Source organism: Pseudorca crassidens, chromosome 7 (genome assembly GCF_039906515.1).
Source record: "Pseudorca crassidens isolate mPseCra1 chromosome 7, mPseCra1.hap1, whole genome shotgun sequence".
Lineage (NCBI taxonomy): Eukaryota > Metazoa > Chordata > Mammalia > Artiodactyla > Delphinidae > Pseudorca > Pseudorca crassidens.
In genome coordinates, this window is record NC_090302.1 from 12513576 (window position 1) to 12757368 (window position 243793).

The window sequence follows — 243793 nt, forward strand, 5'->3', positions numbered from 1 at the left end:
CCCTCAAGATGAGTAGCCTTTCACCAGTTAGCTTGTGGGGTTGAATTTGGGCCCTGAGGTGATGAGAGGATTGGAAGAGAGAATTGCCTATGTCAAAACGTTTTTATTTTTGGATAGTTTAAAGGGCTATAAAATTTGGGTTCAGTATTTTCTCCCAGCACTTAGAAGATATTTTCTTCTTTTCTAGAGTCTTTTGTTGCTGAGAAATCTTCTGTCAGAGAGCCTAATTATCTTTCCTTTGTTCGTAATCTTTCCTTTCTCTCTGGTTGATTTTTTTTTTTCTTTTTTTTTTACGGTACGCGGGCCTCTCACTGTTGTGGCCTCTCCCGCTGCGGAGCACAGGCTCCTGACGCGCAGGCTCAGCGGCCATGGCTCATGGGCCCAGCCGCTCCGCGGCACGTGGGATCCTCCCGGATCGGGGCACGAACCCGCGTCCCTTGCATCGGCAGGCGGACCCTCAACCACTGCGCCACCAGGGAAGCCTTGACTGGTGACTTTTGATTCCCTTAATATCCTTCTGATTTCAATGAAATTTCTGTGATGAACTGGCTTTTTGAAAGTCACTGCAATGATTTAGAAAAAGAGAGAAGCAGAGAGACAGAGACAGTGACAAGATGAGACTCTTATAAAACTGAAACTTCCACCAAATGAGGAATATGTCTGGTCCAACAGTTATGCGGGAATCATGCCTCTTCCTTCTTCCATATCTTTGACAGCAGAATGTTCCGGGCTCTGTAGTGAATAAAAGCCCAAGGCTTAGCCCTGCTTAGCCAAGTGACCTAGTAGCTCAGCACACAACTGCCCTGATGATCAGTCCAGTGTGCACGGGGCTGAGTTGCCTCTGGGTCTCTACCCTGGTCATCTGGTATGTGTGCCTCACAGGCACTGGCTCCTCTTGTCCCCTCGCTTAGCTTCAATTCCCCTTAGGGATTCCCCGGTTGTCACCATTCAGATCTGTCTGCTTCCCAGGGAAAGATTTATTGTATGTACTTAGAACTATTCTCGGTAGCTTTTGAGGAGAGAGTTAAAACTCATATGTGAACATTGAAGGCAGATATAACTAGGAGCTTCCAGAACCAGACAGAGACATATTGGGCTGCTCTGGGAAGTAAAGTGTCATCCTGTGCTCCAGACAAGGACTTTATTCCGTTACTTTTGTTTCATCCTTTATTCTCTATTATTCACTCCGTGATTTTAGACTTTATTTTATATATTAATATTTTATCATTTACTATTCTCCTACATTATTTCTGGAGGTGTTACTCAGTAGGTCTTATGTGAGGCCGGTGAATCTGCATTTTAATAAGCACCCCCTAGAGAAAACCAACCTGGTCTTTATGTGAGAAGCTGCATGATTGAAAATTTCTGATCACTCCTTATGTCCCATTGTTTGTATTTCTTGGATTCATGCCTATAGTAATACTATATGAGCTGTATAAAGCTACCTGTATACAGACACTCACTGATTGCAGCATTGTTTGTAATAGTAAAAAATTAGAAAAATTAGAAACAATCTAAATGTCCATCAATAGGGAATTAGATAAATAATGGTGCAATTTTTCCATAGAAAGAAATAACATGTAATAGTTACAAATAATGAGGTATATCTCTATATCTCTATCACTGACCTGAAAAGCCATTATGAATAAAGGGCAAAATGTTTAGGAGTAAGCCTGTTAAGGTAAACATATATATATATATGAATGTGTATATAGACAAGTATATATGTTTGTGAATCTGGTGAGATTACATACCCAGAAAGAAAACCTCCCATTTAAAATAGTTAATTCTAGGAAAGAACAATGGACTGGAGAAGAAGGAAATAATGTGTGCTTTTCAGTTTGTGCATATTTGTAATATCTGAATTTTTTAAAAGGGGACATACATTTTTGTATTATTAAAACACTAATCACTAAGAAAAGTGTAATAAAATCTATTGCTCTGGTGTTCATCAAAACTCACCATCACTGAGTTTTGTTTAAATGGCAATAATATCATGTCATGATAAGAAAGAGGTGATATAAAGGAGGTCAGATCAGCAAAGGGACCCTCCATTGAACTTCCTCATTCTCGTTTTGGAGAGAAACTAGATAAAGAGGAAACACTTCCTGCATGAAGCAATCTCACCTCTACATAACGTAGAGTTGTCCTTTATCACTATCAACACTTTGGCTTGTTAGCCCACTTTATGGGTGGAGAAACTGTGTCCCCAGAGAGGTTAAGTAACTTGGCCTTGACCACTTCCCTGGTGAAGACAGGACCCCGTACCTAGAAAGTGGGCCAGAGACCATGTTCTCAGCCTCTGCAACAGGCAAGGCATAACCTCGCTTCAGTGAGAAGCCAAGATGCCTGGGTTCCAGTCTTGGCTCAAACAATAAAAATGCCATGATAATAAGGTCCTTCCACCCACCAGGCCTCAATTTCCCCCTCCTTTAAGATGAGGGAATTCGACTACATGATCTCTAAGGGTTTCTTCAGCTCAGAGCCCCTCTGTGTCTGTTTTAAAGTTGAAGCAATTAGAAATCAAAAAGCGCCTTCCAGGAGAGAAGGCTCGTGCTCTTCCTGCGTGGACTCTGCCCCACCCACACGTGGTGAATGACATGGGATGCTGCTCTTAAGACAGCGCCTTGATGTCCACTGCAATTCTTCCTTACATCTGTTCAAAATCATCCAGGCATTCTTCCCTTTTTCAAATATTTATCAGGGGACTTTTCTGTTCCAGGCATCGCGCCAGGTTGGGTGGTGTAGGAAAGATCCAGACGCAGTCCACATCCTTGCACAGCTCAAGTGGGGAAGACAGCCTTGCAAGTACTGAGATTCAGTTCTGTGTTATGTGTGCCAAAGGGGTGCCTGATCCGGAACTGGTGGAGAAAGGACAGGCCAGGCTTCTGAAAGGATGGCGTGTCTATTCTGAGTGACCGCCAACCACCAGAGCTAACAAACAGGGGGAATGAGCATTTCAAACAGATGAAACAGTAAGTCCCCAAGGCAAGAAGAAGGAAAAAATGCTGGCATGAAAGAGAACAGGGAGGGAAGCAGGAGATGAGATGCACAGCCCAGCAGGAGCCAAGCCATAGGATGCTCAGTAAGCTTAGGAAGGAGTTGCCCTTTAGTTTGTGGGTAATGGGGAGGCTTATGCAGCAGAAAGTGACTGTTAATGGGTTGAACTGTGTCCCCCCAAAAAAAGATATATTGGAGCCCTTGTCCCCAGGCCTCAGAATGTGACCTTATTCGGAGATAGGGTCTTTACAGAGGTAATCAAGTTAAAATGAGGTCGTCAGGGTGGGTCCTAATCCAACATGACTGGCATCCTCATTAAAAGGGGAAATTTGGACACAAACACACGTGCAAAATGGAAGAGGATGGGAAGGGACACAGGGAAAAGACCACCATCTACAAGCCAAGTAGAGAGGCATGGAGCAGACCCTTCCCTCACAGCCCTCAGAAGGAACTAACCCTGCCGACACTTGGATCGCTGACTTCTAGCCTCCAGAACCGGGAGAAAATAAACTTCCATTGTTTATGCCACTCAAGGCGTGGTACTTTTTTACAGTAGCCCCAGCAAACTAATATAGCGACTTATCTAAATTTGCATTTTAGAATAATTGATCTGCTTACAGTGTTGAGAAGAAATTGAAAGGGGACAAGAATGGCTGCAAGGAGGCTATCTTGGAGGCAGGAGATGATAAAGGTCTCCGTCTGGGCAGTGACGGCAGAGACCCAGAGACGCTGACAGGCAGCATCCCCAGGATGTGATCATAGGTTGCGTGTGGGAAACGAGAGAAAATGAGGAATCAAGGGCAGTGTCTGGTCCAGGTTTGTAGCTCAGGTAAACACGTGGCCAGAGCCAAGTCTAGTCAACCACCCCATCAAGAATCACAGGCACAAGTTCTACACAGACAGGCAACTTGGGGATACATGTCATTGTCACCTCCATCATCTTAACACCCAATTCTGACTTTTATCTTGAGGTACCCCCAGCCTCATCAATGCCAGGAATGACTTCATTTCCTCCACAAACATTTCTTTTTTTTTTTTTGGCTGCGTTGGGTCTTCGTTGCTGCACGTGCGCTTTCTCTAGCTGCGGCGAGTGGGGGCTACTCTTTATCGTGGTGCGCGGACTTCTCACTGCGGTGGCTTCTCTTGTTGCGGAGCACGGCCTCTAGGCGCGCGGGCCTCAGTAGGTGTGGCACGTGGGCTCAGTAGTTGTGGCTCGAGAGCTCTAGAGCTCAGGCTCAGTAGCTGTGGCGCACGGTCTTAGTTGCTCTGCGGCATGTGGGATCTTCCTGGACCAGGGCTCGAACCCGTGTTCCCTGTAGTGGCAGGCGGATTCTTAACCACTGCGCCACCACAGAAGTCCCCACAAACATTTCTTGCCCACTCACGATGTGCCAGACACCGCACTAAGCTCTGGGGATAGAATGGTGAGGGAAAGGAAACAGCTTCCTGTGTATTAGGTCAAGAAGAAGGCAAACATCAATCACGTTAATAAATGAATAATTACAGACTGTGGTAAGTGCCACAGAGGGAGGGAAAGGAATGCCATGGGAGCATAAAACAGGGTGTATTGGCTGAGCTGCTATCCAAAGGAAGATAGAGAGGAAAAGCGTGCTGGGCAAGGACCATAAAAGGCCAATGTAGGAAGGATCTTAACACATTTGAGGAATAGGATGAAGCCCTTGGGGAAAAGAGGCGTGAGATGAGGCTGGAGGGGAATAGGAACGCAATACATATTAAATGAAGGGAGGCTTTGTGCTGGATTGAGTAGCCTCTCCCCCAAATTTATATTCACCCAAAACTTCAGAACATGACCTAATTTGACAGTAGGGTCTTTGTAATCGAGTTAAGATGAGGTTATACTGGAGTCAGGCACCCAAAGGCTGGTACCTTTCTAAAAAGAGAAAAATTTGGACACAGACACAGAGAGGAGAAGGCTGTGTGAAGACATGGAGGAAAGATGGCCATATGAAGACAGAGACAGAGACTGACGTGATGCATCTTCAAGCCAAGGAGCACCAAGGATTGCCCGCAGCCACCAGGAGCGAGGCAAGAGATCTGGAGCAAAAGCTCCCTCAGAGTCTCCAGAAGGAACCAACCCTGCCAACAACTCGATTTTGAATTTCTAGCCTCCAGCACTGTGAGAAAATGCATTTTCATTGTTTTAAGCCACCGGTTTGTGGTACTGTGTTACATCAGCCCTAGGAGACAAACACAGACTTTAACCTAAAAAGTTAGGTGATCAAATTTTTATTGTTAAAAGATCATTGTGGCTGCAGGGCAGAGAATGATGGTGGAGGGGAGTGTGTCAAGCGGGGACATAGGAACCATGTATATCATTTTGATGACACGGCAATAATCTAGGTGGGAAATGATGGCTTTCAACAGCGTGCTGGCGGGGGAGAGGAAAAGAATTTCAAGATTCAAGAGATATTTAGGAGGAAAACCCATGGAGATCCTTGAAGACACAAAGCCCACATGATGGGTACTATATAGAATGGAAAATCTATATAAAATGGGAAAATCATTGATTCCAGCAACACCTACCCACCATGCTTCTAGCTTTAGCCTCCTCTGTTTTCATAGCCAAAGTCCTTTCCCTTCTCTGCATTGAGTCTAGCTCCGCCTCTCCTTCCCCTGCTGCTAGTTTCTTCTTTATCAAACATTTCCCAGTCATCCTGCTGACGTCTTGTGTTTGTGGTTTCCAAACTGGCTTCACACCCATGTTCCTTGCTTTTCTCTTGAGAGCAGGTTTTATTTTGTCCTATGGATGTGGAAAGTGAAACTCAGAGCTGTGAAGGGATTTTGCCAAAGACACATTGTGAACAGTTAGTGGAGCCAAGATTTGAACCCACATCTTCTGTCTCTATATCCTGAATATTTCCCTCTGCCCTGCCACAGATACACAGCTCCACAGATACACATCTTCCAGTCCACGCAAGGCTTGAGAGAGGTCCTATGTCTAGCACTTATGGTAAGAGACTTCATGTAACATTGATTTTGCAAGCCTGTCATCACTGGAATAAAGATGTTACGGTGGAAAATTCCACAGTGAAAAACAACACCCCTGCACATTTCTTTCTGGCATAAACTTTTGAAGCTTTACGAAAGCATTTTGTGTTTCAAACCATCCTGATTGGGATCCAGGCTCTGGCCCTTCTGGGCTGCGTGATCTTGACGAAAGCACTTAACACATCTAACTTCAATTTCCTTTTTTTTTTTTAAACTGGGAATACTGTTTTATTAAGTTGGTTAGTGAAGGCCTATCCAATAACAGCATTTAATCAAATTATAAACAAAAGAAAGCTAATGTTGCAATAGTCATTTCACTCAAGATATTATATATGGCAACATAATAGGAGTAAAGAATAATTTCACAAAAAGGTAAAAGGAGCAATCTAAAAATAAGATACAACCATGAACTATCAGCAGAGATCCTGCTATGGAAGTTGCATGATTAAGAATGTGACATTCCTGGGCTTCCCTGGTGGCACAATGGTTGAGAGTCCGCCTGCCGATGCAGGGGACGCAGGTTCGTGCCCCAGTCCGGGAGGATCCCACATGCCGCGGAACGGCTGGGCCCATGAGCCATGGCCGCTGAGCCTGCCCGTCCGGAGCCTGTGCTCCACAACGGGAGAGGCTGCAACAGTGAGAGGCCCGTGTACCGCAAAAAAAATTTTAAAAAAAAGGTAAAAGACTAAATGCCGTCACTCTAAGATGGGAACAAGGGAAGGATGCCATCATTTGCCAACTCTACTAAATATTGTACTAGAAGTTCTAGTAAATATTGTACTAGAACTTCTAGTTCTAGTAAACTTCTAGAACTAGAAGTTCTAGAAGTAAAAGGCAAATATATTGAAAAGGAAGAAGTAAAATTGTTTCTCTGTGAGGATAACACTATTAGCTATGTGGAAAGGCCTAAGGAATCTGCAAAAATATCTCCTAAAACCAATATGTGAATTTAGCAAGATTATAGGATCCAAAAATCAATTGTATTGCTATATACTAGGAAAAAAAAATCAAGCCATACCTTTTCATTCTCTTAATGGTGTCGTTTGACAGACAGAAATTCTGAATTTTAATGCAGTCCAATTCATCAATCCTTATTTTGTGGTTAATGTTTATTTATTTATTTATTTTTTATACAGCAGGTTCTTATTACTTATCTATTTTATACATATTAGTGTATACATGTCAATCCCAATCTCCCAATTCATCCCACCACCATCACCCCCACTGCCCGGCTTTACCCCTTTGGTGTCCATACGTCTGTTCTCTACATCTGTGTCTCTATTTCTGCCATGCAAACCAGTTCATCTGTACCATTTTTCTAGATTCCCCATATATGCGTTAACATACAATATTTGTTTTTCTCTTTCTGACTTACTTCACTCTGTATGACAGTCTCTAGGTCCATCCACGTCTCTACAAATGACCCAATTTCATTCCTTTATATGGCTGAGTAATATTCCATTGTATATGTGTATTGTGGTTAATGTTTTTGATATACAAATATTTGATATTTGTATTTATATTTAAGATAGCTTTTCTAATTCAAAGCTGTATTGATTTACCTGTCCTGGTTAGATCTACAATCTACCTGGGTTTATTGTTTGTATGTGGTGTAAGGTAGGGGAAAAGTTTCATTTTTTCCATATGAATATACAATTGTATATTTGCCCCAGTATCACTTATAAAAAATACTGTCTTCTTACCACTACTCTGTAGTATCACCTTTATCATGAATAAAACATATATGCATAGGAAGAAAATCCAAGCCAAATTAAAAAAACAATTCTATTTACTAGAACATCCAAAACCTTTAAATACTTCTGAATGAATTTAACAAAATCATGCAAGACCTGCACACTGAAAACTACAAAACAGTGTGAGAGAAATTAAAGAAGATCAAAATAAATGAAGAGCTCCAGCAAGATCCTGAATTGCAAGGCTCAACATTAAGATGTCAGTTCTTCCCAACTTGATCTGTAGATTCAACACCGTCCCTGTCAAAAGCCTAGCAGGTGTTTTTATAGATGTGGACAAGGTGATTCTAAGATTCGGATGGAAATGGAAGGGACCTAGAAAAAGCAAAAAATAATCTTAAAAAGAAAAACAAAGTTGGAGAATTTGCACTAAACAATTTCAAGACTTATTAAAAGCTACAAGCCAGTGTGGTCTTGTCATAAGGTTAAATAAATCAGTGAAACATAGCAGAGTCCAGAAATAGACCCACACACATGCAGTGGCTTAACTAGTGCAATTCAGTAGGGGAAAGAACAGTTTATTCAACAAATGTTGCTGGAGCAACCATATGTCTAAATGCAAAAAATAAACCTTGACCCTCACATGATACACAAAAATTAATTAAAATGGAATTTCGACAAAATCTATAAGGCTTCTAGAAAAAAAATTGGAGAATATCTTTGTGACTTTGCAGTAAGCAAAATTTCTTGGCTAGGAAAAAAATAAACACTAACCATAAGGGGAAAAAATGGTAAGTTGGATTTTATCCAAATGTTTTAAAATGTGTGCTTCAAAATTATATTAAGAAAATGAAAAGGCAAACCACAGATGAGGGGAAAATATTTGCAACACCTATAGCTTGTCTTTAGAAGACAAACAACCTAATAAAAAGTGGGTAAAAGATTTGGCCAGACGCATCGTAAAAGAAGATATGCAAATGACCAACCATCCTCAACATCATTAGTCATCAGGAAAATGAAAATTAAAACCACAGTTTTAATTAATACCCACCAGGAGATTGGCTAGAATTTATTTTATTTATTTATTCATTTTTACTTTTGGCTGCACTGGGTGTTCATTGTTGCGCCCGGGTGTTCTCTAGTTGTGGTGAGTGGGAGCTACTCTTCGTTGAGGTTTGCAGGCTTTTCATTGCGGTGGCTTCTCTTATGGTGCAGCACAGGCTCTAGAGTGCACAGGCTTCATCAGCTGTGGCTAGTGGGCTCAGTAGTCGTGGCACATGGGCTTAATTGCTCCGTGGCATGTGGGATCTTCTCGAACCCGTGTCCCCTGCACTGGCAGGTGAATTCCTAACAACTGCACCACCAGTGAAGTCCCCAGAATGGCTGGAATTAAGATGACTTATAATAACCAAGTGTTGCCAGAAATGTACAGCCACGAGAGCTCTCATACTTTGCTGATGGGAGTGCAACAAAGTACAACCACTTTGGAAAACTATTTAGCCGTTTCTTATAAAGGTGAACATGTATTTATCATATGATTCAGGAATTCTATTCCAAATATTTATCTAAAAGGAATGAAGCCATATATCCACAAATGACTTGTATCAAATGTTCATAATAGTTGTGTTCATAATAGCCCAAACTAAAAACAATCTGAATGTTCATCAACAAATAAAAGGATAAACAAACTGCTGTGTATTTACATAGTGGAATGCTACCCAGGATTTTAAAAGAACAAGCTACTGATAAACACAACAACATGGGGAATCTTACAAGACATTACACTGAGCAAAGAAAACAAGAAACAAAAGAGTACATATAATATGATGCCATTCATATGAAGTTCAGAAAAATGGGCAAAGGACATGAATAGACATTTTTCCAAAGAAGGCATACAGATGGCCAACAGGCATATGAAAAGATCGCTCAACATCACTAATCAGCAGGGAAGTGCAAATCAAAACCACAAAGAGATATCACCTCATGCCTGTCAGAATACCTATGATCAAAAAGACAAACAAGTATCATCAAGGATGTGGAGAAAAGGGACCCCTCTGCCTGGCTGAATGATAAGGATGGTCAGATTCAGACCAGTGGGAAGAATGTTACCCGACAATGTTGATGCAGGATTATCCAGAGAGGCCCACAAGCCAGGGTAGTCAGTAAACCCGTGGGCAAGTGCCTGACTTGAAGGGCTTATGGAATTTTAGTTGCGACTTAGAAAAAATAATGTATTGTCCAAAATGCTAAAATAAAATGGTAAAATTGAAATTATAAATGTTTAAATGTCTATAAAATGTAATATGTTAACCAGTCAATTAAAACCCATATGTGAAAACTATACTTATGTAAATTATATTAGATGTGGTATATGAATGCATTTTAATATGTTTGGTAGGATATAGGTATGAGTATCCAAAAAGTATCTGCCTTAACAGCACAGAGGCCAGGAAAATGTTGATTACATGTCAATTATAACTTTTTTGTTAAATCTAATAAAGACCTCCATTCTTTCTGTGCACAAGGAGATTGCAATTTCTTCTTCCATTTCCGGAACCACAGGAGAAGTCAATCTACGTTGTCCTGGGAACCAGGAGCCCAAGCTCTTGAAGAGAGATTCCTAAGTGACCAACAGACAAGAACTAGGGATCAGGCACTTGTTAGAGCCTTTCCCTTCATGGAACCCCTCAGCCTGGGGCACATTTGGAGTCCCTCCATTTCTTCTTATTCTGCTGCCTTGTGTGCTGTCCCAAGATTTGCAAAGGCAGCCAATAATGTCTTGGGTCACATTATCTGGGATCTTGCCACCGAGCTGCTTCCCTTAAGCGAGCAACCCAGATCCTGGAAAATTCCTAAAGCATAAGTCATTTATTTGAACATGTGCTTACTGCATTTTTTGTGACCGCTGACCTTCAGAATGCAAAGAATATGGGTTTAGGCGTCACTCAACCCTATGCCACGTTCGTCAGAGGAAAGGCCTCAGACCTTGGTCATCAGTTAGCAGGGGTTGGACACAGCACTTGGCTGTGGGTTCTGGTCCTGGTTCTGCCATTCACAGGCTTTATGACCTCACAGAAATCTCTTCTTTCTGAGCCTCCATCATTTCATCTGGAAACGCAAGGAAGAACCCCAATTTCACAGAGCTGCTTTCATGACAATTAATAAGATATTGTGTATGATGGGATTAGCACAATGCCAGGCATGTAGTGAGTGCACAAAACACTGTCAAACAGGGAGCAGATTTGCAAGGCAGAAATAGAGACACAGATGTAGAGAACAAACGTACGGACACCAAGGAGGGAAAGCGGAGGGGGTGGGGGTGGGATGAATTGGGAGATTGGGATTGACATGTATACACTAATATGTATGAAATAGATAACTAATAAAAACCTGCTGTATTAAAAAAAAACAAAACAAAACAGGAAGCTGATTAACATTTGTCAGGGCGGGGTGGGGCGGAAGAGTGGGAATGGAGAGTGACTACTTAATGGGTCCAGGGTTTCCTTTGGAAAGATGAAAATGTTCTGGAGGTAAATATTGCACAACATTGTGAACGTGCTAAATGCCACTCAGTAGTACAATTTGAAACGGTTAAAGTGGTCAGCTTAATGTTTTAAAAAAAAACCACTGCCCGACACCACCCCCCACCCCACCCCGACACCCTTCTCCACCTCATAGAGTGAGTGGGGAGGAAGTAGAAACCAGGATCTGTCCTGAGTCCCTCCTACAGAGGCAAGAACTGAGCACCAAGGCAAGAGCAGGCACTTGGGTATCCCTGTAGTGGGGGGAGGGAGGAGGGAGGGGTTGGAGCTTCACCCAATGTGGCCAGAGGTGGGGAGGAGGGAAGTCAGCAGCAGATGGGAGATACGTGGGCACAGCTTTTCAGACTTCAGGGAACCAGTTTTCAGTGAATATTATCATGGTGTGCAGAGGGCAAGTTACAGATCAGAAAGGAGATAGCAATCCTGGGAAATGTGAGTCACGGGGAGAAGAAAGAAAACGTCACTCATCTAAAGAGGAAATGAATGACCAAGAGGCAGCCCGATAGGGTGCACAGGTCTCCATCCAAGGCTTATTAACAGAATCATCTGGAAGTATATTACCATCACCAACACCCACCACATCACAGCACCCTCCATCCCCCCCCCACCTTCCCTGCTGGGATCCTGGTTATGGAGGTCTTGAGCCTTGGGGCATGTGATGGAAATTGACCACACATTGGAATTTCACTGTTGCCTCCCATGACTTTCTAGCTGTACCACTCTGGACAAGTAACCTGATTTTTCTGCATCTTAGTTTGCTTGTTTATGAAACAGGAAAATCTACGCATAGGCTGTTGGTAAGAGTTCATGAAATAGGTAAAGTACATGCCACAGAGTCGGCTCTTAATAAATATTTATTTATTCCCTTTCCCCTTCTCTAATGGTGCAAGTCACACGCATGAATCCATTCTCTCTTTCCATCAGGCCATAAAGCAAAAGAAGGAACAGCAGGGGATTTTAAATAGAGAACAGGAACCATTTCCTGTAATATATGTGTTTAAAAAATGACATTTTTTAAAGAGAGCCCTTGTGTAAGGGTTAAAATCAGCCCTAGAGGCAGCTTTATTCACAGTAGTCAAAAAAAAAAAAAAAAAGAAGAAGAAAAAAGAAAAGAAACAACCCAAATGTCCACCGACAATTGACTACATAAGTCAAGTGGGGTATACATTAAATATTTACACAGCAATAAAGAATATAAAACAGCTGATACACACAGCAACATGGATGTCAGCAGACATGGTGAACAAAAAAGCCAGACACAAAAAAGTACATTCTGTATCATAGCAGTATTCTGTATACTGTGTGCCATATCTCTGCTCCTCTGTACTTCCATAATTTCACTTGTTAAGTTCTTTGCTTGCAGTTATATTGAGATGCTGCCAGGTCAACAGTTGTGCCATTGTGATGTTCTTTGCAGAGTTCTAGGGCTAGGGCCCTCAGGGGCAAAACAGAACTAAAAACTCAGATCCACCGAGGTGGACTGTCCCTGCTTCCCAGCCCTTTTGAACACCCTTCCCGTGCGTGTATGGAGAATATCCCACATATTATGGGTCCCTCCTCCCCAAGGTACAAGCCAGAAAGCTTACTTACCCACCCTCTCTTGGAGCTGGAGTGCAGGCGTGTGAGCTAGGCTCTATGCATCAGACATGGAATAAAAGTGACTTCAGGACTTCCTTGGTGGCACAGTGGTTCAGAGTCCATCTGCCAATGCAGGGGACACGGGTTCAAGCCCTGGTCCGGGAAGATCCCACATGCCGCAGAGCAACTAAGCCCGTGTACCACAACTACTGAGCCGGCGCTCTAGAGCCTGCGAGCCACAACTACTGACGCCCGCATGCCACAACTACTGAAGTCCGCGCGCCTAGAGCCCGTGCTCTGCAACAAGAGAAGCCACCGCAATGAGCAGCCCGAGCACCCCAGAGAAGACTAGCCTCTGTTCGCCGCAACTAGAGAAAGCCCGCATGCAGCAATGAAGACCCAATGCAGCCAAAAATAAATTAAAAAAAAAAAAGTGACTTCAATTTCTAAATAGAGAAAACTGGGCAAGCAGGCACTATGCAGAATGAATCCATTTTCTGGCAAGCGTGGCTGTAGAAGCTGCCGGCTTTCAGGGGCAGCAGTGATGGGGTTTTGTTAGCCGAGGTGCAATCTGAGACGCCTGTGTCTGATGGCTGCAGCAGAGACACCTCAGTGGAGCAATAGCTGCTGTTCCTGGGCGTGAAGCCTCTGAGCCTGATTCTCTGGTCCAGCCAGTGTTTCCATGAGCTACACAATGTCCTTTAATAAATTCCTTCTTGCTGAAATGGGCTAGAGGAACCTATTCTGTTTCTCTGGAGAACCCTGACTGATACAGTGGGTGATCCACTCAGGGCTCTTAGCACAATAGGACATGTGTTTATGTACGCACATATGTATATGGGGGAGATAGATATAGATAAAGATATAAATAGCCTTAGTTTTAGGTGTTCGCTCCCACGATTGTCAGGGTTGGAGAGTGTGAAATTAATGGGGCTGGCCGGCAGGCTGGAAACTCAGGTAGGCGTTGATACTGTAGTCTTGAAGCAGAATTTAGGAGTTTGGGATTAACTGATACACACTACTCTATATAAAACAGACAAACAACTAGGGCCGACTGTATAGCACAGGGAGCTATATTCAATATCTTGTAATAACCTACAATGGAAAAGAATCTGAAAAAGAATATATGTAGGTACGTATATATATAACTGAATCACTTTGCTGTACACCTGAAACTAACATAACATTGCAAGTCAACTATACTACTATTTTTAAGATTAAAAAAAAAATTTCTTCTTCTCTCGGAAACCTCAGTCTTTGTTCTTAAGGCCTTTCAACTGATTAGATGAGGCACAGCCACATTATCAAGGGTTATCTCCTTTTCTGAAAGTCAACTGACTGCTGTGTTAACCATGTTTGCAAAATACCTTCACTGCCACACCCAGATTAGTGTTTGATTAAATAACTGTAGCCCAGCCAAGCTGACCCAGAAAATGAACCATCACACCCACCAAATTCCAGAAATGAGCATTAAGATGCTTCACTCTGAAGAAGCCTTCATGGCACATTTGACATAGTTTCTATGTACGAAAGTTTCACACACAGTTGTCCATACAAAACAAAGTCCACCTAATCTAGGAACCTGCATTCAAGAGGAGACTATCTCTAGAATCCATCCCATCCCCCCATCCCCACAGCCCTTCACCTGGCACCCAGCTGCTATCCTCTCTCACCTGGACCACAGCCACAGCCTCATCACTGTTCTGCCACCCTCCAGATCTTCCTGCTCTACTCTGTCATCCACCCTACCCGAGGGTACTCTTTCTAAATCTCTAAAATGATTGTGTCTCTGCTGATTCAAATTCCTTCCAGAGCCATCCTACCGCATCTGTCACCCCAGGTCAGCTGCTGTTAAGGTTTGGTGGCAAGCAGCAGACCCCCAAATCTGACCAATTTAAGTGACAGGGGAATTCATGGAGCATCCCTCCAGGATGGAAGTAAGAGTTAAAGTCTTGATTAAGAAGGTCAGGAATCCAGGTTTCCCTGGTGAGCTTGGAAGCTAGAACTAATGGACAGTGTTTTCAGAGCCCAGCTGTAGGGATAAATCAGAGTCAGTCATCTCAATCTCCATGCAACTCTACTCGGGGAGCAATGTATAAGAAGAGGGTGTTTAACCATATTAACAAATTGAAGGAGAAAAACCATATGATCATCTCAATAGATGCAGAGAAAGCTTTTGACAAAATTCAACATCCATTTATGGTAAAAACCCTCCAGCAAGTAGGCATAGAGGTAACTTTCCTCAACATAATAAAGGCCATATATGACAAACCCACAGCCAACATCATCCTCAATGGTGAAAAACTGAAACAATTTCCGCTAAGATCAGGAACAAGACAAGGTTGCCCACTCTCACCACTACTACTCAACATAGTTTTGGAAGTTTTAGCCACAGCAATCAGAGAAGAAAAAGAAATAAAAGGAATCCAAATCAGAAAAGAAGTAAAACTGTCACTGTTCGCAGATGACATGATACTATACATAGAGAATCCTAAAGATGCCACCAGAAAACTACTAGAGCTAATCAATGAATTTGGTAAAGTAGCAGGATGCAAAATTAATGCACAGAAATCTCTTGCATTCCTATACACTAATGATGAAAAATCTGAAAGAGAAATTAAGAAAACACTCCCATTTACCATTGCAACAAAAAGAATAAAATACCTAGGAATAAACCTACCTAGGGAGACAAAAGACCTGTATGCAGAAAACTATAAGACACTGATGAAAGAAATTAAAGATGATACAAACAGATGGAGAGATATACCATTGGATTGGAAGAATCAACACTGTGAAAGTGACTCTACTACCCAAAGCAATCTACAGATTCAATGCAATCCCTATCAAACTACCACTGGCATTTTTCACAGAATTAGAACAAAAAAATTTCACAATTTGTATGGAAATGCAGAAGACCCCGAATAGCCAAAGCAATCTTGAGAAAGAAAAACGGAGCTGGAGGAATCAGACTCCCTGACTTCTGACTATACTACAAAGCTATAGTAATCAAGACAGTATGGTACTGGCACAAAAACAGAACTATAGATCAATGGAACAGCATAGAAAGCCCAGAGATAAACCCATGCACATATGGTCACCTTATCTTTGATAAAGGAGGCAAGAATATACAATGGAGAAAAGACAGCCTCTTCAATAAGTGGTTCTGGGAAAATGGACAGCTACATGTAAAAGAATGAAATTAGAACACTCCCTAACACCATACACAAAATAAACTCAAAATGGATTAAAGACCTAAATGTAAGGTCAGACACTATCAAACTCTTAGAGGAAAACATAGGCAGAACACTCTATGACATAAATCACAGCAAGATCCTTTTGGACCCACCTCCTAGAGAAATGGAAATAAAAACAAAAATAAACAAATGGGACCTAATGAAACTTAAAAGCTTTTGCACAGCAAAGGAAACGATAAACAAGATGAAAAGACAACCCTCAGAATGGGAGAAAATATTAGCAAGTGAAGCAATTGACAAAGGGTTAATCTCCAAAATTTACAAGCAGCTCATGCAGCTCAATATCAAAAAAACAAACAACCCAATCCAAAAATGGGCAGAAGACCTAAACAGACATTTCTCCAAAGAACATATACAGATTGCCAACAGACACATGAAAGAATGCTCAACATCATTAATCACTAGAGAAATGCAAATCAAAACTACAATGAGATATCATCTCACACCAGTCAGAATGGCCATCATCAAAAAATCTACAAACAATAAATGCTGGAGAGGGTGTGGAGAAAAGGAACACTCTTGCACTGTTGGTGCGAATGTAAATTGATACAGCCACTATGGAGAACAGTATGGAGGTTCCTTAAAGAACTAAAAATAAAACTACCATACGACCCAGCAATCCCACTACTGGGCATATACCCTGAGAAAACCATAATTCAAAACGAGTCATGTACCACAATGTTCATTGCAGCTCTGTTTACAATAGCCAGGACATGGAAGCAACCTAAGTGTCCATCAACAGATGAATGGATAAAGAAGATGTGGCATATATACACAATGGAATATTACTCAGCCATAAAAAGAAACCTAGAGTCTGTCATACAGAGTGAAGTAAGTCAGAAAGAGAAAAACAAATACCATATGCTAACACATATATATGGAATCTAAAAAAAAAAAATGGTCATGAAGAGCCTAGGGGCGAGACGAGAATAAAGATGCAGACCACTAGAGAATGGACTTGAGGACACGGGGAGGGGGAAGGGTGAGCTGGGACAAAGTGAGAGAGTGGCATGGACATATATACACTACCAAACATAAAACAGATAGGTAGTGGGAAGCATTCGCATAGTACAGGGATCAGCTCGGTGCTTGGTGACCACCTAGAGGGGTGGGATAGGGAGGGTGGGAGGGAGGGAGATGCAAGAGGGAAGAGATATGGGGATATATGTATATGTGTAACTGATTCACTTTGTTAGACAGCAGAAACTAACACACCATTATAAAGCAATTATACTCCAATAAAGTTGTCAAAAAAAAAAAAAAAGAAGAGGGTGTTTAATTGGCCAGGATTGATTCACAGGCCCACCTCTTGGCCAGGAAAGGGCCACTGATGGAACCACGAAGACTAAAATTAACGAGAAGGAAGGATTCTCAGCAAAGTCGGCATATTAGCAGAAGAGAGGAAATAGAGACTGGTCCAGCAAGGACAAGACACAGCCACGCCATACCCACTTCTGCCACCGGAAGGATCCCTCCACATCAGCACAGTTAGGGGAGCAAGAAGGGATTGCATTCTCTGAATTCAACAGGGCCAGGAAGGAATGATGGAAGTAGTCCCCAGCCAACTAAGGAGAAACAAGGGCTTTCTGGACCATAAGACAGTAGACACAGCCAGGGACCCTCAGCCTGGACCCCAATTTCCCCCGCTGTTTCTGTGCCATGGTTCTTCACAAGGAACTCTAAGCCTAGAGTCACTTAAGGAACTCTTTATGGGAGCATAAACAACCTTTCCCAATCTCTTACCTTATCCCTCTGTCCTCTCCTCTCTCGTAGCTGGCTATTGGGATCTGTGTGGCTGGGCAAAGTGTCTCAGGGCTCTGCAGTCAAGCAGGGGAGGACAGAGCAGCATGAATTAGAAGGGAGATCACACTTACCTGAGTTTCTCTCCTTTCATTGTTTTCTTCTTTATTGTCTGCTCTACCCCTACTGGAATGTGAGCTCCATGTGGGCAGAAGCCCATCTGTCTTTTCTGAGTTTGAACTCTATTGAAGATTTTTTTTAATTGAGGTATAGTTGATTTACAATATTCATTTCAGGTGTACAACATAGTGATTCATAATTTTATAGATTATACTATATTTGAAGTTATTATAAAATATTGGCTACATTCCCCATGCTGTACAGTGTATGAAATAAACTACAACGATCTGTTGTGCAGCCTTATCAGTCTTGATCGCTCCCTGCTGTAGCCCCAAGCATATGACAGTAACTGGCATGTAGTAGGCAGCTAGGAATATAAATATCTGTGACTGAACAAATAGCCTGCAAGGAAGGCGGAGGCTACAGCCCACCTCCGCCTTTGACCCTGAGCCGGACAAGCAACATTAGGCCTGGAAGTGAGTGAAACCAGGAAGCAAGAGGATGCTGGATGGAGGAAAGAGCACAGCTCTAGATTCAGCCAGACCTGGGTCCTAACCTGGCTCGGGCACGTGTGGAGCACGTCACTTAACCGCCCCAAGTCTCGGTATCCTTGGTTTTGAAATGTGGATTTACCACCTATTTCACACTGTTGGGTTGAAAATAAAAGAATGAAATGTGTAAAATTGGCACAGAGTAAATGCTCTCCGCCCCAGATGCCTTTCATCTCTGTTGTATGCTCAGTAAGGGAGGAAGTTGTTTTAATCAGATGGTGGGAACTGAACACTACATTTCCTGGGGCTGGGGAGTTGTGCATTTTAGGAGAGCAGCCTGGAAAAACCAATTCCTAACCCACAGGATCGGCGGTGGGGAGGGGGGAATGAAACATCAGCGGTGAAAGATCTAGACCATGACAGGCCCAGGGATCCCAGTGGAAAGTCTCCTGCTGCAAACCTCCAGCACATCTAGCCTGTGGCTAGGAGAAAGGTCACTTCCGTGTTACCTCTGCTTCTGGGGATGGTATCAAAAGCATAGCAGGCAATTTGGAAAAAGAACTTTATTAACTTCATGAAAAACAGCTGCCGTGAGTCAAGATCTGGACAAAGACAGAGCTCTGGTGGCTTCCAGTCAATGGCCTGGAAAAAGCCACCTGTTCTCTCTATAGCCTCGGACCAGGGTCTCAGTTGGGGTCCCAAGCAGAACACCCCACCTCCTTGCCTCCTCTGTGCAGGCACAGATTCAGGCAATGCATTCTCATTAGACATTAGATTCCCCTGCTCTGTGGATGTCTCACTGAACAGGAAAATGAATCATCAATGCTCCAGACATTCAGGACAGGACAGATCTATAGCACACCAGTTACTGTTCTGGATCAGCAACCAGGAACACCACATTCTGAATAACCAATCAGAAAGTCAACACTCCGGAGGACCACCCAGAATTCTAGATGCAAAATAAGAACCCCTTAACTTTCTAGATGATTCCATCAGGAGTCCCATATTTTAGAATGCCTGTATTCTGGATCAGCCAGAAATCTGACATTCTAGGTGATCAACCGGAAACCAGTGTTCTGGCATTCCGAAGGAGAACCACTCCTCACTTTCTAGATGGCTCACCAGGAATTCAGCATTCTAGATCGACAAACAAAACCACAGTGTTCCAGATCGTGGTGAGAGACCCAGAGTTCTAAACGTCCACGCTGATGCTCTCAACACCAAATCAGAAACCCAACATTGAAGATTATCAACCCTGGCCTCAGCATTCTGGAATGATGAGCAGTAAGCTCTACCCTCCAGAATGCTGCTGCCCTGGCCCCTCAGAGCTCTGTGGATGGCCGCCCCACTCCAGGCCCGTCCTCCTGGCGGGGGTCCGGCACGTGGAAGGAGACGTAGGGACAAGTCTTGGTGTTGAGGCAAACCAGCTTCCTCAGCGTGGCCGTCTTGACAAGGTTGAAACCCATCTCACCGCCAAATGTGCTCGATTTCCAGTACTCCGGAGAACAGATAGGATTCCCTAAGAGGCCCTTAAGGGAAAAAGGAGCCCCAATTTCTATCATACTCTCCCCAAAGATGGAGTTTGGAGAGCACTTCTCAAGAAGCAGCCCTGGGTAGAACTCCAAGGCATCGATGTCCCCATACAGCTCCTCCAAGTCAGCTGCCATCTCCTTCTCTCCTACAAGGGGGAGAAGCCAAAGTCAGAATCATGATGCCACCCATTACGGTTCATCTGGGCAGGGGACCTTCTAGGTCCACCTTTTTCTGGGGAGGAGAATGGACTTCAGAAGAGCACCTTGAGCAGATGAGCACATGCCCTAAGATCTGGCCCGGCTCACCGACCCTGCTCCAGGGCTGCATCTAGGGAAGGAATTTGCTACTGCAGATGGAGTCAAGGGCCTGGATCTGCCACCACACAGCGTGTGACCTCAGGCAACTCACCCCACTTCTCTGTGCCCTAATTACCTGATCATTACAACAGGCAGAAGCTACCTATCTTGTTTCCTTCACAGGCAGGTTTCAAGGGGCCTTATCCTGGTCCAAGACCCTGCGCTCTACCGGAGCTCAGAGATGCAATGTCATTTGTCCAAGATCACATAGAGACTTAGCGACAATGTTCTTCCTGTCTCTCTGGACTGTCATGGGAGACAGACATGGAGTGTCCCTACCTGTCTCCTCAAGTCCACCCTCCACAGGGTACCAGTACACAGTCAGGTGTCACGTCACACCCTGGTCAAAACCTTTCAGTGGCACCCCCGTTGTCTGGGACAGGGGTCCCCAAACTTGGCTGCCCAACAACTGGGGATCTTGAACAACAAATATATATATATATGACATATAGACATATATGTTACATATATTTATTATATATATATTATACAGTTTGTGTTTTTTATATATATATATACACTTACATATACATACATATGTATACACATACACATACATATATGTGTGTATATATATACATACATATATATATATATATATATATATATATATATATATATATATATATATATACATACACATACATACAGATTCTTGGGTACCTCCTAGGTCTACTGAATCAGAATCTCTGGAAGAGCCATCTCAGATTTGGTATTTTTAATTAGTTTTCTAAGTGATTCTCAGGTAGCTGGCCCATAAACGGGACTTAGGAACCACTAGACAGAATAAAACCCAAAATCTTAGCGCAGAATCCAAGATTCCACACACAAGGAGGTTAGCCTCCTATCACTAGCCTCCACCCAGCCACACCTAGGACTGTTCTCCTGAATAGGCTCACTTTTTGTTTTCTTTTCTTTTAGGCTCATTCTTTTTAACCCCTGTGCCTTTGTACTTTCTGTTCCTCCACCTAGAATGTTCTTCCCTCTATCCTTCACCTGGAAAATCCCTTTTTTTTTCTTTTTTGGCTGTGCCATGTCTGTGCCTCCTGCAGTGGAAGTGCAGAGTCTTAACCACTGGACCGCCAGGGAAGTCACGGAAAATCCCTTTTTATCCTTCAAACCCAGCTGAGAAGCCACCTTCCCTCCCCAAGCAGAGTCATCTGCCATCCCTCGCCACCCCTGGCACCGTGCTCCCACACCCCTCAAATCCCACAGTCACAGTGCTGGCCATACGGATCACCCCGTTCTGTTTCCTCAATGTCTCCTTCACTTCAGCTCAAGCCCCTCGAGCGCAGGAGCCGTGGCCGGGAAACAGCTGCTCACCTGTGAGCTCCTGGAAAGAGGTGTAGGGCTTCATGCCAAACCTCTTGCGGTACTCATTGAAGGGCTGCAGCCGCAACTCTCTCGATTCCTTGATGACTTCCACAGCCACGTATAGGACATGGTGGTCTGTGTTCCTACCCCCGCCGATCTGCCAAGAGATAAACGCAGCTGTGGTCTGAGAGCCAGGCCACATTGTCCTGGAGAAGGAATTCAGGTCAGGAGTCCTTTCTGAGCAGAAAGGATGGCTCAGCCTAGCGGCCACTAAGCTGGCAACCCAGCGCTAGGTCTGCACTGCCATGCTTCCTCAGGGACCCCTCTGAGGCTCAGCTTCCTCATCTTTAGAATGTGGAGTGGGCCAGGAGGACTTCTCTAGTCGCTCACCAGACACACTGTTCCCCAGCCCTTTGAATTTAGGTGAGAACCCACAACATTCTGTTAAGGAAGGTTCTGGAACTATTAGGTTCAGCAACTAGGACTCTGCAGAGGAGATGGCCAGCACAGCCACAGTCCAGAACTCAAGCAGAGGGGACTGGCATTTCAGATCTGGAAATAAAAGGCAGAAAGGTTTCTGAGCTTTCAAGTGATGGAGAGAGATGGATGGACAAATGTTAGTTTGAGGGGCCAAAACTTTATGGCTTTCCTAGGATATTTTTTAAACTCTACCTGGCAGAACTGACATGTGTCTGTCACTCTCCAAATCAGTTTTTATCATAGAACAAAGACGTTTAATCTTTTAATGGATTCTGCTAAGGAACCTATTTCTATTGCTTTCCATTCTCTATATCACAGAATTGAGATTAAATAAAATTTACTGAGCATCTAGTATGAAAAAGTGAACGCCAGGGACTTCCCTGGTGGCACAGTGGTTAAGAATCCGCCTGCCAATGCAGGGGACGTGGGTTCGAGCCCTGGTCCGGGAAGATCCCACATGCCGCGGAGCAGCTAAACCCTTGCGCCACAACTACTGAGCCTGTGCTTTAGAGCCCGCAAGCCACAACTACTGAGCCCACGTGCCACAGCTACTGAAGCCCATGTGCCTAGAGCCCGTGCTGCACAACAAGAGAAACCACCGCAAAAAGAGGCCTGTGCACCACAACGGAGAGTAGCCCCCACTCGTCTCAACTAGATAAAGCCCACGCGCAGCAACAAAGACCCAACACAGCCAAAAGTAAGTAAATAAACAAATTAAAAAAAAAAAAGTGAACCCCTAGTAACCGGCCACCACTAGAAAAGAGAAACTGAGCTAGAAGGTAGGAACACAGAGTATCAAGTCACTCCATTCAGACCAGATAAAGCTACACACAGAGACAGGTGATTATATCTGTTTCTCTTTCTTTCTGCCAAGCCTCCTGGGAGAGGAATTGTTGTGAGCTAGCAGGGAGGGAACTAAAATCTTGCCATGAAAAGTGTAATATATAAACACATTTAGTTTAACTAAACTTGTAGTTTTACTTTAAGACCAAGGCGGTGGCGTAATATATCCTGTGAAGGGAGGGAAATAGGGTTCAAAGCCCAAGTAACCTGGTGAGATGAAGGCTCCAGAGGGAATTCCCTGGTAGCCCAGTGGTTAGGACTCTGAGCCTTCACTGCCAAGGGCGCGGGTTCAATCCCTGGTCGGGGAACTAAGATCTCACAAGCCGCACAGCACAGCCAAAAAAAAAAATAAGGCTCCAGAAAAAGAAAAATCGGATTCATAACTGTTAAGGAGCACAGGTCTACTACTGTACAGCACAGGGAACTCTGCTCAATAGTATGTAACAACCTGAATGGGAAAAGCATTTGAAAAAGAATAGATACATGTATATGTATAACTGAATCACTGTGCTGTACCCCTGAAACTATCACAACATTGTCAATCGTCTCTACTCCAATATAAAATAAAAAGTTTAAAAAGATATTCTTAATGCAAAAGAATTGTCAAAAAAAAAAAAAAGGAGCATACATCTAAAGAAAGATCTATTGCTCAGGGTGAACTGCTAATGCTAATGCTAAAGAAAGAGTTCTGTTTGGGCAGAACAAGGACAATTGGGTGAGAAAGAGGAAAAGCATAGTTGGGTGAAGTTGTACACCCCGGGGCAAAGCCAGAGGAGGCTGGTGCCAATCTCAGCTGAACCATTTACAAGCTGTGGGGCCATTGTGGATTGACTCGCCTGTATCCGTGTTGGAGTCCTAACCTCCAGCACCTGTGAATGTGACCTTATTTGCAAATACATGTAATCAAGCTCACACTCCACTAGGGTGGCCCCAGATCCAATGACTGGCGTCCTGATAAAAAGAGGAAAGAGAGACGCAGGGAGAGCACCACGTTGGATTGACGCTTCTACAAGCCAAGGAACCCCAGGGACTGTCAGCCATCGCCAGAAGCTGCGAGAAAGGGAGGGAACAGATTCTCCCCTGGAGCCTTCAGCAAGAGGACGGCCCTGCCGACACCTTGCTTTTGGACTTCTAGCCTCCAGAACTGTGCAACAATACATTTCTGACTGGTATTAATACCATCTGGGGGAGTTAACTACAAGGGCTTTCTAGAGAAATGTTTGAGGATCGATCTTTTTCACGGCCTAGATGTTAGTAACGTGTAGTAAACGTTTAACAGATGCTTGGACGGATCGATGAATAAATGAATAAAAGGTGATACTTCTCAGGTGTAAGGTGGGAATATTTCTTTCCTTTTCTGGATGTTTCTTTGTCTATGGAGGAAACCCCAGTAGCCTAACACTCTTAGCATCTTTTGCCAACCTCTCCCCCTCCCTCCTTATTAGAAGACGAGGAGTAACTTAGTATTATTGGTTTGAGCACAGTAACTAGGCATGCGTTGTTCAAGCTGTCCTCTCTACCGCTCTTGAATTCAGTTGACACCAGGGAGTATGTTTTCTCTCATACTCCTTGTTCTGGGGGGACAGGAGGATGTTGGGAGAGACCTTCCTTGTTTCCATGCTTCCATGTCTTGGTAGCCAAGTTTGTCGATTTGGGGGTTTATTATTAAAAAGCCTGCTTTAGGTTTTCTAGAATCAGCTTTATCAGTAATAGAGGTGATATTTTGAACTTCCAAAAAAAGAAAAAGAACAAATGTCTGCTGCTGAAAACCCCCTGGTTTGTGTTCCTTTTGCAGCCCTAGGAAACAAATACAGGGACTGTAGGCAAACGACTTATGCTAATCCTCTGTTTCTTCATAGCAACAATGAGGAAGGTAGAAGCATCAGTCTGATATGCTTGTGAAATAAGCACGTGGTGAAATAACCGAGATAAAGAATACAAAGCAGTTAGCACAGCGTTGGTCACACGGTAACCCCGAGATGGAACCAGGGTGGGGGTTATCAGGGGAGGCCCTGTCTTATCACTTCTCACACGCTCTTTGATATCCTGAGAATCCACACACTTCTGTGACCCTTCTGCCTGGTACCGGGAAATACCAGGGCTTCTCACACACGTCACCAGGGACATTGCTTGAAAATTCTTTGGAAACCATGAAGCCCCGCACACGAGTTATTGTCTCTGCTCATGTCTGTGTCCCCACGAAGAACAGAGGCCGTAAACCAGCCAGCAGCTGCCCGTTGGTGGCAGCATATGCTAAGTGCAGTCAAATTACCAGGGGGAAACCTAAATCCATATGGTGCCACAACTTCATGGTAGGGCTGAGGGGAGCTAGGGAAGGAGATGGGAGCCTCCAAACATGGGGAAGGGAAGATTTCGGAGGAAATTAGTTAGAAATTCCAGAGGGAAAGGCTGTATTATTTTGCTAGGGCTGCCGTACCAAAGTGCCTAGGTGGCTTAAACAGCAGAAATTTATTTCCTCACAGTTCTGAAGGCTGGAAGTCCAAGATCAAGGTGTGGGCAGGGTTGGTTTCATTCTGAGGGCTCTCTCCCTGGCTTAGAGATGGCCAACTTTCCCCTAGGTTTTTCCTCTATGCACATCTGTATTCTAATCTCCTCTTCTTATAAGGATGCCAGTCATAGTAGGGCTCACCCAATGACCCCATTTACCTTAATGAACTCTTTAAAGACCCTAGCTCCAAATACAGTCACATTCTGAGGTATTGGAGGTTAGGACTTCAACATGGGACTTTGGGGCAGGGGGCAATTCAGCCCATAACAGAGGCCTCTAATGTAATAAAGACCTACTATGTGCAGGCACTTTTGCATATATTGTCATACCCTGAATGTCTTCCTGGTCCTCAAATTGCCATGCCCTCTGACCTCTGGGCCCTTGCCATGCTGTCCCCTCCATCTGGAACACAGAGACCCCGGGCCACGAACGCTACCTCTTGCCCTGGGAGACCCCTATCCATTGTTGGGATCTCTGCTCAAACATCACTTCCTTATCCACAATCCCCAACTCTGGGCCAGAAGCCCCTCTCTGAGTTCCCAGAGCATGGTGGGCTTTCTATATTGTGGTTCTTAACATGCTCTTATAATTCTGAAAACATCAGAAAAGCCCTTGGTACAGTGCCTAACATGTAGTAAGTGCTCAAACGATGTTAGCTGTCACATGACTGTCGTTCCTTTCTCGGGTGTACGCACCAAAAATACAAGGACCCAAGAATCACATTGACCCGGTTCACCTCTGTATCCCCAGCATCTGCAGTAACGCCTGGTATCATTGAATGAACGAAAGAACAACAGAATGAATGAAGGAATGATCACGACCTCTCGGTAGGGGTGACACTCTCCCCCTTTCACAGAAAACTGGGGTTTGGATCCCAGAGCCCAGCAGCCCTCCCCAGCGCTCCTCTGAGGCTCACCTGGCCCGCGGGCTGGCGAGAGAAGGCGTCCACCAGGGCCTCGACCCCGTAGTCCACCAGCATGGAGGTGTTGAACAGGAACTGCTCATAGCTGTAGTTCTGGGGGCCCACCAGGAAGGAGTCGGGCATAAGCGGGTGCCAGTGGTAGAGGTGATTGAACTCCATGGCAATTCGGTTACGGTACTGGAACTGGGTGCCTAACAGCAGCTCTGGGTCAAACTTGAGCTGCAGGAAGTAGCCACTCAGCTGCTGCACGTACTCCTCGATCACAATCTTGATGGTCTCGCCTGGGACGAAGGATGGGGAATGGGGTCAACAGAGCACAGGGACTTAGCCACCAGGCTTGGGAAGTGGGCCAGTTCATGCGAAGGGCTTGCTTTGGCCTCTTTATCATTGTAATGGTTGTTTGATTTTATTTGGCCACTTTCACTTTGCCTGTTTGTCACGGGGCGTGAAAATGGAACTTTCTGTCTCAGGCCGCATTGATGTCCCAAGACAGGAGCCACCTGCTAGTCCCATGTTCCCTGGGGAGGTCACAGGCCGGGCTGAGCAGGACACGCAAAGGAAGTATCTGAGGATGGGTTTTCTGACCCTCTGGTGGCCACCTTCCCACAGCCCATTAAAAGAGGCTGGAGACACCACAAAAGGTGGGCACGTAGAGATGAACTTAGTGAGGGAATCTCAGCGTGCCTAAGATGATGGGGGTGAGGGGAGCTCCCAAGAGACCATTCTAAGAGCTGCAGCAGCAAACAAGGGACACTGGAGACATCAGTGAATCTTGTCCCACATATAACCCTCCTGTCTTCCTGTGTATCAAATCAGGAACAAGCTGCAGAGCAAAGAGCCGGGGAAGACACGAAAGGAACATCCACAACACAGTGCAAGCTGGCCAGCAAGATAGCAGAAGAAACCGGTATTTTGGCCAACTAACCACTAGACAAACTGACTTGTAGCAAATTGACCTGGAGCCACTGGAACTGCAATCAGCAGACCTGGGTTTAAATCTTGGCTTCACCCTTTCTAGCCACCCAAGCTGGGGCTGTGCTACTTACTCTCTCTGAAGCTCACTCTCCTTATCTGTAAAATGTGTACTAGAATCATACCAGTATAACAGTATTCACAGGGTTCCTGAGAGGCGTAGACAATGAATGCATCTGAACCGCTTGGTACAGGGCCTGGCATAACACGGAGGGTCAATACGTGTAGAAGTGGGAACACTACGTGGAGGTGTGAGGGGAGAATCCCCTCCCCATACGCACACGTCACAAGAGAGTAGATTAAGGCTCACACCCCGTCCCCACTCAGGAAAGCACTCCCCTCAAGATGTGGTGGAAGCAGCATAAACTCTGGTGGCAGCCAGACCTGGTTCAAGTCTCTCTGCACTGAATGGCCTTGGAGAATTCACTTACCCTCTCTGCCTCTTAATCTTCACAACAAAGGGTAATCCTATCTGGGTCATAAGGCTGTCGGGGAGGGTTGAATGAAGCACTGGAGGTGCAGGGCCCTAGGAGTCCCGCCTCTGGCCACAGCTTCATCACCAGTCAGTATGCTGGGCAGCCTGCAGACACAGACTTGCCCTCTCTGATCAAATTCTCTATAATACTGGGACTTCTCCATTGTAAAGCAATTATACTCCAATAAAGATGTTAAGAAAAAAAAAAAATACTGGGACTTCTGAACCAGCCCCTTCTCGTTCTTTAGGCCGTTCCTAACCCCAGTGCATGGCTCTTCCGGGCACCAATGAATCAGGCAATATAATTGGGAACAGTCACGCCCAGTGACGCTGAGGCGGGGGCAGAGGCTCACTGGTGACACAGAGTGAATATGGTCTGGACAGGGGTGTCGGGGGCCAAGCTCCCAGGCCAAAAACCATCTGACATTTTAGGCTGCAGGCTCACCCCTGTAGGGGACACAAAAATATCTTGTCCCTGAGGCACCCAGAAGCTACCAACCTCCAGGAAGGCAGATGCATGCAGGGCAGGAAACGTAAGGATTCCCGAAGCCCAGGCAAGCTGGGGTATTTGCTGAGGATGCCTCTGAGTGCTCCTGGGATGATGGGGAAACTGAGATTTGGGGTGGCTAATCAGATTTGCTGCTAGTCACCCAGCTACTAATCAGCTACCGCAGCCCTCCGTTTTCTGAAGGCCTACTATGTGCTAAGTACTTTCCCATTCATCATCTCAACAAATCCTTACCACTGTCATTATTCCCAACGTATAGATTTGGAAAGTGAGGCTCACACAGGGGAAGGACCCTGTTCAGAATTCGAATCTCTCTGTCCCCAAACCCTCCACTCCGCTTCTCAGGACAGAGGGCGTGACCTTCCAGGACAAGGCTGGCTTGGAGTCCTCACCGATGAGGATGAGGCGGGCCGTCTGGAAGAGCTGCTCATCGCCCCAGGTGGGGTGCTCAGCCTTCAGCAGGTCACACACTCGGTTGTGCTCACGCAACCAGAGCGTGGCGTAGAGCATGAGCCCCGGAAGCAGCCCAAACACCTCCTGGCCCACTGCCATCTGGCTCTGGGGCGGGATGCCCCGGGGGTAGTGCATCAGCACGGGCGCCTCTTCCACCGATGGCGGGTACATCTCTCCGTCCAGCACCTGCAGGATGGGGCCACCTGGTAACCTGGGGAGGGGCCGGGTGCCTGCACCTGCGCAGCTGACAGCCTTCCACTCCTACTGACAGCTGCCCGTAACACGCAGGGTGGCCGCCCGGCCTCCCTGACCAAGGCCTGTGGATTCTACCTCCTAAAGTGAGTCCCTTTCTCTCTCCCCTCTGCCGCCACCCTCTTCCAACCCACCCTCACCTTCCACCCTGACTCCCCTCGTAAGTAACTCCATCCCCCCAGACAGTCCGTTCTCGGCTCTGCAGCCAGAGCAATCCTTTAAAACACCCAAATCGAGCATCACACCCTGGCTTAAAACCCTTCCAAGTCCTCTCTCTGCTCTTGGCAGAAATCAGAAATCCTTAACGTGACCCTCGCTCATCGGGAATCACTCAGGTGTCCAGCAGCATCTCCCTCATTTTCCTCCCTTGAATTCACTCAAGCTGACTTGCCCTCTCCAGCCTTGATGCCTGATACCCTGGCCTGTCCTGTGCCCTTCTTGGCCTCCCTAACTTCTCATCATCATTCATGCAACTCTTGGTTTATTCGTACTTCCTAAGGAAGCCTTCCCCATCCTCTGCACACTCTCGTGGCTTCTCCCTGGTGGCAGCTATCACAAGTGTAATTAATTATATGGCAGTGTCGTCATTCACTCAATAAATGTCCACCGAGGACCTACCATATGCTAGATACTGTTCTTAGCCCAAAAGATTCAGCAATGAACTTTCTGTCTTGGTTTTTGTTTGTTTAGATTTGCATGGTCCAGTATGGTAGCCACTAGCTACGTGCAGCTACTAAGCTCTAGAAACGTGGTCGGTGTGAATGAGGAACTGGATTTTTAATTTTATTTTCTTTAGATTTAAATTTTAAAACAGATACCTCAGCTATTGGGAAGTCGTTATGCTTAGAACAACTTGGGCATGTGAATCTACTTTCTCAACTGTAAATTTTAGGAAATCTACATGCAGATCAGAATCTCCAACGAAAATCTGGCACCCAAATTGAGATGTGCTGTAAGTGTAAGATACAGGTCAGATTTTGAAGATTTAGCACAAACAGTGAGATAGTTTATTGACAATTTTTGTGTTGATTACATGTTGAAATGATAAGATTCTGGATATATTGGGTTAAGTTAAAAATATATTATTAAAATCAATGTTGCCTGTTGCTTTTTACCTTTTTTAATGTGGCCACTAGAAAAATCCAGATAACTTAGATGTGGCTCACAGCAATGAAATAGGGCAAATGATACCTATTTCATGCAGCGGATATGAGAAGTGCATGAGATAATTACCTATGTGGCTCTAGCAACACTGAACAGTGCGAGTTCAGACGAAAAGTCCTCATGGAACTAGCACCCTACTGTTTGTGTCTGTGGTCCCTGAGGAGCTCGAGGGTAGGGCCCATAACTATCACGGCCACTGCTCCCCTGTGCCAGGCACATCATAGTGCCCAATGAATATTGTAGAATAATTAAATGAATAAATGCAGGCTGGAAATGGTCATCTCCTGTGGAGCCCCAGAACCCACCTCCCAGGAGAACATGAGAGGCTACGTCTGCTCCTTGTCTGCATCTCTCGCCTGGCACCCTTTCCCAGGGTTTGCTGTCTCTCCTCCGACCACACACCTCCAACTTCTGCAGCTGGCCATCTCAGGACACCCTGGAGGCCCCCACCAACAGCTTCTGCCAGGGAAGACTGCGGAAGGTTCTTCCCAACGCCCCATCCCAAGACCCAGTGCTACCTGGTACTTGAGTTTCCCATCCTTAAAGAGCCGCAGGTGATACTGACGTTCCAGATTGTCTCCATAAATGTGGCCAAGGTCGACCTGAAGACAGAGAGAGGGTCCATTCAGACCTCTGGGTCCTGCCCCACCTGTAACAGCCTCCATGTGCCAAGTGCAGCCCAGAGAAGTCCCGAGCCCCTCCCAGGTACTCACGCCATGGCCCAAAGCCTTGGTGAAGCCAGGACCCATCTTGCCAGAAGTTTTGAAGAACTGATGTGTGAAGTGTTGCGCAAAGAAGGCAAACATGAGGTTGCTGCCTTGGGGGTCAGGGATGAACTTCCTCCTAAGCAGGAAGTGACGGCTCAGGAGCTCGGCATCGGGCAACTGCTTCTTCCCTGGTTGGGGAGGTGGGAAAGAGCAGTAGCTGCTTCCGGTCTCGATCTTCCTGCCTCAGGGCCTTCCAGGCTCGCCAGACCGAACTGGTCCACGCAGGAAGCCCAGAGTGGCCTCCGCAGGACCACCTCCCTCCCACTTGATGGCCCCTTGCACCTTCTCTACCAAAAGACTCTAGAAGCATTTATGGGTGAAATGGCATGATATCTGGAATCTGTTTTTAAAAACTCCATAAAAAGTAAGGTGAGAGGGGATAGATGAAATAACATTGGCAAATTGCGGACAAATCTTGAAACCCAGGATGGATACAGAGGACTTCCTTATACTTTTCTCTCAACTTTTGTGTGTGTTTGCTACTTTGTACAAGTTAACCCTCCTCCCCCTAAAAAAGAAAGAGAAAACACACAAACAGAAGACCTTGGACTCCCCAGCCGTGGAGCAAGGTAGCCTGTGTCTGAAATGGGTTACGCCATTTACTAACTGTGTGAACATGGAGAAGTCATCCCATCTTTCTGACCCTCAATTTCTTCTTCTATAATAGAGGGCAAATGACATCTATTTTATGCAGTGGATTTGAGGAGTGCTGATGTAACCGGCAGAAAACTGGTGAGATGGAATCTTTTAAACCAAGGGTCAGCGAACTTTTTCCGTACAAGTCCAGATAGTCAATATCTTAGGCTCTGCCAACATGTGGTCTCTGTCGCATCGGCTCAGCTTGGCTGATACGGCAGGAAAGCAGCCACAGGTGATACCTAAGGAATGTGACTGTATTGTCCTTTGTGTACTTGAAACTGAATTGATGGCTCTAAACTGAGTAAACCCCCCTGTCTGAAGACAATCACAGGAGCGGATAAGGAAGAAGGTCTTGGGAAGAAGACCCCTGCCAACGAGACCAAGTGGGGGTCTTGAACAACTAAAGAAAAAATTTGACTTTATGTGTAAACTGCGCCGATGAAGCGCATAAGACTGTTTACATTAGTAAAGACCCGAACTCAGAGTTAGCAGCCAGTAAAGAGCTCACTATTCTTTCCTTCCTCCATTTCAACTTTAAAGTCACCCCCATCCCAGCAGGATCCCACCCGTCTAGTAGACAAGGTTCAGGCAAAGAGGCACCCTGGAAATATGGAAGCACTAGTCTGACTCTGCCGCTGACCTCAGGCAAGAACCCTCCACAACCTCTTCCTGTCCTCATCCCTGGTTCTGGATATGCATATGTCTTGCCTTGGTCCACCCATCTGTGAAATGGGTCAGTAACTGCTCTTCTGCTTGTTTTTTCCCAAACAGAAGAACTAAGCATCTCCTGTGACACAGCCCAGGCCCAGCCCCCTCACCCCATCGCCATTACCTTTGGTCCCCATGGGCGTGGGACAGTCTTGGGGCACAGAGGGCAGAACACGCGTGTAGTAGCTCACGTTGGAGAAGGATTCCCAGCTGATGTAGTCATGCGCTGCATTGTAGGTGGGGGGGCTGGGGATGAGGTTGGAACGCGCTGCAGAGGGCGAAAATAATAGTGACAAGGGGTTCCTGCCCCCAGTTACACACCCCCTTCCCCGCCTCTTCTTGGGTTGCTCTATTTTTGGTCCCCCCACGCGGCCAAAATCTTACTTCCCCGACCAGGGATTGAACCCGCACCTCAGCGGTGAAAGCACGGAGTTCTACCCACTGGACGGCCAGGGAATTCCTTGGGTTGTTCTTTTTTTATTTGGTACCCTAGAAGCCCCCCGCCCCCAACCCCTGCCCTTATCATATGCCAAGAATTCCAGGAAGTGGCAGGATTTCTTGCTCCCCTAGATTAGGAGGGCCCCGCCCCCACCCACCTATGAGTATCAGACGCATGAGCATGTCCCGGATGTAGGTGGCATTGACAAACTCCCAGAACCAGCGGCCATGCGTCAGCAGGAAGTGGAGGAAAGAGGGGCTGGGCCGCAAAGTAGTCCGGAGCCAGGTCCATAGCTCAGCTGTGAGGGCAGTGGGAGCTGTTCAGTCAGGCCCTCCTGGCAGGACCAGAAGCAGCCAGAGGAAGATGGGAACGGGGGACGAGGGCCAGGATGGAACAGGGTAGAACCTCTGGGGCAGGGGTAAGGATGGAACCTTGGGAGTGATGGCACGTGACAGAACCAGAACCAGACCTGAGGACAGGAGACAGGACCAGGGACTGAGGTCAGTAAGGCCGGAGCTGGGCAGTGAAAACTCACTACAGAGCCCGGAAGCGGGGAGTGGGTTGTGCCAGGAGTGAGGGCTTGGGCTGGAGCCAGGTCAGGGGCAGTGTCAGAGGTCAAAGGCAGGCAAGAAAAGAGAACAGGGCCACGGCCGGAGGTGAGGGTAGGAAATGGGGGTCTTGGAGGACGAGCCCAGGGGAGAAGGATTGGGGCTGGAGGCCCAGCTCACGGATGGTGCAGTTGGGGCCGGAATAGCCCGTGCGGGTGCAGTCGCACTGGTAGCGGTCAAAGCCGAAGCGGACACAGATACCCTGGTGCTGGCACGGATAGTAACAACAGGGGTTCACTGCGGGGAGAGACAGAGATCAGAGACCACTCCAGGGCGACCGCTCGTTGGGACCAGAGGCATGGAGTCCAGTCACAGCTCTCTCCTAACTTACTGGACTCCTGTGTTCCCCAAGGGTCCTCTCTGTCCCCACAGCTATGAACAGAAAGCCCCTGGCCCTTCCGTTTCCAGACCTTGCTCTGGGTTTCCAGTCTTCCCCACATCAGGCCACCAGGGGAAGTCCCCCCCTCCCTCCCTGCTGTCACCAAAGTGGGGCAGGAGAAGAGTCCAGGCCCCAGGCTGTGACATCAAAGGCTAGGAAACAGCTGATAAGACACTGCAGCCACCGGCTTTTCTAGAGCATTCACTTTCTGCCAAGTCAGAGCTCAGCACCAAGGGCAGAGTTTGTGGGGTTCAGTAAAGGGAAAAGGATAGGGGTTCTCAGACCAACCCCCAACCTCTGGGCATCAGGACCTTCCATTCCTTTATTTTTGCAGAAGGGAAGGAAGAGCAGGTATCACAACGTCCAGTTATAGGCAGATGGGGTGGGGTGACTGAGGCCAAATAAGGGGAAACCCAGATGGGTCACCCAGCAAGTGGCACCAGACCAACTGCCCATCCCTTCACTTCCACCCCACCCCCAGACACTCAGCCGTCAAGTCCAAGGAAAGACGTTTCCCAGAACCCAGAAGACAGAGAATGGGTTTGAGGGGAGTCTCAGCTCCCGTGCTGACAGACCCAGCCCCAGCTCACATCAGGGTGGAGTATGGGCTCTAGGATCTTGAGGGAGGTCAGGCACCACGAGAACAGGAGAGATGTGGCCGGAAAACTCCCTGCAGAGGGTGAGTGGAGCTCTAGCATCACCCCCACCAACCCCCTGGAGAACCCCCCCACCGCAGGAAGTCCCTCCTTGTGTCTAACCCAGATCTCCCCAACCACAGCTTCAATGGTTCTCCAACAGCAAGGTCAGAGTCTCCTTGGAGCTCCCTCTGCTCGTTCACAGCTCAGCGAGGGACACCGAGGCTTGGGAAGAGGTGGCGACTTGGCCAAGACCAAGGAACAGAGCCAGGCCTCCTGCAGACCCAGGGCGCCTGGCTCCTGGCAGCAGCTCCTTCCCTGGCCTTCCACAGAAACACCAGGTCCCTCCTGCAAACACACTTCCTTAACTGGGCTCAGAGCCAACGTTACAGGGAACTCTGATTCTTTGTGCATCTGATTATAGGAGGTTGAGAGGATAGCAACGGGAGGTGGGAGGCTGAGACGCCGCCGCAGGCTGACCACCTGCCATGGTTACAGGGCAGGACCCTCTGGTTTAGGGCCCCTCACATCGCAGAATCATGCAAACAGTCTTGCTTAGGCCCTGGCAACTCCCCACAGCCCCACAATAGCACCTCTGGGACCCTTGCAGGGTATAAAAAGAAGGAACCCACAGGAAGAAGTCTGAACAAAAAGGCCTTATCAGACCAACGCAGGCGGACCGGCAGGTGGGGCCCAGGGCAGGGGCCTGGCAGGGGCCACAGGCCCAGAAACGCCAGGGAGCTCAGGCTCAGCCGTGCAGCGGGTTCAGGGACCTGGGATCTCATCGATCCCTCCTGCTCAGGACACTCTGCTGTTCTGCCCAGGAGCTCCCGCGGTGCCACACTGTCCAGCTCCCGACCCTGGCGCACCAGGCCCTCTGTCACAAACGGGTCGCCCTACCACTCAGCGGGCACAGGGGCTGAGGCGCGGCCCTTCTCTGGGCTGTCTCCCCATCTCTCCCCCAGTAGGGATCCCAAAAGGAACTCAGTTTGTTCTGTGGCAGCAGATCCCACGACCCCAAAGCCGAAAGCTCTGCTCTGCTCCCTCCTTGACCCAGGCTGCGGCTCTGCCCTAGTAAATTTCCTCCGGATCTACCTGACCCTGCCCACTGCGCATGCACCAGAAAGCTGCCCCCTAAGTGTCCACACTCCGCCGCGCTCTCTCGCCCCTGCTCCACGTTCCAGCTCGACCTGCTCTGCTCCACCACGAGCCTCCAAGGAAAAGGGCTTTCCCTGACTTTCTCCTCCCTCACAGAGGCCGTGCACACAGCTGGGGCTCAACCCATGTCCTGGAGAGATCCAGCCACCCAGGGAATCCAGATGCGGTGGCCAGAGCTTCAATGTTTGCGGAATTTAAACTGCAGCGAGGAGACCAGCCAGCCCAGGCTTGGCCAGAGGGACTCCCTGATCTCCCCAGCACCCCCACAGCTGGCTCTGAAGTCTGGCTTGAGGGCTTCAGCAGGCAGCAGAACTGTGTCCCCAGACGCAGAAGTTCCTGCCCGCATCCCTCTCCGTCTCCTGTCAGGAGAGTCTGTGCGCCGGGCGCGGGCAGAGGTCCCTCCCTCCCAGACCTGCTGCCCAACTTTCCCTCCCTCCTCTTCCGCGATCTTTCCATAAACACCGGCGGCCCCACGGCAGGGAAAGTTCTTCCCAGCAAGGATAGCAGCTGCCGCTGGCGGCCCCATGATGTCAGGATGGGCAGAGAGGAGACTAGGCGCTGCTTCCCCCGCTTCCCCGGGGAGGGGAGCCTAACCACAGCTGGACGGTCACGATGTGCCGGGAAGCCAGGGCTCTGGGTGACCCTCCAACCTTGCATATCTACCTCGTTTATCTGCTCAGCACTCCCTGGTGGGTGGGTGAGACTCCCCCTACCCCTGCCACCCCCACCCCCGCCCCAACCCTGCCACAGATGAGGAGGCGCGCCCAGGCCCCACTGCTTCAAAGCTGCAGAGCCAAGATGAACTCCCTTCTCTTCCCTGCCCTTCCTCCTCCTGGAGGTGCCCAGGCCTGGATTTGGGGAAGGGATGCAGAGGGAGAGTCACTTTGTCCCACAGGCTGGGGATGACCCCAGGTGAGATAGGTTTGTCACCTTTCCTTCAAGGTGGACCTGAAACCAGGACCCCAGAGGGAGCGCCATCCCCTACCTCGACCAGAGCTCTGGGAACTATTCACAAAGGAAGGCCTTCCTTCAGTCTAACTTAAATCCCACATGCTTTCATGTGCCCAGCAGAGGACACCCTGTATAATAAAATATCAAGAAAGAGAACTAGGGAGATGCAGACACAGAGTCTAAAGTGCCTGGAGTTCCCACACCCAGCACAGGGCGAGGCACCAAGTCGGTGCTGGGTGAAGCTTTATGGGAGAGTGACTACTCTTTATTGGCTGTGTGTCCTTGGGCAAGTACCCTGTACCCTCTGGGCCTTATTTTTCAGCGTTTTCCAGGAAGGGGAGGGAACAGACAGGCTCTAAGGAAAAACCTGCCTCTCTGCCTCCCCTTCTCTTCTCAACTCTGGGCGAAGCCAATCTATCTCCAAATATCTGGGTTATTTGCATCAATAGGATTCCCTAGCCCCATCAGCAGAGAACCCTGCAGCTTGCTCTCACTGCGTCTTCAAGCCAGCCCAGAGGTGGGGTTGACCAGCAAGCCCACACTGCACACATTCCCACCGATGAGGAACTGTTTAGGACTTCCCAGCTCCAGAACTTTCTGAGGACCTGGCAAGGAAATGTCCCCCAGCCCAGGAGTCAGGGCTCCAGGCACAGTGAGGGAACACCAAGTCGTCAGGACTTGGAAGCACCAGGCAGCAAGAGGGCCCGTTAAAGAAGGAGGCTGGACTGAAATTCCCTAAGAATAATATTTAGAGAAGCTCCAGGAGCTTGGCAGCCAAAGAGAAAAAAAAAAAAAGGGGGCCCTCACCAGCCAGACCTGGGCCCCAGGCCCTACACCCTACCAGGTCAGCGGCCAGCCGCCAGGCACCACCGCAGCGGGCCCCGATGGCTGGAAGAGGAAGTCCTCTCCCAGCCCACAGACTCCTCTGGTGCTGCAGATAGGAGGCTGCAGTCAGCAGGAAGGTTTGGCACAGGCGGGGTTCCTGCCCCACGTTCCAGGGTTAGCTGGCCTCAGGCCCCTCTGCCTGGCATGGAGTTCTGGTTGCCAGGTCATGCCCTATCCCTAGCCAAAGAGAGAGCACTAAGCCCAGTCCAGGAACTGGAGGGGATGAACTTGAGCATTAAGGAAGCCCTGGCACATCCCTGTCCTCCAAGCCGGACTCCACCTCGTCCGTCACGACAGAGGCAGAAGCAACATTCCCTCCCGCCACCTGCCCCCATGTAAGCTTGCAGCCCTTGTCTCCTGGGGGAATCAGCCTTTGCTGCTGCTCTGGGGACAAAACACAGGCTTTGGCTTTCCAGGGCAGACGCCTCCCCTGAATATCTAGGCATCTTGGACCTCAGTTCACCCAGAGGCGTGGAAATGGGAAGGCAGCCCAAACCTTCTGCCCCAAAACCCAACTGCTCCTCCGCTCTCTCCCTGACCCTTGCAGCGGCCTCCTTAACGGTTCCCCAGCCTCCAGCCTCACCTCCAAGTCATCCGCCCAATCTCACTCTTCTGTTCCCAGTTACCCTGAGGCCCCAGTCCCTCTCCTCATTCTGCATCTAAAGGCCCGTGTCCACCAGCAGCTGCCTCTGTCCTACTGCTCCCTGTGCGCCCTTCCACTCCCACAGTTCAGACCTTTAGGCTTCAGCTCATGCCCTTGCTTCTGCCAGGAAGACCCCTTCCAGAGTTTCATAGTAAAACCTCACAGGATTTCCACCAACTCACCACCTCCTTCGGGGTCCCGGTCAAACGTCACCACCTCCAAGAAGCCTCCCGAAATTCTTCACGTGTAAGGGACGAGAGATAACTGCCCCCCACCCCCGAGCCCCACACACCCCTGTGCTTCCCTCAGTCATGGCCCTGACCCCCTTGGATGACAGTCTGTGGGCATTTCTATCTCCTCCACCAGACTGCGAGCTCCTCCCAGCTCTGTCTCCAGGCTGCAGCCAAAGATTGGCGTAAAGCAACCCCCTGGGGATGTTTGTGGAGTGAAGAAAACAATTCTGTTTAAACACAATATAAAGATAAGTAGAAAAGGCTAAAAGCAAAATGGCACAGACCATGGCTCACTAAGTACTGGTAAACAGACACAGGAGGACAGGCAGGGTGAGCCCTGGGTACCCTGGGGGCCTGGATGGGGCTTCAGAGGAAGTGCTGGGCTGATCCAGGGGCTAACAAAAGGGGCCACTGGGTCAGCCTAGTCAGCCTCGGCTCTGCTACTGGGGTGTCAGACAAATGGGCTCACCCCTCTGGGCCTCAGAGTTCCTTTCTGTAGAATGGGACTAACATCTCCCTGGCAGGGCTGTTGTGAGCACCAACAACAGAGGTGCCCACAGCCTGGTTTTGTAAACTGTAAAGTGCTGGCCACGTGGGTCTTCCTCCTCTTCTTCCCACAAACTGGACCTTTGCTCGTGCCCAGCATCCTCCATCCTTTCCTTGACTCCCCAAATGCCATCCTCTCAAACCCTCTCCTCCAGGAAACCTGGTCTGATTACCAGTTCACACAGGTACCCTTTCTCTCTCCTCTGAGCATCACAACAGAAGGCTCAGATCCCCTCCCCACCATCCTCTGTTGACCCCATTTTGCAGATGGGAAATGGAGACACAGAGCTCACACAGCTATGTGATGAAGGAAGCTCTGTCCAGACCCTGCACAGACACACACACACACACACACACACACACGCGCACACACACAAGCAGTAAGCTGGGGGAGGGAGGCCGTCTGAAGGAGGAACTGCAGTCCTTCACCCGGAACCTGGTACATGCATGGTGGAGGGGGGGGAAGGTGTGAATTTTACAGGACCTGACTTTCCCCATCTTCTTTGGGGTGATGAAACCAGGGTCCATTGGCAGGGGGTGAGAAGGGCAGGGAGGACTCTGAGGAAAGACCCTGAAAAATGCCTGGAGTCAGGTAGATCCAGCTTCCAGCCCTGAGCCCACCATGCACTGTGTGAGCTTGAGAGGGTTATAGCCCCCACCTGAGCCTCAGTTAACTCATCCGCCCAGTGGGGACCTCACAGGTGAGGATTTAAACCTCAGGGGAAGCAACCCAGCCCCGTAAGTGTATTTCCACCTCCACTCTCTCCGGAATGGCTGGTGTACCCCGGGTTCTCACCGAGGGAGATCTTCTCCACCGGGGCTGGGAATCCGGAAGGGTACCAGAAAGTTAGAGGCTGGAGAAAGAGAACCCGCCAGCCCGCCTTCCCCTGGAGCCTGCTGCTTCCTCCAAAAGTGGCCCGCAGGGGAAACAGCGGGATTGTTGGGGATGAGCTTGGACCACTGGGGGCCCAGAACAGGTGAGGGCCTGGAGAGAGGCTGTCCCTTTTCCCAAAGCCGGCCCGAGATCCCAGTCTGCCCTTTCCCCCCGAAAAGAACCCAGTGGCGTCCTAGCCAAAGCCACACCCCCCGGGGGTCTGCAGAGAGCCCCCATCCCACCGACAGACTCAGCCCCCTCCCCACTCCCAGGCACCGCGAGCCGAAAAGGGGAAGCTGGGCCGGCCGGAGGGAAGAGGCGGGTGGGGGCCAGGCCAGGGACGCAGGACCTGGGGCTCTTCGGGGGCAGGAAAGGGGCCGCCTACCCGGCGCGGGTGCCCCGGGGGCCGCTGGCAGGACGGGGGATGGCGGCAGCAGCAGCAGAAGCAGCGGGAACCGAAGCGAGACACTCCGCCCTGCAGAGGGAGAGAGATGAAGGGCTGAGCCTGGCATTCAAGGCTCCACCAGGAGGCAAAGGGGATTCTGGGGCCACCAGGGCCGGACTTACGGCTCATGGTGCAGGGCGGTTGATGGATGCGGGATGCGGACTGCCTGCTCCTTGGGTGCGTCTCTAACTGTGCCCCGGAGCTCTGGCCCGCCTGGCCCGCCCCTCCCCACCCATTCCCTGGCTCCACCTCTCTAGCCAGCTGTCACCTCGGCCTCCGCCCACTTACTTCCTTTGCTCCCGCTCCAGCCAAGATATTTTATTAATTATTCTATGACGGACACTAAGGTGGTTTTTCACCCGAGATCCGTGAGACACTGGAGCCTTTAAAACCCAGTAGCACCAGAAGTGTGTCCATTTGGTTGATAAGAAACTGAGGCCCGGATATGGTGTGCCATGCTGAGGGCCCCCAGGGCTTCAGGGCAGAACGGCTGGTATCTCAGCCTAGAAACGTCCGCTCAGAACCACATAGCCTCCCCCCACCCCCACCGCTACCCCCAAGCGGAAGGAGGATGGAAAAGGAGCAGTCCAGGCGGGCCTGCACACAGTCTCCGGGGTGGGAAACCCACTACCCTCAGATCCAACAGGGAGGATGGGCTTCCGCCAAGGGGTGGGCTCTGCCCTCTAAGGTCCCGCGTCTCTGCCTGAGTCTCTACTGCCAGAATGAAGAGCACAGACTCCAAGTCCAGGAGACCTAATTCAAATCCAGCCTCTACAGCTTACTAGCTGTGTCTCCTTGGACCTGGTACTTAACCTCTCTGGTCCTCAGTATTCTCTTCTATAAGGCGTGGATGCTAATAAGACCCATCCCAGAGAACTGTTGTAAGATTCCGTAAGGTAATGCCCACAAACTCCCTGAGGCGGTGCCTAGCACATAGTAGGTGATCTGTCATCAGGAGGCATTCTTTTCAAAGATCTCCTGACTCAGGTTCCAGGGTGACCAGGGTGGAAGCTCCAGCTGGACTCACATCTATCTGCCTACTTTCTAGAATCCCAGCACTCAGCTCCTCTTTTTTTGTAGCTGGGGAAACTGATCTTCGAAGGGGGATGCGCCCTGGGTCACACAGGGTCTCCTGGTCCCCACATCCACAGATTTTCTCCCTCAGTTTCCCCCCCACACCCAGCCATCCTGTGGGCCCCAGAGAGTGGAAGGGCAGGCAGGAGGGCTCAGAGGTCCGTATGTGGGCTCCCAGACATTCCTGGGTACAGAATGGGAACCGTGTGAGTTGGGAGAAGTGAGGCCTACTGGGGATCCCCTCCTACGGCCCCACCCTAGCTGTTCACATGCTCCACTGGGACAAAAGCCAGCTGCCCCAAGGAGACAGAGCAAGCCAGGGCAGATGCGGTCGGGAGTGGAGCAAGTGGAGGGCCTGGGGCCCTGGGGTGCTGGGGAAGTCTGACCCACCACCCAGATCCAGAGCCCCCGGTGACTACCCAGGCAGGGCGAGGAGACATAAGGCATGGATATCAGCCAGAGGGATGGGGGCAGGGTGAGATTCGGGGGTCCAGTTACCCAGACTAAAGGGGGATTTCTGGTGATGAAAAAAGAAGAGTTTGGATGAGGCCCCATCTTCACTCCCAGGTCCTCTCTCCCTTCAGACCCTGAGCCCAGGCATTTCCCAGGCCTGTACCTCCTGCTGACTGCTCACTCCCAAGCCACTCTCCTGAACTCAAAGGAACAGCACCTGTGTGGCCCTGGCACTGAGAAAAAGAGCCTGCAAGTCAGAAGGACCAAGTTCAAGTCTCTCCCGCGGTTTGACCTCAGACAAGTGTCTGCACCTCTCTGGACTTCTGCTTTCCCATTTGAACAATGTAAAGATCAAATCAGATGGTTTCTGAGAACAGGCATGGAGGGATTGAGCCCTCACTGTGGCCAGGCTCTGTGACCAGTGCTGGAGATCTCGCAAAGGATGCAGTGAAGGAGAGGCCAGAGGCAAGATGGTAGGCAGGGTGCCTGTGCAGCCCCCCAGGGACAGGACCGCACCAAGAGTGGGCATGGGGGAGGGGAAGACAAGAGAAATGGTGGCAAGAGCCTGGTGACCGATTGGCACTAGAGCTTCAGGGAAAAAGAGGTGTTCAGGAGGGCACCTAGGTTCCTGGCTTGATGCTGGCAATAATATGCAGGGAGGGAACGAGGGATGGGGCGCAGGCTGGGGTAGGCGGCATTCGAATTTGGACTCACGGGCTTCCCTCGTGGTGCAGTGGTTGAGAGTCCGATGCAGGGGACACGGGTTCATGCCCCGGTTCGGGAAGATCCCACATGCCGCGGAGCGGCTGGGCCCGCGAGCCATGGCCGCTGAGCCTGCGCGTCCGGAGCCTGTGCTTCGCAACAGGAGAGGCCACAACAGTGACAGGCCTGTGTACCGCAAAAAAAAAAAAAAAAATTTGGACTCACTGTGTTTGGTCTCTCTCAGTGGCAGGGTCTGTATGCAGCTAGATACACAGAGAGGGGTCCAGGCCAGCCCTTGCCCCAGCCCTGGGAAAGGCCATAGCATAGGGTCACTTTCCCTGTCCGTTTACTCCAAAGCCTATAGCTTCCATATCCAGGGAGTTTTCCTAACCCTCAGAATGGTGAACGTCCATTCATTGCTCAAGGCCCGGCTCTGTGTCCCCAGGGAAGCATCCTCTGGCACACCTCTTCCTCTTTCTGTCCTCTGAGGAAACTCCTATGTCACCCCTGGTCACAGCGGGCAGCATGCTGGATTGTGTGGTCCCTCTCTCCCTTAATTAGGCTGCAAGCATCTTGGTCAGTCACATATCCCCAGGGCAGAGTGCAAGGTCTGGCATATACAAGGCACCCAGCAAATGTTGGTTCATTGAATAAAGAAGTGAATGAGTACCTGTATGAGTGACTGAATTCGTGAAAAAATATAGACCTTCTATGAGTGAGTAAGGGTCCAGGGCCAGCCTCATCAAGGTGACTGCCACCCCCATCCATCTGCTGTGACAACTACAAAAAGTGTCAGTACTCTGCCTCAGTTTCCCTGACCTTCCCAGCTGGGCCCTTGGCCAGCACCCTCAACACCCTCACAGGCCCAGCTCCACCCCAGGCCCTGAGCCCCTCCCAGCTAAGGTGGCCAGGACCCCCTTCCCTACACCCTGCTCCCCCCACCCAATCCCCCTGACATGGGGTGGGGTTTCCCTCTGCACACCCCCCCACCCTGGGCTCCACCCCAATCACACGCTCTCCTGGCAACTCTACTCGGGGAGTTGGATTTTAAAGCTCCTGGAACGCTCTCACCCCTGCTGTGTCCCACCCACTATTTGGAAATCTGGAGATGACTCTTACCTGAATCACTCGGGGGCCCAGCCCCACCCAGCCCCACCTCTGGAGGCAGCTTCACAGCCAGACAGGGAAGCTCTGGAGTCAGCCCAACATCTCTTCAAATTCCCCTCCCCATTTCTGACCAGTTTTCAGTGTGACCTTAGGTAGCCAACTGCCCTTCTTGGGTCTCAGTTTCCCCATCTGTAAAATGGAGTTCATAATTCCATTCTCGTAAGAGTTACTGTGAGGACAAAATAAGATTACGTGCATGACTCTGAGCAAGATTATAGGCATGACCAACCTCCAGTAGGAACTCAATGTTAATTCTTTATCTGCTCTCCCTAACATTCCCTATCTGAGCAGGAGGGTTTCATGCAAAGTTCACGTCCTCTTCTTTACCTCCTCAGTGCCAGGCTGAGGTTGGGCATTGGTGGTAGTAATAATGATGGTTAATATTTCGAGTACCTACTGCGGGCCAGGCAGCGTGCTGTGTATTTCACATGCACTATCACATGTAATTTTCTCAACAGCCCTACACAGTATTATCACCTCCATTTTACAGAGAAAGAAACTGAGGCCCAGAGAGCTGACATGACTTATCCAAGGTTGCACAACTAGTAAGGGATAGGTTTCAAGGCCCAGTCCCTTTATTCTGAAATACCAGGTACCACATAACCTAAGCCCCAGCAGAGCTAGCCAGTGTTTGGAGTTAGTTAAGAAGAAATGGGACTTCCCTGGTGGCGCGGTGGTTAAGAATCCGCCTGCTAATGCAGGGGACACGGGTTTCAGCCCTGGTCCGGGAAGATCCCACATGCCGCGGAGCAACTAAGCCCGTGCACCACAACTACTGAGCCTGCACTCTAGAGCCCGCGAGCCACAACTACCGAGCCCGCACGCCTAGAGCCGGTGTTCAGCCACAAGAGAAGCCACCGCAGTGAGAAGCCTGCGCACCCCAACGAAGAGTAGCCCCCACTCGCCGCAACTAGAGAAAGCCCGTGTGCAGCAATGAAGACCCAATGCAGCCAAAATAAATAATTTTTTTTAAAAAAGGAGGAAACAGAAATGCACTGTTGGGGGTGGCGGTGTGGGGCGTTGGATGGGACAGAGATGGGGGAGGCTAGGGGGTCCAATTTAAGCAGCATAATTCAGCTGAGAAGCTAAGCACCTAGAATCACAAAATGTTTTCACATCTCACATTGAAATCCTCACAACAGCTCCAAAAGGAAAGTATTAAGCATTATCCCCATTATGCAAAAGAGGAAACTGAGACACAAAGATTTCCCTAGACTGTGCGGTGAAGAGCACATGCTAAGGGGTTTTGGTGCAACGTCTCCTTTATAACTTATAACAGCTCCATGAGATAGATTCTCTTCTTGTCTCCGTTTTTGTAAACAGGAAAACTGACCGCTAAAGGCCACGGGCTAGCAGATGGCAGAGCTGGAATCAGAGCTCTGGTCTGTTTGATGTCAAGTCTACAGCGTAACTCCCTGCTGCACTCCATCCCTGGCTCTCTTGGATCCCAAGCCATCTGAGTAATCTTTGAGGATCAGACATCAGCTCCTGGGATCTGAGGGCCCAGACGCCTGTGACTGAAGAGCTGGAGGAGCTGGGGAAGAACCACTGTCTTGTGAAGGGACGATAAATGCTCCGGGGGTTGCTGGGGCGAGAAAATATCAGTCCCTGCGTCCCCCTCCTCCTCCACCACAGTTGAAGGGGAGCTGTTTCCATGGTCCTCCTTTGGTAGTGGCATACTCTCCTAACTCTGCTGAGAACCATCAATAGCTCCCACGGTCCCCAGCCCTTAGCCTGGCCTTCAAGTCTCCTCTTTCCCTGAGCAGCAGGACGTCATAGAAAGAGCCCTGGAATGGAGGCCCCGAAGGTGTGGTCCTTGGGCAAGTCACTCTTCTCCCTCCTGGACCTCAGTTTCCCAACTTACTAAATAAGCCTGTTGAATTAGGGGTGCTGAAGGAGGGGAACAGGGGTCTCGGAGTCAGGAGGCACTGGATTTGGAGCCCAGCTTCCATATTCAATATTGCGGCCAGTCATAGTCATCTCTGAGGTTCAGTTTCCTCATCTGGAAATGAGGACCATAATAATATCTATTCCCTGGGACCACTGTGAAGATAAAACCACTCAACCCAATCTCTGGCACTCGGGAGATACTTGGTAAATGATGCTTACTGGTGGAATTATTATTAGTAGTAGTAGTAAATAATTAATATTAATTAATAATTAATTTGATTCAGTCAGTGTGGTCCTAGATGTGAAAAAAACTTGTTCTGGACACCAAAAAGAAGTTAAGAGAGAATGGTTGCAGGCAGGTGCTAGCTTAGCGTACTAGGAATGCCTTTGCCCACCCATAGCAAAGTCCCAAATGTGGCAGCTTAAACAAAAAAAAAAAAGGAAGAGGATTCTTGTTCTGGAATGACAGGCCAGAGGTAAACCGCCCAGGCCCTTTGGCTGCTGGAGAATGCCGTCAGGAGGCCAGGCTCTTTCCATCTTTCTGTTCACTCTCAGAATGCGTTGTGTCCGCCAGCCTGTGTTCCAGGCAGGAAAGGATAGAAAGGGCAGAGGCAGCCCCAGCTGAGTTCCAACCGCATCTCTTTCACCAGAACTGTGTCATGTGACCTCGCCTGCCCGCAAAGGAGATTGGGAAATTGAGTTTTGGAGATTAAGCAGGGAGGGATAGGGAGTTGTGAATGGAGATGGGGCCAGCTGTGTCTGCCGGACTCAGAAGAGTCTCTTTCTGGTGTGGGCTGTGGTTTCTGATGTGTGGCTTCTCCAGAGAACCCAAGAACAGGTATGTGCCGCTGACTCCAGAGGTGAGCAGACCTTGCTTGGCCCAGAAGAGGGTCTGAGAATTGCAGAACCACAGCAGGTCAGAGACAGGCACTCCCTGAGACAAGGTCCAACCCAGCACCACTCAGTGTCAGACTCGGAGGGTCAGAGCAAGGCAGGGGCTTGCCCAAACCGGCCAGGCTCTTTCCTCTGTGTCCTGTGGCCTCTCATGACCAACCTTGGAACAATTCACCCATGAAACAGTGGTGCCCCAACGCAAGGACATCTCATCCTCTGAAGCTCTGCACCCAATGAACTGAAAACGCAGGGGGCAAGAATTCCCACTTCCAACCAACTCTTCAGTTCTCAGGCAAGAGCCTTAGAAGTCCATTTTCTAGAGCCTTTCGGATAGAACTGGTCTGACTCATCACTCACGTGGAATGTGTGCTCCTGCTTTAGCACCTCAGGAATAACTTACCACCATTCAGCCATACACAGCTTAGAAAAACATTTTCACTTACATCATCTTCTCTTTTGAGCCACACAGAAACCTTCTGACGTAGGTGTTTTAGCCCCTGAATAAGCCAGGGTTGGCTCTATGACAACCTGACAACAAAATCGATTCCAACTGCTTTTGGCAAAAGAAGGAGAAGAGTCGGCTCCCAAGCTGAAAAAGTGGGGACAGGTATGGCTGCATCCAGGTGTCAGGCTCCCCCCCTCTCTGTCTCGGTCTGTCTCTGTCTGTGTGACTCTCTGTCTCTCTCTCCTTGATCTTTTTTTCCCTTCTTATTGGCTTCACTCTCAGGCAGGTGCTCCCCACGCACTTGGGCAGCTCCAAACTTACACGGTCCTAACACTCTGATCCCATATGAAGAGGATCTCTTTCCTGGACACTTCTGATTGCTTCGGCTTAGCTCACGTGCCCATCCCTGAACCAAAGGCTGTGAGCAGGAGGACGGAATATCCTGATTCTAACTGGCCAGTCCTAGACCATGCGCCCACATGAACTGAGAATGAGAGAGGGATGTTCCCCCAACAGCAAACTGGATACAAAAGAAGAGGGAAGGGGTGCAGGCCAGGCAGAGGCAACTGACGTCCACCAGCATTCCGCTTCCCCATGTGACAAACGAGGAAGCCAAGGCTCAGAGAGGTAAATGACTTTTGCCTGAAACCTCAGGGCTGGTAGGAAGGGAGGCTCTCTTGCCTTTGGCCGTGAGCCTGGATGGAGAGAAGAGGGAAGGGCTATGGGGGTGAGAGGTCCCCTGCCTTTCCGGAGCCTGGCAGGCTTCAGAGCCGCCCGGAGAGGGAGGGAGAAGGGTTTGGAGGGATGCTGGAATCCAAAGCTGCTTCTCCCCCTACTTCCTGGTGTTTGCTTGAGCAGGAAAGGATGTTCATGTTTGTTGAACAACCAAGGCTTGCCAGATACCTCTGGGCACTTCGCAGACCACGTTTTTCAGAGTTGAGGCTCGCAGAGGTGAAGCGACTTGTCCAAGTCACAAAGTCTTGGAATGTCAGGGCTGGGACTCAGTCCAGGTCTGGAATGACTCCAAAGCCAGTACTGCTTTCTTGAGTGTTTCTCAACAGGGCACTATTGACATTTTGTGTAAGATTTCCCCACACAGGGCAGGAAGTTTAGCCGGCTAATGGTAAGCTCAGTCACGGCATCAACCAAAAATTGCTCCATGCATTTCTAACCTCTTGCGCTCCCTCTAGGAGGCTGCATCTGCCTCTGGATGAGAACCAGAACACCACGCTGACCGAGCCTGGCGCTCTTCTGTGGACTCAGGGCCTGACACAGAGAAAGCACTTAATAAGTGTTTGATGAATGAACAAATGAAACATTCTGGAGTCAAAGAGGACTAGGTACGAATCCCAGCTCTACCACTTACTAGCTGTATGGTGTCGAGCAAGTCACTTAACCCTTCTGTGCCTCAGTTTCCACATCTGTAAGATGGGGAGAACACCAGCACCATCTTCATAGGGTTGTTATAAGGATCCAACAAGTGAATTCTTATAAAATGCTTAGGACATTGCCCGAGGCTTAATGAGCTCTATATCACTGTTTCTTAAATAAATGAGCTAATAAATGAATGAATGAATGAATGACTATCTCTTATACACACACACACCCAATCAGGAGTATACAGTCTGCAAATACTTTCATATTTGTTATCTCATTTGACTGTCTCCCTTACTCTATAAAGGAAGGTTATGCACATTTTACAGATGCGGAAACTCACTTAAGAGGTGAGGCAACTTGGCTAGGGTCTTCCAGTTGTTCAGCTGTCGCTCCAGAATTTCAAACTCTGGCTTCTCTGTATTTTCCACCCCCTGCAAATACACACTTTTAAGCCATGAGTGAACGCGTGAAGGCTCTCACAGGGCCTGGACAGGCAGGGGCCGACCTGCCCCGGAAGCTGTGAAGAACCACTTTCTCGTCTATCCAACCTGGGGCTCTCTCATGGGGCTGCCCATGCTCTGTGTGTGTGTGGGGGGGTGTGTGTGTGTGACTCACCAAGGGGTTGGGGAGCGAGGAGGCCCAGCCATGCAGCCAGGACTGCAGGACCACAAGAAAGAATTGGGTGGTGAGTGAGGACTGGCCAACTGCCTGCCCACAGCCTTCCACTCTCTGAGGAGAGGAACACTGGCTCTGAGGACACCCCAGAAGCCCCAAATCTAAACCCTCAGGACAGGAACTGGGTGTCTCCCAGGGTATCTAGCACCCAGCACACAGGAGTGACCTCACTGCTCTGTGATTCCTTTCAAATTCACTCCATCCATCCTACAGACACTCATGAGATGGCAACTTGGCCAACCTCCAGATGGGCTGCTGGAGACTTCTGCTCTCAAGGAGGTCTCAGATAATGGGGTGAGCCTCAGAGGAACAGAAGACAGAGAATGGGGTACTGCTGGGGATACACACACACACACTTGGGCACATACATATATGCAATGAGATTCCGTTCTTTCCATGCCAAGATTCAAGTCACAACTTTAGTGAGCTTCCATAGCAGTGGAAGCATAGAGCGGTAGAAAGCTGGAGAAACACTGGGATGGACCACATCTCAGCTACTTCCCTTCACCAGGCCTCTCCTTGTTGGTATCTCACTTCACCTTTCTTCCCTGGCAGCAAAACTTACATTATGCTGGATCTGGAATCCTCCTTACTCCTGTCCACTTGGAACCTTTAACTTTCTTATCCAGACCAACCCAACCTAATTCAGCTTGACCCACCTCAACTCTCCTAAATTCAACTCAACACAGCTCAACTTATTTCCACCCAATCCACCCAAATCCAACCCAACCCAATTCAACCAAACTCCGCTCCACTCCACTCAGCCCAAACCAACCCATCTCAACACAACCCAACTCGGTTTAACTCTACTAAATTCAATTCAAGGAACATCAGCTCAGCTCAGGTCCACTCAGCCAAACCCAAATCCAGCTCTATTCAATCCAACCAAACTAAATTTTATTCAACCCAACCCACCCCAGCGTGACATAACACAACTCTACTCCACCCAAACCAAACTCAACACACTCAACCCAACTCAACACAACTCAACTCAACTTCCCTACCCAGCTCGATTCTTCTCCTTTTGCATCTCCTCTTTCTGTCTGACACTAAATACTTGTTTCCCAATCCTCCCCCATTGGCAGATTCCCTATCCTTCCCTAAATAGTGAGACACTGAATTAATCCCTGATCTAAAAGAAGATGGGAAAAGTTTCCTTTGGACTATCTACCTCCTTGCTTTTCTCCCTGTGCTAACCACATCCCCCTACAGATAATAACCTTCATTTCTGACTCCCCACCACTTACCTCTCCCCTTTCATGAAACCCCGAGGCCATGAATCCTCAGAGACCTCAAGCCTGTGTGGGCTCTCAGCCCTGCACACCCTGCCCCCAGGGAGGTGAGGACATTTAGATTGGGCAGCAGGGAGGGTCCCGGCCCCAGAAGAAATTTGATGGGCAGAAGAGGGACCACCAGACCTGGGCACCTTGCAGGCAAAAGTAGGATCTGGCTTGACCCCCAGGGAGCAGAGGCTCTGTCACTGGCTTTCTGCCCCATCCACCGAGCTCTCTTTCCACTCCTTTATGGCCCTGCCTTCCTTTTCCTGCCTTATCGCTCAGTCGCTCAGTCTTCGTCTCTGTATCTCTGTCTCTCTCTGTCATTATCTCTCTGTGTGGGTGGCCCTGTCTCATCATCTCTATCTTGGACGCTCTCTTCCTCTTTTACCATCTTGTGTTGCTAGCCTTCCTCTTGCTGACTCTCCTGTCTCTGTTTGTATTTCTGGTACAATCTGCTTCATGTACTAAGCTGTAGCTGGGGAGTTGTTTCTCCCTCCATCCCCTCTGCCTCTTCCCGAACCATAGTCACCCCAGGCTGCCTGGGAACCACTCAGGCTGCTGAGTCGGGCCTGAAGCTTCCCATGCATGAGCTAAAACTTCTTTCCTCAGAAGGAAAGAAATCAGAACCACACACCCTAGAGTTGGAAGGGAATTTAGGCCAATCTTCCCATTTTATGGATGGGGAAACTGAGCCCCGGAGGCTGCAGGGGGCTTGCTCAAGATCATTCAGAGTTAGCGGAGTGAGAGTGAGGCCCTCCTGAGCTGGAGACTCCAGACTCTGAACCTAGAGGAGGAAGGTGGGGGACCAGACTGGCTGGGAGGTGGGTGGGAGGACAGTACCACCTACCCCAGAAGCCATCTCCAAGACCAAGAGAATTATGTACCTTCCCACAGCATCTCAGAACAGTGTCTCCCTGTCTGTCAGTCTGTCTGTCTCTCTCTTAGTAAAGTGTATTCCCTGGGGGGGGGGGGGGGTTGTAGGGAGGGCTAGAAAGGAGACAAGAGGCAACCGGGTTGCCCCTCTAGTGAGGGTCATTCACCACTGACCCCGACCTTTCCCACCTCTTGAGGTCGGGACCCAACATGGCACAAAAGCACAATTCTGAGAGCACAACGGGGAAGGCTTCATGGGCCCAGGGGAGAGGAGGAAGCCAGGCTTTGGCCTCCTGCAAGAGAGCCACAGCCTGTGAGGGTCAGGGCTGGGGTTTTAGCCAGACTGAATCCAGAATCCAGCCATTAGGCCCTTGGCCACAGGCTCCCAGCCCAGCCAGGCACAGCCCCCCAAGACCGTCCTGGTCTCCGTCAGGGTGAGCCTACAGGGCCAGCGCCAGGACTGCATTCCTCTCTGGCCGCACCCGCCATCAGCCTCCTGGTCAGTCCAGGCTCCAGCAGGAAGCAAGCGAGGCCCAGCCAGGGAGACGGCCCTGCTCCAGCCCAGAAGCGAGGCCCCAGCTCTCTCCTCCTCAGCCATGGCTGGCTGTACCTCTAACTGCTCTGAGATGCTCCCTTAGCAGCTCAGAGTTCCTGGGCAGGCACTGGCCAGTCTTCCTCAGAATTCTAGGTTGTCTGAAAATAGAAAGGAGAAGAGAAGTCTGTGGTCTGTGTGGGCAGAGAGAAGCTGAGAAGGGGATGCGTGGGGGAGGAATGAGTTTCTAGGCACATGGACAGACACCACCAGGACTGGCTCTGACCTGACCTCCGGTACCCTCCACCCTCCTCCCTGAAGCCTCCACTTCCTGCCTCTCTGTAGAAAGGGCCCAACCCTCCACTGAACAGATCAGGAGACTGCGGCCCAGAGGGGGAAGCAGTTTGCCCGAAGACACGTGGCAGAGAAGCGGCCAGAACCCGGGGCTCCTGGTCCTTAGACCCAGCTCCTTCCCCAGCAGGCTCTCGGGGTGGAGTTCGTTATGGGCTCCTAGCTCACCCCATCCGCACAAGAGGCCAAATTCAGGCAGGTCAGTCCCCACGTGAATTGCCCCAACCCCAGGAGTGCCCTGGTGCTCAGAACCCCGAGCTCAGGCACCTCCTGAACTTGCGTTTGTGTCAGAAGTGAGGCAGTTTGTGTGCAGACTGTGACCTCTGACCTTGTAGTTGGCCCCAACTTACTGCAGCTTCATTCACTGACTCCTCACGATAACCCTCTGAGGTAGGGACCGTCACCATCAAGGCTGTTTTACAGATTGGGAAACTGAGTTAAGTCACCTGACAAAGGTTGCACCATTGGAAAATGAGAGGCAGGTGAGATTTGAGAGCGGGCAGCCAGGCCCAACTGGGAGAGCCAGAGGGGCATCAGAGGGGGGCTGACAGGAGACAGTTCCCTGAGAGGGTTCCCCGGTAAAGAGGCTGAACTTTGTCCTGGGGTCAACGGGGAACCATTGCTGGCTTTAAGCAGGGAGCGACGTGTGTAGCTGTGGGTTTTGGCAGGGTCCCTCTGGACGCAGCGTGGAGAGTGGATGCAGACAGGTCCGAGTGAGAGAAGAAAACATACGTGAGGCCACTGCAACAGACCAGGTGAGGAAGATGGTGGCTGGACCTGAGCCGTGGGCCTGGGAATGGAGAGCAATGGACATGTTCCGGATCTACCTAGAAGGTAGACTTGACAGGATTTGGGGACAGACTGAATTTAGGGCGTAATAGAGCTGAGGGTAACTCCCAGGCTTCTGGATTAGACAATTAGGGTGCTAAGTCCCCGAGACAGGGGAGAACAGAGGAAGAACAGATCTGGGGTGGGCCATACCACTACTAATGGTCCTAGAGTCCTGAAGGGGTTGATGACCCAGAACAGGGCCGTCCCTTCCCCATAACATAGGGTCCCTTGTTTGGACCAGGACTGCGGCTAGCTCCAGAGCCAAAGGGACACCCGCCCCTACCCCAGAGTTGCCACCAGGTGGTAGCAGAGGCCGCCTTTTTCCGGGAAGGCTGTGTAGCAGAGGAAAAAGGGAACTTCTCTGCTGGGGATGCAGACCCACTGGCAAGACCTGGCAAAATGGGCCAGGGGCCTCATCCGGGGGTTCTGAACCCAAGTTCCTGCAGGTACAGCATCAATAGAGCCCTGATCTAGGAGGCAGGAATCCTGGGTTCTAATATTGCCTGTGACCCACACCTGCCCCTCTCTAAGGCTCAGGTTTCTTGCCTGTAAAGAGCGCAAGCCCTTCAAGGGATCCAGAAGCTGGCAGAGGGACTTCTAACTCCTCCTCTGGCTTCTAACCCTAATAGCTATGGCTTCCAAACATATCTGTAGAGGCAACATCTTCTCTTTACAAACAAAATCCTAAGCGTTCCTCATCCACCCCATGTACAAAACAGAGAACAGATTTATACAGACCTACTCTAGTTGGAGTAGAGGTTGGGGACCCTCCCAAGCCACACAGAGGATAGTCCAGGCCCCCCAACCTGGCATTTGAGGCCCTTCACTCCCTCTCTCTCCAGTGCCTTCTTTCACTCCCCTCCCCTCCCCCATTCTGTGTGATCCTACTGTGTGGAGGATCAAGGTTAGCTATGTAATTTGCAGGGCCCAGTGCAAAATGAAATAGTGGGCCCTTTGTTCAAAAATTTTCTAAAATTTCACAACACTTAGAGTAGAGCATTAAACCAAGCACAGGTCACACACCCATGGAGCCACTTGTGAAGTTTGTGTGTGATGCGAGGGGTCTGAACTCCAGCCAGCCTGTGCCCAAATGCGGGGCTCTGTCTGCCAAGAAGACAGTCACCTTTTCCTTCACTCAAGGGCACTTTCTGTTGTCCAGCTGGGGTCCAGCAAGGCTGCGTGCGCCCAGGAGGGCGTGTCTTTTCCAAGGTCACATGAAGGTATCGTATTGGTCGGCAGACACCCTGCCCAAATCCTCTAAGGTGTCACGGCCCTGGCACGTGAAATGGGCTCCCAGACTGCTTGTTGAATGAGGGAAGGGGACCAGAAGTTGGACACAAGACACTGGAGAGCAGAGGTGAGTACAAATCCGGGCACCAACTGTGGCCCATTCATGTCTGATGAATGGATAAATAAATGACTAAGTGAACGCTGAAGACTGGACAGACATCTAAGTAACAGCATTGTGGAATTATGAAGCTAAAAGAGACTGAGAAATCATTGGATCTGGGGTTTTCAAACTACAGGGTTCTTCAAAGCTGTAGGGAACTGCAAAGTTGTGCTGGGGACAACAGGAGGGCACATGACAAAAGCCAGGAACACAGGGATCAGGTCCCCTTCCTGCCTTTCACCCTTTTATGTCTCACATTCTGGGCTCCTATGTAAGCTTTTGTTTGAAGAAGAATCCTGCTGGCTCAGGAAAGGCAAGAGACTTGCCCCATGTCACACAGCAGAGGCTGGGGAGGGGAGAGCAAAGAAGAGGGATCAGAGATGTGAGGTCAGAGGTCAGCTGGGAGCTCCCAGATGGGAGGTAGAGGCAGTCAATGCAGGCAGGAGAGTGAGCATCAGAAGCTGGAGTTTTGTACCAGAGAAGTGAGATTAAGACACAGACAAACCAGCTCAGAGCAGAGATTCAAGGTCAAGTTCCAAGCTCAGAGGCCAACGGCAGGGGTTCAATTCATTGCTTTTATTTACTGAGCGCCTGCTATGTCCCAGGCAGAGTTCTCGGCCCCAGGATGCCACAGTGAACCAGAGAAAGTCCCTGCCTTCACCGGGCTCACATTCTGGTGGGGGGGAGGCGGGGGAGGAAACAAACATTATTATAAGAAAACATATGACCCCACCAGCTAGAGATAAGTGATATGAAGAAAATTCAACGGAGTGACAGGGGGAGACTTCCAGTAAGTGGGCTAGTTCATATAGGGTGGTCAGGGAGGGCCTCCTTGAGGAGGTGACATTTGAGCTGAGCTCTGAATGAGATGGGGCCTGTCGGTGCTCCTGCTTGGGGTGAGGGGGTGGAGTTGTGGAGTTGCTGGCCTGGAAAGCCTGCAGATCCACACTTGCAAGTTGGGCCGGCTGGGCAGGAAGTCTGGCCCCCTGTAACCGTATCCCCAGGAAGGAGGAAGCCAGGAAGGCGCTTTCAGCAGTCGTATTCATCAAGGCCGGCTGCACTAACCCCCAGGCAGCACCAGAGGCTCCTCGGGGCCTCTATCCACCTTCAGCCGCCTGGGGAGGAGGCAGTGAGGGAGGGAGGGCGGCCTAGAGTGGGTCCTGGACTCTCTTCCAGACAATAAATGCTTCCAGGTTCCTGGGGAGCATTCCGTGGGTCACAGCCGCATCTGATCTCAATTACCCTCGGTGTAGGATTCCCGGGCTGGGCGGGGGCAGGGGTGGAGGGAAGGCCGTTTCTTCATAATCAGAATCTCCTGGCCCAGAGGGTGAAGGCACCCCAGGACAGGTTTCCAAAATTTCAGGACTCAGGGAGAGGGTTCTCCTCAGAAAGAGAGGTCTGGCTGTGAGTGAAAGGCCTCTGCATCATAGCCATTTTGCTGTGTGACCCGGTGCAAGTCACTTAACCTCTCTGGGCCCTTGTTGAAATGAAGATTTCACCTTTTCCTTCAAAGAGGCAAGAGGACTATCCAGGCCTGGAGGGTAAAACTCGGTGCTGTGGGCTGCGGTGGGCTGGGCTGGAACGGGGTGGGGTTGCTAATCCCTTACTTTTTCTGCCCTGATTAGATCTTAGCCCCTCCGCAAATACATCCCCACCCAAGAGTATGGTGCCAGAGTTGTAGGGATTAATATCTCCTAAAACAGACCAGGGACAAGCCCCTCTCCCCCTCCCCCAACCTGCTTGTGCAAGACACTTCACCTCTCTGCGCTGAGGTTTACTTCTGCCCACCTCCAGAGGGGATGGGAGGATCAAATGAGTAGCAAGGGGAGAGCCGCTTTGAAAAGACACACACCAGTAACTCTGTTCATTTCATCAATCTTACAATCAACGACAATCACAAAAACCGCCGTACTGGTAAGCACTAGGAGAAAGACCCTTTATTTGTAAAAAGGCTGCTGGATACTGTCTCTGTAATGATCCTGAGCGAGTCTTTCCCCTCCAGGCCTCAGTTTCCCCATCAGTAACAGAGCCTGCAACCCAAGTTCCATCCTGAAGAGGGTCTTTTCGGGCCTTTGTCATGGGCAGCGCCTTTTGCACAAATGGGTGTTGCTCAAGCTACACTGGTGGGTGTTCTTTAGCAGGTAAAACATTCCCCGTGCAGCCCGGATTTCACCGCGTACCTTTTCTTCTCGAGGGACTGCGGCACGGGGCTCGGTTTTTAGTGGGACAAGCAAACTGGAGGGGTAGCGGGCGGGATGCAGGGAGCGCCTGGGGTGTTCACGGAGGTGGGCTTCCAGGGGCTTGTTTTCATTCGCACGGGAGGAAACGCAGGCTCGGGAGGCGGCGGCGAGCCGGGATTCGAACCCGGGGTTGGCGGGCCGCAGGGGTGGGGCGCGTTCCCCGGAGCGGATGCCGGGGTCAGCGGAGCTCGGGGCCGCGCTTCCTCCGGCCGCCCGGACCGCTGGCCGGCCGGCTGCTCGGCGGGCGCTGCTTTCTCCTTTTATGTCCGCGCGGGGCCGGGAACTCCCTGCCCAGGGCCGCGGCCCGCGAACAATGCGCCGCTTCCTGCCGCCCGGCCCGCCGCGGCCCCGCGCCCGCTCCCCGCCCCGCGACCGCCGGGAAGTGGGCCGGAGCCCCGCCGGCCGCGCCGGTACGGCGGGTCGCGCCCCGGGATACGGCGGGGGCCGGGGAGGGGCCGTGGGCAGGGGCGGAGGCGGCCCGGCGCTGGCCCAGCGGCAGCTGGTGGGTGTCTGCCCCTTCCAAGCGCGCAGAGCACGAGGCTCCCGTGGGTCCGCAAAGGTACCCGGCCGTGCTGTGCACTCCATCCTGCACAGGCCCCCACGGAGCTGCGCCGCGGGTCTCCAACGCCCGCGGGTCTCCAGCCCGCCTGGCCCTGTGCTAGGCGCCGGGATTCAGCAGTGAGCAAAACCCAGAGAAGCCCTCGGCCTCCTGCAGCTAAGGCTTCAGCGAGGGAAAAAGCAGTGAACATCACACATCACTGAACCATATTGTGTATTTAAAAGTGAGACTTTTTTGGAGAAAATAAAGAAGGGACTGGCATGGGAAATAGGGTCTGTTTTAAATAGGATGGTTATAGATATTTCACCAAGGAGACGACATTTGAGCAAAGATGCACAGAACATGAATCACAAACAAATGTATACCTCTCACAAGGATATGCAGTATACCCCCAAGTCTGTGCGTTACACACACACGCACTGTTTACATCGATGAGCCTATATATAGCCCATGTGTAAGCACTTCACATACATGTGCACGTACAAGATCACATTGTGTCTATACAGTATGAATGTCTACTACATGTGTATCTGTATGTATCACCTCCCTGCACACACAAATGTGCTGTGCTGTGTGCACATGTACACACCTACCACCATGCCTGGCCCCAAATAACCATCATTACACCATTCTACATATATTCTTCAACCCCCAAATAGAGGGTCCGGTGTTCATGTACAGGCTCATATATATCACACACCTCAAGTATGTAATTTTTCTAATTTCATAAGCCACTTGTCAATATCATAAGTCATAACACATTTATTTATGTCGTGTTCATTATGTAAAATATATCACATAAGCATATACCCGAGTACATGTATCATAAACCTTGCGTAAACTGATGCCTATACTATCCCCGTCACAAACACACCTATACAAGTCTCTCCCACACAAATATACTGTACGCACATTTCCCATATATTGCCTTGTACCTGTTTATACATCCAATACACATGTACCATGTGCAAATAATAGTAATAATATTTACAGGATACTTACTGTGTGCCAGATACAGTGCTAGGTGCTTTACTCGGATTATCTTAGGACAACCGTACGAAATAGGTACTATCTGTTTAACCCAGCAGTTAAAAGCTCACACTGCAGTCAGATTGCCTGGGTTTGAATCCTGGCTTCACCATTATTTAACCTCTGAGAGCTTCAGTTTCCCCATCTGTAAAATGGGGGCACTAGTAGTACTTACGTTTAGGGTTATTGTGAAACGTCAGTAAGGTAATAATGCATGAAAATAACAGTACCGTACCAGGCACATAGTAAGTGCTCAGTGAAAGTTTGCTGTGTTTATTGTTATTATCCATTTTACAGATGAGAAAAGTCAGGCTCAGAGAGGTTCAGCGAATTGACTGAGATCACACAACCTGTAAGTGGAGGAGGCAGGCCTGGAGCACAGGTCTGTGTGGCCACACAGTTCAAGTTCAGGCCCTCGAAGCATTCCACCACTCCTGCCCCCATATCACACAATGGGGACAAGTAACGCACACAGCAGGCACACACACCATTCAGACTCCATCTGCTCCTACTTTTAACACATGCATCACACATCGCCCATGTACCTATCACACAGATGTGAATTCATTCAGCATTTATATCATCAACACCTATCTACCCAGCCAGGCACCCAGCTAGGTGCTAAGCGTCCAGCAATCAGCAAGGCAAATTTGATCCCTGCTCTTGTGGCACTTATAGACCAGCACATACAACTGTGAACGCACACCACATATAACCTGTGTAGCCACAGCCCTGCTATGTGCACATGTCCACACGGGTACCCTGTACATACAGCCCACGTTCCTGAGTCACCCACACACCTCGGTGCTGGATCAGCTGCACGTAATCCACACAGACACAGGCATCATTTACACAGAACCAGGATATCCACACGACCTGTTCCCTATGCACTTCCTGCGCATGTGTCATTCACACATGGCCAGTGTACACACCCTCCTTAACCTGTGTCCAGGTATTACACACACCCAGCACGTGCCACTCATGTACCTGTTCCTCTTTCTGCCCCGCACAGGCAGCTTGGGAGACCCAGGCCAGCCTAAGGTCTCTAAGTGGGTCTGGAGGGGTGGAGGCCAGAGATGCAGGGCCTGGACCCCCATCGCAGAGGAGAAAAGGTGGCCCCTGGCTTCACGGCTGGTGGCCAGGAAATTATAGTCGACACCAAACCAAAGCGGCCCCTTCTCGGGCCAGGTAATCAGGCCTTTCCCGGATTCGGCCTGACAGCTTAAATGTTCTAATTCCGCTGCCAGGGGCCCAGCTCCCCACTCCGTCCACGGCTCGGGCCTCGGCCCTCCACCATAATTGGACCCATGTTTTCATTACCCTGAGATTAGACAGGTCCCCTCCGGGGCCTGGGGGGACGCCTGCAGCTGCACGGGAACCATCCCCTGCACGAACGCATTTACCTGATTATGGAGTTTATTTTACAGCAATTGTCCAGAGTGCTGGAGGCCCCTTCCCCCCGCCCCCTGCTCCCTGGGCTCCAGAGGCCTCTACCAACCCCGGACAAGTGGTTTCTGCCTAATGTACTGAAGCCGCCTCCCCGCCAGCCCTTCGATCCTGGGGGCCCTGCTGGCCCCCAGCATGGATTGGGTCCCTTTTAAAAAAATCATTTAAGAAACCTGGATGGGTGGGGGAAGGGAAGAACAGTCCAAGAATCTTCTCCTGGGGTACGTATGGGGGTGGGATCCTCCCTCCAGAGCTGTGTTTCATTCATTCATTCAGCAAGCACGTATTCAGTCCCCGAGTTAGTGGCAACGCCATTGATGGGTGAGGCGGTTCATTCATTCACACAAACTGGATGCCAGAGAAGAATGTACACAGGGCCACTGCTTTCCCAGAGATCACAGCCAGCGGAGGAGACCGGCAGTTTTCCTGTCATGTGACTTCTGCTTAGGTAAGGCTGCAAGACTTATAGGATGAAACAATTAAGAAAGGGTGTTCGGAAGGGGGGCATTTCAGGCAGAAGGTACAGCAAGTGCAACAGCCTGCAGAGAGGGAGAGCCCGGTGTGTACGAGGAACTGTAAAAAGCTGATGAAGCTACAGTTTAGGGTATGCGGGGTCTGCCCTGAGGCTGGAGTTAGGGCTCCAGTCACAGAGGGCCTCCCTCGAAATTGCTTGCCCTTTACCCTGAGGACATGGGAGCCATGGGAGGGTTTGGAGCAGGGGAGGGACCCACTGTACAGCACGTGTGAGCGCTCATGTGTGCCAGGCGTGGTTCTGAACACCTTGTGTGTAGTAACTGATCTTATCCACACGTCAGCCCCGTGACGCAAATACTCCAGGCCCACAATCCCTTCTCCACAAGGTTGACATCCTACAACCTTCAGTGATCAAAAGATTTTACATAGGTTTGGTGACCTGAACTAAGGAGAAACTATTTTGGTCTTAATTTTACTACCTGGTATGAATATTCACACATTTTGTTGAAAAAAAAGATGTGAATAAATTTCATTATAAGAAATGCCCCAGACCCCATGGGGAGGTTGTACGGTATATGGGGTGTGTTCTGTAATAGACTTTACAATCAGAAAAGCTTTGAAACCCTCCAACTTCACAGGTTTTAGATAAGGGCTTCTGGGCTTCTGGTATAATCTTTATTTTACAGATGAGGAAACTACAGAACTAGGTTAGAGCACCTAACAAGAGCACCTAGCAAGAAAGAGGCGGGCAGTCTGGCTTCAGAGTCTGACCACAGCAGCACACACCCTGTCTTTTGGCTTTTGATGCTCTGAATTGGGGGTCTGGGGCTGCTCTAGGGGTTGGGGGCCCTGGGGAGGGCGTCAGGAGCTGACATGGCTCAGCACTTCCTCTAAACCTGGCCCTGTGCTAGCTATGCCCGTGTCTATGACCTGCAGCTGCACCCAGCTTGCGGGCACAGTTAGTCCCATTTCACAGGTGGAGAAAGTAAGGATCAGAAAGGGGAGGCAGCTCGGCCAAGGCCCTGCAACAAGAGGGTAGCAGAGCCGGGAGTGGGGCTCGGGTCTGGAGTAGTCAGAAACCTGCCCTTCCCACTCTCTTGGGACTAGCAAGAGGCGGCCCCAGCCGGGCCAGGTGGGACCAAGGACATGGACTCCAGTAGAAAGCAGATCCGGGTCAAGAGCCCCCCGCTGTCCGGTAGCAGAGCCCCTGTGCTCTAGTGTCACCCCTGTGTCAGCACGCCCACACCCCCAGCAGGGCCGCCTCAGCCTCACTTCTGGCCCATGACTCTTGCCTCCGTGCTCAGCTCCCTCCAGGAAGTCTTCCCTGATTCAATGGCACCAAGCATCTATTTTCTGGATATCTGGGCCCTCCGATTATGCCTTCTTTACTCTCCTTCACTAACCAAACGTGTTTTTAAGCCTTTTTATTCACCTGGCCTCACCAGGCGAGAGATTGTGGGGGGCAGTCCTTCCTTTGGAAGGGGCCTAGGGACCAGCTTCGGAGGCAGACTAAGCCACATTTCAAATCCTGGCGGGGACTTGATAACAGCCACTATGGAGAACAGTATGGAGGTTCCTTAAAAAACTAAAAATAGAACTACCATACGACCCAGCAATCCCACTACGGGGCATATACCCTGAGAAAACCATAATTCAAAAAGAGTCATGTACCACAATGTTCTTTGCAGCACTATTTACAATAGCCAGGACATGGAAGCAACCTAAGTGTCCATCATCGGATGAATGGATAAAGAAGACATGGCATATATACACAATGGAATATTACTCAGCCATAAAAAGAAACGAAATTGAGTTATTTGTAGAGAGGTGGATGGACCTAGAGACTGTCATACAGAGTGAAGTAAGTCAGAAAGAGAAAAACAAATATCGTATATTAACGCATATATGTGGAAACTTAAAATGGTACAGATGAACCGGTTTGCAGGGCAGAAATTGGGACACAGAAGTAGAGAAAAAACGTATGGACACCAAGGGGGGAAAGCGGCGGCGGGGGCGGGGGTGATGAATTGGGAGGTTGCGATTGACATGTATATACTGATGTGTATAAAATGGATGACTAATAAGAAAATAAATAAATAAATAAACATTAAAAAAAAAAAAGAAAGTTAGGCCTTCAACATATGAATTTTCAGGGCACCCAGTTCAGTTCATAGCAAGGAGTATTGAAAAAAAAAAATCCTGGCAGGGACAATTATTAGCTGTGTGACCCAGGAAAGTCACTTCTCCAGGTCTCAATTTCCTCATCTGTAAAGTGGGAATAATAATGGCATCTCCTTCACAGGGGTGTTGTGAAGATTAAATGAGCTAGTGCTTGTAAATGCTTCAGCGCAGGGCCTCTACTCCTGACGGCTGCTGCTACGGTTACTCTTAGCTGCCTGGTGCATCACTGACTCTCAGCAAGTTCCTTATCCTCTGACCATTCCCATCCCTGCTGCCTGACACTTCCCTTGGGGATTTTGGACTTTGCATCCGTACTGAGCACTCATGGCTCCCTGGTCCCTCTCCAAGACCTCTTACCTCCATGCCCTTGCCTGTGCCATTCCTGACACCTGGCATTCCCTCCGCACACCCCACTTATACAGGTCTCAGTTCTACTATTCACTTGTTATTTACACATTCGTTTTTCCACAACAAATGCTTAACACTTGTCTACTTTGTGCCCAGCTCTGGACCAGGTACTTTCACATAAATTATCAGTCCTCATGACAGCCTTGCAAGGGAAGGAGTGTTATCTGCATTTTACGGAGGAAGACACGGGACTCAGAGAGGTTAAGTCGCTTGCCTGAGACAACCCATCTGGCAAGCGGCAGAGCTGGGATTCGGCACCGACCTGCCAGCCTCTGGAGCCCAGCCTTTTACTCTCTGCCCTGCATGTACCGAGGCACAGAGTCAGAAAGCAGGTCCATCAGAGGAAAGCGCTCCTCTGTGCCTGGGTGAGACAGAGGTGAGCAGGAAAAGGTAGTGAGGTGGGTGCACACCGGATTTCCACTGGGTTGGTGGACCAGGTGCATTCTGCCAGGAGGACCTGGAGGGAAGATGGGTAGTCATGGAGCTTCCACCAGAGACGGCAGCTGAAAGCTGGGGGCCTGGATGGGACGACCCCCACCTGACTGCGCAATCAATGGGAGCCCTCTTCAACACTGCCACGCCCACCTCCCAGCCCCCTCTCCCAGGCTGGCATGAGAACAGCTCTGTGATGAAAGAGAGATGGCTGCTTTCCTGCTGTCCTTGCCTGGGAGAGAAAATGAATGGCCCAGTGCTGGCCACTGCAGGAAGGCCCCAAAGAGTTCAGAAACCCACCCCCTCCCCCAGGCTCCTCCTTCCAGGGACCACAGATCTAAGGGGGACAGCCCAGGGGGTCTCAGATCTTCCAACCCCAGACAGAGGCCAGCTCTGGTCACACAGCAGCTGAGAGCAAGGAGCAGATGTGGCCTGGCGAAGGGACCTGGCAGTCAGATGTAGAGAGATGGGAAGAGGGATGGGGGCAGAGAGAGAAAGGGGAGGAAGGGACATAGAGACAGACTCAAGGATGAAGACAGAGAGAGACAGGGAAAAAAATGCACACAGAGATGCAAACAGAAAGAAGAGCCTGGGGAGACTGAAAAGCAGCAGACGGCGGACACACAGGCAGTGAGGGGTGGATGCATTCAGCTGGGGAAGAAGGGCCCTTCGTGACTGTGCACAGAAGGACAGAATGGCAAGGGAACGGTCCTCAGGGGCAGCCAGGGGGAGCCGGGAAGCAGCCTTAGACCGTGTCAGGAGGCTCTGGCTTCATGCTGTGTGGCTCTTTGCCTGACCTTCCCCTCTCTGGACCTCAGTGGACTCACCAGCAATATGGGAGCACTACAGGGCTCCCCTGCTTCTGTTCAGACTCCTGGATCTCTCTAACCCCACTCTGGGGAGCGGAGGGCAGTGATAGGCAAGGGCCTGAGCCTGGGGCTGTGGTAGCACAGATGTGTCCCATCCATGCCCACGGGTGTGGCTCTGGCTCTATCTACTTCAAGGTTCCATCATGTCCATGATGACGACTGAAGCTTGGGTCACATCCCTGATGGGATGGGAACCCGACCACTTGTGTATCCACATGCCTCTCTCTGGGTCCCTGATCCTACACTGTCTGTGCCATGTCTGTGTACATGGGAGCTTTGAAAAAAGAACCTACCTGAAGGAAGTGAGGTTTGAGATGCACAGACCCTTGTCCTGGCCGACCCTCAGGCCCGAACATCCTTTTCCCTTCCTGGTTCTCCCCTACCCCCAGCCTGCTCCCTGAGAGGTGCACAGCTGTTGGCCCTGGGTCCCCTGACCACACACAGAGCTTAATCCCCATGTTACCCTCCAGCCTCATGCCTGGTGTTGAGTCGAGGCCTGGACTGTGAACCCTGACAGCCACCAGGAGCATCTGGAGGACAGACCTGGTAGGAGGCTGGAGGCTACCTCCTGGGAGGAGACGCTGCAGGAGTTGAGAAGCCCAGCCCTAGAAAAGGTGACTCAGCAGAGCACAGTCCGCACTGTAGACCTCAGGGGGTGTCACGGATCAGAGGGAGGAGGGAGCAGAGGTGGGCTGTGGGCCCAGGGTACGGGGTCAGGTTCACCTGGTCAGCAAGGAGCTGAGAAAGCTGGACCAGGCTCGCTGCAGGCAGGGAGCTCCTCAGCCCCAGGGGAGAGCAAGCACAGGCTGCCAGACGCGTCCACAGGATTCCATCACCAGACAAGGGAGACTGGGAGCCTGCCCAAGCCCAATTCTGAGACTATCCTGCCCCTTCACCCAAAAGAGAAGGAGAGAAATCACGGAAGTGAGGCAAGGGCAGCTGCCCCAGGCTCCCAAGTTTCCTGTGTGCCTTTTTTAGACTTTTGCTGATCGCCCGCAGGGCAATAGCTCGAGCCCTCCAGGAGAAGTGATGATGATGATGATGATACGACTACTACTACTACTACTACTACCAGCAAAAGCAGCAGCCTTCGTCGGGTCAGAGCTAACATTCAGCTGGAATGCACTGTTAAGGTCCTGCCAGTTGTAAAAATATTGAAACATGTCCTCACCAGTTGTCAAGTAGACACCGCCCCAAGCATCCTGAGGGCACGCCTCCCCGTCCAGACGCCGGGCCTGAAGCTCCACATTCCATTCTTCGCCCGGCTCTGAGCATCCCCGTGCCTCAGTTTACCTGCAGGAACATCATCCGAAGGGGGTGCCCTGCCTTGGCCGCGGCGGCATTCCCTACCCCCAGGCCCCTTTCCCGAACCTGAGCCATCCCGGCTCCCTCCCGGGCTGGTGTGAGTGCCCGCCTCCTGCAGGCCCCTCTCCACGGCTGCAAACCCAGCTCATTTGCATGTGGATCGTGCCTGCCACCATGGGTGCTGGGGTCAATTGAAACTCAAGAAAAGAGAAGAAATTTATGCAAAACTGTTGATTGCATTTGTATGTAATGAAATCATCCAATATTCATCTGACTATAGAATCTAATCTGAGAAGAGAACTGAAGGACATGAGTGTCACTGCAAAACCGTAATGAGCCACTGTAGTGATTAAAAAAGCTCTTGAGCCTTCTGAAAATCCAGGCAGAAATAGCGTCTAATCAACTCCGAATATAGGAGGCGAGATTGGGCTGCCGCGTTGCGCACGGCCCGCCGCGGGGCTGGCGTGCGCGGTAAACCCTGGCGGCCGCGGTCTGTGGGTGTCAATCGCCCGGCCACAATCAGCCGAGTCCTTGGTGCACAAAGCAATCGCCACCTCTCGCCACGCAGAAGGAGCCCAATCATGGCTGTTGTGAAGAGCAGCTCTGGGCTTCCACACCTGCCTCAAAACCTTGGCCAAAGTCCTCTTCTGGGTTCCTTTTGCTTCTGCCCTTGGGAGGCAGGGAGGGTTTGGGGATCTGGGACTGTCATGCCTGGACACACCTAGGGCCCAGCCTGCCCAAGGGAGGCAGAGGCTCTGTGTTTCTCAGGAGCCCTGGCTCATCACTGAAATGTCACCTCCTCCATGCAGCATTCCCTGACTACCCCATCGAAACTGGCAACCTCCCACCAAACCTACACGCTGAGTGCTTTTCCCTTACCCCTGCTTTATTCCCCTTCATAGCACTTATGCCTGGCCTTGTGTTACTTCTTTATCTCTCTAATGTCTGCCTCTTCCAAGTAGACTGTAAGCTCCATGAGGGCAGGGACTTTGTGGTGGTTTATTCACCACTGTGGGGTGTGGAGAACCATGCTTGACACGTAGTAGATGCTCAATAAATATTTGTTGAATGAATAAATCAGTTTCAACAAAGAGCCAAACCTACTTTTTCAATCATTCATCAAATACTTATTGAGGACACAGCGTGTGCCAGGCTTTGTTCTGGCACTAAGCCCATGCAGGTGAATAAGACAGACCCTGCCCACTTGGAGCTCACAGTCTGGGCAGAATACAGGCATTGAAGATGTTATATATAATCAAATGGGATGGTGCAGTGCTGGGGACAGACGACTGGCTGTGGGGAACCGCCAACGGAGGGTATGAATCCCATCTGGGGAGGTCAGGGAAGGCTGTCTGGAAGCGGTGACTTTAGGTTGAGAGCTAAAGGATGTATAGGAGTGAGCCAGGTGGGGCAGGGTCTGGAGTGCCCCAGGCAGGGGGAATGGCGTGTCCCTGAAGTGACAGGCACGTGTGGGCACCTGAGAGAAGTCACAGCCAGAGCCAGCTGGAGCCAGAGGAAGGGAGAGCCTGCTGTGAGGTGGGATTGGAAAGACGGTCCAAGTCAAACCTTGCAGTTAAGACCTGGGGGTGAGAATCTGGGGCTTTTGTCTGGAGGGTATAGGGAGCTGTGAAGGGGAGCAGCACGATTTGCATTTTGAACAGTTCACCATATGGACAACAGGTCGGAGGGGCCTCCACCGTAATGAAGGAACGAAGGAGGTGATTCAGTTATCCAGGCGATGGGGAGCTATCCAGCTCTTGAGCAGGGCATGGCAAAGGCTGGTTTAAGATGATTAATCTGACAGAGGAAGGAAAACCAGGTGGGAGGCAGAAATCAGCCTGGCAGCCGTTCATTCATTCATTCATTCAGCATTTAACAGATATCTCGGTGTGGACGATGCTCTCCTCCACATTCTAGTTTATACTTTCCAATCTGCTCCGGGTTTGGCTACCAAGGTGCCGATTATTAAAATGGGCTTTAAAGTTGGGGTCAATATGTTCGAGAACCCAAGGGACTCCGTGGGTCAGGAGGCTGGTTTCTTTGGCCTGGACTTCCTGACATCAAAGAGGCCCTGTGGTCACTTGCCTTCCTTCGGCCTTAAATTCCTTATCACGACAAAGAGGGAATCAAACAAGATGATCTCCAAGGTCCCTCCCTCCTCCCCAAACCCTACAGTTTTATGTCCCATGAAGGCATAATGACACTGCCAAGCCCAGTGGATTAAAAATCCTGCCATAGGGCTTCCCTGGTGGCGCAGTGATTGAGAATCTGCCTTCCAATGCAGGGGACACGGGTTCGAGCCCTGGTCTGGGAAGATCCCACGTGCCGCGGAGCAACTAGGCCTGTGAGCCACAACTACTGAGCCTGCGCATCTGGAGCCTGTGCTCTGCAACAAGAGAGGCCACGAAAGTGAGAGGCCCGCGCACCGCGATGAAGAGTGGCCCCTGCTCGCTGCAACTAGAGAAAGACCTCGCACAGAAACGAAGACCCAACACATCCAAAAATCAATCAATCAATAAATAAATTAAAAAGAAATCCTGCTATATGGTAGACTCCACTGGGCAGCCTGGGGCAGGTGGGCAGGTAAGCGGTCAGGAAATCTGGGATCAAGTCCCAGCTCTGGCACTCACTTATGCTGTTACTGCATGAGTTCTTCCCTCTCTGGGCCTCAGTATCCCCTTTTGTACAATGAGGGAGCTGCCTAGAAGTAAGGAGCCCCGCCACCCAGACCTGAGACTGGAGTCCCAGCTCTAACCCTTACTGCCATCCTGTGACCTTGAGCAAGTCAGCCTTTCTAAGGTCTCTCCTGTAAAACAGGGGTTACTGTGAGAATTAAATTAGATAATGTAGCTCGGAATAGAGGAATCGCTCAGTAAACGGCGCTGCTGTGATGGATGGGCCCATGTCTGCCCGGGTGGGTGGGCCAGGACTGGGCCTTCCTGCCGCCTCCACAATGGCTCCATTTTACCAGCAACTGGGATTCACTGGGTCGAATTCGGGGGCTTAGTGGGTAGATTTGGGTAGAAGGAGCCAAATGCCTTTATGTCCCACTGGGGATGCAGGGGGGACTCTGCTGGGACTCTAGCTTGAGGCTCTGTTAGCAATGGCGCCACAGTCAGCTGACCAGGGTGGGAAGATTTTCTGGTCACAGTAAACGAGACCTCCTCCTTCCTCCGGGAACATTTTTGAATGGCAGCTGCTCTCCTCCCTAGATCCCCACTCTGGAAGCCATGTTTTGACTTTCAGGACCCCCCCCCCCCACCAACACCAATTGTGTGTTGGGTCTAAGATGTGAGCAGAGCTTGGTGGGCTGCCTCCTATAGCGGTGGGAGGGAGAATGAGGTTCAGTCTCACAGGCATCCCTGGGCACTACCTCTGCGCCAGCCTTGTGCTGACGGGAGCCCGGTGCAGAAGACAGTCCATGGGAAACACAGTCACAAAGGGAAACACAAGAGGGAAAGTGCTGTGAGCCTTGAGAGTTTGGCACCGGGGCAAAGGGAGACCACATCTGATTGGGAGGTGAGTTCCTGGAAGGCTTCCTGTAGGAGGTGTCTGTAGGATGGCCAGGATGTCTCTGTCTCTATCAAAAAATTTTTTTTAAGTATAGGAAAAAAAAAAAAGACAGAAAAGAAGGTAACAACCACTTCTATTTTCACAACCCCAAGTTACCACACTGTCAAGTTTTCAGCTATATTTATATATGTGAGATAACATTAGGTATCCTTTAACTCATCCCCCCACCGCCCAGTAGCAATCTACCATTATGAATTTGGAAAGTATCCCTTCACAACCCTCCCTTTAAAAAGACAATTTTATACTGCAAAATAAAGACAGGCATAGTTTAAAAAAGAATTGCTTTGTGTTCCAGTCATTCTAATTTACATAAGTGGTGTCACACTTTTTATATGACTCCGTTTGCGTTTTCCGCTGCCCCTTAGAATATGTTTCGGGAGCCCTGTTCTTATTGAAACATACGGCCCTGACTCATCATTGCATTGGAGGATGCACCGCATTTACTTATCCCTGGAATGGGTAGGGTTTCCACGGATGCAGATAATCAAGGGATAACACTCGAGGTAGATGGAGCAACAGCAGCAAAAGCATGGGATAGGGAGGCTGGGGCCCATCTGGGGGCTGGCAGGGGTCCAGGGTGCGGGAGCACAAGGCCCTTGAGGGGGGAGCTGGGGGAGGTCCCATGCCTCAGGCCAGGAATCTGCAGTTGGCATGCTGGACATCTGGGATTGTGGGGACAGGCCCCCCCTTAGAACCACCGGCAGGGCCTTCACAATAATTCCACTTATCCACTCTCCAAGTCCTCCCTGGGGAGGCCTCTGTTACTCTTTCCATTAATTGTCTCATTAATGACCCACTGAAGTCAAGTACCCATTGTTCTCCCGGGCCTGGGGCAGCCTCCCTGGCTTTCTCCCCCCGGGGATTCGTAAACGTCTTTCCTTCCCCTGCTTTCTTTTGGCAGGCGCCCTTATCTGGTCCCTGCAGCCCTGGCCCGGCTGGTGCTGCCTCTTCCTCCACCCACACCCTGCGCTGCAAACCCGGGAGCCCCGCACAGCAAAGCCGCCCGCCTGGCTCACTCTCTCCCGCTCTCTGTCTCTGCCTGCCTTGCTTAGCCCGCGTCTAGGTGTGTGTCTCTTTCCATTTTTCTTTTCTTTCTTTCCTTTTTATTTTTTTAAACAATCTCTCTGTGTTTCTCTCCCTGGCTTTCTGTCGCCTTCTCTCTTTGTGTGTACTCCTCTAGCTCCCTCTGTGTGTCTGTCTCTGCTTAGCCAGTGTCTCTCTTTAGGAATACTTGTTAATGGTCTCATTGTCACCATCTGTTGCTGTTTCTGTCAGTCTCTACCTGCTGATCCCTGTGCTTGTACACGTGCAGGGGTGCATGCGGGTGGGCGTGTCTTTGTCTCTCTGATTCTGCCCCTCTCCCTCCCTCCCTCTGGCCCTGCGTGCATCTGTCTGTCTCTGTCTCCCTCTCTCCTCTCTCTGACTCACCTCTCCCTGCTCATCCGTCCTCCCTGGAGGGTCTCTGAACCCTGCTGATTGACTATTGTCCTGTTCCAACCCCTGCCTCACCGCCACTGCTTGCTTACCCACTGGGTCCCTGACACCCACAAAGGCCAAACCGCCTCCCTCCCTCGCTTCTCTCCGAGGTTACAGCTCTGGCTTCCCTGGGATGACAGCCTCGGGGGTGTCAGCTCTAAGAGTAGGCGGGAGGTCCCACAGCTCCCAGATTTTGGGATTCATGCATCGGTACAGTTAAAAAAAAAAAAAAATGGAGGGGACCAACAGAAGGTGACCAACTGTTGAGTTTTCTAAGCGAGGATTTTTTTTTTTTCTTAGTATTACCAACTTCTTACCATTCCATTACAGAAAGAATATTTTAACACCAAAAACAAAAGTAGGAAGAGCAAGATGTAAAAATACAGAATAGGGGCTTCCCTGGTGGCGCAGTGGTTGGGAGTCTGCCTGCCGATGCGGGGGACGCGGGTTCGTGCTCCGGTCCGGGAGGATCCCACATGCCGCGGAGCGGCTGGGCCCGTGAGCCATGGCCGCTGGGCCTGCGCGTCTGGGGCCTGTGCTCCGCAGCGGAAGAGGCCGCAGCGGTGAGAGGCCCGCGTACCACAATAAAATAAAATAAAATAAAATAAAGAATACAGAATAGTCCTTTAAGTTAAATAAATTTAACTTTATGGAAACATTTGCTACATTGCCTTTGTCTTACTTATTTTGCCTCAAATGGGTGTAAATGTTGTCAGGGAGCAGCAGCGGTTCTCTGGCTGAGGTGGAAACCACTGATCTTGTCCAAGCCCTTCCTTGCTACCCATAGGGAAGTGGCAGGACCTTTACTGATGGTGGAAAGGGCAAAACTGGGACAGCCCACGAGCTCTCACTGGCCACTTCAGCACCTCACAAGGTCCTTTCTAGCTCCTCTGGTCTCTTACTTAAAATAATGTATGGAGGTGGGCAGACACCAGACTCCCTGTGTTCTAAGTCTTCCTCTGGTCTGTGTGTCTTTGAACAAGTAACTTAACCTCTCTGTGCTTCATGTTTCCTCATTTCTAAAATGAGCAAACTAATAATCTCTAGAGTTGCCTAATACATAGCAAAAGCCCAGGACTTGTTATTCTTAAGAGCAAAGAGGGGGTGATTTTAGCTGATCCCGAGGGCAGCCTGGGATTAGGGAAGGAAACGTCTTCCCCTTTCTTCAGAGATCCCATCTAACATGCTCAGGCATCCCAAGCCCAGGAGCCAACACTCTTGTCACCGAAGCTGACACTCCCAGTAGGAGCACAGGCGAGCCCGCTCAGGTGGCGTTCGTGGCCGCAGGCGCCAGCAAGGGTAGCCTGGGTGGGAGAGGAGTATGGTGGGTGCCGGGGATCCTGGACGCTTGGGAGGAAGCCGTCAGGAGATGCCCAGAAACTCCCGAGGCGAGGCTGGAGGTCTCAGCAAGCAGGTGAGAGTAATTATAGAGCAACTTTGGGTTACTGATACAAACTGACTTCATTTGTATTCAAGGCCTGGCAGGCCCATTACAATCGGACAAACATTTCCTTAACACCTGCTCTGCGCCCAGCACTGTGCTAGTCAGGGGACCGAAGGTTAAAAATCAGGGGGCTTCCTTTCAGGGGACTTACACAAGGCTCACCTAGTGCCAGTGGTGCTCTGCCTCAGAGGCAGGGCCAGAGACCCCAGCAAGGCCCGCTTGGGACACGTGCCACATCTGTTCCCGGGGTCGCACCACTCAAGGGTGGTTCACACCACTCAAGGGTGCACCCAGAAAGGAAAGCAGAGCACTTTGCAGCCAGAACTGACAGGACCTGGTGACTTACTGGATGAGGGGGTGAGGGAGGGGGAGCACAGGTGGCTCCTGATGTCCCGGCTCGGCACCTGGGTGGAGGTGATGCCATTCCGAGGAAACGCAGGACAGGGAGCAAGCCTGGGGGGCACGTGCAATCCAAGCAGGGCCGCGGAGTTCGGGTGCATGAGGCCCATCCAAGTGGAGATGCTCAGTACGCATACGCAGGTGGCAGGATGAGGAGGAATAAAGAAATGGATAGGTTGGTGCAAGGAAGGATGCGGGACCAAGGCCTTCAAAGGTTAGAGAGAAATTTTGCCTACTGGGTTGCGCAGGGATTTAAAGGAGCACACACCAGGCAAAGAAAAGAGCCCAAGAAAAGACATGGAGGTGAAAGAAAGCAGCATAAAATGTTAGAAAAGCTAATAATTCCATTCAGCATAGGCACTAGCTGTATTAATAGAGTAGTCGTGGGAGGTGTATCACAGCTAAAGAGAGAGACTGCAGAAGTTACTGAATGCCAGGGAGAAGAGTTTGGACATAATTCAGCAGGCAATGGGGAGCCATGGAAGGTTCTGGGGTAGAAGAGTGACATCATAAAGGCTATGTTTCAGGTTGATCTAACCTAACAGCACAGGATGGATTAAAACAGAGACTAGGGACTTCCCTGGTGGCACAGTGGTTAAAGAATCCGCCTGCCAATGCAGGGGACACCCGCTGGAGCCCTTGTTGGGGAAGATTCCACATGCCGCGGAGCAACTAAGCCCGTGTGCCACAACTACTGAGCCTGCGCTCTAGAGCCCGCAAGCCACCAACTACTGTGCCCGCGTGCCACAACTACTGAAGCCCACGCACCTAGAGCCCGTGCTTCACAACAAGAGAGGCCACCGCAATGAGAAGCCTGCACACCGCAACGAAGAGCAGCTCCCATTCGCCACAATTAGAGAAAGACTGCGAGCAGAAACAAAGACCCAACGCAGCCAAAAATAAATTAAAAATAGAAACCAAAAAACAGAGACCAGAAGAAAGGAATGTAAGAGACAAGGATCATCACTCATTTATTCATTCAACAAAAAGTAACTTCCTCTCTGCAGAAGCAACCCTTCTCAACCTAATGCTAATATGTATAAAATAGATAACTAATATAGGAACCTGCTGTATATATGTAAAAAAAACTAAATTAAATTTTAAAAAAAAAGCAAAAAACCCCCACCAAGTCACCTAGTGTTAATATTGCACAGAAAGAAAGAGTAAATGGGTTCTACTAAACAAATCAGTATTATCAATAAATATAAACGGGTTGAAGTCACCTATTGAAAGGAGTCTCATATATACAGACAATAGAACATTTTTCAGCATTAAAAAGGAAGGATAGGGGCTTCCCTGGTGGCGCAGTGGTTGAGAGTCCGCCTGCCGATGCAGGGGACACGGGTCGTGCCCCGGCTCGGGAAGATCCCACATGCCGCGGAGCGGCTGGGCCCGTGAGCCACGGCCGCTGAGCCTGCGCGTCCGGAGCCTGTGCTCCGCAATGGGAGAGCCCGCAACAGTGAGAGGCCCGCGTACCACAAAAAAAAAAAAAAAAAGTAAAAAAAAAAAAGGAAGGATATTCTGACACACGCTACAACATTATGCTAAGTTAAATACGCCAGTCACAACAAGACAAATACTGTGTGATTCCATTTATATGAGATACCTAGAGCAGTTAAATTCATAGAGCCAGAAGGTAGAATGGTGGTTGCCAGGGGCTGGGGGAGGAATGCGAGTTGTTTAATGGGTTCAGAGCTTCAGTTCTACAAGGTGAAAAGAGTTCTGGAAATTGGTTGCACAACAATGTGAATGTACTTAACACTCTTAACTGTATACTTTAAAACGGTTAAAATTGGCAAATTTTATGTAATGTGTATTTTACAACAATTAAAAATAAAGATAAAAATAAGAAAGGAGTTTTAGAATGGTTCATAGAACAAAACCCAACTCTACAAAAGAAATACACCTGAAATACTGATTCAAAAAGGCTAAAAAGAAAGGAATGGGAAAGATACACCAAGCAAACTTAAACAAAAGGAAAGCAAGGGCTGTGATCTTGATATATGACAAGACAGAACTCAGACTCCTGGCACTGAATGGGGCGAAGAAGGTAAGAGTCAGACTATCTCTGCAGCACCACAACACACCAGCGCTTTCACAGAGCAGAAATTACAGGAAATGTAAGAAGAAATAGAGATGCTCGTTAGCAGAAGGCTAAAACATACCACTTTCAGCCCAAGTCTCATCCGGGGTCAAAAAATCAGTAAAAATACAGAAAATCCGAACAACATAATCTATAAAATACATTTCCTGTAGATGTAACAAAACTTGTACTCCCCCACCAAAATAGAGAATACACCTTTTCATACACATCATGAAAACTGACGATTATTAGAGCAAAAGAAATTGCAAAGCTTCGTCCAATGGTTTCTATGGGATAAAGGATGTAGAAGAACTTTGAAAATGAAAAAGCACCTAGCCAACATTAGTTACTGAGGCTGTCAATACTATTATTGTTGTTATTATCATTATTCACTGCTGGGTGATCTTTCCGCTCTCTCCCTGGTTCTATGACACGTTCTAGAGGAGTCTGTCAAACAGGGGAGGTATAAATATGTAATCTTTACTGGCTCCATAAGCGCTACCATTTCTTCATTGTTTACTATGTGCCAGCCACTGTACTGTTTTACATGCAGTCCTTTACTAGAAAGAGCTGTCTGTTTTATCAAAGCGAGCTTTCTGCTTCTCTTATATCACCTTCAGGGCCCACAAGTGTGCTGGGTGCGTTCTGAGTAGGCGCTCAGTGAAGAGTTACAAACTGAAGCACCCTGATCAAGGAGCCCACTTTGAAGTCAGATCTGAGTCTCAAACTTCACTTTGGCACTTACTACCTGTGTGACTTGGGCAAGTTAAATACCCTTTCTGAACCTCAGTTTTCCAATACGTAAACACAGATAGGAGTAATACCTACACCAACTAGGATTGTTCAGAAGTTTAAATGTAGTAATTGCATGTAAAGTGTTCAGCATGGTACCTGGTCCACAGAGACACTTAATATACATTAGTCTGCGGCTGACTAGAATCTACCAAAGAGATAAAGAGCAGAACTTACCAAAGAGATAAACTTAGACTAGGGGTTCTTTTTTCTCAAAAAAAAAAATTTTTTTTTTTTTTTAAGTAGAAACATCTTCCAGTGCATGTGAAATGATTTTTTAAAATATCATATGAGTGATAGTAAAATAAGTTACAGTACATTCTTATTGTGGAATACCGTAGGAATACTGTATTACAATGAAAAAGGATGAATTTTATCTACTTGTTCACACATGGCTATGAGATGGCCATGATATGCTGGGAAAAAAACCAGCAAGCTTCAAAACAGGAACAGAATAGTTCCCATCCTTGTTTTTTAAAAATTATACATGCATAGAGAAAGGTCTGGAAGCATATACATCTAACTGTTAAAGGGAGTACGATTCAGGACTTGTGATAAGTGTCTCTTTTAACTTCTCACATACCTTTCTTTTGTAATTTTAACACACACACACGTAGAAGAAAGAAGAAAAAAATAAACAGAAAAAAAAAGTTCTCAAATTCCCTTTGGCCTGTATTTTTCGTGGGACTTTGAAAGCCGTTGAACTGAATAGAGGAGGTGGTTAATTCTTCTGGCAAGTGTGAGAATTTCCATACCCAGCTTTTCTTTTTGAAAGAGAGAGACTGAAGGAGGGAGAATGAATTGCTCCAGCATTACTCATTCCTCAGCACATCCAAACAGGTAGTCTCACTCTTGTCCCTGCCACCACTGCAGGCCTGACACACAGAGTAGCAGAGAAACTCTCTGATAAATGTCAACTGAAATAGAGCAATCAGCTGAAAGCCATTTGCTGAGGTGTCTGACTGCCCTGGGCTCCAGGTTTTCCTTTATTCATTTATCATGATATACGGCTTTGGCCAACATACACACAGGAGAGAAATTGTTGACATGTGGAACCCAAGTACAGAAAATCTTTCATTCCCGCCTCCTCCCACACCCCTACCCCCCCTCCCCGGTCTGTTCACCAAATAAGTTTTTGTTTATTTAAAGACTACAGAGGATTTGGCTGTTAAGAACCAAATGCCTTTGGAGTGGAGTTACAACATAATTTATCATTTCCTCTGTTTATTAAAAAATCCTGCATCTTTGAGAAGCACATTTGCAGTGATTGGGGGATTTCGGCCACTCACAAAAGACTGCTGCAAAGCCCCTGCCATGTGGCTTACTCCAAAAAAGGCTCCTTGATTGCTATTTCTATCCCTGTCCCTCCCCCAGCTGACTTCCGATCGTGTGATGGCTGCTCAGGGCTGGTGAATGGGGTTGGACTGAGGACAGGTAAGCGGGGCAGGAGATTATGGTTCGCTTCTTTCATCTTTGACCTAATTCTGACCTTGAATCCCGCTGGCTGTCCTGCAGCTGCTCTGCCAGTACAAGCAGAGGGAGAAGTGCAACCCTATTACCTCTCGCACAGGACAGAGTCTGAGAGGAGTCAAACAGCAATTGGATGCTGCTTCGAAGGGAGGCAGCCAGGCCCTGCTGCTGCCAGAGTGGGTTCCTTTATAAAGGCAGACATCTGGCAGAACTGGAATAAACTTCCCACCTTCCACCCAAGACATCATAGACAGCAGCTCAGGCCCGTGACCATGCACCTCTCAAAGACAGGGGTCACATCTCACCCATCTTTGTATTCCCAGCACAGAGCACAGTACCCGGCACAAAGTTGGTGCTCACCGTTTGGGACAGCAGCAGGACGAAGTGGGAGGAGCACAATTGAGATCAGGCCTCAGTGTGACTCCCAGGTCTGCCAGTTGCTAGCTGTGTGACCCCAAGCAAAAAATCTTAACCTCTCTGAGCTCTCCCCTCTCTGTAGAATGAGACTGACAATGAATAATGAAACCCTCTAACACTTTGGGCAAGTTATCTAATATTGTCAAGTCTTAGTTTTCCTATTTGTAAAATGGAGATAATACGCATCTTGTGAGTTTACTGTGAAGATTAAAAATATTACCTAGAACTGTATCTAGCTCATGATGGCTATATTATGAATGCATGAATGAACAAAAGAACAAAGGAAAAAAAATTACTGGGGGGAAAACCTAACTTAACCTAGTACCCAAAGATGAGCCACAATAAACCACTTGTCCATCAATAACAGGTAGGCTCTGGGGACAGGGATCTCATTACCAAGTAAATGTTGAGGACAAAGGAAAGAGTAGAAAATGACAGAATAACTGTGTTAAGACCAGAAAGAAAGGAAAAAGCCAGCATTTGTTGAGTAGCTACTACGTGCAATTCATTCACAGTACATCTGAATGCCTACTATGTTCCAGGCATTATGCTAACTTCTAAGGAAACTAAAAATATACAGACTAATTACCAAAAAGAACAATTAAGGTTCAGATAAAAGCAGTGGACAGTGCTAGAAGAGCCAATAACAGGCGTCCTAGGTTGGGGGAATAAACGAAGACTTCCTCAAGGAAGTGCTATCCAAGCTGAGAGCCAGGGATGAACAGGACCAGCCACGTGAGGAGTGGGAGAATGGTCCAGGCAGAGAAAAGAGCACGTGTGATGACTCGGAGGCAAAAGCGCTGCTCTGGATGCTTACACATAGGTACTCAGAGATCATTAATTCAGACTGAGTCCATCCTTTCCTTTGCGGTTGTTATTCTTTCCAATCAATTTATTTAGATTTTATTGTTTGGTTAGAAAATGGGCCTCTAGCAAAGGTATCCAGGCACAGGTGAAGGCCCACATTGGCCCAAGCAGAGTTCAAAGGTGGGGACAGGGCCTGACTAATTGTTTGAAAAGGAGGCTACCAAGGTGAGGCGCAGGCAGTGCCAAGCCTGCCAATGGTCCTGACAGCTCGGTGATGTCACAGTCAAGGCAAATGGCCCGAGGAAAGGCCCTCTGTCAGCAACAGAGACTCTCTGAGGGCCACCCAGGCCAGAAGGTCCAGAGCAGATGGGGTGGACAGGGGACAGGAGGAAGGGAATCAACAGTGTCCCACTGGAAGGCTGGGCCTTCCAAGGACTGACAAGTGCGTGGGGACAGCCTTCCGTGTGGATGGGGTAGAGAGGTGCCAATTTGCCACCCATGGGACCTACTAGAAACTGGGCTTGGGAGCACTGCTGGCCCCTGGGGGATTTTCATCCAAGGAGTTCTCTGGTTTTCACTGCCAGATGTCTGTCCAGCTCTGCAACTGTGTCGTCGGCCATTTGGCTGATCTGCAGAAACACAAAATGAGACAACCTGATAACTGGGGCTGAGAAGGGGAGGGGAAGAAATATTCCAGAACTATGAAAGGTTATCTGGGAAATAATAATGGTGACAAAAGCTCACATGAATTGCATCCCAGCCAGGCACTCTACTAGAGAACTTTGTATACGTATTCTTAGTGACTCCTAACAGCAAGAAATGGATACCATGAGATGGTATTATCATTCCCATTTCACAGAGGAGGAAACTGAGGCAGTTAAAATCACTTGTTCAGGATACACAGCTAGAACGCAGCAATGACAGACTTTAATCCCAGGTAGTCTGACTGCACAGCCCCAAATAGTTAACTATTATTACAGAGTACAGAGAAGCCAGTCTTATCTGTCCCTTAATGAACATCTAGAATTTCCTACACCTCAGACACTCTGCTATATAAAGCCCTCACACCAATTAATAAGGAGAATATTAAGATCCCAAGAGACAAGCAGAAAAAAAGTACTGAAAAAAGCTGAAGTACCTCTGGTTAACAAACATGGAAAATTCAATAGACACTGAAGAAGTGCAAATTAAAACAAGACATAATTTAGTTACCATAGTTAACAAAATTTGATGTTGTGGTTTTTAATTATAATATTCAATGCCAGAGCTATGGTGAAATGGATAAACTCACATATCACTGATAGGAATTCAAATTGATGCAAATGTTCTTATTACCATTTTTTAACCCCAAACTCTCTCAACTGGGAAATTACCACACAAATGGAATCTGAGAAAATGTTCTTAAGTTCTATATGCAAAGATATATACCAAAGCTTATAATCATAAATCAGAAAATTTAAAATGACAGCACATGTAATTGAATACATACAGCTGTTAAAAAGGGTTAAGACTGTCTATTTCTCATGGAGAGGGTATAAATATAAATAACATTCCAGTATATAGCTCTGAAATGTCTGTTTTATAACAAGCCTGGATTGCTTTTGTAATCAGAGAAAAAGAAATAATGTTTCAAGATATTATTTATAATATCATGGAAACATGCTCATGTTACCCTTGAATTAAAGAAAAAGCAGAATACAAAATGGGTATATACGTAGTAGAAATGATCTCAAATATGTTAAAAATACACGTATTTTTTAAACTAAAAGAAAATGTGTCAAAATGTTAATAGTGATTATCTTTTAGTGATGGGAAGACAGGAAATGGATTATTCATGTCGGTATCTGTCACATTTAGCATAAAACTTAGTACATAGCAAGTGCTCAGGAAATATTTGCTAAATGAATCATTATTCGTTTTCTGTGCTTTTCTATATTCTCCACATTTTCTGCAATAAACATATACTCCCTCAAAGAATGAAAAACAAAACACAGTACAGAATTTAGTGAGTGTTGCAGCCTCCCTCTCATGTCTAAAGGGACCTCAGGCAGGAAGCCTCAGGCAGGAAGCTTTGAAGGGGGCTGCGTGGTGCCCAGGATCTGTGTGCTCAGCCGCACAGCGGCTGTGTGACATCTTTATTTGCAGACCACAGGCCCTGGCCAGGAACTGGGAAATAAATGCACTGGAAAGGATTTGGAGCAATTGGTTCCAGGCAGGGAGACAGCCAGGTTCTTGCCATAGCAGCAGCTGCACATTTTGGAGTGGGGAGAACAAGGCTTTCCACTGGGGCTGTTGGGCACTCCGGAACAGGATCAGCTTGAAACAGCCGCTTGGGCCTCCTCACTCAGCCGACACAAACCCTTGGCAGGCTTCTTGTGCCCCCACCCTGAGCAGCCGCCTTGCATGGGGTGTGGCGTGGTGCCCAGCAGCACTTCAGCACCTGCAGGGTGGCAGCCTGGGATGGCCAGGAACGAGGGCTGCAAGCCTCCTCTGGAAAAATGGTGTTTGGGGCCAGAGACTGGGACTGGGGGGAGGAAGAGTACCTACAGGAACAATCTGATAACATGCGTCATGGGTTAAATTCTCAGTGGGGTGACAATGTGCAAGTTCCCACTTTGAGTCTCAGTTTCCTCATCTCTCAAATGGGGATGCTACTCCCTTCCTCAGAAAGTAACTGTGAGGGTTAAATAAAATCATGAATATACAAGTACGTTTAAACTGGTTATTTGCTATGCAAATGTTGCTTGTGTTACTCTGATTTTTACTATCACTTTCTGACTTCTTTTCAAATTAATCAATTGATGAAAATATTTACTAACTCTCTGCCATATTATAGGCACAAAGTGCCCTTGGGACAGTCCACCTGCAAGTTCATCTTTTCCATCTTAAAATAACGATGATTAACAACAACAAGGATACCAACAACAGCATCTATTTACTAGGAGCCCAACACTGGGCTAAAAACTTTACATGCATTATTTCACATAATCCTCAAAATGTATGAAATACTATTATTATCTCCCTTTAATATACTGTGAATATTAATGATTTCACCTGACAGTTGCACAGTAGTTCACACTATGCAGAAATGTTTTGTCCTCTGTTACTTCATTCAAATCCAACAATGTTACATACCTATACTATAAGGCAGGTGGGGCAGGTATTATCCCCATTTTACAGAGGAGTAGACGAAGGCATAAGATGTTAACTAACCTGCCCAAGATCACATAAAAAGTCAGTGGTATGACTGAGCCAAGAACTCACCTACCCCTGATTGCCAGTTTAATGCTGCTACTCCCTTTGGGGAGCCCACAGAACCTGGCCTAGTCCTTCCTCATTCAAGGGCGGCTGTGCTAGACTCATTAAAGCAGTTAATCCCGTTCCCATATTCAAAGCCATAAGGTTGAGAGACAGAGGAGTAGGATGGCAAAGCGGGCAATTACTGAAGACCGGCAACCATACTGGCTACTTTAAAGTGTGTTGCGTCATTTGGTCCTCTTACCAATCCTGTGAGATAGGCATTACTTCTCCCACTTTACAGATGAGGAAACGGGCCCAGAAAGGTGAAGCCGTTTGCTGACCTTAACAGCTGAGAAGTGAAAGAGCTAGAATTCGAATCCAGCCTAGTCTGACTTCAGAGCAAGAGCCCTTTCCATTACAACATGCTGCCTCATAAAGATGATAACGTCATCATCAACATCATCGTCACTGTCATGGTCATGATCATCATCATCATCACGTTGGCTCCTTATATGTTCAGGAAAATGAAAGGCAGAGACAGAAAAGGGAGACGGGTGAGAGCACACAGTACACCCCTGGGGCAGGCCTGGGTAGCAAAGCTCAGAACGCCCACAGTGCCGGTGGGTGCTGCTCCCACCCACTGCCTCACTCAGTCCAGCCTTCCTGCCTGCCTGCCGGCATAGTCTGCTAGGAGCCCCCTTCAGCCCCACTAGCACCCAGCTTCACTTCAGAGCGGCTCTGTTTCTCAGAAAAAAGCGGCAGTGAAAGGATCTTGGCCAGATTTACTGGTGGTTTCTGCCAAGTGCTTTAATGTTCAGCAGACCCATTTATAGCAAACTAAAGTGAAGGTGAAACAGCAGGCTGACAGATGTCAGAGTCCCAAGTGGGAAGACCCTGGTCCTTCTTCAGCAGAGCTGGCCTGGGCTGGGGGTTGGGAAGGTTGTAGAGGAGAGGTGGGGATCAGACGTGACTGCAGGAATAGGACCTACAACTGAATCCTTTTATTCTTATATACCAAAGATGAAACACTTTTATAATACAGTTTTAAAAAATCTGACTCAAAAGAATTTTGGAAATTAAAAAAAAAAGAAAATTTCACAAAGAATAAAATTATAATTGTTCATAATCCAAATGACCACCATTAACATTTTAAAGTAAATAAGCTGCCAACTTTTTCACATACATGATACTTTTTCATTACAAAAATGGATGATAGTGTAACCTACCTTAAAAAAAATACATTCCAAAAGCATTTACTGCATCTGTAAAGTATAACTGTCTATATAGAGAGATTCCAGTGAATGGATGTAAAACAAGCTATTTTCCTACTATCAGAAATTTAGACAGTTTCCAGTTTTCTATTATACATAATACATCAATGGACACTGCTGTAGATAAGATTCTTGATAACTTATTTTATTTTATTTTTTATTTTTTTGCGGCACGCGGGCTTCTCACTGTTGTGGCCTCTCCCGTTGCGGAGCACAGGCTCCGGACGCGCAGGCTCAGCAGCCATGGCTCACGGGCCCAGCCGCTCCGCAGCATGTGGGATCTTCCCAGACTGGGGCACGAACCCGTGTCCCCTGCATCGGCAGGCAGACTCTCAACCACTGCGCCACCAGGGAAGCCCTTGATAACTTATTTTAAATACATCCCTAAGTCAATGAATCAGAAATTGTATGGGTTTTGTATACACTACATTATCCTCTAGAAAGGTTTATGGATTTATAGAAAGAATAAATATTTTCTGCGGAGTGTGGAAGTAAAAACAATACTTCTAAGATGAGCAACATTTTAAGTTCACATTAAAAATTCTAGGTTCAAATGTTAGGGATTAGAAAGGCAAAAAAATTTTAAAATATACGTATTCTAAACACCCTGCAAGTGATTTAGACAGCACGCATCAAGAACCTTAAAAATACGCATCCCCTTTATGCCATAATTCCACACACGAGACTCTACCCTAGGGAAGTCATTTCAGCAAAGATTTATCTATAAAAATATTCACTGCAACCTTATTTATAACAAAAAATGTTTAGACAAACTAAATGTTCAACAAGAGGGCTTATGAAAGTGAATTATGGTATAACCACAAGAGGGACTATTTTGCAACCATCAGAATGAGGCTGTTTACAAAGACTTCTATTGCTAATAGTCAATGCTCAACAGAAAACAAAAAGCTGGATACAAAACTGTACGCAAACTATAAGTTTTCAATCACGTTAAAAACTATGTAGTTAAAAAAGGGGAAGGGGGAAGGAGAAACATCCCCAAATGTGGGACTATGGGGTGAATTTTTCTCCATTTTTAAGAACGGTCTTCTGAATTCTCTACATTTTCTACAATGAGCCTACACGGCTCAGAAACAAAGTAAACAAATACATTTTAAAAAACTTTTTGATAAAGCAACAATCAGCAACAATCAGCCCCTGCCTTGCTTATTTAAAAAAATAAATAAAAAATAAAAACAAAAAAAATCACACGCCAAACTCCAGATCGGTGCCTTCTGTTGGGGAAAAAGAACAAAATGAAGTGTGCAAAAAGACAATTAATATTTACTTTACTCAAGCTTTTCTGTAAGAAGTTAAACAAAATGATCCCCATTTGAAGGCATTACCGAAAATGTTAACATTGTTTCACATATCCCTTCAGTGTGGGATGAAGAAAACACTTATCTGAATGAAAGAGTAAGAATGACCATCATTACAGTGGCTTTACTCAGATATGTGGAGAAAAAAAATCCATAAAGGTTAGGCACAAAACAGAAATAGTATTTCCTCCCTCCCTCCCTCCCTCCCTCCCTCCCTCCTTCCTTCCTTCCTCCCTCCCTTCCTTCCTTCCTCCCTCCCTCCCTCCCTCCCTCCCTCTTCCCTTCCTTTCTTGGCCACACTACATGGCTTGCAGGATCTTAGTTCCTCGACCAGGGATCAAACCCGGAACCTATAAGTGAAAGTGTCGAGTCCTAACCACGGACCCCCAGGAAGTCCCAACTGAGTATTTTCTCGTGCAAACTTTTAACCATATGACAGTACATAAAGTTATTAAGAACAATGGTAAGAACTAATAGTTAAGTGATAATATCTTAAATAATAAAGATTATTGCACTGGATATATCATGTAATATATATAGTATGATCCTTTTTCTTGTAATATTACATATGTGTTTACAGAGATAACTTGAAGGCCTGCAAGAAAATGTTAACAAGGGTAATCTCTGGGTGATGAGATTCCAATTACTTTCTTCTTAATTTTTTTTTTTTTTGTGGCCTCTCCCATTGCGGAGAACAGGCTCCGGACGCGCAGGCCCAGTGGCCATGGCTCACGGGCCTAGCTGCTCCGCGGCATGTGGGATCTTCCCGGACCAGGGCACGAACCCGCGTCCCTTGCATCGACAGGCGGACTCTCAACCACTGCGCCCCCAGGGAAGCCCTTAATTTTTTAATATACACTAAACATCTATTAGTTTAGTATAAGAAAAAAACTAATAAAGTTGTTTTCATTTTGGAAAATAATAATAATCAACAGTAATAAGCACGGAATAAAAAATCTAATCTGAAGAGGAAGGTGAAAAGGCAGGTGCTAATGAGTGAAGGCTTTGAGCAAGATCTTTGTCAAGTAGGTTTTATCAAGAGTGCTGGTATAGGGGCTTCCCTAGTGGCGCAGTGGTTAGAAATCCGCCTGCCAATGCAGGGGACACGGGTTTGAGCCCTGGTCCGGGAGGATCCCACAGGCCGCAGAACAACTGAGCCCGTGCGCCACAACTACTGCGCCTGCACTCTGGGACCCACAAGCCACAACTACTGAAGCCCGCGTGCCTAGAGCCCGTTCTCCACAACTGGAGAGGCCACCCAATGAGAGGCCTGCACACCGCAATGAACAGGAGCCCCTAATCGCCGCAGGTAAAGAAAAGCCCGCGCGCAGCAGCGAAGACCCAACGCAGCCAAAAATAAAAATAAATAAATTTAAAGAGAAAAAAAAAGAGTGCTGGTGTAAAAAAATAATAAAACTAAAAACCCAAAAAACAAAATCAGTGAACAAATCAAACAAAACAACAACAAGCACACAGATAAAGAGAATGGATTTAGTAGTAACCAGAGGGAAGCGGGGTGGGAGGAGGACAAAATGGGTAAAGGGGGTCAACTGTATGGTGATGGGTGGAAACTAAACTTTTGGTGGTGACCACACTGTAGTGTGTACAGAAGTCGAAATATAATGTATACATGAAACATATAGTATTATAAATCAACGTTACCTCGATAATTTTTTTAAAAGTACAAGAAGACAGATTACAAAAAAAAGAAAAAGGAGGTTGCTGGATATCTGATCATTCTTTCTTTTTTCAAGGAGCGTGGGCTCTGGTCCCTGAGGCAGATGCCCAGACTTGCTGAGTGAGGAGTGCCTGACAGGCCCCAGAGGTCCACAGGCTCACCACTAGGAAGCAACACAAAGGCCAAGTGTCAACTGCAGCGACGGAATCCCCTGGGAGATAGACAAGGAGCTGCCCCAGCTAGACTCTTCCAAGGCCTGGGCCGTGCTCAGAAAAGGCCGGGCTAGTCTCTGAACCTCTGTGAGCTAATGCAGGCAAAGAGGAGGGAACAAAGAGGTCAGGAAGTGTGCTCTGAGGGGCTGGTGTCACCTACTCTAATGGTGCTTCTAGCATCCCAGGGCAACCCTTCAAGGGAGGAATTACGAATCCCTTTGTACAGAGGAAACAGACTCCAAGGAGTCAAGTAACTTCTCCAAGGTTATAAGACATCAAGTGCGGAACCACCTCTTTCTAACACTGGTGCCATTACAGGGGTATGCTGCAATGCTTCCAGGTCGCTACCTTTCCTGTCTGCTTTCGCATATCTGGGAGTTCTTTAAAAATGCACATTCCTAGGCAGAACTACTGAATCAGAAAATGCAGCAGTGGGCCGGGCATCCATCTAAAATTCTCCCCGGGTGACTGCTGGGCCTGGTCGACGACTGGCATTCTAAGTGCGAGTCTATGAGAAGGGACTAGTTAGCCAGTTTACGGCCTTCTCCTGATGAGCCCCTAACGGCTCTCCTAGCCTCCCGCATCTTCCCTTTTTACTCCCCATCCTGCCCACACTCCTGTTCAATCTTCCTAAGATAATGCTTTTATTGTGGACGAGGAGGCTTTGGGAAAGCCCTTTATATTATGCTAAACATTAAAAATTCTATCTCCTCAAGACTGGTAAATTCATCTTCCCATCTTAATTCCACTGGTACCACTCAAGTTCAGGCCACCATCATTTCCTGGTTGGATTTCTGCAACAGCCTCCGGGCCTCCGTTCTTGCCCTTTACCATCCGTTTTCCACCCAGCCACCGCAGTCATCTTTTGAACACAAGTGTGAAGCCCCACTGTCTGAAAAAATAATCGTTCAAGGGAGCTCCTGTTTCAGAATTACCTGGGGAGCATTTTAAAATGCATACCCCTAGGCCCCACCCCAGACTCACTGACTCAGTCTCTGGGAGTGGAGGGGGAGGGGAGGGGAGGATATACGTATTTTTATTAGCTCCTCAAGTGACTGGAATGCTGTGATGATAGATTAGATTAGATTATTGTTCAACAAGTATTCATTCCTTCCCCCAGACCTCCATGAACATATATACTTCCCTGCCCCAGTGGTGCTGGGCTTGGCCCGTAAGATCTGCTTGGCCTGTGGGTTGTGACAAGAGCAGGTGCTTAAAATGTACTTGAGGAGCTGGGCTCTTGGCATCTGCCGTTGCCATGAAAAGATGCCCTGGGAAGCTTGTTGACTCCAGAAGATTGGAGAGGTGTACAGCAGACTTGAGCCCCATCCAAGATCTGAAGGCAAGTACACTGAGCCCAGCCTAGAACAGCTACATCCCAGCTGACCCACGGAAACAAGAATAAGAAATAATGCTTGATATATAAGTCACTGAGTTTTGAGGTACTTTGCTACATGGCATTCTTGTGGCCACGGATGACTGATAAAGATGCAGAGCCAATGTGCGAACCTCTGGACGTGTTAAAGTTCAGACTCCTCACTCTGGTAGACCTGCTATGAATTGGCCACTGTGTCTTCTCTGTCCATTCCCAGTGTCATCCCGGGTCCAAGCCTCGGTTATCTAACTGAATGGTGTTCTTTTCCAACACCATACCTTTACACATGCTGTTCGACATTTCCCCCTCGCCTCTCACTATTTCACTCCAGTAGCTCCTTTAAGACCTGTTGAAGTGCCACTGCTCAGCACACTAAGAACAGTGCCAAGTCCCCAGTTCTCCACGCCCAGACAGCCAAGCATAGACAGGAGACCATCAGAGTAGAGTCTCTGAGATCAGTCTGCTGGCTTTGGATCCCACTGCTGCCAGTTACCAGCAGTGTGACCTTGGGCAAGTTATCTACCTTCTGTGGACCTCAGTTTCCTCACCACCCACCTCACAGCTTTGTAGTGATGAGGATAAATGAAGTGCTGTAAAGCATTCAGCTTAGAGCCTGGAACACAGTGGAAGGTCAGCAGCTACCTCTCCTCCTCCTTATTCCCAGGGTCCAGTGAAGGGCCAGGTCCAGAACAGAGACTCAGCCAATACCGATCACATCAGTGAAAGAACTAGGAGTATTCCATTTTCATTCTCCTCACTTCAGGCATGAACACGCGATCTTCTGGGTCAGATACATAAGCACTACATCTGTTGGCAACAGTACCTGTTTCTCTATGAGCCTAATGGTGTCCTCCGAGGCCTTATCCTTCGATTTCTTCAGCTTATTCATTGCGTTGGTACGAACCTTCCGTAAAGAGTCTTTGGCCTTGTTGGTGTTCTGTTTAGCCAGTTTCACCAGCATTTCCCTGTGCTCCCTGGTTACTCTGATAAAAGACGAAAGAACATTCAACAAAATCATCCCACGCGTTAACAGCCAGCCAAGAATTCAACATCATTTTGCCCACTAGCTCAGCAGTTTGTAACTTTACTCTCTGCCGGTGGAGGGTCTTTCACCTTCCTGACACACGCCCATGGGGATGCTCAAGGTCAAGGAGAGTTCCTGGTGAGATAGCTGAGAACAGCCAGTAAGAAGAGTGTTGCTTAAAAGCATGAGCCAGGGAGTCTAGGCAGGCCTGAAGTCAAATCTTGGCCATGCCCCTTACCAGATGCATAGCTGACTTCCCCTCCTCAGAGTTCCCATCTGTACAATGGGGATAGTCAGTACCTGACGTAAATGGGTGGTGTGAAGATTGATTATGCGATGATGCGTGTATATTGTTTAGCGCTGACCTTGGCACATTTTAAGTGCTCAATAAAAGGAAGCAACTATTAGCTATAATTCCACCCCTTTGTCTCCAGCTAAAGAAAGCAGTGCTAATGCATGATGATGCTACAGAAATGGCACCATCTCTATACCTCTAAATCACCCAAAACAAATAAGCAGCAACCTTCAGAATCTTAACTATTATTATAGCAAATTACTTGTGAATCACCTCAACACTGACCCAGACACAACATGTGAGAACCACTGCACCAGTTAACTTCCTTAAAGTACCCATGAGAGTGTCTGGCACATTAAAAATGCTTAATGTCAGTTATTTTTACTGTTAATATCCTCATCATAAAAACAATGAGCACACTGAAGGGCTATTATAAACACCTGCGACAGGCACTTTATAAGTTTTTGTAAGTTGACCCTTACAACAACTGTATGAAGCAGTTATTATTCCTATTTCACATTTAATCATCACAACAAGCCAGCAAAGTAGTCTAGCATGTTCGTCCTGCCTTCATTTCTTGGTCGTGTGCGCACTGAGTGCCTACTACCTGTCAGAGTTCTGGTTGCACAGAGTGTGCTACGATGAAGGTGACAGACCTCTGTCCTGTTCTGAGGGAGCTTAGCTAGGGAGAGAGCTAAGTAAACAGACCTTTACAATAGAGCGTGTCTGAGTTTGGGGAGGGGTCAGTTTGGGGAGGGAAGACTTTCCTGAGGAAATAATATCTAAGCATGGTAGTCATTAGGTTTGTTCACTAATATTCTGGTTTTTACTCCTTCCAGTGGGAATACACTTCCCCATCCCCTCTGAAGTTCGGTGTGGCTGTGCAACTTGCTCTGGCCAGTGAGATGTGAGCAGAATGGGTGTCGCCTCAGGGCAGAAGGTTTATAAGCCAGCGTGCACTGCACCACATTTGTTTCTGTTGGCCGCAGTGCAAGTTGGGAGGGAGCTTCCATCAGCTTAGGCCCCAGAGAGACTATGATGAACAGTGCCCCATGCATCATGAGCAAGAAATAAATTTCTGTTGTTTTAGCCATGGAGATTTGGGGGTTGCTTGTTACTAGAGCACTGCCCATCCTATCCTGACTAATACACCACAAGGATCTAAAGAATGAGGGCAAAGTTGCCAATACAGGTAGGGATCTCCAGGAGGAAGAAAGAGCATCGTACAAAGGCTTTAAGTTACAACGAGATCATGTTCATGTGAGGAACTGACTGGAGCACAGATAACAGAGAAGGGAGTAACAAGAAAAGAGGCTGGAGAGCTGTATCACAGAGGGTCCTGTAAGATCATGAACTCCATTTCATGGATGAAGAAAATAAGGTCCAAAGAAGTTTGGTTATCTTACACAAAGTCAAACCTAGGCTGGCCTGTCTCAAAAGCCAATGCTCTTAGTATGAAAAAATTCCTCTGCCTCCTGGGTCCTGAATTGCAGATCACTGGCATGTGGTTCTTGATCCTCAAATCTACGTGGTTTCGGTTTAGTAAGGATAATCCCAAGTTCTGGGTATATGTTCCGTGCGAAACAGTGGCAAACAGGTGTTAAAGATTTAGTGGCATTTACCTGGTATTTTTTTCCTGATAGGATGAGAAAAAAAATTAAAGAGTTTTGGGAAAGAATAAGCTCTGAGGACAAAGTGGACGACTATGTGATAAATAAATCCTTCTGGATCCAGCTATTTGAATTCTCAGAATTCTCAAATTCTTAAAAACATTCTCAAAATAAAAATAATCCTGATGACTACCATTACGGAGCCCCTCAATGCCAGATGAGTACTTTACCTCGCTGAACCTCACAACTTATCAAACTAGATTCTAAAACCCCCATTTTCCAATGAGGAAATTGAGGTACACAGATGGGCTTGAGTGACAGAACTGGGATTCAAATCCAGAATTTTGTAGCCTGTATTCTTCCCACTACTCCATGCTGCCTACCCCTTGCAATCTATTTCAAATAAATTATGTGCTGCTGCCGTAACTTCTGCTTCCAGGCGTAAAGCTTTTTTCAAAGTCAGTAATATGAATCTTGGGACTGAAAAGGACAAAACCACCATGTCAGGAGTTTAGGGATTTGGATCAGATCTTGTTACTTTTATGGTTTTTAATTCATTGAACAAAAATCATGCTGACATGTTTAGGTCTCTTTTTTGTTCTGCCAAAGCATATGTCAGTATAAGGAAGGAACAGGAAAATTAAAACTTGATCCACTGATTCAAAAAACTTAATCCTGCTGAAATACTAGGAGGGGCAGAAAATAAATGCACCTAAGTCTGTAAGAAACCTTTTAACTTCTCTACAGAGAAGTATTTCAATCTTATATTTCATATGTAACTTGAAATAGGTAGCCTACTTTTTAGACAATCTTTAATAAAATAAAAAAATTATCTAACCAACTTCTTTTTCACTACATTGTTATATTTAACATGGAGGAAAAAAAAATCACACATTTAAAAATACATAAACTGGGACTCAAAAAACCCTTAAGAATAAATGGCTATATAAAGAAAACAAATTCATAATATATGTAATTTGGCCTTAATAAAGTGTATTTTTTATATCTATTAATGTAAATGTGACCTTACTACACTATTAACACCAGTTTCCATATATAATAGTATTCAGTTATTGACACTGACAAAAATATTTCAGTTTCAGGATGCAAATACAGAGGTAATATTCTAAGGAAATGGAGAGGGGAGTGCAGTGGCGGGGGGCGGGGGCGGGGTGGGGGGAGGAGGGGGAGGGGACACCAGGCACAGGAAGGGCTGAGAAGAAGAGAGGCGTCTCTGCATGGTGGTTCCGGGTGTTGAGCTGAACGTATCCAAATTACAAGATCAGAAGCAGTCAGGATGATGGAAAGGCACTGGTTCTGAAGTCAAGACAGACATTTTATTCCTGTATCTATCACTCAGAAGCTGACTATCCTTGGGCAAGCTAATTAATCTCTCTCAGCCCCAGTTTCTTCATCTCTAAAATGAAGATAATAGAAACACCTTACAGGGTGATTGGGAGATGCACACACAACATTATATAAAGTACCAACAATAAAGATAGCAGCATATAGTAGCCTTGAATAAATCTGATCGTGTTTATGAATGTTTTAATCAAACACACTTAATTACTTCCTCATGAAACAACGAAGGCACATCTGTTTTAGAAAAGAAACATACTATATTATGGAAATATTTTAATTCCTTTCCAAACCAGTGATTAATACATCTGATCGTCTCCATCTCGCATTCACAGGGTTCTGTGAGTACAGGCTAGCTGTATTCCAGGCTCTGGTCTCAGCCGGTTGGTTCTGAGCACCGGCTCTGCACTTGGCATGCATTCACTCATCAAGCACTGGCTGAGGCCCCGGGGTTCCCTGCCAGATCCCGGGCTGGGCTGAGGAGCACCAGAGACGAGGCGGGCCTGGTCCAACTTCTCCAGAGGCTCAGTCCAGCAGGGTAGACAAACTTGTCAACCTCTACTTTGGAAGAGCACGACTGCTGCTAGGACGGATGGACAGGCCTTCTGCAGGAGGAGCATGCAGAGAGTACAGCTCATTCTGTCTCAAGGTTTGGCAAATGCCCCAGAGACGCACAGTAACTCATCAGCTGCAGAAGAAAGGAAAGGGCACTCCAGGCAGAAGCACAGTGGGAGATGTAACGGCAGGAAGGCATGAGCCTGAAAGAGGTGCATCAGGGTCAAATTTGTTCTGTGGACCTGGAGTTTTCAAATTCTTCTTTAGCCACAAAACCCTGGCTTCAAAGAAAAGCAAGGCAGAGGCCCCATTTATAAAATGGATAAAAAGCTCTTTCCGTTAATGAGGGGAAGGGCACTAGGGGAGGGGATGGTACTCCATCCTACCCTGATGCCCCTCCACTTCTGCACCTGCCACTTACTGGCTCAGTGACCTTAAGCAAGCAATTTAAACTCTCTGCACCTTGGTCCTTTCATCTGGAAATAGAAACTGAAAATAAACAAACAAAACCCCCAGCATCCACCTTTCAGAGACCTTGTGAGGATTAGGTGAGATGATATATGGAAAGTACACAGTACAAAGCCTGATAGAAACAATCAGAAAACGTAAGCTGCCTTTGCTGCTATTGTTGTTTATGTTTTGGCAACTATGAGGCATCTTCAAATAATGAACAGTTTATTCATGGAAGTTTTTATCAACAGAGAGATGACAGGGCAAACAATCTGTGCTCCAGCAAGATGACTTTTTGAGATCTGACTAGTAATTTAACATCTTGTGCACATTTAAAAATCCAAATGTTCCCAGCATATAGCCATGAATTTTTCTCTTTCTGGTATTCATTCATTCGCTTAGTTTGTAGTTTCCTTCAGCAGCTATTTACTGGGCACCTATTGCATTCCAGCCACTATGTCAGAGTGAGTTTACAGTCTGGCATGGAAGGCAGTCATAAAACACATGCACAATTAATCAATAAGTTACAGTGGTAAGAAGCATAATAAAGACATGTTGAGCTCTATGAAAATAAGCAGGGGAAAGGAGGCTGAGCAAGCTCTCCTGTGGGACTCCAGAAGAAAGTGTGAATATATTTAAGTTAAGGGATATTCAGGTTAAGATGAAGAGGAGTGGAGAAGCTAGGGAAGATCATTCCCACTAGAAGGAATGGCCCGTGTAAAACAAAGGCCTTTTTCCAGGTAAAGTTCTGGGGGAACTGAAGAAAGGCAGTGTGGCTGCAGCACAGAAAGCTGAGAAAGACTGTGCCCAGTGAGGAGGCCGGCAGGGCTGGCAAGGGCGAGACTAGTACGCAGGCCCTTCAGTGCCGTATTCAGGCTTAGCAGATCCACTGATGGATGAATGGACACATAAATGGGGTAGGTACACACAGCGGACTACGATTCCGCCTAAAAAGGCAGGAAGTTCCGGTACACGCTACATCACGGATAGACCTTGAAAAGATTATGCTAAGTGAAATAAGCTAGAATCAAAAGGACAAATATTATAGGATTCTGCTTATATGACGTACCTGGTATAGTCAAAGTCATGGAGACAGAAAGTAAAATAGCGATTATCCCGGACCTGGGGGATCGGGGAATGGGAAGTTGTTGTTTAATGGCTACAGAGTTACTGTTTTGCAAGACGAAAAGAGTTCTGGAGATTGGCTGCACAACAATGTGAATGTACTTAATACCACTGAAGCGTACATTTAAAAATAACTGAGGGCGCAGTTATTCCCTGGTGGCGCAGTGGTTGAGAGTCCACCTGCCGATGCAGGGGACACGGGTTTGTGCCCTGGTCCGGGAAGATCCCACATGCCGTGGAGCGGCTGGGCCCGAGAGCCACGGCCACTGAGCCTGCGCGTCCGGAGCCTGTGCTCCGCAACGGGAGAGGCCACAACAGTGAGAGGCCCGCGTACTGAAAACAAAAACAAAAACAAAAATAACTGAAATGGTAGATTTTTAATGTATATCTCACCACAATAAAAAGAAAAGAAGGAGAGAAAAAGACTTAGCAGATTGTTTCTAAGAACAACATGGAATATCACAGACGTCTGAGTGAGGCAGAGGAAACGTGATCAGACTTGTATTTTGTGCAGAAACCAATGTACAAACCAGATCTAAGGGTATGGCGAAAGTCTGCCCAGAAGCCTCTAGGCCCACGGATGGGGAGCTCAGGGCCTAGCCTGTAGTGGCTTCTCGGCTGGATGACGAAGACAGTAGCTTTTTCCGCCAGGGTCAGAGAGCCTCCCCGCATAAGGCAGGGGTTTTGGCTGAGCTGGGAGGGTCACACTTTGTTTGTACAAACTCCATCAGGCGAGTCTTCCAGTAACATCCTGGATGGGGGCTTCCTGAAAAATTCCTTGAGCATGTTCCCATGAACAATAAGCCGAGGGGCATGCCCCTCTGGTAACTCACAAAGCAGAGAGTCCCCCTCAACTGAAATGATACTTCCTATGGTTTCAACGAGAACGGGACATGTGCAAAGCCATTCATCAGGTGTCCATCAGAGGAAGCTACGCTCAGCGTGGCAACTGCAGTAAAAACCAGTTACTGGGCTGGCCAAAAAGTCTGGTTGGGTTTTCGTTAACATCTTACAGAAAAACCCAAACGAACTTTTTGGCCTGCCCAATATAATATGTCAGACTTCAAAAGGATCTTTGGTCACTTAAAGGGGACTTAAAAAGGCAGAAAGGACACATGTTAGAGCCAGGAAGACCTAAGCTGGCATCTCTGCTCTGCCACTTGTTAGCTTCAGACCCGTGAGCGCGCTGTTCAACTTCTTCTGACTCAGTCTCCTCGTGTGTAAAATAGAAGAATATTACCAAGAGGGCGGAAGCAAGGATTCAATGAAATGATGGTGGCAAGGGCTCGGCACATGGCCAGTGTGTATGCACTGCAGCAGCCCAATACGGGGTGGCCACTTTCCTTACTACAGAATCTCCAAGGCTGGGGGACGACAGGATGCGAGCGTTCGGGGAGAAGGCAGTCAAAACGGATTCAGTCACTAGGAACTTAGGCTACTGAGTGGCTGGTGGGCAGCGAGGGGCAGAACGGGAAGAGCGAGGGCGGGCATGGGGGCCACGGGAGGCAGGAGGCTGAGGGAGAAGGGTGCCCCACTTCCAGGGAACAAACAGCCTGTGGAAGCGCATCTCTGACAGCTCCACCAAGAGAAAGCCTGCTGCCCGCCTCCGCAATGGGCTGCTGGGAGACTCCCCGCCAACAGCGCATTGGCCTGCAATCAGCAGCAGACACATGCCCTGCTTTATTGTTTGCTGGTGGGCGCTGCCCAATGCCTTGGGGCCGCTGGCCCCGAAGGAAATGTTTTTGTTTGTGTAGCCCAGCCAGACTTCCTATGCTCCTAGGGACACAATTCTCCCTCCCCTCTTTCCTCACCAGCCCCCGTCCCCACCCTACCCCACCCCCCCAGCTCACCAGCCTGTCTTACATGTCTCATAAAGACACGAGATGTCCTTCTAGCCCAAAGGAAATCACACACACACTTTGGAAGGACTTGTACCATCAGCAGTACCTTCGGTTTTCTCTGGGGACACAAGTGGGCACCTGCTTTCAAAGGCCTGTCCTGTGAATGAGGCCTGGCTAAACCAGACATGCCATCCTGAAATACAGCCCAGCATGATGGAAAGAGAGACGAGGTTGAGGTCAGGGGTCACAGCTCCACATTCCCAGCTGGGTGACCTTGATGAAGTCACTCACGTTCTCCTTCCCTGTCACCACAGAAGGCTGGAAACCCAAGTCCAGGGATATGTGGAGGTAACTCTTACCTCAGCTCTCGTATACAGGACAAAGAGCACAGGTTTGGCGGTCAAGGTAGACTTGACTTCCACTCCCAGCTCTGCCACTTAGAGGCTGGGTAACTGTGGACAATTAACTTATCCTCCCTAGATCACAAAGAAGGGTGTTTACTGAAGTGTTTAGGAGAACAGTCTCTGAAGCTAGACTGCCAGGGTTTGAGGCCCAGATCTATCATTGCTTAGACGTATGGCCCTGGGCAAGTACTTTTGCCTCTATGCCTCAGTGTTCCCATCTGTCAAATGTGTATAATACCACTAAGTTAATGGGATTGTTGTAAGGATTAAAAGAGTTACTAAATGTGCCGGTCATGGTGACCTGCTCAAGAAACACTATCTGTTATTGTTTGCTCACCTGTAAATGGGGGCGGGGGGAGTAATAAAAATGTTACCTTTCTTCTTCCACAGTTAGTGTTAACAGCGAATGACAGATGATGGTTAAAGAATTCTGCATGTGTAGGTACTGACTATTTTAAAAGCTGTCAATCAGATCAGTAATAAAAATAATAGTGAAGTCTCCCACTAGAGAGAGAGAGCAGAGCAGAGTGGCTACAGGCCCAGGCTCTGAGAAAGACGCCTGTCCTTCCCCTTACTAACCGTGTAACACTGGGCACAAAGAACTCCCCTCCCCTGTGACTCAGCGTCTTCATCTGTAAATAGGGGTAATGACATACCTACCTCAAAAGATTGCTATGAATATAGCAGTTAGTATACAAATAGCACCTGGAGCAGCAGTGGGCACACTGACTGCATTACTGTCCTTACTACGCGCTAGCTCCTGTCTCAGGGTCTAGGGATACAGCAATGAACCAAACTGACGACGCTCCACCTACTCACATTCTTTTTTTTTGTTTCACAAACACACACTGTATTTTATTTTAACAAGAGATAAATAAACTGGCCTAGTCACATTCTAGTGAAGGAGAGAAAGAGTACACGTAAGTCTATAAACCGACACATAAGTGCTATGAAGAAAATAAAGCAAGATAGGGAGAGAAGGAGGAAACATTATGATCGCAGCAAGGACCCACGGATAACTGCCTAGTCCTCTAGCCCCAGTGCCATCTGCTCCCCTTCAATCAGAATAACAATGACTAACATTTGCAGAGCTGTTCCCACATGCCAAGCTCTGAGATGACGCACACTTTGTGCATTAGCTGAGTGAACCTTCACATCATTCCTATGACATTAGTGGTCTTATTACCTGGTGTTTGCAGATTAGGAAAGGGAGGCTCAGACAGATCAAGTAATCTGCCCAAGGCCACACAAGTTCCTGGTAGACCTGGGATCTGAGCCCAGTGCAGCCTGATTCGTGAATTCCAGGTCTCCCTGCTGGTGCTAGACAAATCTAAGCAGCTAATCTTACTAGCTGCGGTGGCGTGGAGAGCACTGCTCGTTCACTAAGGCCTGCTTAGACACACAGTTCACTGCTACTCCGCCGGCTCCCCTACAAGTCTAAGCACAGCGGGGAGAAAGGAGAAAGCGAGTCCCTACAGGTGGGCAGTAGAACAGTGAGCTGATCTCCAGCGGCCAACTGCCAGGTTCTGTAAGTAGGTGCAGGACACAAAGGGTGACAACAGAAGAGGGGTGGGGGGAGGAGGAGTCTGTCCTTTTGGGCGCAGCTTCTGCACAGGTGTTGATGGCAACTTTCTCCGCAGCCCACGCTCCGCTCTTGCTTCCTGATTGCACTTTCTTGTGTGTTTCAAACAGAACATCTGTGCAGGGAGGGGGCCCCCATTCCACACACTTGGGACCTGAATAGTAGGAAGCTCTCCTAAAAAGCCACAGGCTGGGTGAAGAGAAAGCAGCCATCCTAAAACTGCAGGGAGGCTTGCCAGGCTTGGAAGTCGAGAGAAACAATGTACCGTGCTGGAAGTCCTCCAGCAGAATGAATGAATGAACGGCCCTGGAAAGCAGCGATGGCGAACAGGCAGCGGGCATGAAAAGGGCTGGAAAAGCAGCTACAGTTGCTCAAATGCAGCTGGTGGCTGCCCCAGCCCAAATGAGGTCATTAGGCGGTCTCCTCTGATTTTTTTTTCTTTCACCATCACTAAAGGTTTATATGTATGTGACTTATGGAAGAAAAGGGTACTATCGATATTTCCTAGAATGTGCACCTTATACACACCATCCCTGGTACGAGATCCACAAAGCAATACAGCAGCTAGACAAAGAGGCCACCGAGCTAGAAGGAGGGAGGCTCCAGGTCAGCAGCCTGTAAAGCAGTGTGATAGTGTGGCAGGAACATGGCTTTGGAAACAGATTCAATTTGAATAATGACTCCTCTGCTTACTAATCTGTGACTCTGAACAAAGTACTTAACTTTCTGAACCCCAGTTTCCTCATCTGTATTATACCCATCTCAAAACGGTACTTCTCTGCAGGCACAAAAACAATGAGATCGCCATGAAAAGATGTACAGAAGGTTCTGTTAAGGCAAAAAAAGCAAGTTGTGGCCCTGCAGATACTTAATCCCGTTTATGTAAACTAAATATGTAGGGGTGTGTGTGTGTGTCTGTGTGTGTGTGTGTGTGTGTGTGTGTGTGTGGTGTGTGTGTATGTGTGTGTATGCATCTTTTCAAATCTGGAAGGATATATATTAAACTTACCAACAGTTACTTCTGGGAAGAATATTTGGGGAACAATAAAATAACTTTTTATTTTTCTGTAGGATTTGAATTTTTGCAATAAATGTGTATTATTTTTATAATTAAAGAGATGAAAATCATATATCTGATAAGAGTCTAGTATCCAGAACATATAAAGATCTCCTACACCTCGACAACAAAAGTACAAACAACCCAATTTAAAAACTGCGTGAAGGACTTGAATAGATATTTTTCTAAAGATGTACAAGTGGCAAACAAGCACATGAAAAGATACTCAACATCATTAACATTAGGGAAATGCAAGTCAAAACTACAATGAGATACCACTTCATACCCACTAGCATGGTAATAATAATAACAATAACAGTAACAACAATAAGTACTGGCAAGGAGATGGGGAAATTAGAATCCTTAAATATTACTGGTAGGAATGTAAAATGTGTGGTCCCTGTGAAAAAGTTTGGCAGATCCTCAGAAAGTCAGACTTATCACATGACCCAGCAATTCCACTTGTATGTCTATACCCAAGAGAACCGAAAGCATGTTCACAGCAGCATTATACGTAATAGCCAAAAAGTGGAAACACCTCAAATATTCATCAGCTTATGAAAGGATAAAGAAAATGTGGCATATCCACACAATGCAATATTATGTGGCAATAAAAAGGAATGAAGCACTGACACATGCTACAACATGGATGATCCTTGAAAATACTAGGCTCAGTGAAAAAAGCCAGTCACAAAAGACCACATACTGTGTGATCCCATTCATGTGAACTGTTAATAGGGAAATCTATAGAGGCAGAAAGCAGACTAGTAGTTGACTCGAGCAATCCCTAGGAGGGTGATTTGGGGTGAAGTGCGGAGTGACTGCTAGTAGGTTCAGGATGTCTTTGTGGGGTGATGAAAAATGTCCTAAAACTGAACGTGGTGATGGTTGCACAACTCTGAATATACTAAAAACCTTTGTACTATACACTTTAAATGGGTGAATTATATCTCAATAAAGCTACTGAAAGATGCCATATGCCCATCTGGTTCTCGTCATTGAACAGTACTTGTCTCCTAGGTGGAAAGCTTGATGGCAGGCAGCATGTCTCGATCTTCTCACCTGTGGGATGGCGGTGACTGCTTCCCCATAACAGTTAACAATCACCATGCAGAAGAGGTCACGCGAACACTCAGCAACAAGTTAACTTGATAAGGAAGACTTTAAAAATAACACTATTTCTCATTCAGTGAATTTCTTTCCTTTCTTCACTGGTATCAGACCTGCATCACGGTCTAAAGGCTCTCCTTGTCTACTGCCGCTCCCTCTCCCCCTTATCCTCCACAAGAGTTTCTCCCAATAACTTTTCAGAAAAGCAAATATTGCTACTACCGCATTTTACAGATGAGGAAACCGAGACTCAGAGCGTTGAAGTAACTAGCCTAAGGTCACACAACTCATTTCACTGGTTCTCTTATTCAAGTTGTTCTGACTGTAAGCCTGGCTCCTCCAGGTGTCAATTCCAGCTCTCCCTGGCTGCACAGCAGCTACCCCTCCCTGTTTAAGTCAGCCTGGGGACCCTACACCCTGCCGTATCAGCTGCTCGCCCTAGAAAAACCTGGTCGTCATCCATGAGAGACCATACATCAGCCTGTGCTATGAAAATACACCTGTGAAAGAGAATCCAGCCTAGGAGAACCACAACCCAGGGCTTTTAACTGTAATCTGGTGAAACTGCCTGGTCCGATCCCAAGGAGAATTCTCCTCCATGCTGTCACCTTGGAACAAAGTCTGAGGGCAGGAGCCTGGCCTAGGCATAAGGTCTATGATCACTAACAACGCCTGAAGGAAAAGTGGGAGCCAATGATGGCAATTATCCCACAATTGTGAGGCCTTGGGGAGCAGTTCAGTGTCAAGCTGAACTGCTGACACTGGGCTGAGGGTGAGAAGAGCCACGGTCCCTTGGCCTTTCCAGAAATACTACGCAAATCTCACACCACAGGCAGGACTAGTCAGCGGATTTGCTTCTTTGGGATATACCTTCCAGGAGGTCTTGGTCACCACAATTCATATTCAAAGAACAAACCAAGTACTCATTAACAAACAAACTACAGCGTTCCTGAGCAACTTAAATTCCAAGATAATTACAACATAATGACTCAAGTCCTCCCACCCCTAAAAATGGAGGAAAAGACAGGAAAAAAAAATGAACATGGGGCTGGGGGAGGGGGCTAGTGAGGAAAAGAGGGAAAGAGAGTGTTAAGGACTGAAAGAGCAGTCAGCAAACAGAAAGAAAATATCGTTGGTTTTACTCCCAAATAATCAGAAAAAGAATGTTTCCAAGAACTCCTTAACCAGGAGAATTAGATAATAACAAATACTGTAAGAAAAAGGAATTAAAGTTTATGACACACCAGGCCTCACACTAGGAGTATCACATATAATATCCCATTATTCTTCAAAAAAATCATAGAAATAACGCCCATTTTACAGATAAGGAGGCTGAAGCTTCCAGAAGTTAATGACTTGCCCAAGGTCACTATAGTGAGCACATTCCCCAGGCCACTGTCAGCCAATGGCCACCCGTGGCACAGGGACTCCTCTGACGGGCAATCTTCGCTCAGGAACGCACCATCAGCCCGGCTGACCTTCTCAGAAATGCACTGCAATGTGAGGTGTCTTCTACCCAGTCCTCCTCTTTTCCTTTCTTCACCAGTGGCAGACCTGCACCCTGTCTCTTTCACAGGCCTTTCTGCCCATAAATCTCTTGCACATCTAATTCTGTCCTGGCATCTGTTTTCAGAGGACCCAAGCTGATATACCCAGAGAATGAGAGAACAGGGATTTGAACCTAGGTCTGTCTAGCCCCAAAGCCTTTGTGCTTTCCTCTGCTACCCAGAGATTAACTGATAAATAAATCATGCTGCTAAATCCAATGATCAATCCTTAGACCTTCTCCTCCTTGACCGATCGGCGATATCTGGTGTAGCTGATGAGTCCTTCCCCTTTAAAACAATTCCTTTGTTTCCAGGACGCCACACTCTCCTAGTTCTCTGGCCACTTATTCTCAGTCTCTCTTGCTGGTTCCTCCTTATCACCCTAACCGATAAACCTTGATGTGGACTGTCCAAGGCTCAGTCCCCAAACCCTTCTCTTCATTATCGGTATTTACTCTCTAAAATAATCTCATCTAATTTCATGGCTTCTTCTACATGTTCACGCTTCCCAGATTTCTCTCTTGAGCCCACACCTGTCACCAGAACTCTAAACTTACATACCTAGCAGCCTACTTGACCTCTCCACTTGGATGTCTAGTAGAATCTCAGAATAAATATGGACAAAACCTGCTCTTCCCTCACACCCAGCCTGCCCTCCCACATCTGCCCTAGCTCAGTAAATGGCAACGCCATCCTTCCAGTTGCTCAGGCCAAAAAACCTTGAAGTCATCTTTGAGTTCCTTCTTCCTAAATTTACAACCAATCTGTCAGCAAATCCTGGCAGCTTTTCCTTTAAAATGTATCCAGAATCTTGACCACTTCTAACCAACACCATTACCACACTAGTCCAGGCACCATACCTAGATTACTACAATAGCTCCTCACCAGTCCCTGCTTTCACCCTCGCCTTCCTACAGTATAATTCTCAAAATAGAAGGCAGAATGACCCTTTCAAAACCTAAATCAGATCATATCCCTCCCTAGCTCAAAATCCTCCAGTGACTTCACATTTCACTCCAAGTAGAAGCCAAAGTCCTTATGAGGGTCTATTAGGACTATGATGGTTAATTTTATATGTCACAAGTGTGCCCAGATATTTGATAAAACATTATTCTGGGTGCTTCTATGAGGGTGTTTTTGGATGAGTTGAACATTTAAATCAATAGACTGAGTAAAGCAGGCTGCCCTCCCTGATATAGGTGGGCCTCATTCAATCGGTTGAAGGCCTGCATTAAAACAAAAATTATAGGGAATTCCCCTGAATAAGAAGGAATTCCTCCTGCCTGACTGCCTTCAAGCTGGAGCAATGGTTTTTCCCTGCCTTCGACTCAAACTGAAACATCGGCACTTCCTGGGTCTCAAGCCTCCTGGCCTTTGGACTGGAACTACACCATCGGTTCTCCTGGTTCTCAGGCACTTCAGGCTCAGATCAGACCCACACCATCAGCTCTCCTGAGTCCCCAGTTTGTCTCCCAAGACGGCAGATCTTGGGACTTGTCAGCCTCCATATTCACATGAGCCAATTCTTTATAATAAGTCTCTTTACACACACACACACACACACACACACACCCCTACATACATCTATCTACATATATGTATGTATACACGTGTGTGGGTGTATGGAGAGATATATACCCTGTTGGTTCTTTTTCTCTGGAGAACACTGACTAATAGAAAGACTTTACATGGTATTGGCCTCTCCATTTCACTCTGGCCTCATCTCCTATTTCTCTCCCCTCCCTTGTTCTGCTACAGACACATGAGTGCTCTCACTATTCCCTGAACACCCTAGGTGGACTCTCACCTCAGGGCTTCTGCACTTGCTGCTTCCTCTGCCTTAGTGCTGAATACAAGCCTCGTCTGCTCTCTCATGTCCGCAGTTCTCTGCTCAGTTATCACCTTCCCCCGAAGCCTGCCATGAACACACTACTTAAAACTACACCAACTCACTAGCCCCATCTATGACATCCTTTATTTTTTTTCACTGCCTTATTTTTCTCCACATAGAGAAAAATATGGCCAGCTGACACACACACTGCCTGTGTGTGTTACTGTCCATTTCCCCAGTGGAAGTTCCACAAAGGCAGAGGCTTTGTCTAGCTTATTCACTGCTGTGTCCTCCATGTCTAGAACTATGCCTGACACATAGTAGGTGCTAATAAATATCTGCTGAATAAATTTACAAATACCCTAGAAGTTTCACATTTCAGCATAAAAACTTTATATTCCCATAAACGCAGTTAGGTGGTCACCTGGGGCCAGAGGACTTGCAAAGGGTCATGGGGAACTTTCAGGACGACCGAACTGGTCTATAACGTGACTGAGATGGTGGTTACAGTCAAGATATATATTTGACCTATATTTGTCAAAATTCATCATCATGTACACTTGAAATGGGTTCATTTTTTGTATGTAAGTTACACCTCAATAAAGTTAAAAAAAAATACTTTATATTCCAGAGTGCTTCTCACACCAGAAAGTGGCCCATAAACTTACTTCAGGTTATGCATCCTGATTTGAGCTTTGGCCATTTATGCTCCACACGCTTCGGGTTGGTATATAATTAAATTTTAAAATACCAATTACTGCCCCTTATTACAAAAAGAAAAAGTGCTCTCAGAGGTCCATAGACGTTAAGAATAGACTTTGATGTCAAGCAGACCCATATTTAAATCCTGCACAACTCTATCGTTATTAGCTTAATGAACCTGAACAAGTTATTTAACCTCTCTCAGGCTTACTTAGCTCATGTATAAAAAATAGGGAATAACAGAATGACTTAAATAATATAGCATAAGGCCTAGAATATAGTTTGCACTCAGTAAGTAGTCACTTTGCTTAATATTATTATTGCCATGCAGTGAGCCAGGAAGGCCCTTCAAATATCAATGGGGTTTCATAAGAGAGTGACGTCAAGTTTGGCTCTGAGGACCACTGGAGGGGTCACTCGGGTGCGTTGCGGATGGTTGTCTGGCCCTGAAGTGTCCATGTCTCCAAGAAGCTCAGCAATATGCAGCACACTGGTGCAAACAAGCACTGAGACAATCAAGGAACAAAAGCTACACCAAGGCCCCCCACATTCCATTCACTTCTTCCACAGTTACAGTCCCGCCTCTACCACTTCCCACTCCCAGCAGAAGAACAGGAAGATCCTTAGGAGATCATTATGACACTGTTAGTAAAAGAGAAAAAATTTTAAATGACCAAGATATTCAACAATTGAGAACGATTTAATGTTATATGTAACACGCAAGCACTACGTATCCCTTAAAAAGAGTAAGGAAGAACTCTCCTCAGAGAGAGCAATGACACATTAAGTTAAAAAAAAGGAACTGCAGGGACTTCCCTGGTGGCACTGTGGTTAAGAATCTGCCTGCCAATGCAGGGGACACGGGTTCGAGCCCTGGTCCGGGAAGACCCCACATGCCGTGGAGCAACTAAGCCCGCGCGCCACAACTACTGAGCCTGCGCTCTAGAGCCCGCGAGCCACAACTACTGAGCCCACGTGCCGCAACTACTGAAGCCCAGGCGCTTAGAGCCCATGCTCCGCAACAAGAGAAGCCACTGCAATGAGAAGCCCATGCACCACAACGAAGAGTAACCCCCGTTCACTGTAACTAGAAGAAAGCCTGCGTGCAGCAACGAAGACCCAACACAGCCAAAAATAAATAAATAAATAAGTTTTTAAAAAAAGGAAAGAAAAGCAACTGCATAAGAGTGCGTGTAATATAATCCCATACCATTATAAGAAAGATGGAGAAGGAGATTTACACGTCTGAAGTTGAACAGAAAAAAAATCTGGAAAATCACGGTGCTAAAAGTAGTGCCCTATGGAGAACAGGATGGAGGTACTTGTTTATTTAATCCTACTTAAAGCAAAACCAACGCAGACACTGACAAGAAATAATGAAAGAGGAGGACAATCCAGGAAGGATGTAGCTTCGTGGGGGGAATGAGTCAATCTTAAGCACTTTCATTTCTTCGGTGAAATCATGATTCCTCACAGCTTTCTTTAAAGCCAGACATGAACTCAGTGTTCTCAAACCAAAGCACCCTCATTCTACTTCGTGTGGTTTTCTCATCAATATTTGGTAAAACAGTTAAGTAAGGGAGTATTTGTTTGTTTGTTTGGGGCACAATGAAGATGTGAATGGGGTGGGGCCTCTGATCAAAATAAACTGCTCAAAACGTTTCAGGGTCCCTGATTAAGAAGTGGAAGACTGATACACCAGAAAAAGCTGCTATCCGGAGAAAAGAACAGGGAAAAAGGCAGTAAATAAGACCTGAGTTCCGTCGTGCTTCTGCCCCTTGGTAGCCCTATGACAGCGGGCACTGACTCCTGGGAGCTTCAGGTCTTCCGTTAGGCAAGTGGGCACAAGAGCAGTCTCCCAACTTCAGAGCGGTGGTGTGAGAATTCAGGGAGAAACCCTCAAGCATTCAGCACAGTACCTCCAGGCATTACACCTGTAGTGCAGGTGGTTTATAAATAGGACCCAGAACTTGATTACATAAATAAGAAAGAAAAATAGAAGAAACTATTTCAGTGAATCTTGATTAACAGGAATGTTCAAAGAATCCGTCCAGTTGACGGACGGCTCTAAACGGAAGAACACTGGCCAGAGAAGAAAACAAAAGCTATACACAGTGTCACTGCGGACGAATGTAACCCAGAGCCTGTAAGGTCCAATGTCATTTTACTGAGGACAGCCAGGAGAAAAACTTGCACACAGCCACACACACAGCTGGATTCGCAGAGGCTCTGAAAAGAAGGCTTGGTGATATGCACCACCCAGGCTCCAAGTTTGACCTGTTATGGCTTTAGGATTTATTCTCCGCCTACCTCCCAAAATGATCAGAGGCAGATTACAGGAAGAGTCACGTACTCAGTAGACTCATTTAAATAAGAATATAAGAATCAGAGGAGTGTGATGAGGGTGAGGTACCAGGTGAGATCTGTTGCAGCTGAAAATACAACTTAGCTCTGGGCAGCATCCAGAGTGAAGGCAAAAAAGCAAACTTGCAGACTATCCTCAGGCAGAGGAAGAATCACAATCAACCAGGGAAGGTAAATTTTTTTTTTTTAAGATGTTGGGGGTAGGAGTTTATTAATTAATTTATTTATTTTTGCTGTGTTGGGTCTTCGTTTCTGTGCGAGGGCTTTCTCTAGTTGTGGCAAGCGGGGGCCACTCTTCATCGCGGTGCGCGGGCCTCTCACTATCTCGGCCTCTCTTGTTGCGGAGCACAGGCTCCAGACGCGCAGGCTCAGTAGTTGTGGCTCACGGGCCCAGTTGCTCCGCGGCATGTGGGATCCTCCCAGACCAGGGCTCGAACCCATGTCCCCTGCATTAGCAGGCAGATTCTCAACCACTGCGCCACCAGGGAAGCCCAGGAAAGGTAAATTTTTATAGAACTAAACTTGAAATTTTAGCATCAGAAACTGATCATGGGAATTTATGCTTCTGATTCCCTCCCACCTCCCAAACTCCCACCATAAGCTTTAGTGTGTTATTTTCCTCCTTGCAGCTTTGCCAATTACCAGCTGTGTGACCTGGAGCCAATGCCTCACCTCTTGGAATCTCAGTTTCCCCATCCTTTGAAGGGAGGGATGCGCCTATCTATTTATGAAAAGGAACGAAGGAACATTCGCTAGCATTAACTGGGTGCTTGCTAAACATCAAAAGCTTTGTGCACATTATCTCACTGAAATCTCCCAATAACTATATAAGGCCAGTCCCATAAATATTTTACAGAAGAGCTCTCTGAGATTCAGAGAGGTAGAGACAGTTGCCATTGTCACACAGCTAAAAAGCAGAAGAGTCAGAACTCAGTTTCATGCTTTTGTGATACAAGGCACAAATTTAACCGTTAGACTTTTCCACTTTTCCTGTATATGTCAAGCACCTAACAGTTCCTGGCACGTAGTAGGTACTCAACATATCAGTCCCCGTTCTCACTCCTTCCTTTTCTCCTAAAGTAAAATTATGTATATATGGAAAAATTTATGTCTACTGAAATAATATTAGTATCTTACATTTATATAGCTTCTTTCCTCTAAGGAGATCACGCTACTTAATCTATTTTCTCTGCTAATCTCACCAAAGCTCTAGCTATCATTATGTGTTATTTCATTTATTTTACAAATAAGGAGCTAGAAGGCAGCAAGCTGTTAGGGTGACGTGCCCAGAGTCAGATGGAAGTTACTGCCAAAACCAAATAAAAACCTTGGTCCCCTTTACATCTAAATCAGCCTTTATCCTCTCACATGACACAGCCTCCATAATAAAGAACAGATCATTCATTTTTTATCTGGAAAACTACCAAACGTATAATTCAGTGAGGGGCCTCATGACCTTACCACCTTGTCAAAGGAAAGAAAGTATATAAAAAATGAGGTTTGCAGGAGCAGACGGTTTTGGTCCGTCAACTTTCTCTTGGATTACGCCCATTAACCAACATAAAATAATGCAAAATATAATGTAACAGATCCCCGTGTCTTTGGAAATTCAAGTTAAACGCACTGATCTTTCAAACTTATATACAATGCACAAGGGCAATCATTAACTCGTGTGGGGCTGCAGAGGTGCACATTATATCAACGAGCTCTTTGAAAGAAACACATGATCTACAATGGGCCACTCTAAGAAGAATCCAAGTCAGCAACGAGCATTTAGTGGCATAAATTCACAGCATCACGGCATTCTGGAGCTCCAGAAGGGACCTGGCAGACCACTGAGAACAACCCCTCCATCCTGTGCATCAGGAACCCAAGGCTCAGGGAGGTTAAGTGACTTTTCCAAGATTTCACAGACAGGAGAGCAAGAAGGAAAAGATAAAGCTGCTGACTACTAGCCATTCCACTTGCAAGTCTTGCTTCTGATGTCCATGAGTACACTTGGCACTTTCCAGAATTACCCATCTATATAGAGAGTGCAGGAGAAAGAGCCTGGACTTGGTAACAGAAAAACTCAGGATTCAAATCCTGACTGCTACTAACTGGCCACGTGATCTTCAGCAAGTCTCTTAACTTCTCTGAATTTCAATATTTTCATCTATAAACTATGGGTAAGAGTAAACTCCACAAGTAAGCTGCCAGTAATATAAACAAGGGGCCCGGCACAGCCTTGAATTCCACAAAGGCAAACATCAGGTCCACGTACGTCCCCAGCGCCCAGCACAGAGGCTGGAACATTACACATCTGTAGAAAATTTGCCAAGCAAATCAATGAACTAACCAAGCAAACAGGTACTGGACTTGAACTCAGGTTTATTTGCTTCTTAAACACTAGGTTATATTGCTCCCAATTAACATGATTTCAAAGCAGAGTGTTGATTCTGACTTACAGAGTACCGAGTACACAATGGAATAAGGAGGCCATTTTCTGGCCATAAAGCAAGAAACAAGTTCAGTGGGAAAGTTCCTAGACTCTCAGTGTTGGTACTAATTCTTGTTGCTAGCATGGGTACATCATGAGGCGTTAGAATCAACTAAACCTGGGTTTAGGTCTCAGCTTCAGCATAAGCTGTGTGACCTCAGAGATATTACTTTACCTCTCTGAGCCTAAATTTCCACACCTGGGGAAAAACCTACTTCACAGAGATTGCGTGACAAATGAGGCAATCTATATAAAGGAATACAGGATGAAGTATGGCACACAATGACTCAACAAGTGTCACACTCCACTTCTCTTCTAGTTATTTGGAAGCTTCATTCGTTCATTTCACTTAGGTCTCTGCTCCAACGTCACTTCCTTCCTGAACCTTCCTGCCTACAATAAAACCCCCAACTCTCTCTATCCCCTTAGCCTGCTGATTTTTCTTCATAGTCCTTATCATCACCTGACATTACATTACATATTTATTTGTTTTTCTTTTTGCTGTGCCTACTCGACAATAAAGAAAGCCCTGGGAGGATGGGGACTTCTTGTTGTTTGTTTACTGCACTATCTCAACAACTAGGAAAGGGCCTGGCATGTAGTTAGTGCTTAATAAATATTTGTTGAGTGACTGAATGAATGAATTCAACACTTATATTTGGGACTTGCTAGATGTGAGGCACTGTGTAGGAACAGGGGTTTGGAAACAACTAAGAAATGAAATTACAGAAGGAGAAACTGATTCTGCCTGCTATGGAATCTGAGAAGATTTATATCTCACCTGGACTACTGCAGTGGCCTCCCGACTGTGCGCCCTGCGTCTGCCCTGTCTCCCTACATTCCACTTGTTAATTGGAAGCCAGAGAGACCTCCGAAAAGTCAACATCAGATCATATCACTCCTCTGCTTAAGTGCTTCCAATGGCTTCCCACTACAATGAGAGCACAGCCCACACCCCTCACCACGGCCTGTAACGCCTGAAGCACCTCCTCTCACCAGCCCATCACCCCCAGCCCCACTCTTTCCCTCCCTCACTGAGTTTCAGACGCAAGGGCTTTCTCTTCATCAAATATACTAAGGTCTTATCATTTCTTTTTAAATTTAAAAATAAACATACATTTTATGCATTTGAAACTCTAAGTTCTATATATTTACGTAATTAACAATATTCTGTTCTTACGCCTAAAATTCTTCAACAAGTGAGGATTAATGGGAAAATGACTCTTCTAGGAACTTGGGTTAGAGATTACAAGTGTCGGGAATCTTTCGGACTCAGGGCCTTTGGGCTATCTGTTCACTCTGCCTGGAAAGCTCTTCCCCTAGGCTGGCTCTTCCTCATTATTCAACTGTCAGTAAAAATGTGACTTCCCTTAGAGTCCTACCCAGCTAAAGCTGTCCCTGCCACCATCACTCTCATCAGGGCACCCTCTACTGGATCACATTGCCTTTTCTTTCCTCACAGCATTTCATTATTTGGAATGACTTTCTCTATGTGTCCTATCTTCCCAATCAGAATGTAAAATACATGAGGACAAGAACTTTGTCAGATTCACTGCTGCATCTGAATAAGTAAACCGGATCTCAAAAGATGCTGGAGTCTGCCAAGATGAGACGTACAGGTAAAGTACCCTATCGGTCTAACAGGATCATGGCGTGTTGGTTTCCTTCCAAAGACAACTGCCCCATTACGTCAAAATACGTGAATTTCAGCCAGACGTACTTGGGAATGGGTACCCGAATTAGCGTCTCTTCCACTTCTGGGTTCAGATTCATTCCACTTTCTCTTATAGCCTTGATAGCTGCAGCTGTACACTGAAAACCAGATCAAAAGGTAAACAGAATTAGTAAATAATTATTACCAGATGCAAGCCCTCCATCGATAACTGGCAACCCATCTTGGCAGAACATGGAAACATTTAGTTCTGTTACCAGTAAGATCAGGAAGTTACATTGGTGTAGAGTGCTTTGATCAAGCTGAATAGCAAACTATGTCCACTCCTGGTACTAGTGTACTGCGGGAGGGAAAAAGCAAAGAGAAAGAAAAAAGAAAAAGAAAACAGCTCTGCTTCTTTGAAAAGATTTCAATGGTTTGAGGCAACACAAATCAAAACCACAATAAATCCTCAAGGGAGGAGGGCTGATCTGTGCAAAGACTGGTGTAAAGGCAGCTGAAAGATTTTATACATTAAAAATTCCAGTTGACATTTTACACTCAAAATATACCAGTGCCGATTTGAAATGAGTAAATAAATTTAACTCATTCGCATCTATGCTCACACCAACCTCACTCATGTTTTGGCATGAGCAATGAATCTCTGCTGGTGTGTGCACCAAGAAAGGTAGCGTGAAAGATCTCAGCTCAAACCCCAGCTCTGCTAACCATGTGACCCTGGGCAACAAGCTTGACTCCTCTGAGCCTCCATGCTGTAATCTGAGACCCTGCGGTACTGTACCTCAAAGAGGATTAAATGAGGTAACATGAGCCACGCATCTTGTTCTGTGCCTGGGTGCCTGTAACACCCAGGTAAGGGGCGCTATTATATAAACGTATTCAATAAATGAAGAACGCACAAAACCCCCAAATAACGACGAGCTGATATCATCACTTAGCTGATGCACTGCTGTCTTTTTTTTTTTTTTTTTGTGACTGCACCACGAGGCATGCGGGATGCAGGATCTCACTTCTCCGAACAGGGATCAAACCCATGCCCCCTGCAGTGGAAGCGCAGAGTCTTAACCATCGCACCGCCAGGGAAGTCCCTCTTTTCTTTTTCTTTTTTTTTTAAAATTTATTTTATTGAAGTATAGTTGTTTTACAATGTTGTGTTAACTTCTGCTGTACAGCGAAGTGATTCAGTCATACATTTTCATATTCTTTTCCATTATGGCTTATTTCAGAATACTGAATATTATTCCCTGATGCACTGCTGTCCTGACATCCTCCAGGGTCTCTTCTGACACAGCCTTGCTCTCTAACGTGCCAGGTGGCACACTGGTACGCTGATTTCCCCAAGTGCCTCATCTCACCTCAAGCAACATTATAACCACACCTGGCTTGCAATCCTAAAGCATAAAAGAAAGCAGTGTGGAAGACAGATAATTTCACTGGCATGACAATGTGGAATTCATGAAAACAAGGCCTCTGACATTTTCAAAAGAATTTTAGGTTTGACCAGAGCCAATCCACATTGCTTGGATTCACAGAGCCAATTCCCGGCCTTGAGCTCCTCCCTAGACTTTCTGGTTTAAATAAATGGGGTGTGTTGCACACCTATTTTACTTTCCCAGGTTTTGTTTTGTTTTTTAAGGGAGTGCCTAAAAACCTCATCCATTTCATTTTTGAATGACCTGAATTCTACAGGGACATGACACGTTATCATAAGGCCAAAAAGACAAACCGGCATTCCACATGCAGACAGATCATCCCCTCGGGCTACAGAATTTAACAGTGTGTCCACTGCTTAAAACTGTAAATTCTTAAAATGTACCTCTGACCATAGACTACTGGAGCTGGAAGGGACCTTGGACATAACCGGGTACAGTCCCTTCCTTACGAATGCAGAGACCTGCTGGTAAAGGTCACATCCCTCATACAGAGATACAGTCCCTGAAAACCAAGAGCAAGGGAGTGAAGACCTCGCTCATCATGCTGCCAGTGACCACTCCATCCAGTGATGTTACTTTGTCTCCGTTACCTTCCAGATCCCCTAGCTCAACGTATTCAGTAATTGTGGCACAGGGAATTTGATTTTTTTCTAATAGCCAAAAAGAATTTGGAACTAGGTCTGGTGTATAAAGGGGATGGCCAAGGTAAATAAAAGAGCTGGATGAAGAAATGAAATTTTCCTCTGCAAGAAAACTGCCATCGTCCATATAAAATGAAACACAGATTTCTAAAGTTCCCAATAAAAGGAGAATGACCACTTGGAAGGAGCGGCCTGATTTCCAGTCTCCTAACCTTCCTTTTCTGAAGCTTCTCACTGACTGACTGATAACTCAGCTGGATCATCCCACCACCACCACCCTCCTCTCACACTCTGACCCAAGTGTTGCCACACAGCCTTCCCAGGCAAGCAAGGGAGTACCCACTGCTGCTTCCAAGCTGGGCAGGAACTATGTCTCAGTATTTACATAGTCCCAGTCCAAGGCTCAGGGCCTAGTGTGTGCTAAGTGCTCAGTAAAAGCTTGTTGAGTAAGTATATTAATGCACTGACTCAGACCTGCTAGAAAAACTCATCTCCTTACTTTTACTTCATGTTTATAACCCCCCCACACACAAAAAAACCCTTATTTTATACTATTTTATACATGTTCTGTGTCCTTTCACATGCAGAAAAAATGTGAACCAAGAGGGGTTTCATTTGCAAAGGTATCTACTAAAAGAGGTAGTTCTAAAATACTCTAAACGTGTATATTTTAGTTTGATATGGAAGGATACAGAAACTTAGGGAATTATAGTCATTTTCCCAACATGACTTCTGAACTACTCGTGGTTCAGACAAAAAGGCACCTATTTCTATCGCATTTCCCTCTCCTAGCTTTTACCCCCTCTTTGAAGGGATGCCCACCAGTAGGCTGCTCTCCAGTGATAACACTGACTCACTGGTTGCAGCTGCTTGGAGTACTGGGTCGAGAAAGATCACAGACCCCACCTGGGGTCAGGCAGGCAAGCGTGCTGCAATCAATTAGCAATGTCTGCTATTACTGTTCTTAAACTAATAAATCTAACTCATTCGTGTCTATGTGCGTGTCTACGCTACAGGACAAAAGATGATGAAACTTTTGTAGACAGGTGAACAAATCCTTGACAATCTGGGTTCCAGTCAACAGCTGACTTGCAGGGACTAAAAAATATTTGTGGAATTAACGAATGGATGGTGAAAGGAGCACAGCCTTTAGAGTCCAACAGACCCATGCTCAAATCTTGGCTTTACCACAGCAGCGTGAACCTGCAGAAGAGATTCTACTTCTCTGAGCCTCAGTTCCCTCATTTATAAAATGGAATAAACTTTAATTTTAAAGAGTATCCGTAACAGCTTTTGCACAGCAAAGGAAACCATAAACAAGATGGAAAGACAACCCTCAGAATGGGAGAAAATATTTGCAAATGAAGCAACTGACAAAGGATTAATCTCCAAATTTACAAGCAGCTCATGCAGCTCAATATCAAAAAAACAAACAACCCAATCCAAAAATGGCAGAAGACCTAAATAGACATTTCTCCAAAGAACATATACAGATTGCCAACAGACACATGAAAGAATGCTCAACATCATTAATCATTAGAGAAATGCAAATCAAAACTACAATGAGATATCATCTCACACCAGTCAGCATGGCCATCCTCAAAAAATCTACAAACAATAAATGCTGGAGAGGGTGTGGAGAAAAGGGAACCCTCTTGCACTGTTGGTGGGAATGTAAATTGATACAGACGCTATGGAGAACAGTAAGGAGGTTCCTTAAAAAACTAAAAATAGAATTACCATATGATCCAGCAATCCCACTACTGGGCATATACCCTGAGAAAACCATAATTCAAAAAGAGTCATGTACCACAATGTTAACTGCAGTTCTATTTACAACAGCCAGGACATGGAAGCAACTTAAGTGTCCATCAACAGATGAATGGATAAAGAAGATGTGGCACATATATACAATGGAATATTACTCAGCCATAAAAGGAAACGAAATTGAGTTATTTGTAGTGAGGTGGATGGACCTAGAGGCTGTCATACAGAGTGAAGTAAGTCAGAAAGAGAAAAACAAATACCGTATGCTAACACATATATACGGAATCTAAAAAAAAAAAAAAAAAAAATGGTCATGAAGAACCTAGGGGCAGGACAGGAATAAAGACGCAGACCTACTAGAGAATGGACCTGAGGACACAGGGAAGGGGAAGGGGAAGCTGGGACAAAGTGAGAGAGTGGCATGGACATATATACACTACCAAATGTAAAATAGACAGCTAGTGGGAAGCAGCTGCATAGCACAGGGAGATCAGCTCGGTGCTTGGTGACCACCTAGAGGGGTGGGATAGGGAGGGTGGGAGGGAGGGAGACGCAAGAGGGAAGAGATATGGGGATATATGTATAAGTATAGCTGATTCACTTTGTTATAAAGCAGAAACTAACACACCATTGTAAAGCAATTATACTCCAGTAAAGATGTAAAAAAATTAATTAATTAAATAAATAAAAACACTTTTTAATGATAAAGATAATAATAATAATAAAATAAAGAGTATCCGTGTTGATCACATGAAGCAAGACATGAGAAAGCAGTGCCTGGTCACACCGTAGACGCTCACCACACATTTGCTTTCTTACTGCCACAAGAGCAATAATGGAGCCTGCAGAATTTTTTTTTCATTTGCCTTGTTCAAATCATGCTGTGGTTTTTTTACTCCCTTCTTTTTTTCCAATCATTAACTCTAGCTGCAGGCAAGTTTATGGAAGGCAGCAACTGCATCATTTATCAAGCAGGACACGTGCTTAACAAATGCAACGCAGTTTTCTGCCCTTGATGTATCTGAAAAGATTCTGCATGTAAACCTGCATCATGTCTCTAGGGCATGACACAGAAATGCTCAGGTTTGAAAAGAAAGCCAACCGCATCTAAAACAGAAAGGAATTATATAAACACAGTGAGGATTAGCTCAGCATTTTGAAGCTATAAACCTGGGTACTGCATGGACAGCTTCTAAACTGGAGGAAGGAAATGTTTAGTTAGAGCTATTTGTTTAATATATACACCAGATGAGATAAAGGAATTCAAAAGACAATGTAACTCACACTTCCTCACTCTGTCCTTGTAAAGAACCTCTCTAGTGAGATGACTGTAAATGTTTTTTTTTCAAAACCCACAGAATTTCAACTTGGAGAAATGGTAAAGATGCTTTGCTTGAAAAATGAAGATATACTCCAACTTCCTAAGAAAAAATTAAGCTGTTAATACCTCCTCCTGCCTCATAAGATGCTCTGGTGGCCAATCAGGTGCTTCTTCTGTGAATGCCATTTGCTATTTAATAACAGAAGTGGCTGGCTCTGAAAAGCAATCTGCCTGATGAGGTCTTCAAACTGTGTAATTAGGAGGCTATTCCCTAAATTGGCCCGCAGTGCCTGTGGGATTAGATGAACAAGGCAGAGAGGCCTCAGTGGTTCAGAGGGGCCAGAAAGGGAAAGAGCTGACAGTTCCCTTTTTGTCCATTACGCTGTTCCTCGGTAACACCAGGAATGAGTGTCTCCCTTCCATCAACCTAATGACAAGTATTCATCCATTTGAGGAAAATTTACTGAGTGCATCCATGTGTCAGGCACAGTGTTAGGCGTAAGTCAGAGCAAGTTAGATATGATTCCTACATTCCAAGCTTACAGTCCAGTGAAAGTGAGCTGGAAAATTAAGATGTAAAAAACTGTATAACTATTGATAATGACAAGTACAATGAAGAAAAAGAACTGGGCTGTATAAAAGTGGTAAATGTGGAGGAATAATTGGGATTGGGTAGATTAGGGAAGACTTCCCTGAGAAAGTAATATGTAAGCTCTGATCCAAAACATGAGTAGCAATTAGCCAGACAAGAGTGTCCCGAGCAAAGGAAAGAGCATATGCAAAGGCCCTGAGGACGCAAAGGGTCTGAGGAGTTGAAAGGCTAGTGCGGCTAGAGCCGTGTGCAAGGGTGACAGTGGCACAAGACTGGAGAATCTGCAGAGACAGGCAGGGGCCATTTCATGCAAAGCCTTCTAGGCCACAGTCATCTTTTATTTAAAGATTACTTGAAGCCACTGATAAACTCGGTGCCTGGGAATGACATAATCCAATAGACATCTTTACAAGTTCGCTCAGGCTGCAGTATAGAGAATAGATTGGTGGAGGAGTGAGTAATACCCCTCACAAATGTGCCTAGCACATCAGCTACAAGAGCCCTCCGATTTGAAACAGCCTGCTCATAGCAAGGGCTTTCTCTTACTCATATCTCTAGCCCAGTTTGTCAAATCCAGCAGTTTCAACTTTGGTCTCTGTCTTTGGGCTATAACTACTGAAACAGACCATCGGAATAGGGAGAGACTTCAGATTCCTTTACCTCATATTAACCGGTGAGGAAATGGGAGACCCAGGAAGTGACACAACCTACACAAGGTCAAACAGCCAGCTGGCGGGACAGGTGGGACCAGATTCCAGGTCCTCAAGGATTCCCAACCCAGGTCAATTCTTACTGGACCAATAAGGAAAAACCCATTTACCTTCCTCAACCAGACTTAAAATCATAGTCTCCAGGTTGCAATGATCTAATGCAACCCACCTTCCAGCCTTGGAAGCACTGTGCTCTGTGCAATAGTCTGCAATGGTCAGTCCAGTTTGAAAGGAATGTGAATTCCTGGAAGGTCTGCTCCAAATACTAATGCAAAAGTCACAGACTGGTGGCCCACAGAGCAAACGTGGCCCATTAGGTTTTGTCATAGTCTTAAAACAAAACACACAAAAAAGGGCATTAGTTATCAACATTTAGCAAAGATCTTACATAAAAATTGGGGTTACTGGCTTCTTCTGTAAACAAACACCTTAACGCCTGGTAATATCTAATGACCAGGCCTGCATTTCTGCCCGGGAAGGATCAGCAATAGCTGGGCAAAGGCTGCTCCCTTCAGACAGGGTACGGGAGCTAGTTTACCCCAGCCCTTCCATCACTGCACTGCCACTATCGTTTGTCTTAGATGGGGCCCGTGTCAGTATTCAAATTACTTGCCTGGCCTCTATAGTGTTTGAGTTAAACAGAAAAGGAATTTACAAACAGGAAGAGAGCTTTTCTTATCCTGAAATTCCCATTATTATGCCTTCTCTCTTGGTTCATCCCAAACTAGAGGGAACACGTTCTCCTGACTCGACTCAGCCTCCTGCATTCCAAAAGAGACCATGGAGAGGGACCCCTTTAGCAAGGCCACCTTACCTCTGGGAAGCTGGCCATATTCACCAAAATCAGCTGTGGCGACTTCATGGAGATCTGGCCAATCTGGTTTAGAGCAAGTTTCCCATCAGCAGTTACCACAGTGATATGATCAAGGGATCCTAAAAGAAAAATGAAATAAAGGGTCTTCGAATTCAGAAGGACTTTAGTAGCCCCACATCTAAGTCTCTATCAATTCAGATTCAACTAATGTTTAGGGATCCCTTACTAATGTGGCAAAGATGGTTCAAGAGGCTTCCACAGGAGCCGTGGTGCCACGTGATGGAAAGAGCTTTGAAATGTTGACAAAACTAGGTTGCAACTGCTTACCAGCACCAGGGTAGCCAACAGTCCTGGTCTGCCTGGCCCTGAGTGGTTTCCTGTGACACATGACTTTGAGAGCTGAGACTGGAAAGAGCTGGTCACCCCTCCAGCAACACTGCCATTTACTAACATGAAACCTCAGGCAAGTTAGTCATGTTCTCGGTACCTCGGTTTCCAACTCAATTAAAAAGTACAGGATTAAAGTGAGGATTATAACTAAATATAAACAAGCAAGTACACCATAGGCACCAAAAAATAAACATAAAAATAGTTAACCACTTATTAGGCCTTTTAGTTCTCACAACTAGTCTGTAACACTATCACTGTCTCCACTTGACACCAGAGAAAGAGACTTGGGGAGGTTAAATGGGCCAAATCACAGAGCTAAGGAAAGGAAAAGGAGGAAGAGCCAAGCTCCAACCCAGGTGTGCTTACTCCCAATTCTAATCAAGGCTCTTTCCCTTATCAGTGGAATTCAAATTTGGTTGTGCGTCAGAATCCCCAGGGAGCTTTTTCACGTAGATTCCTCGGCCCCACCCCCAGACAGCCTGATTCTGCAGGGGCTTGGGAGCCTGTGATTTTGGGGGAGCTTGTAGTTTTTTTAAAGATCACCACATGATTCTGACATGCAGCCAGGTTTGGAACTGCTCCCTGATACCACCTTGATTTTGGCACTTAGATTCCCTTTAGGAAGAAAAACAAACAAAAAACATAAAACAAACAAAAAAACCCCACCAACTATTACCACTTCACTGTTATCCTGGATCTGATCTTTGTCTCTATCTGAATTATGGAAAACCCTGGGCAAAATTTTCTTGTCAAGAAGGCAAGTATATAGTTACAGATGGAGAAGGGGTGTTATTCCAACTCCCTGATTTCCTATGCAAATGAAAACTAAAAGGAAACATTACCATTCACTTTAAGAACCACTCACAGATGGCTCATTCTGATACACAAAGAGTAAAGGGTCGGGGGCTGGAGGTCAGTATTTTAAACAAATTGGGAGTTGTCCCAGCAAATTGTTGTTAGAATAATGCAGTACCATACCATGGCCCAAAGATCTGATTTGAAGCACAGTACTCAATTCACCATCACAAGATAGAAGGCTGTTGACACCACTGGCTTCAATCTGGAAAAGTCCATGATTCTGAAAACCAGTGACCTGGGTTCAAATACCAACCCTGCCACTTCCTGACTGTGTGACCTTAGGAAGGTCCCTTCAACCTTTTGGGCGTCTGTTTCCTGATTTCTAAATGGGGCATTAAAATCATACTTCTCTCATAGAGTTGTTATGAGGGTTAAATGAAAGAGTTTATGGAAAGCACTTATAATTGTGTCCTGGCATATGTAAGTGCCCAATAAATGCTATTATTATTACTTTTCAACTTTCTCCTATATTTTAACCAAACTAACCTACTTGTAATTTCTCTAATACAGCCTGTTCTCTCTTGCCTCAGGATCCTTCTACTGAGGATGCCCTTCTCTGCTCAGCTAACTCCTGCTCACTCCTTAACACTCAGCTATGATTGTATCTAATCTCAGAAATCCTGTCTGACCTCCTAGGCTGGATTACAAAGCCTTTATGAGCTCCCGAGGATCCTATGCACACTTCTACAATAATGGCAACCAATATTTACTGAACACTTCCCATGGCAAGACATAGTGCTAAATGCTTTCTGTAATTTATTTGCTTTCATTATCACAATAACCCTATGAGACAGTGCCACCATTTTACAGATGTGGAAACCGAGGCACAGAGTATAACTTGTCCAAGGTCACAAGAGCTCTTAACAATGGAGCTGAATTCAAACCCAGGTCTGATCAACTCCAAAGCCATGGTCTTCACCACTCTGCTTTGCTATATGGTTTTACACATGTTGGTTCACTTGTCTATCCCTTCACATTAGGATCTAGGATCTAGGCTCTTGGAAGGTGGGGACAATGTCTTTTCTCTCTGTAACTACAGCACCTATTAATCAGCACAGAATAAGTGCTCAATAATGCTTTGATGAATAAATGAATGTACGGATGGATGGATGAATGAATGAGAGGACAAGAATGAACAAAGAAATAAATCTGTATTCTAGACAACTTTTTTTTTTTTTTTTTTTTTTTGGCGGCACGTGGGCCTCTCACTGTTGTGGCCTCTCCCGTTGCGGAGCACAGGCTCCGGACACGCAGGCTCAGCAGCCATGGCTCACGGGCCCAGCCGCTCCGTGGCATGTGGGATCTTCCTGGACTGGGGCACGAACCCGTGTCCCCTGCATCGGCAGGCGGACTCTCAACCACTGCGCCACCAGGGAGGGCCTAGACAACTATTAAAAGCAATCAACTATCTTGGAGACAGAAACTGCTGGTAGATGGACGTGTAAGAGGAAAAGTGCCTGCTGGTTCAGATAGTAATGAAAGATGGTATGGAAGAATCTGGCAAAAAAATAAAATAAAATAAAAGACTGGCTAAGTCTTTAGCCAGTCTATTTAGCCTGTTTCACCCAAGTCTCCTCATGGCCCAAATTTCTACACAGAACATTGCACAGACATAACCCTGAAGAGAAAGAAGCAAAGAGGAAATACCAATGGGAGGCCTTCTGAAAACGGATCTTAATTCAGCCTTCCTGATTTGCCATAAGATCCTTTGCCACAGAAGTCCCAACATGGGCTTTTCAGTACGCAATTGTGGTGGTTCCCATTCCCTAAATCCGTATCGACATAATGCATCAAATCCTTTTCCCTCAATCTGTCCCCAGCGAGAATCTCCCTCAGCCTCATTCCTGCCCCTCATTTTCGCAGAGGTTAACATTTAACAAATTACACTCCCAACCTCTTTCCAGGCCCATCATCTTTTTAAGTTCAACAAGAGTGGAGCTTGCTGGCTAATTTTAAGTATCACATTTCTCCCTAAGCTCCTCTCAAACTGCTCTCTGGTTTCGGCTGCAGAATGTTAACAGGCCAGAAAGCACAGGGGAGACAAAGCACTTTATCAGCTTCATACCTAAAATAATAAGCAAGTTTAAAATAAACAGTTGGGAGAGATTGAATGGCACGCTCTACTGTCAGCAAAGGCAGAAATGCCCCAGTCCAGGGCTGACAAATGACGGAATGGTCTTCTGGTTTCACACTGGATCTCGTCTCTGAACTCTGTATGTTTCTGCTGGTGTTTATAAATGAAGCCGTATACTTTTCACTTGGTTTTCTTAAGAACAAGTTCGTGAAATACTTTCTAGTTTCCTTGTGAACTACCCCAAGCAAGATGTGAGTGGGAGCAGTGCAAGCTCCCACAGATACTTTCCGAGGGGGTCCCGGGCTTGACTCTAGGATGATGACAATTTCCAAAAGGCCAATTTAACAGCAATTGGATTTTTCCTGCCTGCCTGCACCATTAGCTGACAACTCACTTCTTCCATCACATCTGCAAACAGTTCTCCTAGACAGTTCTGACATTTCCCACTTAGGAAAGCCACTTTCAGGAAGTTATTAACCCAAACGGAATCTTCCTGGTCAAGCTCAGGGGTACAGAAATGCCTCAGGTGGGCAGGTCTGCAGCCAGTTGGTTCCCAGTAAGCGATAAGAACGGCCAAATAGAACAAATTGGAAAAATCAGACCAAAGATGTCAGTTACTATGAAACTAAATACCTACAAGTGTAGAGAGTACAACAATAATAAAATTTCCATTTTTTGAGAGTATTATTCCATGAGAGCAAAGACCATACCTATTTTGTTCACTTTATACCAGCACAACGCCTAGTTCATAGCAGGCAAGTATTTGCTAAATGGATAAATGTAGTGTTAACATGTGCTGGGCACTGTGCTAGAACGATTGCACATGTTACCTCATTTATTTACCCATCCCAAAGCTAGAAGGTAGGAATTAGACAAGGAAACTGAAAACCAGAGAAGTAACTGCCCATGGTCACCCATTAGTAAGTGATAAAGCTAGGACTAAAACCCAGCTCTGCCAAAGCGATGTTTTTGCCACTACGCCCCTCTCCAAAACACAGGTTCAGTCACTAACCTGGTGAGGTCCTTATATTGACAGTCTTATTGAAATTATCCTTGAGCGCTTCTATCACCGACTTCATTTCTTCATCCACCTCTTCCAAGCTGATTATATCCTCAACCAAGGCAGTGTTAAGATTCATTCTGGTTTGGGACTGTCCTTTCCCTTTGGCTAGAAAGTCAACATTCAATGAATAAAAAAAAACAGCAGCATAAACAGAGACAATAAACAATGAGTTAAGAAGTACCTACTATGTGCAGGGAAAAAAGCCAAGTGCTAGAAAATTACAGAACATTGTCACTAAGTGTAGGCCCTAAAAAAGAGCCTACACTTACTGTCAACCTGGGACCCAGCATCACACAAAGCACTTTCTCAGATATTAGTGAAGGCACAGGTTTTATAATGAGACACCCAGGTGAAAATATGCACTATAATGCATACGACCTTTATGACCTTGAGCAAGTTACTCTACTTCTCTGATATCAGGTTCCTTTCCTATGAAACAGGAATAATATCTATACTGCCAGGTTGCTGCAAGGACACAAATTAAGTAATTCAAATACCTAAAAGAGCACTATCCACATGGCAGACACTCCATAAGTGAATGAATTCCTTATTTTTCAGAAAAATAAACAGAAGGTGAGAAAGGTAGAGTGACTTTGCCTAATGTCACAAGGTCATGAAATAGTAAAGACAAGGTTTGGTCCCAGATGTACCTAATTTTAAACCCATGAACTTTCCATTAAATTGTCTTCATAAAATGTAATTGGAGATACATAAAATATATTAATTCATTTAAAAATGAATCCTAAGACAAGGATATGCAAAGTATCTGATGGCTGGTACAGACAAAAAAAACAACAGTAGCTTAGCAACATTAAACACCGCCGGTAGTAGTGACAATGGCTTATATTTTAGAAAGCAACAATACTGAGAACTGAATAAAATTCTAATTTATATCTAAACCATCATAGCGATTTTTCACATGCATCTATAATGTGTATATGCATACATAGATCACTCCCGTGAGTATCACAAATAGTCTTGCATTTCTCTAAGGAGGGTGTGGGAAGGAGAAAAAGAATAAAAATATTTAAATAATATTATCCTACACTAGTTTATTTATTAAGAATTCAACAAATACTGATTGAGATCATTCACAACAAATTTTATTGAACATCTACAGTGAGCTAGATCCTGAGCTATTTATATACCATATTACAATTTGCAATGCAATTTCAAGTACGTTCTTCTTTTAGATATTCAAAGCAGCTCTCTGACTTAGGAAGAACAGAGATTATTATTGTCCCCGTTTTACAGATGAGAAATTTGAGGCACAAGCCATTTAAATGTTTTGCCCAAAGTAACCAACCAGTTAGCAGCAGAGTGATTTTTTTTTTTGAACATTTACTTGCTTGTATCACCATCTTGCTTGAAATCTCACTGGTCTTAAGTTAACGGGCTAATGGCTTAGAATTGTCAGAACTGATGAAAGAGGTGAATCTTCAGATTTAGAAACACAAGTTCCAAACAGGATAATAAAATTCTAGGTAAATTCACACCTAGACATTTTGTGAATGCAGAAAACCAAGGACAAAGAGATTGTGAAAACAGCCAGAGAAAAGACAAATTATCCATAAAGGATCAAAATTTAGAATAATAGCGACAATAGAAGCTAGAAATAATTTCCAAGAGCAACAACAGAAGCTAGAAACAATGGAAATAATATCTTCAACTTTAGTGTTAAACCAAGTATGCATGTTAAAAATTTTAAGTTATGCCCATCAATATTAGAATGGATAAATATTCTTTATGAATGAAATACTATACAACCATAAGAAGAAAAGATCTACAACTACAAAGAAGAATTTAAATGAATCTCACAAACATGATGTTAAGCAAAGTGGCTAGACACAAGAATCCAGACTGTACAGTGCAAAATCCAGGTACAATAACATATACTAAACAGTATAACAGATAAAACTATATCATTAGTAGTTAGAATAATAGTTACCTGCAAAGGGTAGAAGGTGGTAAGTTACTAAAAGGGAGCAAAAGGGCACTTTTGACATGCTGGGAATGCTCTGGTTTTTGGTTTGGGTGCTGATTACATAAGTAAAAATTATATAAGTGAAAATTATCAAGCTTATTATTATTTTCTTATGATAGCTGCACTTTTCCATAGGTGCTTTATTTTTTATTTATTTATTTTTTTGCGGTACGCGGGCCTCTCACTGTTGTGGCCTCTCCCGTTGCGGAGCACAGGCTCCGGACGCGCAGGCTCAGCGGCCATGGCTCACGGGCCCAGCCACTCCACGGCATGTGGGATCTTCCCGGACCGGGGCACGAACCCAGGTCCCCTGCATCGGCAGGCGGACTCTCAACCACTGCGCCACCAGGGAAGCCCTAGGTGCTTTATTTTTATAAAAACATAGAAAAGAAATTAAAAGTAACCACCAAAACAATAAGAAATAGAATGTATACCTTCCAAATCAGCAGAGATGAAAAAAGAATAAAGAAACTTGATTAATTCAATAGAAAGGAGAAAAGAAGAAACAAAGAAAACCTCAATAAAGAGGTAGTACAAAATAATAGAAATACAAGTACCCAGACCAAAGAACCAGTTAAAAGTTAGAGACTCTCAGTAAGATTTTTTTTAATCTAGTCGTATATAATATATACAAGAGATTTTACAAAAATATAAGCTCACAGAAAGTTTAATGTATGGGCATGAGAAAATTATAACCCTAGCAAATATTAATCAAAAGAAGGCTGGTGTAGTTATATTAAGACAAAATTGATTTTACAACAAAATGCATTATTAGAAACAATGAGGAGCACTTCATAAAAACAGAAAAAATTCACCAGAAAGATATAACAATTCTGAGCTTCAAAACTACTTATGGACTGAAGAAAAATGCACAGTGGAATTTTAAAATATTTAAAATGACAATAATAAAAATACTACACAACAAAAACTTGTAGGAAGTACCTAAAGTTGTATTTATAAATTTACAGTCTTAAATGCTTACAAGAAAAGAAGTCGAAAATTAATGAACTAACTGTCCAGCTCAAAGGATATAAAAAGAACAAGAACATGGGAGGAAGTAAACGATATAGAACAGAAGTCAATAAAGTTTTAAAAAAGAGAGATCAAAAAAATTAAAAGCTCTTTTTCTAAAAAGGTGTGTAAAATTGACAAACTTCTGTCAAAAATAATTGATTAAAAAAGGGAAGTAGGGACTTCCCTGGTGGCGCAGTGGTTAAGAATCTGCCTGCCAATGCAGGGGACATGGGTTCGATCCCTGGTCTGGGAAGATCCCACATGCTGCAGAGCAACTAAGCCTATGCGCCACAACTACTGAGCCTGTGCTCTAGAGCCCGCAAGCCACAACTACTGAGCCCACGGGCCACAACTGCTGAAGCCCACACACCTAGAGCTCATGCTCCGCAACAAGTGTGGCCACAGCAATGAGAAGCCCGCGCACCGCAAGGAAGAGTAGCCCCCACTTGATGCAACTAGAGAAAGCCCGTGTGCAGCAACGAAGACGCAAGTCAGCCAAAAATAAATAAATTAATTAATTATTTTTAAAAAGGGAAGTAGACACAAATAAATAATACTAAGAAAGAAAAAGGGGACACAGTCACCAAAACAGTAGAGATTTTAATAATCTTAAGAGACTATTATGGACAACTTTATGCCAAGAACTTCCTATAAACATATAATTTACTAAAACTAACTCAAGAACAAAGAGAAAATCGGGGAGTTCCCTGGTGGCCTAGTGGTTAGGATTCTGGGCTTTCACTGCCGTGGCCTGGGTTCAATCCCTGGCCAGGGAACTGAGACCCTGAAAGCTGCATGGTGCGGCCAAAAAAGAAAAAAAAAAAGTATTCCTATTCACCAGCAACCAAATAGAAAACACAATTTTTAAAAAGATATAAACTTAAAACAATGAATCTTGTATAAAATAACACAGAATATATTTATGACCTTAAGGTAGGGGAAAATTTCTTAAAAAGGAAAAAAAGAGCACTACTCGATAAAGATTGATAAATTGGTCTACATTAAAATTAAGAACTTCTGTTCATTAAAAAAACACTGTGAAAAGGCAATTATTATCAGCAATACATATATATATGCAGAAGTCTTATCTTTAAAATACATTAAAATTCTTACAAGTCAATTTTTTTAAATGGGCAAAAGACTGGAAAGAGGATATCCAAATAACCAATAAGCAAATAAAAGGTGCTCACCATCATTATTCATCAATGAAATATAAATTAAAACCATAATGAGATATAAATGCACACCCATCAGAATGGCTAAAATTAAAAAGGCTGACCATACCAAGTGTCCACAAGCATACAGTGGGTATTTAGCAAATAGAAAGCTAAAACACTCTGGGAAGGAGTGTAACCTGACATGACTACTTTGGAGAACTGTATGTTCTGAAACTGAACTGAAACTTAATATATGCATAACCGAAGGCTCAGCAATCCTCCTCTTGGTATACACCCAACAGAAAGGCATACATATGGGCATCAAAATGCATGTTCATAGCAGCATTATTTATTTTAGCTCAAAACTGGAAGCAATTCAAATATCCATCAACTATAGAAAACACACATAAATCGTGGTATACGCATTCACTGGGGTACTATAAAGAAATAAAAATGTACCAACAACTACTACAGGCAACAACATGGACAAATCTCACATGTAGATTGCTACCAAAGGAAGCCAGGCATGAAAGAATACATCTTGAGTTCAAAAAGGGCAAAACAAATCTGTGGTGGTAAAGTCAAGAGAGGGGCCTGTCTTTTGAAGGGTGACAACTTAAAAGGACATGAGGGAAGCTTCCAGAGTACAAGTGACGTTCTATATCTTAATCTGGGTGATGGTTACATGGTTGTGTTCACTTTGTGAAAATTCACTGAGCCATACACTTACAATGTATGTATGCACTTTTCTGTGTACATCACTCAAAAATTTACTTTAAAAAACATCATATACAAAAGTGACAAAAATGATGATAGCCTAGAAATAAACCTGATTAAAGAACTGTGCAAGATCTTTATGGAGAAAACCTGACAATACAAGTTTCATAGAGAAGAGCAAAAGGCCAAGAAGAAGAAAAAGAAAAAGCTAGCGTGTTCTGAGGGGAAAGATTTGTACCACTAGATTCAAGACTTGTGATTCAGGCATTAAGGAATTTAGTGCAGGGAGAGATGAGTAGTTCAACACATCAAGAACTCAGATATAAATCATACCTACAAAGAAACCTGACATATGACAGAGGAAGCATTACAAATCTGGGAGTAAAGAAGGGCTACTCAGTAAGTGAGGTTGACACACTTATTATCCATTTTAAAAAGAAATAAAATAGGGCCTCCCTGGTGGCGCGGTGGTTGCGAGTCCGCCTGCCGATGCGGGGGACACGGGTTCGTGCCCCAGTCTGGGAAGATCCCACGTGCCGCGGTGCGGCTTGGCCTGTGAGCCATGGCCACTGAGCCTGCGCGTCCGGAGCCTGTGCTCCGCAACGGGAGAGGCCACAGCAGTGAGAGGTCCGCGTACAGCAAAAAGAAAAAAAAAAAAAAAAGAAATAAAATAGATTCCCTGCCTCACATCATATTCAGAAATAAATTCCATATGGATTAAAAACCCAAATGTGGAAAGTAAAAACCTTTAAAAGATTTAGAAGAAAATACAGAAGAATAGCTTTATGACTTTCAGATAGCTGAGGGTTTGTTAAATAAGACAGAAAAAGCACAAATGATAAAAGAAAGAACTGAAAAATATGACTACATTGAAACTTATGTTCAATGAAAGACATCATAAAGTAAAAAGGCAAAGTAGATACTTGCAACATATACAATCAACAAAGGATTAGCATTCCTAATATAGAAAGAATCCAATAAATCTAAAGGAAAAAGTCAACCAACTTTTTAGGAGGCAATCAAAGAAGACAAAAACTGAATAGCCAATGAAATATGAAAAGATGCTGCTTACACGCTGCAGCTAACGTCTAGTGCACTTGAATACTGCAATGCTGTGGACATCAGGAGACCTGGATTCCAGTTCTGCCACTAACTCGATATCATCATGGGCAAATGTCTTACATATGGACCTCAGTTTCCTCATTTGCAAAATGGTGAGATATGTGCTTCACTAGGTAATTAGAAGAATTTCTTCACTGGATAATTACAATTCCTTCAATGGATAATTATAAGGATCAAATTAAATTATTAAATGTATGTGAATTTAAAAAAATATAATGCAACCTATAGATCAAAGTTATTAACTGTATATAAGGCTTCTATGCATTAAAGCTCTTTTGGCAACTTGTTAATTTTCCTATTAACAGAAAAGGAAAAGGTCTGCATGAAACCATAAAAGAAAAGCAGTGGGAAAAATATTCAGTAGGGTATTTCAAGCACCATCCTTAGGAGTGGAATCCCTGACCCACCACTGCAAATAGCAGGTCTGCTTGACAATAGCAGGTCTGCTTGACATTCATTCCTTCAGCAAAATTTTTTGATACATACTATGTGTCAGGCCCTGTTAGTTGCTAAACAAGAAAGACATAGACCTCACAGGGTCCAGTATGGAAGACATAACAAACAATAATTAACTAATTAATGAGTGCTGTGCTTAAGTACATCAAAGGTAAAGTAACAGTGTGCACAAATGCATGTAGCAAGGGACCTGACCCAGCCTAAGAGGTCAGGGAAGGCTTCCCTGAGGAAGCGGCATTTAAGCTGAGACCTGAGTTGTATCAAGGTCTCATTCTTGGATGACACAAGCCATTAAGATCATCCATCTAAATCCACGGCTCTAATATCTCCTCACCCACCAACCTTCTGCTTTTAATATTATTTCCAACGCAGATCTTCCTATAAGGAGAAGGCAGGTTGATCCCTGCCACAAGTATTCTGATTTGCTTGGCACTTATACCTCTAATTCTAAATCTAAAAGAAATTAGGCATTTTCTGAGCCATAATAACAAAAGAGGCGGCATGGCAATGACAAAACAGGTTCTAATACCAACTCTGTCACTGTGACCTTTTAAGCTAATCAACTGAACCACCTGAGATACCGTTTCCTCATGAGGCATGGGGAGAAATTCAGAACATCTCTGAGATCCCTTCCAGCTATGATAATTCAAGGGTTAAATATAAGACAGGGGTGAGGAGGTCATGCCTCTACCTTTGGCTTTCTTGGTAGCGAAATGACGGATTGGTACAGCTGGATAGGCCAGGTATTGCCCGTGGTCATTCTGTCTTCCACTCACTGTCTTCAGCGTAACTTCTGAAACAGGTCTGGTCAAGGCTGCAAGGAAGTTGCAAAAGGCAGGGTGGACCAAGCGGGAGCACCTTAAACCCAAGGCCATGACTGAAGACAATTCTTGTGAACACCCACTAAAAAGAACAAGACAAAAAGGAGATCAAAGTAAAACAGACCCTATTACAACTTCAGAAAATAATCTGTACCAGTTAGCAAGTAAATCCTCTCAGCAGAGTCTGTCAATCAGTTTTGAGTATGTGCTAGGGAACTTAAATACGTTATCTCTAATCCTCCTCCCAACATCTGTACAACTTAATATGATTAGCCCCATTTTATACTATGAAGAAACTGAGGCTCATGGAGATTTAAGTAACTTGCTCACAGTCTGCAGGACTCCAAATCGCCATGCTCTTTCCACTACAGCAAATGCCCCTTAGCACACAGGGAACAGAGTTAAGTAAATGTAGAGCAGACTAAATCCTTAATGATGGTAATTAAACCCTTCTAGGAGAAAAGGCACAAAATCTTGATAAAGTTATACTATAAAGAGGAAGGGCAGAGCACTGGAAGAAGACTTTAAACTAAATAAAATCATTTCAACAGGCATAAAATGACTGGAAAATTCACACAACAGCATTTAATTAAAATTTTCTTTGGTTCCTTATGCACCGATTACCAATTAGAATGCACTTTACTGTGAGTCTGAAGCATGGCTGAGGTTTGAGGTCTTCCATGTTATAGAACTAAAGCTCTGGGAAATGCCACCCTCCTTGGTGTTAACACAAGTTACACATTATACTTCTGAGGGCTTTGACCGTGGAAGAGATGCTAGAGCCTACAGCTACCTCTGGGATAGAACACAGCTCTAGCTTACTGGCAAATGTAGCATTAATAGCTTCTGCCAGGAATCTGGCTATTATTACTCAGCTAAAAATTAAGCACGATTAGCAGCAAATACCTGGAAGCTACCGTCTTTGAAAAACAGCCCCATACCTCATTAAAAAAATTAAAACTCTCATCCTAAAATTTTGATGCAGTATAACAGACTGAATAAGAGCATGGGTTTTGCAGCCATAAGACTTGGAATCCAATCCCATCTCCACCACTGACTAAATGCCCCTGAACCTCTCCGCACCTTGATTTCCTCAACTGTAAAATGGAGATAATTATAGTTATTTCCTAGATTTGGGAAGAATAAATAGGTTAATGTAAGTAAAACACTTGGCACAGTCTCTAGCAGACAGGAGTTTCCCAAAAGGGTACCTACTGACAGCTGTCACCTTTCCTTTCAAAGACTTCCATGCCAGGGTCAGACACAACAAAGAAATCATACATGTCATTACTAAAGTACAAGGAAGCCTAGAGTCAGTCACATCTAGATATAAATTTCAACTTTGGGCAATTCATTCCACTTACTGGGCATCACGTCCCCCATTTGCAAAATGAAAAAAAAATCCTGTTCTTAAAGTAAAATGAGATAGTGAATACATATTAAAAACCTAGTAGCATGCCAGGAATATAGTACCTGTTTAATAAAAGCTGGCTATCACTATCACTATTTTTTTAAAGAAAAGCAAATGAGTTGCACAAAGGCAAATAACTTCTCCCGATGGAATTTTTAATAGCAAGAGATGCTAGATGTCAGTGAACAGTGTGTGGACGTCAGTAAAGACAGAGCTAGATAAAAAAATAAAAAGTTTTTCCCCTTTCACATTATTAATACCTACTATTAATGGAGGTCAGGCCTGGGCTTCCTGCTTTACCCATATTATTCATTTAATCCTCTCAAAAATGCCACAAAGAGAGTATAATAATCTCCTTTTTACAGACGTAGAAGCTGAGGCTCAAAGAGACTGTCAACTGACCAAGGGCATGGAGCTAATAGTTCCGCCCTGTAGCAGCAAAACTGTTCACAGAAATGTGCCTCTAAGTGAGGTTTCTATATGTAAGTTTTTGCCTAATACAGCTAATGCCTAACCCACACTTATATCCAAATATGGCTGTATAATATAGTTGTTTTTTTTAATCTACAGGGTCTCAATCTGGCTGTTTCATTAAGACAGGTTTCCTGGTGTTCCTGTTGCAGGTCATAATACCAATCCACAAAGCAACAGGAAATCAAAATGGGTTAGAAATAAACAACCTTTGACAGAAAACTCACCCAAAAGCAGACCCAGTACACGTGAACCGGAAGACGACTCTATAAATAAACCACACTGCTGAAATGCTTAAGGCATAGATTTTAATTGCACAGAAGTCAGGAAACTTCAAAGTGGAAGGTCAATAAAGGCAATCCCTTGGACCCTTTACCTTAAGAACATGCATATTAACACTCAGTTCAGCAGAGAAGTAAGGTCTAGGAAAGGAACCATTATGGGAGCCCAAGTATTATACAACAAAATGAACCTACACTCAGAAAAAAAAATGCAGCAGGAAATATCTGACCTTTGGATGCGGTCTTGAACTGGAATCTCAGTTTGCCCATTTACTAGCTGTGTGACCTTAGGGAGATCATCAGCCTCTCTGAGCTACAGTTTCCACTGCATCTTTCTCATGGTGATATTAATGAGCCTTTGAAAAGGTAATTATAACAATAATGAAACAATAGCTTATAATCATATAGTTATAACTATGTGCCAAAAACAATTCTAAATGATATATTGCATATATTAACTCATTTGAGCTTCATGATAACCTAGGATATATGTACTTATTATTATACTCATCTTACGGATAAAGAAACAGAGGCACAAGATAAATAATTTGCCCAAGATTTTATTTCAGGCACTTTTGTTCCAGAGTCTATGCTCTTAAACACTATCCTAGATTGTGTACATAAGGCAGTATAATTACTGGCATTATTTTTCCAACTGTTGAAACATTTTTTAAAACTACTTGAAGCACATATTCTTTATCCAAAGTCGAGGTTCTCAAAACTTGAATTTTCCTGTTTTTCCATAGAAGGTGCACTTTAATTTTGTAAAGAAATAGATGAGGAACACAAAGTCCTGGTTTATCCACTGTCCCAGCAACCCCTACCAATCCAGCTGTATATTAGCTTATGATATGTAGACTTTTATAAATGTGGGTGTGCACACACGCAGGTCCTTGTTGTATATAAAATACTTTCATGTGTTACCTGGTTCTCACAGTAACCAGGGTTGTGATAATCACCCACATTTTACAAATAAGCAAATTGATCTTTCATTTCCTTGAATATTCTTCCTGCTCCAGGGTCTTCAAAAATACTGTTGAATCTACTTGGAATGATCTTCCCTCACCTCTTTAATGAACTACCTCACTCTTTTCTTTCAGATTTCAGCTTAAGCATCACTTCCTCAGAGGATGCCTTCCTTGGCTATCTCCTCTAGCCCAATAGGTCAAACGTCCTATAGCCCACTTTCATAGCGCCCTGTACTTTTTCATAGCACCTACTTTAACAATACCAGTTAATATTGGTGTAGTTATTTGATTATTGTCTAATTCCCTCCATAAGACTATAAGCAGTACAAGGACTAATCTATGGTTGTCTTGTTCACGGCTGCATCCCCAGTCCCTACCACAGTTCTGAACATAGGAGACACTGAATAAATGTGAAGAATCCATGAGCGAAAGTCTATAAAGATTAAGTCCTTCCTCAAGGTCACAATGCCGGCACCAGAACTGAAATCTAAGCCTCAGACAGTAGGTCCTAGGCTCTACTTCCCACTGCTTCCATTATCTCTTGGTTTGCCAGATTTTTCACTTAGAGATAATAGGGCATGTTCTCTAAATTCAGTGCCATGTGAAGGCATTTACAGTATCTGACTCTATGCAGGATCATGTCCCTGGCACAGGCAAAGGAAGGATGAGACACTTTAACAAGTGGAGAAAGAGCTTTTGCCTAAGAGCTAGGAGGGCTGGATTCCAATATTCCTATCTCATCACTCCCTGTCAGCCATCCTTTTTAGATTCATAACTACCCTGTATTCAAAAAGCACTTGTGTAAGCTCTGCTGATGACCTGAGACTTGTATCAAGTCATTTCTTCTACCTAGGTTTTCTTTCCTCAACTATAAAACGAAGGGTCAGACTAGGTTTTCATTCTTTCTAACTATAAAGCTCTCCAAGATTCTGAGAATGCGAGAGAGTGGGGTGACAGGAAAAAGGCATCAAACTTAGAGAAGACCTGGGAAAGAGTGCTGGTTCCAGCACTTCCTAGGTATGTGACCTTCGATAGGTCAAAATCTCTGGGCCTCAATTTCATCTGTAGATGACAATAATATTTATCAGGGTTATCAGGACGATCGAATAAGATAAGAGCTGCAGAAGCACTTTGTAAATATAGACGGGCTATTCAAACGACAACTGTTTTGCCACTGGGCCGCACAGAGTAATGGTTAAAAGTTGAGGCTTTGGAATTTGGGCGCCCTCACTCACTAGCCACGTGACCCGATGAAGTTATTTCTCTGAGCTTCCCTTTCTCCAGCATGGGGGATTAAAAATACCTACTCCCCTGGGAGTAAGGGGCGTGGGTTCGATACTTGGTTGGGGAACTAAGATCCCACATGCCACGCGGCCAAAATAAATAAATAAATAAAGGGTCTGGACTTAATTCTATAAAAAAAAACCCTACCCCCAAAAGATTGTTATGAAAATTAAATGCTCCAGCCAGGTGGCAAGTTACTAAGTAGCTGTCCCTATTTAGTAAGCCCCGCCTCCCACCCTGGAAGTTCCTAGCTGAGATGAGCCCCGCCCCCAGACTCGCTCAGATCAGCAGGTCCCGCCCCCAGCCGTAAAGGTCAAGCCGGATTCGAATGGAACGCGTCCGGGTGTTCAGTCCCCCAGAGGTCCTTGAGTAGAGATCTCTGGCACCCGGGCCCCGCGCGCGCCTCGAGGCCGTGCCGAGGCCACTCACCAGCTAGCGCCCAGTCTACTAGGAAGACTCGCACGACCGCAGCGACGGCGGCGGCGCGGGCGTCGTGACGTCACGGGGCGGGGCGGCGGCGCAGGCGTAGTGCGTCACGGGTGGCCTGGCAGCTGGCGGCGCTGAGGTGGACGCGTCTAGAGGGTTGTCTGACCGTGGAGTCGGGGCTTTGCTTTGGGGGCATGAGCCGAGGGGACTACGCCGAGGTGACGAGGTGAGTCCGGCCGCGACGCGCCTCTGCATCTTAACGCCGGCCCCGCGAGGGGCTCCCAGAGGAGGCTGCCCTAGAGAGACGGCTTCTCAGGCCCCGCCCCGGATTGTCCCGCTGCTGGCCCGGAAATAACAATCCGAGTAATGACCCATCGCATCTGGGAATTCGCGGCCAGGGATCGGGAAGCCCGGATTCCAGCCTTGACCCCACCGTTACCGTTAGCTTTTAGGAACAAGTGCCTGCTTCTCTGCTCCTCAGTTTCCCCAAATGACTGTTCGTGGCTTCCAGGGTCGTTGTAGCTTAGCGGGGGAGGGGGGGGTGGGCGGGAGCGTTTTGTGAATTCTGTGAATATAAGAGGTTGTCGCCATTGCGAACCCAAAGGATTTTGATTGTCATATGGCATCTTGATCACTTACCACACTTTACCGTTCCTCAAAAAGTGCTGTGCCGAGCTGTCACGTGTATTGTCATATTTAAGCATCGTAACAACCCTTGAGATAGGGATAATTATGCCCTTTGTAGGAAGGAGGAAGAAACTGAGGCTCCGAGTGGGGAGGTGGCTTGTTTCATTCATTCATTCAGTAAATACTGAGTACCAGCCAGGAGCTAGGCAGTGTACTAAGTGCCGGGAATAGAATCATCAAAATAGGTAAGGCCCTGTCCTCCAGTGACTTACATTCTAGTGAGGGAAACAGAAGATAAAATAATATGTGATACATTGAGCTGGTATTATGTGGAAAGAAAAAGGTAGCTGTCATAGAGACTAACAAGATGCTCTGCTCTATTAGGGAAAGCTTTTCTGAGGAGGGGACACTTACGGGGCAATCATGACTTTCTAAAGTCACAAAATAACTGGGTGCAAAAGCCAGGATTTGAGTGCCTCTCTTTTGGCCCCATATCCTGCACTCTTCCCACTAAAAATGGTTCCCTCGTGTGATGCTATTTCCTGTTGGTATTAGTATCAGAAGGTTTTATCATTCAAGTCTCATCTCAAATGTCATCTCCTATAGGTCTTCCCTTTCCACTAATTCTGAAGTAGCCCATCCCTAGACTTTGTCAAATCCCCTTGCTTAACTGTGTTTGCGGCACTTATCACAAATTACATCTTGATTATTTATTTTCCTTTTGTCTTGTCCTGCCCCTCTTCCAAATATAAGCATGCATAGGGCAGAGACCTTGCTTGTTCACTGCTCTGTCCCCAGTACCTAGACACTGCCTGGAAAATAGAGGCTCTATAAAAATTTTTTGAATGAATGATCTGTAAGTGGAAGGAAAGGACAAAATATTTCGCCTCTCCAGTTTCCACACCTGGGATTCTACTTATGCCTGTTTTACCTTTCTCCCAGGAAGTAGGAGCAAGAGCTATGGCTCGTTCATCTCTCTATTTTCAGCACATAGTCCAGGGCTTAGCAGTTATTAGTTGCTTGTCTCACATTATGGAACAGATTGAACATGTGAATGAGAGAGGAAGAAAAATACCCTCATGTGTGGAGGTAGATAAACACATTTAACAAACAATTACCTGAGGGGCTGCTATGTGCTAGCCTGTATAAGCTGTGCTGAGTTGAATAAGAGGTAATGGCAGTGTTCAGTATATCAGCTGTTGTTATTAAGACGCAGTTCCTGCAACACTGATCTCGGAGGCACTTCTGGTTTTACAGGACATGTTTTCTCTAGCAGGGAGTTATGAAGTCTGTCACAGCCTGCCATCTTCCCAGCCCCTTTATTTTCCTTCCTCTACCACATCATACATTAAAGCTTTATTTTACATCTGTTGTGTCATTTTTGGTCTTCTCAGCAACTCTAAGTTATAAGCAGGGCAAGGTTTATTATGTAGAGGTGAGGAGACTGAAGCTAAGAATGAAGTGACTTCCAATGGAAATGCCAAAATTTGAAACCAGGCCTTCTGACCGCAAGGTTTTTGGTCTTTACATTACTGTCTCCATCGTAACCCTCATCCTCCTTTTGTGGCTGTGATATGAGACGTTTCAGGAACTAAGTCGGTAATAGTTTAAGCTAAAATTAATTGAATGCTTCTTAGGTGCCATGCATTTATTGTTCTTAATGTTTTTGGTGTATTAACTCAGTGAATCTGCATAGCTCTTTATTACCCCTATTTTACAAATGAGGAAACTGAGACACAGAGTGGTTAAGTAACTTGCCCACCGTTACAGAACTGGTAAATAATGGAACTGGAATAACTACGGAACAAGTTAGTCTCTTCTTCCCAGTGTCTCCCAAAATATTAGACATGATAATAGCTAATTGATTACTTACTATTGTTCTTCCCCACCCATACCCTTAAGTGTCATTAAGACTCCCTTTCTGGTGGTTTCCAAGGCTTATTTTGGGTGACGGTTGTTGAACTGGAGTATCATGTAGTAGTAGAGACTTTGGCCTCCTGCCCAGTCAGCCTCTGGCTTCAGAAGAGAAAAACTAGTTTCTACACACACAACCACACCCCTTTCACCTTAAATGGAAGCTTTTGCTCTCTGGCTGCCGGAGGAGCTGTCCCAAGGGAACTGGTGCTGGGGCCCTGTTTGTGGAATAACTGAAGCCTTTGAAGGACTGCCCAGGGCATGCCCTCCTTGAATAAATGTTTGTTGAATTGAATTTGAAGTCTCATGTTCACAACATGTTGCTCCTTTCCTGTCTGAATATTCACATTTCCTTTAGTATTTCGTAGAGATTGATGGAAGCAGAAACCAAAACTCTTCCCCTGGAGAATGCATCCATCCTTTCAGAGGGTTCCCTGCAGGAAGGGCACCGGTTATGGATTGGCAACCTGGACCCCAAAATCACAGAGTGAGTCTAATATATTTTAATTCATTACCTACAAAATTGGGATGCTTGTGGTGAGGATGTTCAGAAGAATTTTCAAGGGATATAGGCTATATTTTGGCCCTTTTATTTATGTTTTAATTATCTTTGAAGGGAATATGTTGTTTTAGCGTGTCATCTTGTCATTTTTCTTACATTTGGACTCTTCTGCTGCATAGACACAGACTTGGATACCCTTTAAACCATATATTACTTGTTTTTCCTGCTTGCCTAAGATGTTCTCCTAATTCTCAACTATTTCGAATCCTTGTACCCAGTGACTAGGAAATTATTTCCTAAAACCAGCCATGGGCATACTTTCATTCCCCAAAATGAAGGAACAAACAGAAGAAGTATCAGTATTTTCACAAAAAGGCAGAGAGGTACCACTTGACTCTAATTCATGTTAAGCAGCCATGGAACCGAGGAAAGTCAGAAGGAATCTTAGAGATTCCCCAGTCACTTTGGTTTTCATTCATTCATTAAATGATTTGAGTGCCTACTCTGTGCCAAGTGCCATGCTAGGCAATTTTCAAAGTTTCTAAATCTGAGGAGCCTTGTCTTATTAAAGTACAGAACCTAGATATAAAATAAAAGCTCAGAGTTGCTCTGATTAAAGGGAGGACCAGGTGTACCCAGTGCCTTTGGGCCACAGTCACCCTTTCTTTGGCAATCACTTATAGGACTTGTGGAGCACCCTTGAAAGACTCTGATATATTCTAGCTGTTTTATCCTACAGCAGAGGAAACTGAAGCCCAAGAGATAGAAGTGCCTTGTCCATGGTGACAAAGCTAATTGAATTGTCTTGACTCCCCACTCTTTCCTTTGTGGATATTATAGTGGAGTGAAATTTCTTAGCAGAGAGAATTGAGAGGTTTTTCCTTCCCCCAGTCGTTCGGTAGGGGCAGGTGGTGGTTGGTGGCAGGATAGCCAAGCGTGGGTGGATTGAGCCATTTGGGGTCAATGCTTGAAGCAAGCATGGGTTACAGCCTCAGTCCTAGAAGTTACTCCCTGTGGAATAGTGTTAAAAGCAAGGAGAGAGGAAACAAGGGAATCTGCTTAGAGGAGGTGTATAACAGGGTTGGGATTATGAGAGAGGAAAGAGATGTAAACTAACATATCAGGATCATGACAGAATGTTCAGTTCCTTAAACCTGCTCAAGCTCAAATTGGCTAAGTGTAGACACCGTTGGGTCCCTCTAGAAATTATGATGGTATTTAAGGTGTGTTGCCCCCTAATTATGTTACCTTGATCACGAGGGCCCTTAAATATAGACTTTGCATTTATTTTGGCTCTCTTTATGACTTATGGCTTTGAGGATGAATGTGTGAACCTGCCCAAGCTCTCAGTTAATGAGGGAATTAAACAGAGAAGCTGTTTCCATCATCTATAACCCAGGCTGTGAGAGGATGCTTCCAAGAGTGGTTTCCATTCCCACCTCTTCTTGTCTGAATGGAAATCTGGAGTGTGGAAACAATGTTCATTGTTTTAGCTGGGGTTCCCTGTAATATTCTTGTTATAATTGTATCCTGCTGCTTGACAGGAAGGTTCAAGTGGGCATCTGCCACCTCAGTTTATGTCATAAGTGGGAGTACGTGGATATTTTCTTTAGTTAGAGCATTAACAGGAACATTGAATCAAAAACTCTCCCACTGGTATCTCTGCTCTTCTCATATCAGGACAAAGGTGGACATCCAGTACTAGACTACAGATCAGGGCCTTGCTGGCTCCACCTGTGACTTCCCACCTCTGTATTACCAGAGATCATTTCTACTGTATTTCATCTAGGGATTCCTTATCTTAAAATATTTTCTCGATAAACAAACTGATTTATTAAATTTCTTCTTAATGACATAACTACCAGTTGTAGCTTATGGTTAGCATGAAATGCATAGTGTTACTTCATTTAATTTACTTAATTGCAGCAAAGAAACCTAACATTATAGTAAGGTAGGTCTCATCTTGTAGAAATATGTGATTTTCTTCCAAGTTTTTGAAGTACATAAACTTCTAGATCCTGTTCCTTTCAAGATGTAGGTAACGATGGACCTAGACTAATTATTAAAATGCAGTCATTCCCAAACGTTGAAGGGCTGCATGATGAAACTTGTGTGAACATGTGGTACCCAGCTTGTAGTCTAATCTCAGAAAATATTATTTGAATCCAAATCTCTAAAGTTCTAATGACTCTTGACAGAAGTTTTTTAAAGAAAAAAACCTTTTCCACTCAGTTTTTCAAAGTTTATTTTATAATAATTCTATTCATCTTATGTGCGTGTGTGCCTGTTACTAATCTGAGTTGTGTTCAAGTTCTAGTAGGATGTCCATCAGCCTCTTCTCAACAGAATATGCATTGCTGACCGACTGTCTAGCACCCTGATACTCTGTTCAGTTTGTAGTTGCAATACTGACCATTTTAGGACCATGTTACATGCCAGGAATATCTGTATAACTAAATAGATCTTAGAGATCTGGATTTAAGGGAATGATGATATACTCTTATTTATGGAGGTAGCAGATTCCAAGCCTATGTTCTTTCCACTATATTTGGATTCCTCTCAACTATATTGTACCTCATAATTCTTACCTGTAAAGTGAGACTGTTCAACTAAATGCTCTGGAAATGTCTTCTAGCTCTAATATTTCTTTAGTTCCTCTTATTTAAGCTTGCAACAGTCTTGTGAGGCAGGTAGAACAGACAACACTTCCCTACTTTATAAGTAAAGAAAGGTAAAGGGAGTTGACTCAGTTCACTTAAGTAGTTAATGATAGGACTAAGTTCCTGGCATCTAACATAGGGCTCTTTGCACAAATATTCTAACAGTCCATGTAACTGGACAGTCATAACCTAAAGTATTCTATTCTAAATTTTTCATTGTAAGGACTTCCTTTAAATGTTATGGGACCCAGTCTAACTGTAAGAGTAAAAACAACAACTTTAAATATTACTACTAGTGCCTTCAATAGAGAAGCTGAACAAATTAATGTCTTTAGACATCTATTTTCTATACCATGGTTTCTTCTGAGAGGGTTAACACTGCTTTCTTTTTTAAATATTAAATGTGCTGTATAGAAAGCCAAATTAATAGCCACTGCGTTATGTATAAGGAGAAGTATGAGAGAGAACAAAGCCAGTAGAAATTCTAAAAGAAAGAACATTCTGGATGGAGGGTGAATCATAAATAAAGGAACATAAGTAGGAATAAGAAGTATTGTTGGGCTTCCCTGGTGGCACAGTGGTTGAGAGTCCACCTGCCGATGCAGGGGACATGGGTTCGTGCCCCGGTCTGGGAAGATCCCACATGCCGCGGAGCGGCTGGGTCTGTAAGCCATGGCCGCTGAGCCTGCGCGTCCGGAGCCTGTGCTCCGCAATGGGAGAGGCCGCAACAGTGAGAGGCCTGCGTACCGCAAAAAAAAAAAAAAAAAAAGAAGTATTGTTATGGATGAGTCGAATATCGGGAAGACCTTTTTGACTAAAAGGGAGGTTGAATACTAAACGATAATGAAAATAGTAGTTGGAGAGAGAGAATGCTATCAGATTAAGACAGGATCTATAAAATTTATTCAGACAAGTTTGAATTTCACGTAGAAGAGATTCGTGAGTGTTTGGTGGGAGACCAACATCATGAAAGTGATGTTTTAGTAGGAAAATCAGACATCAGTATTAAGGATGAATAGGAGGGGCAAAGACTGAAGATGAAGATTAGCTGCGGACCTGCCATTAATATCACCTAGATAGAGACAGTGAACTTGGAGACCACTGGGTGGAGTCTGCGAGATGAAGAAGGTGACTGAAGAGGAGCGGAGAGCTAAAGATGATCCTGATGTTTCTTGCCTGAGAAATGGAAAAGAATCATGTCCACACCAGCCAGCGGAATAGCTGGAAAGAGGCATAGTTTGTGGAGAGGAGGAGGTCAGGCCTGGCGTTATTAAGTAAACTTAAAAGCAATGGAGAGCCACCTGGGTGGAAATGTCCTTCGGATGTAGACTTTCAGAGCTAAGCTCAAGGGATTATAAACGCATGAGCATGTAAGAACAGAGTGTTTCCACCTGAAGACACGCCCGCTTCTCTCTCAGCCCATTCCTTGTTTTTCCTCCATGACCTGTGCTGCTTCTCATGCTTTGGTTTGCATAAAACAACCTTTACTATTTACTTATTTAAATTTGAAACAAAGTAAGACCATTTAAAAACATATAAGGCATAGAACATAAAGACCCACCACATAATAATTTCCGTAAATTTATGAAAAAAATTTTCTCTAAAACAAATTGTGCATTAAAAAGAATCTTAAATGTCATTTCGTTGGCTTCCCAGTACCTACAGCATCACATTAAAATTCCCTCCTGCACACATCTTTCCCAACCTGTCCCCTGCCTGCCTTTTAGCCTCTTCACTTACTGTCTAAGAGCCCCCACTGTCTGCCGTTGGCTCAGTCTTTTTCACCTTTATGTCTTTACACAAGGTATTCACTAACCGCCTTCCCTGCACAGCTGGTCCTCTTCATCTGTGTGCTCACGTACATACCTCTGTGTGCAAGCTTCACACTTTTAAAATTGTTTGATTACATCTCTCTGTCCTCGAACCAGAATGTCAGGTCTTTGAAGACAGAGACTTAGTTGTATTCATTTGGATAGTCAAGTGCCTAATACTACAATTCTTGACACATTTGTAGGTGTCTATCTTAACCTAATCTAATTCATATAGACTAATTCCCTCTGTGCCATTAGGCAGGAAGGCCATTTTAAAGACCCATTACAGAAAACACTAATTATGTTGCAAAAATATATATGGGACTGGTGTACTAATTCTCCGGCTCCCGAAGGCTGCAGGGCCCACATTTCATTAAGTGAAGCAAGGCTCTGATGAGTAGCGAGCTCTCCCATACTTCAGCAGCAGATGAAAGTGCTTGCAGATGTGAAAGCAAGATTCTCCAGGCTTTTTTCACTATCAGAGCTTGCAGTCTCCATCTCCAGGAAGCAAAATAGTAAACATTTCATTCCTTTTGTTTCGGTGTTCCGATAATTTCAAGAAATTATCAAACAAGGAAAGAAATCCTGGAGAAGTTGAAAGACACGGACCTAAGCAGATGTTCCTGGAATCTTAAGGTCGCACTTCTCGGGCAGAACGCATTTGTTAGCTTTTCAAAGAATAATCTGTTGGAGTTTTTTTTTTTTTCCCTGAGTAAATTAAAATTCATTTCCTAGGAAATGCCGATCGCCTTACCTTCCTGCTATTAAGCAGAATGGAGTTAATGAAAAGATGACCGGCCCACAGTAGCCCTTAGGTTGTTTTTTTAAAAAAAAGATTTGACCCACCATTTATGGCAACTGGTGCAGTGTTGAGGTTTGAATGTGTATAGTAAGTGGAAGATGCAGCTGTGAATTAAAGACGCTGAGAGAGATTCTTCTAGCCCATCTGCGCACTTGAGAGACCCACCCTTGCTGTAAGCATATTCAGAAAACCAAGTAAAACCAGAAATTTGCACTTTAGGTGTCTTCCTTTCCCCTGAAGAATCACCTCATTCATTCTCACCAGCAGTTGAGGTATCGTGATAGGAATTGAGAGTTTGGAAACTAGAGGGTTATGGTTGTTTTCTCCTTCAAAACAGATCTAAAGACCAGATTAATATCCACTGTATGCCTTGGGATCCTTGCCCCCTGCCCCAGTAAAAGACCTGTGTTATGTCTTCCTTGCTCCACTGTGTCAGGACCTGATCCAGGATATTGGGCTTGCTTGTTGATGTGCATTGTCTCAAATTTAGTGTAGCTTATGATCCATTTCATCTCTTTCTGCCTCCCAAAGGAGATTCTCACTCAAGAATAAAATCTTGATGAGTTTTCTCCTAGAAAACAATGTGAATATGAATGTGGCTGTAAAGACAGCTTTACTGACTCCCTGTGGGGTAGAATTCCCAGTAATAACAGATTTAGCATGTGGGCTGATACCTTTTTAGTATCACAGGGACAGCATTGTTTAGAGAAAGCCTTGACTCCATTTGAATAGCGTGGAGGATGCCAGGAGGAAGGCCAAAGGAAAAGGAAACGGGAGAGCTGTTGGTTTGTCTCACCCTTACATCAGATGACAGGAAGTCGGAATTGAGATTGGCCACAGCAACCTGTTAAGGCCACATCTGTTTGAATAACTTAAAAGCTCTATAGAAACCAAGTAAGTTTTAGAGAAAGGAATCCAAGAAGAGGGTGAGGGGCAGAGTGGCAAGAAAGAGCTTGGGGTAAACCTCCTGCCAGTAGTAAATGCCCTCCTTGGCCAGCTAGATTCTTTATTCAGCCACACCAGAGCATAAATCGTATTGAAGCAACTGAGGTTGGGCAGTTACCTGCAGTGGGATGATTTATAGGACCGGCCAGGTTCCCCTGCCTGTGTGAGACCAGCCTCCATCACGTTGCGGTTCCACATTGTCCTGTCATTCGGTCACGTCAGGGATGGAAACTCTCAAGCACTTATGGAAGTGCCACTAGCTGTGGTTTGGCTTTTGGCAGAATTTGTCTCAAGTGCAATTTGGGGCTAATGATTAACTATGAACGCTGACGGGGAAGTCTTCCAGGATTGTTTTGTTGTTTGTGTGAATGTATATGTGTTACTTTGTTTATTTTTGAGGTAGGGTTGGCCTTTGCATTTGGAGTGTGAGTGTGTGTTTCTGATGGAGTTGTAGTTATTCACAAATACTATTTCATTGCCAAGAAATTGAAAATAAATAAATCGACACAATTTTTGAGCTATTCTCCAAAAGAAAAACAAATGGTGCTTGTGGGCCAGACAGCTGTTTGTTAGGTGTGGTTTTTTTGTTTGGTATTTTTGTGTTGGACAGACGCATAGCCATGACAATTCTAGTCCCCATTCCAAATAGAGGCAAACAACTCTGTTTGCCAAATAAACTAACACGGCAGTTTGGAGGAAGGCAGGGGGCAGTGATGTGAGATTTTATCCCTGGGGTAAATTATCTCCTGCTTTTATCTCGCAGGCTGACCAAATTCCCAGAGTGTCTCAGGGGCTGTTCTTTCTCCATAGATACCACCTCCTCAAGCTCCTGCAGAAGTTTGGCACGGTGAAGCAGTTCGACTTCCTCTTCCACAAGTCAGGTGCTTTGGAGGGACAGCCTCGAGGGTACTGTTTCGTTAACTTTGAAACTAAGCAGGTAATTGAACTTCTCCCCCTTTCCCAGTACTTACACTCTCATAATTATCTGTGCATCCCTCTTGACTACTAGAGTAGCAGTTCCTTGTGGGCAGGAGCCATGTCTGATTCATCTCTGTGTGCTGTGCTCTGAGTCCTAAAGGAGATCCTCGGTAAACAACTGAATTAGTGAACAGCTTTCAAGGTCTACCCTCCCCAGGCTGGCAGTCTCAGGCAGCTGACCTACTTTTCTGACCAGATGCTTTGGGATGCCCACATTAAGCACATGGACATGCCCCTCCCTGTTCTCTTTTGTTTGTTCCTTTAGTGGCTGGCCAACAAAGCCTCCTTTTCTTTCAGTAGTTTTGCCCCGTGGTGCAGAAGCCCTCCCTCTCTGTGGTGAGCCGCCCACAAACTGTCTTTTATTTTTATTTCTTAAAAATGTATCCTTCTTCCCAATGTCTCAGAATAAATGTGGACAAATTTGAATATATACAGAGAAAGAGAACCTCCAGCTTCAGCCATGATGTATCCATGTATCCGTATTAAAATTTAGTCCTTGGAGGGGACATGCATTGATAAAGGAATTGAATTTGAATGTTATTAAATATGGAGACACTGCTTATAGCTCTATAACTTTATTAGTCATGTGTGAGAACATTGCCTAGTTATTGTTTTATTAATAGTAATTGTATTTGTATGTTTTTCTTACTGTAAAAGTGATACCTGTTTCTTACAGATGAAAATATAGATAAGTAATTTCATTTATTAGCCTAAAACCCAGAAATAATCAGTTTTTTAATATTTAGTTGTATATCTTTGTAGTCCCTTCTTCTTTCTTCACATTCATACACACATACACACGCACACAAACACATGTACACAATTTTTAAAAAAAACATGTGCAGCTTATAACACACAAACAGAATCATATATCCTATTTACCACTGAAAGAAAATTAAAATTTTTTCTGTCATCTAATACACATCAAGATAACATTCTGGGGCTTCCCTGGTGGCGCAGTGGTTGAGAGTCCGCCTGCCGATGCAGGGGACACGGGCTCGTGCCGTGAGCCATGGCCGCTGAGCCTACGCGTCCGGAGCCTGTGCTCCGCAACGGGAGAGGCCACAACAGTGAGAGGCCCGCGTACCGCAAAAAAAGAAAAAAAAAAATAACATTCTGTATCATATTGTGGTTTCACTGGTGTAGCTGTAGATATATGTAAAAATTCACTGATCTATATCTATAATTTTATTATTTAGGCCTCAGTTTAAAAACTAACCAGTGTCACCTTTGATGACTGCATAATATTCTGTGAACGTATGGTAATTTACTTAACTAATCTCCACACGTGTCAGTAGTGCAGTGAACGTCTCTTTAGCTCTATGTACATATTTACTATATTCATGGAAATGGAGTGGTGTCAACAAAGGCCACAATTTTTTTTCGTAATATGACTGCCAAATTGCCTTCAAGAAGTGATGTGTCAGTATGTTCTGAAACTGTCTGAGAGTGTCATTTGTCCTTACCAGTGCTGGGAATTTTTTTTGTTAATTTCCCCTAATTTTTGCAAATGTGATAGGCAGTACGTGATTCATTATTGTTCTAATTGTTCAAGGTTTGTTTTGAGGGAACTGAAAATGTGCTCTATATAGTTAGCAGTTTAAAGTACTTTGTTCTTTCCTAATGATAGAGCATGTTGAGGATTTTTATAGACAACTAAAATCAATGGTCATGTTGAGGACAGGTGCTGGGTTTTTTTTTTTTGCGGTACGCGGGCCTCTCACTGCTGTGGCCTCTCCTGTTGCGGAGCACAGGCTCCGGACGCACAGGCTCAGTGGCCATGGCTCATGGGCCTAGCCGCTCCGCGGCTTGTGGGATCTTCCCGGACCGGGGCACGAACCCGTGTCCCCTGCATTGGCAGGCGGACTCTCAACCACTGCACCACCAGGGAAGCCCCAGATGCTGGTTTAAAAACACTAAACTTGAAGTCACAAAGCCTGTTATTTCTGACTCTTCCATTTATTAACTTTAGGCGAGTCTCTTTAACTTATTTTGACCTCAGTTTTCATCTAAAAATGGGGATTAAAAACACACACCCTCCTTACCTTTTAGGAAGTTGGGAGAATAGGTGAGGGTTTATATGAAAACACATTTGGCATTTAATAATGTTGGATACATGAATTTTGAAACAAGTTACAGAGACGGGAAATTCTTTTTTCAAACATTTATCACCTGCTGGCACCTTATGACTGTTGATACTACAGAATTAATGGAGAGTGTCATGTAAATTCTAATTCACTAAGTGAAACTTAAGAATAAAATGTCTCATCTGTCCTTCTAACTTTGCGTGCCATAGTGAGGCAAGGATGCCAGTGATGAATACTTGACACGTAGTAGGTACTCAGATATTTGTTGAATGTCATACCGGCAGGATCCAGAGGAATAAGAGAGTCACTGGGAAAACCAGACTGGAATGTCCTACACTGAGCCTCGGACTCTCCTTGTTCCTCTTCCTGTTCCTTAAGGGCTTCTTCACTCCCAGTAAACGTGGGTTACGCTTGGCCGAATGCCTCATGGATACAAATGGAGCAGAGAAGGCTTGGCAGGATGGAAAAGTACAGCCAGGCTTCCTGGGAATGTCCTAGAGTGCCTATTACCCAGCCTCAGGAATTCCTTTCAACCTCGTTGCTCCTATATCTGATGCGGACAGGGTCAGGGAAGTTCTGGCTCTGAAAACCAGGTGCAGAGATTGGCCCACAGAGATACCTTGCTCGTAGTCTCTTTGACTCACTCCTGCTTTTTCCGGCCTGGTTTCCTTCACTCCCATATCCTTTGAAGCCATTACTGTTTCTCACTTTGGATTCAGGGAGTATAAGCCCTAGTCCAGGATATAGTTTCAGAGTCCCTGGTGGAGTACAATTTCTTGACACAGTAGGTGCTACTCTAACTAACAGAAGTATGTAGAAAGATATCACCCAATAGGCCACACAACGGTCAGCTAATAATCTGACGTTGGTTGAGTGCTTACCATATGCTCCATGCTCTACATGCGCTCTTTGACTCCTCACGACCACTGAGGAACAAGCAATGTCCATATTTTACAGGTGAAAAAGATAATATCCAGAGAGATTAACTGACCTGCTAAATATTACGCTGCCAGTAAGTGGCAGAGCCAAGATTTGAATTTTTGTTTGACTGAGATTACAAAAGCTCATACCCTTTTTACTATTCTGCCTTTTTTTTTTTTCTTGTAAACCCTTGCCACTTGTTTAACAAAACAGTTAGAAATTCAGCCATCAAAGCTAGTGAGGCATTTGAATCTTTGACTAACATTAATCCCTTTCCTGAACAGGAAGCAGAACAAGCCATCCAGTGTCTCAATGGCAAGCTGGCTCTGTCTAAGAAGCTGGTGGTGCGATGGGCACACGCACAAGTGAAGGTGAGTCTAACAGACTAGAAAGACAGCATCAGCTCATCCTAAATGAATCTTCCGAAAGACAGTTGTCCACTTGCCCGTTTGCATCCAAGCCTCTGCACATCTGGAACAGCCATACTCTGGTCTCCTACTTGTATTTACCATGTGTGTTGCCAGATTTTTCTTTTGAGAAACATCTCAGGAGGGATTAAGTTCCTTCGTCGTTTCTCTCCGCATACCCACAGATTCTGTTTTTGATTGATTCTTCCATGTGACTGATATGTATACTCAGACCTCTATCATTTTTTTGGTGGGGGTTGTTCTTTGGAGGAAAAAATGTATTTATTTTTAAAATTAGTTGCTTTAGGCGTTGTTAGACTCTTCCCAGCCTCTCAGTTCTTTGGAGAGTTTGAATTGTTTATTCTAAATGCTTGCGAAATGGGTGGTTTGTAAGAGTGCTTAAAGCACTGACATCTCCTTACTCCAGAGATTTTAAGAGTTATTTGTGGGACTTTGCAGTGTCTGTATTGACTCCAAGGCCCAAGCAGTGGTGAACTGCCATGTTCATCTCCTACTTGTTCTCTTGGGAAAATCTACAACCACTTTAAAAAAAAAAAAAAGAACAGTCTTCTGTTACAGCCAGCACAGGTGAAGTATGTGCACTGGAGCAATCCCCAAAGTTGATTCTATTCCTCCTGCAGTGTGGTCTTTACAGACCTGTCTGCAAAAAGATTTGTGACAGCTAAATCAGATTTGGAGCCTCAGTCTTTAGCTAAATGAGCATGAGTTTTAATCAGAGACTGTACCCAACAAGCTTCCCAGTAAAGAGTCACAGAAATAGAACATTTGAGTTCAGTGTCCAAGCTGAAGAACGGAGCTCAGACACTTTGGATCTTTATGAGTATTCCAGGTAACCACAGAGCCTTCTCAATTTCTAGGACCCATTGCCTTAAAAATAGAAGCAGCAAAGAGAATTACCAAATGCTTTTTTACTCAAAAGAAAATCAAGTCTCATTTGCCAGACTGGCTGTCATTTTCTCATTCTGCATCTCATTGAAAAGACATGCAAGAGAAATAAATCATCCTTCGTTCTGTCTTTCATTTGAGAATCTCTGTGCCCTGCAGTTCTCTTCTCCTACACATCTTTTTGACCAGAGGCTCCTGATCGCTCTTTAATATTGTATTTACCTTTTAAAAGAAGTATATAATTATCTGACATCAAATAAACTACTCTTGCTGGAGAATGTTTTCTATATCAGTGGCTGAAAGCTGTTACTACTTTTCTTCTCCACTTAGATCTGTTAAGAGTTGAATGTTATGGTTGGTACTTTGCAAAAATCTAGCAAAATTTTAAAGTGCTTGGAATAAAGCAAAATAAATATTGTAAGAGGTGACGTATGACAGAATAAGAATGTGAGAGGGCAATCCTGCTGTGTGTCTGTACCATCTGCGAATTTAAAGGCTGAAATTCTTTCCCTACCAAATAAGGAGGACTGATGGCTAGATGGGAAGCCTCTTCTAAATTTCTCAGTTTATAACTTTTAGGCCAAAACTGTCTGGACGTCTACATTAATTCTAAACATAAAGCAGTCCTAAGATTGTCGAAAAATAATCTAACGATACACTGATGGTATTAGGATTTCTGAACACATGCACTGCAGTAGAGGGCTGGTTTCTGCCCAGGTGAGGTAATTTGCCTTTTTCTTACTTGCAGAGATACGATCATAACAAGAATGATAAGGTCCTTCCGATTAGTCTTGAGCCATCCTCAAGCACTGAGCCCACTCAGTCTAACCTAAGGTAAGAAGGTGTACTACAGGAAGACGCAAGCAGGTATGCAAGAGCTTGAGCCATCTCTTCATTCTAACCTTCATTCCGGTTCTAGTAACCCTTCGGACTCTTAATTTAGAGTAGAATCTACTAACTTGACACGCTGAGAAGTGTGTTCAGTTAGTCTCCAGAATGTATACACTTCACCTCCTCCCATACGCCTAAGAGCGTGTACCAGCCATTTACAGAATTCATACACTCAAAAGAGGCTGGTGTACTTACCATGTACCTGCCATTATACCTGGCACTGGGAATGCACAGGTAAAGCAGATTCAGTCCTTGCCATAAAAACAGGCATTTTAATAAGACCTTGATTATCTTCAGCATTTGTCATCATACACGAATTCCTCCCCAGCTATGAGTTCCTTTATACAGAATTCGGGTTTGTAGCACTTTAATTTTATCTACGATTTCAGCAAATATAACAGTTTTGGTTCTAGTAAGTACAAATTATCATTTCCTTCCTTGGAGTTAATTCAAAACAGAAGGAATTGAGGGTTGAGTAGAGAAAGCGGAAGTTAAGTAGATGGGTGAGCAGAAGTAGAGGGGTTTACTTTGCATCGTAGCCTAGGGAGAAATGTTAACAATAACAAAAGCCAGGATTTATTGAGCTCACTATGAAGCAGGCTCTGTGCTAAACACTTTACATGCCGTATGTCATTGAATTATAAAAATTCTGGTAAAAGTACAGTTGTACTCATTTTACAAATGAGGAAACTGAAGTTTAGAGAGGTAAAATATCTTGGCCAAGATCACGCAGGTAGTAAATAGCAGAGTCCAGATTCAAAGACAGGTTTACTGGACTTAAACATTCAGTCTTTTAATTACTGCTTTAAAGAAACTCCAGGCTGTAAATGCAGGACTACTGTTCTAAAGCCTGTTCCAGGGGCGGGGAAGAAGATAGGTGAAAGATCATCAGTGTTCCATAAGGATCAGAAATCAACATGTCTATATGGGGAAAGAATCGAAAAAAGAGTGGATATATATATATATTTGTATAACAGATTCACTTTGCTGTACACCTGAAAGTAACACAATATTGTAAATCAATTATACTCCAATAAAAATGAAAAAAAGGGCTTCCCTGGTGGCGCAGTGGTTGAGAGTCCGCCTGCCGATGCAGGGGACACGGGCTCATGCCCCGGTCCGGGAAGATCCCACATGCCACGGAGCGGCTGGGCCCGTGAGCCATGGCCGCTGAGCCTGCGCGTCCGGAGCCTGTGCTCCGCAACGGGAGAGGCCACAACAGTGAGAGGCCCGCGCACTGCGAAAAAAAGAAAAGAAAAAAAAAAAAGGAAATCAACAGTGTCATGAAGTCAGGAAAGTGATGCCTATTTGGACAGAGGGCCAGACAGGGAAAAAAAAAACCTTTCCTATATATTTGCACCAAACAAAACAGATGTACAGGCATCTCATTAAACTGCAGGGGAAGGTGATCCTGAAATGTTTTCAGGAGCGATAAAATTGGTAAATTAAAATTAATTTTATAGTTACTAATTTGTCTAATATCATTGATATTTCTTAATTTTGTGCTGCTTTATTTTATACTCCCAATTTTTTTTTTTTTTTTTCCCTAACCAATGACTTCTGTAGATTCACTGGGAACTTATTTCGGCTATCCTATTTTCCCCACGAGATTAAACCTCCTTGATCACAGATTGGTTTCATGGAGGTTTTCATAAATCTAACTCCTGTTAGGAAGGGACGACTGCATTTATGCTTGGTGATCTCCATGGTACAGTGAACATGTCTTTAGTTTCTTATTTTCACTGTTTGCTCTCTTTACTAGATAATCTAGCCTGGTGTTTTCCATTTATTTTTTAATCCAGAGAACCTCAGTTTACATCTTTCGATTAACATCTATGCCTAATTAGAGAAGGTTGTTTTCCCTGTGACTCATACAGAATGAATGGCTGGCTGTTAATTTTCCATTAATGGAAAAAGGTGCTGGAATGCATCTCAGTGAGACCTCAGAGTTCTTTTTTTTTTTTTTTTTTTTTTTGCGGTACGCGGGCCTCTCACTGTTGTGGCCTCTCCCGTTGCGGAGCACAGGCTACGGACGCGCAGGCTCAACGGCCATGGCTCATGGGCCTAGCTGCTCCGAGGCATGTGGGATCTTCCCGGACCGGGGCATGAACCCGTGTCCCCTGCATCGGCAGGCGGACTCTCAACCACTGCGCCACCAGGGAAGCCCAGGGTTCTTTTTTTTTTTTTTTTTAAATTTATTTATTTATTTAGACTAGGGTCTTCGTTTGGGGTCTTCGTTTCTGTGCGAGGGCTTTCTCTAGTTGCGGCAAGTGGGGGCCACTCTTCATCACGGTGCGCGGGCCTCTCACTATCGCGGCCTCTCTTGTTGCGGAGCACAGGCTCCAGACGCGCAGGCTCAGTAGTTGTGGCTCACGGGACTAGTTGCTCCGCGGCATGCGGGATCTTCCCAGACCAGGCCTCGAACCCGTGTCCCTTGCATTGGCAGGCAGATTCTCAACCACTGCGCCACCAGGGAAGCCCCCAGGGTTCTTTTTTATTGCAACTTAGTTTTTTAATTTTACGTTGCCGGTGTAAAATCATGAGTATGTGCAGATGTATGCCTTTTGAGGATCTCTAAAAGGCCATGTGCACATTCCCTCCCAAGTTTCTGTCCCGGACTGTAGACCATTGACAGCATCAGAATGGAAAATAAAGGGAGTCGTGGGCCAAAAAATACTCTGCCTAAGTGCTTTGCATTCTGGTCCAGGGATAGCAGTGACCTTGATCAGAAGGGAATTCCTCACAACTTCTGCAGTGTCTCCTCACCCCTTCTCTCTAATACATGGCTACTCAGCTCCCAACCTAATGGAGAGGAAAAAACAAGGACTTTGATGATAAACTGGGCTTGAATCCTGGCTCCACAATTTCTTAGCTGTGTGAACCTTGGGTGAATCCCTACCTCTGTGCATTTGTTTATCTGTAAAATGTGGATCAAAACCCTTGCAATATTGTTGCAAGGATTAGAAACAATATAAGTAAAATGCTGGACCACTGCCTGGCTCATTGTAAGCACTCTAAATGATAGCCTAAACACACATTTGTCAGTAAACAGGGACTTTGTAGGAGTTCCAGGATTTTTTTCCCATTATTATTTAGTGATTCAGAAGGTGGTACAGTATAATATAGCTCATAGCATAGCTCTGGAGTCCAATTGTATTCAAATCTCAACTCTGCCACTCACTAGCGGTATAACACTAGCTAAGGTAACCTTTCTATGCCTTGTTTTCTTTATCTGTAAAGTGAAGAATATAACGTACGTGAATCATTGCTTCCATTTTTTCTAATTGTGGTAAAATACGCATAATATAGCATTTACCATCTTAACCATTTTTAAGTGTATAGTTCAACGGTATTAAATACATTCATAATTTACAACCAGCACCACCATCTGTCTCCATAATTCTTTTCCTCTTGTAAAACTGAAGCTCTACACCCATTAAACATTAACTCCCCGTTCCCACCTCCCCCAAGCGCCTGGCAGCCACCATTCCACTTTGTGTCTCTGTGATTTTGGCTACTCATTTAAGTACCTCATGTAAATGGAATCAAACAGTATTTAACTTTTTAACGTTTGTTTAACTTAGCGTAATGTCCTCCAGGTTCATCCACATTGTAGCATATGTATATACCATATTTTGCTTATCCATCCATACTTCGATGGACACTTGGGTTGCTTCCACAGTTTACTGTGAATAATGCTACCATGAAAAAAACAATGCTACCATGAACATGAGTGTACACATCTCTTCCAGACTCTGCTTTGAATTCCTACACAAATTATTTTTGAGTGCCTACTATCTACAGACACTAAGGTGCTGATCAATGTTGGTGTCGGAGGTTTAAATGTAGCAATATGCAAAGTACTTCTAACAGTGTCTTACAGAGAAAACTTAATAGATGGACCAGACTTGATCTCTTTCCTAAAATGAGAAAATTAATTGTTTTTATATGTGTTTTCTGTGAAATGCTTGCATGTTTGTGTTTGAGTATCTTGTTGCTACTCTGATATGCTTAAGAGGCACAAAGAAGATGAAAGACACAGGTAATCTCTGAACGTACCCACTCTGATCCTCTGCTGTCCTTTTTCCAGTGTCACTGCAAAGATAAAAGCCATTGAAGCAAAGCTGAAAATGATGGCAGAAAACCCTGACGCAGAGTATCCAGCAGCACCTGTTTATTCCTACTTCAAGCCACCAGATAAAAAAAGGACTACTCCTTATTCTAGAACAGCTTGGAAATCTCGAAGATGATGGTTATGAATTACCATAACAGCAAAAGCAAATTGGTGTCCACACCTGAAATCCTCTGCCTTTGTGCTTGTAGCTGTGAATGGTACTATCCGACAGAGCACAGTCACATGTTAGAGTTTGGTAACATAACGTCTTTGGATGTTCTTATGGATGTTTCTTCCCTGAAGTATGTGTGGAATTGAGCATCATCCAGAATAAATAGGATTGTATCCAAAACTGTGATTTGAACACTGGGATGCTCTAGTTGGCTGGTTTGTTTGGATTTGTAACTCCAGAAACAGTATATAGTGTGCCAGAGAGAAAGGCAAACGTAAAAAATGTTACTATTTAAATCAGGAAACTTAAGTTATTAATATCCGTCTTAAAAAAAGCAAACAAAACATTTTCCTGTACTCAAGTGTCTTTACAACATAAAGAAGAAGTAAAAGACAGGGAGGGAAGTGAGAGATTTTTGAATCGTGTTCAGAACTGCTGTTCCAGAATTCTCTATGGAAATCCCTCCAACTGGACTAAAAGAAAAGGTGCTTGGCAAAAAGAGCTGTTTCTTTGAGCAAATGTTGTGGTAATATGTTTAAGAATTATGCTTATTGTTTCAAAATCCCAACTAGGAAAACATGGTGTATATCTTAAAAAATTGTTTGCATTGACAAAACTGTAGAATGAAATTTAGCATTTTATACCACAATGGAAGTTCTGTTTGGAAATCCAGTTTTTCTACTGGGATCATTTTTTAAGAATCTGAATAATCCTGCCTCTATAATACCAAATATCATTATTAATATGGGACTTTTAAAATTGCATTTATTGCATGAGATTGTTTTTAATAGCATGAGGATGTTCTATTTGGAATTGTATCATGGTCAATCTAAATAGAAAAGCAAAATTTCTTTGAAAACTTAAACATTGCTATATTGATCTCTAACAAACATGTTATTTATTAATAATTGTGTAGAGGTCTGAGTAGAAGAAATCAAATTCTCTTATGTGGGGTGAGGTGGGGACATGCAGTGGACACAGAAAGTCAATGGAGCAGGCACTGCTCTGGCACCGAGATTGTAATGACCTCATGTTTTATGTGGTTTTTAAAGGCTTGAAAGACTGCATGACTTTAAAACGATTCTTCATTTTTAGAACCTACTTCTCCCTAGATATTTTTTGCCTCTGTGAACATTTTAAATATAACAGTAGAGAAAGAAAAAGAAATCAACAGATTTGGGAGTGTGTTTCTGTCAGCAGTGTTGGTTGGTCATTTTGGTGCAAAGTTGACAGACTGTTTCATTGGGCAGCACCATTGCTTCTTTACCAGGTAAATCATTTTGTTACCCAACGTGCCACTCTTAGTGAGTACAGACTGTTTACCGTCATTTTTCCTAGCAAGAGGAAGCTTTCATTATAGGAACTTAAGTCTTCCTATGAGCATAAATGAATTTAAGACACTTGAACCAAAACTTCAGCATAGTGAGGTTTCAGAATTCACAGAACCGGTTCAGAGAAATTCTTATCACCTTTCCCAAGGTAAAGCTTTTCAGATATCTTTAAATGTTAAATACTTCCTGCGTTTATGAGCTCAGTCTAAGATGCGAGTAACTCTCTTTCCACTTGGGGGATAGGTCAGGGAGGAAGGAGCATTATCTCCCATTTTTCTGGTGACTTCTGAGAGCATAGAATTCACCATTTTATCCTTAAGTCCTCAGAGAGTTATGGTGGAGTAGGACTTAATTAATGCAAAATAGTCTTCTATTTTTAATAGGAACTTAGAAAATACTTAACTTTGAATTATCTAGAGTTGTTTCCTTTAGAAACCAGAGCTATTTATTTGTATTTAAAGCAATGTTTGTTATTTGTACCGATTCTTATTCCTCTGTGTGAATAAATGCAAGACGGTGTCTGCGGTTGTGTCTTCTCTTGTCCGCCTCCTGCAGTGAAGACCACGGCTCTCGGAGAGGCTGGTTTCCCCTCAGGACGTGGGCCGGCGTGTCCAGGCGGGGTGCTGTTTCTAAGTGCCTTCTCAGACCTCAGAGGCAGCTCTGTCCACCTTTTCTGCCTGCCTACTTCTGTTAGAGATGAGTAAAGAGACTAGCTGTTCTCACTATAAATCTATTGGAAAAGAAGTTGTTAATGGAAGTCCCCTGAAGTATGATAATGTGCTTAGGCCCTCTTTCAAAGTAGGGGTTTCAAAAGAATAAATGTGTGTGTCATAAATATGCTGAAAGCGGTTTGGTAAAACGCTTCTAAAATCTAAGTGTTAATTGGTCAACTGCTATGAAGTTACCTGTACTTTAAAATTATTTATCGCTTTACTGTTTTGCTAAAGTTAAGTCACAACTCTGATTTATACAAGAGTGAAGAACTGAGGGAAGTACCTTCTTAATCTCAGCTCCTATTTTATCAAATGCAAACTGTAACCCTACCCAGTTGATTTTCTATAATTGGCATCTCAGTATTAGGGAAAAGAATCACATGAGGAAAGATTTTTCAAAGCATATCAAAAATCAACAGCCAAAGTTTTTAAAACCATATATTCTAGAGCTGTCCCTTGTCTATTAAGGTACGTACAGTTAATTTCTAAATCACCAAGTACATCTGTGTTTTTTTAGTACTACCATATAAAATAATAGGATTAATTCTTACCTTACAAGTTAATGTTAAATATTTCCTTTATGTAATCATTATGTTCCTAAAATATGATTTGACTCCATCATATTTATCCCTGATTTCTCTTTTTCTCTTCTGCGCCTCCTACCCAGTCCTCCAACAAATCCTGCCAAGTCTGCTTTCAAAATACGTCTTGAAAAAACAAAAAAAAAATCTTGAATCCAAGCACTTTCACCACGTTTCAGCGCTACCATTTTTGTTCAAACCATTGTCATCTCTTGCCTGGGCTGTTGCAGTACCTTCCTAATTATCTCCCTGCCTCCACAGTAGCCAAAGCTATCCTTTCTAAATCTGAGTGTGTCATTCCCTTCTCAAGGGCTTTCCATCACACCTAGAATAAAATCCAAAGACCTAAATCCATAGGCCCTAAATGACCTGTCGCTGACAACCTGCCTGACCCTACAGCCTATTTATCCCTTTTGTTCACTGTGCTCCAGCCCCACTGGCCTTGCTGTTCTTTGGATACAGGGAGCTCCTACCACGAGGCCTTGGCATTGGCTGCTCACAGAGCCCACACTCCCTCATTTGTTCAAGTCTCCATTCAAAGGTCAATGTCCAACGCAAGAGGGAAGACATATGGGAACATATGTATATGTATAACTGATTCACTTTGTTATAAAGCAGAAACTAACACACCCTTGTAAAGCAATTATACCTCAATAAAGATGTTAAAAAAAATAAAATAAAAAAAAGAAATTAAAAAAAAAGGTCAATGTCCAAGAGGCTACTTGACCTCCCTTTCTAAAATCACAGCCCTGTCACTTCCTAATCCTTTTCTCCTTCTTTATTTTCTAAATAGGCCTTATCACTACCCAACGTCATATACAAACTCATTTTCTCTCTTTTTCTTTTTTTTTTTTTTCCGTTAGAATGTAAGTTCTATGGAAGGAGGATTCTATTCACTGCTGTGTCCCCAACATTGAAAACAATGCTAGGTATGCATAGAGGCTTAATAAATATTTGTTGATGAAAAATCAGAATCGTGGTACTTGAGAACTGAAGGACCTTGAAAGGCCATCCCAGGTAGCCCCCTCACCGTCCAGATGGAAAAAACACAAACCCAGAGAGACAAAGTGACTTGGCCAGGATCATGTAGTTAATGGAAGAACGTTAGGTCTAATCCTAGTCCGGTGTTCGTTGCATCAGCAAACTGGCCTGTGTCCTCTTCATACAGCCCACAGAGCTAAGAATGGGTTTTACGTTTTTAAATGGTTGAGGAAAAAGTCAAGCATGCTATTCTGTGACATATGAAAATTAGATGAATTTTGAATTTCAGTATCCACAAGTTGTATTGGAACATAGCCATGTCCGTTCATTTACATATTGTCCATGGCTATTTTCCCACTACAGTTACAGAGTTTAGTGCAACAAAGACTGTATGGCTCGCAGAGCCTGAAATATTTACCATCTGGCCCTTCATGGAAAATATTTGCCAACCGCTGCTCTAAAGTATATTCCATTTGTGGAAATGTCTTTCTAAACCTTTGCAGTGTCAACAGTTCCGGTGTTAAAAGCAGAGAATAAAAGCAGCACAGAGGCGGGAGAATGGTGTCAGTTCCTTATCACATCTCTGGCCCCCTAACTGGCTGTCCAAGTCTAGTAGCATCACTACTGAAAAAAACTATACAAGTGCAGGCTAAATTCCCTCGCTGTGCAGGAGGAAACAAGACGCAAAGAGCTTTGGTGTTCTAGCCCCAGCTGTGCAAGCAGGTTAGTCAGGACTCAGTTCAAGTGACAAAAACCCTACCCCAGCTACCTTCTGGTAGGAAATTTATTGGCTCAGGGAACTAAAAAGACCAGGTGTTCGAATGATATGGTCAGGAATCTGTCTATCTCTTGATTGTGTTTTCCTCCGGGTTAGTTTCGTTCTCAGGCAGGCTCTCCTTAATGGTCTCTGGAGAGAGACTTGAATCCCAAGTTAAAAAAAAACAGACCTCTCAGAATTTCTCCCAGGACACGGGGCTGCATCTTCCTTCCTCTGCTTTCGGTCTTACTTGGCGAGGATTTCTGATTATACAGAATGGCATTTTATTTTTGATATGCCCTGTGACCTTTCTAAGGTAGAAATAGAATCTAAAATTTAACCTTAAAAAACAAAATTAAGTTTACCTTCGCTGAAAACAGGCCTCTCCCCATTAAAAAATTCTGGCCAGCGACCTCAGCAAAAGGAAAGTGGTTCATTCCTCAAACATCTACACAGGGCAGGCGTGGAAGGTGTAAAAATGAGGCATGGTCCCTGTGCACTATCGTGTGCCTTGATAAAGGGAAGATTTGGGAGCTGCAGGAGCGCAGAAGGTGGGCCCTTAACCAAGCCGGAAAGGGAGGTGAGAGCAGAGATGACTTCCCAGGGGAAGCAGCAGGTGAGCTGAGCGCTGAAGGGTGTTTAAACACTAGCCAGGCAAAAAGGTTTAAGAAGAGTGTCAGAGGGAGAACAAAGCCCAATGAAGTGATCATGAGAGCTAAGCATAAGAGGAGTTAAGAGACTTCTGAATACCTCTACCCACAGGATAAGCCAGGAGTATGAGGCCTTCTGCAGTGTGCCCCAATGTACATTCTCCCCCTAACCAGAGAATTGTACACCCCAACACCATGCAACTTCCCAGTTCCCCGTGTCCTTGTACAAGATGTTCCTTCTACCTGCAAAGTCTCTTCCGTGCACCTCGACCCCATTTGTCTATCAGACACCTCCCTACCCATCCTCACACCCCCTCCAAGGAAGTTCACTGCCTTTCTGCTTCTTAAGTGCCTGGTTCTGCTTTAGGACTCATCACTCTATCTATATATTTATTTATTTATTTATAATTTAAAAAATGATTCTCACTGAAAATAGACGAGCTTGAGGACAAGCTGCTTCCCCGTGAACTCGGAAAGTACACCAGTCAACTCTCTTCTGTATGTGGAGTTAATCCTGGATGCTGGAAATTTTCAACTCCTTTGACTTCAACTGCCATCCCTGCACTGATGTCTCTGAAGTTCCTTTCTCTCTTCTGAGCTAGTCCCAGCCTCTCTTCTGAGCTACAGACCTATCTGTCCAGTTCACTCCTGGGCACCTCCACCTGAATATTCCCCTGGTACCCGAACCAAAACCGAGCTCGTTACTCCCCCTTGCCGCTCCCCAATTACTCCTGTGTTCCTTGTGTTTGGGAACAACATAATGTTTATTAAAAATAAATTAAAAATTAGAAACCTGTGAGTTTTCTTTGACATTTTCCTTTCCCTCACTCCCCAAATCCAGTCTCCTAAATAGTCAACTTTATATATTAAAATTATATATGATGTTATATAGAATCATATATTACATCAATATTTTATATATGATCCTATGGAATATCATATACAGCTTAAATATATAAAGATTAGGAAACTGGATGTGTTATTGTTATATGTATAGTTATAAATGTATATAATATATGATCATGTATAACATAATAAAGTGACACATAATAATTAACTTTGCATTATATGCCCTTTTTCCATCCTTGTCCCTGAAGCTGCCTCATCACCTCTCCCTTAGATTATTGCAGTATCTTCAGGACTCAGGGAAGGACTCATCCCCTTCAAATCTATCCTCAAGCCACTGCTTAAGTCATCTTTCCAAGGCCACAGTTTGACCGTGGCCCTTCACAGTTGATATTTTGAAGTTGAAATGCCTTAGCAGGCTATACAAGACTTATCCCAGGCTAGCCTACACTTAAGCCTCATCTACCCTCTGCTGGAAAAAGATTAATAAGAGAGATTCATTTCAAACAGTGTGGCCAGGGCAGAATTCTCTGAGGAGGGGACATCTAGCCCCTTGAGGACACCCCAGTTAGCTAGAGCCTCCTGTGCCCCATTACACCCTCTTCTTACAATGACTATGGCACTCGGTGACTGAGTGCTTACTGGATGCCAGGCCAGTGCCAACCTCTCAACTCAGAGATTCGTCTTGCTCTCTTGGAATCATCACAGCACTTGTAGATCAGTTCTCTGTTAAGGCCTATTTTGTGGTTGAGGAAACTCAGGCTCATGGAGTTTGTCACCCACCTTAGGTCCTGCAGCCAGTGTGTAATAGACTCAGGTGTTAGGCGACCCGGCTCCAAACCCAGATTCCCTAACCACTGCACCATGCTGCGTCTGCAGGGACAGGATGCTGCTTCCTGTACAACTGTTGACTCGTAGACCCATAGCTTTCAAGAGGAATCCCAGCTCCTCTGCTCAGTGCTCAGCCCTCCCCGATCTGGCTCCTAGCCACCTCCCCAAGCTCATCTCCCAACATTGCCGCAGCAAACCACTGACTGGGCACCCACCCTCCATCCTGATCCAACCCCTCCCAGTCCTAGCCTGCCTCAGACTTACTCATCCCTTAGGACTGCACTGAAAGGTCACCCCCTCTAGGACGACTTTTCTAATCCCTACCCCATGAGCCAGTTTCAATGCCCCTCCTCCTTGCTTCTCTAGCACCTGTGCTCCCCACTGTGTAGCACCTGTCCTGCTACACTGCAAATGCTGGCTCTCTTCTCGCCCTGTAGACGGGGCTCCTCATGGTGTACTGTTCCCTGTGCTTCGTCTGGAGCCTGGCGCAGAGTCAGTGCTTCATAAATGTCTGCTGACTTGAATTTACACAGTGGACATCAGAACTGAAAGAGGACTGAACAACTTTGTGATCACAGCTGCTCACATTTGCAATATACTTTGAAGTCTAAAAGCCCTCGCACACTGATTATCTCATGTAACCTCTGAGGTTATTATCCCCATAGTTTAGGAAGCTGATAAGTGACTAGTCCAAGTTCACCCAGCCAGGAAGTGGCTCGGCTGGGATTTGACCTCAGGTCTATCTGACTCCAAGGCTAGTGGTCTCTCCAACACTTCCACCATCATCTGATTCAAATAACACACACACATTTTACCGATGAGGACGCCGAGGCCAGGAGAGGTCAATTGCTTGCCTAGGGTCATGTGGTCCGTACTGCATCCTGTGCTCTTTCCTCTACTCAAACAGGAAGTGCTCAGGAAGGTGACAGGTGAGGACTGGGTCCTGAGCCAGGGAGGGGAGCGCTGCCCGTGTCTTCTCCTGTCACCTCCTCCCATTTGTCACAACCTGTATGTTTAAATATTGTATTTAGTATTTACTCTGAAATGCCTTTCATCTGATGTCCCCCCGTGCTCACCAATTTAGCTGTCACAGTAAATAAATGTGAAGTTGGGTCTCCAGCCTCCCCCAGCTCACATTACCTTCCTAGAATTACTCCCCGGTGGGGCGGAACCGCTGCTGGGGGCGCTCCCACAGAATTCACCAGTTACTAATGAAGCCTCTTTTTAAACCCAAATCTTGGACTGTGACTCAGGTGGAGGAGGATTGCAAAACTCACCCCAGGGGATGGGATGACCGCATCCTATCTAATGACCAGGAGAAAGACTGAGGTGAGAACCAGAAGACATTACACATGCAGGGCGCTCAGGACGTCGTACATGTAGGATGCTGATGACATTATATATGTGGACTACTGATGGCGTTATACACGGAAGGTGCTTATACTGTACCAGAAGCAGAGGCAACACTTTTAAAATATTAGTTTTTAATATACGGCTAATTGTTACCACAATCCTGAGAGGGAAGTACTGTTATTCCCTTTTTGCAAGTAAGGAAACTGAGGCTCAGAGAAGCTAAGTGACCTGCCCGCAGTCTCCCATAGGAAGAACCCCAGGATTCTGATAGAATGCACTGAATTTGCTAATCCTGATTTTGCCAAGATCACTCCTATCCGGACTCTCTTTCCTGCTGGAGTCAGGAGTTGCTGGAAGAGATTTCTCTTTCAGATCAATTTCACTTCTGTCCTCTTTGAAGTCAGGCAAGCCCTGGGTTGGAATAATGGTTCTGCAGTTATTCAGGAGAATATTTGATTCTTTGGTTGACTTATGACCTGCCTTCCTCCATAAAAATTTTCTTTGATGTGGCACCTACTAGAATAACAACTGGAAAAGGCAGCCAGTCCATAGTAACAATGGCTAATATTTATTGGTTGCTTTCTGTGTGCTACGCACGGTTCTGAGCCCTTCTACATGAATCATTTGCTTAATTTTCACAAGCATAACAAGTGCACTCTGCTATCATTCCCACTTTACAGATGAGAAGACTGAGGCTGAAGAGTGGCTGAATAACTTGTCCAGGGTCCTCCAGGTAGTAAGGGGCAATGTCAAGACTGGCACCATGGCAGTCCGACTCCAGGGTATTTGTGCTTCCCTACTGAGTTTAATGCCTGTTATTCTAGTTTTGATTTTCTGAGTGCCATATCAGAATTCAGGAGCAGAATTGCATAGTAGGTAAGAGTTTGGGTTCTGGAGTCTGAGTGCTAGAGCTTGAAATGAGGCTTCTGTAAGCTTGTTTCCTCAACTATGAAATAAGTATAATAATATAACCTCCATGCAGAGTTATTGCAAGAGGTCAAGAGGATAATGCATGTAAAACAGTGCTTGGCACATAAGTGCTCAATAAACAGTAGTTTTATTATTATTATTATTATTATCATTACCACCACCACCACTTAGGGAGCGAATCCTTCACGTTCTTTCTCATAGGACAACAACAGCTTGTTTGTCCAGCCTCTGAATCTTGGCCGTCATCTCTCTACCTGGAATACTTTCTTCTCTCCCATGAATGCACCCATATTTCATCTGCCCTTTCGTTTTAGCTCAAGCCTCCTCCGCACCTCTTGCCTGCAAAGCCAGTACCATCCTCATGGCCTCTTCTTTCCTGGAGTCTTTCTGCACTCACACATCTGACATATGTGCAGCTTCATATAATGTTCAATGACCTCCCGCTTCCCCCAGCTACCCAGAGGGGAGGAGAACAAGGAGATAAAGTCGCCCGACCATTATTTCCATTTTGAAGATGACAAAGCAAGCTTAGTCCTTAAATGATGAGGCCAGGAGTCATATCCAGGTCTTTTGACGGATAATATGGAAAATGTGTCTGTGGGGGGGGGGCACACGTGTGTCTGTGTGTATGCATAGAGTGGACATGGTCATGTATGTAGCCTAGAAATCAAGAGCATAAACTCTGATGTCAGATGAATCTGGTTTTGAGCTCTTGGACCTGACAATTATTAGCCATGTGGCACCATCTTGGATGTATCACATGATCTCTCTGAACCTCAGTTTCTTCATCAGTAAAATGGGTACAAGAAGAGACACTACCTCATTGGGTTATTGTGAAAAAGATAATAAAGTCATGATTGTAAAATGTGAAGCCTGTCCTGGAGTAAAGTTCCAAGGAGTGGCTGCTGGGTTCATTATGTTCAAAAAAGATATTTGAGGAAGAGGATGTTGTTCGTCTGTGGTCACGTGGATGTATGAGGGTGCGTGTGTATGTGTGTGTATGTGTTTGCATATGCACCAGCTTTCACATTGCAACTGTGCTCTTAGTAGAAAAGATTAGGGTCCAGGGACTTCCCTGGCGGCACAGTGGTTAAGAATCCACCAGCCAATGCAGGGGACACAGGTTCGATCCCTGGCCTGGGAAGATCCCACATGCCCCGGAGCAGCTAAGCCTGTGTGCCACAACTACTGAGCCTGCGCTCTAGAGCCCGCAAGACACAGTTATTGAGCTCTCACGCCACAACTACCATGCCTCAGGCGTGCCTAGAGCCCATGCTCCATAACAAGAGAAGCCACCACCATGAGTAGCCCCCGCTCGCCGCAACTAGAGAAAGCTGGTGTGCAGCAATGAAGACCCAACGCAGTCAAAAATAAATAAATAAAATAAATAAATTTATATACTAAAAAAAAGATTAGGGTCCCAAGAGAAACTTTTCACTCTGAATGTCTGTATCTGAGAGCAATAAATGGCTGGAAATGCAGCGGGTGGGAAATGCCATTGGCTGAGGCTGGGCCATTTCCGTGTACCTTGGTGTCTGTAAAAAAACAGATATTTGTCTCTTTCGAGGATGCAGGTGTGAGTCTTTAGTATTACACTGGAGGGAAGATACCCTTGTCTGCCTGTGTCTGTTAGGATGTGCCTATGTGTGTGCATGACTGAAGCCGTGACTACTGGGAATCCTCTGTTTGCAGAGGTGTGTAGGCTGTTTCTGACTATAAATGGTTACCTTGCCATCTGTAGGGATATGTGTGTATATCTGAGGGTGTTTGAGTCGAGGACACGGGGTTTTCCATGGGTTTGGAGCTCCATGGGAGTCTGTGCTCTCTTAACTATGGATGTGTGTACACATGTAAGAATAGTTGTGTGGGGTGTTTACATTTGTAAATGAGGGCAGTTAGGGAGGAGATGGTATGTGCGACTTGGTGGAGGTGGGGTGTGTAGTGTCTGTAGGGCCAGATCGAAGTGTGCGTGTTTGTTTTCAGAAGATGACGTATATTTACATGTCTCCCTAAGCTCAGTTCGTGTGGGAAGGGCATTGAGGCTGTGAGTGTCCACTTGTGTGTGTGTGTAGTATGTTAGTGTGTGTAAGGCCTGGTCTTTGAGTTTGAGGCTTTTGTGCCTGAGTTTTTGGAGGCTGTGTCTCTCCTATCTAAATGCCTGGGCCTCCTTGCTTTCCCCACCTCTCTCACTATCAGTAGAACCCTAGAGAAGGTGAGATGGCATTAGACTGGATAGCGCAGCAAATTCTGCAAAGAAGGGGGTGTCCCAGGCAATCCCTCCCTGGAGAATTCAGGGGAGCACCCCCCCAACCCAGCCCAATCCCATTTAGGATGGGATGTAGCCCAGGCCCCGAGGAACTGGTGTGCTCTTTAGTTGTTATGGAGCAGAGGCAGCTGCGCAGGTGTGTGAGTGTGTGTAGATGTCTTGTGCTCCTGTAAATGCTGCGAACAGGTCATCATTTGCATCAGATGTACACAAACGTAGGAGGCATGGATTGCATCAACGGAGTATAATGTGTGACTTTATATGAAACCCAGCTCGGCCCGAGGTGTGACCATGCATCCCTCTTGTACCAGTAAGTGGGGTTGTGCCTGAGGTCTGTGGGTGCCCCTTGAGGGAGGGGCGGTGGTGAGAGCTGGGTGCGTGTGTGCCTGAGGGTGCCTTTGTATGTCAGCGTGTCTCTGAGTCTCTCCGTCAGCAACTCTGAGTTTCTGTGTGTCTATATGTCTGTGTGTGTCTCTGGGTCGCTGCCTCGCTGTGTCTCGCTCTCCCTTGGCGGGGAGGGGATTGGTCACGCATGACTCATCTTGAACCGAGCGGGGCTCCAGCGGCAGGGCAGCCGCCGCCGCAGCTGGAGGGGGAGGAGGACGAGGAGGAGGGAGAGGAGGAGGGAGAGGAGGAGGGAGAGGAGGAGAAGAAGGAGGGGGCGGGGGCCTCTCCAAGTTTGTCGGGACCTTCTTCCGAGACCGCGGCGGAGGCAGCCAGGGAGGCCAGGGCTGCGTACCGGCCGGGGCTCGGGGCGGGGGCGGGGGCTGCGGCTGGGACCGGGCCCGGGGCGGCGGGGCCGGCGCCTCCGCTCTCCTCCAGCTCCTGCTTCAGCCTTTGCTCCCGCTGCGGCCGTGGCCCCCCTTGGCGCGGCTCTCCGCGCTGCGCGTCCGCTGAGCCCGCCGCTCCCCTGCCCATGTACTGGAAGCATGAGAACGCCGCCCCGGCGCTGCCCGAGGGCTGCCGGCTGCCGGCCGAGGGCGGCCCCGCCACCGACCAGGTGAGCGAGCGAGAGAGCGAGTGGGTGAGTTGTCCGGGCCGGGGTCGGACAGGGGCCGAGACCCAGCCGGGCCGGGCCGGGTGGCGGGCGGCCGCAGAGCGGAGGGGTGCTGGGGTGCGCTTGGGAGTGTGTGTATGTGAGTGTGTGAGCATGCAGGAGCGCGAGGGGGGGTCGCGGAAAGCGGGAACACATTATGCAAATTTTGAAGGAATTTCTCAAAAAGCGATTTAGCAGAGACACAGGCGAATCAAGAGGAGGCGAGGCGGGTATTGTCCGTCTGAATAGGCGCTGATAGCGCCAATGCGCCGGGGGTTGTTCGGGCGCAAGGCTGAGAATCTCGGCGCGGGGCCGGTCCCGGGCGCTCCGAGGGGCTGGAGGGTGCTTTTTCCCCTTCTTGGACGTCTCCGTTTTCTCTTTTTGGTCCCGTTTCGGCCCCGATCTAGCCCCTGTTTTGCTCTGGGTTTCCCTCCGACTGGCCCGCGAAAGGCGCCTGAATCCGAGTCGGTATTGCCGCACCGATTTCGCCGCGCGCGCGGGGTGGACGGGCTGGTGCTCCCAACGCTCCCGGTTTTATTTTCCTCAAGCGCCCACCCCCCATCTCTTTCTTTTCTTTCTTTCTCTCTTTTCTCCTTTTTGCATTTTGTGTCGAGAGGAGGAGAAGGGAGCGAGGAAGGGGGTGGGTGGAGGGAGAAAAAATTCGATTTTTAATTACTACCATTAAAAAATCAAATTTGCAATTCTTTGGGCGGCCTGATGGATCTCACTGATTGACAGTTGGAATTGACACTCTGGCTACCTCTTATCTTGGGCATTCACGACAATTTCTAATTGCAGGTAGTTTGTATGTGTGCGCGTGTTTTTTTTCCCCCTCAGAGGCTTGTATTGCAAGGGAACTAAGCGATTACTTCAAGAGCCACGGGTTAAGTGCAGGGAGAGGGGGAGAGAGAGGGAAAAAATCCAATCCAAATTCAAATTGCTTCATTAGAGAGACACCGCTTTTGTGGGGAAGGGCTTTAAATGCCCACTACAAAGTTAGGACTCATTGTTCCGCGCCGGTTTATATAACAGGCGCGGGGAGGCGCTGGGCTCAGGCTGCGCGGAGCCAGTTCTGCAGCCGCCGCCGCCTGCGTTCCCTCCCCCCTCCCCCAGGTGATGGCCCAGCCAGGGTCCGGCTGCAAAGCGACCACCCGCTGCCTTGAAGGGACCGCGCCGCCCGCCATGGTGAGTTCGTTCGGCCCTGCTTTCGGTCCCCGGTCTCCCGGCGGCCGGGCCCTGGGGAGCTGACCCGGCTTTCCGGCCCCGAACAGCTGCCCGTGCGCTGGGGGACTGCCGGAGGGCGCCGCCCCTCTCTGAGCCTCGGTTTTCTGGCCGGGAATGTGAGCTTTGACCGCTCCTGGCACCTAGGAAGCGCGTGCTAAAAGTTGGAGCCGTCCTGTCCTCTCCAGTAGGCCCTTCCATTCCTGTCCTGTAGCCCGCGGCTTGTCGTTTCGGGGGCATTTCGTTGTTAGTTGGTTCGCTGAGGCCCCAGATTTGTCTCCGAGGCAGCAGCAACGCTGGGCACCTGGCTTAGCCCTCAGCTCAGAGCGCGGCTCTCCCTCTTTCCCCACTGCAGGCTCAGTCGGACGCTGAGGCCCTGGCAGGCCCTCTGGACAAGGACGAGGGTCGGGCCTCTCCCTGTACGCCCAGCACGCCATCTGTCTGCTCACCGCCCTCTGCCGCCTCCTCCGTGCCGTCTGCCGGCAAGAACATCTGCTCCAGCTGCGGCCTCGAGATCCTGGACCGATATCTGCTCAAGGTGAGACAGGGGCGGAGTGTTGCGTGTGTTGGCGGGGTGTGGGTTGCAACCCAGAGGACCGTAGGGAAACGATGCCGGCGCCAGGTCCACTAAATTCGAAACCTGGCTCATCGCTGCCTGACTGCGTGGCTTCGGGCAAATCGTAGCGTCTCTCTGCGTTCCCGGGTTCCTGTCTGAAAAATGGGCAGAGTTGATTTCTACCTCCCTCAGTCTGTGTTACAGAAGAAAACTGGTGGAAGTCCCATGAACCTTCAGAGCTCTGGCGTATCTGTCTGCAAATGGGGCCGGGGAGGCTGGGGCCGGGCGTGAAAAGAGGCCCGCGCTGAGCCGCCCCCCATCTCCACCCCCTCCCCAGGTCAACAACCTCATCTGGCACGTGCGGTGCCTCGAGTGCTCCGTGTGTCGCACGTCGCTGAGGCAGCAGAACAGCTGCTACATCAAGAACAAGGAAATCTTCTGCAAGATGGACTACTTCAGGTAGGCTGCGGCCGCTGGGCCAGCAATGTCGCCGCAGGCAGGCCACCGGCGCGCGGAGGCCGCCTTTGCGACGCGCTGTCTCTGGCTCCGGAGCCCCCGTGTCCCGAATGCTCTGGCGCGCCGCGAGGGCCCAGCCCACCGGCTCTCAGCGCCACGAACCAGGAGCTCCAGGCCGAGCGCGGGTGCCAGCACAGGTTCGGGCCGCTGATCCGCCTCCGGTTGCTGTGGCCCCCTCGGGTTTGGTCGCGTCTCTGGCTCGGTCTCGGATCCTGCCCGAGTCTCAGGCTCAAGTTCCGACTTCCAGCGCGTTGGTCGAGCTCTGATGTCCCCGTCTTGCCCCGATCCGCTCGTATCCCAGCCGACCTGGCTGCATCTCCGGTGCGCTCCGGCTCTGGGTTCCAACCCTACTCCTACTCCAGCCAAGCCGGCGTCTCTCCCGGGCAGGACCCTGAGCTGGGCTCCAGACTCTTGCCCTGGCTCTGGTCTCGGCTTTTACCCCGGCCGGGTTCGAGGCTGGATTCGAGTCTGGTCCGGCCCCAAGCACTAGCCTCGCATCGGTCTCGGATCCGAACCCATATTCAAGCTCATCGATCTAACTCCCGACCTCGGTCTCCGGCTCCGCCTCAACTCAGACCCCGGCATCGCTCGAGTATAGTGTTTCGAGTCTGGGTTCTGCCTGCATCCCAGGTGCCTGTTCCAGACCCAGCTCCGTCGTCGTTTCGGGCCCCGGCTTCAGCCTCTCTGGGGTCTAGGCTCTGACTTTGGGCCGCCGGGACAGGAAGGGGGAGTCGGGCGCCGTAGCCAGGGCCCCGAGTAGGATCACCCTGGGCTGCGCTCTCTGTGCCGCGGTGCCGCGTCCCCGCCGCTCAGTTCTCAACAGCAGCCCGGCTAGTCCTCCCGCCGCTTCTCCGTCGCTTGCGCCTGGCTTCTCACCGCGCAGCTCGGGCCTGACCCGGTCACGGGGTCGAGGTCACTGCGAGGTCAGAGGAGCAGCGGCTGCCGGCTCGATCCCGGCGGGAAGCGTGAAGCAGGCCTGAAGCCCGTCCAGCGGGCCTACGGAGTCCAAAGAGAGCAGAGTGAGATTGGTTCCTGGGCCGCACGCCTGTTCCCAAGGGCTTTCTCAGGAAGTGGAGAAAGCTACTCCCCTATAACCACCACCACCCCCTTCCCCAGTCCGCCGACATCCTTCCCATCCTTGCCTCGGGAGAGGTCATGGCTTCAGTCTTCCTGGGAAGACCCCAGCCCCAGAAAGATCCCCTGAGTCAGGGGATGCAGTAGAAGGCAGTGCCGCCCCCTTCCCCGGCATTGAGTCTCTGGGAACTTGGAAAGAGAGGACCTTGAATCTAGGAAGAAGCTAGCAGCATTGGGGGCTGGGGTACTCTAAGGAAACCTTAGGAAGCCTGGTTCGAAAAAACGGACTCTTCCTGGTGCATGGCTGTGAGTGGCAGTGCAGCTGGGGTGTGCATGGGGAGGGGCGGCTCTGCCAGGTGGCCTGGGACTCATGGGACTCAAGGATGCTTGTGTGTCTGTCTTGTCCGGATCTGTGCAGTGGCGCTGGGGGAATGTGTCACTGAGCAGGGTGAGGGGTGTGTGGACAGCGTAGGTGTTCCTTTACAACAAGCATTTGTCTTTTAGTTTATGTGTGAGTGTAGAGAGTGTGTGGCTGTGTGAATGTCGGGACCGTGTGTGTGTGCGCGTGTGCACGTGTGTGTGTGTATGTGTTGTGCAAGGTGGTCAGGACAAGTTCACATCTGGACTGGGATCTGGAGGTGAGCAGGTGAGGGTTCTGAAATGCCTTCATTCCCCATCCCGCCACACAGCCCTCCTCTGGGGGGCATTTCTGCTTACAGCCTTAACCCAGGCACTGGGGGCTCAACGGTGTGAGGTGAATGTGGATTTGTGGATGTGGATGTGGGCTGTGGTGTGTGTGTGTATGTGAGAGCGGGTTTATCATTGTGTGGTGTGTAACCAGAGTGTGATGTCTCCCCTCCACTGTCCCATCTGACACTTAGCTGGCCAGGGCAGGAGAGGGAGGTTAGGGTCCCTGTGTAGCCAGTGCCCTGCTCTAGGCCTGACTCCAGTTGGTAAAAAAAAAAAAGAAAAGAAAAAGAAAAACAAGCCAGCTACTCTTTCAGGGCTCCTTGGGTTCATCAGCTATCCAGGGACATGGCTGAGGCCTGGGAAACCCAGCAGGCCTCTTCTCGTAGAGTAAGGCAGGCCTGGCCCCCTCTCCTTGCTCTCCTGGTGGGGACAGACCTGCCACCCTGTGAGCCACATGTCCTTGCTGCAGCTCCAGCCCCAGCTCATGCCCAGGCTGGACCAAGCCCCCGTGGTTGACGTGCTTTCCTAGACCTTCAAGGCTTAGTCAAAACTCAGATCCTGATCTCACTGTTCAGCACCTCACCGGCTGTGGAGTCCCCCTTCCCACTGCGGTGGGGTGGGGAATGGGATGTCCAGCTGTCGTGCAGACACAGAGACCAGGCTCCACCAGGCCAGCCCTGATCACTGTGTGACCTTGGGCAAATCCCTGCATCTTTCTGTCCTCAGTGTCCTCCTACCAGGGTTATCTCTCTGGGCTGCCAAGGAGGCCAGTGAAGGGAGGAAGGCTCAGCAGAGGCTCCCTAAAGTGTAGGTGCTACGGATGTCACCACTGTCACCATTGGTGAGAGGATTCCAGACATAATCCCCTAATGGCATTTCCTCAGGCAGTCTGGGGAGCCAGGATGGGGATGGGCCATTTCTGGGCTGCAGGTTCTGAACGCTAATCCTTTTCCAGCAGTGACAAGAGCCCCCAAAGCAAAACTAAAACAGATTTTTGGTTAAGAAAATGGAGAGAATAAAAGCTCACATTCCTTGGGATGAGAGAAGAATTGTGGCTCCTCTGATCATTTCTCCCCCAGCCAGGTCTCCCTGCAGGCATAACTCATCCCTGGCAGCCCCACCTGTAACAAAAATAATAAAACCCACAGAAAGGGAGAGAAAAAAGCGGGCGGAGCGCCAGGCAGGGACTACTGAGTGCCCGGCGTGGCAGCCCAGGCTCTGGGCGGCTGCTGTGAAGGAGCCCCTCCTGGAGAGAGCAGGAATGGGAGCACGGGAGACACAGCCCCTCTCTAGAGCTGGGGCTCAGGGAAGGGCTGAGCGCTCAGATCCTCTAGCCCTCTGTTTCCTGAAGCCCAAGGTCGAGAGTCTGATGGGAAGTGGACTGGAGCGCTCACCCCAAAGAGAGGCCAAGATCTCTGGACAGGATGCAGGGAGGGAGGAAGTGGCCAAGACCCCCTGGAGGGGGCACTGGTAGCTTCCGAGGTCCTCTGGCTCTGGTCTTATTCCCCAGGGAAAAGTTTCCTCTCAGTTCTATCCCCTATCTTGCCCCTCCTTGACACTGGCCTGTAGACCCCTCTTCCATCTCCTTTGGCAGAGCTGGCAGCGTTGGGGACTCAGGAAGCTAGAAGTTAGGAAGGCACTCCAAGCTCATCGGGGCAGGAGGCTGCAGAGCCTGGGTGGGGAGGTGGTCCAGGGGTCCAATGCTGCCCCTGGCTTCGCATTGTTGGAAGGGATTGGTTTTCCACTGGCTGTGTGTCCTCAGTGTGAGGTCGCTGGACCTCTCTGCCTCAGTTTCTCCATTTGCCATCCAAAGAGGGACCTCACCAGCCTTTGTGGCTTCAACCAGATTCCCACCTCCCCTAACCCCCTGAGTCCTAGCAGAAAAAAAAAAAAAAACTACCACCAAGAAAATGTGTATTGCTTTTAATTTCTTCACTTTTTTGGGTTTAAGACTGTTTTTTATTTTCTTCCAAGAAGTGAAAAAAAAAAAAAAAGTCCTGGGGGTAAAATAGCGTTCCTTTCTGGGGCATTCATGTCACCACTGCCCTCAGCACTCAAAACCCCAGACAGATGCCTCCTGCCCACCAACCTGTGGCTGCCGCCCCCCAAAGGCAGGCACGGACTGGTCTGCAGTGCCCTTCAAGCTCCTGGCCTCCTGAAGCATCTTGCCTATTGTAGAGTGGGGGAGGTGATGTCCTGAGAGAGTGGAAAGTGCTGTGCCCCGGGTCCCACCAGCGAGAGAGTGGAAGAAGGGACCAGACAGGGACGAGGACACTGTCAGGAGACCTTACGGAGCTCTTCTCTAAGCCAGGAACTGTGTTAACCCTTTACATCTCATTGTTTTATGTCATTGACTCCTCAGATTCCCCCTGTGAGTAGGCTACTGTCATAATCCCTACATTATAGGAGGGGAAACTGAGGCCCTGAGTGGTGAGGTCACACAGCTAGTAAGCGGCAGAACTGGGATAAGCCCCGGGGCTGCCTGACTCACCATCCCTGTGTCTAGATACTCAATACTCTTCTTTTATAGCCGAGACATGTCAGCAGCCACCCTGTGCAAGGTGGGGCCCATGCAATGGCAAAGGCCGCCTCCCCCCACCCCACCCCCCGTGGCCCTAGGGCTCCCACAGGGAGCACCTGCTGTGCTGTGTGACTCTCCATGGTGGGCCCTGGGAGTACTAGGGCTGGAGTGAAGTGACCTCAGAGTCCCAGTGACTGGAGCAACTTTGCCAGGATCGGGTCACCAGGGTCTCTAGCCCTCTTGCCTCCTGACCATGGGAGTGGGGAGTAATGGGTTAACTGCTTCTCCTTGTGTTTATGCGGGTGGGGTTCAGAGAGTGCCCCGGGCTGGGCCTGGGAGGGGCCCTACCTACTGCTGTCCCCAGCTTGGCACGAGACACTTAGGACAAGCCCGCAGCCTTCTTTCCCTCCTTCTGCCCCGAACCCAAGCTCAGACCTCGGACTCCAGCGGGAGAACCCCACCCCCTCCCCCGGAGCTAGGGTACCCCGGGAGGTTCAGAGCTGGGAAGCCGCCCCCCCACCGCGGCAGAGAGCAGCCCAGCGGCCGCCAGCTGTTGGGGGACAGATGTTGGGGGAGCTGAGAGAGGCGTTCGGGGAGGGGCCTTGCGCTGGGACCTCCGAGGAGTGGGCCGTTTTAACCTCTTAGTTGCTGGTTCTGTTGTTTCTGGCTGCTTCTTCGAATGGTTTGCCGGGAAGGGGAGGAGCAGAAGGAATAGGAAGGACTCCACCTCTGATCCCCCCAGTTTGCTTCATAGACTCGCTCTAAGGCCCTCAAGCGAGCGTCCCCAACGCAAAACAAGGGAAGCCTGGTTTGAGTGGCACCGCCTTGGCTCCCTAGCTTAATTAACATTGCCCTTCCCACTCTGAGCTTCGGTTTCCTCATGCAGAAAAGGGGTAGCTTAGTAATGGGCAGTGGTCGCAGTGAAATTCCGATGGGCTCTTTCGTTGAGGCTCATTCACCCAACCAATGACTTCCGAGCTCTTACTCGGTATCCAGGAGAGGTAGGCCGGGGGAGCGAGCCTGACTTGGTCAATGGCGCACAGCTCCCTCTGCGGAGCCACTAGCATCCAGATGTCTCCGTTCCCTGCTCCGGGGAGAGAGGGCAAGGCGGTGCGCGTGGCCCACTCCGCTCCTTCCAGCAGTTGCCAGGATGCGCAGCCTCCGTCCAACATCTCTCCATCCTCAAAGCGCCTCTGTGCTTTGAGCCTTTGCCCCGTGGCGCGCGCGGGGACCCAGGGAGGGGCGCGCACAAGGCTGGGGGTGGCGGGCGATGGCCGCGCCCCCTAATCGCTTTGGCGCTCCCTTCGCAGCTCCCGAACACCCCTTTCTTGAAGTTTCGTTGTCTCCGCCGCCGATTTCGCTGCTTCCGGAATCCGGCGGCTCGGGCCTCGCAGCCCGCCTGGGAAGGAGTCTGTCGGTTTGTCAGAGCCTGGATCTGTAAGCCTCCTCGTGCCCCTTGTTTGTGCCACTGACCCCTTCCCCGGGTGGGGGACACGCTTCAGGAGCGGCCCGAAAACTGCAAAACGACCCCCCAACTCCATCCAAGGATCCAGCGGGAGGATGATTTCGTTGACTGGGCGGAGACACGGCGAGCGCAGGGAGCTCCTAGAGCTGGGGACAGCTCCTGGCATTTAGGGTGACACGCGGAGGGTGAGAAAGTTGCTGACAGGTCGCTAGCGGCTCCCGCCTCAGAGCAATTGGATGAGGGCACTGTGAGCCGCCAACGTAGGCGCAGAACGCGCCCGGGCGTCGGGGCTCGTGGAGCGGGAAGATCAGGGATGCGCGGGGAGTCTTGGATGCGTCTTGGCCGAGAACGAGGCATCCCGCAGAGCCAAGCGCCAGGATCCGAGATGTTACACTCTGGCTCAGCGCACTGATCCCGGAACACGACAGGCTGGAGACGCAACGGCTCCTGCCGGCCTCTGAGGGCCCGGACCTTCGCCTCCCGGCCCTTTCAACTCCCTGGGAACGCACTCCCAGCTTACCGGAGCCTGAGGGTTCCTATGCCTTGCGCGCGGGAGTTTCCAGGTCCCAAGGCCCGGAGTGGGGATTGCGACTCGGTCAGACCAGGCCCCTTTCCCGTTCATACACCAGGATTCAACTCTACGCATCTCCCGTTCGGCTGCTTTCGCAGGTTCTAGGGGTACTTTTTGCACTTCGGAGGGGACCTCAACCCCTGCCCCACACTCCGTGTGGTCTTGGCGAAGTCACTTGTCCACCCTGAACCTCCGATTCCACGTGTGCAAATTGGGTGCCAGAGTCCCCATTTCACGTGGTTGCGGCGAGGGGGATGCAAAGAAAGAGTTGCGCCCCAGGACGCTGGAGCGCAGCGAGGGTTCTGCACCCGGCTGGCCCTTCTTCCTCCCTTCAGAGGCCCGGAAGTTCTCCCAATCCTGAGCCGGACCTCGGAATTTGGGGTCGGCCCCTCGGCGGGAGGAGGCTCCGGTGGGCAAAGCGGTTTCCTCTCCTTTTTACTGAGAGATTGGGAACGGAGACGGCGGGCTGTGCCGGGGAAGCCGAATTTCCGGGGTCGGGAACCACTTCTGTTTGGGAGGCAATTGACCGAACCCGCAAAGGTGCGCAGCGCTGCCTGAGCGAACGGCGCCGCCCGCCGACAGGGTCCCCTAGGGCTCCTTGTCTGACAGAGCGGCATGGCACTGGGGGTACGTCTAGAGCCGGGGCTGGCAGAGGCCTCCGCTCTGCTGCACTCAGTTCAACCCGAGACCGTTTATTCAACCGGCAGTTGCTTGCATTTGCCAAGGCAGGCGAGGCTGTAACGAGGGCGCATTTGCTGGGCTGGTTCCTCCACGCACTCAAAGGCATTTCCGAGTGCTCTTTTGGGTGGAAATGTGCCTCTGGGGACACAGAGGCAAATCTTCTAGCTCCTTTCCCAGGAATACCAGGGGTGGAAGGGAGAGCCAAGAAACGTGACATTTACAAACCGGTGTGATCATTGCTGAGAACGTGGTGCTGGGAGCCGTGGGACTGGGGGTGTGGGGGGAGGGTGGGATGAGGGAACAGCCTGTGCGAAGGCCTGGGGTGGGAAAGTGCTTCAGAGGGGGCCATAAGACCTGGAACCAACCTTCCACTGTAGCTGACTGGGGCTCATGCTTGAGTGTAGGGTGAGGGATCTTGAGGAAGGTTAGGGAGGAGAGGAGCCAGAGAGGATGTGGTCTGTTGAGCTTTGTAAACTCCCAAGGATCTTGGACTAGATCCTGAGGGTAGAGTGGAGCCACCAGAGGATTTTAAGCAGGGCAGTGGACAGGGTAAAGTGTGCCTGCTGGAAACTTCCCTGTAGCCACTACGTGGAGGACGGGTGTGGAGACTGGCAGCGAGGGGCGCATGGTGGGAGCCTGGTTTAGGAGGGCGGTGGTGGCAGTGGCGAGGAGGAGATGGGTCCCAGAGATACTTAGGAAAGGGAACCAACAGCGCCTGATGATTGGTTGGATGGGGGATTGAGGAGAGGGAGGAGTGTATGATTTAGGTGTCTAAGCTTGAGAGGCTGGATGGGTGAAAGCACCATTCCCTGAAACAGTGGAAACTGAGGCTCAGAGGGTCCGGACAGGGTCACAGAGTGAGTCATTCACTTCAAGAACAAATTCTCCCTGGTGCTCTGGGGACAGGCCTTGGGCTGACTTCTGGGACAGGGCAAATCAGACTGCTGCTTCCTGGAGGGGCTCCCAGTCTGGTGGTGGAGGCAGCCACACCCAAATAGCCACACCACAAAGGGGGAGGGAGAAGGGGAAGAAGCAGAATCAAGGAAGGCTTAAGGGAGAGTGGGGCATTTGATCTGGGCTTTTTTGTCTTGTTAGAATGACACAGGACTCCAGAGTCTGGGACTAGCTGGTTACTTAATAGACTACAAAGCACTAAACAAATAGCCGTAGCTGCTGTTGTCACCTAGTTCAGCTCAGGGCAAGGAAAATGAGAACTCAGAGAGGTTAAACAATGTGCCCAGGGTCACAGAGCTAGTAAGGGCATATCTGTCTATGCTTCCAAGAAACTCTGAGCTTCTCTACAGCTGGGTTACAGTTTATTCACCTCTGGAGTCATACTGGCTAGGAGTTCTCTCCTTGCAAGCTGTGTGACCTTGTGCAAGTTACTTTACCTCTCTGGTCCCCATTTTCCTCATCTGCAAAATGAAGATTACTTGGGACGATCAGCATAAAACACTTAGAATCTTGCTGGGCAAGTGGTTAAGTGCTCATAAATCTGCCTATATTATTACTACTATTAAATTTCCCCTAACACTTATATTTTAATGAGCAGATTAATACTATATACAAATGTTAAGTGATCATTGAAGAAAATTTGGAAAACTCAGAAAAGCACCAGGAAGAAAATAAAAACCACCTACCAGCTTGCCTTCTAGGTGGGACTTGGCTGCAGGGGGTGGTGAATCCAGGCAAAGGGAAATGCACGCGTGAAGGCCCTCAGGAACCTGGGCACGGCCGGGCCACTAGGATTTGGATGGCCTGTCTGAGCCTCGCCACCCCCTCCCCTTCGCCCCCCACCCCCACCCCGTGTCCTTCAGCCGATTTGGGACCAAGTGCGCAAGGTGCGGCCGACAGATCTACGCCAGCGACTGGGTCCGGCGGGCACGCGGCAATGCCTACCACCTGGCCTGCTTCGCTTGCTTCTCGTGCAAGCGCCAGCTGTCCACGGGCGAGGAGTTTGGCCTGGTCGAGGAGAAGGTGCTCTGCCGCATCCACTACGACACCATGATTGAGAATCTCAAGAGGGCCGCCGAGAACGGTACCCAACCCGCCCCGCCCCGCCCCGCCCTGAAACTGGCTGCCTCTCGGCTCCCCAGCCTTCTCTGACCACCCCCCCCAGGACCCCAGGGACTGCCCACACTTCGCTAGAGCCAGTTGCCCCCTTTATCACCTGCAGGCAGCATGGGGGTGGGGCTGCACACAGATCTGGCCGCTTCTGGCTCCACCATTTGTTTGAAAGTTGGAAGTCACAGCCGGTTCTTGCAAATTATGTTTCCTAATCTGTAAAATGGGGCTGATGGTGGGACACCTCAAAGCTAGATGAGCTGATGTGCTGTGAAGCCGAGAGGCGCTCAGTGAACCCTAGAGATGATTCTCATAATGGGGCAGCCTACTCCACCTTTGGACAGCTCTGGTTGGCCTGGAGGCTCATCCCCTCCCGTTTCCTGGAACCAGGCTTGGGCCCGTCTGCGAGAGATGAAGTGACCCTCTTCTCCCAACTCCCACCACAGCAGCTACAGGCCAGAGATTTGGGGGTGGGGTTTTCATCCTGGACTGTAAGGAGAGAGACCTTTGAGTCTGGAGACCCAAGCTTCAGGTTTGCTTCTGGCGTGTTGTGCTGACATACAAAGTTTCCTTTTCTCTCTGGGCCTCAGTCTCCCTAGTTTCAAGATGGATATTGGACTAGAAAGATCCCTAAATCTCTTCTGGCTCTGATACTGTGATTTCCCAAGACACTTAGGCTCAGGGACAGGGTCCAGGTCTTCCTGGGATCATGGAGGCTGAGTCATAAAGTGTCTGCCCCGTCCCCAGTGCCTCTGAGGAGGAACTAGTCTAGACGTCCCCAGAGTGTTCTTGGCCATGGCCACAGCAGAGCCATCACTTTCTCCAGCCAGGATCAGGGCTGAGTGGGTCTAGGTGGGGAGCAAGTGAAGCTGGGGTGCTCTGAAGTTACCTGCAAGTAACTGGGCAAGTCAGTTGTGGAGCTGGGATGGAAGCCCAGGAGTTAGAGGTTCCCCCCACACCATGGCTCAGGAGTGACTCCAGGCTCCTTCCATACCTGGACCAACCAGGACTACCCCTAGTCACAACCTTGCCAATTACACTCCAGCTCTCACAGTCAGGCCTGACTCCAGACTCCTACCACGCAGGGAACCTGAAGGCTTATGGTCTCAGGACTCCTTTACTGAGCAGCCCTCAGTTTTGGCTACTGGTTTACTTTTTAATCTTAAACACACACATGCCCATTATAGAAAATTAAGAAAAGATGGTTAAGCAAAAAGAAGAAAATAAAGACCACTTCGAATGCCACCACCCCTCATATTTTAATGTCTATCTTCCCAGATTTCGTTCTATGTCTGTATGTTGGAGTGTTTGTTTAGTGTTTTTCCTAATTAAAAAAATTATGAACAGTGGTGGAATTCCTGGAGATTTTTATTTTCTTCTTTGTGCTTATCTGAATTTTCTGAGGTTTTGGCAAGGAGCATCTTATTACCTTTGCATTGCAAAAAATGAGGTACTAAAAACTAAAATGGGAATACATTTAGTGTGATTATAAAAGTAATGTAAATGGAAAGAGAATAACTAACGTATACTCCAGTTAACAAAGTTAAACCTTAGAGAAATAAGGTGATGAGACACGTGATTGTTGAAAAAACTTCAAAAGTTGCAGAAACATTGAAAGTAGGGTCTTCATAATTGCACTCCCTCCTGCGAACACTTTGGTGTATATCCTTCCAACCTTTTTTGCTCTCATCCGTTTTTACAAAATTAGGATCACAGTTCTGTAACCTGCCTGCTTCTCATCTCCGCCAGCCCTTGGTTTCCCCAGTTTATCAAGGAGGGAGCCCAATTTGGGGCGCTAGAGTCAGCCAGCTGTCAGAATACCAGTCGAAAGGTCCAGAGCTGGGATTTTCTTCTCTCTGAACCTCAGTTTCCTCCGCTGTAACACGAGGATAATGTCGCCCATGCTCAGGGCTGTGAGACATAAAGGGCACACCGAAAGAGAAGCGTCTGGTACTGAGCAGACGCTCAGAAGTGGAAGCCCCTTCCCCAAAGACTGAGCTCAGGGACTAGGACCCTGGGATCCCCCCTCCCAGCCCACTCCGCTCCCGACACTTCCAGGGACCAGCTCCCGCCACCCCCGTCCTTTCCAGGCTGCCACTAGAAGAGATGGGGACGCGTGGTCAGCCACTTCTGTCGCCCTCAGGGAACGGCCTCACGCTGGAGGGGGCAGTGCCCTCGGAACAGGACAGTCAGCCCAAGCCGGCCAAGCGCGCGCGGACGTCCTTCACCGCCGAGCAGTTGCAGGTACCTTGGCGGGCCGCGAGTGGCCGGGTGTGGGCCGGGCCTCGGAGTGGGCGGGGCTGAACGGGCCTCCTGACTCCGCCCCTCTGCCCGACCCGCGGGTGGCGGGGAGGGGCTGTAGCTGTCTGGGGCGTGGCCTCCGGGCCGGAGCCTCTGATTGGGCCGGGGCCTTGGCGACCTCGGCGGGCTCGTGCCTCACCGCCCCGCGGCGCCTGGCAGGTTATGCAGGCGCAGTTCGCGCAGGACAACAACCCCGACGCGCAGACGCTGCAGAAGCTTGCGGACATGACGGGCCTCAGCCGAAGGGTCATCCAGGTGGGGCCGGGGGTGGGCGGGGCCTTCGGGTCTGGGGCGGGGCCTAGGGACCTTGGGGGTGGGCCCTCGAGCGCGTAGCTGGGCTGCGGAGCTGCGGGTTCGGGGCGCACGTGGCCGCCCTTCCTGAGTTGGCGACGAGGCAGTCCCTCCTGGGGTCCCCCGGCGGTGCGTCCGACTCTCTTCCGCGAGGCTGAGGCTGCTGAGGCTGTCGTTCCAGGTGTGGTTTCAAAACTGCCGGGCGCGTCATAAAAAGCACACACCACAGCATCCCGTGCCGCCCTCCGGGGCGCCGCCGTCCCGCCTCCCCTCCGCCCTGTCCGACGACATCCACTACTCCCCGTTCAGCAGCCCCGAGCGGGCTCGCATGGTCACCCTGCACGGCTACATTGAGAGTAAGTGACCGCCACAGCCTGGTCGCCCGGCCTGTGGGAGAGGGGGGTGTAGATGAGCGCTCGTGGGCGGCGGAGGCATGGGGAGCCTCGTGCGTGCAGACGAGGGTTCCGCAGTCCCTCGGACCTAGTGGTTGTGGAGAGGAGTTAAGTGCCCCGGCTCTGCCTTAGAGGGGCTCGACCCTTAGTAGAGGCCAGCCATTAAGCCGTTCAGAAAATATTGGTACTTTCCAGACATCCACTCGGTGCCAGGCCCCGGGGACTAGGGAGAGAACAAGATGGCTAAAGTCCTGTCCTGGGGAGCCTGGGTTCTGGTGGGAGAGACATGGAACAATACGAGATAGATGAGCGTGTGGTGTTAATTGTGGTGATTCCTGTAGTCAAGATGCTGGCTGGGAGTGTCTGGAGATGTTGCCTATCAGTGGGCTGAGACCAGAAGTATAGGTAGGAATTAGTGAGACACAAGGAGTGGGGAAATAGGGGTGCAGGCAGCAGAGGAACCGAATGTAGGCAGAAAGCGTGGCATGGGTGCGTTTGGGGTTGCAGAAGAAAGCCAGGGTGGCAGGAGTACCCAAGGTTGTGAGGCCGTGGGCAAATCACCTGACCTCTTTGAACCTCAGTTTCCTCATCTGTAAACTGGGACATTAATAATGCCTACTTCACAGGGTTATGAGGATCCACTCATGTGTTCAGTTAATATTTTTTGAGTGCCTTCTGTGCCTTCTGGGATACAACTGAAAACACAACAGACCAAAGCCTGTGTGCTCCCAAGGCTCACGCTGCAGGACGGGAGAGGGGGGAGAGAGAATAAACGAATAAAGGATGGAGGGCAGGCATGTCAGTGGGGACTGAGCACTGTGGTGGAGAGGGGGTGGCAGGTTGTGGTGGAGTGACCTTCGAGCAGGAACCTGGGGGAAAGAGAGAGAGTAGGCTTGTGCATTTCTGGGGGATGGACATTCAGTGAATCTGCTGTTGAGCAGGTGCTTATCACAGATTTTCTTTCCCTTTGAGGTTGTTTCTATTGATTGTTTCCTCAAAGCTGGGCATGACCAGAAATATAGCAGTGATGACAACATACCCACAAACTCAAACCCTCCCTCTCTGGCTCCAAGGGAAAGAGAAGGGAGGTCAGGGAGAGCACAGCTGTGTCCTGAGTCCCTGCCATGTGCCAGGCACTGTCCTACCACATGTTTCTAAACATCACCATCCCATTGTACAGATGAGGAAACCAAGGGCCAACAGTAAGTTAGTGGGAGCCGGGTTCCTTAATGATTGAATGTGGGCTTTAGCATCAGACTGTGGGGCTTCGGATCCCGTCCCTGTCACTTACTAGCTGTGTGACATTGGGTAAGCTTCTTAGCATCCCTGAATTCCAGTTTCCTCATCTGTAAAAAATGAGGACAGTAAGAATCCAAGCCCTTTTAAAAAACGGAAAGAATACGTATCTCAAAGCAGTGTTGCGAGCATCAAATGAGATAATTGACTTAACGTCCTCAGCATTTAGTAAGTGCTGGATGAGTACTAGCTGCCCTTGTGGTGGTGGCAGTGGCTCTGGTTGGTGGAGCTGAGAGTGTAGAGCCCTGCTCACCGCGCCAGGCTGTCAGTTGGAAACAGTGTCTCTTTGTTCTGTTCCATTTCTGAACCATCTGCTTAGTAGGAGGGACTTTTTTCCCCCTTTCTTTTTGAAACAATGACATGTTGAGGCTGCAGAGAGCCCATTGTTGATCTAGTTCATCTGTTAAAGGAGCCAAGGACCAGGGGCTCTCTAGGTACCAGGAGTCTGGGCCACCAGCCGGCGCTTGCTGTGGAGTTGGTAATGGACCTAGGTGGCCCCGTGGAGAGTGGGGCCGTGGCCTCCGGAGCTGTGCCAGGACTCTGCCCACACAGTTTGTTGGCCAAGTCTAGAACTGTCTTGGACACCTAGAGAAGGGGCTGAGGTAACCTTTCCTTTTCCCCTTAAGGCGAACCCAGCTCAGGGCAGGACGCATCAAGGGTATTTGGACTTGCTGCCTCTTGCTGCATGACTGAAGGTCACGCTAGCACTCTTCTTCGCCGTTTACTAAATTCACAGGTTCCTGAGTTTCCCGGAGACTTCAAACTTGGAATATGATAAAAAAGCTTTGGAATCAGATTCCAGAAATGTGCACACACACACAGTTTCCCATGTAATCTCAGGCTGTTTGTGGACCCCTAAAACCCCCCAGGTTAAGAATCCCCCATCTTATACAACCACCGTATTCTACAAACGAGGGAACTGGGGCTCAGAAAGGAACAGTGACTTGTCCTAAGTTACATATCAATTGTAAGTCTCTGTACAGAGCTCTTTCGCCTCTGACCAAAGAGGATGAAGTGCAGAGAAGAGCAAGGCCATAGACTTCTCCACTGTAGTGGTAAAGAGGCTGAAGCATGAGAGATTTGGGTCAGACATAAGGATGGACTCCCCCCACCCCCGCCACCGCCATTTTAGGTGTTGTACAGAGACCCATTCAACAGATTAGATGCCATGCCTCATTCTAGATCCTGGAAATCCACAAAGATCTAGAATCTAGAAAACAGACAAAAATTCCTGACCTCATTGGAGCTTGCATTATAGCTGGCAAAGACAGATAATATCAAATAAAAAATAAAAATACACAGTAAGTCAGATGATGGTAAGTGCTAAAGAGGAAAAATAAAGCTGAGAAGGATGACAGGGAGGGTAGGGTTGGCGTTGGGTTGCAGTTGTAAATGGATGGTCAGGGAGAGCATCATAAAGAAGGTGACATATGAGTGCAGAGTCCTCTAGGGTGTGGGCGTAAAGCCTTGGTGATTCTTGGGAGATAAGAAGGTACAGTGCACCAAGGGAGGATTCTAATGGATGGGGTACAGCCTTGCGTGTAGGAGGTGTTCTGTACATATTCGTTTCTTTTTCTTTTTTTACTTTTTTAATTTCAATATTGATTCACAATGTTGTGTTAATTTCTGCTGTACAGCAAAGTGATTCAGTTATATATATATATGTGTATATATGTACATATATATGTGTGTGTATATATATATACATATATATATGTGTGTATGTATATATATATATACATACACACATTCTTTTTTTTATATTGTTTTCCATTATGATTTGTCAGAGAATGTTGAATACAATTCCCTGTGCTATACAGTAGGACCTTGCTGTTTATCCATTCTATATATAACAGTTAGCATCTGCTAACCCCAAATTCCCACTCCACCTCTCTCCCACCCAGCCCCCCTTGGCAACCACAAGTCCGTTCTCAATGTCTATGAATGTGTTTCTGTTGCACAAAAGTTCATTTGTGTGATATTTTAGATTCCACATATAAGTGATATCATATGGTATTTGTCTTTCTCTTTCTGACTTACTTTACTTAGTATGATAATCTCTAGGCCCATCCATGTTGCTGCAAATGGCGTTATTTCGTTCTTTTTTATGGCTGAGTGGTGTTCCATTGTTTATATGTACCACATCTTCTTTACCCATTCATCGGTCGATGGACATTTAGGTAGTTTCCATGTCTTGGCTAATGTGAATAGCGCTGCTATGAACATAGGGGTGCCTGTCCATACTCATTTATGAGTTTATTTATCAGTGAGCTAGACAGTTATCGTGTAACACTTTATAGCTCATAAAGAATTTCACGTAGAAAAATGGTACCCTATTGAAATTTTGCCCAGGACCACCCAGCTGGTAAGTGGCAGAGGTGAAACTGGCCCCAGGGCTCCAGCCTACCGAGCCTGGGGCTGGTGGGATCCTGCATGGAGGCTGGGGGATGGGCTCCAAGGCATCCTCTCGTCCACAGGTCAGGTACAGTGTGGGCAGGTGCACTGCCGGCTGCCTTACACCGCGCCCCCCGTCCACCTCAAAGCCGATATGGATGGGCCACTCTCCAACCGGGGTGAGAAGGTAAACGGAGCTGGGTTGGGTTGGGTGGGTCAGAGCCACCTTGCCAGGAATGGCTTCCTGGCAGGATTCTCATCGCTGAGCAGGCACCATGCCACTTTGTGGCAGACCCTCTGCCCAGACACTCAGGCCCCCACTGTGCCCCCGAGGTAGTAGTCCCTCAAGCAGGCGCCAGTGTGTTCAGTGCGCATGGCCAGCCTCCTCGCAGCGCGCCCGCCCATGGCTGGCCTTCTCTTTTTCAGATTTGTGGATTTAGTTACTTTGCTCAAACTTGGCGGTCCCGAGGAGGGCTTATATCACACACCACCCCGCCTCCCACCATCTCACGGGTTTCTCCTACTTCCTCCTTTGTATTCCTGTCTGTTGGGAGTGAATATCCCGAGCTGGTGGGGCCCCGGGACAGCAGGCCAGCCAGTGATCGTGGTCAACTGGTAAGGCCTCCTTTGTGGAACCCGATCTCTAGTTGTCTCAAGCATTAGGACTGGACACCCAGAAAGGTGCTTGGACATCGCTCAGTCCAGTGGCTTGAAAGCTTTGTTTTAAGCCCGGGAACCCATTTGTTTACTCTTTTCCATAACACAAGATGCAGATGAAAGGGGGTGGAGCTGCTCTGGGTGAAACTGCGGAGTGAGTAGGGCCCTCACCTCCGGCTCAGCTCCCAGACACTTCCCAGCGAGCCTTGAAAGCCACTGCTCTCAGACACCCTCTCATTTTAGAGACGGGGAAATTGAGGCCCAGGTGGCTCAAGGTCACAGAGCCTGAATGAGAACTTGTGCCTTGGTTCGTTCACTCATTCAGCCGACATTCACTATGTACTGACTGTGCCCGCGAGCCCCGAGGCAGTTGCCAGGAGCACAGAGATGAGGAAGGCATAGTCCCTGCCCTCGAGGAGGCCAACAGTTACACCAAAGGGTGATCAAACTGTGACGCAGAGGCCAAGGGAGCTGGGGGGTGGGGCGCAGCTCAGGAGAGACACAGGAAGGCTTCCTGGACGCAGGCACGTCTGAACCTCAGAGTTCAGCCGGGAAGGCATGAGCCGCCACGGCTCTCAGGCAACCCAGAGCAATTCAGTGCTGCTGGCACACAGGCTTGGGAGGAAACAGAGTGAGAGGCGGGGGCCTTGGGCTGCCAGGTGAAGGCGTGGGGACCGTGGTGGGCCCTGGAGGCCTCTTTTAGAAGCATCACTATAGTGGTCCTCGGAGAGGCAGGGAGCCCCAGGAATCATTGGGTGTGCTGGGCCACGGAGGCAGGGCCAGGCCTTCGGGCTGAGTGCAGTCTTCATGTGCTGCAGCATCATTTGGGCAGCGTGTAGAGATGCAGATTCCCCAGCCTCGCCCCTAGAGAGCTGGTGGGGAGTTCTGGGACGGGACCCCGCGATCTGCGGGTGTAATACCCAGCCCCAGTGATTTTGGCAGGCAGACAGGCGTGGGACTACTCCTCCAGGACAGCCCCTCTTACTCTGCCTCCTAATTAAACACCTGCTGTGTGCTAGGCTCTGTGCTGGGCTCTGTGCTGGGCTCTGTGCTGGGTACCGTGGGGAAAGTAGATGGTGCGGAGGTACGGACAGCCCAGTAGGAGCAGTAGGTTTATAAGTAAATGGTAGTACATCTTCAGCCCCACATCCCGCAGACCCCAGTGGCGGGTGAGCACGCCCCAGGAACGTCCCCTCCGAGATAGTCATACAGGAAGAGCTGCTTTTGGTTGAAGCACTTCACACGTGTTGTCTGATGCCACCCAGTCACCCTGTGGATATGAGGATGGCATCGTCACGGTAAAGATGAGGAAACAGAGGCTCAGAGAGGTGACACAATTTGTCCGGGGATGCAGCACGTCTGTCAGACTCTGAAGTCCGCCTGGTTCAGTAGTGACCTCCTTCTGTGCCGCACTTTACAGTTTACACAGCGCTCTCTCTGACCTCGCCCTTCACTGTCTCCCTAGGAGGATGACTATGGTTGATGCCATTTCATAACTGCAGAAACTGGGTCTCAGTCAGAGCAGCAGCTTGCCCAGGGTCACACAGTGAGCGTGGGTACAGCTGGCCTCCATCCTAGGACTGCCTGCCTCGGAGCTGCCCCCGTCCTGTGGGAGAGAGTTTGTCCTGTCAGACCTGGCACCGGGACTGCAGAGGCGAGCTGGCGTGGTCCCTGTCCTCAGGGAGGGGGTGGGTGGCTTAGAGCAGGAGGCAGGCAGCCACATCCCAGCTTGACAGGGCAGTTGCGGTGAGGGATGCACGTGGCCTTCGAGGATTCAGAAGAGGGAGTGGCCAGCTCTCGGGAAGAAGCAGGGGACACGAGGAGCCCGTGCGAGGCAAGGAGGCTTGGAGGGACCTGGATTTGAGGGATGGTGGGGGGTTTAGTGCGGCTGAGGCCTTGGGTGGGGTGGGAGCTGACAGGGGGTCACATAATGAAGGCCTTGCACCTTCAAGCAAGGGGCCTGGGAGCGGCTATTATCTGGAGGGGAGAGGGGAGCCTTGCAACAGATTAGGGCTGGGCTCAACTCTTGGAGTCGAGCCCTCGTCTCCTGGTTTCTCAGCTAAGCCTGTGGTTATGTCTGGTTCAGCCTGAAGGATGAGCCGGTCTGGGGTCTGGCAGCTTTGGTCGTGGAAGTTTTCTGGCCCCTGGGTTTGGCTGCTGAGCCAGAGTTTTTCTCTTGCTGGGCCATATCCCCAACTTCGTGTCCAGCGGCTCTGCAGAAAAATGTCTCCGCCTCCTCCATGACCTTCCGCCCTCTGACTGCCAGACCTTCCTGCCAGCGGCCAGGGACCTTTTCTGTCCACATCTTGCCAGCCTGGCGGGCTGTGTGTATGGCCAGTCAGTGCAGAACGGCATGGGCTTTTTCTCCCAAGTCCCTCCGGGCCTGAGCCAGCCTAGTGAGGAGGAGACTCAGGGCCCCCTAGAGCAGCCCCCTGAACCCACTCATCAAGACCAGCACTGGCCTGGCCGGGAGAACAGCGCTGTGGGCATCTGGGGTAGCACCCTCCGCCTCCACCACATCATCATTTGGCCACACCTGCCTGTGAGCTTCCAGGACCACTTTTTTTTTTTTTTTTTTTTTTGGTACGCGGGCCTTTCACTGTTGTGGCTTCTCCCATTGCGGAGCACAGGCTCGGGACGCGCAGACTCAGCGGCCATGGCTCACGCGCCCAGCCACTCCGTGGCACGTGGGATCCTCCCAGACCGGGGCACGAACCCAAGTCCCCTGCATCGGCAGGCAGACTCTCAACCACTGCGCCACCAGGGAAGCCCCAGGACCACATTTTTCCCGGTCATGGGCCCAGATCCCACAGTTCAGAGCTTGGAAGGCTCTTAGAAATCAGGGCCCGGCCGTCATCGATCAGATGGAGAGACTGAGGCTTATGGAGGGGAAGCGTCTTTCAGAGTCACCCCTCTTGAGAGAGCTTCTGTTCGGAAGAGTCCAAAGTCAGGCAGACATCCCAGAGACCAGAGGGGAGCACGGCCCAAGGTGGGGTGAGTGGGCGAGGCCGTGTGATGTGGGCTCTGGAGTTAGGCAGACCGGACCCCAGCTCAGCCACCTTTTCTCTTTGAGACCTGGGAACACACCCACTGTGTGTCGGGCACCTGGCGTGTCTGAGCCACCTGCCCGTCGAGGTGTTTGGCTGCATGAAGGGCTTGGCCTGTTGCCTGGTGCTTGATAGGCACCGCGGGTAAATGTCAGGGTGGCCTGGAGAGGAAGAGGCAGTGGGTCTAATGAAGAGAGCTTGTTCTAGAGCCTAGGCCTGGGTTGCAGTGCTGGGTCCACCTCTTCCTGGCTGTGTGATTGCGGGCTCACCGATTTTCACCTCCCCAGCCTCAGCGGCCTCCCCTGTAAAGAGGAGATGGTGGTGGGACACCCTCGTGGGGCTGAGGTGAGGCTTCTGTGAAATCGTGCAAGTGTGCACTGTACCCAGTGCCGGGTACAGTGCCCAGGAGACACTTGCTGCTGCTCTTGGATTTCACCAGATCCTCCCCATTCTGAGAGAGAGGTGTTGTCATCCCCATTTTACAGATGAGGAAACAGGCTCAGAGAGGGGGAGTGAGTTGCCCAGGGCCCCGCAGCAAGTAAGTGTCTGCGCCAGGATTTGAACCTAGATGTGGGCCCTGGGCCCGCCTCCTTCTCCATGCCTTCGAGGACTTCTGGGGCGCTACCAGGCGGGGCAGGCCCTGGCTCAGCCCCCTCCCACGCCCTCCTCTTGCAGGTCATCCTTTTTCAGTACTAACGCTGCCGGCACTTCCGCATCTGAGCATGGGCGCCCGGCAGCTGCCCCTCAGCCGCTGAAATCCGGAGTCTGAGCCGCTGCCAGGGATCCACCCGCTCTGCCTCCACCCCTCATCCGCCATCCTGCCCACCACCAGCTGGGCCCCTGGGCCTGGCCTTCCCCTCTCCTGCCGAGAACCAGAACCCGCCAGGAGCACCGCGGAGCCCTCCTCCCTGAAGGCAGAGCTCCCTGAAATTTGGAGCCAGGGTGAAAACAACAGCCTGTGTTTCCCATTTAGACAGGAGTCGTCTTCAACTTAAGCTGATTACAATAGCAAAAGGCCGAATTGAATCGCACGACGCCAACAGCCTTCCAATTTACAGGTTTTCTTTCCTCCCATATTGGCCTTTATTTACTACTTCCTTGGAACCATCTCTGAATTCTGAATAGCGGACAACCCCCAATGTTATCCACTCTGTTGCTTTTGTTTGGAAAACTCTACAGTGTTTGTGGGATGTCCCCAAAGGAAAGCTATGTTCTAATTTTATCATTTCCATCTGTCTGGTTATGTCAAGTTAATTCAGAGAGAGAAGAGACACTGACCAACCCTGAGAGGCCCAATAGGGCACAGATGGAGGCCTGCCCAGACCAAGAGGCAGGGGGAAAAGCGGGGGCTGGGGGGAGGGGGCGGGGCAAGGACCCCCATGGGTTTGGAGGCCCAGGAGAAGGATGCGGCACACTGGGCTGGGAGAAGTACTAGCCATTTTAAGGAGAGGACAGAGGAAACTCGGGGTGTGTGTCGGGGACCCTGTTTTCACCTAGTTATCCAGCATATGTGCAGGAGACATAGCAGAGGTGGTGTTTGATCTGTGTGATGACATTTCTGAACGCTTGGACAAGTTAGAGTTGGGGACCCTTGTTGGCTACTTGACTCCTGATGGGGGTGCTTGGGCCACGTCTTCTTTGGGGGGACCTCTCATGGGGGAGCTGGGGAACAGAGCCCAGGGAAAGGGCAGAGCTTTCATTCTAGACCCACCTCTGAGTAGAAAGAGGGTGCCTGCTGCCTAGGTGAGTGTACTTCTGGGGTGCTACCAGGCGGGGCAGGCCCTGGCTCAGCCCCTGGCTCAGTAGAGAGAGGGTGCCTGCTGCCTAGGTGGTAGCACCCCAGGATTCTAGCTAGCACTTCTGGGCTTCCCCACCAACCCTGCCCAGAGCCAGTCCCACTCACTCCTGAGAACGCAGGCCAGACACAGCTGTGCTCACATCCACCCTGTCCCGCTGCAGCTCTTCCACCCCAAACAAAAGGGCTTGGGCTACACAAGACCATGATTTATGTTTTCAGGGGACCCCGTTTGTCCCAGGCTAATCCTGTAATTTTAGAATGACTTGGGTGTCCTGATGCATTTCCCACTAGAGGCTGCTAGTAAGCATGTTTCAGCCCAAGTCCTCCTTCCTGCTTTGATTAACCTGATATGTTGCTTTCGGAAGGAGACTCTAGGACAGGGAAAGCAAGTTCATGGTACCTAGGTGTCTGCTGCCCCGGTTTCACTCATGGCAGACATCGCTAATCGATCGCAGCACTCTCTATCTCGCCGAGTCTGGATAAGGGTTCGGAATCCACATGCTTGAAGTTGGCACTTAACGTGAAAAACGATATGCTCTTCTTACTCTGGGACCTGGAGGAGGGCTGGGCCCGGGTGCAGCCCAAGAAGGGAACTTGCTTCTTTTCCCTTTCAAAGACAGTTCCAGCTGACTCAGGGCAAAGGAAAGACACCCCTCAGAATGTGATCAGTGCAGCTTGGTTCAGAACTCACCCGGTGAATAGAGTGTGCCTGGCCCTACCCTTGGAGCTGACGTTAACCGGAGCAGCTTGGGCCCAGTTCCTGGTGACTGGGGAGCTCTAATCTTTCCTTTGACGTGGTCAGTGGCCAGCCGAGCCATGCCCAGGGTCACCCAGTACCCACTCTGCCTTGAGCCTCCCCCCAGGGTCTGTTCCTTGCGTGGATCACACGGTCGTAGCATGCTGCGGTTCAGACACGTCTCCACTAGCCTGTTAGAACAGCCTGGGAACATACAGGCCATCAAGACTATTTATTTAAATACAAAACAAAAGGAGGAAAACACACACACACACGGAAAAAAATTGTAAGCACTTTTTTGTAAAACCAATGTCTGTTTTGTTACATACCTTTCATGTTGTGCTTTGTAAATGTCTTATTTGTGTAATAAATAAAGTTAATGCAAGTAGAAGTGCTGGCACTGACATCCGGAGCACGATGGAATTCCATTTCTTTCCTGCTCTCTGATTAAGGGCTCAGGCTCAGGCCTGGCCCCTAGAATATCTGGGCTGCTAGACAGTGAAACCCCTTCTAAGACTGGTTCTGTTTCCCAGCTAGGAAAGGCATGGTGGTGGGTTTCTTCTCTAATCTGAGCTGTGTAGGAAATCAGGCTGGCTGCTGTCCTCCGTCCCACTCCTGACCGCGCTCTGCTGGGCCCCGTGCCAGCCCTGCAGCCTCAAAAGGGTCCAAGGGGGGCTCTCAGCCCAGCAAATGCTGGAGACAGACGGATCCCTCCGACGTGCTGTCGAGACGGAGGGGGGCGTTTGAGCTGTACCCTTAGATGAGAGGTTCACGGAAATAAGTTCAATGGAGGAGATGCTGGGGGACCAGGGAGGGAGGCACAGAGGAGCCTGAGTGGGAGATGGGGGAGAATCTGATAGTGCGAAGTGAAAGGGAATATGCGATGGGAGACAGGGCCACAGGGCTCCAGCTTCCACACGAGTCTGGGTCTCATACTGGCCTCCTCGGGTTCCAGAGCCACCCTGTAATCTGGGGAGTGGGAGAGCGCATCCTTCTGCCAGCCACCAGATGTTCTTGTAGCAGCAGAACCTTTTGTGCAAACCAGAGCCCACCAGGAAGAGAGTGGAATGGCTCTGCCTGGCGCAGAGGCTTCCCCGGCGCCCCAGCCCCACCCCGTGGCCCCGCACAGAGTCACTCCGAAGCCTCAGCTCAGGGTGTACGTGGCCATCGCCCCTGCAGGGCCCCCCGGTTAGTTGTTGCATTCTCCATCCTTGACCCCATCCTTGTCCCTGCCCCTCCACTCTTCCCATCCATTTCTTATTTAGATATTTAGATATATGTGTATCTTTGAAAAGGAAGTTTGTGTGTGTGTGTTCCTTTACATGAATATACTTTATTTTCAAAACACAGTTTGGAAACCCCCAGTGGACATCAGTCCTGTCATTCTACTGAGGTGAGTGACTGTTGCCTTGGCGGGGAAAGGTGATCCCCCATCCCTCTGTGGCGCAGCTGAGCGGGCCCAGGTCTCCCTTGACTCCTGGCTCTGTCCCAGCAGGCCGCTCATGGGGCCCTAGATCAAAGGCTAGCTTCCTGCCCTTGCGACCTTGGCAAAGCCCTCCCAGGCCCGACTCCCTCTCCTGAGCAGCCCTTGGTGAGCCAGGGGACAAGGAGCGGGGGGCTGCAGGGTTCGCAGCCTCTAAGGAGGGAAAGCTATGCAAAGATCCAGGTGATCCAGGCTGCTTGTGGCCCAGGTACAGCCCTGGAACGTGGTACCACTTCCTCTGCTGGTTTTCAGCTGACACGTGAGATCCCTGGGGGTGATTCTGAGGAATAATTACTCTGTATGCACAGCTAACGGATTAGTTTTTAAAGCAAGCGGTATTGAATACCTGCTAAGAGCCAGCTCCTTTATTGTATTGTTTCATTCAATCCACATAGCTACCCTATGGGTTTAAGCATCATCATACATTTTACAAATGAGGAGACTGAAGCTCAGAGAAGTGAAGTGACTTGCCCAAGGTTGTGTGATACCCTGTGATGGAGCTGGGATTCACACCCAGGTGTGTATGATGCCGAAGCTGCGTTCTGTCTGTGGCACCCCACCGATTCCGTGCTTAGGGTAGGAGGCTCAGATAGGGACGCTTCCGAGAGGAAGAGGCAGTCCTGGGTAATCATTCCTGGGCTTACAGGAAGATAGCAGCTGTGAGCCTGGGCACAGTCATCCTGTCCTACTGCCCTGTGAAATCAAGACTGGTAAGGCAGGCAGCTTGTAGTAAACAAACAAACAAAAAACAGCTGGGCTTTACCTTCAGGAAGACTCGGATTCAAATGCCGTGTGACCTAGGGCAGGTCACTTAGTTTCTCTGAACCTCAGATTTCCCATCTCTAAAAGGTAATGCTAAGCCCTTTCTTACAAGGCTGTTGTGTGGAGCTGAGATAACATAACCACACTGCCCGCACACATGAGTTGCTCATTCAATTACATTTGTCTGTCATTATAAGTTGATGGCTCTCAAACTTCCATATGCGTAAGAAATACCTGAGAATGCAAACTGCTAGACCCCAGTCTCAGCGATTCTGATTCGCAGGTACTAGGGTGGGGCCCAGGAAGAGCTAGTTCACAATTTTGCCCAGGTGATTGTGATGCAGGTGGAGTGAGGGTCCCGCTCCAAGAAATAGTCTAAGGAAAGTACACTTAGGGCCACTGATGGCAGAAAGCTTTTATTCCTGAGTCAAAAGCCAGGTTCTAAAACTACAGCCTGCTCCCCGGGCCAGCCAATGCCGGGGCACAGAAGGAAGCTTGTGACCGAGGGGGCTTAGCGCTCACGGCTTGGGCTTAGGACCCATGGTCTCGTCCCAGCCCTTCCGACACGTCCGGATGATCCACTCGTGCTCGTCATCATCTGCAAGAGAGGAAGAGGGAGAGGCGGTCATGCCCTGCGCCGGGAGCCCCCAGGCGGGGTCTTGGGGCTGGGGTGCATGTTGGAGGTGGACCTTGCTGACGGAGCCAGGCACAACATGGATGGGCCGCTCTGAGCTGGGCCCGTGCCCAGTGTGACATCCACCAACGTCACCCCCGGGACAGCCGGTCGAGGCCTTCGTTTCTTTTCTGGGCTTTCCATTCTGGACGCTTCAGAGAACCTGTGGTTTCCCAGGGGGCTGACACCCTCCGTTTGCCCAGGTCCTTTCGGTGGGGAGAGGAGAGGAGGATCTGGGGGTCCTGTAGGCCCACATGCATTTATCTCCCTTAACTTAATCCTCATGACCACCCGATGGCGGCAAGCCCACCTTTCTGTGGACGGACTAACAGGCTCAGAGGATGAGTCGCTAGTCCACAGCCACAGTGTTGGTACGTGGGAGAGCCCAGAACTTGAGCCCTGGGGCTGTCTGAGTACAAGGCCTGTGCTGTTTTTAAACCTCAGAGAGAGAGAGTTGAGTGGGACACATCCCTTAGTCCACAGCACACTCTCTGTGCCAGGCCCCTCTGAGGGCTGACTCTATTTTCATTTTTCCCCTTTATCCTCCAAAGCCACACCCAGCCCCTCCCCCCACCACGACAGAGACCCATTCCAATGGCGGGATATACACCCCTAAAAATGCACGCAGCTCTGTAAAATGTGTACTGTTGTTTTGTGTGCGAATGTGGTTTCAATTTACATAGATGGCATTGTGCTGTGAATTTCATCGTGCCTCACTTTTTTCACTCAACACTACATTTTCAAGATCTATTCTTGTTGCGACGCGGACATCTAGTTCTTTGCTCCTGACTGCTGCCTAATATTCCATGGTGGGCTTCCGTCATGTTGTACTACCCATCCTCCCAGGGGTGGGCACGCAGGTTGCCTCCACCTCCGGTGACCGGGAATGACGCTGGGACAAACGTTCTTGGGTCCATCCCTTCGTGGATACGTGGGAGAATTTCTCTGGGATTATATTCCAGGAGGAGGGTTACGGAGCCGCGCACAGACTTCATTCCCCAAGACTCCCAGCGAAGCCCTGTTTTTTCCCCAGCGCCGCAATGCCTGCCTGCGGTCCTTCCCTCGTTCCTGCCTTCCCTCTTCCTGGGGATAAAGAGCCCCGGCCCAAACCCCTGCCCTCGAGCAGCTGTCCTCAGGGCGCAGCACCAGAGTCTTTTGATTCCTACCCTCACCCCCTGCCTAGCTCAGTGTCTCCCTCCCGAGAGGTGGGAGTATGGAATTACTCATCCTCCTTGGGTGCCAAATGGCAGAAGCTAGACATAAAAGACACTCCTTGAGAGCTGAAACGCAGAGGGCCTGAGATATCCTACCCTCCGAACCAGAGGCGCCTGCCAGGAGCCCTTTCCTCTTCTGTGACAGCACCACTCCCCGGCCCCGGGAGACAAGGCTATTGTCAGCCTACTGTGTGCTCTGTAATTTACAAACGTCGATCTGAGTTTTTTGTGAGAGCCCAGTAGGGTACGAAAGATTACCTCCACTTTACAGAGGACGAGCCTTACCTCGTGTCCACGGCCAGCGGAATTTAAGCCAAGGCTCATCAGACCCCAAAGCCTGACTTTTCACCCCAGGGCAGGCCCGATGGTGCCAGAAGGCGAGGCTGCCCCACAGAGCCGGCCTCCTCCGTAACCGCCCCCATTAGTTCTTTGTCTGTGACCTCAGGAGAAAGGCTCTCTGCCTGCACGCTCTGGCCTTTGAGGACTGCCCTCAGCAGCCGGTGGGCCTCAGTTTCCCCGAGGAGGCTGCGGGGGAATCCGCACCTGGCTGTCAACCCCGGGGGGTGGGGGGGGATGGTGGGCGGGGAGAGAGGCGGCACACAAGGAGTTAAGTGCTGGTGAAGCCCACTTTTGCCACACCGAGAGCAGCCTGGTTGATAATTACAGTTCTGAAGTCTCCGGGCTATTCGAATCAGTGCAGCTGCAACCTCTTCAGTGGTAACCCTGAAACCAGACCAACTGGGTTTATTGTGCTGAACCAGTCCTCAGGCCCCTCCCTGATGGTTACAAATTGACAGCAATGGACTTAACAGCCCTCTTCACTACCCCTTTCACTCTCTACCTGGCCGCTCAGTCACCAATTTGAATGACAGATGCCTCCCCTCCCAGCAGCTGCTCCCCAACCCTCCCCTCCACCTCCCCTGTGCCGCGAGGCGGCTCCCCTGTCCCTGCCACGCCAGGGTGAGGCTGCCCAAGCACATTTCATCAATATTTAAAATGGAATTAAACCTGCAGCTTTGATTAATGCCTCCCAGATCCCGGCAGTTGTGATTACTATTTTGCAAATTGCGATTGTTGGAATATGTTAATATGATTGTCTGAGAACATCTTCACCTTCTAGGATAATTTTCCCCCTTTTTCGGCAGGACGAGAGGGGGAGAGGAGGGGAAAAAAAGATGGGGAAAAAAACACCCCGCAAACTCTTTAATCAATTGTAAATTATTACCCTCGGCACAATTGCCGGTGGTTCAGAGGAAGGGGAGGGAGATTTCTGGTTTGGTGCATTTATCTTGAAAACTTTTGGCCCCCACTGGCCCAGTAATTCCACCCTGGGATGTTATGGGAATAATCTGTTTGTCTCGGTACTATTTAGAATCAAGAAAACTGAAATAACCTATGCTTCTAAAAACAAGAGGATGATTACTTTGTTGTATATTCATTCATTTAACAAATAATTTCTAAACACTGACTATGTGCCAGGCATACTGCTAAGTTTGGGGGGCGGGTGGGAGACACCATGTGCCACATGAGAATTTAGCAGCCACTGAAAAAATATGGTTAGGAAGTCTGTATAGCAACATAGGAGGAATGTTTCTGATATTATAATAAGCAAAAAAAAAAAAGATGGAAGGAGGTAAGAAACAAAATTACATAGACAGTATAATCTGTGTAAAAATTGTGCACAGAAGAAAAATTAAAAATAATAAATTGAACGTGAATCATGGTCAGCTCTGAGCAGTGGGGCTAGAGAGGTTCTTCTGTTTTTGGTATTTCCCAAATCTTTCATTAATGTGTATCCGCAATAGAAAATAAAAATAATCATTGGCTTTTTTCCTACCCTCTAATTTATTGCCTTGGTAATTTCATGCATTTTAGTAAATGATGCAAAATGTTTCTAGGTTCCTAGAAACACCAATAGGTTCTTGAATTTCTAAAAAGTAAAAAAATATTGGTAAAAATGCATAAAAGTTGGAGAATAGACAGATCTCCTGCGCAGAAGAATTCCAAACAATTTATGTGGGTAGTCTGCCGTCAAGGAGATGGGGCATAACTCCCTATTCCTTAGATGTGGGCTGCATAGTGATTTCCTCGTAAAAAAGACGGTATAGGAAGGGGGTAAAGAACCAAAAAAAAGAGTAACTTTTCAATGAAGAAACCTGACAAACACACCTCATCCAAGTGATCAAGGTCAACACCAGCAGTGATAAACCATGTGGATAGTGTATAGCCTTGATATGATGAAAATGGCCCTCACCTCTGTGGTCTTCCTCCCCCAAACCCACAACCCCAGTCGAATCATGTGAAAACCATCAGACAAATTCCAATCAAAGGACATTTTACAAAACACTTGACCAGTACTCCTCAAAAGTGTCATCGAAAACAAGGAAAGTCTGAGAAACTCTCACAGCCAAGAGGATCCTAAGGTGAAGTGACAACTAAATGTAATGTGGTGTCATGGGTGGGATCCTGGAACAGAAAAGAGACATTAAGGAAAGATGGAGGAAATCTGAATGAAGTATGGGCTTTAGTTATTTTTATTTAGTTAATAAAAATGTATCGATATTCGTTCATTAATTGTGACAGATGCATGGTACAATATAAGATGTTAATAATAGGGACACTGGATGTGGGGTATAGTGGGAACTCTCTGTACTATCTTTTCAATAATTCTGTATATCTGAAATTGTACTAAAATAAAATGTTTATTTTTAAAAATGCCTGAAAATCCAGTGTGCTCTGTAAAAGGTGAGATGATCATGTTCTCCAAGAGGAGTGGAAACCTTTTCACATACCCAACCATCCAAAATAAAGTCCTTCACGCCCTTTCCTCTGTCCTGGGCCCTGCACTTCACAATTTATGATTCTACACAAATATGGAGAACAAACTAGTGGTTACCAGTGGGGAGAGGGAAGGGAGGAGGGGGCCATACAGGGGTGGGGGGGGAAAGGGGTTATTATGGGATTATATGAAATCATATGTATGAAACTTGAAAATTGTAAAGCACTATAGAACTTAAAGAATCTTTCATTCAATAAAAAAATTTATGAGCCTACACTTACTTGCAGATTTCCTTACATAGTTTTCTCTCCCACTGGGCTGTAAACTTAATGCAGAGACTATGTCTGCCTGTTGACCACTGGACCCAGCGTGCCGTGGGCAACCAACAACTGCTTTGCCAGTTGAAGTCTGGAATAAGTCTGTTGCCTTCTGATTTGTCTTTGATTGCTATCAACAAACATTCCTGACACCTATTTCTTGGCATTCATGTCTCATCTCAAATGTCACTTCGCAGTGATCCCTGATATCCGGTGTTCATTTTATCTCCTTCAGGGCGTATGCCTCTTGCTGCAACTTTCTTGTTTATTTACATGTTGTCTGTCTCCCCATCCACACTACAAGCTCCAGTGAAACCAGGGCCTTGTCTGCTTCTTCACTGTGGCATCATCAGACCAGTGTCTGGCACACAGGAGTGCTTAGCCCACATCTGTTGAATGAATGAATGAACGATTAAGTCAACAAGCTCAATCCTGTGGCCAGCCCTGTGCCTGGTCCTGGGGGACAGAGGGGACTGAGACCCAGAGGGTTGACCCAGGCACTCTGTGGCTTAATCTATCTGCTCTTGGGGCACAGAGATTTCTTTATTCTGGTTCTCAAGCTTTGGAAGTGACCTCGCTGCTCCCTGCATCCCCTCCCCTGCTGCCCCCAATGAATCTCACCAGTCACTAGGAGAGCTGGGCTTCTTACAGAGAAGAAAAGGAACTTGCAGCAAGAGAGACCCCGAGTCTGACCACAGGCCACCCAACTGAGAAGCTTTCCCTGTGAAGGCTCCCCACTCCTTCGCCTGGACCTTAAGAACTTTCCAGCCTGCCTCCCTCCCCCGCTGTGAAATGCAGCTACCCTGACGTAACACAGTCGCCCACAGGCATGTGTTCAGTGTCCCTGTGCCTTTGTACAAGCTGCTCCAGGGAGCGGGGGACACCCTTCCTTTCAGGACCTGGTTCAGGTGCAGGGCCTCTCAGAGCTCAAGGGAGGCCCAGGGCACTTCCCATTTCTGGACCTTAGTGAATATAAAAGTGAAGAAAGACCTAAACATGAGTATAACAACTGCAATATATTTTAAACATGTACGTTTGACACATTAATTCTTTCAACACAAACAACCCAATGTAACATGGATGAGTTTTTCTAGGATTTCTGTCAAAGAAGTAGAAATACACAGCGCATTAAAGATGGTGTGGTCAGGAAGCAGGGCTGCCTGCATGATCATGGTTTCCTTTCAGGCCTATCACAGCCCCAGCTTCAGGCACCTGATGAATGTGTGTCCCCCTGGCCGTCCTCTGCCACCATGGGCCCTGCCTGGATGTCACCTTCCCTGACCCAGGCTGCGGTCATGGTCATGGTCACCATGATCAATTCACTCTTCAGAGCCCGGCGCAGATCCAGCACTTGAAAAGTATTTAATAAGTATATTAAATATACTTATTTAATATGGATGAATGAATAAAGAAATGTAACTTTGGGGACATAAAAGTAATAAGTTTGCTCTGTGGGATTTAGAAAAAGGGGGAAGAATTTCTTCCCCACCCTCAGCCAACGGAGCTGAGAGGGCAAAGCAGACATGCCAAGGGCGGCGCCAAGGCCAAGGGCGGCGCCAAGGCCACCGGCCGCTGTTTCCTTTCCTGTCTCGAGGCCAAGGACCGAGCAGCCCCACCACATGGGGAGGATGGGTTGTCTGGGCTCACACCTGGGCGCGAGCCACGCTCCGGAAGCTCAAAGCCCTGGCTGGCCTGGGGCCCCACGGTGAGGGTGGGAGGGGCAGGCCCGCACAGGCCACCAAGCAGGGCCCAGGTCACGGAGAGTGTCATTCGTGCAGCCTGCAGGTCGGTGCAGTGCTGGCGAAGAAGAGTCCTGAAAGTCGGACGGCACCTGCAACACAATGTTGGCTCCCCTGATGGCTGGCAGGGAGGCGGTGTGGCGCAGTTGTTAAGGGCGCGAGCTTTGGAGCTCGGCCGCCACTAGCTCAGAGACCTTGGGCAGATGGCCTCGCACCTCTCTGGGTGTCATTTCCTCATCTGCGGAGGTGCCTGCCTGGAAGGTTTCCTGGGAGGATCAACTGAGGTCATTCCCGAAAAGTGCTTAGCACAGTGCCTGGGGCGCAGGAAATGCCCAAAACCAAAGAAAGCCAGAAGCTGTCTTTGCAAGATGGGACTTAAGGGCCCCTGCGACTGCACAGCATAGGCTGGAGGGAGTTCAGGGTCCTTTGTGAGCCCTGCCGCCATCTTGCTGGGTGATCTTGGACAAGTCACTGCCCCTCTCTGAGCCGGCTCCTTGTCTGTCTAGTGGGTTTAACCAGACCTCCGGCAGAGGGCAGACTGGGGACTGGCGGGGCTGAACGGCCCTAGGTGGGTACCCAGGAAGTGTGAGCTCGGATCATCATTTCGATGGGCCTTTAATTCCCAAACTGGGTACCTTCAAGGGGGTGTTCTTAAGGAACTCAGCAGCCCTGGAACTTCTGGTTCCCTGTGGGGGCGGAGGGAGGCGCTGGGGAGGCGGAGGTCTTTACACAAGGATCAAGAGCCGCAGCTCAACCAGTGCTTTTGTTCAGAGCGAGGGGCAGCTTGGGGCAGGCGAGCACAGAGAGGGCAAACGGGCTGATTCAGGTCATCAGGCACCCGCAGGCCAGATGTCGCTAGCTCATGGCACGCCTTTGGGCCAAGCACACCTGCAGCGCCCACCTGGTGTGCGGGAGCCTCGGGTGGGGACAGGGAAAGGGAGGAGACCAGGTGAGTCAAGGTGTCCAGCCTCGGGAGAGGGGATGAGGGTCACACTGGCCGAGCACCCGGGAAGCACAGGGCTCTGTGGAAAGGGGGCACGTCCGTCCTCTTCTCAGTGAGTAAAAGGCATTGGCCCCAGTCAGGACGGGGAAACCAAGGCTTGGGGTGCGAACCGTCTCCCCACCTCATTCCACCAGCGGGGAGGGGAGGGGCACAGAGTGCTGGTGTGAAGGTCACACTTGGTGAGGCTGTGTGTGCATGGGCACAAGTGGGCGTGTTTCCGTCAAAGTGTGGGAATCTACCCAAGTGTGAGCATGTGCAAGCGTGCATCGGTGTGCCGTGAGTGTGTAAGTGGCTCTGTCTGAGGCGCAGGGTGAAGAGAGAGTGCGCCCGTATGGGGACCCTCAGCCTGCGTGTGACACGCGGTGTGTGGCTGGGTGAGTGGCAGGCGGTGTGTGAGCGTCTGAGTCTGTGCGTGTGTGATCAGATGTCAAGGGAGGAGGCGTGCAGCTTGCAGTGACAGCCCGGCGCGCACCCAGAACGCCAGGCCACGCCAGGCTCCAGGGCAGGAGCTCTGCCGTGAGGGCTGCCCTCTCTTCCTGGGGTCAAGGCCAGCGCGCTCTCAGACGGCTCCTGTGTGAACTGTGGCTGGGGCGAGAGATGCATGGCAAACCTGGCACCCCAGGCTGTGGGCAGGTGCAGTCCCCAAAGCCCGGCCACACCCTCTGTGCAAATGCAGGGGTGAGAGCGGCACCCAATGCCGGGCCATCCCTGTCCCAACTCCTGCAAAGAGGCTTTGAACTTTGCTGGCAGAGGTGTGGCCAGAGGCCAAGGCCACAGCGTCGCCAATATTGACTGACGGGTGGCTGCCCAGGCAGAGCCCACCATGGGGCAGGAAGGGAGGCCCGGGGCTGCTCTTGCTTTCCCTGTAAAGGAGCATCTTCTGGGCTGGGTGGGTGGAGGTCTCCAGGGGGTAGGGGTGGGTGTGGTGAGGCCAGGCTGCTTCACCCACGGGGAACTAGAGGGGCAGGGCCCAGCACGCACAAGCTCGTCAAGGCCTATTCCACTGTAAGAGACATGGGAAAAAATGACTGACTCTGAAACACAGAAAGAGAAACTGCAACACTGAAATTAATAAATGTTATAATTAATGCATAAAGCCTGAATTAATTATTAAATTTAGAAATCAAAACAATGTTATTACACTTGAAATTAATTCGTAGGCTTGGTTTCCTCATTTGTCAAGAATTCTCCAGTGTGTACATGGCTCTCAAGAAATCACAGCCAATTGTTAAAGTCTTGCAGTCACACCACCTACCAAGCAAAGTCTGAAAAATCCTTTCGAAGTTTTAACAGCAAAAAATTACATTTAATATGGGAGCGTGGCTACATTCTGTTTTAATATGTTGAAACCATTGGGTTGAGACCTTCGAGGTCAGACCTAGGGCTGGATCGGGCTGTGACCGGGGGAGGGTGAGTCTGGGCAACGAACATGGTGAGCTGGGATCAGGTCCATGTGCCGGGCACATGCATGTACTTTCCATGCCTGATCTCATGCAATTCTCATACCACCTTTGTTACGTGCACAGTTGGTGTCTCAGGTGGCATTGCAGATGCTCCAGTTGGTGGGTAAAGGGAAAAGTGCCCACGGTCATAATGACCTTTGGGAATCTCTTAGGAAAGCCCCAGACTGGAGAAGGACGTCTCACTAAGTGTCGTACTATTGGGATTCTGACACTATTGGGACAGAGAGTTATTCCTGCTGTTGAGGTCCAGATGCATAGCTGGCCTGTGTTTATGGGCCCTACTGGTAAAAAAAAAAAAATACACATCCTTAAATACTAGCATCAGCCTGTGTGTGGCAAGGTGCTCACACAACAGGAGGTGCACAGGGACGCAGACCAACTGATTCACATCTCCCACACTCACTCCAGAGCAGGTGTGTGCTAAGTAGGGGAGGGTGCAAAGTCACCAACACCATCTATATTGCTATTCTTCTTGTTTCCCTGATTCCCACTTTTATTTTTCAAGCAGTCATAATTGCATTTGTGTTCACTAAAGATGTCTGTGATGCCTGGCCGCTGTACACAGGCAGCGCTGGGAAGCCAAGTGCTGAGGCCAAGGTCACTCGGTCGGCCCTTGCTCTGACCCTCTGCTGCCTTCTGCCCCTGCTCTCCAGCTGCGTGTGGACAATGGACTGACAGGGACGGGCCTGGCACTTGGGCCTGTCCTCCAGGTGGCAGATGCTGGGGGCAGAATTAAGGCTGGGACAGTGGGGATGGCCAGGAGGGATGTTAGGATGTTAAGGACCTACGGAACTCAGACTAGAACTCACTTAATCCTCACAGCAATCTTGCAAAGTCAGTGTTATTATTTTTTAAAGATTTTTTTAAAAAATTAATTAATTAATTAATTTTTGGCTGGGTTCTCCGCTGCTACACGTGGGCCTTCCTTAGTTGTGTCGAGTGGGGGCCTCCTGTTGCAGTGGCCTCTCTTGTTGAGGAGCATGGGCTCTAGGCGCGCGGGCTTCAGCAGTCATGGCACACGGACTCTAGAGCGCAGGCTCAGCAGTTGTGGCGCTTGGGCTCAGTTGCTCCGCGGCACGTGGGGTCCTCCCGGACCAGGGCTCAGACCCGTGTCCCCTGCACTGGCAGACGGACTCCCAACCACTGCACCACCAGGGAAGCCCCAAAGTCAGTGTTATTATCCCGTTTCACAGGGGAGGGCTCTGAGGCTCAGAGAGATGGAGTTATATGTCCCAGCTCACTCAGCTAATAAGGGGGTACAGGTTCATAGCCAAGTCTATCTCCAGAGCTGCAGCCCTCAGCCACTACAGACTTCCCTGAAAAATCTTTCTGCAACTACTACGTCTTTACTGTCTGAAGGATTGAAGCTAAGCTCCCTAACCTGACATTCAAGCCTCTCTCCAGCCCACACTGTGTCCCTCTGCTTTGAATGCCCAGCTCAGACACACTCCTACACACCCATCAAAGCCTACTCTGTCCATCACTGCCTAAGGGAGGCCTTCCTTGACTACTCCTCTGTCTCCCAACACAGTAGTGGGTCTCAGGTGCTCCATCTTGAGTACCCAGGCCCCTGCATCTCTGTGCCTCTGCTCATGTTTTCCCTTCCTTTCCAGGCAGCAAAATCCACCTCTCAAACTTTAAAGCCTAGCCAAACACCACCTTTTCCAGAACATCAACTTGACTTGGGACACACCGTTTTCTCTGTGCTCCCCCAGCACACTGTGCTTCTGACTCCTGGCACCAGCAAAGCAGGGCACTCCCGGTTTTTTGGAGAAAGAATCTCATATCTGGGACTTCCCTGGTGGAGCAGTGGTTAAGAATCCACCTGCCAATGCAGGGGACATGGGTTCGATCCCTGGTCCAGGAAGATCCCATGTGCCGCAGAGCAACTAAGCCTATGCGCCACAACTACTGAGCCTGTACTCTGGAGCTCGTCACCCACGACTACTGAACCCACGTGCCCAGAGCCCATGCTCCGTAACAAGAGAAGCCACCGCAATGAGAAGCCCGCGCACTGCAATGAAGAGTAGCCCCTGCTCACTGGAACTAGAGAAAGCCCGTGCGCAGCAACGAAGACCCAACCCAGTCACAAATAAATAAATAAAATAAATTTATTTTTAAAAAAAGAATCTCAAATCTGATATTCCACATTAAACATTAATATAAACATCATGGAGAATATAAACTTATTTTGGACTTCCTTCCATGTACTTTTTTAATGGTTTCTGTTATGTTACTTTCTGACCTATATTTTGAGGGGCAGGTTCTCTGCAGGTTCTCTGCAGCCTTTTGAACACTTAGGCTCTAGGCTTCCATCCAGAGAGTGCCCATCCCGGGTCCTGTGACTGTTTATGCATCTCTCCCCACCCCCGACCCTGCACTGGTTTGGGGAGGTGGCAGGCACTGAGGTGGCCCCAGGTGAGACCCTGGTATCCACAGGGGATCAGTGAGGGCCCGCGTCTGGAGGGATCCTAGAGGGTCTGAGGCTCCAGATGAATAAGAAATGCTGAGGATGATGGGAACACATCCAGAACAGTGCCAAAGGCGGACTAGAGAGATCAGGGGACTGCCCGCCTCCAGCCCAGTTTTGAAATTGGCATTAAAAGCAGGTGGGAGGAGGCCAGAGGGCAGCTTGCCAAGGTCACTCTGGCTCCTCCCTTTGGGGCATGGAGTTAAAGAGGCCCCTGCATCTCAACCAGCACTAGTCCCTGGGATATAAAATAATTCCAACTGTTATCTGTGACAGGCCTTAAGCTCCTCATGGGCTGGGCACTGCTCTCACTGCATCCCCTGCATCATCTCAATAACACTCACCACAATCCTGGAAGGAAGGTCATAGTTCCACCCCCACTTGTCAGATGAGGAAACCGAAGCTCAGAGAAGTTAAGAGACTAGCTTGAGATCACACAGCCGGCCAATGGCAGAGCCAGGGTCTGAGGGCAGATCTGGCAGAGTCCCTGGGGCCGGCCTGTAACCCTGCCTGCCTCTCCTGGACCTGAGGTTGAGCAGGGCTCTCAGCCAGCTGCCCTGGGTTCCAGCGTGTGGGCTGAGGAAGCGAGATGAGGCTCCTGCCCCCTGGGCTCTGGCCTCGCATCCACTTCTATTAAAGGAGACGAAACAAACCACGGGGTGCTGGCTCGGGTGGACTCCAGCCACGGAAGGGGAAGCTGTATCCTTTGGATGCTTCCAGGAGGCTGCTGTGGGGGGTGGGGGATGTATTGCTGTCAGAGTCCTGTGGGCACAATGGTTGGAAAGGGAATTTCCAGGGCCTTTGGAATTGGAACTGGGAAAAAAGTCAGGCAGGGGGCGGTTCCCGCAGGTCAGGGAGGGGCGCAAGGCAGGGCAGGCTGTCATTCCTAGAGCAAAAGGGCCTTGACGGGCCGATCCCACCCTCTGTAGGGGAGGCGGGTGGCTTCTGGTGTATGTCTCTGGGGAGAAGAAGGTCCACAGCTTTGCCAGACCCTCAGAGAAGTTCCTATCAGTTCACAGTGTGGCCTCTGGTGTCAGAGACGCCTGGGTTCAAGTCCTGATTCCTCCCTTTAGTAACTGCTCCTGTCAGTAAGTTCTCTGAGGCTCAGTTTCCCCATCTGCCAAATAGGGATAATGATGCATTCCTCAGGGGGCTGGGATGTGGCGAGTCCCTGGCACAGTAAAGGCATTTGATACTATAATTCCCTTCATACCCCTTTTGCTTAAAGCAGATGCCGGGATCTGTGATCCGTGTGGGCATTTTCTTTGGCAGTTACAAGTGTGATATTATCCCTCCACAAAGCCTTCATTATGGTGCTGCTAACAGTACCGCAGATATGGCAGGCATGGCCCTGCGTGCCAGCCTCCAGGTGATTATAACATTTGGGTAAATTGCCTTTTGTCTTGAGGAGAGACGACAGTGGGAGGGGGCGGGGCAGGAGACTTGCTCGGCCATTTTGCAGAAACCACGGGGGAAGCAGGGTGGGGGGCAGCCTGGGTTTGCCGAAGGAGCCCTGGCTGGCGGTGGGAAGGTGGGTCCTGCCCCGGCCCTAACACAGACAGGCTGTGTGGGGTCCGGCACGTCATCCTCCCTCTCTGGGTCTCAGCTTTCTCACCTGTCAGGTGGAGGCAGAGGCTTCAAGATGAGAAGAGTCTTGGTTTGTTGGTGGCATTGAAAGACTCGTGTTCCTTGGCCAGTTTTTGAGCAATAAAGTGGGCAGAGAACTATCTAGGGAAAAAGAACCACTACTGCCATCTTACACTCCTTGGATATTTTTATGTCTCTGGGCCACAAGGAAGGCCCTTGGTTCTTTCTTTCTTTCACTAATAAACTCCAGCTTCTCATTCAGAACCAGCTCAAATGTCATCTTTACCTCTGAGTCAGCTAGACCTGGATTCAAATTCCAGCCCTGCCACCTATTACCCGGGTAACTTTGGGCAAAGCATTGCACCTCACCTCAGTTTCATCATCTATAAAATGGAAATAATAAAGACAACTATTTCCTAGATAAAAGAAAATAAATTATGTAAAGTGCTCAAACCAGCGCCTGGAACATAGAAAGCACTCAGTAAATGGTGGTTATCATTACTACCCTGCTTTTTCACCTGAAATAAACTATGGCTACCTTTGTATATCAATAGGTCCATTCCTTCACTGCCGTTTTAATGGCTGCATTGTATTTTATTGTAAGCCTATATCATATGTTATCTTTTACTTGGCCGCACCACGCAGCTCGCAGGACCTTAGTTCCCCGACCGGGGATCGAACCCGGGCCCACGGCAGTGAAAGCACTGAGTCCTAACCACTGGACCGCCAGGGAATTCCCGAGGCTATATCATATATTATTTAATGAGTTCCCTCCTGCTGGACATTTGGGATGTTTTTAGTTTTCAACTGTTTAAATAATACCAGAAAAACTTTAGAAGGCCAAGTGGTCTTTCACTTCTAGCTGCTCACCATGCAGCTTTGTAAAGTTGGGTGGGGAGCAGATAAACACCAACGTCTGGGAGCTCCATGCCCAGGCCTCTGTGGACAGACAGTCTTGGAGTTGGCTGGGCAAAGTGGAAAGAGGCAAATCTCTGGAGGCAGATGAGCCCAAGTGTGAATCCCAGTTCCTGCCAAATTTTCTGGGGAAATTCTTTAACTTCACCGAGCCTCAGTTTCCTCATTTGTCAAACAGGGATCATGCGAATACACCCCTCCCCTGTAGTTGAGTGCCCGGTGCAGGGTCAAGGCTCAGTCAGTGCCACCTGTCACCCCACCCCCCTATCATCTTCATCCTCTCCTGGTGGAGCCAGCTGTCACCTCCAAAAGACTCCGAATCACCCAGGCCAGGTCACTCTTTGGACCCCGATTCACACCCCTGCTTCTTCCCATCGTCCATTTACCCGAGCATACATTCAAACAAGGCTCGTGATCTTGATTTTAAATTCTGTCTGAAACCTACAGGTTCAAACGCAAAGGGGCCCTCTCTGCAAATAATCACTGGTATGCGATATTTTTAAGAAGCCCAAGCCATTGTTTCTGATTGAAGGAAAGTTGGTGCTATTTTGAAGAGGAGCACGATTAAGCGGTGGCGTTCTCTCTAACCGTTGGGAATTATACGCTGTTTGAAAGATTTGTGAGCTCTAGGACATTTGCCAGATGTGCTTGATTCGACATTTCAGACAACAAAGGGGATAATGTTGGCGGGAATCTTGACAGCATTTCTGATGATCAGGATATTCTTTGAGGATGGTACTGAGACCTTTCGGGGAGGAATTTCAGCTTTTACATAAACTAATTTGGGATGCTCACTCTCTGTCTTCCACAAAGCAAATTTAGTTCATTGTTAGTTGTATATGTTAAAATGGTTACGAGCGTTTTTTCCTTTGAATATTAATAATGTGCCTTTCATCTGAGACACACGCATGGGGTGTCATTAATTGCGGGGAGGGAGGAAGGCTTAGTGGTGCAGTTATTTTGCAAATGATTCCTGATAGTAACGTTGAGGCAAGCAACAGCTACTCCAAGAGATGTACACACTGCCAGCACGGCTCAGGCGCATCCCTCCTGAGAGGAACGAAAGGGGAGAGTAGGAGGGCTAAGGGTTAGAGTTAATCTCCCAATTTCCCACTATGTTAAAGGTAACTATCCCAAATGTCTTCCAATGCTTCCCTACTGGCCCACAGTCTCTAAAGGACCCTTTATAAAAAAGGTAGCATCTCATTTGGGGGCTGTGGTGTTCCTGTCTCAAGACTCTCAAATGGACATTTTCATTCATTTAGAGCATCACTGAGCTCCCCCGCTGGTACCAGGAACTGCGCTTGGTGCAGGAGCACCTGTGAATGAGACACAGCCCTGTCTGGGAGCGGAGATGCCGAGTAAAGAATAAGCTAGGACAGGGACTTCCCTGGTGGTGCAGTGGTTAAGAATCCGCCTGCTGATGCAGGGGACAAGGGTTCGAGCCCTGGTCCGGGAAGATCCCACATGCCGCGGAGCAACTAAGCCCGTGCGCCACAGCTACTGAGCCTGTGCTCTAGAGCCCGCGAGCCACAAGTACTGAGTCCGTGTGCCACAACTACTGAGACTGCACTCTAGAGCCCACGAGCCATGACTACTGAGCCCATGTGCCACAGCTACTGAAGCCCGCGTGCCTAGAGCCCGTGCTCTGCAACAACAGGAGCCACTGCGATGAGAAGCCCGTGCACCGCGACGCAGAGTCGTAGCCAAAAATAAATAAATGAATTAAAAAATATATACAAAAAGAAAGAATAAGCTAGGACACAAAGTTGGCAAGAAGAAGGAAAAGAAGAGGGTTTGGGCAGAGTTGGGCTCCACTCGACTCTGTTGCCATCTGTGTGACTGGGAGCAAGTTATTAACCTATTTGAGTCCAGATCTTCTCATTGCAAACTCTGGCTCCTGAAAATTCCCCACTTGGGATGCTGGGAAGAGCAGAGATCAGCAGGTAAGGCACTTAGCGAGGGTCTGGTAAGGAGCCTCCCCAGCTTCGTGACCCTGAGCTGTGGATGGGCAGGTGAAGCTGCATACCATTCTTCCGGGCTTGCAGGTGAACCATGGCCTTCTGTTGTGTGCTGAGCATGGAGAGATGAGGACTGTGATAGGGGGAGGAGAGTGGGAAGGGCATTCTCAGCAGCGGGGGAACATACGATGTGAGGATAGAGCCATGTTGATCGATGGAGGGCAGCTAGTCTGCTTGGGCTGGACCATGGGGTGGGAAGAGACAGGGGGGTGAAAGGTAGACTGGCACTCTGAACCCCGTAATCAAGTCTCCAGACCCCGGAGTTTCAGCAGGATTTCATTTCCCCAGCAAAACCCTGAGGAGGCAGAGACCTAGCACGTCCAATCACATGTCCCCTCAGAGCCTTCCCCTCTCTCAAACACCTAGAGAAATCTTAACAAACCCCAGGGCTTACTCTCCTCTCTCTCCCCCAGCCTGAGTCAGTAATCAGTACAGTGATAACAGCCTCAACTACCGATCACCGGACACGTGCCTTGAGCTGGGTGCTGTGCTATGTACTTTGCTTACTTAACTCCATCTTTTCTAACCACAATTCCTCCAGATTAAGTACTACTATAACGCTCATTCTACAGATGAGGAAACAGCTCCAAGAGGAGACAAGAAGTAAGCTACCCATGGCCACCTAGCTGGCCAGTGGTGGATCCGGGACCAGAGGACAGCCGGATGTGTGTATTCTAGGTCCTGGGCATTTCTCCGCCACACCACGCTGTCTCTCTGACCTCTTCCCGCTCTCAAGCCTCCTGCGGGAGGGAGCTCCTAACTCAGTCTCTGTTTTGTTTTGTGTCTGCTGTCTTAATTGCAATATTGCCTACACTGAGTTGCTGTCTTTTATGGTTTTATGGTCCCAACAGAGGCAGCATCAGAGTGGAGTGGAAAGACCACAGGACTTGTAGGAAGATGGGAGTGGGTTAGAATTCCAGCTTCACCATCACCAGTCTGTCATTCATCACTCCCTGACCTGGATTCCTCATCTCAGGACACACCCATTCCCAGCTCACAGGATGCATGTAGAGTCCCAGGAGATGCAGGGGTCATAAGCTCAAAGGCTTTAAGGGGGGTACCTTAAAGAAATGACAGATGCTGGGAATTCCCTGGTGGTCCAGTGGTTAGGACTCGGTGCTTTCACTGCGTGGGCCGGGGTTCAGTCTCTAGTTGGGGAACTAAGATCCTGCAAGGTGCGGCATGGCGTGATCCCCCCCCCCGACCGGGACAAACAATGACAGGTGCTAATGGGGGTCAGACAGCAGGGAGTGGTGGAAACCTGGGCAGTGCTTGCCCCCTGTTGGTGCCCAAACCCATGCCGTTTCAAACAAGGGGCCAGCCAAACAAAAATTCTGGCTCGAGAGCCACTGGTTTGAGATCTCTAATGCTTAAGCTTTACAAACTTGGAGGTGCAGAGAAATACAAACTTGGAGGTGCAGAGAAATATAATGGCTTATATTTATTATTGAAAATAAGTTGTCTATTATGTGCCGGGGACTGAATTTTGTATAATTTGTTGAAGAATCTGAGGGACTTGCAGGCAGGTCCTCTGCCCGCCTGCCTGCTTTTCTTTCACAAACGATGAATCACCTCCAACTTGTGGGACCCGTGTGAGGTGCAGAACACCCAGGGCTGAATCAGACACAGACACACGGTCCCCGCCCTCAAGAAGCTCTCAGTCTAGTGGGGAAGACAGGCAAATAGAGATTCTTCTACTGTCACGGGCTAAGTGCTGTGAGGCTTGTGGGAGCACAGAGGAGGGACATCTCACACAGACAGGATGGAGGGAGGCCGGGGGGCGGGGAGGGAGGGGTTGGTCAGGGAAGGCTGCCTAGAACAATGGTCCTGACCCTTAAGAAGGCTGTGAAATCAATTTAGTGCATAGCAACCATCATTTTAAAAAACGGAATAGAAAATATGGACTTCTCTGGGTGTCCAGTGGTTGAGTCTCCACGGTTCCAATGCAGGGGGTGCGGGTTCGATCCCTGGTTAGGGAACTAAGATCCCACATGCTGCACGTAATACAAAAAAAAACAACAACAAAAAACTGAATAGAAACTATCATAGCACATCTCATGTAAGAATACATACGTGAGTGTGAGTCTGTGTGTGTTCTGGGTCATGATGTAAATCATTCCTGATACGAGCCAAGGTCCAACGGTTTGAGAGCCACAGTTTGAGAGGATTCTTGCCTGCCCTGCTCCCCAAAGCCTAGCGCACTGCAGGCACTCAAAGGCTTCTGGATGAGCGGACGGATGGATTTCAACTCTCTCAATGATACGGCAGTACGTACTGTCCTTTCCAGTTAAGAAAGGCACACTTGGAAACCCAAGTCTAGCAAACCTGGATCTGTCAAGCGTGCTCACAGCCTAGCAATTTGTAGCTTAGCCGTCCGGGGCTTTCTCTCTGCCCAGGGGGAAAGGAAGCCAGCCCAAGGTGGGTGAGGGGCCGAGGCAGTTCCGAGCGAAAGGCGACCCTTCTGCTGGTGCCCCAGCCTGTGACCTCCTATAAAGCAGCATCCCCGGCTCTGACCCACCCAGGTGGCACGTGCCTCATAATAGCAGTGGCTTAGGCCACTGCGTTTACTCTGGGATGGCCTCAGTCACCCGCCTCGGGCCCACGCGGCCAGCAGTCCTGAGCCTCCAGGATGCCGACAGGAAGCACCGTTTACGGGGCAGATTGGGATGCAGGGGAGAAAGGGCCCCGGGGGAAAACAGAAGATGGACAGAAGGCCACATCAGTCCCTGGAGGGTGAGATGAGTCAAGGGTAATGACGAGGTGGCTACTAACAGAGACCCCTTTTTAGTGGTTTTCAGGACACTCTGAACTTGATCTGCCCTATGGTATCAGGACCAAAATACCCTTCCTCCTCCATCATAGGCTCTCAAGGTTAGAAGTGGCCTAGAAATCATCCAGTTCAACCATCTCATTTTGCAGATGGAGAGAAAGGGGCCCAGAGAGGGAAGGCACTGGCCCGGGGTCAGCCAGCAGGCAGCCTGGAACCTGGGGACCGTGGCCCTTCAGATGCCCCTCTCTTGCCATCTTGCTGGAAGGATCTCCCATTTCCTATCCTGTGGCCTCTTTTCTAATGTAACAAGAGAAATCTTTCTAATGGACAAATCAGTTACTATTCCACTCGCCTAAAACCCTCCCTTACTCCCCCACGGCCCTCAGGTGAACAGGCACCTGCGATCTTTCCTCCGGCCCTCTTGGGCCTCCTCTCCTGCTTTTTCCCCTGACGTATTGGTGTCTCACGCTCCTGAGCGACCTGTAGCCTCTTAGATGTGCAGCGCTCTCCCCCATCTCTAATCCTTTGCACATCCTGTTCCCTCTGCCTTTAACACTCTTCCCGACCCTGATGCACTTGCCTGCCCTGATTTAGGTTTCACATTAGATCTTGCTTTTCCCAGAAAACCTCCCTGGCCTGCTGGCCTCCAGGCTTTGGGATCCGCACGAGGTTCTTCTGCAGCAACTCTGAACTGTCACGATCCATTTCACTGTCACTTTCTCTTGCTGCCTGAGAGCCCCTAGGATGCCACTGTCACCTTCATGCCTAACACAGAGCCCGACCCATAGCAACCGGTCAATAAATATTTGTTGCCCAAACAATAATCAGTGTCTGCCCTTCTAAGAATGGCCTTCCCTTCCCCGATGCAGTTTTTTAAAAGACTTAATTTTTTAGAGCAGTTTTAGGTTCACAATAAAATTGAGAGGCAGGTACAGAGATTGCCCATATATTCCCTGCCCCACACATGCACGGTCTCCCCCATTATGAACATCTCCCACCAGATGGTACGTTTGTTACCATTAATGAACCTACATGGACACGTCATAATCACCCAAAGTCCTTAGTTGACATTAGGATTCACTCTTCGTGTTGTATATTCTATGGGTTTGGACAGACGTATAATAACATGTATCCGTCATCATAGTATCATCCATAGTATTTTCACTGCCCTAAAATCCTCTGTGCATTCCCATGATGCATTTTAAAGTTTATCATCAAGCATGGCTTTTGCCCACAGGATTCTGGGAACCACAATTTCTGATTCCCCAGTCACACCGTGCATATTCATGCCTCTGTGTCTTTGCCCATGCTGTTCCCTGTGCCTGGAACGCCCTTACCCAACGAGCCTGTTTATGAAACCCCTACTCATCCTTTAAGACCCATCACTTAGGGAATTCCCTGGTGGTCCAGTGGTTAGGACTCTGCACTTCTACTGCAGGGGGCACGGGTTTGATCCCTAGTCGGGGAACTAAGATCCCACATGCCATGTGGCGCGGCCAAAAACAAGACCTATCATTTCTGGGACCTTTTTCCTGACTGACACCCTCCACCCCGGACGGGTGATCAATTCCCCCTCCCCATGCCCCCCCTCCCATTCTCCAGGGCTTCCCCCCACCAGGGCCCACATCACATGATATTGTGATTATATTTTTCTGTATCTGTCTTCTCCACTAGTCTGTGGACCTGCACAGGACCAGCATGTCCTCTCAGTGAGGCAAGACTGGAATACAATTCAAATGTAGAAAACTGAAAATGCATCAGTTGTATTGTACAACAACTGAAGAAAGATCATGCTAACACAGAATTCCCCAAAACACTAGTGCCATAAAAATTCTCCCTGCTGCCCCATCTCCCAACTAATTTTATGGTCAAATAATTTTAGGAAATGATGTAACTATATCTCTCTGGTAGAGATTCACAGTCCACACTCATTCCTTAATTTATTTTTTTCATATACAGCTAATGAGCGCCTAATACGTGCCTGGGTCTGTGCTTGCTGCTGGAGCTACAGAAGTGTGCCTGTTTTTAAGAAAAAGTTTTGCTTCCTTTCTCCTGTAACTTTGAACTTTACTGGTTCAGAGGCCTTAGTTCTCAAGGAGAAATGGTCCCACCAAGTGATACAGCAATGGTTCGATTGAACTGGAAGTGGAAACAGCCACCTAGCCATTTTCGCACCTTATGCCACTGAAACAACAGGCAAAGTAGGGGAATACATTGCTGGCTGGAGTGAGGGATCTCGACTGCCAGGTGGAAATTGGGTTGCTGTTACTGGGGAAGGGAGACGCTGTATGGAACCCAAGGGGGTTCTCTAGGGCACTTCTTAGTACTTCCACTGCCAATAGTAAAAATGAATGCAAAACTAAACCAACCAATGAAACAACCAAAAAAGGCAGGACCAGTAAGGATTCAGACCCCTCAAAAATGAAGGTTTGGGTCGCCCTACCTGTCAAAAACTAGACCAACTGAAATGTGAGCAGAAGGCAAATGGAACATGGAATTTATAATAGAAAAAGGAATTTATAAGTATTAACTACAGCCTCATGACCAGTTATAGAAAGAGGACTGTATCAATGATACAGTGTTTCTTCCTTGCTTGTATGTTTATGTATAACGGTATCTATATCATTTATCTATCTACATATTTGCTTTTATTAACTAATTCTTTTTCTCTTCTTTCCTCTTTTCCCCTTAATATTTTATAGGAAGATTCTTGGCAGTGGCGTGGAGGTTGTAGATTAGGCAGGACTGTCAAGGGATAACATCACTCAAAGATGGATGCGACGTCTACTGGGTTTAAGGTCTCCCCTCTCCGAGGAGGTGGTGAGAGCATCTTTGTATTAGTAGGAAGGACAGTTGCGACTTGTAATACAAAAGAGCACAAATGCGTTATCTCTGCAGCAGAGAAGACTGTGTTTGGATGCTGAGCAGCAAAAAGCAGTTGATGGGGCCAGTTATGAAGCTACTGACGCTCAACTCCAAACCCACCTTTCTGCACTCTGCTTGGCGATGCTGGGACTGGGACCACGTGGAGGACACTTCTCCTTTGCCAGCTGGCCTCCAGTCAGGTGCTTCAAGGCAGACAGAGGGGGAGGGGACACGCTCCTTCCTGTTTTGCTTGCTGCTCTGGTCGGTGTCTCAGCAGTGGCCTTTCACTTCCAGTTTCCAGCTTTCCCCACACTCCTAGAACCAGCGTCATCGTGCTCTCTCTCCAGAGGCCCTCCTGGGCAGTGCCCCCTCCTCACAAGTCTGGGATGCAGCTCCTGGTTGCGGGGGCCTCTATCAATCTACATTCTAATAACCCAATCTCTTGCTTCCCCCCCGCCCCAGTTTTGAGGTGGTAGCTGCTTCCCGCAGTTACTTTCTCTGTCACCTCAATGTCTTCCTTTTGGTTTTTCAGCTCTCCAATACTTACTTAACCAATTTCCTGATATTAAATTCTTTGTTTTTCTGACTGGACACTGGACAGGTACAAGTGGAGACAAGACAGACAGAGTCCCTGCTCTCAGGGACCTTACCATTTAGTGGGAGAGGCAGACAGCAAGCAATTCATTACACAAGTGAGTATTTAATTACAGTTGAAATAAGTGCCGGGAAGGAAAACTACAAAGTATACCAGCACCTAAAAGGTCCTGAGAAGCCCTTCAGTTAGTAAAACTGTTTAGTATTACTAACTCAGTATCTCCTTAGTTGATTTGATCAAGAAACTTCATGGGAGCCTATTTATATCCAGCAGAATTAGTGTTCTATATAGTACATTCTGTTAATGGAAGATGAGAAGTCAGAGAAAAGTGCCAAGGACTTGGAATACAAGCATTTGCCATGTCCCCCCAGCAGCACCCAGTGGGCGAGGGGTATCTCAGCTCCAGGATTCAGCCACGACATCAGCTGACGATTCCCTTTGCGCTTATTCCAGCACCACAAGGCAACTTTCTGATCATCATTGAATGACTGAGTAAATTTCCCTACAGGGAGTGGAAACCCTCAGCAGCCAACCCAGGCCTTCTGGTCTACCTGGCAGTTTCTTTCTCATTACACAGTAGGGTTTCTTGACCTGGGTCTCTAGGGGAACCATCAGCCCCTTAAGACTATATGCAAAATGCATATGTGTGTGTGTGTGTATGTGTGTGTGTGTGTGTGTGTGTGTGTGTACACATATTTGTGTGTGTGCATATGTGAGCATTTTCCTACGAAGAGGGTCTATGGTTTTGGTTATTCCTAGTGGGACTATGGCTGTAGAAGAGAGAAGGGTTAGGAATCACGGTGTTAAAGGAAAATGTTCTTGTTCTTATTTGTACATTGACCTCTTGCAAGTTTGGTCACTGTAAGTCAGTCCTTCTCAGTCTGATCAGCTTGTGTTCAGTCACCAAACTGAGGTTCTGGATCTTCCAAGGTACTCCCCAGGCTGAGGGGCCAGCAGTCATCTTGGACCACATGGCATCACTCACTTTCCAGGCCTTTACCTGTGCTGGTTCCTGGCTGAAAAATCTGTCCCCACACCTTAGGGTCAACTCCGCATCATTTTTTGGGTCTCAGGTTAGCTATTTCCTTCTTGAATCCTTCTCGGAATTTCCAGTTCTGGATTAGATAGCACTTCTTTGTGTTCCCACAGCATCACTCCCACCTCTCTGGGACCCCATTCCCACCTCCACTACCCCCCACCACGATTTAGGGCCATGTTTTTCCCTTTCATTATGCTTATTCCATGATGCAATTAACCATTCATAGTACTTGTCTGCTTTTTGCCAAACATAAGCTCCACGAGGAAGGGGTTTGTGGCTAGCTTTGGTGCCCAGACCAAGCAGAGCATCTAGCATACAGCAGGCACTTACTAGCTGCAGGGAAGCATGCAAAGATAAGTACTTGAATCCTTTCCATGCTACACTTATGTGCTGTCACAGTTAGACCATTAACGTCCTCTGCCCTACTCTGTGACCATGTATAGACTTGTCAGCCATGAGAATTCCAAAGAGTGAAACATTCAGACAATCAATTTTTGGACACTCAATGATGGGCAAAAGCTTCTTTCTCGCTAAATGCATGCATGCGTGTGCACACGTGTGCACAGACCTACATGTGATCAGACGAGACTGGGCACGTTCAGGGTGGTATGGCCATAGACCAAACTTACGTGTGATGAGAGAAGAGAAAACATGTGCCACATACCTGCATTTCTCAGAAAGCGATTCTTATAGTCCTTGACAATCCTCGTGGTTGGGTTATAGAAGCCATCTCCGCAGTCATAACAGCCTGGAGGGATTTTTCTGGGCGGGTCCATATTGGTGAGTCGAGAGATGCCTTGAAAGGATATCATGGATCATTAACTCACCACCAAGGCCAAACCCAGTCCCAACCTAAAGTCCACTTTTGGCTGGTTGCTCATGTGACAATCCGGCCCCATTTTTAGACCACACACTCCCTATCAGGGTACACGGCAAAAGCACCACAAACAGGGCCCCGGAGGAACTTTCTGAAAATGGCTCCATGAGTAGGTTCTGGGAAACTAAGTTGCCTGCATTCCTTGGCTCGTGGCCATGCATCCCTCTGACCTTCACTTCCATCATCACATCTCCTCTCCCTCTGCTTTTATCATCACCTCGTCTTCTCTCACTCTGACCCTCTTGCCTCCCTCTTATAAGGACCCCTGTGATTACACTGGGCCCACCTAGATAATCCAGGATAATTTCCCCACTTCAGGGTCCTTGACTTAATCACATCTGCAAAGTCCCTTTTGCCATGTAAAGTTAACACATTCATAGGTTCAATGATTAGACATGGACAGCCCCCTATCTTCTTCCCTTGACCCCCTCCTCTATTTCTAGGGACACCATGAAGAGGGCACAGGTTCTGGAATCAGAGGGACCCTGAGGATGTGTCAGAGTCGGCCACATAGCTAGAAAGGCATGTCTGGGAGAGGAATGGCATTCAAGGTGTGAGCAAAGGCCACAAGATATGAGCCTTCATGCCTCGCTCAGGAAGCCTTGTGGAACAGGGTGTGTGTAAGGAAAACAGCAGGAAAGAAACGGGTCACGTGGGCAAGGATCAGGTGATGAAGAACCCTGACCCAAACTACCAAAACAGCTGCCAGGCATTGTGCTAAGTGCTTGACTCCTACTATTTCGCTTACTCCTCATAGCAACCCTGTGGTCCCATTTTACAGATAAGAAAACTGAGGCTCAGAGAGGTCAAATAACTTGCCCAAGGTTAGATACTGAGCTCTGTAGCCTATACGTTAAGCTGCTGATATCAGGGGAGGCGAGGGTCTGGGCACCGCCTCCCAGAACCGGGGACATTGGAACCACCAGGAGTCGGTGTACCTTGAAGGTCATAACCCCTGTGTGTTGTCTCTCTTGGACGCTGAGGCCTGAGGAAAGGAGATAAGGTTGGAATAAGTAACTTCTCGGTTTCCTTCTACGAGTGGGTCTGTAATTCCCTGTCCTCTGGACTGAGGGCTGGATGCCTGCCGAGCGCAGCACACACTCACAGCTCAGGGTCCCGCACACAGCGGGGCTCTGAGGTTGGCTGACGATGATAAGCAGGTACACTATCGGCTGGTGGTTACTGAGGGCACACTCCACGCCAAGCGCTTTACAGCCAGTTCTCTCCCCGAAGCCTCCTGCCAAAGCCCATCTCATGGATGCCTTGCCCCGGCCCTAACAATGCCTGCTGCCGAGGCGGGAGAGGGGGCTTTTGGAGAGGTGAGCAGAGTGCCGAGGGACTTGGGAAGGAAGTGCCACTGGAGGAGAAGGCGTGGCCGCGGGAAGGGTGTGCGCTGCCTCACGCAGCTTTGGCAAAACCTAAGCCTTGTGAGAGCTGAGGGCCTGAGGCCAGGAGCTCTTTGCCTGCAGGCCTCAGCTGGGGTGAAGAGCTCATGACAACGTCATCGCTAAGCCAGGGGGAGCCATTTACAAGGTTCTCCCGTGGCATCCAGACTGGCAGCTATGTGAAGGCAGAGACTGTGTCCTCGAAGCTCTCGGTCCCCCAGGGCCCAGCCAATGTCTGCCACAGAGCAGGTGCTCAGGGAACGTCTGTGAACAGCATTGCTGTAACTACCCAGAGTGCACCCATCACCTCCTACTGTGACGTCAATATCATTGTCCCTGTTTGATAATAACTCTTTATCGAGCACCTCCTACGTGCCAGGCAATGTGCTAAGCACTGGGGACACACAGAGCCTTTGCTCTCGAGGAGCTCACAGTCAGCTCCTCGTGAGAGACACTCATGACAGAGCTGGGGGAGTGGATCGTGGCTGCTGTGATTTCTCACGGGGAGCACTTGCCTAGTCTGGGAATTCAGGGAAGGGTCCCAGGAAAGGGGCATTAAGCTAAGACCTGAAGGGTGGGAAGGAGTTATTTGGGTGAAGTGAGAGGGTTAGAGCATTCCAGGCAGAGGGAAAGGCAAGAGCATGGTCTCTTGGAGGAGCAGAGAGAACATCCGAGAAGGGTAGGGAGCGAGGGATGAGGCTGGGGACCTCGCAAGAGCCAGAGCACGCTGGTCATTCTAAGAGTGTGGAACCTCATCTTCAGGGTAGCGGGGCGGCACTGGAGGGCTGGTGGCAATCAGATTCACGGTTTTCAAAGATGAAAGTGACCACAGAGTGGAGAATGGCCCAGAGGGGGTCAAGCGTGGATCTTAGGAGATCAGGTAAAGAAGGGCAGAGGATGGAGGTCTGGAATAGGGCAGCGGCAGAGAGGATGAAGAAACTCAACTTGGCACATGGCGGTGCTTGGTAAATATTTGTTTAATGAACAAATGGATATACTTTAGAGGCAGAATCCGTAGGACTAGGTGATGGATTGCACATGGAGGTATGAGGAGGCGGGATTAGGCTTATCTCGGCTGGGGGTGGGGGGGAGTGACAGTCTCTGGGGGAGCAATCCTTGGGGGAGAGGGGGCTGGTGAGGAAGGTAATGAACTCAGTGCAGATTGAGGGACAACCAAACGTAGGTGTTGGGGAAGCTGGATGCAGGAATCTGAGACTCAGGGATTTTGATTTCAATTTGATTTCAATTAAATGAAGGCTTAAAAGTGAAATCACCTTGTAGGGAGAAGGCACAGAATGATGACAGAAGAGGGTCTAAGCCAGAGAGCCGTGGGGAACCCCAAAATTAATAATCAAGGGGAGGAGAAGCTGCAAAGGAGACGGGATAGAAAGAAAGTGGGAGAGTGAGGTGTCAGGAAAGCAAAGGGAGAGAAGGAGTCTCACCTGGTCAGCTCTCCGATCCAGGTCACAAAGCCAGGCTTTGCACTGACTGACTCCGACCCTGAGCGCCTTCTGGAGGTTTCTGTCCTCAGGGAGGTTGAGCTGCCCAGGCTCATCCAGCTACTGAGTGGGAATGCTAGGACTCCAACCCTGACCTTCCAGCTCTCTGCTCTGTCAACTACACCACATTATCTCATGGTAGGATTTTTTTTTTTTTTTTTACAGTTTGCAACATCATTTTCCCACATTTGGATATGTCATCTGGGCTGTGCCGAAATCTAGCCTTTTGAGGTTCAGCTGACCTCACCCGAGTCTCAGAAACACAGGATGAGCCCCTTAAGCTGCTAGAATCCAGACTCTAGCCCCGCTGTCGCCCTCTGTGACGGAACTCGATTTTTGCAGGGATATAGCGTGAGGCAGGGGACCTCAGAGAGGAAGACATGGGCTCCCATGGGAGCTCTGCCACTGGAAACATGTTTGGACTACGTGGACTCAGCTTCCTCCTCTGTGACATGGAAGGACTAGGAAGGCAGACATGGCAGGGCCATCTGGAGATTCTACGAGACAGGGATTATAGAGGGCCTCACCCAGCACCCGATACACAGAGCACACGCTCCACTGGTGCTGGCCCACGTTGGTGCTACAGCTGATCTGATGAATGACAGCAGCTGAGATGTACTGTGCACCTACTGCGCGTGCAAGACACTGCTGTAAACACTTTACACGAGTGATCTTATTTATGAGACACGTGGGGTAAATGATGCTATTGTCCCATTTTGCAGGGGAAAAACTGAGGCACAGAAAGGTGGAGGCACGGCCCTTGGTCCCCGGCTGGTACAGGCGAGCTGAGATTTGAGGACTGGCCTCTCTGATTCTAGAACCTGGCGCTTCTGCATTCTGTGACCCTGCTCCGTACTCCTCCCCTTTGGGTGGGTTACTTCAGTGGCGCCACAGCCCAGTTATTTAGAACCGTTTTTCACCTTCCTCTCTGTTTGGGTGTGAAGGGAAAGAAGGGTGCCTGGGTACCTGCAGGCTTCAAGCCGTAGCAAATCTCAGTGTAAAACCTCCGATCGTAGGTGTCGCAGTAATGCCAGTGCTCAGCGTCATACTGCAGCCCGTCGGAGAAGGTGTATGTGCCCTGGAAGGTAAGGAGCACACGCACAGGTCTGAGGAGCCCACAGCCCACTTGCCAAGAAGGACGAAAGTCAAGGGAAGGGGTGGCTTTTCCATTGCCGTGGAAAAGAAGTGATAAGTATCACAGCTATCACAGCTGCGGTGATTAGGAGGAGTGGTTAGGAAGTCCTGGCACCCAAAATATGCAACTCAAAATATGCAATGCTGTATATTTAATAGGGTTGATTCAATGAAAGTCGGTGAGATAGTACATGAAAAGCATTTGACATAGGGCTGGCATATGGTAAACAGTCAATAAACGTTACTATTATTCTTTTATTATTATCACGGCTTGAAAGTTCAGAGCCCTCAGTCATGGCTCTTTGTCCAAACATGTACATTCAGCTTTTGCTGCCTTAGTGCTAAAGGAAGCCTCAGGATGTAGACATCGCATTGGCCTGGGCATCAGGAAGCATGGGTGGAAATTCCAATACTATTAATTCACTGGGTGACCTTGGGTAAGTCACATCCCCTTCCTGGGGCTTAGATTCTCCAAGCTGTAAAGCGAGGAGTGTTTCTTAACCTTTTTTTAGGTCATGAGCCAGCCCCTGTACACACCCATAATCCCACGAAAGTTACAGATCCTTTCTCTGGAGAAATTATAGTCACATGTACACAGAAGCTTTTGTATATAAATTGGGAGATTTCATTGACTCCCTGAATTCTACTTGTAGCCCACAAATCCCAGGCTAAGAACTGACTTAGATGATTTATCATGATAGTAATGGTGGAGTTAACATTTATTGAGTGCCTACTGTGTGCCAGGTACTGAGCAGAGTGCTCACATATATTGCCTCATTTATTCTCATAATCATCCTAGGAGATGCCTAGTACTCTCATGGCCAGTGGAATCATGGTCCCCCAAAGATGTCCACGTCTAATCATTGAACCTATGAATGTGTTAACTTTACATGGCAAAAGGGACTTTGCAGATGTGATTAAGTCAAGGACCTTGAAGTGGGGAGATTATCCTGGATTATCTAGGTGGGCCCAGTGTAATCACAGGGGTCCTTATAAGAGGGAGGCAAGAGGGTCAGAGTGAGAGAAGACAAGGTGATGATAAAAGCAGAGGGAGAGGAGATGTGATGACGGAAGTGAAGGTCAGAGGGATGCATGGCCACGAGCCAAGGAATGCAGGCAACTTCTAGAAGCTGGAAAAGGCAAGGAAGTGGATCCTCCCACAGAGCCTCCAGAAGGAATGCAGCACTGCTGACCTATTGTAGACTTCTGCTGTCCAGAACCATAAGATAATAAGTTTCTGTTGTTTGAAGGCACTGAGTTTATAGTAATTTGTTACAGCAGCAATATGATACTAATACAACCATTGTTCCAGTTTATAGACAAGAAACATGAGTCTCAGAAAGGGGAGGTCATGGGCCCAAGGTCACACAGTTGGTGGCATAATAGGATTCAAATTCATCACGGCCTGTCCAGGAGCCCTTCTGGATCCAGAAGGAGAGGATTCCAGAGCCCTGAAGATCAAGAGGAGGGAGAAAAGGGCAGCAGAGGGGGAGGGCAGGGTGCGTGTCAGGGGGGCTCTTCCTGTCCGAGGCGTTCCCCTCTGCAGACTCCCTCCCCAGCTGATTACCTTTACAACCAATCCTTTCTCCCAAATGGCATCATATCGGCTCCCACTGGGGAAGTACAAGGTTCCTTGGCCATGAAACATGCCGTCCTTCATTTCCCCAACATACTTTGTTTCGGTAGGGAGGATGTATTCGGCTTCACCCTCCATCCTGTAAGGACAAAGGGAAGTCACTGAGCCCTCATGGCAGCTGGAGGATCAGAGCTGGCGGCAGCTGGAGGATCAGAGCCAGCAGGAACCTCAGGGTCCTTGGACGTTACTGTCCCAGCAATATTCTGTTCAGAAACAAAATGTTTGTTTCCCTCAAAGCTCAAAAGTAAGAGGGGCTGTGTGTCGAAGGGGATGCAGGGTTTGGTCTACTTGTTCTCCCTCTCTCAGGTAGGGACTGTCCTGGAGTTTACACTGCCCCTGGAAGCCCCCCTTGGGAGGCCCAGGGAGGGGAACAATGCGTCCAAAGCCGCACAGTAAGCACTGTGAAGCAGAGATGGGGGCCAGGTTTCCTGGTAGCTGATGCTGGGTCTTCCCCGTCCCCCACAACCAGCCTACCCCTGCCCATTGCGCCGTAAGTAGGAAACTGGGAAAAGTGTGAAATTTAGATAGGAAACAGGAATTTGAATCCTACTTCACCATGCTCTAGATGTATCATCTTGGAGACTTTCCTAAATCTGTTTTCCCTCCTTCCTTTGTTCCTTCCTTTGTTCCAAGAAATATTTACAGAACACCTGCTATATTCCAGGTGCCTTGCTGAGTCTAGTCTGTTGGATACAATACTACAGACACAACAGTGACCAAGGTAGATGCAGTCCTTGTCCTCGGGGAGCTCACAGTTCAGTGGGGGACACAGTTTAGCAGTTATATAATGTGTGGTCAGTGCCATGTAGAAGACAGGCCCCCACCTGAGCACGGGGCAGGGAACCAGCTGGACCACTTACTTCACGTGTGAAATGGCTGAGATTAATGCCCAAGATTAACCCAGATACTGGTAACAGTTTTCCTAGTAAAGGGCCTGACATATAGTGAGTGCTTAAGAAATACGCTTTCATTCATTCCTTCATTCCTTCTCCATTCTTCCCCACTAGCTGGAATTTACCTCTCCTAACTCTGAACTTCTTTGTGGTTTTGTTTGTACCTCCGTTGGACGCCTTGCACTTTCTGCGTTGCATCGTAATTACATACCTCATCTCCCCTATTTAATCAAAGCTTCTTGAGAGGAAGACCTTGGTATCCTCAGCTCCTAGAATTATGTTTTTTTTAAATAGGTGCTCGTGAACATCTACTAAGTAAGGAACGAAGGAAACAGAAGGGCCAGTGGACTTCCTGAGTGGATGACAGAAGTTGCCACTGTGACAGAGGCCCCAAGCAGGAGAGCACTGTGGTTAAGTCACAGCTTCTGAGCCGGGCAGGCCTGGAGTCCAGACCTGGCTCCACCTCTCCATGCCTGCGTGACCTTGTGTGACCTCCACCTTTCTAAGCCTGAGTTCCTTATCTGTAAAATAGGGATAATGATGACACCCCTGCCAAGTTGTTGCGCTAATGGCTATGAAGCTATCATAGAATGCCTGACGTATAGAAGAGCTTAAAAACTATTTTGCTTTTACTTTGCTGCAAGACACAGAAGGAAAGAGAACTCCTCTTCTTCTTTTTCATTTCTTTAAATTTTTTTTTTGGCTGCATTGGGTCTTAGTTGTGGCACGTGGGATCTTCGTTGAGGCATGCGAGATCTTTCGTTACTAGCGTGCGGGCTTCTCTCTAGTTGTGGTGTGCGGGCTCCAGGGCGCGTGGGCTCTGTAGTTGTGGCACCCGGTTCCAGAGTGCGTGGGCTCTGTAGTTTGTACCGCGCAGGCTGTCTAGTTGAGGCGTGCAGCTCGGTAGTTGTGGCACGCGGGCTTAGTTGCCCCGCGGCACGTGGGATCTTAGTTCCCTGACCAGGAATTGAACCCACGTCCCCTGCGTTGTAAGGCGATTCTTTACCACTGGGCCACCAGGGAAGTCCCTCCTCTTCTTCTTTCCTCTACCTCTTTGCTTGAGATCACATCTGTCATTTCTAAACATAGTCTCCATCTAAGCCCTTCTCTGAGATTTGGCATCTCCCCTCTTATTATTTTTTTTTACTGCAACTTGGACACTATTATTCAGACCACCTACAGACATCTCCAGCCCACCCCAAATAGAACTCATCCTCTCCTCCCCCAAAGTAGCCGAATCTTCCAAGTTCAAAGCCTGGAGGTGGGCTCTGGGCTGGGATTGGAAGCAGTCTCTGAGTGGGACCAGGAGCCAACCAGCTGCCGACTCCTGGCAATGAAATCGCCCAACTTCTAAATTTTTCTCTTTCCTGCAGCCCCACTGCCTCTGCCTTGGCCCGGAGACCTGGTGCCTCTTACCGAGACAGTGGCAATGGGCTCTGACCTGATCTCCCCACCTCCACTCTGCTTCCTTCCGTCCCTCTTTCCATCCTCCCCTTCCTCCTCTCCCTCTCCTTCCCTTCCGTTTTTTCTTTTATTCATTCAAGGTGAAAAGCCTTCATTTTTTATATGTATTTTTTTGGCCATACCATGCAGCAAGTGGGATCTTAGTTGCCCCACCAGGGATCGAACCCACGCCCCCTGCATGGGAGTGCGGAGTCTTAACCACTGGACCACCAGGGAAGTCCTGAAATGCCTTCACTTTAAATCCAAAGTAAATTAGAAAGAACAAAGAGAGCTACTTCATAATGAAGACATCAATCCTTAACAAGGATATGATGACCATATCTCAAATATTATTCATTCATTCATTCTCTTATTCATTCATGTGGCTAACATTAACTGAGTGTGTGCTAGACAGATGTACTATGAGGAGGGATACAGAGATGAAATAAATTAGATTTCCTAATGACCAGCACTACCAAGGGTCTAACAGTGGCTCTTCCCACCCACAGAATTGTGCATGGTGTTCAAATCTCTCTAAGTAAGAGCACAGCCCCCCTGTCTAGCTTGGGCTCCCACTCTCCTCCAGGCACATTCTACACTCCACCCAAACTGAACTGCCTGCTCTTTCCCTTATAAGCCCTCTGAGCTATTGCTCATGCTGTTCCCTTTGCCTGGAAGCATTCTTCACCTTGCATCTCCACCCACCTAGATCCTACTCAACCTTCAGGGCCCATTTCAAATATTGTCTCCTCCATGAAGTCTTCCAGGACTGCTCCAACTAGATGCATCCTCTACAGGGGCTCAGCAGCAGGGGTCTATAGTAGAAAGCACATGGGCTCTGAAGTCAGATCTGGTTTTCATCTCTGCTCTGTCAAATGCCAACTTGGTGACTTTGAGCACATTATATAATTACCTTGTGCCTCACTTTTCCCATCCGTATAATGGGGATGATTATATCTATCTCATAGGATTGCTACGAGGAGGGAAATATTCAAGCAAAGCCACTATCTGAAATTATCTTCTCATTTATCTGTTTGTTGGCAGTATACCAACTAGACGATACGCTTCACAAGAGCAAGAATCTTGACATTTTTAATATTCTTATCCCTATATCTAAGACTGGCATTTAGCAAACACACATATATACGGGTATACATGGAATGGATGTATCTCAGCTCTGCTGTTTATTAGATATGCGTCCTTGAGCAAGTTACTTCACTTCTCTGGATCTCATTTTCCTGAACTGTAAAATGGGAATAAACGTTCCTATATGAAAGGGTTGTCCTGAAGTTTAAAAGGCATAAAGTTTGTGAACGTGTCTGGTACAAAGTCCTTTGCAGAGGCAAAAAGACCGCCGGCTTTTCCCAGTCACGGATGTTCAAGACATAGTGAATCAAACGAGGTCCTTACCTCCCATCTACAAATTCCCCAATATATTGGCTCCCCGTGTACTCCATGGCGCCTGCCTCTAGCTTCCAGCCGTTGGGAGCCCAGAGTCTCGGTGTTTCCCGCCTCACTATGACAACCAGAAGGGATAGGCGGAACCGAGGCGAAGCCCCACCCCCAGGGTCCGCGGAATTTCCTGGCTCTGCGCATGCTCTGTCGCTCGCTGTTGGGCAGAGCAGTGCGCCTGCGTGCCGCCGCTGCGCATGCGCAGACGGTACGTGGCCCACGGCAGTCGGAAGGGGAGTTCAAGGAGACGTGGGCGACGCGGCAGCGGGCACCTCCTCGGGGTCGGGGCTACCGCCGTCATGCCCGGGATAGTGGAGCTGCCCACTCTGGAGGACCTGAAAGTGCAGGAGGTGAGGCTCGTCCGGAGGATAGGCAAGCGGGGCACAGGGCTACAGCTTCCCGGGCCTGGGCCCAGCCCTGCTTGCACTCCGCGGACCCTGGGCCCCGGATCCCCCATCCCCACCCCATGCCCCCAACACTTACACAAGTTGACCCTCGGAGGCCTCCTGGTCAGCTCGGGGAGACCCATCCCTAAGTAGCTCGAGAACTCTCCTCCCCTTCCCCGCAGCAACCTGCGTCTCCTTTACGTGAATAATAGTACTTTTTATTAAGCACCAACCAGGGTCACTTTACTTATTTCATGTCACTTAATACTCAAACCTCCTTGCGAAGTGAGTGTGCAACCCCGGGTGCTCCAGTCGAGGGAGAGAGAGTCACCTTAAAGTAGCATCGTCGGTGCAGAGTGCATTGGAGTGGAGCTAGGAAGCCGCAGAAAAAGGAGATGATATTGGAGAGTGAATTTGCTAACAGCCTGGGAAAGTGTTTGGTAATAGGACATTTAAAGCATTCATTTATTCAAGAGCTCTCATTTGAATAATTACCCATACACTGGAAAATGAGATAGTCCCTGTCCTCATAGAGTTTATAATCTAATAGGGAGACAGAAACATAAAGAGGCAATTACAGTACAGTGTAGTTAGTGCTATGAGAAGTGAAGACCGATAATACTAATTACAGCAGACATGATCAGGCCTTTTCTAGATGTCAGGCAGGTTGCTAATTACAGACATTAATTCATAGGGTCCTTCCAGCAACACTGTAAGGAAGGGTATAATCGATCTCTCCATGTTACAGATAAGGAAACAGGTCCTGAGAGAAGTGATTTGCCCAAGGTCACATGGTAAAGCTGGCATGTGAACCCAGGTCTGATTTTAAAACCCATGCTTTTAAACTACCATATCATGGGCAAAAGCTCAAAAGAGCGAGAAGGCTTAGCAGAACCTTTTGTATGTTGTGTTTTGCTTTTTGACATGACTCTTTTGTTGGTGGAAAGCAACAGTTGCTGAGCCGGGAGAGGTACCTTGGGCTGAGGCAGGGCTGGAAGCGACTTTCACAAGGCCAGACTGAGCAGTTTGGACTTCATCCTGTAAGTGAGGTGGTGGGGAGAGGTGGAAGATTTTAAGGCAAAAAAAGTTCCAGGACAGGACTGGATAATGCGGCTACACTGGAGGAGAGGGAGGGGAAGATGAAAAATTACATGCCAAAAATTATATCCCAGGCCCTGTGTTAAGTGTTTTACCTGCATTATTTCACTTCATCTTATATGCCTGTGAGAATGGCAACTATTATTATATTATTTTAATTATTATAATAAAGTGACATGTACCAAAAGTTGGGGGTGGGGACGTGTGGGTACTGCCAACAGACAGTTTGTTTCTTGCCCGACTCTGAAGCTGGGTTAAGACTTTGAGCTGCTGTGTTTTTCACTGGCGCTTTAATTTGGTTCAGCAGTCATCTGAGGTTCTGCTTCTTGCACGTGTTCCATTTCTGGAATAAACTTGCCTTTAGAGTTCACACAGTTGAATTGAGGAACAGATAATTACATAAATAGCTAAAATACAAAACCAAGTATGATTAAATGCTACAGAAGAGGGGCAGACATGGTTTAAGAAAAGAGGGTAGGATTTGAAGTTGTATCTAAATTCTAGGCCTAACTATTCGTTTACCTCGATGAGTCACTTTTCCCATTTGCAGACACAGTTATTTTATTTGTAAGTTCTCTGAGGCTATGAAGGGAACAGAGAAAGCACTTCTTGGGTATAATGTAAGACTTGGCTAAATGTCATTTGAAGAATGGCATTTACAGGCAGAGATGGAGAGAAGAACTTTCTAAACAAAGCAGGATCTGAGCAGAGGTAAGCAGGTGAGGCCAAAAATGGGTTCCAGGAAAGTGAGTTCAGTGTTCTAGAGGACAGCCAGCACCTTTTTAAAGTCTGGTGGGTGAGAAGGCCGGAAGGATAGTTGGGATCCGAAGGGTTTGAATACTTAAGTAGAAACTTAGGCCTTATTCTGCGGTTAAGCCTGAATCCTTCAAGGGTTTTGTTGCTAATTTGTTTTAATAACAGAGTAAAATAAGAATTGTCTTTTAGGGCAGCAGCTCTGTGAAGAATGGTTGGAAGAGAGGAATAAGAAAAACAGGAAACCAATAACTGAGGAAGATATTATTGACCCCAGCATGATTGGTGACTGTGCTTACAGAGAGGAAAGAATGCATTTATCTAGAATTGATCCGACTTAGCAATGACTTAGATATCAGAGGCAGCAAAGGTTGAGGAATCGGTGTCAGATTTGCAACTTGACAGAACTGGGGAAGCTAGAAGGAGTGGGTTTGAGAAGCAAGTTAAACCCATTTTGGACCTCATTGACCTTCGAGTTATATGACACATGCCTATGGAAAAATAGTCAGAAGCTTTGGGCAGGAAAATCCTTGTACACATTAACGATTTTGAGTAAAAATAATGGCCAGTATTTATGATGTGCTTCTATGTGCTAGGCACTGTTCTTCATATCTTTAATGTGTGTTAACCCTGACAACAGTTCTATCAACTAAGTACTATCATCCCCCATTTTACATAAATTAAGCAAAATACAAAACCTAGTATAAATTAAGTACTACAAAAAAAAAAAGGTGCAGATCTGGTTTAAGGAAGAGAGAACAGGACTAGAAGACTGCTCATAGATTGTGGGACTTTTTCTGCCTCTGTTTCCGCACCTGCAGACCATCTAAACCTGCTGTGCAGTGAGGCTATTATGAGGACAGATGAGGAAGGGCATTGAAATTCTGTGTTCTTTGAGACAAAGGGAGCTGAATGAATCTGAGAGGGTATTCACAGTAAGCAGCTGTGAAAGGCTGTGGCTTCTGTTGGAACTTGTCAGTATTAGTGAAGAAGCAGGTGAGGGGTGGTGGTGACATCTGAAGTTCTTTGCCTCCTCAGTGATGCAATGGGGAGAGGCCTGATTGGAGGTCACACTTTCTGGTGCTAGTTCTGCACTTGCCACTGACTTGCTGCGCCATCTCGAGCACATTGCTCCTTTTCCTTAGGAAATAAATTCAGTGAGTGGTTCTCAGCCTTGATTTCCCTGTGACAGGGCGTGTTTTATGTGCTCAACAACATGGGCATAACCTAGACTGGGATAAGACCTCTACACTTGTGGGGAAGTAAAGCAAAGAAAGCCATAGGCTTTTGGGGGCGTGATAGCTGTGAAGGCATCGGAGTAATTAAATCAGCCATTTAAAGATGTTTTAAGACATTTGACAAGGAAATAAATGCAGCTAACTTAATTTTTTAAATATATTAAGCTTTAAAAAAAGTTTGCGTCTTGATTTTTCAGTCTCCCAGCTCTTTACAGGTAATATAGCAAGCAAACGTGTACCACTCAATTAACGTAAGTAAGCTATTATCAAAAACTCGAATACAAAATTTTACAGATTTTTAAATGAGCATATTAGAATTGTCATGGCAAATTTCACTTACATCCTAAATTTACCTTTGCTTTGATAATTAGAACAGTTGTAATATTAGTAGTCATAGTCATAACTTTATTCTTCTCTTCCTATAGTGTGTAGATGAATTATCTCTTCATCTTTCCTTGCCTTTTATCTTATTAAAAATATTAATAATTTAACCTAAGCTGTGTGAAATTCCTGAAAAATGAAATTATAAAATTTTTATTGTTATAAAAATAATAATTATAAAATTATTCTCATGTAAAAGTTCTTAATACATATTTGCAGATCAAATCCAGGGGTATCTTAAGGCATAATGCACTAGGACAAACTAGATTTTATTCTAGGTACAATGGGTCAGTTTTAGAAAATCTGTTAATACTCTACATTACATTTATAGATTAATGAAAAAGAAACCTGAAAATTTCAGTCTTTCCTGGTGGAGGAAACAACAGTGCAACAAAGCCATTTATGGTTAGAAAGAAACTTCCCTGATGAGGAACGTCCAACAAGTATATCCCAGACACCAACAGCCAATATCATACCAAACTACTTTAAAGTTTAGAACAAGGCAAGGACGCCTACTGCCATTGCTGTTTGTCTGTATCATCCTGGGAAGTTTTGGTCAGAGCATTAACATAGGGAAAGAGAAGAAGAAGGAAAAAAAGATATAAGTGTCAGAGAGGAAGGGAAGCAGTTTTTATTTGTAAATGGAAGCTTTTCTCTTAATCCTCTTGAGTTTCCTATTAGAACTGACAAGAGTTCAGTAGACTGTGGTTACAGAGAAGATACAGTGTAAAAACAAGCAGTAACCAACTTGAAAATCTAAGGGAAAAATGTCCCATTTAGATAGTACCCAAAATGTGAGAATGCTGAGGAATAAACAAGAAATATGCAAGTTTCCTGTATGAAGGAAACTGTAATTTTGACCAAAGAAAGTGAGAATGAGCTAAATAAATGGAGAGACGTACTGTGTTCTGGATGAGAAGGCATCATTCATGTATTCTTAACTCTCTTGTAACTGTTACCTCCCCTGCTGCTGGCACAGAGTGAGTGCTTGACAGCTCCTTGTGCTGGGACGCCGTTTTGGGTGCTTGGTGGACCATGGTAAACACCACCTTAATTAGTTTAACTTAGGGAGAACGGACATCTTTACAGTAGTCGACCTCTGTTAAAAACAAAATGCCAGGGCTTCCCTGGTGGCGCAGTGGTTGAGAGTCCGCCTGCCGATGCAGGGGACACGGGTTCATGCCCCGGTCCGGGAGGATCCCACGTGCCGCGGAGCGGCTGGGCCCGTGAGCCATGGCCGCTGAGTCTGCGCGTCCGGAGCCTGTGCTCCACAACGGGAGAGGCCACAACAGTGAGAGACCCGCGTACCGAAAAAAAAAACAAACAAAAAAACCCAAAATGCCCACCCTCTTGGAGCTTACGTTCCAGTGGTCACAGATGGAGTGACCACTGGTGCTAGCTTATCTAAGATGATTAGGGAACGGCTGAGATAAAATGTGAGCAGAGACCCAATAGTGTAACAGTGCCCTTTCCTTTCTAATTTGTTATATAACTAGACTTAGTACAATTCCAATAGGATTATTGGAGGAAGGGTGTTCATCTGTAAGAACAGCCAGAACGGTTTTGAAAAGGATGAATAGTGAGGAGGATGGTCTTCCCAGACAACGAACAGTAATTCAAACATTGTGGTATCAGCACAGGAAGAGGTGGTACAGAAAAGAGGCTAGCAGGACCCCTGCTGCAGCAGCTGCTAGACAGGCTCTGGACTGTACCGTGAGCTGGCTGTAGCTACACTGTGCTTCTCAAGAAAATGTGCTGGGGTGCAAGTGAGTGAGACTGACACTGTCGTAGGGATGGCTGCCTTGGATATACTCTATAATTTTAAAAAGTTCACAGATTTGGTTCTTTATTATTAATAATAACTTGCTAAGCTAGATGCTCTTACTCATCCCTTCCAGTCTCTAATCTTCTGTGAGTCTGTCATCTTCTGGGAATCTTATATATCCTCCACTGTTACTTCTATTCCTGGAGAGGAGACTCGTCAGTGCTCCTCAGGGTTGGTTCCTCCCCGTACATCCCAGAAGCCTCCATCTTCCTTCAGAGCTCCACTTTCTCTCTCATAAAGATCTAAGGATTCCATTCGGGCTGCCATTTCCTTATGTCTAAAATGGGGATGAGGATGGTAATATCAGCCTGATGAGATTATTACAAAGGTGTGGAAAATCATACATGTGAAAGAGCTCTGTGATCTCTGAAGCACCATACATCATAAGGGATTATTACAGAGTCCCCTGTCTTTAGTGTTCTTGGCAAAGTCAGAACGGGGCTACCTTCATGTTCCCTCTATCTTGACCAGCATGAGGTGAGGTTAAAGAAGTGGTGTCCTGGTACAAATCTGGTCCTTCTCCTCTGTTCCTCTCCCCAGGTGAAAGTCAGTTCTTCTGTGCTGAAAGCTGCGGCCCATCACTATGGAGCTCAGTGCGATAAGCCCAACAAGGAGTTCATGCTCTGCCGGTGGGAAGAGAAGGACCCGAGGCGGTGTTTAGAGGAAAGCAAGCTTGTCAACCAGTGTGCCCTGGACTTCTTTAGGTAAGATCTTTTCACGTCAGTGCCCACTGGTTGCAACATCAAGGTATACGTATCTCCGTGAACATCCAGCTAATTAAATGGAAGGGTAAGTTTACTAATTTTAGTAGGGAATGGAAGGCTTTGCAGTCACATAGACCAAAGTAGAGCACAGAATAAAGGAGAGTTCTTTTTGTTCTTTATTACTTGGCACTTTTTTTTTTTTTTAAAGTATAGTTGATATACAGTGTTGTGTTGGGACTTCCCTGGCGGTCCAGGGGTTAAGACTCCATGCTTCCAATGCAGGGGGCATGAGTTCCATCCCTGGTCGGGAAGCTAAGATCCCACATGCCCTGTGGCCTAAATAAATAAATAAATAAATGAAATTACAATGTGTTAATTTCTGCTGTACAGCAAAGTGATTCAGTTATTCACATATATATTCTTTTTCATATTCTTTTCCATTATGGTTTATCACATGATACTAAATATAGTTCCCTGTGCTATACAGTAGGACCTTGTTGTTTATACATTCTATATATAATAGTTTGCATCTGCTAATCCCAAACTCCCAATCTTTCCCTCCCCCATCCCGCTTGGCAACTATAAGTTGGTTCTCTATATCTGTGAGTCTGTTTCTGTTTTGTAGATAAGCTCATTTGTGTCATATTTTAGATTCTACATATAAGTGATATCCTATGGTATTTGTCTTTCTCTTCCTGACTTACTCAGTATGATAATCTCTAGGTCCATCCATGTAGCTGCAAATGGCATTAGTTTATTCTTTTTTATGGCTGAGTACTATTCCACTGTGTGTGTGTGTGTGTGTGTGTGTGTGTGTGTGTGTGTAGACCACATCTTCTTTATTCATTCCTCTGTCAGTGGACATTTAGGTCACTTCCATGTCTTGGCTATTGTAAATAGTGGCAAGTTCTTTAATCTCCATGAACCCCAACTTCCAAATTGTAGAGTAATACCTATCATAAGATTGTTGTGAGAAATTTGAAAAGGCACATAAAAACTTCTTAGCACAGGGCTTGCTTATAGGCATTTACTAGATTGTTATCATTATCATTACTACAGAACACACAGTTATGATGGAAAGGAAAGGTGTTCAGAGTCAAGTGTTGAGGTAGGCCACTGTACTTGATATAAGTAAAAAAAATCCAAATTATAATTGTGGAAAAATGTTTTAACCGTATTAGTCAGAACTCTATTAAAAAGGACAGAAACTCAACTCAGAGGGAATTGGCTCATGTCACTGTAAAGTCCAGAAATAGGACTGGCAGGACTGGATTCAAGGGCTTAAATAATTTCACACCTACTTGGTATCTTTTGGCTTCACCTCTTATCCCCCACCCCCAGTTTCTTAGTCCTGCTTTCTCTGTCAAATTCATTTTCAAAGAGACCCTCTCCTTGCTTTAGCAGCAATGGCCACCAGCCATTCCAAGCTGCTGTGCTCCTTGCTTAGCAGACCCAGACAAAGAGTGCCACCCAGTAGCATGAGCAGTGGTCCCTGGACTGAGTCTCATTGGCCTGGCTGGTCAACTTCATGTGCATATCTTTGAATCAGTTGTGTTTCAGGAGATAAAATGCTGTGAGTGGTCAGGCCTAAAGTGGGGAGTAGACTTAGATTCATCTAAATCACATTGCCGAGCGATAGGGAGAGGTTGTTCCCCAAAGGAAAATTTGAAGGATGTTCCAGAAGAATAGAGAATGACTGCTGGCTAGGCAAAACCTTACAATGACGCTAGAGGAAAAAAAAATTGCTTCACACAATAGCTGCTTTCCTTCTTTCTTGCTTCTGCTGTCTTTGTCCACGTGCAGAGATATTTTTGTGCTTAAAGTCATGGTGTGTGTACATTTGAAAATTCATATTTTCACTTGAAACTATTGGAAACATGCTTTCAAGTTGCTCTGTCTTCATGATCATCATTTTTCATGGCTGTGTAATATTCCATCAGTAGATAAACCAGCCATAATTTTGTTATTAAACATCATTATTGATTGTTTTGGATAAATCTGCAGTGATTACATTTGTGTAGAGATCATTTTCATTTTATAATTAATTCCTTGGCATAAATTTCCCAGCAGTGAGATTATTCTTTAAAAGGCTTTGAACATGATTTATGGCTCTTGAATTACAGTTGGAAGTTGGGCCAGTTTATGCTGTCCTCAGCCTGTATCCTGGTATCCGTCTCCAGCATTGCATATTATTTAAATACTTGATAGGTACAAAGTGGTGTTTTACTCTTGCTTGAATTTGCATTGATTTGATTGCTAATAAGGTGGAATGTGTGTTCCTTTAAAATTTTTTTATTTTCTAAGAGAACTTTGGCAAAGTATTTTTCCTTTGACTCAGAGGGAGCATGTTTAAGTGGGAAATGGTTGGATTTCACAAGCTCCTGAGGTGCTGAACTAGCTTGCTGTAAGCACTAGTAGGTAATTGTCTATTAGTGTGGGTGCCAGGGTAACAGAGCCCAGAACATAGACCTAAGTACCAGAGTGATGGTTTGCAGCCTTTCTTCCGCTGCAGCATATTGGAGGAGTCCGAAACTCCAACTGGACACGGTTGCTCACCACCATCGCGATTCTTAAGTCGAGGCTAGGGGGGTGCAGTTTTGTGTACCGTAGAAATGCAGGTCGTTGAGGCTAGAGGTAACCCAGAAAAGCTCCCGAGGCTTTGACATTCCTTCTTCCTTCCTCTTAACACATCCCATCACCCCCAAGGCTATACTCAAAATACCTGCAAAGGGGGTTTCCCTGGTGGCACAGTGGTTGAGAGTCCGCCTGCCGATGCAGGGGACGCGGGTTCGTGCCCCGGTCCGGGAAGATCCCACATGCCGCGTAGAGGCTGGGCCCGTGAGCCATGGCCACTGAGCCTGCGCGTCTGTCCGGAGCCTGTGCTCCGCAACGGGAGAGGTCACAACAGTGAGAGGCCCATGTACCGCAAAAAAAAATACCTGCAAAGGTATAAGAAACTGGTGCCCCTTGGTTGCCTCCCAGGAGGGGAACCGAGCAGGAATGGAAAGCCAGTTTTTCTTTATGTATTTCCTTCGGCCACCTCCGAGGTTCTTCCCGAGACGTGTTAAATACGATTCCTGTGTTGAGTGTAGCTAGATTCTTGGCGTGTGACAAGCAAATACTTCATTATTATTCCACCGGGGGAAGGAGGTGCTCCACGCTTCTTCCACTGCCTCAAATATGGCTTTTACATAAAATAACCGTATTTTCTTCTCGTTTGACTTTGCATTTATTTGATTACTAGCAAAGCTGAATGGTGAGAGAAGGGGGATTTCGCAAAATAATGGAGGCTTATCCCTTTTATACACAAAAGTTAGTTTTTCTTCAGCCATTTCTGGTTACCACAAAATGAATTATATGCTATGTTGCTTCTTAACAGAGAGCAAATATAATTTAACTTTCTTCTTAATGACAAGGATTAATCTCTGTTTTTGTTCAGTGCCTGAATAGAATGAAATCTTTTGAGCTTTGGAGGCGTGTGGGGCAGGTTGCCTCTACACTGATCGACCCCAGGATCAGAAGATCCTTGTTAGTTTGTGAATTTGCTTTTTATAGTCTGTCTCCTCCTTTGTCAATGTCTGTCGCCTCTGACTTCTGTCAGCATGCCCATCTCTGAGTGCGCCTCCTTCTCTTCTAAATTTGCGAAGTGGGTAATCTTTAGATTGGATCTAAGAAGAATAAATAGGTCCCAAGTGAGGAGTTCTAAGTGAAATATATACGCCTTAGACCACAGTCTTTTGACATTTCTATTCATTTGTTTTTGCTACACAAAGAAATTAGGTCTTATTCCTCAGAAATCTTTTTTTACGTATTGTTTCTCAACCTGAGGCTCTCCAAGGGGTCTTGTAAGTGAGGTAAGCGTACTCCCGTACCTTTCAAAAAGCAAGGCTGTGTGTATGAGGTCTGCACCAAATTTTTCCCCACTTTTTTGTTTTTCATCGTTTTGCAAAGAGCTGCCCCTAATCAAGCCCTCTTTTCCAGGCAGATAAAGCAGCACTGTTTGGAGCCTTTTACAGAATACTGGACCTGCATCGATTACTCCGGCTTGCAGTTATTTCGTCGGTGTCGCAAACAGCAGGCGAAGTTTGACGAGTGTGTGTTGGACAAACTGGGCTGGGTGCGACCCGACCTGGGGGAGCTGTCAAAGGTAACACAGTTTCCTGCTGCTCTCTCCCTCTCTCTCTCTCTCTCTCTCTCTCGCTCTCGCTCTCGCTCTCTCTCGCTCGCTCTCTCTCACTCGCTAAGGGTGGGGAAAGGCAGGGGGTGGAATGGGTCTTCTGTGAGTACAGATCTGATGTGAGAAATCCAGACTGACCAGTCAGCTTCATTAGGGAGTGGTTATACACAGTCCAGAGGGAGTTTATTTAATAGAAGTGTTCCTTTAAATAGCTCGCCCAGCATGTGCAGATTGGTTTTTGATTAATTAGCTAACTGAAGAACAGAAGGGAGTAGATGAGGATAAACAAAATGTTAGGGGCACCGTCAGTTGAAAACATTGAGTTTATTGTGGGGAAATAGGTTTGAGGTTATGCCACATTTTTCAGGAACATACCTGAGATTAAAAAAAAAAAAAAAAAGTGATGCCTATAGTCTAAAAAGCTTGTTTCTCTGTTCTTTCTCCCATATTTCCTGTCTCAGTTGTGACACCACCATCTGTTGAACCCTCAGAGGGAGAAACCTGAATGTCTTGTTTCTTCACTTTGCACTCTTTCTTCCTTTATCCAGTCCTCAATTCCTGTAGCATCTCCTGGAGTATTGTTTTGAATCCCCTCACTGTCCCCCACTTCCTGGACAGGAGTTCTTAACTGGGCTACGTGCATTTCTGGGAGGGGAGGATGGACCACTATAGGCGTGATCTGTGTGGAAAATAAGTCAAATATCACTTTCCTTTAAAAAAAAAAAACAGCTTTTCAAGGGGACTCCTATTTGCTTGCAAAACAAAGCATCCCCTCCATATCCTGACATGCCACAGCCCTTTGTGATCTGACCCATCCCTGGCTTCTTAAGCATTGTCACCCTCCATGCCCTCTGGGAAGCATAGGTAGCAAGGCATGGCGGGAAGAACTCTGGTTTGAATGGAGACTGAGAGTGGATTTGAATGGTAGTTCCCTGACTTAATTGCTGTGGGTCCTTGAGCAAATTTCTTAACATTTCCTATCCTACCCCATTTATAAGATGGGACCAGTCTTAATCCCTGTTTTTCTGTGAGGATTAAGCTACGGAGCCTGTGTGAATCCCCAGCACAGTACCTGGCACATAGGTCCACAGTTAGTGTTCGTTCCCTCCCTTTGTGTGTGGCATCTGTGGATAGTTGGTTCTTAAGCTTTTTGCCATAAGTAGAGGAATGGTTAAGCAATTTTTTTGTGTGTGTATCTGGCATATCTTTACTTCGGATATCTTCTTTGCCACCAAACAAATTATTTTATTTATTTTTATTTAAAATAAATTTTTATTGGGCTTCCCTGGTGGCGCAGTGGTTGAGAGTCCGCCTGCCGATGCAGGGGACACGGGTTCATGCCCCGGTCCGGGAAGATCCCACATGCCGCAGAGCGGCTGGGCCCGTGAGGCATGGCCGCTGAGCCTGCGCGTCCGGAGCCTGTGCTCCGCAACGGGAAAGGCCACAGCAGTGAGAGGCCTGTGCACCGCAAAAAAAAAAAAAAAAAAAAAATTATTGAAATATAGTTGATTTACAATGTTGTGTTACTTTCAGGTGTACAGTAAAGTGATTCAGAGATATATATATGTGTATATATATACACATATATATATATTTTTTACATTCACTTCATTATAGGTTATTACAAGATACTGAGTATAGTTCCTTGTGCTATACAGTAGGTCCTTGTTGGTTATTTATTTTATATATATCGTAGTGTGTATATTTTAATTCCAAATGAACAGATTATTTTCAATAGTTGGTAATTCTAAGCTGGAAAGTGGTGGAACTTTTACATAGAATAGAGAAAACTACCGTTTCTCACATCTGTCTCACGAAAGGAGAATTTACAAATCACGTTGTTAAGAAAGCATTTTTATTCCTGACTCTTTGTAATAACATTTTTAAAAACCTATAAAAGGAAAACGTACTGTTATCTGAACTCTCTTCAAAAGTGTATTTCCTTAAGAGGATTCTCAGCTTTAGTTATACCTAAGTTCAGTATTCGGTCTCTTTCTAAGAACGGTCATAATTGGCTGCACAAAGCCTCCATTTTAGCGTCATTCACTTGTGCATTCTGGTTCCACTGGCTTGCCCTTCCCTCCTGTTTGCCCCCAGTGAATTCATACTCACTCGTCCAGTCTCAGCTCAGGTGTCAGGTCTGTCTTTGAAGTTTCTGGCTCTCCTAGGCAGGATTGCTCTCTCTCACCCATAATTCCATTGTCCTAATAATATTAATATTGAAAATAACTAATGGAGCACCTGTTCCATACATCAGGTGCTTCACGTATATTACTCTAATAACCCTAGGAGCTACTACTAGCTCCGTTTTACAGATAGGAAATTGAAGGTTAAGTCAGGTGCCCAAGGTCATTTACCTAGTAATTAGTTTGACCACATGCTTCTGCTCCTTTTCTATTTTGAGTGTGGTGCAGAAGAGGAAGTTGCTTTATTGTCCTTTCCCCAGTAATTTGTCCTTTAAAGGGGTCCTTTTATTTTTTCTAGATTTATTGCATAGACATCTTGAATTCCTTAAAGGAGCTTCAGATGCCAGCTGGAGGCATTTGGAATACTCTGTCAAGCAGTAAGGAACCATTAGTGATCTCTAATTATAGCAGAGAGATGAGAAAACTGTTTTAAAAGCAAATAAAAAACTATTCTGGACTTGTAGTCAGAAGACTGGGGTTCCAGCTCCAACTCTTGACATTTGCTGTGTCTTGATCTTAGACAAGCCAGCCATCTCTGCTGCTCTTCCGTGAACTCGAGATAATTATGCCTTAGAGGGAGGTTATAATAAGAATTATTTATAATTCTTATTTATAATTAATTCTAATATATTTATGGGAAGACTGATCTGGTCACAGTATGTGGAGTGGCTTAGGAGGCCACCAGATAACAAGACTACTGATAACCGTGGCCTTCTGTCTTTCTGCCTCTCTGGGCCTGTTTCCTCATCTTTAAAATGAGAACAATTTCTGCTGGGTTTCTGATGGAGACTTCTGTGGGTTTCAGTGGGTGTAAAACGCCATCCTCCTCTCTCCCCGGGACCCCAGTTGGCTCCCTCTCTCGCCTGGCCCGTTGGCTCAGCGCCCCCGTCTAGCTTCTGCTCCTTCCGGCCTGGCCTGCAGACGTGAGTAAGTTACTTCCCTGCTCCAGTGGCACCTGTTGCCCTTGGGTTAAAATTCAAGCATCTTTGTGTGTCGTTCATCGCCTGGCTCCCGTGTCTCAGTGTCGAGCATTCTGTGAGAGCACGGGCTTTGGAGCAGGCAGATCTCACTTCAGGTCCATCCACCGTTAGCTGGGGGGTCCCAGTGAACCTGCAGGTTGACCTCCGAGGAGTGTGAGAGTGAACTGGAGTAATGCGCTTGGCGTCACGTCTAACAACAGGACGTGCTTGGTGAGGGGCCGCCTCTCCCTGCGCTCTGTGCGCGGCCCGTGCTTCGGCTGCCCCAAGGCCGCGCCCCTGTCTCGGTGTGCACTGTTGGCTTCCTGGAAGGGCTTTTCCTCTCCAATCTTCCTGGTTGGCTCCTGCTCACCCTTCAAGAGGAAAGTAAACGTTGCCCCCTCAGAGCCAGGCCGAGGACGCGTGGCCGTGCGGAGGAGGCCTTGCTGTCCTAGCGCTCATTCGTCTCTCGGTCACCGTGACCCGCTTAGGAAGGCCTGGGTGCTTTTCCGGGCTGTCTCCTTCACTGAGGACAGTGTGAATCGTGCTCTCTTCCGTATCCCTAACTTCTTCCATGTGGAATGACACAAAGTAGGCCTTCTTCAATGTTTATTCAGGGTAAGTGTGATTTGCTAGGGCTCTATGGATGGGGAGTGGCTGAGGCAGCCAGGGCGGAGGGGAGACCCCAGGAGGTGGGTTCATGCTCACAGCTTCTCCACCTGCCCCTCAGCTCTGCTTCTCCTCTTTTACCCGCTGTAGGTCACCAAAGTGAAAACAGATCGGCCTTTACCAGAGAATCCCTATGACTCAAGAGCAAGGCCAGAGCCCAGCCCTGAGACGGAAGGAGATCTGAAGCCCGCCAGACATGGCAGCCGCCTCTTTTTCTGGACCATGTGAAGATGGGTCCGTGGCCCACACCCAGTCATGCACCCAGGCAGCGGTGATGAAAACTCTCCTGTAGTTTCGTCAACCGATAGAGGGCTCTTTCCAGAATCACAAACATTAACAAAAACATTAATTTATGTGACTTGGCAGTTATTCTATACCGTTTCCTGCCCATTAAAAATTTTAAAGGAAACAGTTGTATTTTATTATGTTTTATATAACCTTTTGGCCTTTAAAGATGACTTCCCCTTGCTTTTTGTGCTTGTGGTCCTGCCTGCTCCTTTCTCTTTGCTTCAGGTAGGCATTTGCCAGTGTGGCAGGGGAGCCGTGCGGGGTCACAGGCAAATGGCTGTGAAGGGAAGGCTTTGTTGCCCGCGGCAGCGCCTCGGGGCCCGCGTGGGTTCACACAGTTTGAAGTCTCAACTTTCTTTCTTCCCATCCAACCTCTCTGACAGACAGAGTTCCCTGAAGGTCACACAAGGGAAGCATCCAGGGTAGGAGAAGTACAGAAACACGAGCCTCGTGACTCAGGCCGTGGGCGGGGCTCCTGGCGTGGTCTTCTGCAGTCCCGCTCAAAGTTCCTTAAAGAACCAAACTTCCACCACTTCCCCTTGATAGCCCATCCTCAAGCATTATAACCCAGATGTTTTTCCTGATAGACAAGGGAGTTGGAGGCTGAGCTCCCAGCTCCAAAGCCAGGAAGTCGGGAGGTCTGAGTGTCAGTTCCAGCCTTGGGTGTGTTTCTTAACCTCTTGTGAGAGGTTGAATTTGAGGACAAACTAAAGGGAACGTGCTTATCTACCTCCTGGGCAGGTTAAAGCCACAAGTATTTATAAAGCTCTTTGGTTCAAAGCACTGTTATGTCTTTCTTTTCCCTTTCATTCAATTCCTTTTTCACTACTAGGCTATTTCCTCTCCATCTGACTGGGGGTCACTTTACACCTTCTGGTCGTGGCCTTATATTGCGTATGACCCTGCGTAAGTCTCAGCTCCCTGGGCCTTGCTTTCCCATTTGCAGAGCCCTGGAAAGCAGAGTTGTATGGAGTCTTTATAAAGGCCTTTCCAACTCCTGGACACTCGAAGTGGGGAGATTGCAGTGAGGCATTAGTCTGTTGCCCAAAGTGTTAGGACAGAACACAAAGCATTGGAAGATGCGCCTTGCCCCCCACCCAGTTCTGACCCCTCATTTGGGAGCATTTTGGCTAAACCTTACTCGTCTGCAAAAGCTTGCCAGCCACCGTTGCCTTATTCTCCAATTTCAGAAGAAAAAGAATAGATTCTTAAATTTTTAAAACAGCTAAGGCAACACCCGTTAACCCCTTGCGGGCCCAGTCATTGGAAGTCATCCCTGGTGGGGAAAGTACAAGCAGGCCTGCAGATTTGTTCTTATGATAACCTCAGACTATGTGTTGCTTCCTAGGTTCTTTCTGCAAAGGAAGCTGGGACTTGCATCAGTAATAACAAATATTCATTGAGCCCTGTGCCTTGTGCCCAGTGCTTGACATGTGTCAACTCCTTCAATGCTCAGAGCTCTTTGAAAGAGTTTCTGATAAGTCGTTTCACAGGTGGAGGAGCTAACGCCTAGGGAGAGATTAAGAAGCCCCATTCCTCCTTCCTATATGAAATAGTGGATGTGGGATACAAATGAAAATCGTCTGGTTCCAATGGCCGCATCCTTGTCCTTCAAAGTCATCAGTGGTTCTCAGCCTTGTCTGCACGTTGGAATTACTGGGAGGCCCTGAAATACTGATGTTGGGATCCTACCCCGGAGAGATTCTGATGTAATTTGTCTGCACTATGGCCAGGCCGTGGAGGTTTTGAAAGCTCCCCAGGTTGCTCTAAGGTGGAAACCAAGGTCTAGGGCCCCTGATTGATTGAAGCAGGTCCAAGAGGTTAAGTGCTAGTAGGTAAGTGGCTGAGATTTAAACCCAGATACGCCTGATTCCAAAGCCCTTAGTCTTCCTCTGTTCGATGCATACACATCACCTGAGGTCTTATTAAATGACGATTCTAATTCGATAGGTCTGGAGTGACATCTGAGATTTCTAGTAAGTTGGTGGTGCTGATGTTGCTGGTCCCTGGACCACACTTTGGGTAATGAGGGAATAAACCACGGTATCTGAGCGCAGGATCTATGATTAATCTATCTGGCTGCAGTGTCTAGCGCCAGGCCCTCCCTGGAAGTTAATTCACTTCTTTAGAATCAGAGCAACAAGTCTTGAACTGTTAATGGCTTCAAATTCGACTCTAGGGTGTTTTAACTTTTGCCCAAGTTGGACAGAAGTTCTTGCCTTGCCTCCTCCTTGCTTTGAATTCCTTGAACGAAGAAATTCACTTTGGCTTTCCTGTGTTCTTGATGGGATCACACCACATCATAGCCTTCTAGGACTGAAGAGTCTTAAGTAAAGACAGAATTCCTAAAATCTCTCACCCCAGACGGGTTCACAATTTCAGTAGGTAAAAAGGTCACAGCACAATTTGAAAGCAGTCGGCGCGAAGAATCTCTGAGCAGGGCGTCAAATAATAGAAAGTCTTCCTGCTGGTTTGGCTTAAGAATAATGAGGCTGACTCCTCACATTCCCAAAGGAAAGTTATCTGCCCCCTTTCCTCTGCCAAGCCTGTTCCTGTCTTCCCTATCGGAGGGAATGGCGTCTCTATCCTTCCAGTGTCAAAACATGAGATGCTCCCGTGACTCCTGCGCACTGCTCTCCGTGTTCCAGTCGCACAGCAAGTCCTGTTGAGTTCCTTCTATAACCTTTCACGTCTGTTACTTCCTCTTTTATCTCAACTGTCACTGTCCTAGCCTGGTTTTGTTCCCCTTGCTTGGATTATCAACACCACTGCCTAACTGGTCTCCCACCGCCATCTCGCCATCCAGACCATGCCCCAACTTGCTGCCGTGCCTCTGCCACTCGAAAACCTTCAGTGGCTCCTGAATGGCTGTTAACTAAAGCCCAGATCCTTACCGGCATCCTGACACGCTGTAATCTGCCCTTAGCCTGGCCCATTTCCTGTACCACTATCTGACTCCTTGTCACAGACCCTACAGTCGCCCAAATGCCATCCCTCAAGAGTGTTTTCCAACTTACAACTCTTCACTAATGCCGCCACCATCCACTTGCTGGGAAACAATCCTGCCCCCATCTCTGCCTCTTGAAAGTCGACCCATCTCTCAAGGCAAACACTAATGCTGTCTTCCCCAGGAAACGTCCCTTCCTACAGCCACAAGTGCTCTTTCCTGCCCCTTTGTTCCCATGACACAGTATGGCATGAGGGTTAAGCACAAGGACTCTGGAGTTGGGCTGTCTGGATCTGAATCCAGGCTCTGTTGTTTCATAGCTGTGTGACCCCAGGCAAGTAACTTAACCTTTCTGTACTTTCTTTTCCTCATCTGTAAAATGGGGGGAACAATGATAATACCTACATCCTGGGATGGCTCTGAGGATTTAATGAGGTTTACACATGAAATGCTTTGTACAGTGTTGGCAAATGGTAGCAATTGTCACAGCACTCTATTTGAGTAATGCCTGTCATGGCACTGGGTGTTATCTTGTTTCCCCTGGTCTTAGTACTGTA

The 243793-nt window shown here is 47.4% G+C and overlaps 6 protein-coding genes across 20 annotated transcripts; 3 read left to right on the forward strand and 3 right to left on the reverse strand.

The window, feature by feature from the left end:
- Positions 1-18976: 18976 nt before the first annotated feature.
- Positions 18977-40377, reverse strand: PTGS1 (prostaglandin-endoperoxide synthase 1). Of its 5 annotated transcripts, XM_067743398.1 has the most exons (11): positions 40242-40377; positions 40060-40149; positions 33491-33607; positions 32920-33060; positions 32448-32591; positions 30923-31104; positions 30728-30811; positions 28733-28979; positions 26380-26666; positions 21641-21788; positions 18977-20106 (listed from the first exon to the last, which is right to left on the reverse strand). In XM_067743398.1, exons 1-11 carry the CDS (start codon positions 40246-40248, stop codon positions 19751-19753), a joined length of 1803 nt encoding a protein of 600 aa, XP_067599499.1. In that variant the 5' UTR covers positions 40249-40377; the 3' UTR covers positions 18977-19750. The 5 variants fall into 5 exon arrangements, with proteins under 5 accessions (XP_067599499.1, XP_067599500.1, XP_067599501.1 ...); XM_067743399.1 differs by lacking the exon at positions 33491-33607; XM_067743400.1 differs by lacking the exons at positions 40060-40149; positions 40242-40377 and adding an exon at positions 38204-38222.
- Positions 40378-42397: 2020 nt separating this feature from the next.
- MRRF (mitochondrial ribosome recycling factor) lies at positions 42398-133489 on the reverse strand. Of its 4 annotated transcripts, none has more exons than XM_067743405.1 (7): positions 133335-133489; positions 128361-128572; positions 121169-121324; positions 116835-116953; positions 109605-109696; positions 87373-87532; positions 42398-42534 (listed from the first exon to the last, which is right to left on the reverse strand). In XM_067743405.1, exons 2-7 carry the CDS (start codon positions 128542-128544, stop codon positions 42412-42414), a joined length of 834 nt encoding a protein of 277 aa, XP_067599506.1. In that variant the 5' UTR covers positions 128545-128572; positions 133335-133489; the 3' UTR covers positions 42398-42411. The 4 variants fall into 4 exon arrangements, with proteins under 4 accessions (XP_067599506.1, XP_067599507.1, XP_067599508.1 ...); XM_067743406.1 differs by lacking the exon at positions 42398-42534 and adding an exon at positions 77507-78083 and having other exon boundaries at positions 133335-133487; XM_067743403.1 differs by lacking the exon at positions 42398-42534 and adding an exon at positions 85111-85266.
- RBM18 (RNA binding motif protein 18) lies at positions 133399-154918 on the forward strand. 4 transcript variants are annotated; one of them, XM_067743410.1, is made up of 6 exons: positions 133399-133557; positions 136231-136359; positions 143356-143529; positions 146863-146949; positions 148640-148725; positions 152873-154918. In XM_067743410.1, exons 2-6 carry the CDS (start codon positions 136327-136329, stop codon positions 153030-153032), a joined length of 540 nt encoding a protein of 179 aa, XP_067599511.1. In that variant the 5' UTR covers positions 133399-133557; positions 136231-136326; the 3' UTR covers positions 153033-154918. The 4 variants fall into 4 exon arrangements, with proteins under 4 accessions (XP_067599511.1, XP_067599509.1, XP_067599512.1 ...); XM_067743408.1 differs by having other exon boundaries at positions 133400-133557; positions 143403-143529; XM_067743411.1 differs by having other exon boundaries at positions 133420-133557; positions 136241-136359.
- A 10178-nt stretch (positions 154919-165096) lies between these two features.
- LHX6 (LIM homeobox 6) lies at positions 165097-190020 on the forward strand. 4 transcript variants are annotated; one of them, XM_067743393.1, is made up of 10 exons: positions 165097-165307; positions 166457-166528; positions 166920-167102; positions 167458-167579; positions 176456-176676; positions 178846-178946; positions 179163-179258; positions 179476-179650; positions 183460-183563; positions 187756-190020. In XM_067743393.1, the coding sequence occupies exons 1-10, from the start codon at positions 165224-165226 to the stop codon at positions 187774-187776; spliced, it is 1179 nt and encodes a 392-aa protein (XP_067599494.1). In that variant the 5' UTR covers positions 165097-165223; the 3' UTR covers positions 187777-190020. The 4 variants fall into 4 exon arrangements, with proteins under 4 accessions (XP_067599494.1, XP_067599493.1, XP_067599496.1 ...); XM_067743392.1 differs by having other exon boundaries at positions 183460-183555; XM_067743395.1 differs by lacking the exon at positions 179163-179258 and having other exon boundaries at positions 183460-183555.
- Positions 190021-192244: 2224 nt separating this feature from the next.
- MORN5 (MORN repeat containing 5) lies at positions 192245-225727 on the reverse strand. 2 transcript variants are annotated; one of them, XM_067742393.1, is made up of 5 exons: positions 225587-225727; positions 221772-221919; positions 220037-220148; positions 215974-216105; positions 192245-192457 (listed from the first exon to the last, which is right to left on the reverse strand). In XM_067742393.1, the coding sequence occupies exons 1-5, from the start codon at positions 225631-225633 to the stop codon at positions 192378-192380; spliced, it is 519 nt and encodes a 172-aa protein (XP_067598494.1). In that variant the 5' UTR covers positions 225634-225727; the 3' UTR covers positions 192245-192377. The 2 variants fall into 2 exon arrangements, with proteins under 2 accessions (XP_067598494.1, XP_067598495.1); XM_067742394.1 differs by lacking the exon at positions 220037-220148.
- Positions 225728-225821: 94 nt separating this feature from the next.
- Positions 225822-240410, forward strand: NDUFA8 (NADH:ubiquinone oxidoreductase subunit A8). Its single transcript, XM_067743397.1, has 4 exons — positions 225822-225978; positions 231850-232013; positions 235995-236160; positions 240092-240410. The coding sequence occupies exons 1-4, from the start codon at positions 225826-225828 to the stop codon at positions 240227-240229; spliced, it is 621 nt and encodes a 206-aa protein (XP_067599498.1). The 5' UTR covers positions 225822-225825; the 3' UTR covers positions 240230-240410.
- Positions 240411-243793: the final 3383 nt, after the last annotated feature.

Excerpts from the sequence above, each read along its gene's own strand:
- PTGS1 (XM_067743398.1), bottom strand. Across the intron at positions 33,061-33,490 it reads CGGCCCCAACTGCACCATCC|CTGAGCTATGGACCTGGCTC; the intron begins GTGAGCTGGGCC and ends CTGCCCTCACAG. Across the intron at positions 30,812-30,922 it reads CCAAGGCTTTGGGCCATGGC|GTCGACCTTGGCCACATTTA; the intron begins GTGAGTACCTGG and ends CTCTGTCTTCAG.
- MRRF (XM_067743403.1), bottom strand. The coding sequence starts at position 128,544 with ATGGCCTTGGGTTTAAGGTGCTCCCGCTTGGTCCACCCTGCCTTTTGC. Across the intron at positions 87,533-109,604 it reads ATTCGGGTACCCATTCCCAA|AGTAACCAGGGAGCACAGGG; the intron begins GTACGTCTGGCT and ends GTCTTTTATCAG. Across the intron at positions 85,267-87,372 it reads TTAGGCTCATAGAGAAACAG|CTCACAGAGGTTCAGAGACT; the intron begins GTACTGTTGCCA and ends TGCCTGCATTAG.
- RBM18 (XM_067743408.1), top strand. The coding sequence starts at position 136,247 with ATGGAAGCAGAAACCAAAACTCTTCCCCTGGAGAATGCATCCATCCTT. Across the intron at positions 146,950-148,639 it reads GGGCACACGCACAAGTGAAG|AGATACGATCATAACAAGAA; the intron begins GTGAGTCTAACA and ends TCTTACTTGCAG. Across the intron at positions 148,726-152,872 it reads CCCACTCAGTCTAACCTAAG|TGTCACTGCAAAGATAAAAG; the intron begins GTAAGAAGGTGT and ends TCCTTTTTCCAG.
- LHX6 (XM_067743392.1), top strand. The coding sequence starts at position 165,224 with ATGTACTGGAAGCATGAGAACGCCGCCCCGGCGCTGCCCGAGGGCTGC. Across the intron at positions 179,259-179,475 it reads TCAGCCGAAGGGTCATCCAG|GTGTGGTTTCAAAACTGCCG; the intron begins GTGGGGCCGGGG and ends CTGTCGTTCCAG. Across the intron at positions 183,556-187,755 it reads TGGGCCACTCTCCAACCGGG|GTCATCCTTTTTCAGTACTA; the intron begins GTGAGAAGGTAA and ends CTCCTCTTGCAG.
- MORN5 (XM_067742393.1), bottom strand. The coding sequence starts at position 225,633 with ATGGAGTACACGGGGAGCCAATATATTGGGGAATTTGTAGATGGGAG. Across the intron at positions 220,149-221,771 it reads AGAAAGGATTGGTTGTAAAG|GGCACATACACCTTCTCCGA; the intron begins GTAATCAGCTGG and ends CTTACCTTCCAG. Across the intron at positions 216,106-220,036 it reads CTACGGCTTGAAGCCTGCAG|GCATCTCTCGACTCACCAAT; the intron begins GTACCCAGGCAC and ends TATCCTTTCAAG.
- NDUFA8 (XM_067743397.1), top strand. The coding sequence starts at position 225,826 with ATGCGCAGACGGTACGTGGCCCACGGCAGTCGGAAGGGGAGTTCAAGG. Across the intron at positions 225,979-231,849 it reads AGGACCTGAAAGTGCAGGAG|GTGAAAGTCAGTTCTTCTGT; the intron begins GTGAGGCTCGTC and ends TCCTCTCCCCAG. Across the intron at positions 236,161-240,091 it reads ACCTGGGGGAGCTGTCAAAG|GTCACCAAAGTGAAAACAGA; the intron begins GTAACACAGTTT and ends TACCCGCTGTAG.